This window comes from Hemiscyllium ocellatum, chromosome 20 (genome assembly GCF_020745735.1).
Source record: "Hemiscyllium ocellatum isolate sHemOce1 chromosome 20, sHemOce1.pat.X.cur, whole genome shotgun sequence".
NCBI classification, from domain to species: Eukaryota; Metazoa; Chordata; class Chondrichthyes; order Orectolobiformes; family Hemiscylliidae; genus Hemiscyllium; species Hemiscyllium ocellatum.
Genome location: NC_083420.1, coordinates 50,367,613 through 50,655,970, shown reverse-complemented (window position 1 = coordinate 50,655,970; position 288,358 = coordinate 50,367,613). Strand labels below are relative to the sequence as shown.

At 44.0% G+C, this 288,358-nt stretch overlaps 1 protein-coding gene and 1 long non-coding RNA gene across 14 annotated transcripts; one reads left to right on the top strand and one right to left on the bottom strand.

The window, feature by feature from the left end:
- Positions 1 to 69,402: 69,402 nt before the first annotated feature.
- Positions 69,403 to 87,310, bottom strand: LOC132825508 (uncharacterized). Of its 6 annotated transcripts, XR_009645785.1 has the most exons (6): positions 87,260 to 87,279; positions 77,479 to 77,702; positions 75,942 to 76,208; positions 73,487 to 73,650; positions 72,219 to 72,366; positions 69,403 to 69,805 (listed from the first exon to the last, which is right to left on the bottom strand). It is a non-coding gene; the product is annotated as an uncharacterized LOC132825508 (long non-coding RNA). The 6 variants fall into 6 exon arrangements; XR_009645786.1 differs by lacking the exon at positions 77,479 to 77,702 and having other exon boundaries at positions 87,260 to 87,310; XR_009645784.1 differs by lacking the exon at positions 87,260 to 87,279 and having other exon boundaries at positions 77,479 to 77,751.
- Positions 81,285 to 268,041, top strand: tnrc18 (trinucleotide repeat containing 18). Of its 8 annotated transcripts, none has more exons than XM_060840845.1 (29): positions 81,285 to 81,384; positions 89,989 to 90,326; positions 144,579 to 144,755; positions 160,692 to 160,817; positions 165,518 to 167,308; positions 180,527 to 180,617; positions 185,679 to 185,884; positions 187,640 to 187,786; positions 189,098 to 189,276; positions 192,297 to 192,711; positions 193,540 to 194,442; positions 198,517 to 198,713; positions 199,924 to 200,060; positions 200,504 to 200,632; positions 201,137 to 201,308; positions 204,480 to 204,855; positions 207,130 to 207,429; positions 211,594 to 211,797; positions 217,192 to 217,598; positions 220,540 to 220,689; positions 224,958 to 225,102; positions 227,503 to 227,620; positions 232,681 to 232,756; positions 234,379 to 234,487; positions 251,260 to 251,376; positions 252,008 to 252,208; positions 252,822 to 254,023; positions 260,344 to 260,580; positions 262,683 to 268,041. In XM_060840845.1, exons 2-29 carry the CDS (start codon positions 90,125 to 90,127, stop codon positions 262,887 to 262,889), a joined length of 8,721 nt encoding a protein of 2,906 aa, XP_060696828.1. In that variant the 5' UTR covers positions 81,285 to 81,384; positions 89,989 to 90,124; the 3' UTR covers positions 262,890 to 268,041. The 8 variants fall into 8 exon arrangements, with proteins under 8 accessions (XP_060696828.1, XP_060696833.1, XP_060696829.1 ...); XM_060840850.1 differs by lacking the exon at positions 81,285 to 81,384 and adding an exon at positions 88,435 to 88,486 and having other exon boundaries at positions 224,961 to 225,102; positions 252,041 to 252,208; XM_060840846.1 differs by lacking the exon at positions 81,285 to 81,384 and adding an exon at positions 88,435 to 88,486 and having other exon boundaries at positions 224,961 to 225,102.
- The last annotated feature ends 20,317 nt before the right edge of the window (positions 268,042 to 288,358 follow it).

Below are 288,358 nucleotides of genomic sequence, written 5' to 3'. Positions count from 1 at the left end.
TTTAGAGGGATATGGGCCAAGTGCTGGTAAATGGGACTAGATTAGTTTCGGATTTCTGGTCAGTGTGGACAAGTTGGACAGAAGGGTCGTTTCTGTCCTGTACATCTCTGTGACTATATTGGTTGGTGATGAGTGAATGATATGTCGATGGTCTCTGCAGTGACCTCCCTGACTTCATATTGTCAAACACAATCTGCTGTCCACGGGTCAAGTACCACATGTGGGCTCTGGCAGGGGTAATTGGATTTAGGAACTAAAATTCACCTATCGGAAGGATATTGTGAAACTTGAAAGGTTCTGAAAAGATTTACAAGGATGTTGTCAGGGTTGAAGGGTTTGAGCTATAGGGAGAGGCTGAACAGGCTGGGGCTCTCTGAACCGTCAAAGGCTGGGGGGGTGACCTTATAGAGGTTTATAAAATCGTGAGGGCCATGGATAGGATAAATAGACAAAGTCTTTTCCCTGGGGTGGGGGAGTCCAGAACTAGAGGGCATAGGTTTAGGGTGAGAGGGGAAATATATAAAAGGGACCTAAGGGGTAACTTTTTTACGCAGAGGGTGGTGTGTGTATGGAATGACCTGCCAGAGGAAGTGGTGGAGGCTGGTACAATTACATTTAAAAGGCATTTGGATGGGTATATGAATTGGAAGAGTTTGGAGGGATATGGGCCGGGTGTTGGCAAATGGGACTAGATTTGGTTGGGATATCTGGTCAGCATGGACAAGTTGGACCGAAGGGTTTGTTTCCACACTGTACATCTCTAAGACTCAAATTGAATCATATAAATGCAGGTTGGTGATATTGTTTGGTGCTTCAGTTTGCTGACTATTCCTCACTGCAGTAGAACATTCCCAAAACAGAATGTATAAACAGGATGTAAATTCAGGATATTTACGTGGTGGCTACAAACTGATTTCCCACTTGAAAACATCCACCCCCGCTGTTTATCTCATTCTGTGAATCCACTTCCCTTGGGGTAACGTATAATGTGGTTGAACTGTTTCCTTTTCACTGTCTCTTGATCTGAGACCGTTGGGAAACCCAAACCATGCCATTTCCTCCTCCCCTCTAGTTTTCCTTTCCTCCTGAAATGTTATTTATTTTCACGCTTTAAGTGCAAAAGCTGATGCTTATGGGCGTGAAGAAAGCCAGGCAGCACGGTGGCACTGTTTGACTTGCGGATCTCCTGAAACGATGCACAGTTTGCAGAACTTTGCAAATGGGACTAGATTAGGTTGGGATATCTGGTCAGATTAGATTGGGATATCTGGTCAGATTAGGTTGGGATATCTGGTCAGCGTGGATGAGTTGGACTGAAGGGTCTGTTTCCATGCTGTAGACAGATGGAATGTGGGCATGAACGTGGCACACTGGGCATGAATGTGGGTTCATGACTATCCTGGGAATGCAGTGATATATGCACAGCTGAAAGGAACTCATTGCCTTTATAATCCACAATCTCAGCCCATGCCAAACCACTTTATAGCCAATGAGGTAACATTGGAGAGAAAGTACCACTGTTAAATGGTAAACACAATTGCCATCTTGTACACAACAAGATCCGAAAATAACAATGCGGTGATGACCAGACAGACTGAGGGATTCATTGAGGTTTTGGTTGAGAGATAAATATTGGTCAAAACAGCAGGAAGAATTCCTCTATCCTTCTTTGAAATAATTCCACAGGTCCTATGCATCTGCCTTAGGGGATGGGCAATGTCTTGGTTTAACCTTAAGCAAAGTACAGTGTTCTTTCAGTGTGGGCTGCAACACACACATCAGGAATTCAACCTTCTGCTCTTTGTAGCTTGTTTCTGCACTAGATAGTGCATTATTAACCATGCCATACCAGCAACAGGAAGATGGTTATCTCAAAGTAGGAATAACTTAGACTATTACGTAAAAGAATACAGCTGCTCTGGGCAGTGTGTTCTGTTTGACCCTGCCCAGTTTGGAAGCTGCCTTAGCACCGTTTGAATAGGTTAGTGGAAGGTTAAAGAGAGGAGCTGCTGGGTTCTCATTGTTCCTGACTATCCCATAATTTCATAAAACTTCCCAAAGCACCTCACAAGAGAACAAAAACTAAATTTAACACTGAGCCACACAAAGGGATAATAGGCCAGATTTCCAACTGCTTGAAGTAGGTTTTAATGGGGGGCTTAATGGAAGAGATTGAGAGACGGAGAGTCTGAAGGAGGGAATTCCAGAGAGTGGGAGGCCTCCGCAGTTAAGGGCGGGGCTACTTGGTGAAGTGATTATAATCAGGGAGGAGCCAAGAAGCCCGAGTAAGAGGAGTGCGGGTATCCCAGGGAGTTGTAGAGCTGAAAAAGATGACAAAGAAAGGGAGAGGCTTTGGAAAGAAAGGTTCAAATTTTAAAATCGAGATGCTGCTTCCATCGGAGCCAACTGGCAAAGACAGCAGTGATAGGTGAAGGGGACTTGATGCAAGTTAAGGCAAGGGCAGCAGAGTGTGGATGATCTCAAGCGATTATGGAGATATCATCCTACCTGAAGGCAAGGGCAAGGGCATTTATCGTTTGAGTGAGAAAGTTCACAGGAAAATCCCTGTTGTTTTCTGCCAGCGACATTTTTTTCTCTTCTCAGTAGTGAGGGCTGATTTCTCTTGAGTAGCAATCAGTTCCATCTACTGGGGAAAGCAAAGATGCTTACAACATTAGGCAGGTTCACACTGGGATTTTGATTGATATAACATTTCTTTCTTCCTCCCAGATGTTTGCAAGTTCATTGTATTTCATCGAAAAGTACTGAAGAAGGGAAAGGATCACTGTTTTGTTTCATGTCACATTCTGAAACAAAGTCAAAATGCCTTTAAAATCCAACTTGTTTGGGAATCAGCCGAGATTCTTCCCACTGACCGATACTGTGCGAAACAATCCTTGACCTCATTCCCTGTCACAGATTTGGTTGAAGCGCTCATTCATTTCAATGGATTGGCAAACCAAGTCTCTGTTGCCTTTAAAGCAGTCATGATGTGGAGGTGCCAGTGTTGGACTGGGATGGACAAAGTTTTAAAAAGTCACACAACACCAGGATACAGTCCAACAGGTTTATTTGGAAGCACTAGCTTTCGGAGCGCTGTTCCTGATGTCAGCCACGTTTGTGGGCAGACCAGATAAGGGTGGCAGATTTCCTTCCCGAAAAGGGATTAGTGGCTTTACAAAAATTGACAGTGGTCACCATTAGGATAGCTCTTTATCACAACCACCTGATGAAGGAGCAGCGCTTCCTGTTGGTTTATAACCTGGTGTTGTGTGATTTTTTAGTCTTTAAAGAAAGCACTCATCGTATTGAGTCTGACCTTCACTATCCCAGACGTTCAGTCTCCAAACAAACTGATTTTCTCTTTCATTTCCCTCTGGCCTTAAAGAGGCACTTTAAGCTCCACTAGCTCAAACAATACTGGCTATTTCTCATTGGGACTCCTTACTTTTGTCATAGGCAGTGGAGGGAGAGTGGTGTCGTGATGGCATACAATGAACACCAGGCCTGAAGTGAGTATGCACAAACGTAGGCCTCGGAATTAGGAGCAGGTATGAACCATTCATGTGTCACTTGATAAGATCACAGCTGCCACTCCTTTCATGTTGCCTTGAGAGGGCAGAGTTGGAAATCTTTTGTTTTAATTCACTCACAAGGTGGTGATGCTGGCACTGCCCATTCCTAATCACCCAAAGGGCAGTTAAGAGATAGCCACAGTCGTGGGGCAAACCAGATAAGGGTGGCAGATTTCCATTTCTAAAGGAGATTAGTGGTTTTTACAAGAATTGACAGTGGTCACCATTAGGTTAGCTTTTTATTCCAGTTTTCTTTAAATGAAATTCAAATTTCACCATCCATCACAGTGGGATTTAAACCTTTTAGTGTGGCATGGTGGCTCAATGGTTAGCACTATTGCCTTACAGCGCCAGAGACCCTGCTTCGATTCAAGCCTCGGGTGACTGTCTATGTGGAGTTTGTACATTCTCTCCCCGTGTCTGCGTGGGTTTCCTCCCACAATCCAAAGATGTGCAGGTCAGGTGAATTGGCCATGAGAAATTGCCCATGGTGTCATTCAGAGGGAAATGGGACTTGGTGGGTTACTCCTCGGAGGGCCGGATGTGGACCTGTTAGGCCGAACAGCCTATTTCCACACTGTCGGGAATCTAATCTCATCTCATATTTCCAGAATATCATCCCAGCGTTCTGTATGACTAGAAGAAAGTGGGGACTGGCGATCAGAGTTAAAACGTGTGGTGCTGGATGGCTAGTCTAGTGACATTAGCACTACGCCACTGCCTTACCTAATCTGACCGAAATGACAGGCTGGGCTTCTGCGCACTCAGCCCAGTCTCTCCCTGAACCGACTAGTTGCTGAGTCAGGGCACCTCTCCCCAGATGGACTCTTCCTGCTCAAGGGGTTGTAACATGGGTCAGCTCAGGGGTCAGGGGTGAAAGAGAGGGATGGGGGTGGGGGGAACCCCAGATTTGGGGCATGGGGTATCCAAGGTTTCCTTATGTGGCCCTTGACCAATCTTGAGTAAAAAGTTACCTTTGCTGCCTGGGCCTCCTTTTGCCCACAGTCACCCTTCCAGCGGGTTCAGCCTGACAGGGATGTGGGCACTGTTTATTTTTAATTCAAAAATATACTTTATTCATAAAGCATTTTTATGATCTGTACAATTGGTCATGACATGCATACATCAACAGTCCATTTCTTTGCATACAGGTCTGTACATTGACTATCCATATATTTGGCTGGGACATCAGAGGAGCCCCCTTACTGCGTGGGCCCCCTGTTCTTAGACAGGCAGATGTTACACGGTGGTCTTTCCCCACTGCGCCTTGGCGGCAGCTGCACCAAGCATCAGCGCGTCCCTCAGCGTGTAGTCCTGGACCTTGGAATGTGCCAGTCTGCAACACTCAGTCAGGGTCAGCTCCTTCAGCTGGAAGATCAACAGGTTTTGGACAGACCAAAGAGCGTCTTTCACCGAGTTGATGATCCTCCAGGCGCAGTTGATGTTCGTCTCAGTGTGCGTCCCAGGGAACAGGCCGTAGAGCACGGAGTCCCACGTCACGGCGCTGCTCCGGACGAACATTGACAAACACCACTGCATTCCTCTCCAGACTTCCTCTGCACAGGCACATTCCAGAACGAGGTGTGTGACAACCTCGTCCCACTTCGAGGGCAGTGTGCGGTGCGGCAGAGAGTCCGGGCGTGCATAAAAGATCTCACTGGCAGAGCCCTTTTCACCACCAGCCAAGCCATGTCTTGGGGCTTGTTGGAAAGTTCTGGCGATGAGGCATTCTGCCAAATGACTTTGACAGACTGCCCAGGGAACCACTCAATAGGATCCACCCTCTCTTTTTCCCAAAGGGTCTCGAGGACACTATGTGCTGACCACTTCCTGATGGAATTGTGGTCAAAGGTATTTTTCTTCATAACTTTCTCCACGAAGGACAGGTATACGGAACGGTCCAACTACTTGGAGCGTTCTGCGGCAGCGAGGCCAGGCCCATCCTTCGCAACACCGGGGACAGGTAGAACCTCAGTACGTAATGACTCTTCGTGTTTGTATACCGGGGATTCGCACAGCTTGATGCAGCCACACATAAAGGTGGCCATCAGGGTGAGAGTGGCATTTGGTGTGTTTTTTCCCCTGTTGCCCAGATCTTTGTAAATTGAGTCCCTTCGGACCCGGCCCACCTTTGACCTCCATACAAAATGAAGATGGCCCGGATGACTACGACGGCACAGGTTCTGGGAATCAATGACAGTGTCTCGCACCTGATGACCAGGTTTTTACCCACGATGGAGAGTGACCATAGCTTCCATCTGCCCAGTTTCTGCCTCACTTTCTTGATACGCTCTCCCCAAGACTTGGCACACGCCCCAGCCCCCCTGTACCAAATACCCTGCACCTTCAGGTGGTCAGTCCTGATGGTGAAGGGCATTGAGGATTAGTCGGCCCAGTTCCCGAAGAGCATGGCCTCGCTCTTGTCTCGGTTGACCTTGGTTCCCGAGGCCCATTCAAACTGGTCACATATGCACAAGAGTCTGCACACGGACAGCGGATCCGAGCAGAAAACAGCGACATCATCCATGTACAGGGAAGCCTTAACCTACAGGCCCCTGCTGCCAGGAATAGTCACCCCTCTCAGGCTTGCATCCTTCCTGATGGACTCAGCAAATGGTTCTATGCAGCACATAAACAAGGCAGGAGAGAGAGGGCAGCCCTACATGACTCTAGATCTGATTCCCACCCATTGATTGAGACTGCACTGACAATGTTGGTGTAGAGCTGTCTGATCCAATTGCAGATTCCCTCCCCGAAGCCCATTTTGGAGAGAACATCTCTCATATACGTATGTGATATCCTGTCAAAGGCTTTCTCCTGGTCCAGGCTGATGAGGCAGGTGTCCAGCCCCCTGTCCTGCACATAGGGATCGTATCCCTCTACTGTTCCCTATACACAGCTGTCTGTGTCGAACTGGAGAGCGAGCCTCTGTGATCTACCGTGGCCCCTCTCTGATTTCGTTGCCCCTCATGGTCAGAGTGTTTCTCTGACGTCTAGGATGTCCTGCGATCAAAACAGCATCCAGTTTCAAGCAGCCAGCCTGATTTGGCACTCCCTCCACCACTTTGAGCATTCACTCCCTTCCTCACCGTACCATCTCCGAGATGCACAGGAGTTACTCAACCCACTCCCCCTTCCTCAGCACCTTTCAAAACCACATCCTCAACCAGCTGAAACCACAAAGGCAACCGATACAACACCACCTGCAAATTCCTGTCCTAGCCGCTCACCATCCTGACTTGGAAATGATATATTGGCGCTCCTTCAATGTCACTGGGTTAAGATGCTGTGACTGCCTCTTTGACAGTATTGCGGGTGCACATACCTCACAAAGACTGTCATGTGGCAGGAAGGCAGCTCAGCACCACCTTCTCCAGGACGATGAGGGAAGTTCAATACCAGCATGCCCAGCCAGCGACACTCACAAGTGAATAAGAAAACAAAAATCTATCCACACCTCAAGAGTGGCTGAAAATGAAATCTCAGTCAGACTGTTTGAAATTTCACACTCTAACTGCTAGGTGGTCCAACTGGATCACGTTCCCAAGCCTTAAATGTGTTTATCCTTTAACTACTGCCCACAGGCAAAAGGTAGCATTAGAGACCTCACATTCTTGAACTGCTTTTATACACATTGCATGAGGAGAAAAAGCCTGCCAGTTAAAAACCTCTTTTATTAAACAGGGAAGAAAGGACTTGCATTGCTACGACAGGTCCTCAGGTCATCCCTAAGCACTTTACAATAAAGGATTGATGTCGAAATGCAGTCACTGTGGTTTTCCATGCCACCCTCGTCAGGCAGCTTAGACTCAACAACAGCTTCCACAAACTGCAGACGAACGACCCGATAATCAGCATTCACTGTCGACAGATAAATATACTCAAGCACCCTGTTTTTAAAATCGGGACATATCAAAAACAGCTGTAGGTCATTCAGCCAATTCAGCCCGTTCCGTCATTCTGTTTAAACATCCCAACTCTGTGCCTTCACTCCATCTATTTGTAAACCCTCATAATACTTACCTGACAAACCAAATCTGTCAGTTTCAAAATTTTCAATTGTCCTCAGCTGCAGCAGCTTGTCATGGGAGAGGCTTTCAGATTTGCCCTTTCCCTTTGTTTTTGAAAAGATGCTTATTGATATGTCTCTGAATTGCCTAGCCCTCATTTTGACATTATGCCCCTTTGTTCAGGTCTCCAGCATCAAAGATACCATTCCTTTCTCTGCTCTTTCTGCCTCCATCCAACCTTGCCCATCTTAAACCCCTAAATCTAAATGGCTGGTAATATTCAATACACAAGGTGAAACTCACCTCATTTCTGTAAACTACTCTCAAAACCTACACCTTTTGTTTTGTTAAATTAGTGCAGTACCTTCTCCAAGACCAAGAATATCTTTCCTAAGGGAAGCTACAATCACCCCGATATTCCTGAGTTAAAGAGCGGGTGGGCAGAAATTCTCAGGCAATGGAGGAACCTTCCCGCTAACAGTGCAGGACTGGAAAATTATCCAGGTCCAGCTTGTAACTTCGAGGAGAAAGTGAGGTCTGCAGATGCTGGAGATCAGAGCTGAAAATGTGTTGCTGGAAAAGCGCAGCAGGTCAGGCAGCATCCAAGGAACAGGAGCCATTCCTGAAGAAGGGCTTATGCCCGAAACATCGAATCTCCTGTTCCTTGGATGCTGCCTGACCTGCTGCGCTTTTCCAGCAACACAGTTTCAGCCCAGCTTGTAACTTTCTGATTTGAACTGCACTTTGGCCACATTCCCTACCTCCCATGTGTTCTGGAAAGTTAAAGTAGCTCCTTGGGTCCACCTATACAGCCACCCTTGCACTGAGATGGTTCTCTCTGTCGGAGTCTGATTAGTTCAAAGTCACAGTAATGCTACATTACAGACCACACACTGCTTTAATTATTAAGTAAAAAGAAACAGTCAGAAAGGACGTTCAACCAAAACAAACACCAAACGTCTGATCAATTAAAAGCCAATCATGGATAGAAATTCAATAGCATGTGGACAACCCAGAGTATGGGATACACTTGGGGCAATTTTTCAGGAACCAGGCAAACAGCAATAGTCCTGACCATTGCTTGGGAGCAGCCACTAGATACAGGATTGTCTTTCCTAGTGTAATAAATGCTCCTCTCATGAACTAATTATGACAGATGAAAGAAGTGATTGGCAAGGCTGTGGTGGGGTAATTGCTGTAATTGGTAAGGCTGTTGTGGTGTAATTGCTGTAATCGGTAAGGCCGTGGTGGTATAATTGCTGTAATTGGTAAGGCTTTGGTGGTGTAATTGTTGTAATTGGTAAGGCTGTGGGGGTGAAATAGCTGTAATCGGTAAGGCTGTGGTGGTTTAATTGCTGTAATCAGTAAGGCTTTGGTGGTGTAATTGTAATTGGTACGGCTGTAGTGGTGTAATTGTTGTAATTGGTAAGGCTGAGGTGGTGTAATTGTTGTAATTGTTAAGGCTGTGGTGGTGTAATTGTTGTAATTGGTAAGGCTGTGGTGGTGTAAATGCTGTAATTGGTAAGGCTGTGGTGGGATAATTGCTGTAATTGGTAAGGCTGTGGTGGTCTAATTGCTGTAATCGATAAGGCTGTGGTGGTGTAATTGTTGCAATTGGTAAGGCTGTGGTGGTGTAATTGTTGTAATCAGTAAGACTGAGGTTGTGTAATTGCTGCAATTGGTAAGGCTTTGGTGATGTAATTGCTGTAATTGGTAAGACTGTAGTGGTGTAATTGCTGCAATTTGTAAGGCCGTGGTGGTGTAATTGCTGCAGTCAATAAGGATGTGGTGATGTAATTGTGGCAATTGGTAAGGATGTGGTGGGATAATTGCTGTAATCAGAATGGCTTTGGTGGTCTAATTGCTGTAATCGCTATGACTGTGGTGGTGTAATTGTTGTATTTGGTAGGGCTGTGGCAGTGTCATTGTTGTAATATGTAAGGCTGTGGTTGTGTAATTGCTGCAATTGGTAAGGATTTGGTGATGTAATTGTTGTAATTAGTAAGGCTGTGGTGGTGCAATTGCTGTATTTGGTAAGGCTGTGTTGGTGTAATTTGTAAGGCTGAGGTGGTGTAATTGCTGTAATTGATAAGGCTGTGGTGGTGTAATTGCTGCAAACGGTAAGGCTGTGGTGGTGTATTTGATGGAATTGGTAAGGCTGTGATTGGTAAGGCTGTGGTGATGTAATTGCTGTGATTTGTAAAGCTGTGGTGGCCTAATTGCTATAATCGATATGGCTGTGGTGGTGTAGTTGCTGAAATTGGTACATCTGTGGTGGTGTAATTGTTGTAATTGGTAAGGCTGTTGTGCTGTAAGTGCTGTAATTGATAAGGCTGTAGTGGTGTACTTGCTGTAATTGGTAAGGCTGTGGTGGTTTAATAGCTGTAATCGGTTAGGCAGTGGTGGTGTAATTGCTGCAATCAATAAGGATGTGGTGGTGTAATTGCTGCAATCGGTAAAGCTGTGGACGTGTAATTGCTGTATTTTGTAAAGCCATGGTGGTGTAATTGCTGTAATCGGTAAGGCTGTTGTGGTGTAATTGTTGTAATCAGAATGGTTACGGTGGTCTAATTGCTGTAATCGATATGGCTGTGGTGGTGTAATTGCTGTAATTGGTAAGGCTGTGGTGGTGTAAATGCTGTAATTGGTAAGGCTGTGGTGGTGTTATTGCTGTAATCGGTAAGGCTGTGGTGGTGTAATTGTTGTAACTGGTAAGGCTTTGGGGGTATAATTGTTGTAATCAGTAAGACTGTTGTAATTGGTAAGGCTGTGGTGGTGTAATTGTTGTAATTGGTAAGGCTGTGATGGTCTAATTGCTGTAATTGTAAGGCTGTGGTGGGGTAATTGTTGTAATTGGTAAGGCTGTGGTCGTGTGATTGATGTAATAGGTAAAGCTATGGTGGTGCAATTGCTGTAATCGGTAAGGCTGTGGTTGTGTAATTGATGGAATCTGTAAGGCTGTGGTGGTGTAATTGCTGTAATTGGTAAGGCTGTGGTGGTCTAATTGATGTAATCGATATGGCTGTGGTGGTGTAATTGCTGTAATCGGTAAGGCTGTAGTGGTGTAATTGTTGTAATTGGTAAGGCTGTGGTGGTGTTATTGCTGTAATCGGTAACGCTGTGGTGGTATAATTGTTGTAATCTGTAAGGATGTGGTGGTGTAATTGATGGAATTGATAAGGCTGTGGTGGTGTAAATGCTGTAATTGGTAAGGCTGTGGTGGCATAATTGCTGTAATTGGTATGGCTGTGGTGGTGTAATTTTTGCAATTGGTAAGGCTGTGGTGGTGTAATTACTGTATTTTTTAAGACTGTGGTGGTGTAATTGCTGTAATTGATATGGCTTTGGTGGTGTAATTTTTGCAATTGGGATGGCTGTGGTGGTGTAATTGTTGTAATCAGTAAGACTGTGGTGGTGTAATTGCTGTAATTGGTTTGGCCGTGGTGGTGTAATTACTGTAATTGGTAAGGCTGTGGTGGTGTAATTTTCTGTAAGTGATAAGGCTGTGCTAGGATAATTGCTGTAATTGGTAAGGCGGTGGTATTGTAATCGCGGCAATCGGTGAGGCTGTGGTGGTGTAGTTGCTTTAATCGGTAAGGCTGTGGTGGTGTAATTGTAATTGGTAAGGCTGTGGTGGTGTAATTGCTGCAATTGGTAAAGCTGTGATGGTCTAATTGCTGTAATCGTAAGGCCGAGGTGGGGTAATTGTTGTAATTGGTAAGGCTGTGGTGGCATAATTGTTGTAATTGATATGGCTTTGGTGGTGTAACTTTTGTAATTGTTTAGCCTGTGGTGGTGTAATTGCTGCAATCGGTAAGGCTGTGGTGGTGTAATTGCTGTAATTTGTAAAGCCATGGTGGTGTAATTGCTGTAATTGGTAAGGCTGTGGTGGTGTAATTGCTGTAATCGATATGGCTGTGGTGGTGTAATTGCGGTAATCGGTAAGCCTGTGGTGGTGTAATTGCTGCAATTGGAATGGCTGTGCTGGTGTAATTGATGTAATTGGTAAGGCTGTTGTGGTGCAATTGTTGTAATTGGTAAGGCTGTCATGGTGTAAATGCTATAATTGGTAAAGCTGTGGTGGTGTAATTGCTGTAATCGGTAAGGTTGTGGTGCGGTAATTTCTGTAATTGGTAAGGTTGTGGTGGTGTAATTGCTGTAATCGGTAAGGCTGTGGTCGTGCAATTGCTGAAATCGGTAAGGTTGTGGTGGTGTAATTGTTGTAATAGGTAAGGCTGTGTTGGTGTAATTGTTGTAATCGGTAAGGCTGTGTTGGTGTAATTGTTGTAATCGGTAAGGCTGTGATGGGATAATTGCTGTAATCGATATGGCTGTGGTGGTGTAATTGCGGCAATCGGTAAGCCTGTGGTGGTGTAATTGCTGCAATTGGTAAGGCTGTGGTGGTGCAATTGCTGTAATCGGTAAGGCTGTGGTTTTGTAATTGATGGAATTGATGGGGCTGTGGTTGTGTAATTGCTGTTACCGGTAAGGCTGTGGTTGTGTAATTGATGGAATCGGTAAGGCTGTGGTCGTGTAATTGCTGAAATCGTAAGGTTGTGGTAGTGTAATTGTAATTGGTAAGGCTGTGGTGGTGTAATTGCTGCAATTGGTAAGGCTGTGGTGGTGTAATTGCTGCAATTGGTAAGGCTGTGGTGGTGTAATTTTTGCAATTGGTAAGGCTGTGGTGGTATAATTGTTGTAATCAGTAAGACTGTGGTGGTGTAATTGCTGTAATCGGTGAGGCTGTGGTGGTCTAAATGCTGTAATCGATATGGCTGTGGTGGTGTAATTGCTGTAATCGGTAAGGCTGTAGTGGTGTAATTGTTGTAATTGGTAAGGCTGTGGTGGGGAAATTGTTGTTATCGGTCAGGCTGTGGTGGGGAAATTGTTGTTATCGGTAAGGATGTGGTGGTGTAGTTGCTGCAATTAGATTCATCTGTAAGTTACCTTGGTGGCTAATCACTTTTGCCTGAAACTTTCTTTGCAGCTTGGCCACTCCTGTTTATCATCTATTGTGTCCCAAGGTTGGGAAACGATAGTTGTTCTATGATTGTTTTGTTCTTTGAAAAATGGCACAATATTCACACATAATAAAATATAATACTTGAAGATGGATAGATTGTGATAACCCCATTATCCACCCAATGTCTGATGACGCGATCTTGAATAGACCGTGTCAACATTATCCATTACTTTCGCCAATCCAAAATGGCTACATTCTTGTGGTGGCTAAAAAAAATCAAACAGTACACTTTATCAAAATGGCTACATTTTACATTGAAACGTTACAAATCACACTGAAGGACAAAGTAAGGATGTGCCACATTAATTCAAACACCTGCTCAACTTCAATGACCGAGTTAGTCAAGACATCCCTCTGTTTTGTCTTGAAGGATGCGGAGCCTCTTGAGTGTTGTTGCAGCTGCACCCAACTAGGCAAGTAGGGAATATTCCATCACACTCCTGACTTGTGCCTCAAAGATGGTGAACAGGCTTTGGGGAGACAGAATTTGAATTAATTACCACAGAATTCCCAGTCTCTGATATGCTCCTCCAGCCGCAATACTAACATGGCCTTTTCATTCCGCTTCTTATCGAATGAGATCCCCTAGACTGTCATTGGTGGGCAATTCTGTGGATGGTAAAGTTATTGAATGTCATGTTGTCCAGTATTTCAAAAGCAATGCCTACTGATCTACCATGTCTGGGAAGAAGAGGTCATACATAAGCCTTGAGATGAACTAAAAGTCCTTCAGCACCTATCGGAAGGATGTTGTGAAACTCGAAAGGGTTCAGAAAAGATTTACAAGGATGTTGCCAGGTTGGAGGGTTTGAGCTATAGGGAGAGGCTGAACAGGCTGGCGCTACTTTCCCTGGAGCATTGGAGGCTGAGGGGTGACGTTATAGAGGTTTACAAAATCATGAGGGGCATGGATAGGATAAATAGACAAGGTCTTTCCCCTGGGCTGGGGCAAGTCCAGAACTAGAGGGCATAGGTTTAGGGTGAGAGGGGAAAGATATAAAAGGGACCTAAGGGCCAACTTTTTCACGCAGAGGATGGTGTGTGTATGGAATGAACTGCTAGAGGAAGTGGTTGGGGCTGGTACAATTACAGCATTTAAAAGGCATTTGAATGGGTATATGTATAGGAAGGGTTTAGAGGGATATGAGCCAAGTGCTGGCAGGTGAGACTAGATTGGGTTGGGATATCTGGTTGGCATGGACAAGTTGGACCGAAGGGTCTGTTTCCGTGCTGTACATCTCTATGACTCTATGACCTGCCAGTCCACCCCCTGTGGGCCTTGTAAACTTGAAACAACTATGGAAAGCAACACACCTTTGTAGAATAGTCAGAAGAAATTATTCAGCAACTTACCTGTGAGTAGTTGATGGTCACTTTAAAAGCACAGATGAGGATCTCGCCTGCTGCTGAGCATACGTTTAGCTATGTAAGGTTAAGAGAGGGCATTAGCTAAAGGGATAGGCTCCAAACAGGCAGTATAGCTATCAAATCAATGGCACCCAATGATTGGTGTCATGGGATCTCTGCCCTGCAGACCTCCAAAGCTCTCCCCAGTACTGCCCTTTTCAACATCGCATCATGTGTGATTGAGCCTCCTGGTATGCATATGAAGCTTTCAGACCTAAAAACGCCACCACAAACATGTCTGATTTCTCACATCACAAAGGAAGGAGACTTCATATTACTATAATAATGAATATGTTGCTGATGAGAATTGCTAATCTTTGGGAGGCTATTGGCGGAGTGGGCCGGACTGCATAAGTTCATTCATACTGGGAGTCAAACATAATTAGCATAACCATCAGCCTTAGATGAAACACATTAGACCATAAGACCATAAGACATAGGAGTGGAAGTAAGGCCATTCGACCCATCGAGTCCACTCCGCCATTCAATCATGGCTGATGGACATTTCAACTCCACTTACCCGCATTCTCCCCGTAGCCCTTAATTCCTCGTGACATCAAGAATCCATCAATCTCTGCCTTGAAGGCATTTAGCGTCCCGGCCTCCACTGCACTCTGCGGCAATGAATTCCACAGGCCCACCACCCTCTGGCTGAAGAAATGTCTCCGTATTTCTGTTCTGAATTGACACCCTCTAATTCTAAGGATGTGTCCACAGGTCCTAGTCCCCCCGCCTAACGGAAACAATTTCCTAGCGTCCATCCTTTCCAAGCCATGTATTATCTTGTAAGTTTCTATTAAGTCTCCCCTCAATCTTCTAAACTCCAATGAATACAATCCCAGGATCCTCAGCCGTTCCTCGTATGCTAGACCAACCATTCCAGGGATCATCCGTGTGAATCTCTGCTGGACACGTTCCAGTGCCAGTATGTCATTCTTGAGGTGTGGGGACCAAAACTGGACGCAGTACTCCAAATGGGGCCTAACCAGAGCTTTATAAAGTCTCAGTAGCACAACCGTGCTTTTATATTCAAACCCTCTTGAGATAAATGACAACATTGCATTCGCTTTATTAATCATGGACTCAACCTGCATGTTTACCTTTAGAGAATCCTCCACTAGCACTCCCAGATCCCTTTGTCATTTGGCTTTATGAATTTTCTCACCGTTTAGAAAGTAGTCTATGCTTTTATTCTTTTTTCCAAAGTGCAAGACCTCGCATTTGCTCACGTTGAATTCCATCAGCCATTTCCTGGACCACTCTCCCAAACTGTCTAGATCCTTCTGTAGCCTCCCCACTTCCTCAGTACTACCTGCCTGTCCACCTAACTTGGTATCATCGGCAAACTTCGCTAGAATGCCCCCAGTCCCCTCATCCAAATCATTAATATATAATGTGAACAGCTGCGGCCCCAACACTGAGCCCTGCGGGACACCGCTTGTCACTGGCTGCCATTCCGAAAAAGAACCTTTTATCCCAACTCGCTGCCTTCAGTCAGACAGCCAATCCTCAATCCATGCCAGTAGCTCACCTCGAACACCATGAGCCCTCACCTTGCTCAGCAGCCTCCCGTGTGGCACCTTATCAAAGGCCTTTTGGAAGTCTAGAAAGACCACATCCACTGGGTTTCCCTGGTCTAACCTACTTGTCACCTCTTCAAAGCATTCCAACAGGTTTGTCAGACACGACTTCCCCTTACTAACTCCATGTTGACTTGTTCTAATCAGACTCTGCTCTTCCAAGAATTTAGAAACCTCATCCTTAATGATGGATTCTAGAATTTTACCAACAACCGAGGTTAGGCTAATTGGCCTATAGTTTTCCATCTTTTGTCTTGATCCTTTCTTGAACAAGGGGGTTACAACAGTGATCTTCCAATCATCCAGGACTTTCCCTGACTCCAGTGACTTTTGAAAGATCTCAACCAATGCCTCCACTATTTCCTCAGCCACCTCTCTCAGGACTCTAGGGTGTATCCCATCAGGGCCAGGAGATTTATCAATTTTAAGATCTTTTAGCTTTTCTAGCACTTTCTCTTTTGTAATGGCAACCATACACAACTCAGCCCCCTGACTCCCTTTAATTGTTGGTATATTACTCATGTCTTCCACTGTGAAGACTGACGCAAAGTACTTGTTAAGTTCTCCTGCTATTTCCTTATCTCCCATCACTAGGCTTCCAGCATCAGTTTGAAGTGGCCCAATGTCTACTTTTGCCTGTTGTTTGTTTCTTATGTATTGAAAGAAACTTTTACTATCATTTCTAATATTACTGGCTAGCCTACCTTCATATTTGATCCTCTCCTTCCTTATTTCTCTCTTTGTTATCCTCTGTTTGTTTTTGTAGCCTTCCCAATCTTCTGATTTCCAGTGCTCTTGGCCACTTTATAGGATCTCTCTTTTTCTTTAATACATTTCCTGACTTCCTTTGTCAGCCATGGCTGTCTAATCCCTCCCCGGATAATCTTTCTTTTCTTGGGGATGAACCTCTGTACAGTGTCCTCAATTACATCTACAAACTCCTGCCATTTTTGCTCAATTGTCTTCCCCGCTAGGCTCTGCTTCTAGTCTATTTTCATCAGTTCCTCTCTCATGCCCACATGATTACCTTTATTTAACTGTAACACCATTACATCCGATTTTGCCTTCTCTCTTTGAGAGGGTTGAGAGCAGTAATTAGAGTTTTAATTTGATCAGGTGGCTAGAATGACCAATGCTCTTTTACTGGAAGCCAGGAAAGTGGAAGGAAAATGGATTAAAATGAAGACTTAGTACAGCTTCATTTGTAGATCCCCAGCATATTACAAGGAGGATGTGTAGCGTCTGTTGGATTGGAAAAGGCAGATCGCATAAGTGGACAAATGACAAAATATTATTGCACACGGAAGACCACAGCGAAAGTATTACAGCGAAACTGTGATATATCCATCCAGGCTCAATTTTGGGCTAAAGTCAGCAACCAGCAGAAGTCTGGCTCACTCAGAATTGGGCACCATCTGGGTCATTCAGCTCAACTCTCAGGCCTCCCTCAGCAACTCTCCCCTCTCAGGTGTGATCAGCTGATGCCAGCTGCTCTGCTGGTCATTCTGGTCAGCTGGAGGTTAAGGGGAGTAGGGGCATGAATGGCAGACCATTGGGTCAGCTACAAAACTCACATCAAACTGAGCACGCTCCTCTTACACTCTACCCAATCTCAGACCAGGGTCTGTCAAAAGAGGCAATGAGCTCTTCAATAGACTATCAAACAGCTTCCCAGTTGCTCATGGTTGCTACAGGGGCACTCAAGTAACGTAGACCATAGCCTCATCGAGTTTTATCTCATGCATAATTGAAATCCAATCCCACCTCTAAAATGTTTGTAAGAAATATGTGTTTAAACATATCATTTATGAAGAACCACAAAATCCAGAACTTAAATATAAACTGTCTGCTCTGAAATGAGGTAATATTTGTTGCTGGATAAAAGCAATGTTTGTGGTAGAAAATGGGGAGTGACTAATTCATTTAAAACAGCAAGTTGCTTCCAGTAATTATTCTCTGAGGTACTATGAGGCCCCGCAGTATGCTTAGCTCTGCAAAGATCTGGAAGCTTATTGTGTTTGAATTACAAGACACTAAGAGCGACAGCGATCAATTCAGATGAACCTTTATTAGCATAAGGCATATATGTTGCACCTGCAATCTTCAAGGTACTTTGTCGAGTCATTTGCATATCTTTTCTGCTGACCGTGGGTAATTGTGGAGTGTCAAACAAGCAGAGTTGTGCAGCTAAATCAAAGTTTTTTTTTCAAACGATATTGGCAATGGATTTAAATTTCAGAAAATAACGACTATAAGTGCTCGATCGTATAATACCTTTCACAAAACTCAGGATATCCCGAAGATTGTTCAAACCAATTTGAAAGGCCATTCCTGAGGTAATGTGGGAGAGGCAGCCGTCACTTTGGGCACAGCAAGATCCCACAGAGCGCAATATGATACCGATCTGTCAATCTGCCGGGTTTTTCCTGTGTCCGACAGTGGTGCGGCGATAACCTGTCCCACCTCTGCTTCAAGATAGTGTTGAAGTGCACCTTGTATCCACCTGAGTTCAGAGCCTCATCCCTCTGGTGGTGCGGCACGCCCTCAGTACTGTGTTCAACACCCTGTCATAGAACCGTGAACCCAGAGACACAAAGGGTCCCAGTAAACTGATCACTGACTATCCCCAAATGCTGGATACATGGGCAGCTTCTCTAAACTTCAATTGAAAGTCGAGTTATTTGTAGAGGGAGGGGAAGGGAGCAAACTGGGATTTTCCGAAACCAGTTTCCCTTTGTGACAGTGAACGGTTTAAGTGCCTCACGCCATGCCTCCAGCTGTAGACATGAAAGCCAGTGCTGCAGGTAAGTCTCCAGGAGCTCACTACCTTTCTGGATGCAGGGACAGCTGAAGGCCGTGCTGTTCAGGAATCCTCCACAGACCCCATGGAATTTGATCTTAAGTGTCTGTACCTTTGTACTTAAGATCACGCTGTGATACAGTGAGTATAAACTTTTCACTGTACTCATCTGAGTATATGTGACAATAAAGCTAATTCAATTCAAGTAGTGCTGACCCTAGCTGCTTTTTCTAATTCTGTGTAAAGCTGGAAAAATGGTAGCGGGGGAGCACCTCCATATTAAAGTCCCCTGACCATTATTTATACTTTATTACTACATGGACGTTTCCTAAACTGAACTAGTCCCATTTGCCAGCATTTGGCCCATATCCCTCTAAACCGTTCCTACTCACATACCTGTCCAAATACCTTTTAAATGTTTTAATTGTACCAGCCTCCACCATTCCTTTCTGGCAGCTTGTTCCATACACACACTTCCCTCTGTGTTGAAATGTTGCTCTTCAGGTGCCTTTTAAATCTTTTTCCCTCTCATCTGACACCTATGCCCTCTAGTTTCGGACTCACCAACCCTTAGGGCTAATCACCCTAACCATGCCCCTCATGATTTTCCGAACCTTATAAGGTCATCCCTCAGCTTCTGACGCTCCAGGGAAAAAGGTCCCAGGCTTCCTAGTCACTCCTCATAACTCAAACCTTCCAGCGACCAAAGGGTCTATTTCCATGCTATGTGACACAATGATCCTATGCTGGAAAGGCTTTGATTGATCCTTCAGCTTCCAGACCCTCAAACTGGATGGAAAAATTGTCTCCATGTGAACTGACAGCCAATGCTGTAAAAATCCCCCAAAAGTGAGAGTTACCCCACAGTGGGGTGCATTTTGGAACTGAGAAAAAGCTCAGACGTTGTCTGAATCATTGAATCAGTGTGGGAACTAACCCTTCAACCCAACACCAACCCTCCAAAGAGTAAGCCACCCAGACCCATTCCCCTACGCTATGTTTACCTCTGATTAATGAACCTAGTCTACACATCCATGAACACTACAGGCAATTTAACTTGGCCAATTCACCGAACCAGCGTATGTTCGGACTGTGGGAAGAAACCAGAGCACCCGAAGGAAACCCACGTAGACATGGGGAGAATATGCAAACTCCACCCAGACATTCGCCCGAGGTTGGAATCAAACCCCAGTCCCTGGCGCTGTGAGGCAGCAGTCTAACCACTGAGCGAACATACCACCCCAACCTGAAAGAGAAAATTAAGCTCCAAGCCTCTGTTGCGGTGAACAATCACTGCCATTAAACTCAGTCCTAATGTGGGAGGATTGAGCAAGATTCCCATTAATCACAATCTGATAATCTCTGTCGGGAAGGATGCCAAAAGGTGAGTGGCAAGGACAGGACTAGCTTCAGTTGAGACACGCCCTTGAAACGAAATGACCCACTGACATTCACTGAGGCCTACAAGTGAATGAGGCAGCAGAGAGTGGGGAGTACCCAGGGAACTGCAGTTCATCAACGAATCAACAACTTCAAAAGCAGACGTCCAAATAAATTGACACAAGAGAAAAGGAAATGAAAAGAATTCATATAAGGTCCAGGAACAGAAGTACAATCTGGAGAGACCAAAAATGTTTTGATGAGAGTGAGTGATTATTTTATGTAAGAAGATCCAATTAAAAGGTGCAAAACAGCTACTGAAACGTTGAAAACAGGTGAGAAGGTTGACAATTCATTCAAAGGTCACAGCTATTTATGTGACAATATATTTAGCCTCTGTTTTAGATGTAGCACTGCTATGACGATGTTAGAATAGAGCTGGTAAATTGAACTCTCTATCTAGTGATGATATTTTGATATGTGGCATCGCAGTGCAGCTCTGATAGCATGTTTTATAGGAGAACATCAGAGATTATTAGGTGCTTTGGAATAGTAATATTAGCAGGTGAATTTAAAAATAGGATTAGATTTTATTGCCACATGTACTCAAGTACAAGAATACACAAGTACAGTGGAAAGTGTACAAGTCACCATTCTCCAGCACCATCTTGGTTACAAAACTAAATATTTTTTAAAAACACAGAAATAAAAGAAAGTCAAAAGGGAAGAAAAACTTCCAGATCTTAAAGTCTAAGTTTTACCTCCAATAAAGATGTTTGGAACCACCGATGCAAGCAGCAAGGCCTAGCCACAGCCTGGGGTAAGGCCTAGGCCTAAATAACAAATACCATCCAGAGGCTCTATAACTTCATTCTAACATTGTGGGCCTTGTTCATTGTGGAACCAACCACTACTTGCAAATGGCTGGGGCGGATTCCTGCAATAATCCTGTTTTCTGTCCTCAGCCTAGGAGCCTAACTGGGTTAACAGCAGTAGGATTGAGCCAGGGAGGCTGAAGAAGAAAAGGCTGGCTTCTTAACAAGATGCAGTTAATTGCTTGATAACAGAGGGTGTAAGGTGTATGTAAAACCTAAGACTATCAGGAAAAACGTATGACAGATCTGTCTCTAATAGAAACTTGAGTTGGCTTCTGGTTCCCCAGTCAGGGCTGTGCAAAATCAGATTAGATGGACCTTAATGTAGTCTCCAACATTAACCCATTCTGTACCTTGAAAGAGTCTACTTTTCTAGGCCAGCAATGCTAGGTGTCAAGATTGAGTCTTATTTTTCTGCATTTTTAACTGGGTGCTGAAATGAGAAAAGAACTGTTTTAAAAAACAAGGATTGCTGCATATTTTGAAAGCGAATAGTCTGACACTTGTTGTAAGCACGTTTTACACAGCTGCTGCTTCCAGAGGTGGTCAAAATGTTTGCAGACGAGCTGGAACCAAAGAGCTCGACCAGTTCAGGAGCTCCCACTGTCTTCAGCAATCAAAGCTATTTAACTTTTGAAGAAAACTGGTTTATTTTTCACGCATCAGCCATGACTTTTAATTAATAAGTCAGAGACCTGTTGTAAGTGTGAAACAGTCCCTCTGCCTCCTGCAAAGCGTCCAAAGAAGGAAGCTCAGCGTTCCAATCAGCACAACCACCATCTCAGCAGGGACCACTGGACAGCTTTCCCAGGTTTTCCCCATCCATAACACTTTCCTCCAATTCTGTGTGAGTATGGTAGGGGAGTTTATAAGGGGATTAGAATTTAAACTTGAAGAGTTATATTCATAATTGTTTGCTGGAATCTAATTACTTGTAATAAAGTTATTTTTGTTAAGTACAGAAACCTGGACCATGTTTTCTGTTAACCGGGATCTGAAAGTCATGCAAATTGTGAAATCGTTGCATACTCTTTCAAATGTTTAACTTGTAGTAGTGGTGTTTGATTTCCGGTGTGATACTTCAGTGAGGTGTGATACCTGAGAGATGACCAGAAAGGATATCATACTGAACTCAGGTCATACAGAGGAATTTTATGATTGTGGAATCAACTCGAAAGGACTTCAGCACATGACTGCAAGTCTCAGTGTAACTGGTCGCTAAATTACAACAACAGAGCTGAAGCAAATCTGTGAATTTTTCCCAGCTAGTTTCCATGGGCTGATTACTCCCCGCTGACTGCATGCAGAAGTTGGGTAAAGGGAGGAACAGGCACTGCTCTCTCAGGAGCCTCCTGCACGACCTGTCTAGACTCACATTAAAGGGAGTGGTCTCCTCTGTTTGGTATTACAAGATTGCCAATGTCTGTGAAACAATCACGAGGTAGACCTTAATGTTGAGCAATTGTGTAAACTGGGGAATAACAAATTGGGGGCCTGTGTTACATCTGTCACAGGTTTTATTTCCATCAGGTTCAGTAGACTCAATAGTGTGCAAAGTAAAGGTTGGTCTACAGGAAATGTGAGGAGACAATTAGATAATAAAATAAAATTTCAAATGTAAATCCTATTGCACAATCGATTGCTTTGTTAGTTGCCAGAATGAACGAAAATTAGGACAAAATTGTACTCTGCCAGCTCTGCCACCTCTTTTCCCTTCTCATGTCTTCTTCCACTACCTGGAAGTAAGTGTATTTGTTCCTTGGTCCTTGATAATGAGATTTTCATTTTGCTTTGTTCCCTTGTCAAACACCAACTTGATCCTCAAAAAATGATGAGCTCATCCATAGAGTCTCCAATTGATCTCAATTCTGCAGCTGCAGGTAGTGCAGATTTAAGGCATTTTTATAGCTTTGTGGTGCTAAATAAATTGGCCCTCGAGGGCATGTTTAATTTTAATAGCATCGAGTCAACCACTGCATTTGCAAGCAAGAGCATGCACAGCACAGGGAACCACGCTGATAAAAGGTTTGGCGGAAGTGGTTCAATTGGTAAGTGTGCATTTGGATGATTCACTAAGTTAGATTCCAATTCCATTGCCCTCCTACTTTCACAAACATGTTTTTATCTGTATGCAAATCCTCCACTGCAATACCGAGGGAGTGCCACTTTGTTCGAGGCACTTTAGGACTTCAGGTGAAAGGTCACACCCCTTTGCTTCAAAATGTGTACAGCACAGTTCACAATCACTGCATGTTCCACAGTATTTCAAAAGTGAATGGGAAGTTGGACAACAGGTTTGAAATGGACAAGCACCTCCAGTCAGGCAGCATCTGAGGAGCAGGGGAATCGGCGTTTCGAACATAAGCCCTTCCTCAGGAATGTCGATTCTCCTGCTCCTCGGATGCTGCCTCACCGGCTGTGCTTTTCCAGCACCACACTCTTCAACTCTGATCTCCAACATCTGCGGTCCGCACTTTCTCCCAACTGGTTTGAGATGCAGAGTAACAGCAAAACAGTGGGTGCAATTCCTGTCCTAGCTGATGTTACCAGTATGGATTCTCCTTCTCAATATCTCCCCTTGCCTGAGCTGGTGTGCCCCTCGGGTTAAACCACCACCTGGTACAACTGTAGTGACTTTATCTTTGCCTTTTTGCAGCCAGGGGAGTATTTTTAAAGTGTAGTCACTGTTCAGTTGCAGGACAGCTAGTTTGCACACAGCAAGCTGCCTTCATGGCTATGTGACAATCACCAGATAATCTGTTTTGATGATATTGATTGATGGATGATTATTGGACAGAACATTGGGGTATATCTACTTGTCTCGCTCAGTGAAACTGTGACCTGCAGAGCTGGAGACAAGAATTCCCACAAGAGTCAAGGGACCATGAACGAGGAGAGCCATTCTGGACTTTACTTAAACAGCCAATTTTCCTCTTTCAGCCAAGACTTCCACAGTCACCAGGCATTTACAATCCAGTCCGCATCCCTCCCAAACTGTAAGTACATAGAAATAACTGTTTCTTTCCCACCATTAGTTGGATTGCTGAATAGTCGTCAAATCCTGAAAATGATGTTAAAATATTGAAGATATTCTGCTGTATGCATTCATCCGACCATGTTCACATCAACGTAGTGACAAAAAGGTGAAGTCCAAGTCCATTATTTCACGCCTTAATACCAAATACCTGCTGTGTATGTGACTGACAATAGAAACACTCGCATACGTGAGCTGGCAACATTTGCGAATTCTTAATGGTGTTATTTTTAATGAACCTATATGTTAACAAATCTTCATCTTCACTTGACATATTTGAGAAGGGGGTGACACTGCTCATCAGGCTTTTAAATTAGCCATTGGGAAAGTGAGGACTGCAGATGCTGGAGATCAGAGTAGGGAGTGTGGTGCTGGAAAAGAACAGCAGGTCAGGCAGCATCTAAGGAGCAGGAGAGTCGACATCTCAGTCATGAGCCCTTCATCAGGAATCCTTTTAAATTAGCAATGTTGTAAGTGTCTATAACTGGATACGGTAAATGGAATGAAACATAAACTAGCCTTGAAAATGCTCTCACTTTCAATGAATCTGAGTAAAGGTCTAGAACATAAACATAGAGTCATAGAATCATAGAGATGTACAGCATGGAAACAGACCCTTCGGTCCAACTTGTCCATGCCGACCTGATATCCCAACCCAATCTAGTCCCACCTGCCAGCACCCGGCCCATATCCCTCCAAACCCTTCCTATTCATGTACCCATCCAAATGCCTCTTAAATGTTGCAATTGCACCAGCCTCCATCACTTCCTCTAGCAGCTCATTCCATACACGTACCACCCTCTGTATGAAAATGTTGCCCCTTTGGTCCCTTTTAAATCCTTCCCCCTCTCACCCTAAACCTATGCCCTCTAGTTCTGGACTCCCTGACCTCAGGGAAAAGACTTTGTCCATTTATCCTATCCATGCCCCTCATAATTTTGTAAACCTCTATAAGGTCACCCCTCAGTCTCTGACGCTCCAGGGAAAACAGCCCCAGCCTGTTCAGCCTCTCCCTATAGCTCAAATCCTCCAACCCTGGCAACATCTTTGTAAATCTTTTCTGAACCCTTTCAAGTTTCACAACATCTTTCCGAAGGAGACCAGAATTGCACGCAATATTCCAACAGTGGCCTAACCAATGACCTGTACAGCCACAACATGACCTCCCAATTCTTGTACTCAATACTCTGACCAATAAAGGAAAGCTTACCAAACGCCGCCTTCACTATCCTATCTACCTGTGACTCCACTTTCAAGGAGCTATGAACCTGCACTCCAAGGTCTCTTTGTTTAGCAACACTCCCTAGGACCTTACCATTTAGTGTATAAGTCCTGCTAAAATTTGTTTTCCCAAAATGCAGCATCTCGCATTTATCTGAATTAAACTCCATTTGCCACTTCCCAGCCCATTGGCCCAGCTGATCAAGATCCTGTTGTAATCTGACGTAACCTTCTTTGCTGTCCACTACACCTCCAATTTTGGTGTGATCTGCAAATTTACTAACCATACCTCTTATGCTCGCATCTAAGTCATTTATATAAATGGCAAGAAGTTGAGGACCCAACACCGATCCTTGTGGCACTCCACTGGTCACAGGCCTCCAGTCTGAAAAACAGCCCTCCCCCACAACCATCTGTCTTCTACTTTTGAGCCAGTTCTGTATCCAAATGGCTAGTTCTCCCTGTATTCCGTGAGATCTAATATTGCTAATCAGTCTCCCATGGGAAACCTTGTCGAACGTCTTACTGATGTCCATATAGATCACATCTACTGCTCTACCCTCATCAATCCTCTTTGTTACTTCAAAAACCTCAATCCAGTTTATGAGGTGTTATTTCCCACGCACAAAGCCATGTTGACTATCCCTAATCAGTCCTTGCCTTTCCAAATACATGTGCATTCTGTCCCTCAGGAGTCCCTCCAAAAACTTGCCCACCACCGATGTCAGGCTCACCGGTCTATAGTTTCCTGGCTTATCCTTAGCCCCTTTCTTAAACAGTGGCACCATGTTAGCCAACCTCCTGTCTTCCAGCACCTCACCTGTCATTATCGATGATACAAATATCTCAGCAAGAGGCCAGCAATCACTTCTCTAGCTTCCCACAGAGTTCTAGCGTAAACCTGATCAGGTCCTGAGGATTTAGCCACCTTTACCCGTTTCAAGACATTCAGCACTTCATCCTCTGTAAAAGGACATTTTTCAGGTGTCACCATCGATTTCCCTATCTTCTGTATCTTCCATATCCATTTCCACAGTAAATACTGATGCAAAATACTTGTTTAATATCTCCCCCATTTTCTGCAGCTCCACACAAAGGCCTTTGATCTTTGAGTGGCCCTGTTCTCTCCCTAGTTACCCTTTTGTCTTTAATATATTTGTAAAAACCCTTTGAATTCTCCTTAACCTTGTTTTCCAAAGCTATCTCATGTCCCCTTTTTGTCCTCCTGATTTCCCTCTTAAGTATACTTCTACCGCCTTTATACTCTTCTTAGGATTCACTTGATCTATTCTGTCTATACCTGACATATGCTTCCTTTTTTTTCTTAATCAAACCCTCAATTTCTTTAGTCATCCAGCATTCCCTATACCTACCAGCCTTCCCTTTCACCCTAACAGGAATATACTTTCTCTGGATTCTCGTTATCCTATTCCTGAAGGCTTCACATTTTCTAGCCATCCCTTTACCTGCGAACATCTGTCCCCAATCAGCTTTTGAAAGTTCTTACCTAATATCGTCAAAATTGGCCTTTCTCCAATTTAGGACTTCAAAGTTTAGATCTGGTCTATCCTTTTCCATCACTATATTAAATCTAATAGAAGCATGGTCGCTGGCCCCAAAGTGCTCCCCCACTTACACCTCAGTCACCTGCCCTGCCTTATTTCCCAAGAGTAGGTCAAGTTTTGCACCTTCTCTAGTAGGTACATTCACATACTGAATCAGAATATTGTCTTGTACACATTTAACAAATTCCTCTCCATCTAAACCCTTAATACTATGGCAGTCCTAGTCTATGTTTGGAAAGTTAAAATCGCCTACCATAACCACCCTATTATTAGATTACTTACAGCATGGAAACAGGCCCTTCGGCCCAACAAATCCACACTGTCCCGCCGAAGCGCAACCCACCTAAACCCATTCCCCTAACACTACGGGCAATTTAGCACAGGCCAATTCACCTAACCTGCACATTTTTTTTGGAATTGTGGGAGGAAACCAGAGCACCCAAAGGAAACCCATGCAGACACAGGGAGAATGTGCAAACTCCACACAGACAGTCGCCTGAGGCGGGAATTGAACCCGGGTCTCTGGCACTGTGAGGCAGCAGTGCTAACTGCTGTGCCACCGTGCCGCCCTATTCTTACAGATAGCTGAGATCTCCTTACGAGTTTGTTTCTCAATTTCCCTCTGACTATTAGGGGGTCTATGATACAATCCCAATAAGGTGATCATCCCTTTCTTATTTCTCAGTTCCACCTAGCAAACTTGCTCTAGCAAAATCAATACCTTTACTTGTTGAAAATCCCAATGCTGGCATTTGTTTCCACCTTTCATAAATTGGAAGAGGGAGCTGTCGTCTTGAGCTGTTGCAGTCCAGATGGTGAAGATGTACAGACATTGCTGTTATAGAGGGAGCTGTAGGATTTTGACTCAGCGAAGATGAAGAAATGAAGGTCACCTCCAAGAAAGGATACTGATTGATTTGAAGGGATAGTTGATGAATGAAGCAGATAAAATAACAACTATTCATTTTTAAGATGGTTATACATCTGCCCAACTTATATAGTTGGAAGGCATTTGGCTGATAGTGTCTAAACCAATTTGAAAGATTGCCCAATTACCCTCAGTCCTCTCTTCTTCCTTCATCACCTTGAAGTGTTGATGCAATTCTCTTTTAGAAGTTACTATTAAAATTGCTTCCACTGCCCTTGCAGCGGATCATAACTCGTTACACAAAAATACTTTGCCTCATGTCACCTCTAAACCCTTTGCTAATTGCCTTAAATTATGAAGAGAACGTCAAAGCTTGCTTAACATCTGATTTTCTTTAATGGAAACTCATTGGTATAATGACAAAGCTGAGACTAAGAATAGAGTTAGCCATCAATAACTGCTGTACCCAGTCTTTAATTAACCATCATCAGAACCGTTAGCTTTCTCTGCTTCCGATTACCATGGCCTTAATCCCACCAGTGGATCAAGAGGCGATTTAAAATCTTACACGTCACTCCTGAAATGTTGGTTGCCTTAGACGTATGGTGTAATTTGTTAAGTAAGCCACAGTTTGGATTCTGTACGACCCTTCAGACTTGCAAAGAGTTCATAACCTTTGCAGTTAATGCAGACAAATGATCGGTGCATGATAGATGTAGACATTATTATCTCAGTCAAGAAGGGTCAAGACGGGAGTCAGGAAGCCAAGGAACTTGGACACAATATTGAAGAGTCAGATGACGGTTCATCTTCATGACGTGCGGAGCGTGTGAAGGATTGCAAACATATATTTCTCAGTGGGAACATTCAAAAGATATGGAATAAACAGCTGAGAATGCTGGTAAATTACTAACATGAATCCAAAAAGAACAAGCATCACATTTAAAATGACTTTTGGCTTAAGGAAAGTTGAGGGAAGTGAATTGGCATCAAATTGGCACATAAAATAGGCACTTGGCCCAACTGGTCAATGTCCTGTTTTCATGAGCACTTCCCATCTTGTCCATGTTATCCTATTAGCATGTGCTCTCTTTCTTTCTCCCTCATGTTCTTATGTGGCTTCCTCCAACATTCAAAATTTTGAATTATTTTGTTTGAATATTGTGTCTCCATATTTCAGTAAACCGCTTCTGTGGAAAATTAGAATGGATCTACAATATTGGCATATCTGGGTGAGACTGTATTACAGATATTGGGTAATAGCTGATTTAACTCTGTTGCCTCCCATTAAATTCTGAATGCATTTAGAGGGAGGCATTAACATATTTATAACATGAACCATTTGATAAATGAAGAACAAATACTTTGGTGTCAACCTATTAATGTAATTGCTCCAACAAACACCTTTAAATGTGGATATTCAAGGAATTACAGTTGTATCATGCCCTCACTTTCTTTGTAAAACTGAACTGAGTTGCATCCGTTTGGAAATAAAGAATTTTGGCAATCAAATTGGCATTGGGGGAACAGACTGGTGTTCGTCAGTCAGTATCAGCACAAAGCAAGCATCATCCAGAATGCAACAAGTTAGGTACGTGAGCATTGGCGTTGGAAAATTATCTGTTAAAAAAAACACATATAAGTCAAGCTTTGGACAGTCTATGAATAGACAGGTAAGGAACCAAAAGCAGAAAATGCTAGAATGACAGAATGTATAAAGAGAGAAGACTTAGCATCCTTCCAAATGCTCAAGGAGTTCACACTCGAAACCGCATAACTTGTCCTTCCTCCTTATTGTTGCTGTCTGACCTGCAGGTACTTCCTGCTTTTAATCTCAATTTCCTTTTCATTCGGGATATGGAATTCACTGCCAGAAAAGGTAGTTGAAGGCAAATAGTGAAGGTAACACAAAGATTCTACAGTCAGATGTTGACAACTTAAGTAGTCGGTAAACACTTGGCAAATGGAACATAATGTGAGACAATGTGAGCTTATGTGCTCTGGTAGGAAGAAGAAAGAGAGAAGAATATTATTTAAATGGTGAAAGACTGCGGAAAGCTGCAGCACAGAGAGATTTGGGGCTTCTTGCATGGATCACCAAAAAACTAACATCCAAATTCACTGGGAATAGAGAAGGCAAATGAACTGTTGACCTTTATTTCAAAAAGGATAGAGCATAAAAATAGGGAGGGCTTGCTAAAACTATAATCAGACCACTCCTCGGATACTGTGAACAATCCTGATGATGAGCTTATGCTCGAAACATTGACTCTCCTGTTCCTCGGATGCTGCCTGACTGGATGTGCTATTCCAGCACATGTCTTGACTCTGATCTCCAGCATCAGCAGTCTTCACTTTCTCCCATACTGTGAGCAGTTTTGGTCCCTTTACCAAAGGTATGATATACAGTCAATTCTGCTATAACGCAGTAGTTCTTTTCTCATGCAATCCCATGTTATAACAAAGTTGCGTCATCATAGCACCATTTAAGCTAATCAGGCAGAAACTTGTTATTACCAAGACACACTTTAAAAGTTCACACTTTAGAAACAGTGTCCCCAATTTGTCAATCAAATTACAGCGAATTTGCATTAACAAAACACATGTTAGAGTAGAATGACCTGTACTTGCAGACAGCACAGAAAAGGAGCACCAGGTTGATTCTGGGCATGGAGGGATTTTCTTATACAAAAATAAAATGAGTAGCTTGGACCTGTACTCAGCGGAGTTCAGAATAAGTAAACTTGATTGAAATATTTTAGCTTCCTGCAGTAGACTGGATATACACAGAGAGACTGTTTCCCCTGTGGGAGTCTAGGACCAGAAGGCATAATCTCAGAGGAAATGGGCAACCATTTCCAACAGAAATGAGGAGGATTTTTGTTCTCTCTGAGGGTAATGAATCTGTGGAATTCTTTGCTTCAAAGGACTGTAGAGGTTAGGTAACTATTATATTCAAGGTCGAGATAGATATTTAATCAATAAAAATCAAGAGTTGTGAGAATAAGACAGGAACACGGCATTGGGGAATATCACATCAAATCATTGAATGGCAGAGCTAACTCAATGGGCAGAATGGCCTACTTCTGCCCATGCACCTTATGGTCTTATGAAGAGTGAAACCCTCAAAAGATATCTGAATATGCAACTGAAGTCCCCTAATCCCCAATTATATGGAACAAGCACTAGAGATTGGGATAAGGCAGCATGGCTCATTTCTCAGCCAGCGCAAGCATGATGGGCAGAGTGGCCTCCTTCTATATTCTCTAAATATCTGAAGAGGGAGAATATGTAGGGAGGTGTATTAACATACTGAAAGGGCTCGGGGTGCAGGTGCACAGATTCCTGAAAGTGGCAACACAAGTGGATAAGGTGGTCAAGAAGGCTTAAGGAGAGGTGATGGCCTCATGGTATTATTGCTGGACTGTTAACTCAGAGAGCCAGGTAATGTTCTGGGGACCTGGGTTCGAATCCTGTTGAGGCAGATGATAGAATGTGAAATCAATAAAAGAAGTCTGGAAATGACAGACCTACAATGACCATGAATCCATTTGCAGATGACACTAAGGTAGGCAGAGTTGTGGATAGTGCTGAAGGATGTTGTGGGTTACAAAGGAACATAGATAAGATGCAGCGCTTGGTGGAAAAGTAACAAATGTAGTTTAATGCAGAAAAGTGTGAGATAGTTCACTTCCAAAGATATAACAGGAATGCAGAGTACTGGGCTAATGGTAAAATTCTTGGCAGTGTAGATGAATAGAGGGATCTCAATGTCCAGGTACATAAATCCCTGAAAGTTGCCACCCAGGTTGATAGGATTGTTAAGACGGCATATGGTGTGTTGGCATTTATTAGTAGGGGGATTGAGTTTTGGAGCCACGAGATCATACTTCAGCTGTACAAGACACTTGTAAGGCCACACCTGGAGCATTACATGCAGTTCTGGTCACCGCATTCTAGGAAGGATGGGGAAGCTTTGGAAGGGTTCAGAGGAGATTTTGCTAGGATATTGCCTGGTATGGAAGGAAGGTGTTACGAGGAAAGACTGAGGGAACTGAGGCTGTTTTTGTTGAAGAAGGTTGAGAGGTGACTAAATCAAGATGTATAAGATTATCAGAGGGTTAGATAGGGTGGAGAGTGATGCTGAAGGCTAACATGAGGGGACATAGCTTCAAATTGAGGGTGATAGAGAGTAGTAGGGGCGTGGAACAGTCTGCCTGCAACCGTAGTAGATTCACCAACGTTAAGGGTATTTAATGGGCATTGGACATACATGTGGATAATAATGGAATGGTGTAGGTTAGATGGGCATCAGATTAATTTCACAGGTCAGCGCAACATCAAGGGCCGAAGGGCCTGTATTGCGCTGTAACGTTCTATGTTCTATGTTATGGCATCTTTGCTTTCATTGGTCAAGGCATAGAGTATGATAATTGATAAGTCATGTTGCAGCTGCATAGAACTTTAGTTAGGCCATATTTGGAATATTGCATACAGTTCTGGTCTCCATACTACCAGGAGAATGTGTAAGCTTTGGAGAGAGTACAAGAAAGGTTTACCAGAATCTGGCATGGTTTAGAGGCTATTAGCTATAAGGAGAGATTGAACAAGCTTGATGTTTTTTCGCTTGAACATCAGAGACTGATGGGCAACCTGACAGTTTACAAAGTTATGAGGGGCATGGATCGAAAAGACAGATAGATCCCCTTTTTCCCAGGGTAGAAACGTCTATTTCTAGAAATGACACACACAGGATTAAGGTAAAAGGAGATGAGAGAAATTAGTCTTTTTGCACAGAGTGTGGTATGGGCCTGGAATGCGCTACCAGAGGAAATGGAAGAAGTAGATACAATTTTGACATATCAGTGAATAGGCAGGAATAGGGGGTATGGATCGTGTGAAGGCAAAAGACTTTTAGTTTAGAAAGGCATCATGCGTGAGTAGTTTTGGTGGGCTGCTTCCTGTGCTATACTGTTCTTTGTTCTTTGAGTGGTGGGTGAATGCGAGGGGTACTGTAGGCGGATTTCTCCTTAGGAAGGCTAGTGTGGACACAATGGGTTAAATGTCCTTCATATGTACCACATTAATTTGATGGATGTAGCCTATCAACAGATTTCACAAAGCAAGGATGTTTTAAACTCTTCCATGTGAAGGCAATTTGATCTGGCATTATGAACAATGTGTCAGAATGAATTGTCAGCCTTGGATTTAACAACAATATTGGCTAGCTTTCCTCGCTCCCAATTGAAATCAAGTTTCCAGAGCACTGTTACGTATATGTGAAGTAACAATGGGGGTCAGGATTCGAGTATTTTCTATAGAACTCTCTGCATCAAGGCTGGGGCTTTTAAGGATGAGATGAATGAATGGTGGTAATTATTTCTTTAACCTCTGTTGTTTTTCAACAGAATCTTCTGTTCCTACAAGACTTTGGAGAGATTTAAGCCATTGAAAGAGGATAGTGCATCTTTGTCAGACACTGCGCCTTCTGAGGTGGAAATAAAGAACTTCCTAAAACCTTGGATTTGAGTCTAGTTTTCCCTCGGTAATGATCAAGTCACTATACTTGTGTTTCCATTATGCGGCTAGCATTCTGTATGGTAGATTCTCAAAACGCAGTGCTTGTGCTAATTTTCACCAGCTCAACTTCTGTGCCAAAGAGCTTTTTGCGCTTTTAATTTGTGGAGGCTGGGAGGGGGGGGGGGGGGGTAAAGTGGTTTATCAGACAGGAGCTTATCAAAGGAATTCATTGACAAGACCCCAAAGCAAATAAGTTGAGCCATTCTTTGCCGTTCTTTTGTTTTCATGGTCATCTCTCTTTGAAAGGTTTGGCTAAAGCCTCAAGATGTTTTGTCGTTGAGAAGCACTGTTGATTGGTATTTCCTGAGAAATGTTAATTTAGTAACAGCAACGTTCCATTTGTGTTTTTTTTTAACTGCATGCATGAGATGTTCAGTATTTTTTAATTGATCTTTCCCATATTGTTTCAAAGACACTGGACATTGAAATATGAAGAGGTATTATATCGCATGCAGCTATTTACAAATATGTTATTCATGGGTTTGAAATACCTCAATAAATGTGTCAGGCTCTCAATCTGGTCCAAAGTTAGTAAGTTGGAGAACTGTGCGTCCTTTCACATTGTGTTTTCAAAGTTTGGATATGTTCAAGCTTTTTCCATTGACTTGGTCCCAGTGAATAAGTACAAAAATGGATATTTCCCTCATCTTGCTCTTAATAATGCTGGCCTCTATATTGTCATGAATTATCCACAGGGCTACTTATCCGCACCACTTTCTCAATAAATATGTGGCAAATTATTTGCATTTCTTTCTCTGATGTCCAGAATCCACTGCAGCAAGTTTTCTTTGGCAGCATCTCCGACACTCAGAACCTGCATTACCTCAAAAGACAAGGACCGTTGCAAGATAGCATCACCTTTGTGCTCCCTTCTAAATCCTACACATCATACCAGCTTGAGTCATTCCTTCATTGCCCTTCAATTTCTTCATTGTCAGGGAGTCACAATCTTACAACTCCCAACTGAACTTGGGAGTGTGGATGAGCAGAGGGATCTTGGTGTCCATGTACACAGATCTCTGAAAGTTGCCACCCAGGTAAGTAGTGCTGTGAAGAAGGCATATGGTGTACTGGGCTTTATTGGTAGAGGAATTGAGTTCCGGAGTCCTGAGGTCATGTTGCAGTTGTATAAGACTCTGGTGCGGCCTCATCTGGATTATTGTGTGCAGTTTTGGTCGCCATACTATAGGAAGGATGTGGAGGCATTGGAACGAGTGCAGAGGAGGTTTACCAGGATGTTGCCTGGCATGGTAGGAAGAGCGTATGAGGAAAGGCTGAGGCACTTGGGGCTGTTCTCATTGGAGAAAAGAAAGTTTAGGGGAGATTTGATAGAGGTGTACAAGACGATTAGGGGTTTAGATAGGGTTGACAATGAGAACCTTTTTCCGCTAATGAAGTCAGATGCTACTAGGGGACACAGCTTTAAATTAAGGGGTGGTAGGTATAGGACAGATGTTAGGGGTAGATTCTTTACTCAGCGGGTTGTGAGTTCATGGAATGCCCTGCCAGTAGCAGTGGTGGACTCTCCCTCTTTATGGTCATTTAAGCGGGCATTGGATAAGCATATGGAGGTTATTGGGCTAGTGTAGGTTAGGTAGGCTTCGGTCGGCGCAACATCGAGGGCCGAAGGGCCTGTACTGCGCTATATTTTTCTATGTTCTATGTTCTATGAACAGCATGTTGGGACAACAGCGCCCACACAGGGTTCAATAGTTCAAGAAGAAGGTTCAAAAATTGGCTTCTCAAAGGCAACTAGTGATGAGCAATAAGTTGCAGCTTCACTTGCGACATTAATCTGATTTCAGGGACAGAGTACATGATGTTGGGCAGAATCTTCCCAGGCCCTGAATGGTGTGGGTTATGGCGAAATTTGGGAAAATTACATGAGAATCTTTCTCAATTCCCAGAGCAACATGTCATACTTTCCAACTAAATTCCGGATGTCAAGGTTAGATACTTGCCAGTGAACAGAGAAAGGCCTTTAAATGGGGATAAATGCCCATTATCCCCTCATTATTTCTTAAGCTTGCTTCATGAGTATACATTCTCCTAGTCCACCATCCACTGGATAGGTACCAAGAATTCCCAATGTGAGAACCGGAGAGGTGGATACCAGCTCACAGTGTCTCTTCCAGAACTTCTTTTAGACACCCAGCATCAACGTCCAAGAGTCAGCGATTGCTCACACCCCAAAATGCTGACTGACAGCTAACACCAGACAGAGTGCTGTCCTGCCTGGGGCTGAGCAGGTGCCCGGTCTCCAACATCCCTCTGAGTGCCAGCTGCCTGGTGCGGTCTCCCTCACCGAGCTCTAGAGAGGTGGTGATGATGGGTTCACCGGCTTGCTTACCTTGCTCTGATCAAGGTATAGGTATCTGAGCTGGGAAAGGGTACAGGGGGCAGCCTTGCCAGGGTTTCCTCTGAGGCGTCTATGTTCTGCGGCGGGGGACAGTACGTCTTGCAGGTCAGGTCTGTTGATGGCAGATACCGTGAGCATTTCATTGGTGCCTCCAAGACATAATGGGGAGAGAGCATTGCAATCAAAGGGTTAAAGTTGTTGACACAGTGACTCAGTGGTTAGCACTGCTGCCTCACAGTGCCAGGAATCCAGGTTCAATTCCAGCCTCTGTCTGTGTGGAGTATGCACATCGTCCCTGTGTCTGTGTGGGTGTCCTCTGGGTGCTCCAGTTTCCTCCCACAATCCAAAGATGTGCGGGTCAGGTGGATTGGCCGTGCTAAATTGCCCACAGTGTTCAGGCATGTGTAGGTTATGTGCACCATTCAGGGGTAAATGTTGAGTAATAGGGGAATGATTCGGGGTGGGATGCTCTTCAGAGGGTCGGTGTGGATTCGCTGGGCTGAAGGGCCTGCTTCTGCACTGTAAGGATTCTATGATGAATACAGTCACAGTGGGGGTAAAGGGAGAGCAGCACAGCAATGGCAATGACTCTTAGTCAGTTGCTGGGAATTACCAGTATCCACCCCTCCCCCCCACCCTGACCCCCACCACAAAGGAGACACCCTGGCCTTCGCCAGCAAGGGCTAGCATCTCCTCCTCATTGGGGATGGGGAGACTCTTTCAGCCCTGTTTTCCAGAATGAGAGAATGGGAGTGATTGAATGAGATGGAAGTGGATGGCATGGCATGGCTGGTGGACGGCCCAGTGAATGAGAAGGCTGAGCAAAGGGCATGGAGGGTTAATGGTGGGGGGGGGGGAGAGAGAGAGCTGGGGGGTTGTGGGGATAGGGGTTGTAGAGGGGAAGAGAGAGAGTGAGGGAAGATGTTGTCAGCAAGAATCAGAGTGATAAAGTATAAGCCTTGGTGGGAAGTGGGTGCAGTAGTGGGAGTGGAGTGAGTGTGAGGTGGGCAGGGCGAAGATGGTAGCACTTACCCTGGCATCAAAGGAGAGGGTTACTGACCTTCTTCCTGTACTGCCGAGTGTGCCTCCAGATCATCAACGCTGCTCTGACCCCTCAGACGAGACTGGCAAGGACCAGTCCGAGGGAAAGAGGGAGTCCTGCCTGAGCAGCATTCCAACCACCAGGATCTCTCGATCCCTGTCTGAAAAGCAGAGCACTAAAATTTCTCCTCTCTGCCATGGCGAATATCCCTAACTGTACAAGGCAGCTCCAGCCTACCAGATCGCGACTGGGTGCACCCCAGCCTTTTAAAGATGGCACCGGTGCCAGGTGTAGTGGGATCTCCTGGCATCGGGGAATACAGCTGACTCCAGTCGGTGGGAGAATCAGGCCAGCACTGGGGTGCTGCAGGAGTGCAGAAGGTAGTCAATGAGGTGAGTTTAGGAGGAACCTCGCCAGCCTCTGCAAGACAGAAACCTTCAGTGAAACTTGACGAAAATGATAAAATTACTTGCGATTAATTTCATTGTCCCTGTCCACAGGACAACCAAGCAGGCCTTCAGCAAAAAATAAAAGCTACAATAATCCGACTGAGGGTCACAGGTTAGAAGTTTAACATCCTCCTTCCAATGCCCATTCATCCCCAGCTCAGTTAGAGATGGAATATAGGTCAAGGAGGTGATGATGCCAGTGTGTTGTGGGAGGGCAGATGTCATCCAGTTGCTAGATGCTGAACACAATTCCCCATTTGGCTAAAAGATGATCATTACGCTGCCAGCATATGTCACAAAGAAAGTATTCTTTTTTTTTGCAACTGACATGTCTCTAGTTAGATTTTGGTTACATGCCTGATTAAAACTCACGGAAGGAGAGGGCTCCGAGTTCAGTCAACCGTTTCATCCTTACTTGACCCTTTTAAAAACCTGTGACATTACAGCGGAGACTCAATCCTCAGGCATGCCTGTCCCTTATTAAAAATGCAGCACTCACACATTCTGCAACAGAGTATTTGCTTTGCTCCCACACATGCTGTTGTGATGTCATGTTCCCAGAAGAGATGAGTAATTGTGCGATGGTTCATTAAGCGATAACTTCTGTTTTTGTCGAGGATGTGCGAGACAATAAACAGCGTTGTACTGATTAAAACCTCGAGTCCCTATCCAAAAGCACACTGGCTGCTGTTGTATTTAAAGAATTAGATGGCGGTGCTTATTTTCGACAACTGTTGCCAGTGCTAATGTTAAAAGGTGACTCTGACTGGGTTGGTGCTGAACTATCGCATTCTATCATTCACAGGAGATGCTCAAATACCGATCTGGATAATCAGTAACTACACAAACACCCTCATACTGCCATAGGCGGCTGAATAGTCAGTTTCTCCCCTCTCCTGGAAAATGTTTCCAACAACTGTGGAAATACTATTGCAAATGAGCTTCCATTGCTATAACGGATTGTGCAGCTAATGCAGCTTTAATGCGCTGGTGAGTTTTAATATTCATGGGGATGATTGTTGCACTATGGCATGGCATTATGCTTCAAACCACAGCCATGAATGGTTAAACTGATCTGTTTCTTGGACTGGATTATATTCATGGTAATAAGCAAAAATAAAAATGCAAACATGCTTCTATCTTTGAGGTGTCACCGGAAGAAATTGCACATCCTTTATTTTCTATCTGCATTTTTATATCTAAGGTTTCTGATAACTAATCCATTGCAAGCTGTCGCAGAATGTGCTTATCCATCTGGAAGGTACATTCTGCACTGTAGGTAAGTGTGTCCCTCTTCAGTCTGATCGGTGCAGAAACCCATCACTATAATTAAAAACCTCTTAACCAAACTGCTCAAAAACGCCTCATACATGTAGTCTTTTTGTACTTGACACTAAATGCACTCTTTCCTCCTGAGCCCCAACCACTGAAATGCAGTTTACATTAAGGATGAGAGAACATGCATTTATATAGCACCCTTTCCAGCACTAGAAAGTGCAGCACAGCCAATGAGTTACACAAGCTGCTTTGCTTTGTGTATTTTACACACAGTTAAATGGCCACCAGAAGAAGAGCAAGTTGCTTTTTTTAATTGATTGTGTTGATTAAGGGAGGAATTTTGGCCAGAAATTGAGAGAATTCCACACTCTACTCCACAAGCATGCCATGGGATCTTTCCAATCCATCTGAATGAGTCAACAGAGCTCAGTTCAATCTCCATTCAAGTGACCACACCATTCCTGATTCAGGGCTCATGTTTCTGACCCAGAAGCAGGAATACACAAAGGATTCCGTTTACCCTTCAACTATGAGTACAAAAATATTTACACGGTCTTTTCCTACTTGCTCACCTCCCCCTTTTTTAAAATCACCTCCTGGCCAATCACAGTGGATGTGCATCCAATGGCGATTTAAAGTCACTGAACCTAAGTGGCGCTCAGTAGAAAGACTGCAAGTCTCAGAGTCAGCAGCTGAGTCCTTCTGAATGATTACAACAATGTTATAATTTCTTAGAGCATGTTGCTTTCTGTCATGTACAGTAGGAGCACCTTTCAGAGCACAAAAAGACTTTTAAATGCAATAGGACACTTCGCTTTCAATGATCTTCAACACACAAGTTGGCCTTTTACCCAAACCCTTCAATCACTTCCTTTTCTGCAGATGCACATAAGAGCCTCTCGAATCCTTTACAAAAGATTTCTCCATGACCCACCCTGCTCTGTAAGGCTATAATGTATAGGAGCAGAATTAGGCCCATCGAGTCTGCTCCACCATTCAATCCTGACTAATGTATTTCTCAACCCCATTCTCCTGCCTTCTCCCTTACCTATCAAGAACCTTTCCAAATGAACGACTCACTGGCTATTTCAGATCCTGTCCAATTTCAAAATGGGGCCTCAGTAACACTCAGGGGACTGTGTGGAGACACAAATGTGACCTTTGAGCCTGGGAATTGCATTGATAATGAGGTCTTTGTTAGTTTATTATTAAGGTTGAGGATAATTTTTGATTTGATTGATTATTGTCACCTAGGTACAGTGCGAAGTTTTGTTTTGTGTGCAGTACAGGCAGATCGCACAATGCAAAGTGCATTGGGTAATAGAACAGAGTGGGGAAGACAATGTTACGGCTGTCAAGAAGGAGCACAAAGACCAAGGTCAACATTCATTTGAAATTTGAGAGGTCCATTCAGCAGTCTAATATCAGTCTGATACCACAGGAGAATCTCAGGTCAATATAACTCACAGGAGCATCCAATTTTCATTTCAAAATAGGCCTATGGCTTGTTTAGGTCTACACCAAAGTTTACACCTCTTTCATAGTGACAGTGAGGCATTGTCAATGTAGATGGGCTGCTGAGGATACAGAGCCCCTTTCTCGATCCCTCATTTGGATTTATCTCCAAGTGTTAATCAGGTCCACGGTGTCACCTACAACCATTGGAGGATCAGAACAGCAAGTCAAACCTTCCACTCAGCTTCCATCAATATCTCCCTTTTACTGTCTGATTTAATGGGCCAGTTCCACCCAGTTTACTTTCTGAGCAGAAATACTCATTTTGACTTTTCTTGCTACAAATCTACTTTTCAGCTGGTGCCTAGTGCTATTTGATATTGCATCGTGGCATTGTCAGTGGACCAGAATCCCAGGCTAATGCTCTGGGGATACAGGTTTGAACCTTACCATGGCAGATGGTAAAATTGGAATTCATGAAAATATGGAGATGAAAATTCACCTAGTAGTGACCATCACTGTCCATTGTTGTTAAAACAAAACACCAGTTCACTTATGTCCTTTCAGGAAGGAAGCTGCTTTTATTTCCTGGTCCAGTTCCACATGTGACTCCAGATCTACACCAATGCCATTGAGCTTTAACTACCCTCTGAACTGGCCTAGCAAACCAACCTGATTAGGGGCAATTAGGGCTGGATTCAGCCAGTGATGCCCACATCCAATGAATGGATTTAAAAATTAAGTCCTGCCAATCCTTTTATAATCTTGAAATCTTCCATTAGGTCATTAAAAATATCTTAATTCACAAAGAGAAATGGCTACCTTCTCATGGGCACCTAGGAAAAGGCCCAGCCAGTGACCCCACTTCCCATGAGTGTTACCCAGAACTGTACCTGTCATTCACCTCTGTGTTCTCTCAAAAACGATATGGAATAACCTGCACCTTATAGAATATCAATGGCTGAGATAAGATTACTGTATCCTAGCAACCCAAACAACCTAGTACCTCATCCCCAGGGTCTTTCTTCGTATATGAACCTAATCATTGGAATGGGTTACATGATCGCAAAAAAAACCCAACTCCAGAGAATCCAATGCCCTCACTCAACTTTCACACAACTATAATAAGATTGAGATAGGATTGTGAACCTGGTTGATTTATCTCCCTACCCAGTGGCACAGAGGCCAGGTGCAATTGCTCTGTTCCCATCAAAGTTGGCATTAGTCAATTCACCCAAACCACGACACCCTCCAGAGCATTTATGAAAATCTGAACCGCATCCAATCACTTTTATGACCCACGACCTTTCAAAAGAGTTTGCCTCGTCTTCACTAGGCTTGATCCTTCCTATTACCAAGAACAGCTAGTCCACAGGTCACCCATGTTAGCTTTGCTGGCTGACTGCATGCTTATCCTTAGGTAAAACCATTGCTTTTTTATGCACCACATTGAGTGTGAGCTAACAGTGTTGTGGGATTGCCAGACAATACTGCCGATGCAACCTTAAACTGAGATTCCACCTGCCATTTGAGATAATGCCATGAAAGAAGGGCAGTGAGGGCTCTAGAACATAATCACTAACTAATTACCCTCTGACAGATAATACCTCCATTAGTGCAGTCCTCCCAACTCATTGAGAATGTCAGTCTAGATTTTTGTGCTCTGGAGCAGGGTTTAAATCCATAATCTTCTGGCACAGAAGTAAGTGAGCCACCACATATTCACGTTCGCCTTTTTGACTTGGAGGTAACTCTGAAAACCTGTTGTGAAAAATAAACTGGTAGGATGAGCTATCCCTCATCCTGGAAAATGATTGCCTCTATGCTCAGGGAAGCACAACTGAGATTCATTTGATTAGAGTGCCAGCAGTTGTGAATTTCGATATATATCCTCCCATTTCATGCTGGGAGACATTTCAAGCCAGGCCCTCAATTTATTTTCTCATAAAGACATATCCTCATCCTCTAGTGTTTCATTGAGTTAATACGTTGGTCTGTGAGGAACTGAACTGCACGCACGATAATTTGCTTCCCAATCCATGCCGAATTTATTGGCTTTAGTTAGGGCAGCACAACTGGCCCATGACCTCTGGCTGAGAGAGGGGGGAAAGTGGTCCAGGATTTGCGCTTCTCATCACAATCCAGCAACTCATTTTGGAGTGCACCTACATGTGGATGTTAGGTGTGGACAGGTCATTTTGTGCTGTGATTTCCCCATCAGTGCTCTATCTGGCTGTCAATTATTATCTCATTTCACACATGATGAAGGCCAAACAAGCCATCTTATTGGAGTGCACTGTCAGCACACATGGAAATAGCTGAGCATCAGTCAGTGCCTTCAGGCAAGAGAGAAGAAATGTATATCACACCTTTCACAACCTCGGGATATTCAAAGAAGTTTGCAGCCAAGTTTTCTTTGAAGGCAGGCAAAAAGAGAACATTGGAAAACACAATTTCAAAAGGTTATTCGAACAATTTCCTTCTTAAATAAGTCAAGCAGAATTCACTTTCTGATGTCTATTTAATGACAGAGCAACCATCTTATCATTTGCTTAGCTAATAGCAGATCCACCCCTTTCAATTACAAGCTTCCATTTGTGAACATACAGTGTCTAAATGATCTTAATTCATCTTTCGCTAAGCTATTAATAGGTGGTAAGATGTTCCCAGGCAGGTTTTCTTCAGAACGCTGCCAGACTTCGTATATTACAGTTACTGCACAGAACCTCCCAATTGGTCATGTTAATGAAACAATAAAAAGCTCATGTGTTTATTGAAATTTTTTTAAAATGTTTTAAAGATTGTTCTCCCATGAGAATTTTTTAAATGGCTCTCATTCATGATATTATGAAGTTCATTAACTTGCCAGACACACCATCATTCTAAGATCAAATAAAATAGTTATTAATGTAGATAGGACTAAGTTTAGGAAGACTAGATGAAGGCTCAGACAGTGTCTTTACACCAGCATGAACCAGATGGGCCAAACAGTCTGCAAGAAAGCTGTGAAGTTTCATGGATGGAGCAAAGTATAATTACAACATTTAAATGGTTATATGAATAGATTACTTTCTTACAGTGTGGAAACAGGCCCTTCAGCCCAACAAGTCCACACTGACCCACTGAAGCACAACTCACCCATACCCCTACATTTACCCCTTACCTAACACTACGGGCAATTTAACATGGCCAATTCACCTGACCTGCACATCTTTGGACTGTGGGAGGAAACCAGAGCACCCAGAGGAAACCTAAGCAGACACGGGGAGGATGTGCAAACTCTACACAGTCACCTGAGGTGGGAATTGAACCCAGGTCTCTGGCGCTGTGAGGCAGCAGTGCTAACCACTGTGCCACCATGCCGTGGGTTTGGAGGAATATGGGCCGGGTGCTGGCAGGTGGGACTAGATTGGGTTGGGATATCTGGTCAGCATGGACGGGTTGGACCGAAGGGTCTGTTTCCATGCTGTACATCTCTATGACTCTAGTATAAAAATGAGGCTTCAGCGGAAATATTCATCAGGCAAGTATTAATTAGGGCTTTCTGGGCTAGAGATTTGGGATCATAATGCAGGCCTAATATTAGAGGGAAATGTATCTTTGAACTGTCCCAACACTCCACATGCTGTGTAACTCTACTTATCCTAATGGTACCTGTGGCACCACAATGCCAGCAATGGTCACTGGCAGTCCATTGCCAGGAGATGTACACAGTAACCTCAACTGATGCACACTGTCATGTCATAAGCTTCAAGATTAAAAATCTAATGTTTCACCTCAGTAAAAACTACTTAACTGGCTTCCCACTTCTCTGTTTTTGATGCTGTAATGTTCAATGACTGCCGCAGCTCCCTTGCCTTATGCCCTTGAAATCTCAGCATATTGAGTCATGTACTCTTCTGTCTGTCTTCAATGTTCAGACTTCAATTCTATTTTCTGCAGCAACTTAAAACTGTGGAGCTCTTTGGGCTAAGTTTTTCCACTTTGCGTACATTCACTGATCCAAGAAAGAATTGAACTGAAATCGGAATTTATTTCAATGAGTGTTCTGCCCCAGGCGCGACTCAAATTCATTTGTATATCACTAAATCCATAAATCCAGGAAATAACTCCTTTGTTTTAGAGCGCAAACTTTCATTTGTCAGTCGGCATTGTTAAGGTCCAAGCCGATGCTAATATCTAACAAGTCACACCTCAGACTGAAATCTGGTTTAGGAGATGCTGACTTTGTTCTTTTTTAAAATATGAGGTCGATTACTGAACACAGTCTGCCCATGTACTTCTAGCACAAATAACAAAACATTATTAAACAAGCAAAAACCATCTTCAGCTGCTTCAACATGATGTTCTCTCCATCTTAAGGTCAGAAGTGGTATGCTCACTGATGATTGAATAATGTTCAGCACCACTCACAACTCTTCTAATACTGCAGCAGTCCCTGTTCGAATGTAACAAGATCTAGACAATATCTAGGCTTGGGCTTACAAGTGACAAGTAACATTGGCACCACACCAATGCCAGGCAATGACCATCTCCAATGAGAGACAATCTAATCACCATCCCTTGACATTCACTGAATCCCCAACTGTCAACATCTTTGGGGGTCACTATTGACCAGAAACTTATCTGGACTCACCACATAAACACACTGGTTACAAGAGCAGGTCAGATGCTAGGAATATTGTGGTGAGTAATTCACCTCCTGACTCCCCAAAGTCTGTCCACCATCTACAAGGCGCAAGTCAAGATTGCTTTGGAATACTCTCCACTTGCCTGGTTAGGTGCAGCTCTAACAACACTCAAGAAGCTTGACACCGTCCAGCTTGACTGGAACTACATCCACAAGCATCCACTCCCTCCACCACCAACACTCAATATCTAAATGATGTAATTCAGAAATTCACCAAAGATCCTCAGACAACATTTTCCAAACCCACGACCACTTCCATCTAGAAGGGCAAACACAGCAGATATATAGGAACACCCCCCCCCCCGAAAGTTCCCCTCTCAGCCACTCACCATCCTGCTTTGGAAATATATCGCCATTCCTTCAGTGTCGCTGGGTCAAAATCATGGAACACACACCCCCTCCACCAGCATTGTGGGTCAACCCCCAGCATGAGGCAGCTCGCCACCACCTTCACAAGGGCAAGTAGGGTCAGGGAATAATGGCTGGCCCAGCCAGTGATACCCATGTCCCAGGAGCAAATATGAATAAAACTGAATTATATTGAACGAGGGTTTGAAATATTTTATCCCAGAGATTAGAAAGGAATTCAAACTGCCCTTTCTTTTATCTCAGCAACACCAAAACCCTCTTGAAGAACTGCCATTATTTTTACACCGACATTTTGTCCATTGATTGGCATAGCCATATCCAGTTTCCTTCCTGGAAATTTCTGCAAATTCACTTTTCTTTCAGCTGGTATCCCTTCCCTGAGACACCTGAAACATGTTGCAAACTGAACTCCATTACTTCACTGCAAACATGAGTTTCCTAAACCCAGGTTCAAATAGTCTACTCTGGCACAGATCTGTTGACTGGGCAATATTTACATTTTTCTGCCTCTTTATATGCCCCCAGATGACTATTGCCAGACAACAGTGTAGCTTTTTAATCTCTTATCTTTAAATTCACTGAACTGCTAACCTCAACTTCTTCACTGCATTGTCGAAAAACCATCATTAAAAACACATTTGAACAAATGTGCCTCTCAATTCCCTGGTACCAAGCCCACAGAAATCAACTCTAATAAAAAAAATTGAAATGACCACCACCCTTCTTAACACACAAAAGAAAGATATAAGTTAAACTTAAAGTCATGCACTGTTTCTAACATAATAGAAATATTCCTTGATGCACTTAAATCTGGTTATCTGGTGCAGTTTTAATCATACAATGACAAATCACAACAACATATTTTAGTCAGAGTATCTCGTCCTCCATCTGTGAGTAATCCAATTCCAAATAATTGAAAATTACAAGTGCCATGGAACCATTAATTAATTGTATCAGTAAACAGTACTGTTTCTTTGTAAGTTTTTTTTTTAAAATGCCTTTTAAGGTGCCTATTAGGACTGCCACCTGAAAAAAATATATGATTTTGAAAACTTCCTCAAAGAGACAATTAGCAAAAGCATAATGATGAATGATAGAGCACAGCCAGTGTTGCGGGTGGAACCTGTTTCCTAATGCATAATCCATATACCGTAATGCTTTTTAAACTAATGTCATAAATCCCCGAGACTCAATTTTCATTGGTCATAATTTGCATTTGAAATTTTGGTTTGGCCAATTTCAGGTGAATTACAGTGGAAAGACCAATGACTTAAGCACAATCCTTATTCTGACAGTCAGTGCAGTAGTCAGTTTAAGGTCACTATCTCAGCATAAGCTGGAGTGAGGAGACTTTGAACTGCGATTCTGTCTTCCTTTTCATTTTCTATTATGTCGTGGCCTATATATGTATATATGTATATATCTCCCTCAACCAATACAGGCAGGTGGGATAGTTTAGGTTGGAATTACAGTTGGCATGGACTGATTGGATCGAAGGGCATGTTTCCGTGCTGTATAACACTATAACTCTATAACCCCAGTAACAAAAAGAAATCCATCTGGCCATCACACTGCTGCTCCTCAGAGCTTGCTGTGTAACGTGATTACATATTGTAACAGTGACCACACTGCAAAATTACTTAATTGGCTGTAAAGCACTTGACACATCCCAAAGTCATGAAAGGCGCTATGTAAATGTATCTGTTTTCTCTTTCCTCTTCCTTTATTCTACCTTCACTCATACTTTGTTCATTAGTTCATAAGATATAGGAGCAGAATTAGGCCATTCAGCCCATTGAGTCTGCTCTGCCATTTGACTATGGCTGATATGCTCCTCACGGAGAAAGTGAGGTCTGCAGATGCTGGAGATCAGAGCTGAAAATGTGTTGCTGGAAAAGCGCAGCAGGTCAGGCAGCATCCAAGGAACAGGAACTTCGACGTTTCGGGCATAAGCCCTTCATCCTGATGAAGGGCTTATGCCCGAAACATCGAATCTCCTGTTCCTTGGATGCTGCCTGACCTGCTGCGCTTTTCCAGCAACACATTTTCAGCTCTGATATGCTCCTCACCCCCATTTTCCTGCCTTTTCCCTATAACCCTTCAACCCATTACTTTACTCAACCTTGGTTGTGTCCCATGATATTGCTCTTGGACCTTCAACTATCTTGCCCAGTTAAATCTATTCCAATCATCAAAACTCATAGAATCCTTACAATGTAGAAGCAGGCCATTCAGCCAACGAGTCCTCACCAACTCTCTGAAGAGCATCCCACCCAAACCCTATTCCCTACCTTGTATTTCCCATGGTTAATCCACCGAGCCTGCACACTGTGGGCAATTTAACATGGCCAATCCACCCTAACCTGCACACTATGGGCAATTTAACATGGCCAATCCACCCTAACCTGCACACAGTGGGTAACTTAGCATGGCCAATCCATCCTAACCTGCACACTGTGGGCAATTTAACATGGCCGATCCACCCTAACCTGCACACTGTGGGCAATTTAACATGGCCAATCCATCCTAACCTGCACACTGTGGGTAACTTAGCATGGCCAATCCACCCTAACCTGTACACTGTGGGCAATTTAACATAGCCAATCCACCGTAACCTGCACATTTTTGGACTGTGTCAGGGAACCAGAGGAACTCCACCACAGACATGAGGAGAATGTGAAAACTTCACATATTCAGGTGGAATTGAACCCCAGTCTCTGGTGCTGTGAGGCAGCAGTGCTAACCACTGAGCTACTGTGTCACCCTAGCAAGCCCACCATATCATTGATCCATCGTTAGTGGAAAGACAAGGCAGTCAGCAGAGGTCTGACCTTATATTTCAAGTTCATGCCTATAAACCTAGACAATATTCATGTGTTCAGTTAGATCTTCCATTGACCCACAACTCTGTCCCTTTGGCAGCTATGCTGGTTGGCAAGCAGCACACAACAGCTGTGGATGTCGCCTCCAACCACTGGTAACTCACTCATTGAGGTAGCGGCACATGTTACAGTGTTAAAAGCACAGCATTAACACAAATCTATCTCCTTTAAAAGTTACTTTTAAGGGGATATAAATTAAAGGGAAGAGAACAGAAAATAAGTAAAACTATACTAATGAAATCTCTGCTGACTGATGCACAGGAGATTCCTTCAGTATCGAATTGTCAGAAGTAATTCAGTTTGAAAACCGCATCTGCAATGAAAATCTGTCTTTATATGTATTGAGACTAACTATCAAACCGCACTGAGGGTTGACTCCAAGCAGCTCTTTGTTAACATTTAGTGATCTCACACCATTAGGTTGCTCAGGATTAATTCGCAATGTGGATGAATATTCCAATGGTGATGACTAATGCTCAGTACAAGAAATGATGAAAAGGAAACTCGTCTGGGAACCAGATTCTGGAAGGATGCTGTGTGGAGTAGCCAGCAGCAAGCAGTGGGACATTAAAAAGATTGCTAATGATCTAGCCACAGCTATCAACAGCTGCTCTCAACTAAGGGAAGGAATTCGCTTTGAATTGTTATTCTTTCGGAGTAGATGAAATGAAAATTATTAATATGAATTAAATATTGCAGCCATGTTCACTGTACTGTACCTTGTTTGGAAATGCAAATCTGATCGGAAACACAGAATAAATCAGATCATTCAGGTTCCTATGTGTAAGAATTGCAAATTCAATCCAGTCAGAATAAACACGGTATTTTTCACTAACATTGTTTGTTCCAAATATTCGGGCTGCAAAGCTACTGTCAGTGGAGGTTATGCTAAATCAGCAATGCTAGGCAATGACCGTGCCCAATAATGTTTAACTGTCCGGCATTACCATGAACTGACTTAATTGAATTTGCACCTCAGCACTGATATGGAGAATCATGTAGCAGAGAAGGGGCCATTCTACCCACTGTTCCTGTACTGGCTCTTTGAAGCAGCTCCTTATCCCATCTTCCTTTGTTCAACCCAGAGCCTGACAATAATTACCTTTTACAAGTACTTGTCCAGTTTCCTTTTGAAGGTGACATTTATTTCAAAAATATACCTTATTCATAAAAATATCTTTATATACATTGTCACTGAAGCAGTTCAGTTCTGTATATTAACATATGAATAAACAACCAAATATTGGAGATTGACTCTATGCAGCAAACAAAACCCAAGGCATTTTTTACTTGTACAAGATTATATTTACATACATTTAAGGAACTGGGAGGGTCTATAACTGAACAGACCTCCATTGACCTTCAGCAGGAAGGCCTCAGACACTGGTCTTTCCCCACTGAGCCTTGGCAGCAGCTGCCCCTTTAGTGTGTCTCTCTGCACGTAATCCTAGACCTTGGAATGTGCCAGTTTACAATACCTGGTGGAGGTCAACTGCTTGCTCTGGAAGACCAACAAGTTTCGGGCAGATCAAAAAGCATCTTTCACCAACTTGAAGGCCTTCTGAGTTTTCAATCGATGTTCGCCATGGTGCGTATCCCGGGAGTCAGACCTCAAAGTCCTGCAACATGAAGCAACTTGGAACAAGCCATGACGAAAACCACTGCACCTCTCTCCAGACTTGATATGCAATGACACCTTCCAGAAGGAACTGTGCGAAAGTCTTTACCTTCCTGCAGGCACTTTGAGGGGAATGGTGTGGTGGCGCAAAAGTCCAGATATACACGAAGGATCTACCATTGGATTGGCTTCTGCCACACTTTCAGGCAGTGCATTACAAATTGTACTTACTAACTATGTAGCAGGAATTTTCTTATCTCCTCCCATCACAACAGATTTTCCAGTAAGCATATGCTTTTCTCAGTTGCACAGTGAGTTTAGAGTGAGCCAGCAAGGGTTTATTGGCAAGGTTTCATGTCCAATTCCTGGTCTGCATCGAGTTCTTTAGTTGGGCTGGTGGAACAGTCCCTGTCATTGATAGTGTTTTACAAGAATGGTTCCAGGAATGAGGCACGTCGGTTATCAGGGAAGATTGGAGAGGTTGGGATTCTACTCTTGGAGAAGAGATTCGGCAGAAATCCTCAAAGTCGTGAGAGGTCTGGATAGAGTGGATAAGGAGAAATTGTTCCTAATTGTAAAGGAATCAAGAATCAGAGGGGATACTTTTAAAGTGCTTTGCAAATGTGTAGAATGAGAAAAATCTTTTTTTCATGCACAATCGAGTTAGGATCTGGAATGCATTGTTTGAAAGTATGATGGAGACAGCTTCAATTGAGATGTTCATGAAGGTGCTTGGATACAAATAATGTGCAGGCTTACATAGAAAAGGTAGGAGATTGGCATTAAATTAACATGCTCCGAGAGCTATTGCAGATATTCTGCACCATAACAATTCTGTGATTTGCTGGCCTACATTTAAGAAAAGAAATTGCAGCCAAGCATCAAAGTTAAAGCCCCAATGCCTCACGTACATATGGTTGCCAGTGGGTTGAATGCAAATTACTTCAGCAAAACCTGTGGACACCCACCAAAATCTAACAACAACACAATTTTGAAAAAGGTTCATCTTTTATCTCCAAATCCTTCCAAGGTCTTCTCTTTACCTAGCTGTGTAGCCTCCTCCAGTCCTATAATATACAGAGATCTCTGCCTTCCTCTAGTTCTGCCTCCTACACGCTCCTAATTTTCAATTCTCTTCGGAGGATCAGTGTGGCTTGATAGGCAGAATGCCTTGCTTCCACACTGTCTGTGATTCTATAACCAAACTGTCAGCAACCGTTCAGCTGATTCCAACCCTCATTTCTGGGATTTTCTCCCTTACCCTGCCTTCCTCTCACCTCTCTTTCAAGTCTCTCCTTCCAATTGATCTCTCTGGTTAAACTTTCAGTTGACTCTCCTAATGAAGTTGTGTAAACTTCTGCTCAGTTATGCCCCTGTGCAGCGCCATGGACATTACTAACATGATATATCATTGCAACTTGCTGTTGTTATTGAGCAAGTTGCAGCAAAGAGGAGACACTGTGCGTCCACTGCATGTGGTTACATGGTGCACTAAGCCATTATTGTTCCTTGCAACACTCCAGCCTGGTTTTACATTTAACATAAATCCTATTAAAGACCTTTGGATTTGGCAAATGCCTGCCATCTCCAAATCCCTCCTCAACAACCCGGCAGAATGAAGAGGGCACCACCCATGAAATCTTTTGATTCAGACCCGCTTTGAGAGGGAACATGAACAGTTAGAAATTGTGATCCGTATTGGTACCAATGACATTGATAGAAAGGTCCTGAAGACAGGGCTTAACAAGTTAAGAAGGAGACTAACAGATAAGGCCTCAAGCTAGGCTTAGTCTGGACACCACGTTTATTGAGTGTTGAAATTGGAGGAAGAGCAGATGGATGGAAAGAAGTTGCAGGAAGGAGTTTAGATTTCTCAGGGATCAGGACTAATTCTGGACAAGGCCGGACCTGGACAGCTCGAAATAGGTGGTACCACAAAAGAGTCAGAGCAGGGCAGCACGGTGGCTCAGTGAATAGCACTGCTGCCTCACAGCACCAGGGACCCGGGCTCGATTCCTACCTCGGGTGACTGTCTGTGTGGAGTTTGCACGTTCTCCCCGTGTCTGCATGGGTTTCTTCTGGGTGTTCCAGTTTCTTCCCATGGTCTAAAGATGTGCAGGGTTAGGGTGGATTTGCCATGCTAAATTGCCTGCAGTGTTAGATGCATTAGTCAGAGGGAAATGGGTCTGAGTCGGTGAATCTTTGAAGGGTTGGTGTGACTTATTGGGCCAAATGGCCTGTTTCTTCACTGTGGGGAGTCTAATTGAATCTAATCTAAAATGCCTTTGCCTAGCTACTGCTGTTGGAAAGGGCTTACACTAATTTGACATTGGCTTCAGAACCAGGAAATAGCACTGGAAAGGAAAGACATGGCAAATACGGATTGCAAGATGAAATCAGAAAATGCTGGACAAACTCAACAGGTCTGCCAATATCTGAGGAGAGACAGAAACAAAGTTAACGCTTGCAGTTCAGTTCTGAACACATGCCATATGGATCCAAAGTGCCTAATCTGTTTCTCTCCCGACTGATGTTGCCAGACCTGCTGGGTTTCTCCAGCACTTCCTGTTTTTATTTCAGATTTCTGAACATCCACATTGGGAGAGCCAGATAAAACTGAAGTAAGAAATCGGAAGGGTTAACTGGGTGCCATGCTAAAAGGGATTGCAGTAAGGTCGAAATTATGTTTGTCATGTGAATGCATGAAGTGTGCTAAGTGAGGCTGCTGATACATAGCCACATGGGAATATGATGTGGTGGTATTAAGAGACCTGGCTTGCAAAGGGGTTAGACTGAGTATTAAATATTCCCAGATCGATGTTGTGGGCAATCATAATACTCCTAACTTTGGATCAAAAGCTCTGGGATTGAGTCCCATGACAAGGTTGGTAGGCCACAGAAAGTGCATATGCAATGTTGTTAAGCCTGTAAATCCTTCCAAAGTGCCTGACAGCAGGCAGTAACAGTGGGAAAGCTTCCTGGTCAGCAAACTTGCAGAAAGCAAATGTAAACCACTGCTGTACTTTGCCAATAACTATGGACCAATGCATTGGAAGTCCTTAGTCCAACCCTGGAAATCAGAACAGAAGAAAAGACAAGGTGTACAGGAAAGATAGGGAAGGAAAATAAAAAGGAAGGTTATCGGTGTTGATAAAAAAAAATTACAGTACTGGAGAGAGGGGACATCCTTGAGAGATAAAGGAAAGAATATACTTGGTTAATACAAAGACACAATAGTACTGCCATCATTACAATACCGAGTACATTCTTTTGGCCACCAGCCAGCAGGAAAATTGTAGCAGAAGGTATTTGCAAAGAAGTTACAGAAAAGTGAAAAAGTTAGACAGTACTAGGTAGTATACAGGATTGGAGAGTTGTGAGTATTACACGTTTGTTCAAAAAATGGTGTAAGAATGATGGTGTCAATGTTGAAAAAAATCAGGGAGATGATAACCTAGTCATGTCACTGCTAGACTACTAATTCAGAGACTCAGGGTAATGCCCTGGGAAGTCAGGTTCAAATCCACCACAGTCGTTGGTGGAACTTGACTTCAATAGAAAATCTGGGTTTGAAAGTCTAATGGTGGTCATGAAACCATTGTCATTTGTTAGGAAAAACCCATCTGACCTATATTCATGTCCTTTAGGGAAGGATACTGCTGTCCTTACCTGAGACAAAAGCAGAAATTGCTGGAAAAGCTCAGCAGGTTCAGCAGCATTTATGGAGAGAGATCAGAGCTAACATTTCGGATCAAGTGACCCTTCCTCAGAACTGTCCTTACCTGACCTGGCCGAGATGTGACCCCAGACCCAAAGCATTGTGGCTGGCTTCCAACTGTCCTCTGGATAATAAGGGATGGGCAACCAAAGCTGGCCTGACCAGTGCCATCCACATCCCCTGGACTGAATTAAAAAAACCTCAGGCCAGTCAGTTTAATCTTGGTGTTAGGAAAATCTTAAGAAACTATGTTATTAATGGTCACTTGAACAAGTGTGAATTCATGAATGGATGACAAATCATCTTCAATTAACTTCATTGAATTTTTTTTAATGAGGTAAGAGAGAGAGGTTTATGAGGTTGATGTAGTGAATATGGACTTCCAAAGATGTTTGATAAAGTGCACATAATAGACTTACAACCAAACGTGAAGCAAATAAGATAAAAGGGAAAGTAGCACCATAGCTACAAAGTTGGCTGGGTGGCAGGAAATGTTGTAGTGATGCACAGTTGTCTTTCAAAACAGTGGTACAAGGCCAGAAGTCACATGACACCAGGTTATGGTCCAACAGGTGTATTTGGAAGCACTCGCTTTCGAGGCACTGATGAAGGAGCAATGCTCTAAAAGCTTGTGGTGTCAAATAAACCCGTTGGACTATAACCTGGTGTTGTCTGACTTCTGACCTTGTCCGCCTCTGTCCAGTCAAAACCAGAGAGATTAATGTGGAGGAACCGGTTTCGGACTGGGGTGGACAAAGTTAAAAATCACACAACACCAGGTTATAGTCCAACAGGTTTAGTTGGAAGCACTAACTTTCGAGGCACTGCCTCTTCATAAGGTGTTCATTTATAATTCAACTGAGATCAAAATTCTTGGTTCTTAACCCTTGCACCAAGAGGAACAGCAGTAGTTTTCTGTCTAAACTGTCCAAATCCCTCACAATTTTGAACATCTCTGTCAAATCTTCTCTCCTTTTCTCTGAGGGCAGTACCACAATCTCTAATCTCTCCACATAACTGAAGTCGCTCACCCCTGGAACCAGTCTTAACAGTCTTATCTGCAAAACATAGAGAGGTAGACAGAGGTTGGTACTAGAACCATGACTTTTCATGATCTATATTAAGAGTAGCGAATGTTGTGCCCCTGTTCAAAAAAGGGAATAGGGATAACCCCGGGAATTACAGGCCAGTTAGTCTTACTTCTGTGGTAGGCAAAGTAGTGGAAAGGGTACTGAGGGATAGGATTTATGAGTATCTGGAAAGACACTGCTTGATTAGGGACAGCCAGCACGGATTTGTGAAGGGTAGGTCTTGCCTTACAAGTCTTATTGAATTCTTTGAGGAGGTGACCAAGCATGTGGATGAGGGTAGAGCAGTGGATGTAGTGTACATGGATTTTAGTAAGGCATTTGATAAGGTTCCCCATGGTAGGCTTATGCGGAAAGTCAGGAGGCATGGGATAGAGGGAAATTTGGCCAATTGGATAGAAAACTGGCTAACCGGTCGAAGTCAGAGAGTGGTGGTAGATGGTAAATATTCAGCCTGGAGCCCAGTTACAAGTGGAGTTCTGCAGGGATCAGTTCTGGGTCCTCTGCTGTTTGTAATTTTTATTAATGACTTGGATGAGGGAGTCGAAGGGTGGGTCAGTAAATTTGCAGATGATACGAAGATTGGTGGAGTTGTGGACAGTGAGGAGGGCTGTTGTTGGCTGCAAAGGGACTTAGATATGATGCAGAGCTGGGCTGAGGAGTGGCAGATGGAGTTCAAACCTGTCAAGTGTGAGTTTGTCCATTTTGGAAGGACAAATAAGAATGCGGAATACAGGATTATTAGTAGGGTTCTTAGTCAGGTGGAGGAGCAGAGGGATCTTGGGGTCTATGTTCATAGCTCTTTGAAAGTTGCCACTCAGGTGGATAGAGCTTGTAAGAAGGCCTATGGTGTATTAGTGTTCATTAGCAGAGGGATTGAATTCAAGAGTCGTGAGGTGATGTTGCAGCTGTACAGGATCTTGGTAAGGCTACATTTGGAGTACTGTGTGCAGTTCTGGTCACCTCACTTTAGGAAAGATGTGGAAGCTTTGGAGACAGTGCAGAGGATGTTGCCTGGAATGGAGAATAGATCGTACGCAGATAGGTTGAGAGTTCTTGGCCTTTTCTCGTTGGAACGGCGAAGGATGAGGGGTGACTTGATAGAGGTTTATAAGATGATCAGAGGAATGGATAGAGTAGACAGTCAGAAACTTTTTCCCCGGGTACAACAGAGTGTTACAAGGGGACATAAATTTAAGGTGAAGGGTGGAAGGTATAGGGGAGATGTCAGGGGTGGGTTCTTTACCCAGAGAGTGGTGGGGGCATGGAATGCGCTGCCCGTGGGAGTGGTAGAGTCAGAACCATTGGTGACCTTTAAGTGGCAATTGGATAGGTACATGGATGGGTGCTTAATCTAGGATAGATGTTCGGCACAACATCGTGGGCCGAAGGGCCTGTTCTGTGCTGTATTGTTCTATGTTCTATGTTCTATGTTCTATGTTAACATAGACTTGCGTGTATGGGATTTAATTTCAAAGTTGGCAGTTGGCACAAAACATTGAAATATTGCGAACTGTGAGGACAGTGTTAGATTTCAAAAGGACATAGACAGACCGAAAGAAAAGGTGGCAGGCAGGGTTGAGAAAGTGGTTAATGGGACATAAGTAATCCTAGGTTTTAGGAAGAGATATAAATGTATAAGAAATGATGATGAATCATTATAAAACTAGAATTCAGTATTGTCTCCAATTCTGGGCACTGCACGTTAAATAGGGTCTACAGGATATACAGATAAAACAAAAAAAAATGGTTCCACAAAACGAGTGACTTCAGTTATGTGGAACGTTTGGAGATTGTGGGACTGTGCTCAGAGAAAAGGAGAGAAGATTTTACCGAGGTGTTTAAAATTGTAAGTGATCTAGACAGATTAGATGAAAATATACTGCTGTTCCTATTAGTGCAAGGGTTAAGAACCAAGAATTTTGATCTCAGTTGAATGATAAATGGACAAATAGAGACATGAGGAAAGGTTTAGTTACGCAACACATGGTTGAAATCTGGCTGCAAATTCTACAGTTGAGGATTTCAAAATGGAATTGGATGAGCAATTATAGAGAAAAGATTTGGAGGGCTATGGGAATGGTGTGACAGCAATGGGCCCAACTGAGTTGCTCAGGCAAAGACCTGGCATTTGGATTAGGGTTGACATGACAGGCTGTATGGCCACTGTGTGTGCTGTAACCATTCAAGGTAGACGTAACCTGACGTGAAAGCAAGGTTAGAGAAACTAATATTGCCCTTTTGGCATAAAAATGGAAATCAGCACATCGTAGTTGAATTCTTCCCTTCAAAGTAGGGATTAATTAGCAAGTTATCATATAATTCTTTTAGTTCTTGAACCTGGCTTTCAATCCAACAAGGAAAAAAAAAGTTTGCATTTATATAGCGACTTTCCCAACTTCATGACATTCCATATTGTGGACTTTGCAGCCTCAGCCAAGGCAATATTGTTTTGAAGTCCAGTCAGGAAGTCCAGAGGAAATTCTGCAAACAATGTTCACTCAACAAGGTTCCACAGTAATGTGGAAATGACCACAGAATCTGTTCCAGTGATATTGCTGGAGAGATAAATAATAGCCAGGGCAACGGAAGGAATTCCCTCGCTTTCTTTTCATAATGTACCATGGGACTCTTTAAGATCACCTCACCTCAGAAGGTAGGCAAGCATGCATCCTGTAAAACTAAAATAAAAACAGAAAATATTGAACGTCTGGCAGACTAGATAGATTAACAGGCAGAACTTAGCAGCCTCTCCAGGTTTGTGGTGTAGCGGAGGAGAGGTGGGGGTGGAAGATAGCAGGTGAAGATCCCATCACCTACCCACTGATTAAGGCTGATTTATGAAGGATAGTGGATGGCCTTTTTTTTATTTGCCTGATTTTCTAATCATTCTGTTCAGAGATGTTATTACATACCACTAGAGCAGGTGGGACTTAGAATCATAGTCATAGAGTCATAGAAATGTACAGCATGGAAACAGACCCTTCGGTCCAACCCGTCCATGCCACTAGATATCCCAACCCAATCTAGTCCCACCTGCCAGCACCCGGCCCATATCCCTCCAAACCTTTCCTATTCATATACCCATCCAAATGCCTTTTACATGTTGCAACTGTACTACCCTCCACCACTTCCTCTGGCAGCTAATTCCACATTTGTACCACCCTACTCGAACCTAGGTCTCTCGGTCCGGGGATAGGGACACTTCCACTGTACAACAGAGGGCCCTATGAATGGCCTTCATACCCTAGCATCAACTAAAGACCATAAGTGGCACATTAAGGGTGTCATGCCCCTGTGGACTAACACAGTGACATGCAAGTGGCTTCATCCTGTGGGAACACCACAACAAAACCCCGCTGAGAGTCAATGGAGCTGCCAAACACTGATTTACCAGCAGCTGTCAGTGGGTGGGGATTATGTACACTCACCCCCCCCACCCCATCATGCCTGAGGGGCACTTAATTCGGAGCGGTTTCCCTTAAAGGGTTGACACAGGGCTCAATTCAGCTGCCCCCTCCACAGTGAAGGAGACCCCCTTCACCTCCATTAAGTCCAGTCCTCTCATTCTCTCTCTCTCTCTCTTTGTCTCTGTCTCCAACAGATGCTGTCAGATCTGCTGAATTATGTCCAGCATTTGCTGTTTCATTATTAAGGCACATGTCTTCTTTGTTTAACATCTTGTCGAAAAGTCACTTCAATACGACTGATGTCGTCCCATTTCCATGCTGTTGTAAATCTGAAATAAAAGTGGCTCCACAGCACCAAGATTTATACAATTTGAAATCAGCACTGTCCTCTCGATTATTGGACTTTCCAAAACAAGGACTAGGAAGATCTGAGTGCTGCCATGCATCAATAATACGTCAACTTTATGATAGGAGCAAGCCATGAACATTCTTCCTCAATTACTTTGAGATGAAGGCACTGGCCATTAAATTGGCCATGACTAGGTTTGTATTCCTTCGAGTACTGAAGATTAAAGGATGATTTGAGCTATTTAAGATGATTAAAGGGGTTGATAGGTTTGATATTTCCTCTGGAGAGAGGGCGGTTCAGAACAAACGGCTGCAACCTTAAAATTAGCCCTTCCATGGGGGGGATGGCAAGAAGCACTTCTTTGTAATACCGGGGAAATCGGGAACTGTCTTGCTCCGATGAGGCTGATGGAAAATTTCAAAACTAAGATTGATAGATTTTTGTTGAGTTAAAGGTGAATCGGAATTTGAATCCAGTGCGGGCAAATCGAGTGAAAATATCACCCAGCTACCATCGAACCGAATGACTGAGTAGACTTGAGGGGCTGAATGGCTATCTCCCTACGTTTTTGCTTTCCTAAATTCCTTGCAGATGCTCTGACACCATCAGAATTGCTTCAGATAGGAACTGGCTAAGAGCCAAGTCGACTCCAGTGGTTCTGGGCTGGTACTTGATCTCGTCAGGTCACAGTGCAGAAAGACGACACTTTCTGAGATTCCTATTCCTGCTCATTATTCAGCAGCACCTGCTAAAGGTGATGGTGCATTGATACTGAGTGACAGTCAGAGGCAGACGTATCTGTGATAACTTCTATCATCCAAAACAGATTGCCAACATGCTCCGTCATAACCTGTCTTAGAATAACACTGACTTGATCAAGGTGGGTGGTGATTATTACCCACTGTATCATATTCCAGCACTGGGCTACTGAGGAGGATGAAATATAAAGAAAATAAAACTTTGACCTAACCTGATATTCCTGTCAATCTAACTATTGGTCCATGTCTGACCGCTGTTGGAATAATCGCTTGGTTGCAACTTCACTGCCTGGGTGGATTGAGAGTTCCAGTGTCACTCTGCATACACAGGTGTGCGTGCGTATGGTGTGGAGGTGCCTTGGGTGTCAGAGGTTACTGGAACTGGAGGTAAATGGAAACCACCAGGCTTAAATGATATGATAGTTTTAATGCCACTTCATTCACACACTGTAAAGAAAGAAAGGTAGAAACCCTCACATTTATGTATCAGGTGTCACAGAATGTTTGAAAAGGCTTTAAAGCCCATTTAATACGAGGGAAGTGCAGTCACTGTTATAATGTGGGAAAAATGGCAGCCAATTTCAACACAGTACAACTGGATAATCTGTTTTAATGACAGTGGTTGATGGAAAAACATTAGTCAAGGCAACAAATGAAGTTTACGCTATGTGCCAGGAATCCTTTACATATAACTGTGAGTTAGTTTACTATCTCATCCAAAAGTCAGCACCTTGCTACCAACACTACAGCACCCCCTCAGCACTGCACTGAAGTGTCAAACTCAATTACTTGCTCAAGCCATTGGAGTGGAACATTAACACACAAGCAATTGGCTCAGGTACAAGAGTGTTACCAGGAACACACACATAAAATTACTTTAGTGATATAACTCATTCACCAATTCCTTAATCATTGTGACTTTGAACTATCTACACCCAGTATGGGATATCCCCAGTTTGACCATAAGAAGCCATTTTAATAAACCACAAACTGCCTGGTATGGCAAATATCACATTTGTGCTGTTCTGAAATGCATTTGAAGAGTGATTGGTGGAGGGGAGCTTTTTGCTCTATAAAAGCCATGCAATTTCTGCATTGCATGTATTTGACAACAGTGTGTCCAAAAAGTTTCAAAATATACCATTCGTGAGCATTCACCTCACATATCTCAGCTTAATGTGCTGAGGAATTTACTCAATACAAATTTGATATGATCCTGCAACTGATGGCTTTGTCCCTGTTACTGCTAATTGTAGGATTCCATCCAACGTGCTTACAAGGAGTTGTCTTAATCTTCAACAATCAAGGGACCTACTTTGCACTTCAGGAATTGATAGAAGGAATACCAGTGGCCCCTTCTTGCCCCTCACCCACCCCACCGCCATTTCCCTGATCTTTTGATCAATGATGAATGGAGCCTGAGTAGCATGACCTGCTGTGCCATCATCCAAGACTGATGACAGACACATAGTACAGTGACAGGCCACAGGGAAAACAAAGAAAGAGATAAAAATGTAAATATAAACATTATGAATTTGGGTTCCACCTTATTCCTGTCTTAAGTGCTGTATGTGAAAAGCCCTTCAGGATGTTTTGGCTCTGCCACGGAGTCTTCAACCCTCTGCTAATTCAGCAAAAAACTGAAGCAGATTCAAGGCGAGGAGTCAACACATCTTGAGGGAATTCTGCCCTCAGTGCTTTAAACAGAAGCGTGTGCTTCCTCCAGTGCTCTTAAACAATGGGAGTTGAATTCTCCCCACTTTCCCCTTTGTAGCACTCATTCTCCGAGTTAGTTTTATCTCTGTGTGTGAGTGTGTGTGTGTGTGTGTGTGTGTGTGTGTGGATTTTCTTTCCCCATTTTTATCTTGGGTACAGCACAAAGTGATTAAGTAGTCAATCCTGAATTCCCACCACCATGTCGATGCTTACAGCTCAGAAGCAAACCACTTGGCCCATCGCATCCACACCAGTCAACATTGATTTGACTGCACTAATCCCATTTTCCAGCTCTTGGCCCATTGCCCTGAAGGCAATGGTAATGCAAGTGAATACCTAAGTACAGTTATTGCTTTTCCTTATTCAAAAGCACATCTCTTTGTGGTAGCTGCTATGAGTTGTACCATGGTGATCAACTCTGTGGTAAATAAAATACTTAGAATTCATAACCTTTCAGAGGTAATTAGTTGTACTACCATCTTGATATTTGTTGAACTTGAGTATTGGTAACAGAATATAGTTTTAAAATACATCTGTTAATGGTCTATTAAAAACTACTCGAGTAGTATTAAGCAAACATTTTTTATATATATATTTCTGTGTTGATTACCCTGTCTTTCCAGTAGCAGAAATATTTCTGGCAGAATTTCACTACAATCGATTTACTTTAAGAGATCCTGCTGTATTTAAATATCAACAGGATGTATTTCTTTTTTTTAACTGATTGCTTTGTTTAGACATTGTGGACCCCCCGTTCCTGTCGAAAAGCTTCCACCACAAATCATTGAATTTTCAAAACTAAGAACAGGGAGATGACTCCTTCCCGAACATAATGTGATTCAGATTTAATTTCTTCCCTTTAGTGTTAACGTCGTGGGTTTGGGGAGTAGAGATGAGAAGGTTACCAGCAACATATTTTATGATTGCGCGGACAATTCAAAGGCTATAATTTTTAAAGAGGGTAATTTTTAAAGAATGTGCTCTGGTCATGGTCCCCACTGAGTGTTTTTCTTTGAAGGCCAGGAAACTAGAAATGAATCGATCGAGTGTAATGCCCACTTGCCCATTAGTGCACGTACAAGAGTGCAAAGCTGCCTGTAATAAAACACAGACATGGAATCTCCTTGTAATCAACTGTAGATTATTTCTCGGCAAAGCTGCCGTAAATATGTCACAAACACCTTTAATATCCTTCTGTGGCCGTCATACAGCAAGACAGCCATCTGCTAGCTTGACTAAACAGAACCAAACTCTCAAAAAGTCATCGGATTATCACATCCCAACTTGACTTAGCCTGACAGTGCCAAAAAAAGGTAGTGAGGCACCTGGCCCTTTTACATCTCTCTTGGTTTTTTTTAAAACTGTCAGCTATCAGTCAGTTTATAGCATAAGGTTCAAGTACCACTCCATGTGGACAGGACTACTCCAGTGCAGTACTGCAGGGGTGCTGCGTTGTTAAAGGTGCAGTCTTTCAGATGCCAATTTCAAAACAAGACCTGTTCACATTCTCAAGTAGGTGCACTATGTAGGTCCAATATTTATCCTTTAATTAACATTGTAAAAACAGATGACCTAGCCATTATCACATTGTTGATTGTGGGAGCTCACTGTATACAGATTGCTTGCTGCATTACATCAGTGAGTGCAGTTCAGAAGCATTTCGATAAAGCATTTTGTGTATCCACTGGTCTTGAAATATGGACAATGATATGCAAATCTTTCCTTTATTTCCTCAGAGTGTAGGAAGAAGACTAGAGGCCATAGTTTCTCCATTACCAAGTGCTCTTTCCTGGAAGGTAGATGCCTGTGGACAGAGTTACATTTACCCCACACCATTCACAAGCTTAGCACATAGCAAAGCATTTTACAGCTAATAAAATAAGAGTGAAGTGTAGTTACTGTTGTTACACAGAAAATCTAACGGTCAATTTATAGACATCAATGTCCAGAAAACAGCATCTGACAATGGCCAGATAATGTGTTTTCAGGTGCTGACTGAGTGGTGGATATTGGCAGAGCCCTCACCACTGCTCCTCATCAAAACTATGCCACAAGGTGTTGTCACATCCACCTGATAGGGCAAATTGAGTCTCAGGTTAATCTCTCATCTGAAAGACAGCCCTTCTGATAATTCAGCACTCACCTCAATATCAGAAGGTGTGCTTTCATTTATCTTTGAATATGATAGGAATCCCCAGGCTTGTGACACGGTTCTGAGGAAGGGTCACTGAACCTAATACATTAACTCTGATTTCTCTGCACACAGTTGCTGCTGGACCTGCTGAGCTTTTCCAGCAATTTCTGATTTCCAGCATCCGCAGTTTTTCGGGTTTTTATTATGACTCAGAGGTAGCATTCCCTTCCCATCCCTCTAACCCACTCACCCATGACTGATAAGACCCACAGTTAAATATTCTACCAAAGTCACAGTTTGAGTTCGTACTGGTATTATTCAGGCAGTGCAGGATGGGACCTCAATCCAGAAAATGACAGCATCTTTGACAATGACAATCAATAAAGGAACTAAGACTGGCAAAAAAGAGTAGGATTTTTAACAATGACACTTCATCATTTTTCCCACAATTATTGAGGGAGGGGCAGTAATCTTTATCCACCCACCCTAAAAATCATACATTGACACAACAAGTACCTATACAAAGCATGCCCAGAGGTTATTTACCACATGCAACCTCACGAATAACGGACTCTGACTGAAAACAGTAGAGCTGGAAAGCTGGTATATTTTATGCTACAAATGTATAAAATTAGCCATCCTGCTTGATAAATAATCAATTGATTTTGGGTCTGTAATCAGACTTGTTTTCCAACATTGACAAACTGCTCAAGTTTTCCTCTCAAACTTCATGACATCATCCGAATCATGCAACAATATCAATTACTGTATATATTACCCTGCAATTTTATATGACAATTGGCTTGACATCACACGATTTGAAAACCCCAGTCTATTTCCTACTCATTGATTCAACAAAAATGCATCTTATCGAGTGTCAACCTTAGCTCAGTGGCAATGTTCTTGCCACTGAGTCAGAAGGTCATGGATTTAACCCACACTCCAGAGACTTAACCACATAATTTAGACTGAGACTTCAGTTCAATAATGGGAGAATGTTGCCCTACCAAAAGTTCTGCCTTTTGGACAAGACATCAAATCAAGGCCTCTCTCACTCAATGAAGATTGCAGTATGGTACTGGAATGGTTATGTAACTGTTCTGGTAATCCACAGGTTTTGACTTATAATCCAGAGCTCAAATTCCACCAGGGAAATTTTGGAATTTAAATGGGGTTTTAAAAAAAATCTGGAAAGCAAAAGAAACTGGTCTTATTAGAAATGGTCACAAAGGTGATGGATTATCATCAAAACCAAACTGCTTTACTATTGTCCTGACCCAGTCTGGCTTGAATGAGACAACAGTCCCACACAGTATAACTCTTGACTTGATTACCTCACAGCTCATGAATAAGATTGCTCAGGGATACCCACATTCTGACAAAAGATTTTTTTAAAATTTAAATCCGAAGATTCCAATGGCACTATTCTAGCAGATGAGTAATATTTGTGTCCTGGCTAATACTTATCCCTAAACCGCATAACCGACAGTAGATAATTGTGTCATTTGTCAGATCGCTGCTTGGGTGAGCTTGCTATGTGTAAATTGGTTGCCACCTTTCCTACATTGCGATGGTATTAACTGCACTTAAAGAAATCTGAGGTGCTGAAAGGTATTGCAATTTTTATGTCACATTTTTCAGTTTTAATGCATAATCTTACAGTTTATGAGGTCAAAGAATGCCAAGTATACTTAACTGAATTTTTATTGTGCTGTCGCCAAACTTATTTTCTTAGTGACAGCTACTACGACTCCAAACTTTGAATGTATATCCATCAGCTTTGGTCTTCACTTGTGCTGGCAGGACTAAAATTTCCACAAGGTGGTGGTCTCAGGTGGATTAAAGCCATGTCAGCTTTTGTCTTAAACATGGAACTAAAACAATGAAGCAGAAATCTTTGTACACTGCAAGATTGCAAGAGAACTATGACATCTTGCCTCATTATATTTACTTGTGCAATTTACCAGTCTTTGGGTCAATTCTGACATAAATTTCTGCTCTGTGTGGCTCAACTGCTTTGCTGCTCTTGAAACTCTGGAGCAGGCATGACACATAGTCTCAGGGCATTCTATGTTCTGTGCACCCAAAACTTCTTTAAGTGTTTGACATGCTTCATGTGGATTCCAATGTGGGGCAGGTTGGGGGGGGGGGGGGGCGTCAATTGAATCAAACCAAGGTGCAAAACATTTAAAAATCGACGGCAACAATGGCTGCTGAGAAGCAATGATTAGTCAGGAATGAATTCTATTAAGCATACGGTCTCTATGTAGCATGAAGTATCAATAGCCATCACATAAAATAAGCTACATTTTTTCTCATCACCCAACAGTTTTAGAACTGCAATAAATAAATACTGACAGGAAAAAGGGATGTGATTGCATAATTGCTTTTTATTTTTAAAACGTTCAAACAATTCACTCTAATTTTACCTTCTTGTTGCATATCATTCCGAGCCCATTTCCTTTGTTGCTTTTCTTTCCCTGTGAAGAATCATTTGCAAAGTTTCTGTTGTCCTCACCTTTGTTTAATAGGCGTTTGATGATTAAATTATTCAAATAGCGTGTGTAACCCCGTATAATATTTTCTTTATATCAAAGTTTGCCTCTTAGTTTCGTAATTTAACTTCCTAATAATCAGTGTGAGAACTTTATAGAAAATCAATTTGGCTGATGTAGTATGATCGCAAACGCGATATTTTTTGCTGTTAACTGCAAATGACTTTCTATGCCGTATGGGTTAATTTGGTCCAAATAACCCTCAGTGCGTGCAAAACCTCCTTCGAGCTAAGACAGAACTACAATCAAACCATCCACGCACATAGCAGGGTTGGCTGGTATTGTACACAGACCCCGCTTTCATAAGCTAAATCCCATTTGGATGCTGAAGTATTTGCTCATATTAAATTTCACGTAAGTGATATTGCAAGATCCTATGACATTCACATCCCTCGGGGGACCCCTTCAATCACCTCCCCCCAGCCTGTTCAACACAACCATTTTGTTTATACATGACTGCCCTTGCATAAAAAATGCTGAATGGAGCTTTTTTTCCCCCTCTCCTTTTATTGACTGCTTCGCTTATTTGCATAAATGCAATTAAATCATTTCCACTGTCCCCTTTCTGAGCAGAATGCAGCATTTATTGAAACGTGAAAGTAAGGGGAAAAAAACAAACCAAGCTTTTAACGTGCATTTGATGTGCTTTAGAAAACTCATTTAGGCTGGAGCGGCAGCTTCTGTGATTAGCATTAACCTTACTGTGGTGACGGTTATTACCAAAGGAGGTTAGGGAGGGTGTCGTGGGTTAAGTTGTGTTCACACCGACAGTGTCATACTGGCGACTTAACTTGGGCTTCAATCACTTTGGCTGAGAGGAGGTCGAGAACTCGATTATCTTTTAACTGTTCGTGACTTTTCTGATCCGGCTGCTATCTATGGGTATCTGAGTTTATGTGTGTATGTGTCAGTGAGTGTGTGCTTGTGTGTGTTTGTGAATCTGTGTTGAGACCGTGTGCGTGCGTGAATGGGTCTATATGTGTCTGTCTATGTGTGGGGGTCTGTGTATAGTGGGTGGATATGTATATGAGTGGGTGTGGGTGTGTGTGTGGAAATGGGGTCTTGGTGGGTATGTGTCTGTGAGTCTGTGTGTGATGGGTGGGTGGATGGGTATGTATCTGTGAGTCTGTGTGTGGTTTGGAGTGTGTGTCTGTGTGTATATCTGTGAGTGTGTGGGTATTGGTGTGTGTCTGTGTGGGATTGGGACTGTATCTGTGAGTGTGTGCGGTTGCGCTTGTGGCTATCGGTGTGCATGTGTATATCTATGTGGGGGGGGTCTGTGTGTGATTGGGAGTGTATCTGAGTCTGTGTGCACACTTACTCAGGTGATCTCAGAGTTACTTAAGTGAAGCCACCAATTTTGGGGACCCAGATATCCCCATCACCTCCTCCAGTAATTTTGTTCCTTGCTGAAGTTCTGTCGAGTTCTCCCTCTAACCTCAACCCTCCTCCCTTTGCCTCTCGTGTTAAGGCCAGTTTTGTTCATTCAAATCAAAAATCGATCGAGCTCGGAGGCCAGGTAAAAAACAAAAGGACATCGATACCTGGGCAGTGGAGTGAGACTTACAACCAGAAGTCAAATGATTGGGATGATATACAAGCCGGACAATCAATAGTGTGTACCATTATTTTGACTTGTATCCATTATATTTTACGCCTGTGCTGTGATTGTTTACCTGGTGCGTATATTTCTTACAGAAGTTAAATATAAGGCTGGGGCCTAGCGATAGTGCCTGAAGTTGAAAATACACAAGAGGCAAATGTCCCAAGTGCTCATTCGGGCTCCTGAGAGAGTACTCCCCCACCCAGTGTCAGTGCAGTAACCCCGTCACCCAGTGGCACTAACCAGGCAAACACTGACCGCTCACCTTGAACCGGGCTCTGTGCCACCTGCGCTACTGGGCCAGGGTCTCCAGAGACCTTTACAGACAGATGTCTCCGCTGGATGTTTTAGGCCTTGCTTGAAGGAACTGAGAAAGTCCCAGAGCTCACGCCTACAAGGCATTGATCAAATCCGCCCTCTGCGGCTGAATCACAATCAAAATCGCTTCGAAAATTGATGTGCATCCAAATTCTATTTCAGGGAGCAGTCGAACAAAGCACATGGGGGTTGTTTTGTCTACTTTTATGCCAAGTTTCAAAATTAACGAAGAACTTACGGACGTTTCAGACAACAGTGAGGTTCCCCCTGTTCTCACTTTAAGATGACTTTTCAGTGAATTATTTGTATTCATGCACCGACTTGGATCCCAGGGAGCTCACACACACTTCACTCCGCTTTTCTTGTCCTGAAATTGGGCTGCAGTTAATAATCTGAACGAGGCACATTTCCACTCAACCTATGTGTTTTGTTCCAATGCCTTGTTGCAGATTGTATTGTGCGGCATTTTCTTCCTCGTCCCTTTTCTGTTGGTAACAATAAAAATGTGCGACTTCCTCCCCAACACTTCCCTCCCACCCCAGAGTCTACACACTTCTTCCCAGCTATTCTACATTCAGCCCACAATAATAAGTGTTCAGCTTAGGGACTCCGGGACAGATTTTAGCAAGCAGCAGATAGCTCGTTTAAGCGAGCTATTCGTAAAAAAAAGGGCAAAACTGCAGCGATTCCAGAACTGCAAACACTCCTGATGCTGGAAATGTAGAATAGAAGCATTTTTGGGGGAAAAAATGAAAGCATACTAAACAAATCCGATAGTTACGAAGAGAGAAATGGCTATTCCCCCCCCCCCCCCCTTTCACTAGGAAGGTGACCTTGGGTCAGAACTGGTTACTGCACTGGTCAGATGTGCACCTCTAACTGAGTTTATTTGTATTACCATTCGTAGTTTTTACAAACCAGTTCATCCCGAATAAGCCCACGAAATGCCTTTACGTTACAAGGAAATGCAAACTGAGTGCTGGAGAAACCCAGCAGGTCTGGCAGCACCGAGAGGAGAGAAACAGAGACTAACACTAACTCAATTTCCTTCCACAGACCTGCTGAATTTCTCAAGTAATTTGCCCTGTTGTGTTTTTTTTAAATTTCAGATTCCCTGCATCTGCAGTTATTTTGCTTTCAGTTCAAATGATTTAGTTATGTCGGGGTATCATTAATTGCAGTTTCCAACTCCTGCCGCTCTTCACAATTCACCTTCCCCCACCCTCACCCAGAAAACTGGCACCAACAGCCCCGCCTGTGTCAGCTGGGGAGGTGATTTCGGAGATCACCGCGGGTCGGGCACTATCCACGGACAGAGAGAAAGCTCTGACTCAGACTCGACTCTCTTCATCCCCCTCTCCTCATAGATGCTGTCTGATCCGCTGCGAACTCTAGCGTGGGGTGTTTTTCAGTACGGAATCCAGCATCTGCAGCAATTTCCTTTGTAAGGACTGATTCAGTATATGCTTTTAGTTTGATCGAGGATCTTATAGGTGGCGATGGGGAGGCCAGAAATTCGCTTAAACCAGATCTCTGAAAAACAAGGCTTTATTTTGCAAGTGTCTTGTTGGACGATTAGGATATTTTATATCAAGAAAAAGCTCTTGGCGTTTCTGAGTATCTGAGGCGGTGTACGAAGACATTTAGTTTCTAACTGGTGGTGATCTGTAAAGCTGTCTTTTAAAGTGACTGTCAGAACCAGCCGTTTTGTAGCGGGGATTGGTTACAAACAAGGGTCCGGCTTCAGCCGTCGAAGTGATCACGAGGGGGTGACCAGAATTTCTATCATTTTGTTGCATTTGGCTTTGTTTTTTCCAGACTGAATGGGAAAGTAGGGGAGTGGAACATTTCAGGCTGAACTTCCCAATAAAAGACTGATTATTCTTCAGAAACCTTTAACAATTCCTATTTTAAAGGCTCAATTTGCTTTTCACCCGACGTGTCTAAGCTTTTTACAGTTAATGAAGTACTCGTGAGGTGTACTCACTGTCATAGTGTAGTTTAGCTGCTTAAAACTGACAGGCAGTCAATAGCATTGATACAAAAGTGCAGCGCTCCCTCAGCACTGACCCTCCGACAGTGCAGCACTCCCTCAGTATTAACCCTCCGACAGTGCAGCACACCCTCAGCACTGACCCTCCGACAGTGCAGCACTCCCTCAGTATTAACCCTCCAACAGTGAAGCGCTCCCTCAGCACTGACCCTCCGACAGTGCAGCACACTCTCAGCACTGACCCTCGGACAGTGCAGCACTCCCTCAGTACTGACCCTTTTTGGTTATCAAACTGCCTTAGAACATCGCAGTGAGACACATGAGCTGGCTGAAAGCTGTTTTGCAGGCGCCAATCCCTGTACGATGTTCATTTATTTCGTGCTTAAAATATTGCCGTTTCCCTCGGGGCCATTTGGCCGGTGTACGGTAACCCTAGATGATGCTGATAAAATCGATTAACGATTGGAGGTGTCTTTAAAAATCAGGACAGATTTGCATCTAGAACCTTTCTGCTTGTCTTACAGAAGATTCGGTTTTTGCAATGTGGCACGGAGGCGGTGCATGCGGACAGGGGCACTGAGAGTTTATAGATGTTTATACAGCTGCCATTGTAGTGAGTTTCTTTTAACAGACTGAGGCACTCACCGCTCTGGTTTATTTCTTGCAAAAATGGAAACAAAAACACAAATACAGAAACAAATCAATGTTGATTCACTTTTTATTTATGTTGTGGGGAGAGGGGTGACATCTGAGAATGCATAAGTACACAGATTAATCTACCGCCATTGTATCACAGTCAGTCGTGGTGTCCGCTGTTGCTCCCTCCCTGGTTGCTGCTTTCTATAACAAGATCTTCATTGCAAAATCGCTCATTTGTGATTTTGCGTGGGATTCGCTAAACACAAAGCTGCAACCTTCCATCACTTTCCACAGTCCAGAGCAAACTATCAGCACGCAATTCGCACAAAACCTTTGGGTCCATACTTGCTGTTCTTTTATATTTGTAGACAAAACATTCAGTCCTGTCCTTCTGCCCGCCAAACCGGTTTTCAGTCAGAATCAGCCAACTGGTCCCTGGGCTGTCTAGGCCGAATGACACCTAGCTTAGTAAAAGCAGAATTGTTACAATGTGTAAATAATTTTAATGGATAATGCTAGGTTTGTAAGGAGAACGATCTGTGATCATACTAAAGACATCTGCTAGACAAATGAATTAATGGTTTTGAAATACTACATCATTTTAAATGTCAAAATGTATTTTGTTCAATATTTCCTGGGGTTTTTTTTGCTCTCGTTTATTTGAGAAGCGGGTGGCATTTGCCCAGTCAGTGATGAAACAACCAGTTCTGTGCTGGGATTCCTCCTCCAGCGTCTGCCTGTCCTATATTGCCTAGGATCCCCTGTGGAGCCAACGAACAGATGCAGAGAATAGCTCCTTCGGGAAACAGTCAATTATTTAATTATACAAGGCTGCATTCATTAAGGGCGCGGGTCTGTTCGGCCGAGTCCGGACAGGAACGCTAGAGTTCAGCATCAGCTCCTGGGCCGACTGTGTGAGCTGAAGCACTGTCTCTGATAACAAAGGGCTTGGGTTTGCCTTGAACTTCCTCCCCACACGCTTGAGAAGCCACCAGGGAGATGAAATCCCCCGGCTATGTTAATACTGTTTCTACCATTCTGCTTCATCCGCGCTTTCTGCAACTCACCCTGTCACATACACAATGCATTCATTTCTTAACTCCAAGTTTATGTCGTTTTGTCATCCCACTTGTATCTGTTACCGGGAATATTAATCAATCCAGTCTATATCTCTATATGAGTACACTACCGTATATGACAAGGTATATATGATCGGTCCCTATAGACACTATACCATATTTTGACTTTGCTACAGTTGACATTTGTGAACTTTCACTATATAAATTTGATATCTGGGTGTCAAACATTAATGTGTCGAAGATTTTAAATCTAGATATCGCAATATCACCTTTCTACCAGTGCTAGTGTTTCCTCCTCTGTCCCTTCACATTAACACATAAATCCAAGCATTCAATTAAATTACAATAAAATAGAATTCTAAGCATTCGTATTCACTGTCTCAATCGAAACCACGTATATTTTGTCAGTTCCTACAACGTGAGCTCGGTTATTTGGGGTATTAATGTACATTTGCTGTGGGAGAGAGCGGGACACTCCACCATGCCAACCATAAGTTTTCTGTTTCAGTAGAGCCGCCAGTATTTGTGTGTTTAATTGGAGTTGGTCATGATAGTACCCAGCTTCTACCAGGTAACTCTCACAATTTCCCGGTTCTGTATTTTTTTGAAGCTGATACAAGTGAAAGCCGTATTTTTGTTTAGTTTGGAGCTCTGGGAAATGGACTGCTGGTATCCCTAACGGTATTGCAAGCTAGCGTTTTCTTTCTTGTTGCAAAACGCTGAGTGGGAAACATGACGGGTCAGCGGAGTTTAGCATTTGCTGTCTGGTGAAACACTATGTCACCAATTGGTCTTCCTTGGGTGTGGATCGGGAAAGGCTGGAACAGAAAGAATGACACTAACAGTGACAAGCATAGATTACCACACGGTAATAGAACCGAAATGGGTGCAAAGGTTTCCAGATGACCCAATACATGGGTATTCCCACAGAAAATGTACACTTCCTGCAACACAGAAACGGGACTGTCTCTGCCTTTACATTTGGTGGTGGATAAAGCCCTACAAAATACATACGGTCTCAAGGCGCTCATTTTGTCCATGGGCTACTCTTCAAATCTGATTTAAAACTAGATTTGATGTGTTTTTCTCATGCACTTCAGGAGGTAGATGTTAATAACAATATGATATTTGCTACTAATTGCAGCCAATGTTTGGTAATGTCTAATAATTGAAGATAGGTAATGGGACATGTAGCAAGAAGTTTGTCACGGGGTTGGATGGGGAGAAGGAAGTCAATGTAAATGGACGATGTAGAAGTTTTTTTCTCTCTGAAGGGAAGCAATGATTGAGGGTTATTGCGACCGTCAGTGCTTCCCACACCCGGGATAATCCACTCCGTACTTACTGTATTACTCTATATACCTGAAACAATACTGCTGACACAGGGCGACCGTCCCTGTCCTCCTCCCCAAGGCACCAACATCCCAGCGAACTGTATCCCCTCCTGCTTTGCAACTGTAGTGCCGAATATATCTGGTTTTAAATCTGGTTTGTTAAGCAGGGAATAACTGATTCTGTGGTCACTAATCATTTGTGTTTCAATCGGGTGATAAAGGGTCATTCCTTTAAGTATTTCGAAAGGGATTTGAATCTAAATATCATATTGTAAGTCCACCTTGCAAACTCGCTTCATGCCTGAATGAAACTATTTCTTACGATCTAAAGTTATAGATCTAGATCTCACCCCCTTGGCTCTTTTCATTTTTACTTTCGGTTTATTCACGTCGTCCCCTTACACAAACACGCCAGTCAATACAGACAGGGCTTGTATTCTCTAATGCTCGTTTATAGCGCCTACCTTTTGCTGAGACGAATCCCCATTAACTGCACTCCCGAGGAAACCACTTCCGCGCTCAAACCGCCTCTTCAGCTCCCAGTTGGAAAACTAAAATTCACCATTTTATTTCGGCCGACGCTGAGTGTACCGCCGCCGCCGGTGGTGTTGCCTACAGTAAGTGAAAGAGAGAAGATGCTTTTAACTGTGCGATTGCGGGCGCCTCAATTCAAGTATGTTCAAACAGCAACAGCCACATTTAGTGATCATTACTGGATAGGAATGACGGCGTCAATATTGTTCATTCAGCGTATTCCCTGACAGTGGGCCACAAAAAAACTGCATTTAATCACATATGCTGCAAATGATCCTGATTTCTGAATGAATTTGCAGGAAATCTGCAGCGATTTCAAGGCTCCCTTGCTCCAGTAGACCTGTCTGTGATATTTATGGAAAATGAACACATTAATTCTTACAAACGCTACAATGATTTAAGGAAATCCGATTCTGATTTTGGGCGCTTGTGTCATCGTGAAATTCCTCTCCCGAACTGTTTTATTTGGCGAGATGAACATGTGCGCGGGTCCTAAAGTGGCCTTTGCTTTTCATTTAGTATTGAATTCCCAATCACTGCTGGTTTAAGGGACTCTCAATCCGTGCTGTGAGGGTGGGAGCGTATACGCCGGATCCTGAATCCCCGCTTCCCCGCCTTTCCTCACACAGCCTCCCTGAAGCAGGGTCAACTCTGCCTCGGCGTCCTCCCAGTTCTGCCCGCACCCTTCAGTTGATTAACAAAACTGCCCGAACTGCTACTCTATTCCTTAATTCCCCAGACGTCGGTGTCAAATCAGCTTTGAGATATATATGTTACATATAGAATACATATTATATATATACCGCTGCGGTCGACCTCTGCCTCCAGTAAATCCGCGGGGGAGGGGAAAGAGAACAGAGAACTCGGGGTTTGAGAAACAGAAAAAAAATGTCCTGGTGACATTCTCTCAAGTTGCATTGGGCTAAAGGCAATCTAAAGATATCTATCAATGTGTCTGAACCAGAAAGTAGCTCAGCGCTGAGACAGTATAAAACATCAAACTACTCCCGTATGTATATAGACAGGATATACAGACAGGCGATCGATTTGATGACGGGGCTTATAAAAGAACGCGTAGACGGTCTGCACAAAGCATATTAAAACTGTTTAATTCGCTTCGACGTCCCCCGCTTTAGACGAAAAAAGTCAGAAAAAAAATCCTTTTTCCTTTCCAGTTATGAAGAAAGTCGGTACTTACCTATTCTCCCCACCAAACAAAGAGGAGCGGGGAGCGAGAGGGGCTGGGAGGAAATTAGCTTGATCTGTCTTGCTCGTGTGTTCATGTTGAGATTGAAAAATAAATCTCCACGATGCCCTTGAGAAACGTCTCAGCAAATTCTCCATTGCAACGATTCGCTCAAGCTGAAAAACAACAAGCTAGTAGCATTGAAGGAATTTGCTTATACAGTACTGCGTAGCCGGCCTATTGAAAGGAGAGGTCATATTTAATCTGACCAGAACACGTTTGATGGCTCCAGACAATAGCAGCAAAGCCCCCCTCCCCACAACATTTTCCTTCTCTCTCTCCGCCCTTCCCCCTCCCTATCTTTCACTGCCAATAAACAAAAGACCACGATATCTTTGTTGAGACAAATCAGATTTCCCAGATGTATTTATATATATAAAAGAAAAATCTCTCCTTTTGCTAAGTAGGAATCCGGGAAATCTAAACTCTTCGAATCGGTTAATCTAAAAAAAAGAAATATATGACGGTGCAAATCATGTCCTCGACCCTCCTGATCCCTGCTTTCGGGAGGGAGGATATGGAGACAGCTGAACAGCACTCAGAAACATTCACACAATAACACACATAGTCTCAGGCAATCGCCTCCCACTCTTAAAGCGGGGACGCACAACTCAATCGGGGAGGCCACTCCGCTACACTTATGATTCCAACCCCTCCCCACCCCACCCCCACCCCCCACAACACACACACACCAACTCCTTGCGTAGGTTGATGATGTGTCCATTCGCTATCAGATTTGATGTTGGGCTGCCATCTTCCCCCGTTCAGAAATAAATGTTGTGCAACCGAAAGTAAACTCACGCTGGTTTCTGGCAAGGCAGGCGGTGGGGGGGGGGGGGGGGGTGGTGAGGGAGGTGGAGTGGGGCTTATCCCACCGGGTGCTCTGTGATTAAATCTTTACTTCTTGAGCTGTTTTAACGGCAAGTTGTCGGCGGCGTTATTCCCGCACAGTGGGATGGGGTGGGGGAGAGGGGTGGGGTGGGGTGGAGTGGCAGTGGGACTTTAAGCAATGGAACCCTCGGGGGCTGAACGTGGATCAGGAGAGAAGCGTTGGGAGGAACGCAATTGCCCGAAGAGGCCGGTCCCATCGAGTAATTGATGTGTGATCAGCCACTGTAAAAACTTGCAGTGCCCAGGGGCCGGGTAAAATGTAAGGATACACTCCGAGAAGGGAATCTCTCACCATGTTTGACGATTAAAAGTCTGAAGAAAAATTTAGGTCTTACTGGTTCCCCTCAGTAACGCGGGAGTTGACAGGACAGCTTTAATAAAACCAAGGACAAAGAAAAGCCGCTCCACTCGGGACCTTCCTCCCCACGCTCACTCAGTTATGTTGATTTAGCAACAAACCCGTCCGCCAATGATTGCAAGCAGCCTTGATAGAACCGATGATCATCATAATTCTACATTACTATGCAACTGGGGGTCTCCAGCCACGGTGAGGGGTAGGGACCTGTGTTTGCGAATCATGTCATTTTTCAGCTTGTAGCGGGGAGGCGGACAATGGAGGATCCGCCGAGTTAGCAGCCTCTGACAAATTGCCGTCTCTATTCGTGTTTGCTTTTCGGTTTTGTGGTGTCGGTTTGACACTGGTTAAAGACAGATATCATTCCACATTGCAGACGAAATAAGAACTAGTTTGGAGCTAGTCTGCTCGCGGGGCGAATGGACCACTTGATTCAATTTTTAAAAAAATCCAAACTACCACAGTTACAAAGTAACTGCTTTTAAACAAAATATACATCTATATCCCCGTCAGATAGAAATCCTGACCAATGTTATCATCCATTCACCTCTTTGGCAACACCAGCCCTCGGTTGACAATATTAAGCCTTATTTACATACGCTCTGAAAGCTAGTGCTTCCAATTAAACCTGTTGGACTATAACCTGGTGTTGTGTGATTTTTAACTTTGTACATCCCAGTTTGTCACCTCCAAGTCATATTAAGGCAGAGTCTAGTCAGAGGTTTAATAAGTCACTAGGAAGCAGATCGTTTTGTTTTTTTAGATTCATATTAAACGGGACTGGGCTAGAAGTCAAATTGCAAAAGAGTTTGAAGATTGTGAGAGAGGGAGTGTGTGTCTGTGTGTGTGTAAGAATAAGCGTCGCTTGTTTTGTTAGTGGATTTGCGAAGCCGCCCTGCCCCCAGGAGTTGTGGGGGGTGTGGGGGGGGAGGGGGTGTGGAGAGGCAACTCCATTGATTGGGGTGTAGTGGTACTCCAGAGGCGGCTGGGAGTGACACTGAAGGCTTTCCGGGGGGGAGGGAGAGAGAGAGAGGCAGCAGACCCTCACCCAACTCCATTGCTACCGCAGATCCCACTGCTCTGAGATCCAGAGCTTCGCGTAGGGAAAGCCAAACCAAAAACAGGAGAGGGGAATTTTTCAAACAAAAAAAAAGCCCTCACCGAGTTATTCCTTTTAAACCGCGGTTGCGTTTTGCTGTTAGACTTCCCCTCTTGTCTGTTTATGTGTGCCTCGAATTTACAGCGCTCGCGTCCCCGTAAGTAACTCGCTGTGTGTTTTACGGTGGTATTTGCTCAGTTTCGGAAGCCTGCAGAGAGTTGCAGCCAGACAGCTGACAGTGTACAGACTCCACTCGGCTCTGATCATTGCAGCGGGCTATATCAACCCGGCTCAAGACTTTCCAGTTCACGGGAAACAAAGAGTCTTCTCTTAAAGAGGGAGAGAAAAAAAAACAAGAAAGCGTTATTTGTGTCTGTCAAAACTATTGCGTGTAAAATTCCCTCACGCGAACCCTACACGCGTTGTGCAAGCGTTCCCAGTCCATTGCAAGTCCTTTTTCTTAAAAAAGAAAACTCTTGGCACAGATCGCTTTCTTAGACGTGAGAGTTGGTCTGCCTGTTTCTAACAGTTAGGCTTCGCCCTCCCCTCCCCCTGGCTAGCTTTTGCTGCGCTTGGAGTTGAGCCAATGATCACTGAAGCTTGGCTGAGCGTTGGGAAAGCCGGACAGTTTTGAGACGGATGGGTGGTGGGTGGGGGTGAAGCATGTCTTTTACAGGTCGATGCTGACCTAGATTCGCGCGATCTGTAATAAAGCTTGACGCGGCCGAGTTGGGGGTGAGCTATAATCTTGGGGGGTGCTCCCTCAGAAAAGTAGTGTGTCTGCGCCTTACAGTGTCTCTGCCCAGCCTTATTCCACCCCACCCCCCCCCAAACTTCCTCTTCTTAAAAGAACTCGTCACAACCTGAAGAAGCTTAGCTTTCACTTCTTAATTCAAAAACTTCAACAAGAAAACAGGAGCAGACCCATCCTCCCTCCGTCTAGCGCGGGGGAAGACTGCTTCGGATTAAAATTCACCCCCGCCAACAGCGATGTGAATCTCGGGGTTTAACCCTCTCCCCACGGCGGAACATTCTGGGCACGATGAAGTCTAAACACAGGGAGCAGAAACTAGCGAGGCAAACGCTTAGTTGATTTTCAAAATACAGTAAAGTGAATAATGAAGCTTTATTTCCTTTAAATGCGTTTGCAGTCACTATCCTCTATGACCAGGGATTTGCGAATGCACAATCGCCCCCCTATGTGTATCTGCTCTTTATCTGCATTCACAGGGAAAGAGAGATTTGTTTCCCAAATGTAGGCTGTCAAATTTCAGGTCAGTTTGACAAATTTAAGTCGGCCAATCTTCATGGTCGGTCCCTCTGCTATTAGAATGCTGAGAACTCAAGTTAAAACAGCAGAAAGTTAAAGGCTTTGGACAGGTCACTTGGAACAAAGTGGAGCGGGGCGCAATGTGCTTATTAAGAGTTCGGCATTAACCTATCAAAGATAGTTGTAATGAATAGAAAGCACATTCACGTAGAACAGCATTAATATACTCAATGCTTAATTGTTCAGGTCTAAACTACTGGAAATCGGCCAGGAATTCTACGAGTTGACTTTTTAAAAATTAACTCAAGAATGAAGTTGACGAAACTTACTGGAAGTTTGTGTTAGACATTTCTCCCCGTCCCCTCAGAGCTCAGGGAAACAAGTGATGTACGCACGTCCTCATTTTCTGATCACTCACACAATCCTCTTTCCCCTTCAACTCTTGTCAAATATTCTCCAAGGAGGTTCAAATGGAAAACTCGACCACTTGTGTCCTTTGCCTCTGTCCTTTTGTAATATGGGTCACTGGGTTTGATTCGCGCTGTGGGACAGTCTAAAAGAAATGTTCTGAACGCAGAGTTGAAGGATACGCAGGCGATCTAGATCTCTACCAAGTCCCAGAACGCTTTAAAAATCAATTTTCTATCTGTCTGACGGCTTCATAATCATTAAATTATTCAAAATGCACCTTTTTTTCTCACCAACATTTGGCATGATTAAAACATTAAGCAGAAACTCTGCATTCATTCTGTTCAATATCAAATTGCGTCCTAACTACTGTCAGCTTTTCCATTATAGTGGAACACTGCTACCGTCTAATCAGTATTAGTCTGTACTTGTTGTATGATCAGTATTAGCATTTTCATACTATACAGTCAGACTCTGATCATCGTCGGCCACCAGACATCTTTCAATCCTATTATATCAGAGGTAGTTCTAATAAGGTCCCCAGTCTCGATTAATTATGGAAAGCCTCAATTCTAGCGTCGGTGTTAGATAAAGAGAATTCTGTTTATTCCCACTTTCTGTTGATGAGCAGAGAGAGTTTTATGACGACACTGTAGGATTGATATTCCAAAACAAAATTCTTTGCAAACGATGCACAGTGGTATTTAACGGATTGCCCTGAAATCTGAAGTCACCAGGTTGCAGGTCAAGACTAATCCCTTTTTTTTGCGCATATTTTTGCATTAAGTTATTCAGTGTACTGAAATAATAAGCCGATTTACCTTCGAACCTATGCGTCGAAATCAGATTAGATGTTTCATATAAGCATTAACGGCATCAATTTCTATTATTTACATAGCAACTGTCAACTCAATTCTTATTTTACTAGGAGTGCTATAGACTTTATGCCCCTGAACTTAGTGTAGAAGCTAAATGTATCTGCATCTTCCATAGAAAATGTTCATTTTGCCTTCCGCCTCCCTCCGTCTAATTGCTTTTGCTGTCCAAATAAACTGGCTATCGACTTGACAAAAAAAAATAAATGTAGAAAATAGAAGATATTATGGTCAAAATTGCAACGTGTTACTTAGAGGAGATTTAATAAATGGAATAATGGGAAAACAGCGATTGGGCGACAATATGGAGAGCCAATCTCACAATGACAGGCAGCAATGCTGGCCTCTTTTTGCAGAATATCTAGAGCTGAATGTGCAGACCTTCTCTAATATTAAAAAAAAGATACATTGACTCCCGAATGTGTATTTTTTTCTTGCCCTGAATATTTGTTCAGCTGCAAACCAGTTCAAATAGTAATTACACATGCTCAGTAAAATAAGTCAGGAACCTATATTTACTGGAACTACGTGGTATCCTTTCCTTTAAATCGAGGGGAAAATATGCAACCATTTAAAACAAAATCAAAAGAAGAGTTAATTACTCGAACCCACAAGAAACAAAAATATACGCGTTCCACATACTTGCGTGGTGACTTGAATTCTCTACACATTCAATTTTCCTTTTATGGGATTAATTTAAATATAGATCGATTTCCGTGACATCAAAAGAGCTAGGATCACCTCGGGTCATAGATGTCAGTGCCACACTGGCCTTGACTATGTGTGGATATTAAGTACAATTAAATGGATCACCAGGTAACCGGGCTTAATGTAGGTAAATTGTAGTGGCGCTGGAGGGGCCGAGGAATAAGTACAGCGTTGTAATGTTTGCTTGAGCCAATGTCATCGTGTCATAAATACTGGCCACATTTGTCTGCAAAGTGAGTTGTGGGCGATATATTAAGAATCACACTCTCCCCTTTATATATTGTATCCATCAAAGAATGGCATTCTGCATGTTGGAGTGTCCTTCTGCAGACATCCAGCAGGACTGGGGTGGGGGGAGGGGGCGGGGGTAGACATACCAGACATAGATGTACTTCAGGAAACGCTACTCGGTTTAGAACAAAAATGCTGAACTGGTTCCCCCGGAAAGTCGCGATTTTTTTTTGAAAAACTAGATATAAAAAGAGGAGCCAGCTGGTGATTTGGAGGCTGGACAAAGCGACTCCTAATACGAATAAAGCGAGCAAATAAAACAGATAATGGTGGTTAAAATCGCCTCTCCTACTTCTGTGCCGTATGATCGAACGTGCTCTCTTGCCTTATTCTCATTTTTTAAAACATTTACCATGCCGTCCAATTAATCTCTGTCTTCCCGCTCCCTTTTAATTCTCCCACTCGGTGAAATCCCCAGTGCTGCTTGAAGCTGTCCCCTGTCTCGTCATTTCTCTCTCTCTCTCTCTCTCTGGCTCGCTGTCTCCCTCCTTCCATTCTCTCCTCACACCGTTTTGACTAACCCGGCATGATTCATTCTCAGGGACAGCTGATATCGGGCAGTCATTACTAAACAGATGAGGCACAGTTTTTTTTTAACCAGCATGCAAAGTTCCTTTTATTCCCGATAATAAATCATAGGCTTGGAGACAGACAGCGTGGAGAAAATAAATACTCTAGAAAATGAGTTTGCCTTTTTTTGTCACCTTGAAACTTTACCACTCTGTTTCAAACTCCTATCATTGGCCTTGGATTACAATTCTGTTTAAGGTTTGTTTTTGTGGGGGGGTGCATTCATTTTAAGCAAAGATTTTGTATAAAAGTTGTTCTTCAGCAGCCTGTCATTGGCTGTTTAATGTAAGTAAATTGCTGCCTGAGTCAGTTCTTCGCTTTATTCTATGAGGCCATTCCTTCCTCTGCTCGTCTTCAAGTCTGTGGGTGAGTCTAGAGTACCCTGACGCCTTGGGGAGTACTTGGTGGCAGCTGTCATTGCCAAACGAGACTGAGTTGGGCCCATTCGCCGCCAACGAGGGACTCTTGTTAATTTCCAGTCGGTTTCAGAAGCTTCTCTCAGGGAACCGGTAGGTAGCAACCCCCCCCCCCCCCCCCCCCAAAGAAACGGAGCAATGTTCTGTCAGGCCCATAGCTGGTGCGGTAAGGTGCACAAAAACACACAAAACACTAAGTCTGGATGAAATGATCACAGGGACTCGAATCCACAAGGGGTCAATCTGCTGTTTGTTATATTTCGAGGTGGAACTCTGGGGAGTTTTACAGTAACAAGGACACAAAGAGGTTTTTTTTTCAAATCTAAAGGGAGGCATCGCAGAGATCCTGTAGCTCTAAATGCAAAATGCTTACTATTGGGTGAATGAGGATTTCCCCTGCATGTTCGAACAAGCCCTATAACTCAAGTCAGGATTTGCACTCGGGGCAGGCACTGTAAAATGCTGGTGTTGTCCAGCACTCGCTGTCAATTAGCAATGATAGGAAGCCGGGGGACTCGGAGGGAGCTGGCTGGCTTTCCCATTTCAGAGGCAGGCTCGCGTTTCCCCATGATGGAGCGTAGCATGTGGCGCGAAATCTGCTTTTAGCCAGATCCCCTGGTCGCCTCGATGAGGGTCCACACTGCAGACCCCTGGGCGCTTGTGTTCAACATTAGAGAGCCCACTCCCCCCCCCCCGCCCATCCCCTTCCCGAATCACCTCAACTTTTTTTGTTTTTTAAAAAAAAGATTGTTTCTGAATCAGTCGTTCCCCGGCAGCCGAGAGTGATGCTGCTCTGAGTCCAAGTTGATTTATGATCCTGGAGTATAGAGAGAGGGGAGGTGGGGTGGGGAGGGGGGGAAAGGTGCGCTCGGTATACGACAGCTGCTTCGTCGCTATCTCAACTCAGTGAATGCAGAGGAAAAGTCAACGTGTAGGCGAGAGGTGGAGGCTTCGGACCCCAGCACCGGTAACTTACAATATCCTGATCTCACTCTTTTAGATTATCGTTACAGAATGTGTTGGGGCTGTGTTTCATTGCATGGTGGGGCATATGATGGAATTGACTTACTTATCTCACGGGGGGGTTGTTGGGTTGAGTTGTGTCCGCGATAGACGGCCAGGATTGCTGCAACCAGTCCAGCAATAATGCATTGGCGGGCCCTGGGAGTCAGGAGGGTTGAGTCTGCAAAAGCCTGTTGCTTACATCTCCCGATTCGGAGATGCCGGTGTTGGACTGGGGTGTACAAAGTTATGTCTCCAGTCTTGCTCTCTGACTATTGCCGCAGCCCGTTTCTTTTTATTACAACGTGTTTGCATTCGAATGTGTTACCGAGGCATTTAAACATTTAACCCTCCTTCCCTCTCCATCCCCACACCCTCGGAAAGATTGGGGTCGGGGGTGGGGGGGGGGGGGGGGGGCATTTCGCCTTGATCTCCATTCGCTCTCAGCTTGTCTTTCTTACGAAATGAAATGTGGACGCTAAACTGTTCCCGTGTTTCTATGGACATTGCATTCTGTGAAGGGCTTCAGTCAGTCTAGGGAAATGTCATTCAAAGTTAGAGGAGAAGGGAAAATTTCGTGATAGCTGTTCCACGCGGAGAAACTAACGATATATTGGCACTGTTTGGGGTTAAATGGGACACACAGTTCACGTTATTGGCAATCCGAGTCTGACAACTCTGGTAACGTGCTGTACAGCAAATGGGACAGTTGGTATAATTTGTGCTGAGGGTGTTTTAAGAAACTTTGTATAAACTCACACTTGTATAAACGCGTTTGTGAAAATACAGGGGCAATGTGTTTCTACAGTCAGTTTAAGAAATTAGTCTTTTTTTTGTCACATTGCTGGCTCTGAAAACCCATGGCTAGTTCCTTACCATGGCCAGTGACTCTTAAAAACATGAGTGCGGACTTGCACTGAATCACATGCTGATCCCGGGCTGTTGCCCAGTTCCTGCACAGGCCAGTTTAATCTCACGGCGGAAATGAACGTTTCACCCCGAAATGCCTGCTCCCAAATCCTCGTTTAGCTTTATTCTCCTAATTCCGCCTCCCCCCCACCCCCCCCAACCTCTTTTCGCACAAGAGAAAGGTTCTGCAAATCCGGATTTAAAGTGGAATTATGCAAATAATTGTCTGTTTTATGCCAAAGACAACTCGCTGCACAAACATAGAAAGTGGCCTACATGCAGCTATCAGCGAGGCATTTTTTAAACGGAAGGACTGGTTAAGTATTCGCTCGCCCCTGACTTCCATGTCAGTGGTTCTCAGGCAACACAGGGACATAAAGCAGCATGCATTTTTCTGGCTTATTGTTTATCTGACTTCACTAGCACGGCTGAAAACACAAAGGTGATCCACCAAAGCACATTAGCAGCCTTGACTCTATACTTTTTTTTGGGAAATGACTGATGAATTCGGTTTCCCCAGTGCTGCCATAAGGTAGGGGAGACACTGCTCTTTATTCCCAGAATTGTGGTGAACCGCGGACCTTTTTTGAGAGCTACCTGGCTTTATAATGAATGCATTATGTCATTGTAGCCAGAGAGGAATGTCCCCCACCGTTGACATTTCCCTTCCAATATAGTTCACCATCTTTTTTATTAAACGGTTGAAAATGGAAAATAAATTCTCACTGCATGACCAACCTTGCAAGGAGATCCTTAATGCAATTCTGTTTTATTTGAAAGGTACTATGAGATAAGGAGAGCATATGTCAGCAAAGTTCTCCCTATTAAGTGTTTCTGACTTGCCAAGCGCAATTTTTGTTTGAAATAGACAACACAGAGCATACTGGAGAAACTCAGCAGGTCTGGCAGCATCTGTGGAGAGAGAGAGAAAAACAGAGTAAATGTTTGGAGTCCGGTTGGACCTCTTCAGTTCTGGTTCTGAAACACTGGAAATCAGACTGAAACATTACTCTCTCTCTCTCCGCAGACGCTGCCAGATCTGCTGAGTTTCTCCAGCATTCGCTGTGTTTATTTCAGATTTCCAAAATTCGCAGTGTTTTTGTGTTTGATTCTCTGTAGCTTCTTTACAGAAAAAAAAGTGTTCTGTTCAGAGCCTCTTTCGGGAGAAGAGGGGATCTGCTATTGTGACCAGGGTAACCTGTTAGATGGGGGAAGTTTGCCACTTTTATTGTGATCAGGGGAGACGCTGTCTTGTTGCCCATGCCTTGGCTGGTTCAGAATCAGAACAGACAGAATACGGCAGGGGGACACAGCCTCGTGTATCTTGTGCAGCTTCAAAGAGCCGAGTCCTGCAAAACTTAGTGGGGAATGTTAGCGCAGATTTTTGTGAACAGAGAAGCTGGTTAAGGTGTAGTCGTCTACAACTGGTATGTAGCCCAGAGCTGTAACCGGCTTGAGTCGGGGAAAGTTTGCTGAGTGTCTTGCTCTGCTTGATCACCTCTTCCGAGGTTACAGGTAAATGCCTACACCGAGAGAATTGTGTCAACGGCAGGTTGTTTACCGCTGGTTCATTTCATTAACCCCGAGGTTACTGATTTCTAACAAACCAGGCCTCGTTTTATCAATCCCCTCCCCAAGTAGTTAAATGTGAAAAGATATACAGTACACAATAGCATCCATATTTGCAGATACCAAAACCAGTTCTCTCCGGTTACTGAGCAGGCATAGGAGGTTTTTTTTGGGGGGGGGTATCTCCCCAGCTGGGCATAAGCATATTTACAAGCTCCCTCAGCAAGTTTGTCAAAAGTGCAAAAACAGACTGGACTGTTCTGCCAGTCCCTGGCTACCACACTGCAAGTAATGCGGAGCTTGGTGATGAATGGGCCACGACATTAATTCGCGTCGGGTTAGATTTATCTTAGCAACCAAACACGCACGTTCTATTTATAATTCGTGTCTTTTTTTTAACATTTAGTCGCCCGCGTTTCTCTCTCCCCCCCTCCCAAAAAAATGCTGAAAGACGCAAGGAGGCGGTCAGTGTGTTAATTCAGATCGATTGTATAGGCCCCAGACGGTGATAAATAGATGACTTAAAAAGAAACAGCAACGCCCTGATATAATTTACTGTGGTCAGCCCAGTGAGATTTATTGTCACAGGCGCAGCTCCGATCGCGGGCTTTGTGATTAACTGTTTGCATTGCAAATATCCGGGAAAATTAACTGATGGAAATCAATGAGCGGGCGCACACAAAGAGAAAACATTACGTTTACCTCAGCCAATATAAACGGTGCAGGGCAGTCATTATCAACTGCATCCCAAGGTTCCTGAATGTATGTCCACAGAGATTCTACCCTCTTGCCCAGCTCTCTCTCTCTCACACACACACATACAGATAGGTAGACAGACACACAGTCTCACATATATACACACACATGCAGATACACTCTCACATACACACGGACACATATTCACATTAACACACACTGTCTCTCACACACACAGGCACACATGCAGACAGACACACTCTCTCATTCACAGACACACATACAATTGCAGTGCATCTTGGTGCAAAGTTCATATGGGATTCAGCTTCTGAACGACCGCCATCCCAACAATAAAAGCAAACGGCTGCATTTTGCAAGCAGTACTGGGTACTTCACTGGCAGTGTGTGCCTACTGCAGATCCCTATTCTAACCGTTCCTTGGCCAACTCTGTAGTCGCTGAAGATTACAATGAGAGACATTAGCAAACGCTATGCTGATTGACACATGGGGGACCTTTTGTTGAACACTAAGGACGGTGAGCTTCTTTGAAATACCCTTTGATCTTTGAAAATCTAACCACATCCATTTTCAGGCTGAAATACGGAGTGTGTTGCAGGAACAGATTGCACTCACTATATCAACCCCCACCCCCCACACACCCGTCGTTCTCCCCCGGGTGACACGGCTTATTTTTTTTAGGAGCTGATTAAATGAATGACTCCGATTCAGATTCTAGGGAGACGATGGAATGAAATGACTGGACAAAAAAAAACTGCACTGCAGTTGTGAACTTGTCCTTCAGAACCACCGCATTTTCTGCGAATTATTGACGTTTTGAGCAGCGAAAGAAAACAACCGACGAGGGCGGTTTCGTGAGGCAATCTTTTTGAACAGCCAAGTGAACTCGGTGCGAGAAAACTACAAGGCAGGTCCCCCTCGGCAAACCGCTACAAAAATTCAACTCGACATTCCTATCATCCCCTCTCTCCCCCCTCCCATGAAAACATGGGACAAGGTAATAAACAGACTGACTCCAATGAAATGTTATCCATGATTCTTTATGTCCTAATTCACCTTGTAGCCATTCCCTTTGGACAATATATATTGAGAGTTATCGGTTATTTGTGTATGGCTTTATTTCAGCCCCAAATCACACGCCCATAAGACCTTCACCTTAGATTGCAAGTCCATATTACATCTTCTGAACATTTGCCCTGTCTCACTGGCAAGGACTCCAGTAAAGTTTAAAAATCACTTGTTTTAACGGGGTGGGGTGGAGGAGTGGAGCAGCAGTGTTTCGCGCCGTGATTAAAGTGTTATCTACTTTGTGACCGGCTGTAGTGTTGGTTTTACATCGACGTTTTAATGTGAATTGGGGGTGGGGTGGGGTGAGAATCAGTCCAATTATTAAAGGGGCTACACCGGGGAAACTGCCACACTGCCCACTCAAAGGGACCCCCCCAACCCCCCAGTCAACACTGCTGCTTTTAATACCCACTTTGTGCGTGAGAATCTTACGAGGATAGTTACACACAAATAGTCAGGGCTTCGAGTGACAGGGTAAAATGCACCCCCACCTCCACTACAGGAACAATGGAGCTTCAGCTTTTCATAGTGAGAAGCAAACCGTGCCGTGCAGGGAGACCCAGTTAAGGCCTTCAGGAAGGAGGAAGCCGACTGGGTCTGGTCGCTTCCCTCGCCCAGGAGTTGGCACACTTTTGGAACCGCGCTTTGAAAGGGGGGGGGGGCGGGGGGGTGAAGAGGGAAGAGAGCCCCTTTCCTATGTAACTGCTGACCCCTTCACTCGCTTCATCTGTCTTTTCCCCTCATCTAACGCTTCAAAAAAGAATCTGAAAATATACAAAATCCCCTCAAATGAACGGCGTTAATCTCCTAAAAAAAGTCTCCACCCCCCCCGAGTAAATCATCAAATTTTGACTTTGGGCGCAGCCTGTTTTCCAGCACTTTCTACCCTCTCAACTTTATGTTGTGCGGAATCATTGCCAAGCAACGATTTGAATTTACATGCGGGGCGTGTTTTTTTCTCTTGGGGGGGGGAACACACAAAAAAAGTCTATATATAAAAGTGAAAGCTATTTGTGGTATGCGACACGTAGGGAAAAGGAATGTATTGTGTAAACTAGGGGGGTGGGGGAAGAAAGTCCATGAGTTGGGATTTTTCCACATCCATTCCGCCCCCCCCACACACACACACAAAGATGTGAGGCGATTGTAAACGCCAGCTCCCTGCCACGTGTGGTTAATATCAGTCAGGGAATGCATATGGTGGCGAACTGTAACTCGCTGGTAAATGCTACACGAACACGGCGTTTTGCAAATAGTATATTTTTAAAAACGAAAATAGCCTTTAACTCAAGGGCGAACTCCAAACTAAATGGCTGCCTGATAAACACACGGGACAATAAATATACTGAAGTAACCTTGCAGTTTGCCCTTCATTCCTCAACATGGCTCCCAGATCAATGACCAAATAATCTCACTGTATTAAAACAGACGGCTCCAGTACTCCTTGCTAGCTGCACAGAGGACACACTGAAGTTTCCAAATAATACATTCCCAACCGAATTTCTCGTCGACTGAAAGCAATCGCTGTCCTCAAAGACACATGCACGTTACTAACCAGGCGATTTATGATTGTACATACCTAATCAGATTACAGCTTCGGTTGCATCCGAGTGTTTAAAACAATGAGTCACACAGACTGTGAAAAAAAAACAGGAAAAAGAGGGTGGGGTGTTGGTGGGGGAAGAGAGAGAAATCACACGGCGTGCTAAACGTAACCAATTGCTTTTAGTATCCTTGGTACACGCACACACACACACACAGAAACTGCATTTAATTACAAGCAGTTTTCTAGTATTAAAAAAAACAATAGCAACTTTTCTCTCCCTATTAGGAGTGGGGAAGGGCGGGGGAAATAATTTGGAAAGAAGCTGTCACTCAATCCTGTTGCATTGATCATTCACAATCTTCTGTTGCCGCCAGTCACCCCGCATTAATTATCCCTCCCTGCCCCCTAATCTCTCTCTCTCTCTCTCCCTATGTTGTTCCCCCTCTCGCTTCTATCTCGGTCCTGTCGCCAATTTGAGACAAACACAATGTTGACAAGGCGTCCAGAAGTTGTTTTTCTCTCTCTCTCTCTGGCGAGGCGCGATCGTGCCTGGGAGATATTCAGATAAGCTCCTTACACACACATTCAGACGGCGATTCCCCTGGCGCTGGGGGAGCTCATTACTATTTTAGTCCCTCTCCTAGTGTTGGGGAACTGGAGCAACTTGAAACCGCTCGAGGAAGGCGGGGTGGGGTGGGGGGGGGGGTGGTGGTGAGCATGGAACAACACACACGGCCCAGGCATTGTGGATGGGGGGAGCTTGAAACCTCTCGCCAGCTTCTGATTACTATTTTGATCATTCACCAGAGGAGTGCGGGGAGCCTGGAAACGGTGCCACTCGGAGCCCTATTGTAACCGTTCACTGGCGGACAAAGGATCGCCTTGAAACCTCCCGCACTCTCTAATTGGTTTTTCAGGGACGTCGCGAGGGAGTGAGGGAGGGGGGAAGCTGGCCCCAAGCCAATCAGAGGCGTGTTTACATGAGTTGATGGACAGGCGTGCCAGCCAATGGCCGGCGTATTGACACTGAGTGATTGACAAGGGGGCAGGCGCAGGGCAAACAATGTGGATTTCATTGCAAAAAGAGAGTTTGCGAGACTGGCAGGAACTGAAAGAGGGTTTTTTTTTGTGTTATGTTGTGTATTTTGTTTTCTGCATGGCGATCCCACAATCTCCTTTCACCTAAAACTTGGACTTAAAACAAAACTGGGGGGGGTGGGGTGGGGGAGTCCTGCTTAGCAGTCTGCATCGTCCAAAGACGTGAGTAAAGTTTTGCGTCTCCGCTTCTCTAAACTATTGCACAGTCAAGCGTGTTTGTAACGATGTGAAGTAATGGGAAGGCGCGCAAACCATTATTCCGGGCGCATTCGCTCAAGTTTTGATTGGGAAGTCAGATTCACTTGGACACTAGACATTCCTGGAACAGAGGGTGGATTGTTTGTTTGATGTCTGGCGTTAAAACTCGTGCCGTATTCCTCTCCGCTTTAAGTAACGCCGAGTGAGACTGTCGGAGCAAATGGGCGACTCTTTTAGAAATAAGTCTGACTTTTTCGCTGAAGGCAAGTGAAAAATAACCAAATGTGGAGGCGTAGTAAGGTTTGGAGTTATCTGGAAGTAAAATAAGTTCCATTTTATCAAACGTAAAGGGGGTGGGGGTGCAGTCAATGTTAGGCTTTGATCAACTGACTGTTTTTAATTAAAATCAGGGTTTAAACTATGCAGCGAAATACTGACCGAAGCTAGGAGATTCAAGGATTCAGTTGGCCAAGCCTACTCGATAATTTTTTTTTGAAAATTCATATCCAAGGATGGTTTTAGTTAATGTCTCTGCTTCTAGTTTATTTTTCCGCGGGGTAGGGAGAGGAATAACTTTCGCGGTGAACCGACGAGAATTTTAGTGCCTCTGTGTTTCTGCACCGTGTGTCGGGCTACATCAGTCATTTGTAAGTGAACTTGGGATTTTTTTTTAAAGAAACTCGCATTGGAAACGCAGTAATACGCGCTTTCAGTCAACCGGGGACGAGATGTGGGAATTGGAGTTGTTGAGCTAAATGACGAGGGGATAAACGTTATTTATTTTTTTAACATAAGCTTTCTTCCCAACAACTGCAGTGAGCAGATACATAGAGTTACTCTGTGTCTGCCTTTACCTCAGCGACATTTTTGAAACTGAACATGTGAAGGCTAAATTGGTTTAAAATGTTTTAAAAACACGTGGAAAATTATCATTTTGAATGATTGCCTTTAGCTGCAGAATGTAATTACTTTTGTTTTTTTTCTGTGGAAAGGGACTAGTATTTACTCTTGGTTATTTTTCAACACGATCATCAATAGCAGACAGATGTACCAACACATTTAGTCGGGGGCTATAAAGTTAAATAAAGGCGGGAGGATTAGTCGCAGCTAAAAGAAATCCCCTTTCTCAGTTTTGTTTTAATGTTGGGGGATACATTCCCCATTGAAGCGTTTTAAAAGTAATTCATGTTGGGGTTATTCAGTGAAAGGTGGCGCAGGGTTTAATTTCGAGAATTAAATAAATGTTTGTATAAATAAAGAGGTTTTTTGACAGCAGCAGCGTTAGGGTGAATTTAAATTTCTTCTTAAGAAAGAAGATCAACAAAGGGGCGATGTTTTGAGATAATTGATGTCCTTAGACTAATAATGTTTTCTTATGAACCGGAGTCCGCATGGTTGAGTAGCCGATCGCGATGAAGAGGTAATATTATTTTGTAAAGTAATATTTCGGCTCTCTTTCTGTACAGATGCCGTTCAAAATGTCTCGGAGGAACCCTGACCATACCTTTGGAAAGCCAGGCGCTGTAGCCTGAATTTGAACGTTTTGGGGAAGGGTGGGGTGGGACGGTTTGTTCCTGAACCAAGTTGGGGAGGATTCCGATTATGGATGGCAGAGACTTCGGCCACCACCGGGCAGTCCACGTCCCGTCGCCCTTGCTTACCGGCCTGGGCATGGAGGCGCACAGGGTAGCCGCTCAGGCCAGCAGAATCGCCCCGTCCGCCGGCCACATGAGCTCGGCGCTCGGCACTCACCTGCCGCCGGCCAAGTACCTCTCGTCCCCGGTGTCGGTGCACGGCCATTCGGGTAAGTCAGCCCTTTTCGATTCTCTCTCGTCATTCTGTTCGACTCTTATTTGTTTTTATTTCTCTCCCTGTCTTGTGTTAGCGCTGTTGGAAGTCTGTTTTTAAACCAATGATTTTTCAAAACCACGAGAGTTTGCGAAATGCATGAGATGGTCTATCTTAACCGGGGCACTGGTTAGAGTAGAGAATTGTGCGGGTCTTCAAAGTTTAGCAAACGACACGTTTTTACATACAATGAGCCCAGTTAGGTGTGTAGACTGTGCTAACACAGAAACCAAATAATCGTGTAACTGGCAAACTCAAGAGTCGGTCAAAGATTCATTATCTTGTCGGGTGTAATCCGCTGTTTCTGATTCCCTCTGTCTCAAATGTTAAGGTCATTCCAAGTAGAATTAACCCCCCCGCTATTCCCCTGCCAGCAATGGCTGGGAATTTCTGATGGTTATGTAGAAGCAACACCCCGCTCTCTCGCTCTTTTTTTCCTCTGTTGGTAGGAGCCGAGAGCTTTACAGACAGCTTTGAGGTTGTCGCTAGTGGAAAGTTTCAGGTTAAGACAGAGCGCTGCGGTGAAGTTTAGCTCCGTCTCGGGAGAAGGTGTACAGACACACGGCGCGAGTTGTGGACAGTTTTTGGGAATTTAAAAAAAAACCTCCTCTCTTTTAACATGTAGCAGGCGAGGAGTGTTCCCCTGTAACTGCATCTAACGTGCTGTTGGTTAGGAAGTGGTACTGAGCGTTTTATTCCTAACGTTGAGACAGTTGCCCCCTCACTCCCCTCAAAGTGTGAGAGCCCGTCGGTTCCTTTTTCTAAGAGGCACGCAACAAACATGTCGAAAATGCATTTTAAAAGCGCAGAGAGAAAGCCAACAACGGGGGGTGGGTGGGGAGAGACATGGTGAAAATCTTTGCCAGCTGATCTGACAGGGATAAAGTCAGTGAGGTTCAGTAAAAATAGGGAAGGAATTTGAACGCAGTAAATTCGAGTAAATACCCCGTCGGTTCTGCCCTTGGGTGAGTTGTCCCTTACAACGCTCTTCCTGTTGGTGTTCGCGGCAGACAAATGCAAGCGGAAAATCGCCCTGAGTTTGGGCTGGAGTTAGTGCGTGTCAGGGTTAGTGTGGACGCCGTGGGTTTGAGGCGCCGTATTCTCGGCCCGGGGCGACTGTGCTCAAGAGAGTGCAATGCCAGTGAACGCCAGGCAGAAACCCCCCCCTGACATTGCAAAGCCGCGTGCAGTAAAAGCTGTTGGCTTGTGGGGGTTTAACTGGGGCTGGGTGTTGGTGGTAGAGATTAAGGTGCACTCCATTTGCTGAAATGAATTGTAAATTCTTTTTGAAGAAACTGGGCCTAGTTGAATCCCCAACCCTCCCCCATTCCAAGAATGTAAATTGTCAGAGATTCACGCTTGTTAGCTGTAATTACAATTGTGCAGATTCACCTCCGTAGGAACATCCGTGAACAAAAACACAATGACCCCAGCGTCAAACCGCCTGGACATAGAGAAACCCGCCTGGCCGGCAAATCTCCATATTCACAACAGCAGGCACCATCCACGCCTTGAAAGTGAACGCTTGCTCCTGGGTTTTAGAGTCAGGCCCTTGGTTCACTTGGACCCACTTTCCTGAGCTGATACCATCGCATTTTTTTTTAAAAAAGACACAAGTTAACCGCCAGCTCTCCTGAGCTGTGTTCAAAGTTGCAGTCTTCCCGTCCATTACCCCTACCCGGGTTACGAGCCGACCTGTTCGATCAGATTGTCAGCTATTTACAGCCCTTTCTGGAGCGTTGGGTTAAAAAAGAACACAAAAGGATTGAGTTTAGCTGGCGGGCCTCGCTACGCTGCGTTTCGCTGTGACCCAGTTGGAGTTACCCGTCTGCAGTGTGTGTGTGTGTGTATGTGTGTAGGTGTATGTGTCTCTGTGTGTGTGTGTCTGAATGTGTCTGTGTGTAGGGTGTATGTGTCTGTGTGTGTCTGTGTGAGTGTGTCTCTGTGTGTGTAGGTGTATGTGTCTCTCTGTGTCTCCGTGTGTGTGTGTGTCTGTGTGTGTGTCTCTGTGTGTGTAGGTGTATGTGTCTCTCTGTGTCTCCGTGTGTGTGTGTGTGTGTCTGTGTGTGTCTCTCTCTGTGTCTTGGGCTTTCGCTTCCAAACCCCACAAGCCGACCATCAAACCTCTTGCAACCCTCGGGTTGAAACGCGCTTCCCTGACGGACAAAATTCCCCCAAGTGCTCTCCATATGGTCCCAAGGCCGTGTAAAAAAAAGCAAGGTTAGCAAGTCTTGTTGGAAAACTACCGTTTAACGGCGGACGTTTAAGTTGTTTTTCTCAGCTGTTTAGTTAGAGCCACGCTGAGATTGACTGATGTGTGCGAGAGAGGGAGAATTGAAACGTCGAACCCTGTGTTGTTTGTACCCAGGGCTAAAACCTTGATCGTACTCTTGCTTAGATTAACACAAAATACTAAACCGGATGAGTTGTTCAGTAAAGCTTACTGGAAAGCAGCAATTGCTAACTAAAGTGTTAGCATTAAGTGTGCAATTTTGAGTCTGCCTGCCTTACAGTGTATACTTTGAAAAGAAGTTCACCTAGTTTGATTTTTAAGCTTCGCTAGTTACTGTGAACAGCTTTCCTGGGCCATATGCTCCATCGCATTACCTTAATGGCTTTTTAAATATTAAATTATGGGCAACGGTTTTACGTTACAATTAAAGACACTGGCCGATTTGGCGTGGGAAGGTGGTTGGGCGTTAAAATTAAAGGAGAGAGAGAGAAAAAAACCTGGTTTATCTGGTCAATAGCACTAGCTAAGGGAGGACCGATTTGTAGCGCGAACTCCCAGCTCACAACAGTGATTGATTCGCTCCAAATATACGCGGGGGTGATATGCGAAATACATGGATCTTTACGAAGACTTATGGACGCGACCCGCTGTGTACAACAAAACAGAAAGGGTCCGACCCTGTTTAAGAGATTGCGGGAGATGTGCGAGTCTCATCTGCACTTTGGTGGGTCCTTTGACAGCGTTCCAGGGTATTGGGAAACTTAAGCTCGGCTGCTGTCGATTTGGAAGAGAATGTCAGTCATTTTTCTGCTTTGAGAGAGGCATCTTAACGTTCAGGAGAGGCTAACTCAGTAGATGGAGTAGGTCAGACCTGGAACTATCGCTCACAGTCTCCTACCCCTGCCAGCGGCTTTTGAATCTCCCCCCAGTATTCCCAACACATAGCCTTCAGGCAAAGTGCTATTTGAACCAACACGGCCTTGACTAGGAAAGGGAGTTGGTTTCCAAACCGGTTGCTCAGGGACAACGTTGCCTTCCGTGTTTTATTTGGGTCCAACGCTGTTAAAAGTTTAACCTGTGCCCCCATGACCAGTTCCACTTCTCCGCGTGACCAGCGAGACTATATATAATCCGACTACCTCTGTCTGGTACATTACAGAGAGTTTGTTGTATGTTTGACTTGGGGTGGGGGTGTAGCAGGAGAGTGTGTCCAGGCTCTGGCGCCGGCGTTTCGGGGTGAAATGTTCGGCCGGAGCCGCTATTCCATGTCCCCGGTCTGCCAGACGGGGCTGACTGACTGAGTCCGGGGCGGCTGCTGCTTTTAACCGGACCAGGGCACCCTTTAATCCAGTCGCATTTTGTATCTGCTCAGGGGCATGTTAAGGGGGTGGGGGTGTTGTAAAAGGAGCGGCCTCCATTCTTCTCCCCCCCCAAAAAACACTCACAAACACAGAGAAATACACACACAGATATACCCCCACACACAGACACATTCGCACGCAGACAGACACCTACAAACACTCCTCTACACACACAGACACTCCTCTCCACACACAGACACTCCTATACGCGCACATACACACACACATACACACACACATACATACACACAGACACACACATACACACACACATATACATACTCATATACACACATACACACAGACACACGCATACATACACACACAGACACACGCATACACACACATACACACACACATACACATACTCATATACACACACATACACACACAGACACACATACACAAAAATACACACAGACACACACACACATACACACAGAGACACACACATACACAGACACACATATACACAAGCTGAGACAGAGCCAGACCCTAGCCATCGCTCAGCTCTGCCCGATAGCTGAACCTTCCTCCCCCCTCACTTACTAAAGAGCGGCGGCCCCCGGTTTGTTTGTGATTTTTCGGGGTGCCGATAGCGTGCCCCCTCCCGCACCCCCCCCCCCCCCGCCTTCGATCACACCGTCCTCAAATTGAACGCTGACTGAGCCGTAGCCTGAAAGAGAAAGACCGAGGGAGGATTGGGGGTGGTAATTCGCCCAAGACAAGATCAGAGAAATCGGTCCGAATGGCTGCAGATTATAGTTGGAGCGCTTTCAAAAATATTCCTCTGCCGCTGGTTTAACCCGATGCGGGACATCATACTGAAAAAAAATTAATTAAAAATAAAGATAAACATATAGATTGATTGATAGATGGATAGATTGGGAGCGATAGCTAGATAGATGGATAGAGAAATAGATAGATAAGTAGATAGAAATAAATGGATAGGCAGATGTCCCACTGCCCTCTGAGCTCTGAACTTCAAAGTTTCTATCGAGCAAGCGATAGAATCCAGGAGACAGTGCCGACTCCCCCGAGGATCCTATTCGGCAAGTTCACGAGGCTGAAAGGCTCAGACGGGGCTTTGGCGATGGTTTCGGGTGATGCCGGGCACTTGTCTCAGGGCGAACACTGCCCTTAGAGCGGTGCTTTGTGTGTAACCCGGGGGGAGGGGTGCAAACGGCCCTTAAGGAGGGGAATTGGAGCCCCTCTGAGGAGAGCTAAAGCCGGACACTGAGCAGCCTGTGGTGGATAGCAAGGGGAATCCTCCTCTCACACACACACACACACACACACACTCACCCACGAACCTGAAAGCAGTTACGGACTCGACAGCGAGCTGGAAACCCGGACATTAAACAGGAGGCTGGGCTCTCTCTCCGAACTGGCCGCCAGTCTCTCCTGTGCTCTAATATCCCATTCACAACTGGCTGAACGTGTGTGCTTTCCGTGTCAGTGGCCACACACCAACATCAAGTTTTTTTTAAAAATCTATGTTTACACTTATTTTCCTTCGTTCGCCTGGAGATTCAGTCTGGACTTTCACTCAGCCGGTCAATAAGTAAATGCAATTACCTTGTAAGTGCACCCCATCCCGTTAGCGAGTCTCCTCTTACTAGAAAGAGCTCGAACCTAAAGAGAGACTGGCCCTGGCCTGTGTTATGTGACCTACCTTCAAATTTACCCAGGACTGATTATAATTGAGCATCAATTCTTTGCCCACCGCCAAATAATCCGTAAAACACTTTTTTGTGCTTATTGCAAGTTTGTTTCTTGTGGGGGGTGGGGGTCGTGGAGTGGAAACTGTTGGTTGATCCTGAGTAATCCAGATTATTCTGTGGTCCCTTGTAAAATGTCCATCTTAAGTTTGCTCACTTGTAACGGGGTTAAATGTATTTTTACATTTGCACTAGGAAAGTCTCATTTGGCCGTGAAGTTAAAAAAAAATGAAACCGTCCACAACCCATTCAAAACAACCGAGAATTTGTCAATTTCACTCCCGTCAATTTGGCCAGTGAACCGAGCTCATTTCCAGATTCTGTAGCTTAATGCTGTTTCACTTTGGATGGATTTCGTGTCAATTACAATTGCAAAACCCACGCGCCCCCCCCAACCAAAAAATATTACTAAAACCTAAGTAAGATTTATTTTCCTTTGGATTCCTTCTGAAAGATTGAGTGGATGTAACCTTTTCCTTCTCCGACTGGCTCCGCATGTTTGGGAGGGAGATAAAGCCGGATGGTTGTATTCCTGGGAGGGGGAACACTGACTTGGTTTAAGATGCAGGGGGACACGGAAGAAAGAGAAAAATAAAACACAACAAATTTCAACCTTTGGCTCACTCAGAGCTACACTTAAAACGTTTGCATTCTCTTCTTGAAATCCTTTTCACCAGCGCTGAGAATGTGTTGCTGGTTAAAGCACAGCAGGTTAGGCAGCATCCTAGGAACAGGAAAGAGCCCTTCTCTGGCCCGAAACGTCGAATTTCCTGTTCCTAGGATGCTGCCTAACCTGCTGTGCTTTAACCACCAACACATTCTCAGCTCTGATCTCCAGCATCTGCAGACCTCACTTTTTACTCGAAGATTTATCCTTTTCACTAGACCGAGCACCCTTAGGCATTTTACAAACCACAATTAGTTGGTAACTTCCCTGAAACCCCTGTGGCAGCGGGTTACTCACTCTCCCTTGCAAAGAGCCGCCATGGAGCTGACGGGCCGAGTGGCCTGTGCTGTTTAATCCTAGCAGCAGTCCCTTTGGTTTGTTCATTGTGACATTTCAGGGTGTCTCCCCTGGGCGTTGGGGGAGCGGTGGTGTGGTGCAGAGGTGACCTGGTAAACACATTCGAAAGAACAACTAAAGAGCATATTTGCTCCAATCAACCCTGTTCCCTCCAACACAAGAAGTAAACCTTGTCCCGATGAGGAATAAAAGCTTCACTGTGCAGAGTAGGTGGGGAGTTTGTGCTGGATTTACTGTAGTTCACAAACATTAATGAAATTCGCGTTGTTTTTTTCGGGGAGATTTTATCTCCAGTCAGTCCTCTGACCAGCTTGTTGTCCGCGTTGCGTGAATAATTAACTAGAAATGATAAGAGTTGACAGAGAACTTTGTTCGTCCCCCTCTCCCGATATTTTCTTATATTTCGATAATATTATCAGCTCTGGCTGGTTCCGGGCAACACTTGGGTTTTGTTACTGAATACAACCGAGCAAATCTCCGCCCGTGTCTGGAAGCCAGGGCATACATTCCAGGAGTTTCTTTGTCCAAAAGGTTACGGGAAGTCCCCCTCTTTTGCATAGACTCAGAAGTCCATGTCATACACTAACTAGCTTCACCCATTGCTCTCTGTGCCGGGACAAGGGCGGCCCCAGGTGCCTCGCACAATACAGGGGACAAGCAGGCGGATTTACAGGCATTGAGAAACTCCTTGCGTTAGACCTCATCCACCTTTAACAAAAATCCAAAACTCTGCCAAACCTCTCCCTACACTTCTCACCCACTTAAAGAGCCTTAGGAATAAGAACATAGCCTGTAAGCCCAAAGTTGTCTGTGTTTTTTTAAAATTCCTGAATGAGATGTGGGTATTCTGGCTGGGCTAGCATTTATTGTCTGTCCTTAGTTTTTTTTTAATTTCAAAAATATGCTTTATTTACAAAAATAAAACTTTGTGTATATACATAGTCACAAACACATTTCGGTTTGACTCTATCCAAACATCTGAACACATCTGTTACTTGAACCAGATTATGTTTGCATGCATTTGAGATACAAGGAGGATTCCATAACTATATGGACCCCCACTTAACGTTAGCAGGAAGACCATAGACAGTGGCCTTTCCCCACTGCGCCTTGGCGGCAGCTGCCCTAAACTTTAGTGAATCCCTCAGCAGGTAGTTCTGGCCCTTCCCTAGTTGCCCTGGTGAAAGTGGAGGTGAGCTGCCTTCTTGAACTACTTCAGTCCTTGGGTTACAGTTACAAAGGGAGAGCAAAGGATTTTGAACCAAGCTGGTCAGAGCCTCATTAAAAGACACTAAAGTCAAGGTTGGTGTTGATTTTTCAGTTAGTTCAGAGTTTCGGAACAATGGCAGTGCCAGGATTTGCCCCTGTGTGGGGTTTGGAAGTGGTGGGCATGCTGTGGTTCCAGACTGAGCTGGATGGGGATTAGCACTGGGGGGGTTTGGTGACCCTTTACACGCTCTGACAAAGTGCCAGTGGGAGAGAAATTGTATGTCAGGTCTTGTTAAATATTCATCTCCTTTAACAGCGGTGTTTCTATGGAGACCCATTATCGTGTACAGTACCATAAGACCGTGTAACATTCTCATTCGTAAAGGGGGGGGGGGGGGTACTGGGAGATAACTAAGGACGTGGAGAGATCACTAATAGTGGAGAAAGGTGGGGATCTGTTGGCCCCCATCTCTGTAAACCAGAGAGATTAACCTTGGCTGGAATGACCCAGAGTCTAGATAGTATTAAAGAAAAATACATGTGGACATTGCGATGGGAGCATGCTTTCTATAGGGTTTTACATTGATAGGAACGTTGACTCATGTTCTCCACTATTTGAAACATGATGGAATGGAATTGAGACATTTTTATATGTTCAGATCCGTAAGGATCACTTGATTGTATTTTTTAAAAGCGAGTCACACTCCCTATTTCCCAAAGGCGATCTCTTTCTCGCTGTTAGTGAGTTGCTGCTAACCCCATAATTATGACCAGGCTTCACTCATGCTCCCTTGGCTATTTTCTGAGGTGTTGCTGGTTAAAGGGGGCTTTCTGCCACCACCCGGTCCACAGCCCATCTTACTATCCAGTCAATGCCAATGTTTTTCATCACGCTGATCTTGGAGGTTTCATTCAGCTTTCAACATAGGCCCCAGACAGGAATTTCTTCGAATACATGGAAGGTATAAAGTAATCATCACAACTGACTGAAGGAGTGTGTGTCTGTATTTGTGTGCGCGTCTATGTCTTTACTTTTGTGTGTGTGTGTGTGTGTGTGTGTGTATGTGTAAGTCTATGGGTGTGTATGTCTGTGGACGTGTGTGTGTGGTGGGTGGGTTCTGTATCTTTAGAATCCAAACTTAAGGGGTCACCTGTGTTTCACCAGATCTGACCAGCCCTCTCCCAGTCTGAGGGAGGTGGTGGTGTGTGTAGGAGTGAAAAGGGGACTGACTTTGGCAGTGGTAAGAATGTATGTGTGTGTAGGTGAACAGTGGCCGCGTCAATTGTGGACAGTGAATTATATAAAAGATGTGTTTGTCAGCTTTCTCGTGGTTTCTGGGACCTTTTACACAAGCTACCCACAACATCAATTAAAGCAATGCACCGCATTCTCTGAACTATCAAACCCTGATCGCCTTCACAGGCGTGCAAGTGACTTTGTATAGTCTTTTTTTAAGTAAGATTCCAACTTTACTTTTAACAAAATAAATCCCATCCGTTTGAAAGTTGACTTTTCATCCTGGGACCATATCCACCCCTTTCTCCCATTTTAAGTCTGACATTGATGTTGTAATCAGCCATTTAAACTCCCTGGAATGACTGAAATTTGTGCTTTAAGCAGAGCAGTGCGCTTCACTTTCATTCCATCTCCCTTTATTTCCTACTGGCTTGTGGATGTGGGAATGGGGGCGGAATATGCCTGAGCACTTCTCGCACCTGTCAACGCTGTAAGCTGCAGATGTTATAATTTTAGAAAAATCTATAATTCACGAGAAACACCATATCTTGAGCAAATTGCAAAGCTCCCGCAGCTTGGCCAGTGGCCGAATCACTCTGCTTCTTATTGTGTTTCGCCGATTATAAATGAAGGAGTCTTGCTGCTTTGAGGAACGGCTGGTGTACCAGGTTTCTGTGTGGGAAACACACTCGTGAGTTTTTAGCAGGCTGGAGCAACTCCGACACACCGTTTCTGAGTGCTCGGAATTGTTTTAATAAAGACAGGGCAGGTGTATCTGGGTGTTGGGTGGTGGGGTTTAAGTAACGGAGTAGCAGGCTTGCAGCTGTAAAGTGCTTCTTGTGGTTAGCTCACTGCAGGCGAAGGAGAAGCGACAGCACAGTCTGATGTCCCTGCCTTCATTCATAGCGGCGCCCGGGGAGCTGAACGTGGCTGCAATTTCCCCTCCAACCCTGGGGAAATACACTCTGCCAAACCTCACCCTGATACATCGACATCCTGTTTTAGTTTTCTTTTTCTGGGAGGGGGGTGTTCAAGGTGAGATTTCAATGATAAGTTTGCTCCCCAGCCCACTCCCATTCACCAGCTTTGGGATAAGTCAATACTTCTGAGACAGTAAGAAAGCACGTTATAACTCTAAACTCCGAGAAACTATAGCTCCATAGGAAACACGATCTGCTGTGCACTTCATATCTCCTGTCTTAACCCACTGCTGAAACCATCCTTGTGTGGAATACAAAAGAACCCTCTTTCCCTTATGCCCAAGCCAAAAAGAACGATGTGCGGAACCCATGCTAACAGTGCAGTATTAATAGAAAGTGAATTATAGGGTAACACTGATGGGAGATGGAAGCTTTTCTCTCTGGGACTGTGTATGTGATGAAGTCTAGATGTATATTTAAGAGCATTTTGGCAACAGTAGAATTTTATAATTTTATGTACATGTAATAATAATGTCAAGGGGGAATAAAACAAGTCTTTCGATTCTGTACAGGGTGCACACTTCCACAGCTGCCTCTTGGAGCTTTTATGTTATCAGTTCAAATGATTGAGTCAGGCTGACTGCTGGCGGCTCTCCCCTCGGTCCAGACTCGCTTTTAGAGAGACACAAGGCAGATTCCAGCCTGACAGCCCCCGTCACTTCATTACAGTCCACAGCCCTCCTGCGCTCAAATCCCTCGTTGCAATTTCTTTAAGCCTCTCTGTTCCACCAACCCTCCCCCCACCTCACCATCACCGCCTCGCCTCCAACCCAGCACCACTACCGTCCCCACCCCCTCTTCAAATCCTTTGACCGGAGTTATAGAGAGAGGAGAAAACAATGAATAATGTATAAATCTGTTTGAAATGCGTGCCAATCCATAACTTGGAAAGGCGAAAACGCTGAGGGTTCTTCTTTACTGGGCCTTTTATTAGCTCAGAGTCAGCAGATTGTCTTATCTCTTTGGTGCATTGCTTTGGAGAGGGGAGAGGGACCCATCTGTGTGCTCACTTTGAAAATGTTTGGTCCATTTAAGTGGATGAGGGGCTTTTTTTTTAATCAGAGGGTACGGTATGGGGAGAGGTGTTTGTAGTTCCAATGCCTTTAAGTCCACTGCCATAGATTCACATTTTAGCTGTCGACACAGATTAAGTAGGAATCAATGCACTATCTGTCCACCTCAGCCTAGTGTGGCATTGCGGTGTATTTTTAACCCATTTCAGATCAAATGAAATGAAAACCATGGTAATACCCTACCTCTCCAATTCACGTTACATTTAGAAATAAGTCACAGGGTCAATCAATAGAAGACACATTGCAAGTGCTTTTCTCTTTAGTGCACCATTTACACCATCTGGACCTAAAACCCAAAACCTGTCTTCATCTTTCCATCTCCAGGGTTTTTCATGTTGGGGAGATATTGCTGATGTCAAACTAAATGCTAATAACTTGGAATGCTCCTTAATTTTACCTCAGTATACTTGGCAAAAAAGATAATGTTTCATTGGTTCATTTATGCAGGTAAAGTCTAGGCAAAAAAAATCCAGCTGTGTAATTAGTTTCAATTCAATTCTAGTGGGACCTGTAATTCTCTGAAGGTATGACTGGCGTTACACTGCGAACTGCAGTTTTACGTAGGTGCTTATAAGTCGAACTCTGTTGTCCTCATCTGGCTCCGTTGTAATGCTAGTGTTATACCATGAAGAAGCTTGAAATTGCCCGAGAGGTGTGTATGTACTTCTATCATGCCAATCCACATTGACCTGAAGTTAAACTCCATCTGATGTGAACTCAAAGTAGCATAGTATAGGCTCACCATTTGCAGAGGTAATGTTCTTGGTGAACCTCACAAGCAATGAATTCACAAGCAATGGACTTAGTTTGCAATGTGAGTCAGTTGGATAAATTCCAACCAGCCAAAACATTGATGTGCACAACATGTATTAGAAGATAAAAGATGACAAAAATCAAGTTTATGACATGTATAAAGACATCCCACTGGTTAAATTGTTTAATAACATAATTGTTTAAAAATGGCCACACTCACCTTTATTCTAAAGCTCTCCAGCAGAATGTGATCATTGTAACAACAGTGAAAACCAACATGTAAACACTCCAGTAAGCCAAAAGGCAGATGACACACACACACAGTACGTACTTTATCTTTCAGGAAGCACTGTGCAGTATGTCATGGGCACCTTCTGTATTTTAGTTCTTTTACTTTAATTCAGGACTTTTTTTCAGCTTTTGACATTTTCTCCAAGTTTGCTTCTGTCTTTTTCAGAAGATTGTGGATAAGAAAACTTTGAATGCACAATGGGCAAAATGGTGCACATGATGTTTTGCGCAGATTTGCAAATTCACAAATGGCAAATGGTGGCACTTGCTGGATGAGCGAATTTGTACAGTAATGCGGATACCACTTAGAGTTAGATGTTAGGTGCAGGTCGGCTGAGACCAGACCTCATGGCCATTGCTGTCACTTTCAAGTCAGTGTACATCCTAAACTGCTCGATAGTGAGATAAGTGACAGCTAAAGTGCATTCTCCCTGAAGCTTGTATGAAATGCAAAGTGTAAGAGATTGATTAGCATTGTTGAGGATTCAAGTTTTGTGTTTAAACCAAAAATTGCATTACTCTTAGATCTCTGAATTAGCACACATTATAACTGGCTTTAAACAAAAGTATATCTTCTCAAAAGTATATATTCTTTCCTGAAGAAGGGCTTAGTGGGCGGCACAGTGGCACAGTGGGCGGCACGGTGGCACAGTGGTTAGCACAGCTGTCTCACAGCGCCTGAGACCCGGGTTCAATTCCCGAATCAGGCGACTGACTGTGTGGAGTTTGCACGTTCTCCCCGTGTCTGCGTGAGTTTCCTGCGGGTGCTCCGGTTTCCTCCCACAGTCCAAAGATGTGCGGGTCAGGTGAATTGGCTATGCTAAATTGCCCGTAGTGTTAGGTAAGGGGTAAATGTAGGGGTATGGGTGGGTTGCGCTTCGGCGGGTCGGTGTGGACTTGTTGGGCCGAAGGGCCTGTTTCCACACTGTAAGTAATCTAATCTAATCTAATGCCCGAAACGTCGATTCTCCTGCTCCTTTGATGCTGCCTGCACTTTTCCAGCAACATACTTTTAAGCTCTACATATTCTCAAACAAGACCAGCATTAATGAACCCATGCTTCTTGCTTTTGAGAACATGAATGTGAGCTTTTCTGTTGTGCTATTGCCATCCCTATGGTGATTGTGCACTCACGGTGCTGTAAGGAGGAGAGCTGAAGGATTTTAACCCCATGTTAATAAGTGCCGTTAAATAGCTAAACCAGGATGACATGTGACTTAGAGGCCACGGTTGTCCTTGTCCATTTAGGTGGTGGTTTTGGCAGTGTTGCAGAAGCTTAGTGGAAATTTAGGAGTGTTGTTTTTGAAGATATGTTCTATTTTAGGATCACAATATACTTTAAGTGAAATATAAGCACCAGCACTAAGAGATGAAACACTTCTGTCTCAACCTAAATTGGGCATGGTTATGGGAGTAGAGAATGGAGCAATGGTCATCGAGGGAAAAGACCCTGCAAAAGCTTTTAGTCTTAGGGCATCCTTTTTTGGAAGGTGGTAATTTGAAAGTGAAGACTGACGTGTTTTATTAGCAGTTAGTGGGGTGTGTCTGTCAACAGCAAAGTATCTGTGACATCTCTCTAACACTCTATGACTCTAACACCCCATGACATAAAAGCAATCAGAGAAATTTCCAAAAAGAAAGCCCTCTTCAGTCTCAGGTGACAATGAAATTCATTGCTATGATTTTCTTTCTAACTTTGTCTGTCACGATATTTTGCAAGTAGATAAATTAGATCTATATCTGATACAAGGCAGAAATGGTAATAAATCTCTAAATATGAGATAAAATGTGGCAAAATAGGAAAAATAGTAACATTACTGGGAATGTGGAGGCTGGTCTGTGTGAAACATAACTGCTTTGGACCAGCATATCGTGAAAAGTTCCATTATATTCGAAATTATGCACAAATTATTAGAGATAAACATATCAACCTGAAATTTTCCAAATCATTTTCGAAATTATCTAATTAAATCTGACTGTCTTCATGCATGTTAGTTGCTGGAAAGCCAATATTGAAAATTCAGATTTTCCATAGTGCAATGTTTTTGCTAACATTTAATTGTAACTAATCCCTCCCCTGTTAAGATTTGTATTTTCTCACCTTTGATAACTAAAGTAAACTATTCCTACCCTCACCATGAAGTACAAAAAGTTTCCTTGAAATTGGTTTGATTATATCTCTGAGCAATGAGATTTTCTGTGCTGTAAGCTGTGCGCAAATGTTCCAGAAGGAGAATACTGATAAAAGCCCCATCCCTTCTAGGTGCGAATGCTTGTATAATACTAATTCTGTGGAACAGAAGGCATAAACTCCTTCAGTGCAGAATTCCCTAGGGATAATAAGAGATTCAGTACCGAGGTAGTTCATCTTTCAACTTACTGCTGCGTTTGTACATAATATCTCCGCACAATGCCACAATAAACGACTTTCTTTTTACATCTGAATCCTCCAGGCAGTGAGACTGTTTTTTCCAAATTGTTTAAACCTCAAAATTTTATTTTTTTTTTTGGTTAGCCCTATGCAGTTTGATATTTGTGGGGTGTGATAATCTCATTTTCTCACAGGATTAATATTCAACATGTGTACAATCCGGAATGATGACTCACATATGCGAAATGACACTTTGATGGTCCCAGAAGTAGCTTAAAAGGTGGAATTATTGCTTCAGTGGAGGCTGTGCACATTATAGGATCTGCTGTCCCTGAGCAGTAGAAGTGCGTCCGAGATATTCTTTCAATCAAGCAAAAGGCCATGATATACTACATTGTACATACATATGTAGGGACTATCCTCCAATTTGTTTGTATTTAAGTGAGTTGAAAAAAATCTCCAAATCGAAAACCAAGACTTTTGGCTACAAGAATTTTTATTTGTTTGTCTATGAAGACTGCCTGGACATGTTTTGACAGGAAGGTGTTTGAGAGAACTGGTAAAAGTATTAATTGCTTTGGTCCATGATAGGGCCCAGCTTGCATATTAACATATTTTCAGAATGATCTGCTTGCGTGCTAAACTGGGATTTCTGTCCCTTATTAGCCCAGCCATGGGCTCGATTCCTTGCAGTGTTTGCCTGATGTTATAGCTTTAAAAGGCAATCTCTTTCTTGGCAAAGGTTTAATTGCCTCATCTTGAGTTTTCTGTAACCCCTGGGAGATTGCACAATACACAGCAGCACTAGATACAAAATGTTTTTAATGGCTGTGCTAACTCCACTGAATGGTTCCTTACATTTCACAGAGTCTGAGTCTGTTTCTCATCACCAAATGTACACAAGATTGTGCAAGTCAACCTTATTGCTAAACATAATACTGCAGAATAGAAATGTGTGTTTCTGTTTGTTTGTATGTTTATGCCAAGTCTCTATGTGTATGTCTGTTTGTATGTGTAAATGTCACTGAGTGTCTGTATCTATTTGAATCTGTGTGTGACTGTGTGAGTGGGTATATCACTGTGAGAGCCTGTGTGTGTGAGAGTAAATTTGCATCCATTTACTTAGAAAGAACACCAAATGATAGGCTAGATTCAAGGAAAGGAAATCTATTTCTTAATGTTTGGTTGGATTTTAGTCATTTGAGGACTGGTGTCTTGTTTCAACAATAATATGATATTTTGATATTTTCCAGTATGCTTAAATGCACAAAAAAATCTGTTCAATGTAAGTGTGCTGTGCTCAAATTCTGCTTTGTACAGTCTACTATTTAAAATCCGTGATATTCCATGAGTTTGATTATTTTGAAATGGTATAAGTATGGAATTTAAGTGGTTACTATATGCATTCAACAGCTTCAAAGCCCTATGTTTCCCTCAAGCAGACTCTTGCATAATAAATACCAGAGGCTTTGAAGAAAATCTGGATCTTGATATTTTGTGAGTTACAATGGATATTTACTAAGGTGGAGCTTCTTGTTAGGGCTCTGGTCAACTGGAATGTGCCACATAGAATACTAGCAACTGTATTATTATAGAAATGGATACTCATCTAATGAGTTTGTCCTTGAGGTGGTCTGGACATGATACTATATTGCTGTGAACTTTACCCAATAGTAAAGTTGTCAGATGGAGGCCAGAGAGCTACATGGCAATAACAGAGCAAACAGTGACGTTTATTTCTATCTCTCTCACGCACATACACACACACAAACACACATACACTCTCCCTCTCTCTCTGTCTCACTCTCTCACACACACACACACATTCTCACACATACGTACAGATAGACAAACAGATACCCACACTCACATACATACAGACACAGTCTCACATACACAGGCACACACACACACGCAGACATCACCCTCTCACTTTCACACTCTCTCTCTCACACATATAGATAGGCAGCTCAATACACACATACTCTCACATACATACAGACACAGTCTCACACACACACACACACACACACACACACACACACACACACACACACACACATTCTGAGCCTTGTTGGCATTTGTACTTATGTCAATGTGTTCAGTACAGCAAAAATTCTTGGTTTCATCAGAAATGGATTGGTATTCGATAACAAAAATAATTGGCTGCCATAGCTGTAATAGAGATTTATAGGGTACCCCAAAAGAATAAAGGTGTTGGTGGCCTAACAGGAGGTAACAATGATTTATTGCACAGTTCAGCAGAGACCAATAAATCTGTATCTGTTATTCTAATGAAAGCTGTGACCTTTATCCCCTTGGTGAAGGATTCCTTAACTTTTTTAACATGGCATCAATTACCAAATTATATTTCAGCTGGAATTTTCAGAATGCAAAATGGTGGCTGTTTTAGTAACTGGGGCAGTGTGAGACTTTACAAGATGCCTGTCCTTCCACCCTTTGTGCATGCATCCTCCCTCGCTATTTCTAATTACCATTTATTCAAAAGAAAACTTACAAATGAAATGTCCTGTGCTTCATTGGAGTTCATTAATTTGACTCTTAATATTACAACAGCTTTACTGCAATTTTTAAAAATTGTAAATGTTTTTGGAATTTCTTTCAGGGTCACCAATGACCTCAAGTACATTTAATAACAATGGCAGATCATCTATTCCATGAGCGACTAATGCTAGTGTTAGCTTTTTCCTACTTTTAGTATGTTTTAACAACTAACAAACCTATGTAAAACTCAGTGAGTCAGAAAGAATATGATCTTTGATGTTAAGAATGACTCAAGCTGATCTACTGCTGAAACCCTCATTCGTGTTCCCTCCTTACTTCAACTATTCCAGTACTCTCATCCTCTTACACACTCTCCTCTGTTACTTCAGCTCAGGCCATAAACCTGCTGTCCATGTCTTGACTTGCACTAAGTCTTGTTTGCTCACCTACGCTGGCTCAATTTGTCTTTCTTTCACGAGGTCCAAAATGACCTTTACCTTTGATATTGGACGTTGACAGGGCGGCTGACCACAGAGAGTGGAAAAGTGGAGGATGTTTCCAGCCCTCAGCATTCGCCCACTTCAAGGCTTGGCAAGAGGTCTCAATATCTGGCACCCAGGACACTAAGGAGCTAGAAGTTCTTGGATTGGGGAGGTGGGGTGTTACTGTGGAAATGCTGTGCTGGGGTCAGTGATTGGGATAGGGGGTTTGGTGAGTGGGATGGGGGTTCGGTGAGTGGCATAAGGGATTCGGACAAGAAGAGGCACTGAGACCCTTGATTTCTGTCCCTGTGCCTAAACACCCCAAATCTACCTGGTCAATATCTCCACCGGATTCAATCAGGGAACCTACTATGTAGTCCAGTAAGAAGTTGGCTAGTGAAGATTCTGAACTGCATCTTTACTGGGTCATTCTCTTTGAAATGTAGTGTTGGGTTTTATTTAACATTATTCACCGTAGTTTTCTTTGTCCACTCTGTGGTCGAATAAACTGTGAAGTTTAAATGGAAACAAAAGGCTGGGCATCGGGTTCGCAAATTGATGGATTTGGCCACCTATGATTGGTGTCAAAGATGCTGGTCTTCAGCTGAATTGGTCAGCCACTGAGTTCTGGACAGCTTCTCTCCAGCAGAATTTCACTGTAGAAGGTGAAGTGCAGAGTGGATCCCTCTTCATGTCAGGCTGTAAGTTCTAAACATTTCCCTTTCAGCTGTGCGTTGAAATGCAGCGACACCGTACAATTTCAATGAACGTGTCGAAAATAAGGAGTAACTGCATTCTGGTAGAGTGAAGCATTGGCACGGCTCTTCATTATCTGCCAATTCTCCAGATAAACTGAAGTTACAACCGTTACCTGCAGTTTACACTTCAGCGATAGATCATGCATGTGTTTCCAACCTCATTACCTTGATACATAACGACAGCTTGCATTTATACATCACCTTTTGGTGTCGTAAGATGTCCCAAGGTGCCTCACAGAGCATTATAAGAGAAAAAATGACACCAACCTGCAAAAGAAAGAAGGGTTAGAGATTTAGGTTACAGATTCCAGACACCGATACAGAGGAGGTCAAAGAGCTTGTGAATAATATATTTCAACATCTTAAATGATCGAGCTAGTGATATGTCAAGATATATCAAGACCTATGCAATTCAAAAGGTAAATTTGAGCATTAAATATTAATTAGTTCAACCATTTTGTAACCGGGTTTAAAATGTGCAATTCCCTTCCTATAGTGTACCTATCCCCCATGGTCTGCAGCATTAAAGAAAGCAGCCAACACTTAGGGAAGTTAGGGGTGGGTAATAAAAGCTGGCACTACCAATGAAGCCTGTGTCCCATAAACAAATATAAAGTACTTTTTTTTCATTTTAATGTCAATTTCTCTTTTGACATTTACCTCATGAATTTTCCTTAGCTGCTTATATTTCCACAGGAAGCATGCCCACTTGAGTGGGCATTCTTGTATATTATCTCCCCTCACCAACCATCCCCGTTCCAAACCTGCTGAAGCTAATCGTAACCCACCTTCCACAATCTCACTGAGACTAGCCAGCTCAGCACACCTGCTTACATCATAAACTTGCTGAGTCTCCACAAAGTTGTAATATCAATTCTTACAATCATCCCTGGAATTAATTATTGCCGATCCTAAATCCCTTATCCTCTCTCGTCTTTTTGAATACGAGGCCAAATATTTTCAATTAATGCTTATCGCAGATAAGCGAGACAGCCTAAAACCCATCTGACTTCAGAAGTGTTTGCAGATATATCATGTTAAAGGAACCAATAGTTTTCTCCATGTTCTTCCGTGTAAAATCTATACCAGAACCTTTGCTGAGACATGCCGAGAAGAGAGAGAGAAGTGTGATTGTACTATGCCTGGTTTGAATCTTGAGTCAACAACAACTTGCATTTTTGTTGTACTCTTTAACATCATAAAACATTCCCAGGGACTTCAAAGGAGGGTTAGCAAACTAAGTTCGACTCTGAGGACACCTTAGGATCGGTGATCAGAAGACAGCTTTAAAAGGGGTGTCTGAATAGAGGAGAGAGTGAGGCAGAGTGATTTAGATAGAGAATTACAGAGCTTAGCATCAGGCGTAAAGCTTAGGCAATAAAAATTAAGGATGTTCACTAACCTGTCACAGCATGTGATAGGCTGTAGTATGAACATAGGAACACATGAACATATGAACATACAAATTAGGGGTAGAATTAACTTTTAACCTTTAACCCTGCTTTGAATGGTGGATCTGTTTGTGTTCCAAATTCCACATTCCCATCCATCCCCAATTCCCATTCCTTCCCTTGCCTAACATGAATCCATCTATTCCTGCCATAAGAAAATTCAATGACACTGCCTTCCAAAGTTGCACAACCCTCCAAGAGGAAAAAGAAAATTCCCTCATCTCAGTCCTAAAAAGGGTGGCCTCCAATTTTAAAAGTATTTCCCCTTGTTCTGGACACACTCACAAAAGTAAACATCCTTCACACGTTTACCCTGACAAGGCGTTGTGTGATTTTTTTTAACTAAGATCATTCAAGATTTTGTAATCTTCAGTCAAATCACACCTTGCTATTCTGAACACTGGTGAGAGCAAGCCCGTTCATCATAGGCTGACCTGTTCATTCCAGGTACAGGTTGTTCTGCTATAACACGCATTCTGTTAACGCAAATTCACTAACGCGATTGACAAATTGGGGACACTGTTTCTACAGTGTGAACCTTTCAAACAGTGTGTTGGCTGTAACACAATTACATTGCCATCAACCTTAAGCGCTGTTTCTAAAGCATGAATTTTCTATAAAACAGGATTGCACAAGAACCCAACCATCACATTACAGAACAACTACTGTATCAATCTAGTAAACACCTCTGAATTGCCTCCAACACATTCACTTTGACTTTTAAGTAAAGAGTCCAAAGCTGTGCAGTATTTGAGATGTAGTCTCACCACTACCTTGCACAACTGAGGTATCCTTGCTTCAATACCTCTTATTATAAAGGCTGGTATCCCATTAACCTTCCTGATTATTTACTATTCTCATTTACTAACCTTTGTTATGTATACACAAAATAAAATCTAAATCCCTCAGCATCGCTGAATTCTGCAGTCGTCTTAATTTAAGTAGCACACTACTTTTTTTATTCTTTCTGTCAAGGTGAACACTTTGCCCATATTAAAACCCATTTGTCAGATTTTGCCCACTCACTTAACCTATCTGTATTAGTCTGCACCCTAGCTGCGTTACCTTCACAGTCTTCATTCCTATGAATCTTTCTGTCGTTTGCAAAGTTAACCACCATACTGCTGTTCCCTCATTTAAGTCATTGTTATTGAAATAACTGCACAGAGGTTGGTATCCCCTAACCAAGTCTCCCTTTATTTACAAATGCCCAGTACATGGGCTCTGACCAGCCAGCTCAGAGCCAGTGCCTAGAGTGAGCAGCCTCTCTATCTCCTGTTTATTCCTGTCAGCCAGGGCTCTCTGATTGGTCCAGGTTAACAACCCCAATTGACGATCCAATGAGATCCATCTGGTTCTCATTCCAATTCCTACAGTGATAAATTGTAAAAAACTTGAAGGAGCATCGCAGATCCCTGTGGGACTCCACATGTCTGCTGTATATATGCTGATGATGGTGATGGTGGTAGAAAGTGCTTTACTGGTCACCTTGTAGGGCTTCACTGCTAAAGCTTGGTTACATGGAGGGAAAGAAAGAAGATACAGTTTAAGAGTACCTTTCATATCCTCAAGACAGCTGAAAGAGTTTTACAGCCAATGAATTGCTTTGAATTGAAGTCACTGTTGTCATGTAAGCAAATGTCTCAGCCAATTTGTGTAAGTGAGCTAAAAGATCAGTTAATCTGCTTTGGTGTTGTTAGTATTGATGAGGACACATGGAGACCACAGTGCATTTCTTTGAGTGGGATGTTTTATATCTGTAAGTGAATAGGAGACCAGGAGCTCAATTTAATGTTTTATTAAATGTCTCAGGATAATATACATCCGATAATCAATGTCATCAGTACCACCCTGTGTAGACTGGTTACTGTAGACATCATGACAAAATACCTTTGAAATGGGTTTTTCAATGCACAGAATAAACAACGTGTCCACATTTTCTGTCTTTGAAATGGTACAGGGGCCATATCTTGTTCCATATTGCTCCCTGATCTGATGTATTCTGAAACATACCATTGTGTTGACATCATGTCCTGCACAGAGCAAATGTTTTCATTGCCACATGGACAATATAGCTGATCCCTAATTGAAGAAACATGTTTTCGGGACTGTCCCAGATTCTGGCACTAAAACCAGTAGAAGCAAGTTATAAGGAACCAAATGCCATCTGTAAACTTGCAGATTCACTACGATAGTGGTCAACTGGAAACAGATTGCAGCATTCCATGTCACGCTATATTGTTTTACTTTTCAACTGTATTTTTCTTCTTAATACAAAGTGAGTGGGAGTTAATGTAAATGGAAATTTGATCTCAATAAAATTATCACTGACATGGCTTCCTCATACAGTAGTGTATGAAAAACAGGTAAACACATTGGCAATGTCAAAGAGAATTGTGTGTCAGTTTAACACACCTCTGAATAAACAGTCCCTCAATACTATTGCAACTGACTGTTATTCAGATTATGAGCCTGTGTGAGAAGAACTGCGGAAATTAACAAAACATGTGAAAATTAAACAAGTTATCACAACAGCATAGAAACGGCAGGAGCAGGCCATTCAGCCCTTCTAGCCTCTTCTGCCATTCATTATGATCATGGCTGATCATCCAACTCAATAATCTGTTCCCTGCTTTCCCCCCACATCCTTTATGGTAGTGGTGAGGGTAGAGATTTTGTTTTTAAAAACCTATGTGTCAAATGGTTTGAAAAGATTCCCTTCACTCCAAGTTGATTTGCCTTTTTTCCAGAAAGCAGTGACTTGTACTTGGATACATGGCCCCAGCAGCCAGCAGCCTCAATCCCATTATACAAGAGTGTCTGGAGTATCAGTGAACCTGAGAGTTACTGCATGGTAATCAGGAGTAGGAGCCCTAAGCCCAAAGCAAACCTTCCACCATAAAACCACTTTGGTCCAGATGACCCAGGAACACACGTCTTCTTTGAGCAATTCCTGAGCATGCACAATTGGAATTCTGTTTCTTTCATTTCCAATGAAGGACAAGAGCAGCAGTTCCATGGGAATGACACCATCTGCAAGTTATTCCCTAAGTCATTGGCCATCCTCTTGTGGAAATATATTACCATTCCTTCACTGTCACTTCATCAACATTTTGGAACTCCCTTCCTTATTAGTCTTTTTGGTGCATCTTCCCAGGCAGAGGGCTCCATTTCCTCATTAGACCATCAGACCATAACATATTGAAGCAAAGGTAGCCCATTCACCCCATAAAGTTTGCTTCATATTCAATGAGATCATGGCTAATCCAACCATCTTCAACTCCACTTTCCTGCCTTTTCCCCAAAGCCCTTGATTCCCTTATTGGTTAAAAAAATTGTCTGTCTCAGCTTTGAATATAATCAATGACCCAGCCTCTAAAGTCCTCTGCAGTAAAGAATTCCATAGATTCACAGCACTCTGAGAGAATAAATACTTCCTTATCTTGGTCATAAATGTGCAACTTCTTATTCTGAGACTCTAGCCCGAGATTGTCCCAAAAGGGGAAATAATCTTTCCTCATCTACCCTGTTTAGTCCACTAAGAATCTTATAAGAATCTATAAGGCTATCTCGGATTCTTCAATATTCCAATGAGTATACGCTCAATCTAAACAACCTCTCCTCATAAGATAGTCCCTCCATATCTGGTACTATGCCGAGTGAACCTTCTTTGGACTGCCTCCAATGTCAGTGTATTTTTCCTTAGATAACTCCCAAAACAGTACACCATCTGTGGTCTGACTAGTGCCTTGTACAGTCTTTAATGTTATATCCCATTCCCTTTGAAATAAAGACCAATATACTATTTGCCTTTTGTATTACCTGTTGAACCTAGACGCTGGCTTTTTGAGATTCATAGAATTCCTAGAGTGTGGAAACAGGCCCTTCAGCCCAACAAGTCCACACTGACCCTCCAAAGAGTATACCACACAGATCCATTCCTCTACATTTACCCCTGACTAACGCACCTAACCCACACATCCCTGAACACTATGGGTAATTTAGCATGGCCAGTTCACCTAACCTGCACATCTTTGGACAGTGAGAGGAAACCCACACAGACACAGGGAGAATGTGCAAACTCCCAAGGCTGGAATCGAACCCAGATCCCTGGTGCTGTGAGGCAGCCGTGCTAACCACTCAGCCACCACAGACAGGGACAGCCCCCAAATCGCTCTGTTCAGCTTCCTGCAGAAACCTGTGCAAGATTGGGGTTGGTGGGCGGGGAATTACAGTCTAACCTCTCGCAATATTCTAAGCACTGGGGAGGAATCCGAGTGAGGGGGTGTGTTAACACAATAGACACAACAGAGCGTGTTACACTTGGAAAGGATCGTTACCTAATGGCACACGCTCGGTGCACATTTCTGCCAAATGCTTTGTTTTTGTAAGGGAACGTTGTTGTCTGAGATCCAAGTCTGGTCAAAATCCCTAGCTTTTAACATGATCAAGTAGATTGTTTACAAATTGTGTCTTGTGGTTTGGTGGCTTGACTCCCCAACACTAAAAATGGAACCAATGTGTGATGAGTTATAGGTGGACCCTGGGGAGTTGATTGTAGTTTTGGAGTATGTTCCTAAAAGCGATCATTGGAGAATCCATTTGAGCCAAATGCACCCTTGGCATCTGAGGCTGGGCACACCAGAGCAAATTAATCATGGAAGAGATTTCTTGGAGCAGTGGGGGAAGGTGTGAGGGGTGTAATTTTGACTCGATGGCATTGTGAGTATGAAATTCCCCGAAGAGGTTACATGGAATGGTTGAAGGACACAATTATTAACATTTGAAAAACTGAGGCCACAGGAATGGATTGATGTTGGGAAGCGAGCCTGTCAGGTCGAATTATACTGACATTATTAAAGAGAAGCTGGATAACTGAATGAGGAGAAAGAAGTAGGTAATGTTGATAGGATTGCAGGAAGTAAAATGGCAGAAGGAGTGTCATCACTCGCACAGATTGTTTGGGCCGAATGGCCTGTTTCAGTGCTTTAAATGCTATAGAATGAACCCCACAGCATAGGCCTTAGTGGTTGAAGGCATCACCACCAATGATGCTGGAAAGTGTGAGGGTAATGTACCAAGTCAGCTCATTTTAGAGTTTAGAGGGAGAGGAAGTTACATCGGGTGATGATAAAGTTTAAAGTTACAGAGCTGACAAGACATGCTACTACATATGGATTTAAGTGTATTAAATACAAATGGATTGAAAGAAAATTTAAAATATGATAAACTGGATGACAGAGAACCAGTGTTAGGCAGTGCAGACAAGAGGTATGGACAAGTAGACTTTGTGTGATGTAGAATATGGGCAGCAGTGAGTTGAAATGGAGCATTGGAAGTTAATGTATGAGTTTAGCCGTAGAGATTTTAGTTAGCTTTTCAGAGGCGAGAGTGAAAATAGACCTCTTGGGGGCCTGTTTGGAAAGAAGGGCTGGAAGCTTAGTTTGGGGATTCTGGAAATTTCCATGAATCAACTCCTGAGAGTTAATGTTGCTATTCCAACTCCGCCAACCTGGTGCCATCTCCCACAGTTACCTGGCAGGTAAAAGAGAGATGGACATAGTTGTGGAACATTGCAAGCTGATTCACCAGTCTATGGAATCTGACACAAGACAGTGCGGACATAAGAAATGTTTTAATGCGGGAAAGACTACCAAACAAAATCTACTATCTGGTCAGGTGATTGACATTCCAATTATGTAAGGTAGCTGTGTGATGTGAAGAAGTGCGAGCTGACAAGGGCTTGTACAAAAACAGGAGGCTTGCTTGACAAAGCTTCAGCCTTAGATCCCACTCCAGTCCCCTATGCCCCCCTCCAAAACTGGCTTTCATAGACAAATATCGTGCTTTAGTATGAATAAAAATTCTGAATTTTAATTACAAATTCACTCTACATTAAAAAGGAAAATATTGTAATACTGATTATAAATTCTCATTGTTCTGCAGAATATAAACTGGAAGAAATGCATATCATAATGTGTCATATGGCTCACGTGATGTAATACTACTTTTTCTTGCAACAGGTTCTGGATGGTTTGTGTGCAGTTTACACAATCAATAATCATTACAATAGTGTGGGCCGGATTAGTTTGCATACTTTGATATTATTTACTGGTTAGCAGTTTTAGAAAAGACCTAAAGATATACAAATTTGTGAAACAGTCACATAGACAGAATGAGGAAGGTGCAATGTGAAATATTGGGAAGGACTGCAATGTAATTAATTCGACATGTAAATATCAGTATACGTCGATGTATAAGAGTGGATCTTTATCTTTCATTCCCACTGCTGAGGCCTGCTGTTTGCTTATGCAGTTTCATGAAGAGCTCGTTCAGTTTCCATTTGCCACTGCCCACCCCCGTGAAATTTTCCCACTCGAGGTGACTGTATAGTTTGGCTAGTGGTTGCACCAGGCCTCTGTGGTGGCATTCAAACAATCTTTAAAAATAGCTAATTAAGAAAATATAGAGTAGATGCAAGGATGCACTATGAATACTAAATAACAGCATCATCCCCTATCACATCAGCAAAATCTCAGCCTGCATTATGTGATTGTCTCTCCATCAGTAGTGTGTAAATACAAAGCCATAGTTTAGCTGTGGCTACCTATTCCTTTTCTGTCTGCCTGTTACGTTTAGCCATATTCAGTGTCTTCTTCCATTTCTTACATTGGTTCTGCTGTTCAGATGCTTCTTACAGTAACGGAGTTTAGTTTAACATCAAAAGGTACATGTGTGAACTCCTTGAGTGACGAGGGGACTGGGGCCATTCCTAATGAAGGGACAAAGTGATATGGTTTTTCATTTTATATAATTTCTTCAAACTGAAAACTGACTGAATCTCCTTGTCACTGCAAGACCTATTATTAAATATGTATGCCTGTCTGGGATTCCAGAACTGCAATAAGAAATACATTTGTCCAGCTAAATGTTGGTTAATGTCTTATTATGATTCATCAAATCCCAGGACAGTACTTCTGCTTAGAGACATGTGACACATCACACAAATTCACAGTTTAAATGCAGGACTGAGCTGCCCACACCCCTCTAACAGTAAGGGTAGGCACATCGCATTTATACCTGAAGTGACTAGTATGATTTGTACATGTAATTACATGGTATCTGGAGCAGTTATTTGATCTGCATGTGAAAAATGTATGAGCTGTTTCCCCAGAACATTCCAGAACACAGCAGCTGGAAAGAATGAGCTCGCAGATTTCTGTAGACTTGAGATTGCTTCACTGAAGAGCGCAACAAATTGCAATGTTTCTTGAACAACCCATAACTTCTTTTCATTTCTCTAGATGCATGTAAAGTACAGGTTGGAGTTTGTTAATTGGACAACAAATGGCAGATCTGTTGTTTATTAAAGTCAAAAGGTTAAATGCAGATGCATGGTAAAGGCTATGGATGTCTCTGTAATTACAGCCTATCATGGTACAATTATAAGTGTTTATTAAAGGTGTCACTGTAACTTGCTAATCATGATATTGCGGAACAGCTTTTTAAATGTTCATCTTCTCTCACCTTAACCACCAAAAAAACATACGTGAAAGGAAAAGAAAGCTTATTTATGGTGTCTGAATCCATTTCCTGTTGACTGCGGAGCAGACTAGCATTAACATGTTCAGCTTGAGAAACAGATGGGCATGGGCTTGAGCCCCAGGGGCCACCTGAGACTTGAATATGCCTTGAGTCTGGTCAATATTCCTCCAAGCCACTAGATGGCAGACCCTTTAGAAGACAGCCGTACCTCCAAGGTGGTGTGGAGTGCACAGGGGAGAGAAGTGGGAAGCTGGGGAAGTGGGAAAGGAGAGCAACATTTAAAGAATGATGTCTGGCCCCCTACAGCAACATTAATTGTGGTTTCTATTGGTGGAAGTTTGGTGACCTTGCTTAATGTGGGGGTTAAAACTTTATTTAAAATTCTGTTATTTTCCAAAGCCACCCCATTATTAAAATTGAAATAGCAGGAATACATTAGGGTCTTGAAGGAATCTTGTAACCATTTTTTTTTCCAGGCTTAATGATGCCCAGCAGGAATTTGTGAATCATTAGAACAAAACTTTTGAAAACAAAATTACATATAAAGCAGACACCAACCTTTATTATGTTGTGAAATTTGGCACCCAGATGTTTAATGCATTAGAATATATTCATTTAGTTCCACTGTACTGCATGAATTCAGTGTGAATATTAATACAGTAACAGTAATGGATGAAATATACTCTTAATGAGCCCTATGATGCCCAGATTAACTGATGGATGTTTGGAGTGTTTGGGAATGAATTTGAATTTTTCTCATGTCCTCAAGCAAGTCTTTTTTTTGCTGTGAAGACCAAGTTTTATTTTGGGTTATCAATCTTTTGAGACTTGCCTGGTTTCTGAAAATTGGTGAATGTTTAACGAAACTTGAGACAAACCGCATAAATTGAAATAAGGATAGGTGAGGAAGAGGCCAGAAAGAAATTCAGCTGATGTTGTTGTCTGGCACGCGAGGGAATTTGAGATCTATACAGTTTTGACTAAAGGTTGTTTTTCCAGAATCTGTTTCCATTCCAGTCATATAGTCCGCATTGTTTCCTGCAGAACCCTAGGGACAGAGTGGAGCCAAATCATCTGTCTTTAAAATCAGGCCCTTTTTTTATCCTTCATATACAGTACAAATATGTGTCTCCTATACCCATTGACACATATTTGAAGATGATACAACAGCTAATACTTTTTCTTCATTTTTATTATGTATAGTTCTTGATTTCTTTTTTGTCCACCTCTATTCTGATAGTCTGCACTGTATGGGAGTAGCGATAGTGTTACTAAGTTCAGCTATCTTGCTTACAGTAACAAACGAGAGTTGGACTGACGCAGAAAGGATGGTTTTTGCTCTCATTTATGATAATAAATGTTCTCAGCACTTTTAACCCATTTGGAATCAAGCGCAACGAGAGTTGCTTTGTTGGCAAATTTTACCTTTTCTGCGCAGATGCCTTGCTCCCGCGAGTGTAGACTATGCCAGCTACAAACTGTGGAGTTCAAGACAGAAAATTACATATCTCCTGTTTTCCCTTTAAAAGGCTTATGTACTTTTACATTAACGAACCTTGTGGTTAAAATCCAACCAAGAAATTATATAGTTTTTAAAAAATGATCAGGTGTGCACTGCATGATGACTCTTTATTGTATATTCAAGAGGAAGATTGTAAAGGATCGTTTACAGAGAATATTTCTGGGTGAGAGTGGCTGCAGTTTTTTTGAACCCTCCCTGGCTATAAAACAATGCAAACAAAATCAGCGATTCAACAATAATTTACATACTACCTCTAACGCAGGCAGAACATCCCAAGGTGTTTTATAGTTTAACAACATTTGACACTATAAAAGGATTTGTTAGGGCAGATTAAATTAAGTTGGTCAAAGAGATAGTTCTTAAGAAGCATTTTAAAAGGAAAGACAGGAATCAATAGGATTCAGTACATCCAATTAATGTAATTTCATCCATGGGGTTTGATGAGAGTGAGGTGGAGCTGGGTATCAATTCTCTCCTCACCCCTGTACACTTGTCCAGATTTTAGTTTTAATAAATGTCTGCAGGCTTACGTCCTTTCTCAGAGGGCATTGGATGGGATTCCAGTGTCAGTGAATTACCCACCGACTGGCTTGCAGTCTCCACCGTCTAACACAGAGGGGTTCTGTTCAAGGCCAGGCGATTGCAATATTTGCAGCTCTGCAACTGATTAATCATGAGTGTGCAGCACAATGAGCAAGGGCACTGCAAGGAAGTGAACTATGAAGGGGGTTTTGCAGGAATCGCTGCTGCACCAATTAAGTCAGATTTATGTGTGTGTGTGTGTTTTCCAAAACAACAACTGACCAGGAGCAAAAAAAGCGCTGGTGCACAAAAAAAACCCCAGATCCTGCTAATGAATGGGATTTAATGGCTGTTTCACATTTGGCTTTTGCACAGACCCTGGCCCCATGCTATAATATGCATATATGGCACAGATTTAGATGCTGCTTTGTTGTTGTAATTGGTTACAATATAGCTACTGTTTAAGGCAAATTCAGTTGTGTTGACAGTATGAAATGTTAAAAGTATAACATCAGTCAGGATGTTTATTGGAAGTGCATTTCACTCAGGTAGAATCACAGAACTTAAAGTGCACCTAAAATAATTTAATCGGTGAATTATTTTAATCAGTAACAGCTTTTGGTTATCAACGCAGTGCTTTCCTCTCTTTAAATGTTCTCTGCTCCAGTTTGTCCTGGGTGTGGGCTATCAATATCTCATGGTGTCCGTTCTGGCTCACATAACCTAACTCCGTCCTTGATCACTGACTGAAGCTGAGAGCATCCTTGGCTCTTTGATCACAAAGTGGCCAGTCTTAAAGTGTGAGATCTGACTGAGTGAGTTCTGGTTGGCTGTTTTGTCACACCTGAGCCTGATCCTTCTGCTGTGGGTCTGTCAATAGCACCTTCTTCTCCAGTACAGGAGGATGTGGGTTCAAACCCCACTCGAGGCCAATATTTACTCTTCAACCAGAATTGTTTGACATGTTCCTGTGATCATGATCACATTGCTGCTTATGGGAACTTGCTGTGTACAAATTGGCTTCTGTACTTCCACTGTAAAAGCAATTCACTGGCTGAAAGATACTTTGTAATATTCCGAGGCCGAGAAAGGTGTCATATAAATGCAAGTTCCTTCATCTCTTTTTAACAATGGGAACGAACATAAGAGAAGCTATTTTTTTGTAGAGCTGTTTAAATGATGAATTTACGTGAAACAAATTAAATGACTTGAACAATTGAACTCATTCCTAATCTGATTCTTGTAAGAAAGAAGTAAAAGAGAATCATTGTGTAGTCTTGCCTTTGAGATTGTTCTAGAAGGGAGCCTAGCCCAGGCTGCTGTACTGAAAGGTAACCAATCTCTCTTTCAACTATCACGTACATCCATAACTCTGATTAACAAAGTGCATTAAAATATGGTACAATTTAATAATGTGTAAGCAAGTCCACACTCGCTCATGCATTACGTTATGTTCCTGACTGCGGCATTGGATTTGAATGTTGGCACTTTCTTCAAATAAGGAAGAATCTTGGCAAAGCCTTACCTCGGGCAGGTTGTTAGATGGTGGAGCACATTGGGGAACAAAACGCATTTGAGTCCATCTAATTTTGAAAGCAAAGGTGGTGTCTGCAGTGAGTAATCACGATGAAAGTGACCACAGATATATTTCAAACTGCAGCCTCTCTAGATTTCCTCTGAACTGTGGCTATAAACAACCTCATGTCCTTGCTTTCAAGGTTGTTTTTGAGCTGTAATTTAGCCCTGGCAACACTTGCCTAGGTGCAAGATGCACAATGTCAGCACATTGCTGGATAATCTGTGAGTGAAGGCGAATGTGAGACTTGGAGACTAGGTTTTTTAATAGCATCATGTATTTGGATATGTGTTTGTGCTTGTGTGTACATGTACGTGTACCTGCAGTTACTGAAGTGAACTCATCTGTTAATTTGTTTTCTGTGAGCACAGGAATGGGAAATAGCATTCTACGAAATGTGATTCTCATTTTCTTGGGTCCAGAAATGAATCTGCAGGATTAGATTGTGTTAATCAAAAGGCTACCACGTAAGCCCGGGACAACACCCCCAATCTGTCTTCTGATGGTGCCATGTAAAATGTAAAACAAGAAATGCAAAGTATTTATAGTGCAGAGTGAGGCTATTTGGTGTGATTCATCTGTGCCGGTGTTAATGTTACATGCAAGTCTCCACACAGTCGACATGCCCTCACCCTCTCAATATATCCATTTACTCATTTCTCCCTTGTGTGTTTATCTTGTTTCTCTTAACTGCATCTATACTATTCGCTTCAACTCTTCACCATGGTGGTTTCACATTCTAATCACTCTCTGTGAAGGGGTTTCTCCTGCACTCCCAAAGGACTATCACACCTTTGTGATCCTTAGTTCTGGACATCAAGTGGATGAATGGGGATGCAGAGTCCTGCAGCACGAAAACAGACCCTTCGACCCAACTCATCCCGCTGATCAGCCATCCCAATCCACCATAGTCCCATTTGCCAGCGTTTGGCCCATATCCCTCTAAACCCTTCCTGTTCTGGTATCATCCAGATGCCTTTTAAATGTGTAATTGTAGCAGCGTCCACCACTTCCTCTGGCAGCTCATTCCATACACGTGCCATCCTCTGCGTGGAAAAGTTGCCCCTCAGGTTTTGAAAATGGAGGACCGATGACTAGAAAATGAGTGGGATCAGCATATAACGACAGTGGTGAGAAGAGCAGGGTCATAGACTCCCTACATTGTGGAAGCAGCCCTTTAGGTCCACACTGACCCTCCATACAGCATCCCACACAGACCGACTACCTACTCCTGTAACTCTGCGTTTCCCATGGCTAACACACCTAACCTACACATCCCTGAACACTATGATCAACTTAGCATGGCCAATCCACCAAACCTACACATTTTTGCACTGTAGAAGGAAACTGGAGCATCCAATGGAAACCCACACAGATACAGGGAGAACATGTAAACTCCACACAGAGAGGCTGGAATCGAAACCAGGTCCATGCAGCTGTCAGGCAACAGTGCTAACCACTGAGATACTGTGCCACCCCAGTTGGAGGCTAGAAATATTGCAATAAGTACCCCATCTCCTGTCTCCTCAAAACCTGTTCCACTCTCTATGATGCACAAGTCAGGAGTGTGACAGAATATTCCCCATTTGTCTGCATGGGTGCAGCTCCAACATCACTCAAGAAGCTCAGCACTTTCCAAGTCAAAACCTTGCATGTGATCAGCACCCCACCCAGTACCTTAAAAACCCACCTCCTCCAACACATGACTGCGGTACATACGATATTCGGAGATACACTGCAGAAACCCATCAAGACTTCGCCAACACATCCCATGTCTGTGATCTATAATACGGAAAAGGATAGGACAGTAGGCACAGATGGACTCCCAACCTTTTCAGGTGCCGCTCCGTGGCACATGCCATCCTGTTTTAGGAATGGATTGCCATTCATTCGTGTGGTTATTCCTGGATCTCCCTCTGTAACTGCACTGGAAGGAAGTCCATCACCACTCGCACGAGTAACCAAGATGGGCAATAAGTGGTGACTTTGCCAACATTGGATGAAACTTGATATTATGGGATTGTTTGATAAAAGAATGAAGGACTGGGGCATTGTAGATATAAGGACGAGTTGAGGGATCTAAAACAAGGCAAAATGGCTATGATTTACTATGAGTGTTTGAGGAGAGGAGAAATTTTGTAATATATAGGCTTATGATCTTGAAAAATGTAGCACTGGAAGATTATTGGATTAGAGACCATATCAATAGTTAAGAATAGTTGCGATAGATGATGGAAAGAAAGAAATTTAAAGAGGAACTGGAACCAAACAAGCCTGTAGAATCCGGGCTGTTAACGTTGAGGAGGGTAAACACTCATACACTGAATGACCAAGTTTTATGTTATATGGTACTTTCTCAGTAACAATGCAGAAGGCACCAAAGCCAACACAGGGTATCTTCAATAGATGTCTGGTCAACTGTGGTCCCACCCATTTGTTTCACTCATGTGGTGATGAATGGCTTTAACTATACAGTTATTTTCCAGCCTTGTAGCTGTTGGACATGATTGGTAAGTTTCACGTTTCTGAAGTGTATTTGGCAAGGAGGAATTGGACACCTAGAGTAAAATAAGGTAAATGTTTGATGGTGGAAATAGGAGCTGTTACTCGTTGTGTGTAGTGTAGATGCTCAGGACCTATTTTAGTTTTTTTTTAGCCATCAGCAGCAGAAATGTTTATTTCTGTTTATTTTGTTTCTTAATCTGTATGTTTCGATTCCGTGGCAATGAGATGTGAATACTCGTGAATGGAATTTTTTTTTTGCAATTAAGACTTTTTTTTCTTCCAATGTCCCTTATTGCTGAGGGTGTGAACACACTCACCATTCTGAAAGTGTACTGTGCAGCCTGAGGACTCTCAGGATCTGCTTTCTGGGCTGGTGTGGTGGCAGCAATGATACAGTTAATGTCTTTCCTTGCTGAACTGGGCAAGTGAGTAGGGGACAGCAGGAGAAAGAAGAGAGTGGAAAACCAGGGAGCATCACACACACACACACACACACACACACACACACAGTGCTGGAAACTCTACCTATGCAGCAGCAGCAGAGAGTGCCTGACTCACTACAGTTACCTCAGCAAATGGTCCAAACGTTTATTGGAGAATGTACCAAGATTGATTTGTGAAGTTATCACTGTGATTAGTTGCTCACTTCTGGTTGCAAAGTACTCTGGAATGGTCAGTGGTTATGAAAGGTGCTATGCAAATGCAAGCTGTTTTTTTAAAAGTCCAAATGCAAGTCACTAGATTCAGCACATTTCCAACTAATTCTGCAGCACAAGTATGTGGGTTTGGTTTAGCTCAGTCAGCTGGTCTGCAATACAGTGTGCACGCCAACAGTGTGGGTTCAATTCCTGCTCTGGCTGAGGTTACCATGAAGAGCTCTCCTTCTCAACTTCCTCCTTGTCTGAGGCATGGTGACCCTCCGGTTAAACCACCACCAGTCACCTCTGTCTAATGAGGGAGCAGTCCTATGGTCTGGGAAGACTATGGTGACTTTACCTTACATGATGCCCACCCTGTAGAGTTGGCAGCTTTTTAAATTGTTTGTGATGCGTGGTGGCAGTGCGGGACACAGCTGTGTAATTCAACATGTGGTAGCATAACGTGCTATCGTGGCCTGGTGCAGATATATTGTCCCAGATATGGCACGTGTGTGCCCTACACCTGTGTGAGCTTCCTTTCCTGCCAGTTTGCATGAGATCAGCAAAGCTGGGTATGTGGTCTATGTGGGCCCCCCTACTGTCACACTCTGTAAAATGATCTGAACCAATATTATCAGTTATCACCGATGAGCATTTTCATAGATTATTACAGCTTTTCATTTCACTTCCATTTCGAAGGTCCCCCCTCTATTCCGGTGTCACAGGTTTAATTCTGAAATGAACTGTTATGTTTCAGTTTTGATAGTGAACATTCAAAGCTGATGGATGATATTATTTCAAACAGTCAACGTGTACAGTCCATATTTTCTCAAGGCATTTCAACTCCCGGACTGCAAAAAGCTCTCTCTGCTGAATGCGGGTTTACATTAAGGTTTCTTCTTCATATTTACAGAATTATTGCTTCTCTGAATTCCTTATTATTTAGAAAATGCTGACATGTAAATGCGCGCTATAAGGCAACTGACTGTTTATGCACTCTCCAAAGCATCTCGCGGCTTGTTCTCCAGGTTAGATTACTGCTTTAAAATAAAACAAAGCCCTGTGGATGCTGGAGATCTGAAACCAAAGCAGAAATTCCTGGAGAAACTTAGCAGGTCTAGCAGCATCTGTGAGAGAAAAGCAGAGTTAATGTTTAAGTCCAGTGACTGTTCAACAGAACGTTATGGTAAAGATTTACTACATGTTGGATTTCTTGTTTGTGTCCCTTGAACATTGAAACCTATATCTGGGCAGGGCAGGAGGTGACACCCATAATTTCTGTTTTTCTGAAGGTACAGCATCATTGTGCCCTCAGTATAACAGTGGTCACATGAGTAAGAAAGACATACTCATATAAGCAATGGCTCAGTGGTTAGCACTGCCGCCTCACAGCGCCAGCAACTCTGGTTCGATTCCAGTCTCGAACGACTGTCTGTGTGGAGTTTGCACATTCTCCCTGTGTCTGCGTGGGTTTGCTCCTACAGTCCAGAGATGTGCAGGTTAGGTGGATTTGGCTGTGCTAAATTGCCCAGAGCGTGCAGGCTACATGGGTTAGCTGTGGGAAATGCAGGGTTACAGGGATAGGGTTGGGGTGATGTGAGTCTGGCTGGGATGCTTGTGAGAGAGTCAGTATGGATTCGCAAGGCTGAATAGCCTGCCTGTACGCCACAGGTATTCTATGACCTTTCACAAACTCAAGATGTCTCAAAGTACTTTACAGCTGATCAAGTGCTTTTGAAGGTGTCACTGTTGTGTTCTGATGCAGGAAATGAGGCGGCCAATTTGTGCGCAGCAGCATGCCAATATGATCTTGACCAGATTTAGTTAAGCTGGTCAAGGGCTTAATACTGACCAGGACACCGCTGAGAACTTGTCATAGTTCCAATGGTGTGGGACATCCACCTCAGAAGGGTCTGGGTTTAAATTCTTGTGCCAAAGACAGTGCAGCACACCCAAATCCTCAAAGAGCCTTTTTGTTTGGTTCGAAACATTTCTCCCTCCTCTCTTTGGCTCCAGTTAAAAGGAATGACCCAGAATGGCTTGGCAGTTAAATGCAGTAGATTTATCACATTTCCACTGATTTCCCAGAGTCAGGACTGTTGCTGCAACAGCCACATTTCACATTATATTCTTGCGAAACAACCAAATTTAAATTTAGACCATGAAGTAATTCATATTAAATAAACACAGGTCTCAAGGCATAAGAAAATCTGCAGGAACAGTAAAGGCCTCACAAAATTTATGTCATTGCTTCGATGACTTGTAGGAATTTCCCTAAAAAAAATATATATTTCCTTTAATCCACATCAACACCCTTTTTTGGACTGAATTGGACTGAAAATATCATGCAGCAGTTTAAAATTCTCATAAAACCCATGCAGTAAGATGCATCGAGCCAGTTATGGGGAAATAATTTTCTCGCTGTCACTGTTCATCCTGGTAACACAGGAACACTAAGCATCAACATGTCTGTATTTGGTCATGTTAAGTTAAGTCAAAGGTGGACAACAGAAAAACAAAAGAGGTTTAGCAGTTTTTTCCTTAAAACTTGAAAGGGAGCTTTCTGTAAGACGTCTGATTCTGAAAGCAATATGTTTTAAAACGTAATTATTTTTAGTTATAAATTGGATAAGTGTAGAGTTATGAGCTTTATAATTGATTCTTAAATCTGGTTAGGGAATAATCTCAATTTTCCAAACAGAATCTATAAGGAGCAACCAATAGAGAAAGTGCTGAGGTGAAACAGGATGATTTTACAATTATGCTCACAAGCTTCTTTTTTTTAAAAACATAAGCGCGTCACCGCGAAAGATATTTTTCAAGAATCAAACTTGTAGAGAACACTTCCCCTCTTTAAGGCCCCTCACTCTGTTTGCACAAGATGCAAGTCGCGTAGTCAGCAGGGGAACTGCGGAACTGATACCAAAGATCAGGAAAGGTCCAGTTGGGTCAGTGCTGAGCTTGCACTACATCAGACCTGGCTATCAGCATCAGGAAGCTGGGAGGAGCAAACCCGGTCATAACTATTGCTTTGTGAACCTCGGGCTGTCAGCTGCGGACAAGACCAGTCTTGGCTGTGATGCCACTCCTGATTATTAAGCCCACCAACATTCCTGCCTCCCCCTCAAAAAAAATACTTCAAATTAGTTCACGATAGTTTTTGATTTGTAATTACAGAAAGTGCGTTTGAGTTCAATTTGTCTCTATACAGCACATTCCACTCATAGGTGCCTTAATGCAATTGCAATATTCCTCATATTTACAACATGTTAGGGGCACAGCCCAAGAGCAAAACATCTCGATTAACCCATTGCGAATCGATGGTGGGAAACTTTGAAAAAAATTTCCAGAGAGTTGTTGGTGCTGTGGAAGCTTCCCACAACTGTGAGCATGCACCTCGAAAAAGTCATTTAAACATGTGTCGAGTTCAACTGGCTGGTTGGTTGCTTTGACGCTGTTTTCTTGTCAACTTCAGACTGCGGTCATCACAGTCCTCATTGACTATCCAATACCAAATCAAAGCCCACAGTTTTGTTCCTCATTCCTTACTGTTCTCGAAATGTCATGAGAAGACTGCACTTGATTTTCCACAGATAGGTATTAGTAGTTGCTGTATCTTCTGATATTTAATATCGTAAATGTCTGTCTGATATTTGCTTTAGCAGATGTTCTCACAAATCATTAGGTACAGTCGCTTAATTATAATCCTGGAGTAGGAAACACTGCTCCTTTCCTCATGGCCTCTGGACAATTTAGTGCTACTTAAGCATAGCCTGTCAAGCACCATAAACATGCGAACAACATATAAACACGGCTGCAGCCATTTTGTACTTACAGACCATTGTTCATTTTTTAAAATTATATTTACTAACTCCATCATTGGCTGCCTTAGTTTTCCCTCTCAACTTTATTGTCTCCAGCAGGTCAGATTAATCTCTTGTGAGTTTGAAATTGAATGTGTGGCAGTTTTGTCGGACGCGTTACAAAATTATATTTGATTACACACTGTCCTTCAGCAGTCTGCTCCCTGCCTGGAATACTAATGCCCAGGGAGGGTTCTGGTGAATTCGAATGATGTCACCTTCACACAGCAATTTGCCTGTCACGTCAGGTCTTTTGCAATTGTCCAGCCAAGTGGAATCATCCAACAGGGAAGGCAGGTGGCCAACTCTGACTGCAGGACAAGAACCTGTCAAATAAAAAACGATGGCACCTAGTACAGACTCCCCACTCAAGGCCTGTTACATGTAACAGCCAACCGGAACACTCGACCCAGTCCTTGCCTCCCTGTTCAATCTCCTTTGCCTGGAGGTGCACTGCTTTACTATTGACCACTCACCACCTCCACCCAAGTCTCCAGGTGATCTTCTTTTTGCAGGAATGCAGACCCATCTTCCCCTGCATAATATCTGCAAGCCTGAGACCCAGGAAAACAGCCATGCAAAGCTGCAAACCAGCCCCTGTGTTCGGGAGGAGCGTGTAGAGAGGTGCATCGTTGCTGGGGAGAGCCAGGGGCGGGGTGATTCCTGGTGAGGGAAGGGGAGGACAAGTTCTCCATACGGTTCTTCATGTTTTTTTTTCTTATTTCTGGGATGTGAATCTCACTGGCTGGGCTAGAATTTACCACCCATCCCGCATTGCCCTGTGAAAAGTGGTAGTAAGCTGTGAGGTGGAGGGGCACCCACACGGTGTAGATGTGCAGACATAGAGGAAGTTTCAGGATGTTGACCCAGCAATAGTGAAGGAATGGCGATATGTTTACAAGTCAAGATGGTAAGTGGCTTGGAGGGGAACTTGCATGTGGTGATGTTCCCATGTGTCTGCTGCCCATGTCCTTCTAGATGGAAGTGGTTGTGGGTTTGGAAGGTGCTGTTGAGAGCTTGGGTGAGTTCCTGCAGTGCATCTTGTGGATGGTGCACATGCCTGCCTTTGTATGTCAGTGGTAAAGGGAGTGATTGTCGAAGGTGGCGCATGGATGCTAGTCAGGTGTGCTGCTGTGACCTGGATGCTGTTGAGCCTTTCTACCTGTTGTTGGTGCTGTACCATCCAGGCAATTGGGGACTATCCCATCACACTCCTGACTTGTGCCGTGTGCACAGGTTGTGAGAAGTCAGGAGGTGAGTCACCTAGCCTCTGACCTGCTTTCGCAGCCACTGTATTTGTAAGGCTAGCCCAGTACAACTTTGGTTTAAGGTAACCTCCAAGATATTGCAGGGTTGGTGGGAAGGGTGTTCAGTGATGTAACCATTGATTTGTCAAGGGATATGGTTAGATTCTCTCTTATTAGAGGTGATTATTGCCTGGTACTTGTGTGGCATGTATGTTACTTGCCATTTACCAATCCAAGCCTGGATATTGTCCAGCTCTTGCTGTCAGTGAACATGGGCTGCTTCAGTATCTGAGGAGTTGGGAGTGCTACAATCACCAGCAAACATTCCCCTTTCTGACTTTATGATGGAAGGAAAGTTATTGATGAAAAAGGTTGATTCGAGGGCACTACCCTGGAAATCATCTGGAAATGAGATGATTGACCCGCAACATCTATAACCATCTTCCTTCGTGCTGGGTATGACCCCCCAACCAAGGCAAGTCTCCCCTGATTCCCATTAGCTGTGGTTCTGCTAGCAGGAAGTTTCTTTGCCCAGACCTGCCCACCTTATTAGAATTGCAAAGGGAAACTGAGCTACGGTATTTTGTCTTTTGCTTTGGTCTTTTGCGGTTTGCAGTGGGAATGGTGGGAAAATCAGCCAGAATTTCTGAAGAATCCTTTGAAAATAGATACATTCTTTTAAAGTGGAGCGGTGTTGGTACCACAGTGTAGGACTGCGTTGAAATCGGTGTGGGAAACTGTGACTCTGATATGTATACAGTTCCTCTGCTTTCCATCCCAGAGTGACTTTGACAGGTAATCACCTGCTCACTTTGAACTGGTGAAAAAACACAATGTAAATGAGGTGAAGCTGAAGAAGCAGGAGGAATTATCTAAGGTGTGAGCTAGTATTTTGCACCACTCTGAAAACACGCCTCTTTTAAGTGGCGATGTTATTACAGGCTTGTAAGCCATAAACATCTGTTTGGAGGCAAATTGGCCGACACAATAGACATTTAAACATCACAAAACCTTCCAGACACGGCATTATTACAGCAGATCATTGCTCCACCATTATCTTGATCGAGCCAGGCCTCTGTTAACCCTCAGGCCTTGAATCCTTCATGACAAGATCATCACCAGATAAATTCCAACCAAGAAGCCCCTTTAAGCCAATTGATCTAATCTTTCCTAAACTCTAACCCCTTGCCCCCATCACCTTCCATCTACAGCAGCTGGATTCAGCGGGCTGGTATCTGCAAGGCCTCTTTTTGTGGTGTTTCAGTTGCGGTGAAAGTCTCCTGTATGTGGGTTATTTTAAACTGGACATGTGACTTCATTCCGGATCAGTGGTGCTGGAAGAGCACAGCAGTTCAGGCAGCATCCAACGAGCAGCGAAATCGATGTTTCGGGCAAAAGCCCTCAGCTGAGGGCCCACATGCAGACCAGCCCAACTTTGCAAAGGCTAAATCTTTTCAATGGCAGTGTTCGACCCCAGCTATTCCCAAGTTGCTCAGATCCGTGCAGTCAGTCTAAGGAGTGTACCTTACAGAGATGGAACCACACAGGCACGATCAGCAACATTTCAATAATATAGCGTGAATGAAATGCATGGAATGCCTGACTAGCAAGGGGCTCAAAGGTTATCAGGGAGAGGCAGGGAAGTGTTGTGGGCACGATCTAATCAGCCACGGTAATATCGAATGTGCAGCGGGATTGAGGGGCTGAATAGACCTCCTAATTTGTATGCAATGGTCAGGCTTCTTAACCATCCTATTTGCATGTCAAGTCGCAGCACTGTAGTGTCAATACAAACCAGAGTAAATAAGTGGAAGTCAGACTGGTAGTGCTCTGTGTAGTTTTCTGTTTAGTACAAATAGATTAACAGCCGTCTGCTTTATAATGCTTGTCACTGCAAACCATAATTTCAGTCAACGAGGGAGAGAGGGAAAAAGTGACCCCACAACACATATGGTTTTCATTAACCAGGCAGAGCCCCCTTTTGATTCTCAGAGGTGTTAGCTTGACTGATGAATAAGGGTGAAGGCATTGATTTTATAATAGCATTTCAGAGCGACTCCCAAGATTTCAGGGCCCTGGTAGTGCTTCATAAAAAAAAAATAAGCCTTTTAATAAAAAAAAAGAGCCCCGTGATGGGCCTTAGTGTGGCAATAATGTGATGTTGCATTTTCCACTTTTGTTGCTATGTTTCCGGACTGTGCCTGACACAGACCAGCCCTCCCTCTAGCAATCAGCTGTCTTGCACAATACTCGACCGACAAGGAACATCTGGACTTCCTTTTTTTTTGGGGGGGGGTAAAGGGTAAAAAAAAACCCACATCTTTCTCAAACCTGGAGGCCAAGAACTTCCTGTGATTGTCACATGGCCCAGTTGGAAAAACGTCTTTACTGTTAAAGAAAATGACTGAACAGCAGTGTGTGTGCTTCAACCTAGCCCTGACTGAGCTGCAAATGTAATGGGAGTGATGCAGCCATTTTGCTTCCAAACCCAGAGGGCAGTGAGACACATGAACAATGCAAAAAGCCTTAACTTCACCAGGTTCCCTTCAGCCTCTTTTATGCAAAAATGGCCTGCTCCTTGGCTAGCACTCATGTCTCTGAGCTGTAAGCTCTTGAGCCGAAGCCACACTCAGGAGACTTGAGCAGAGAGCCAAAGCTGATCCCACAGTGTGCTACTGAGCATGTACTGCACCCAGGGGGGCATGAGACTGGCACCAGAGTCTGGGAGACCCCAAGAGAGAATAGAGTTTGTTTTTAATTAAGCGGGAGCCACTGGGAATATGTCGAGGAGTTCCTGCTTTGTTATTGTAGGCAGAGCCCAGTTGAGCTCTGACAGGGTCTACACATAGTTTTTGTGACACTGAGAGGCAACCCTATTATTGCTGTCTGCATTAAATTAAATATTACATTGCTCTATTCTGCTCTTTATTAAATCTGCACTTTGGTTCATAGTCACAAAAGCAAAATACTACAGAAACTATAAACTCAAATTAACATCTGAAGGTGCTGGAAGTATTCAAGTTGGGCAGCATCTGTGGAGGCGAACAGAGTAAACATTTCAGGTCAGTGATCTGAAATATTGACTCTGTTTTTCCTCTACAGATGCTGCCTGACCTGCTGAGTACTTACAGCACTTTCTGGCCTTAATTTGCTTCACAACTGATAACTAGAGGGCATGGATTTAGGGTGAGAGGGGAAAAGTTTAACAAGGACCTGAGGGGCAATGTTTTCATGCAGAGGGTGGTGCGTGTATGGAATGAGCTGCCAGAGGAAGTGGTGGAGGCTGGTACAATTACAACGTTTAAAAGGCATTTGGATGGGTATATGAATAGGAAGGGTTTAGAAGGATATGGACCAAGTGCTGGCAAATGGGACTAGATTAGGTTGGGATATCTGTGTGGCATGGACGAGTTGGACCGAAGGGTCTGTTTCTATGCTGTACATCTCTATGACTCTATTTAATCCATCATTCTGTTAATTGCTGCATTGTGGATGCTGTTGTCCAGAAATGGGTGCTATTTTACTCACAGAACAAACATCACCTTGTTGTAAATGAAAGACTTTAGGTTGTTCCTGAAGAGCACAATAAAGTACTTTATAAAGGCACCACATTTTCATTAGTTAGTCAACAAATGAAGGCAATCTCATCCATTCATATAAACCCAGAGATTGCTGGAAAAGCTCGGCAGGTCTGGCAGCACCTGTGGAGAGAAATCAGAGTTAATGTTTTGGATCGAGTAAGCATTCCGCAGAATTGACTCTCGATGATACTGGAGCAAGTGCATTTTTTAACTAAAACGATGCCCAGTGATACTTTCGACCATAACCCTAGAACATGACTAACACGGCCAGAAAACTGACTTGTCAAGGGTGAAGGAAGCAAAGAGCAGAACAAAAAGTGACATGTTCTGAATATCTGCTGCTTCATAATTGTCATTGGAAGTGCCACCAAGTGACATTGCCGGTTTAAGTACAAGTCACAAGTAAGTGCAGTGCTGGGTTTGAAAGAAATTATTCGAATCAGATTTGTAGAAACGGTTTTAATGCCTTGGCATATCTCGAGGGTTTGAAAGGTTCTGCATTAAATACAGGTTCTTTCTTTTCATCCCTGGCACGACATAGACCAGTATTAGACATGTCGTGGGTACCAGTTCCTTTCTACAATCCCTCCCAGTGCCACTGCCTTGGCGATGTTGGCAAGGAGTGGAAAGAACAAAAAGCAGCCATCTGTTTCTCAATGTTCCTCATTCCAAACTAATTAAAGCAATTTCAATCTGGCCTCTTTTAAAGCATAGTTTGCGATACTAATTCAAACCATAAGCCAGTGATAACAGAGAAGAATTAGGATTGAGAAAATGTACAAGGATTGGGACGTTTTTAGTTTTTAATGTTTGGATATTAAGCAGGATGTTATAAACCATATTAATATGAGATTAGCACTGAGTATCCAGCATCTGCAGTGGGACTTGTTTCAATCACAGCTGCAGAATATTACGTACTGGCAGCAATGAGTGAAAGTGACTTCTGACTGAATGCTCCTAATTTTTAATATATAACCACAAGACTTAAGGCCATTCTCTATATTTATAGGCACGCAGTATTGCTTCTCAATATATTTTTTATGTAGTGAGGTGTTGGGAATTGATGAGAAGTGGTTTGTGGTTGGATTCTGCCACTATGGGCACTTGACTCATTATAACCGTCAAGTACAATGTTACTTCGAAAATTGATGCATAGAATATTCTTTACAAAATCCAAGAACCTCAGCTTGCTGGTGATTAGGTTCTGCTGGGCAAATATCATCTCTCTTGCTTTTAAGTGACCAAAGGTGGCCACATCAACTTCCATGCACCCTTCCCCACACCACCAAACCCAGGTTTACCTTACCCTATGCACGGCTAAGGTTAGCTGATTGAAAAATGTCCTCTCCAGCAAACGGCTCTAGATTCTTTGGTTCTTGTTATAATGACAGCAGCAACGACTGAATTGTTCAATCAGAGAAAAGAAAATGTCTCAAGTATCAATCATTCTGTTATGCTTTTGGTTGATTACTGAAGAAAGGCCTTTGTTTTATGATTAAGGAGCCAGGTTGTGTAGCACTGGGTATCATAGAATCCCTACAGTGTGGAAACAGGCCTTTTGGCCCATCAAGTCCACACTGATGCTCCGAAACACATCCAACTCAAACCCACCTTATAACTGTAACCCTGCATTTCCCTTGGTTAATCCACCTAGACTACACATCCCTGGACACTAGGGGACAATTTAGCATGGCCATACCTAACCTGCACATGTTTGGACTTCCACACAGACTCAGGGAGATTTTTCAAACTGCACAGACAGTCGCTCAAGTGTGGAATGGAACCCAGGTCCCTGGCGCTGTGAGACAGCAGTGCTAACCACTGAGCCACTGTGAAACCCAGAAATGTGGCCTGTCAAAAGCTGGAGTTATCTTAAATGCAATGGCACCAGGGAAACAATTTGAAGAAACAAAAGCGCACTTGTATTTATTCCCTTGGCTCTTTTCTGCTTTCAGAGTTGTCTCTTGGGGACGCAAAGCAGCTGAGTTGAGCATATTCGGCTGTCATACCCACTGCCCTGGCTTTTGGAGGGGAGGGATGCTGCACCAAAAGGACCCCGTTCCCATCTCCAAACTGCCCCATAGACTCAACTGCACCCATCTGAACAGGCAGGCACGACTTTAACATAATGGATGGAATTTCATCATCAGGTTTATGTGGGCGAAGAGGGTTTTAAATGAGGTGGGCGGGAGCTAGGACTACACACTGAAGGCTGTTTGCTCTTGGGATTGGAGAGAGCTTAGCAGATGAGCTCTGTCCTCATTTGCACTTTGACACAGGATAGCAGTCAGGAACAGGGATATCCAGATGAAACTTCCCTTTCCAGCCAATGAGCAGGATTCTAATGAGTGCTCCAGTGCCTGGCTCATTCTAAGCATTAAAGCACAAGAATAAACAATTTTGTATGCACAAACAGGGCACTGGGGCTCCTGAACTGCAGAAGTTTAAATCCTGCCGAGTGACTTGTATGCCTCTCCACTCTGTGTTTTTGGGAAAGACTGGCTGAGTTTATTTAGAATTACAACATTGAAGCTTAGAGACGTCATATAATATCCACTGGTCAAACTGGTCTTCTGCACATAATTACACTTCTTTCTGCCTGTTGTTTAGTAGGGCAGAGGAAATCGAAGAAAGGGACATTACTCAGCTTCTGCAGGGGAAGTTGAGCAAAAATTGGCAATTAGGAAGTATTTCTTGACTTCCTCCCCTAACACCCATATGTTTCCTCAGGCAAAAGGCTGCATTAGGGTAACTAAGCTAACACTGCCTTAACTGTTCCTCTTAATAAAACCATGTTTTGCGGATTCATTAAAAGAGGTGAACGCCTTGTTATTATATACAAAACACTGAGCTCTTGCTGTGAGCAGTCCTGCTGTGTGGTAATGTTTGGTGTATCTGCGTGTGAACTCTATCCTCAAATACTTTCTCTCCTGTCCAGTCTGTTGCAAAATAGAAACAGCTCTCCTTTGCATGGAGCCAAATATGTGATTTAATTGCTAAGAAATCTACACATACTTGGGGGGGGGAGCTTAATAAACAGAGGTAAGGAATTCAAACACAGAGGAGTTAACTTAAGCCACTACAGCTCCCTGCTTAGCCCTGAGCTAGAGTATTGTGAACACATCTGTGCACCATAGTTTAGGGAGTGTCTCAGAGCCTAGGAAGGAGATTAACTAAGTAGTACTGAGGGACTCTGGTTCTGCCGAAAGACCGGTGACATTGGGATTGGTCTGGGAACAAAGTTAGCTAAGTTTAGAGGTGTTCAGAAACGCTGAGGCATTTCGATAGAGATAATAAGAAGAAAGTGTTTCTCCTGACAGGTGGGTCATTTAATGGAGGACAGAAATTTCAGACAATTAGCAAAGTAAATGACAGGGAGAAGGTGGGAAGCAGATCTCTCTTACATGGTGAGTTGTTACGAACTGAATTCACTGCTAAAAGGATGCTGCAGGCAGTTTTAACAGGAACTTACAGAAGAGAATTAATCAGAAAAGGGAATATTTGCAGGATATTAGGGAGTGGGGTGAAGTGGATAGCACTTTCAAAGGGTTAACACAGGGCCCTTTAGCCAAATGAGTGAGCCAAGGTTCAATTCCTGGCTTCCTTCATAGGTCTCAGTTAGTGCATTACACTTCCCAGCAGCACCTTGGGCAGGAAAGGGAAATGCAATGAATGGGGATCCTGCTGTCCACGGACCCTCTGCCGAAGGCCACATCTGTAATATGTGTGTGTCAACCCTTGTTGTCACGTCTGAGGTGGAGAATGGTTACCTGTGCAAGAGAGGCAGTCAGTAACCACAGAGTGATATAGCATCTTCAAGAAGAAGCCAGTAAGACACATGGGAGAGGGGTCGCTGCGTAGATGTTCAGAGAGGAAGACATTCAGATGATGAGCTGGAAATCACAAACCCAGTCCATTGAGCTTGCCCCACACTCGTGATGCCTGAAGTGTCATGACCAGACAGTTTCAACTCCCATAAGATAGAGGAATAGAGGTAGACCATGCTGCCCATTGAGTCTCCTGCACCATTCAGTGAGATCTGATAAGCCTCATTTTCCCATACACACACCCTGTTTCCAATTCCTGCCATAAACCATGCAGCTTTGTGGTTAAGCTGAAAAACAGAAAAATCAACGCATAGCCAGAAACGAGGGGCTAGAAGGGATGATGGGCAATCTGGAAAATGTCTTACTGACCTTCTGAAGTGATCAAAAGTTGCCCAAGAACCTGCATTAATCTTGCATGGCCGTGTCCTGACTTTCAGAAGATATGATCTGCTCCAGCTGGATCCCAAATCACTTCCTGTTGAGGTCAATGTATAAACAGCAAGGCTGTTAGTCGAAGTGAAGGCTGCGTTTTTTTTAAGCTAACTGTTATTGTGTCCCTTTTCTCACTTTCTAACCCAGGACTAACTGTCTGCTATTTCAACATATTAACAAGTTCCATCCCCATCAGCCAATGAAATCCTGTCGTGCTTAGAGACATATGTGAGATGTCTGCAAACAGACAACTCTTGGTCTTTCCAAAACCTTTTCTCCTCAGAGAAACATCTGCACTAAAACGTTTAATTGTGAAAGGTTGCTATTTTTACTCGAGGAGTTGGCACTGTTAGTCTCTACATGTCAGAGGCAGCTGGTGAATTATGTGATATTGTTTGAGCATGAGGCCTGGGAAAGTCTCTGTGTTTGCGATTGGCCCGTTTTTGGTGGAAAATTAAAATGTTTCAAGGTTTGAGTTAAACCAGGCATGTAAGAAACGTTCTTTTTAATCTGGATGACATTTGCATTTTTGGTCCTTTCATCTCTGGCAAATGCCTTTAGCATTCTATATAAAATAGAATGCTTTCTACCTGCAGCTCTATTCTTTAATCCGGGTTCAACCCAGAATAAGCCAACTCTCAAAGAAAGCATCATGACTTCAAACAAATGAAAATGCTATTTGATTTTGCCCCCTACGTACAGATGCACACACGCACACATACAGACATACATAAACACTGACGCACACGCGTATGTCCGCGCGCGTGCGCGCGCGCACACACACACACACACACACACACACACACACACACACACACACACACACACACACACACACACACACACACACACGTATACATACTCTTGCTGGGTTTATGTGTGGCATTGATAACTGACTTCACCTCCATACTGTGCCAGCTTCAAATCTCCAGCACCACAATTTTCATTTCAAGATGTGTTCCTGGGGAAAGTGAATACAGAGGAACCTTGATTATCCAGCATTCGATTATCCGAATCTCGGATTATTTGGCAAGATCGCAAAGTCCTGATGCTTGGCTAAGCTATGTTATCTGGCATTTGATTATCCAGAGTTCGATTAACTGACAGAAATACTCCCTACCTGTGTCCTTCAGATAATCGAGGTACCTCTGTATTGCTGACAGCAACAGCATTGGTCACCCATCTCTCGTCTGAGGTTTGATTTGTCAGGCCACTACAGGCCAGTCAGCTGTTGTGGGTGTGGAGTCACATCTTGATCAGATCAGGTAAAGAGCTAAAAGCTGTCTTTCAGAAAGGACATTTAGTGATCCAGGATTTCCCATTTGGGAGAGCTGTCACTTTTCTTCTGGGAACACCCGTCAATCAGGCTGGTGGCAAATTGAGTCATGAGTCCATGGAATGCCCTGCCAGTAGCAGTGGTGGACTCTCCCTCTTTATGGGCATTTAAACGGGCATTGGATAGGCATATGGAGGATAGTGGGCTAGTGTAGGTTAGATGGGCTTGGATCGGTGCAACATCGAGGGCCAAAGGGCCTGTACTGCGCTGTATTTTTCTATGTTCTATGTTCTATGATGCCTTTTGTTTAAGGTAATGTTGGGGGGGTTGGAAAGTTCTACTGTGGGTTACCTGGGACATATAATTCCTTTTCTTAATTTCAAACTATATTCATAAAATATCTCTTTAGTTATATACATAGTCATAGTGTATCAAGGAGACAAACAAAACATAGGAGTTTGACTGTATCCAAATAAACCAAAGGCATCTCTTACTTGAGGCACAAGATGGGTCCCACATTGAACTGCACGGATCCCCATTTACCTTCAGCAGAAAGACCTCAGACAGTGGTCTTTCCCTACTGCGCCTTGGCATCAACTGCCCAAGCTTTAGTACGTCCCTCAGCACGTCATCCTGGTTCTTGGAATGTGCCAGTCTGCAACATAATTCCTGTTGTGGCAGGAAAGATCAGAGTCTTCCGGGTGCCAGTCACCCGATTGTTTGCCTTTCCCACCACTTCGAGGGTAGGGTAAATCCTGCCCACTGGCTCTATGGTTTTCTTCCCTCAAGGGCATTAGCAAACCGGTTGGGGACTCCTCACACAGAAATCATCAGTGAAAGGTCACTTCCATTGCTCCCAGGCCACATTGATATTGAGAATCATGCTCGTGTATTTTAACCTCAAGGATCCTGCTAAGTTTGGAGTGAGTCAGAAAATGGTCACAGTGGAATTCACATTGTTTAGGAGGAATTCAGGTAAAGATTGAAGAGATTATGGCACTTAATACGAAGGCATGGCTTTTTAATAGAAGGCAGCAGTTGGAGTAAGAAACATGAGGTTTTTATTTGGCACTTGTCCTCGTGTGGAGTTCGCATTTCTTGCTGCTGTCGTCAGTACTTTTTAAACACAGACCACTTTGTTTTTAAGCCGCTCTAATAGTTAGAACAGATTGCTTCTAAACTCCTGTCTAATTAACATAAAATGAATTCTGACCTTTCCGTCTTAACGTTTGTGCATCACCTAACACGGTCCTTTAGTAAACAGCCACAACCATCCGGGCCTAACATTTAACTCTGATAACCGGGCCTAATTAAACAACACCAGACAATTGCGGTCTTTACATAAACAGTGGTACGTCTTAGCTTTCAGCCCTGCATACCAATGGTGAAAGGAAGGCTTTTTGTGTGTATTATGGCTGCCTATTAACATTGCATTTATGTAGCACCTTTCCCAACTTCAGGATCTCCCAAGGTGTTTCACAACCAGTAAAATACTTTTGAGATGCAGCCATGTTGTCATGTAGCAGATATGGTAGCCAGCCATCATGTGAATGCATCCCCATTCAAACTTAACGTGGTAACCGGGATACTTTCTGTTTTGTCCCTTTATTGTCTAATCTCTTATTCTGCCATAGCCCACACCCACATTAAGGGCCTTTACCTTGGCACAAACATGTACCCTCGGCACCTCACAAAAAGCATGGTATTTCTACTAACTTGAGCCTCGTCAGGAAGTTATGACAGACTGTTCAGCTGTAGGAGTATCACTGCTATGCTCTTTCCCGTGCTGCAGTCATTAGAAAGGAATTTGTAGTTTTTCTGCAGAGCCTGTGTCCGAGGCAGGACTGGGTGTATGACTGAACACGCATAACTATTTTGCAGAAAATACGTATTTAGCCAGCAAACAGTCTAATTAGTAAAATCGAGATCATGGCTGATGCAAACAGTGATTTGCCCAGCAAAGCACAATGTTATGGACCAGGCAAGATCCCCTTCAGACTATGTTAAGAAGGTAGCCTAGACTCAAACCTTTTCTAATTTTAAAAGTAAATGTGAAGTTCCAGACGTAATTCGATTAGTCAAACTAATCGACATTAAGCAAAACACAATTTATTCAAACATTAGGGCGGCACGGTGGCACAGTGGTTAGCACTGCTGCCTCACAGCACCAGAGACCCGGGTTCAATTCCCGACTCGGGCGACTGACTGTGTGGAGTTTGCACGTTCTCCCCGTGTCTGCGTGGGTTTCCTCCGGGTGCTCCGGTTTCCTCCCACAGTCCAAAGATGTGCAGGTGAGGTGAATTGGCTATGCTAAATTGCCCATAGTGTTGGGTAAGGGGTTAATGTAGGGGTATGGGTGGGTTTCGCTTCGGCGGGTCGGTGTGGACTTGTTGGGCCGAAGGGCCTGTTTCCACACTGTAAGTCTAGTCTAATCTAATCTAATCTAAAAAAAATTAGAGTTAAATATAACAAAAGAAAGAAGAACTTGGAATAACCTAACTCTACTGGAAAACTTAACAGAATAATAGGTACAGTGACTGTTACTAATTAACTGTTCCAATATAATAACATCCCATAAGCACACACTTTGCAAAAACAAAATCAATAAAACAGATTGTCTTGCATGCAGTCCTCCAAACCAGGAGGAAGGAACTCAAAAGACAGCTCTGAGAAAGAGAGCGAGAACACGAGCTTTCAGCTGTAGCAAACAGAAATGTGGCAGCTTTTCACAACCCCAACAGCTTCTGCTCCTGAAAATCTAAGAAACTAAAAATCCCTCTTTCAGGCTGCTTCTATTGTTCCAACTTTTTAAAAAAAGGATTAAGACTTCACAAGTTTTTTATCTTCTTGCAGACTGTTCATTACCTCAGCCTTAAAACCTCTTTCAAAAAAAGGGACAAAATAACCTTTTAGAGAAACAGCATAGTCACAATAGCAATTGGAGGATAGTTACCACTGATCCTTTACAATGAGCATGCGTGCATCAGGGTAGTAATCTAGGAGGTAAATCTGGCATGTGCAAAAGAAAAATGAAAACGATACTGTGCATTTAATTGAACAGGCTGCACATAGTAAAAAAACAACATTGATAATTATACAGTACATATGATGTAAATAAAATCAATCCTAGTGACTGATTGCAGCACCATCTCTGAGTGTAATTGGCAAGAGTTAGTCAAACATCTCAAGTTTGCCTGCAAATAGTGATGTCACTGTCTGCATGCCATGAGAAAAGGTCCTCATTCCTGACTGGAGTCTCCTCATACTGCAGTCAGGGCTTGAAATGTCCCGGTTTATATGTTTCAGTTTTGCACACCTCATTTGTAGAATTTACTAACTGAGCCACTTGGGGAAGCTGCGATCGCTGTTTTGAGAATTGTTAAATGTAAGACAAGCAGAAATGTCAGTCTGAGGGTTGCAATGTTCATGTGGTAGACCAGGGACTTCACTGTCACTTCTAAAAGGGAAGGGAGTGGGTATAGAAATCACCCATTAGTTGCAACATAGTGCTGTTCATGTTGAAGAAACAGTTTCCAATTCGATAATTGCGTGACTGTCCCTGGCCTCGACTCATCTGTTGCTGAAATCCTCATCCGTTCCTTCATTATCTCCGGACAATTGCATTCCTGGTTGACCTCCCATGTTTCACTCTCCTTGAAATTGTTAATCACATTTTTGTTGCTGGTTATTAATATGTCCAGTCCTGTTCCCCAGTGCTGCAGTTGAGCAACATCTTGATGTTAACATTCTAAGCATTGTTGCCCTGTAACCTTGCCCCTCCCAATCTCCGCAATCTCCTTCAACCCCACAATCCTCCGAGATATCTGTACTCCTCTAATTATGGCCTCTTCAGCATTTTCGGATTTAATTATTCCACTGTTGGTAGCTGTTCCATTAGTTGCCAAGGCTTTAAGCGCTAGAATCCCTCCCTAAATCTCTCCTCATCTCTCATTTTCCTTCTTTAATATCACCATCAAACTGATCTCTTTAACCAAGCTTTTGTGTGTCTACCATAAAGGCTTATTACAGCTTTGTGTCAGGTTGTGCTCTACATCACACCCGTAAAGCAGTCTTTGAAAGTTTTATTCCATTTATGGTGCTCCAAATTGTTGTTACAGCAGTGAAGGAGGTAGGAGAAAATTTAAAATACTTGAACAAACCAGTGGCTTGCTTGGTCACTTCAATAGGATATGACCATTATAGTGTAAATTCTATCAAGTACCAAATGAGTCCAGTCTAAGGCCGTGCTTTTAATGGGACAATACAGCATTCCTAACAATTCAAAGGGTGTTTAATTTTTGGGGGGAAGGTGTGTGATTGCCTGTACCTCAGGTCATATGAAGAAGAGCTGCAAGTTGTCCCAATGCACTGATACTGGAATGCACCCTGTGCTGTGATGGGGTTTCCAAGTTAGTTTCCCATTAAACATTGAACCTGGGATTGAGAGCGACAATGTTTTAGGAGACGGCCAGTCTGTGAGTGAAACATTTTGTACTGTTGATTTTAACACTGTTTTTTTGTATCTGAGTTCTTGTAGTGAAGCAATGACCTTCGACTTTTCCAGAACGTTGTGTGCATAGCAATTCTTTTTTACTTTTGAGGGGAAAGCCTGTTTTCCTACATTACTGACTTTGTAAGAGCTTGCTCGTCTCAGCCATTGACACTGACCTGTCATCCATAATCCGATATTTGTCACCCAGGGTAAATTGCCTACTGCAGGGAAACCTGTTCAGTAAAGGTTCAGAAATCAGAAAACCATTTATATAACACCTCAGGACATCCTCAACAATTTCATAACCGAAAAATACTTTTGAAATTTTGTAACTGATGTAATATAAAAGGGAAAAAGCAGCAATTTGTACAAGAGATGGAAAGTCCTACAAACGCCAACATTATAATAGTTCCGATAAAGGTCACTGGACCTGAAATGTTAACTCTGCTTTCCACAGATGCTGTCGGACCTGCTGAGTTTCTCCAGCAACTTCTATGTTTGTGACACGATATTGGTTGAATGAAAAATACCAATCTGTATATCAAGAGAAACCCCCCCCCCGTTCTAATAATGCTGTAGGCTGATGGTTTACAATCCCATTTGGAAGATAATGTCTCGCACAGCAGAGTACTCCCTGTACTGCTTAGTTTTTGTACACAAGTCCTTGAGCAGAGCTCTAACCAACTTCTGACTCCAAAGCTAGGGCACGACCACTGACTCAAGGCCTCTACTTGTGTGTGGCCTATCTATATCAGATGGCTCGTTGTACATTTTATTTTTCAGCTGATCAGCAAGGACTTAGCTGGTTGATGCTTTCCATACATTCAATGTATTCTGTATGTTACAGTAACGTGCTATAATAGGAGAAGTTTAGATTCTGACTACATTGTGCTTCAGCGTGTAGTTTTGCTGTTGATGGCTGTGGGCTCTAATTTGTCCGTTGCAAGAGGGTTGCAGTTTTCACTGGAAAAAGGACAGAATTGCAGAGGCTCTTTAAAAGATCCCAGAATCCAACCGAATAAGGATGGCAATTTGTGACTCACTCCCATTACCCATAAGGCAGTGCTTCTAAATTCTGTGTAATCAAAATTAGCTGAGAAAGAAGACACTTCTTTTGCACCCATTAATGAAGGGGAAGAAAAATTTGAAGATTTAAAAATACAGCTTTTTTGCAGGTTGTTTGCCGTGTACTATCTTTTCTTTTTCATTTCCCTATTAAAATGGACTGCAGTCCCCCTTGATGTTTAAATATATGCATAATCCATGAATACAGCATCTGATGTGACGGGTTTCTCAGAACTTGCACTGGTGATTAGAATATTTGGGACAGACCTTGATCTCTCTGGCATTGTAACTGTGTCATCACCCCCAGACATATCCTTGTCATGAACACTTTCAAGTCACAGTCTAGCACACACTGTGAAGTCGGTGTTGGATTTAAGGACAGTGATGGGAACTGGCACTGTTTTTAAGTCCAGCCTCATTTCAATCCATTAGCTCAGACGGTGGTTTTGAAAAGACATTGTAAAGGTGGCAGGTTTAATGCTGCAATAATGTATGGTAAGAGTAAATGTTATGCTGCTTGCTTTTGTTGTGTTTTGAATTGAATTGAGTGTAAGCAGGGCGATTTTGTTTTTTTATTTATTGTAGAGTGGATGATACTGTGGACAATAAAATAGCAGATCCTGACTGTACTGTCTCTCACCCCCTTCCCCTCCCTCTCCCCACATCAGGTGATGCCTACCCCGGTGGCTCAACTCCTTTTCTTGGGGGTTTCGTCGCCAGTGGCCTAGGGACCTCGACTGCACCTCATGGAACCCCTGCTCCTTTGCCCTCTGACCCTTCCTTCCGTGGACCCAACCCCACAAATATCCAGATGGCACAGCTCTGGGTCGCGCACCCTCCTGAAGGTAATAAAACAAACCGATCATTCTCCACACGCTCGCTGCTTGGGTTTTTACAGGGCAAGGCTGGGTCTGCTGGCAGCTAGGATCAGCAACAGGCTCAGGGATCAGCCGTTGCATGTGTTGCAAAGTTACCGTTTTGTTGGAATGAAGTAGGAAAGCAGTAATATCACAGAAACTTGGATGTAAATTCTCCCACTCAGTTCATCTGGAAGCAGTTGTTGCCTGACAAGCCACGGCTGTTTGTAACTCTGTTTACTCAGTCACTCACAATAGTCTACTGTTCTCCAATCGCTTGGTAAATAAAGTGATGTTGTTGGTTCAGCAATCCTGGTGGGACAGGGAGGTGTGTGTGTGTGTGTGTGTGTGTGTTCACTTCCTCTGCGGTCCTGCACAGTGAATTGTGATAGGTGAAAACAATGACTGCAGATGCTGGAAACCAGATTCTGGATTAGTGGTGCTGGAAGAGCACTGCAGTTCAGGCAGCATCCGAGGAGCAGTAAAATCAACGTTTCGGGCAAAAGCCCGTCATCGGGAATAAAGGCAGAGAGCCTGAAGGGTGGAGAGGTAAGCTCGAGGAGGGTGGGGGTGGGGAGAAAGTAGCACAGAGCACAATAGGTGAGTGGGGGATGGGATGAAGGTGATAGGTCAGGGGGAGGGAGGGTCCTATCCACTCCACCCTCCGCCTCTCCCCCCCCGACCTATCACCTTCATCCCCTCCCCCACTCACCTATTGTACTCTATGCTACTTTCTCTCCACACCACCCTCCTCTCATTTACCTCTCCACCCTTTAGGCTCTCTGCCTTTATTCCTGATGAAGGGCGTTTGCCTGAAACGTCGATTTTACTCCTCCTCGGATGCTGCCTGAACTGCTGTGCTCTTCCAGCACCACTAATCCAGAGTGAATTGTGATGTTTCTACTTCTCTCAAGTGTAACTGTGTTCAATCTCTGTGATTATATCCTGACCTTCTTTCTATTGCTGTTAAAAGGAGAGACCCTAGAAGTGGGGATCTGTCTCCTTCGAGCAGAGAAGGTTAAGGGGTGACTTAACCGAAGCGTTCAAAAGTATGGAAGGTTTTGGGAATTGCATTTAATGCCTTAGGGGAAAATGTTGGAGTGTGGGGGGAAGAGATGATTTGATTATATTGTGGCAACTTTTGTTTTGACCTGAGGTGGACTGTATGAAGAGGTGGTTGCCCAGTCTCTGAACCCAATGGGTTCACCCTCAATCCTGAGCGAAGAAGGTTGGCAAAGAAGATTGAGTGGTCCGTTTCAAAAATGAATTGGATGATGACCAGAAACGGTTTTGGGGAGTGAGGGGGGTGGGGGGAAATGGTGCGGTGCGGTGCAAGGGTGGGGGTGGGTAATGGAGAGCTGTGGAGTAAGGTGAAGGGTGTGGAACAAATTAGATGGTGCCTTCAAAGAGTCAACAAAAGTGGGCTGGGCACAATGGTTTTATTCAGCAATGTGCAATTGCCTGAGAAGACAGAGCAGTAGGAAGAGGCTGCATCTGAGAACCTGGTCAGGATTAGAATCCAAACCTTGTTAAAAGAAGGAGTAATAGTTTTTTTCCAAACCGAACTAAGGAAATCCTTTCCCATCTCGAAATCTGAATTGTGTGCACAGTTCTACCATTCTGGACATCCATGGAAATGGAGACTGGTTGAAAATGGAACTAAGTCAGCATCATCTTTACCTCAGTTTGGCCGCTTTTCTCAATATTACCATCATTGCCATTTTAAAGGGACTTGTTACTCAGCTAGCCGACAGGACATCTGAGCAATGACTTGTCATCTCATGTTGCCTTTCCCATTATCAAGCATTGGCAGCCACCTGAGGTTTCCTGGAATTCAAGATTAATCTGGTTACTGTATGAGTAACAAAGGAGAAAAAACATAGGGACATTTAAAAGAAAGAGGTTTAATTTAATAATTTCCTTTGGACACAGTGGTTTATCAGTTCAAATATTGGCGACAATTCTGACTGGGTGGGGTGACTGGAGGGGAGACATCAGGTGAGCACACCTCCAGGAATGCTTTCGGCCAGACCTGGTGAACTTGTTATTACTGTCGATGACACAGCAAAGATCCACCAATCCGCTCTGATCGCACTTCCCAGGCAGGATTGTTATAAATATGCAATTACACCTGTAAGCCAAACCTACCATTGTAATGTCGAGGAGGAAGCTGCTAATTTAAGTAGTGATTTGCTCTGCATGATGTAACCTATGCACATCACTGCATGCATATTTTCTAAAAATTATCACTTTTTTGGAAGACTTTTTAATATGGTGTACATGCAGTGATTGGTAAAAGTCTCTGGAAAGTCTGCTGGCTGTGATCTCTATAAAGTCCTGTTGCAGCAATTGGCACAACATATTTCCATAATTTCATTGTTGCATTGTGCCAGTGCACTAGATTAGATTAGATTACTTACAGTGTGGAAACAGGCCCTTCGGCCCAACAAGTCCACACCGACCCGCCGAAGCGCAACCCACCCATACCCCTACATTTACCCCTTACCTAACACTACAGGCAATTTAGCATGGCCAATTCACCTGATCTGCACATCTTTGGACTGTGGGAGGAAACCGGAGCACCCAGAGGAAACCCACGCAGACACGGGGAGAATGTGCAAACTCCACACAGTCAGTCACCTGAGTCGGGAATTGAACCCGGGTCTCTGGTTCTGTGAGGCAGCAGTGCTAACCACTGTGCCACTGTGCCGCCCTGGTTTTTATCTATCTCCTTGACCAAGCTGTTAACCAGCCTGTGCCAACATTGCCTTCTCCTTGGGTTCGGCATGGATTTCCAAGTGAAGAGACCCCCGACATTTTTGTATATTAGGGCACTGCAGAAATGCAACTTGTTGTAGTAACAGGAATTTTGGTTGAGAGAGAAAGAGAGATGTTCAGAAACGACAAGTCAGTTCATCCAAGTATTCTGCTGGTCAACGCAATTTGGACATTCCGTCTGGAGCAGATCAGTAGCAACAAAACTCAACCCCAGTGGCAAAGTGAAGCTTTTTCCCGCAGGTCAGTTCCTTTAGTTTGCTGCTGAATCATTTAGACCCTCAGTCCGTCTGAATGCTCCCAAAAATGTCAGTCTTTCCCTGCTTGAAAACCGTTTTTTCTGCTTTTTATGCCTACTTCAGTTCCAGCAATTGGACCAGCACTGAGATAAGTGTCAGCAGGAGAACAGATCTATGTGGATGCACATCCAGTATAATAAATCAGATTCACAGTTCAGTTTAAATAAAAGGAAAAACAGTAAATCAAAACCGTACTGTTATTGTTCACCATATATCCTGACAGTCACAGAAGGCTTCAAGTATCTATCGAGCTCAGACTGCTGCCACCTCTCGATGCCTGTGGACAATGTCACTGAAGAGAGAAGGCCCATCAGAAATCTCTCTACCTGCTACCAAAGATCAGGAACAAAGCTTTTGAATTTGGGACTGTATTCACATTCAAGTCCAGTGGCTCTTGCCTTCAATCTTAAAAGCCCACCTTTTGATATCCTTCTCGTTGGCAAATGCCTTGAATTTGGAACATATTGCCATAGAAATCTTTGCACACAACAGTGCCAAAGGTACCTTAGTGGCGGAGGGAGTCGTTGTTTAACCAAGTGGATGGGGTACCAATCAAACTCTCAGGCAGACTGAAGGCCTAAATGATTCAGCAGCAAACTAAAGGAACTGACCTGAGGGAAAAAGTTTCACTTTGCTTCTGGGGTTGAGTTTCATTGTAATTGATCTGCTCCAGACGCAATGACTGAATGGTGTTGAGGGTCATTGGATCTGGACCTGTCCAGGAAGACAAAGCAATCCCATCACACTCTAGATTTGTCAGTCAGAGGCGTAGAGACTGGAGAGTCAGGAGATTTTCACTGTGTGGAAATTCCAACTTCTGATCTTGCCAAATAATAGGCACAGACAACATGATTCTTCCACTGGTTGGGAATGGAATCCTCGGGATTCTAATCACTAATAAATCCACTAGAGCATCCAGCAGAAACGTCTTCATCTGGAGAGTGGAATTTGCCGTACACGGAGTAACTGAGGGAAATAGCATAGTACACTTCAGAGGAAGCTAGATAATTTCACAAAGGTCAAAGAACATGGCGATACAGTGAGACAAGAGAGATGAGAGGAAGTTCACAAACCCCAGCATTGACCTGTTGGGCTAACTTTCCTGTTTTTGTGAAAGTTGTTGTTTAAATCACTGCACAGGTACAAAAGGTCACCCCCACGCGCCTTTCCCCCCCACCACCACCATTGAACACCCTCGATAAAGCAGCGTTCCTACCTTTCCATACCCCATAGTGCACAGACTGAATCTGCATAGCTTTGGGAGTGAGCTCTCTCTTTGTGGCCAAGGCTGAGTTTAAGTGCCATTGGATCACTTATTTTTACAAAAAAATGTATGAACGTGAGTCCAGTGTGTCAGCCAATCCAGTCTGTGACGGAACAGGGCAGGAAAGAGGTGAGATGAGTCACTGAAGGGTTAATTAAGCCATTTTTAATAACTGCAAAGGTCTTGTTTTTACAGCATTAGATCCATGTCCTCAAGCCAAGCCCGGTCTTTCCCTGTTTGTTGAGTTTACTTTACCATAAAACCTAGGTGTGGTTGGCAGACAGTGAATCAGACTTAACTCAGGCCAACCTTTCTGTTGTTCAGCAGTGACTCATGCACTTATTGTAACGAATCCCATTTCTCTGTTCAAATACAAGCCATCCATCTGTGAATTAACCCCTTCCAGCGTGCACTGCTGAGTGCAGGATTCCACTTGAATTGCTGTGTTCATTGCTCCACCAGTCTTGTTGCATTTAAGTACTGAGCAGGAATGCTGGATCCTCATGGTTTATGATCTTGTTAGTGTTACCACAACACATGCTGATTTTTTGGTGGATTACTATTAATAACACTATAAAACAAATTATGGTTTATACCAGTGATTTTAACTTTAGTAGGTGGTTGCTTAATTATACTTTTAGGTAATTAGACCTCCATTGATTCTGAAACTCTGATTCTGTCTTCTGAAGAGAGAGTATTTGAAAGGAACAGGGTTACTGAACCTGAGCAGGTCTGCTGAGGGACTGGTGTCAGGCTGTAACTCAGAATTTCTGGGGTTGTACTCGATTACACAATCAGATGATGTAGTATATTCGGAAAACAGAGCTCTTTGACTAGTTTCCGGTGAGTCACCATGAGCCCAGTTACCGCGGTGCGTACATTTGCCTTTTGGCTATCTGGGGTCTGTTTTATAGGGCACCAGAGGCAGGATGGTGCCAAATGAACAAACCTAAAAACAGAGCTTGCATATGTGCTTTTCATTAGCTTGGCAGTCTCCCTTTACATTGGCTGAAACTCAGCTAAGCACACCAAGTGCGGCTCACTCAATCTGATACTAATATATTCCTGAGAACATATTAAAGACTGCCTGTTGCATTTTATAGTGGAAACTATCTGAGGAACGCAGTAGTGCTCTGGCAGTAGACCTGAATTTTATTTAATGACTTAGTGCAAAACTATGATGCAAAGCTATAAGGATACTCGCTTCTTTTCCATTGCACAGCTCATTTCCCAGAGATGCTGACTCATCCTGGAGAATGTTTTCATCAAGAGCTTCCCTTATCCAATAGCTCTTTCACGTTGGCAACAGAGACCTCAGCTGTGTACCTGTGGTAACAGTCTAGCTATGCCTGATTCGGTCATTGCCTGACCTTCAGAGTGTTGTTCCAACAGGAATCAATGGGCAGTTATCAAGAAACCACATCCTCTGTGAGACACGCATCCTCCTTTTCCAGCGTCATTCCGACCATGTCGCCCGCATCATGTCACCTCTCAAAATTGCACGGGACTTCCCTCACTTAGTCCCACCCTTCTCTCCCATGTCTTCACCAATTCCATGCTCAACCACTCCAACCTTGCATCAGCTGGCCTTTCATTCATAAAGTTCGATTCATCCAAATGCCTGCTCCTCACTTCATAACATTTCACAAAATCCCCTTCACCCATCACGCTCAATGCTCTTTACATTGGCTCTTAGCCCACAGCAACAACTTGAACACTTACAGGGGTACAGGTTCCAATCCCTCCACAGCCTTTTTCTCTCTTACCACCGGCCATACAAACCTCTGAGAGCTCCAGATTCTGGTACGTCACCCACTGCTCTCTCTGCATCCATTCAGCATCTTTTGCTACCCCAGGATGTCCTAAAATACTTCACAGCCAATGACATGATCTTCCAAACCTGAAACCTCTACTCCCTAGAAGGACAAGGGCAGAGGATACATGGGAATGTCACCAAGTGCGTATTCTTTGCCACCCATGGGTTTGGAACTAAAGCACCATCCCTTCACTTCTTCTTGATCATCCTATTGGAAGTCTCCCCTGCACAGCGATGTGGGTGTACCTGTACCCAAAGGACTGTGGAGGTTCGTGAAGACAGCTCCCACCACCTCTTCTAGGACAATTAGGGATGGGCAATAAATACTGGCGAGTGATGCCCACTGCCCACGAACAAATAAAAGCAAAGCTGTAGGATGTGCAGCGACCATTGAGCACAGTGAAGATCTACAGGTAACCATGAAATAATTGCAACATCATCTCTTTTCAGGGATGTTGGTGGAGAGGTAAATGTTACTGTCAATGTCTGGGAGAATTCTCCTACTTTTCTTTACAGAATGTAACAGGATGCTTTATACCAACCCAACAGAACCTTGATTTGAAGGCTCATCAGAAAGTGGTGCCTCCAGTGGTGCCTTACCTTCCAACTGTGTGTCAACCCAGTTTGTGTGTGTCTCTCTATACTGGACTTAAAATGCAAAAGCTTGTGCCTCAGAATTGAGTTGCTGATCCGTGGCCGATGGCTGATTGGTCAAATGCTTCTGTTTCCCATTTAGCAGGAACTTGATTTGTTGCTGTTTTTCTTACCTCCTTTTATTTACAGCTCTGTGAAGCAACATGAGGTGGAGGAGAGACAGACTCCAACGTAGAGAATATTCCCAAGAGGGGTTTGTTCTGGTTCACAGTGGGTATTGTGCATTGAGAAGTGGGGGTCTAGATCAGAGTGGTGCTGGAAAAGCACAACAGGTAAGGCAGCATCCGAGGAGCAGGAAAATCGACATTTCGGGCAAAAGCCCTTCATCAGGAATAGAGACAGGGTGCCTGCAGAGTGGGGAGATAAATGAAAGCATTCCTGATGAAGGGCTTTTGCCTGAAACATCAATTTTCCTGCTTCTCGGATGCTGCCTGACCTGCTGTGCTTTTCCAGCACACTCTAATCTAGACTCTGGTTTCCAGCATCTGCAGTCATTGTCTTTACCATTGTGCGTTGGGAATGCTGGTGTTAATGATCCACGAGATATCAAGGCTGAGGGGGCTGCAGAAAGCCAGCTATGCTTTTTTGAGAAAGTTGCTGATGACGTTCATTGTAAATTGACTCCTCTGCTGATCCAGTGCCTTCAGTTACTGCACTGACTTATAACAACATAGAAGCAGCCTTTTATCAACACTTTTTGCTGGCATCCTTTAAATGTTCCACACTCAGTTGCCAGTGTAATGGGGACAGTATGGGGAGTGGACAATCAGCACTTTTGTGTTATAAGCAGGACAGAGTGTGACGAGGTCATAACGACTGCATGTCTTGTTTATCTTGCAAGACCAGGCAGAACCCCAGGGGAAGGTGAACCTGCTGCTGCTGAATGGGTTCATTTTATATTGATGAGTGCCAGTCATGGTGAAAACAGTGGGCATCTCCCTCCCGCATCAAATCACAACCACCTTATATCAACAACACAGGACTGAGGCAAATTCCACCTTCTCCTGCCCTACCCCTCCCTGTAACACTGCACCAATATTTCAGCCTTTTATCTTGACAGCCAAGAATCTTCAAAAGGGTCTCATGTTGCAGAAGTGACATTCGATCTCTCAGGCCTCTTCTCCCCCCAGTCAAAATGTCACACTAACCTTACAGAGTTTTTTTGAAGAGGTGACAAAGAAGATAGATGAAGGCAGATAGTGGACGTTGTCTATATGGACTTCAGCAAGGTGTTCGACAAGGTTCCACATGGTTGACTAATTAGTAATGTTAGATCACATGGAATCCAGAGGAATACAAAATTGGCTTGATGGTAGGAGATAGAGGGTGGCGATGGAGGGTTGTTTTTCAGACTGAAGGCCTGTGACCAGTAGTGTTCCACAGGGATCAGTACTGGGTCCACTGCTTTTCATCATTTATACAAATGATCTGGATGTGAATGGAGGAGGTCCAGTTGGTAAGTTTGCAGGTGATGCCGAAATTGTAGTGGATAATGAGGAAGGTCATCTCAGAGTACAACAGGACCGTGATCAGGTGGGCCACTGGGGTGTGGAGTGGCAAATGGAGTTTAATTTAGATAAATGTGAGCTGTTGCACTTTGGTAAGACAAATCGGCGCAGGTCTAATCCACTTAATGGTACAGCTCTGTGCCATGTTGCTGAACAAAGAGACCTAGGGGTGCAGGTGCATTGTTCCTTGTAAGTGGAGTCACAGATAGACAGGCTAGTGAAGAAGGCATTTGACACACTTGCATTCATTGGCCAGTGCATTGATTGTAGGAGTTGAGATGTCATGCTGGGGCTGTACAGGACATTGACGAGGCTATGTTTAGAATACTACATTCAGTTCAGGTCTCCCTGCTGTAGGAAAGATGCTGTTAAACTTGAAAGCTTTCGGAAAAGACTTACAAAGATGTTACTGGAATTGGAGGGTTTGACCGATAGGGAGAGGCTGAATAGACTGGGGCTTTTTTTCCTGGAACATCAAACCTTATAGACATTTATAAAAGCATGAAGGGCATGGACAGGATAAATAGACAAGGTATGGGAGTCCAAAATGAGAGGGCATAGCTTTAAGAGAAGAGGGGGAAGATTTAAAAGGGGTCTGAGGGGCAACTTTTTCATGCAGAGACTGGTTCATGCATGGAACGAGCTGCGAAAGGAAGTGGTGGTGGCTGGTATAGTTACAACATTTAAAAGGCATCTGAGTGGGTACATGAATCAGAAGTGTTTAGAGGGATATGGGTAACGTGCTGGCAAATGGGAATCGATTTATTTAGGATATCTAGTTAGTATGGATGAGTTGTACCAAAGGGTCTGTTTCTGTGTTGTACAACTCTGTGACTGATCCTAACTTCCACATTGATTCCATATTCCCTAACACTAATATACAGCGATTGAAAAATCCCAGCTTTGAAATACTCAGTTAATTCCTCCCCCATCCCCTGGAATGTGGGGAAGAGAATTCCAGGTTTTGTGATTTTTTTTTGTTTGTAGAGAAGTGCTTTCTGGCATCAAATGTTGAATAGCCTAATTCCCATTTTAAAAACGTGTTCCCTTTTTCTCTGTACTTTCACGAATAATTTCCTTCGTCTACCCCGAAAAATCCTTTTAATTTGATTCCTCAGTGTGATCCTGAAAAAGAATTCCAATGAAGCTGCTGATTGAAATAGTTTTAAACGTTTATAGTTACATTGTTGGGGTAATTATCAGTGGCTCCTGCACTTGCCTCTTTCCAATGAATTTTTTTAAGCTAATGACATTCAACATTATAGGTTTGTACCTAGTCAATGTCTGAGGTAAAACAAAATCACTGTTTTCACCTTTTGAACATGGTATTTTCAATGAGAGGTGGATTCCAGAATAAGTAAAGTTGACTTCAGAGTCACAATTTTCTCAGAGCATCAACCTCTGAAAGAGTGCCCCCTATTGCTGAGATAGCAGCACTGCTGTTTGCAATCAATAAATGGCAGCTGCTTCATCCTCAAGGCCCCAGCATGACAGTCCATTGCTGAAAATTGCTTGGAACAACCAGGAGGCTGTGTTAATGATGGTTGACAAACTTAAAATGTGCGTGAGGTTAAAACATGGTGCCATAAACAACGAAGCGCCCTCCTCATGGGGAGTGATTTCAGGTTTATGTTGAGAGGCAGCAGTTCTTATTTCCCTTCCCTACCCCTGTACTGTCTGGCCTCCAGGATGAGACAGCCTGAGGGCAGAAAAGGAGAGGGTGTTAACAAGGTGCTTTGAGGGAACACATAGCCTGCCCTTCTTGGACGTTTCAAGGCTTGGCAACCCGCATTAAAGTTTCAATTGAACCTTTAATCCACTCTGAGTTGGGGAGAGGTTGTTTCACGGATGACACGCTAAACACAAAGGTTGACATAAATAAACTTCCTCCTAAGGTAAACACTGGGAGAAGGAAATTGGGTTTTAATCCTGAATTTAAAATCACCCCTTTGGGACCAAAATAATTGTTCTCCAGCTCAGCAAAGCAGATAACCGGAGGACAAATCTGAGGCGAGCTGAATTTATAATCAGTGCAGTCTTTGATTCTTTGGGAAATCAGGCAAGTTGGAACCCTGCTTTAACCCCTTCCCAGCAGAACATTGTTGTCTATGATCTTTGACCCTTTCCCACCAATGGCAGCCAAAACTGGAAACAGTGGCCCTGCATAAATACAGCAGGGTTTCAATAAAATTCAAGCATCTATTTCCGATTGAAACAAATGGGTGAGAAAGTAAATCCAGTTTTCAACAAAAGAATTGCAGGTGCTTCCTATTTTTATTATTTGTTTCCATTGAAATGAAATTCCCAGCAAGTAACTGAGCAAGAGTTTTAACAATTGTTTTACAAATAATACTAATGCCATTACTGACAGTTTAAACATAACTGTGTTTCTTGAAAAAAATTGGAGTTACTTTTGAAAAGTATGATCATGCAAATATTGAAAGGACAGGGGGATAAAATTACAGCTATGTACTTCAGGTTTGGTTGAGAGCTGTGCACGTTATCGGATTCCCGACTGGATATCCATTGGTATGTGACATGTGACCCTGTCACCTCTAGATTGTGGAGTGGGAAATCATCTACTATTAGTTTACCCAGCCATTCCTGCTGGAAAGGATTATTATTAGGGCCATATGTGGCTCCCATCTTTACCTCTTGCTTTGCAAACCCACAGGTGACAGGGTATAAGCCTGAGAGGAGGGAACACGTTGCTCCCACAGAGAACTTTTATTCATCGTTAGAACCGAACACTGAATCCAATTAGACAGAGCGAACGTAATTTATTTTCTTTAGATTTTTCTCCAACTCAATCGGATTAAAATGTCACAGATTCTCTTGTGGTCTCCATTGCGTTATAGTATCTTGTTCAAACAGTAGCCCAGGCGATTGTGTGAAACTAAAAATAACCAATTATTCTGATCATGTGATTGGCAATTTTTTTTTAGTAAAGGAAGCAGTTCATTATAGTATGAAATAATAGGGGCAGCTTTTATTAGACTCTCAGCTCTGGATTTTTTTTTGTAAAGCAAGTACTGTTTTGACAAGGTTTTTATCGCAGTTTCTCTGCTGCGGATTCCCTGCCCTTATTTTTTTCCCATTGATTCTCCCTTGAGTTCCCAAGAGAGCTGAAGGGCTACTTTGAAGTTCCATGCAGTGGGACTGGTGGAATAGCAGCCTGTGGACTGACGCAGTCTCCATCCTGGTGTTGTGCCTTCAGACCAGAATGGTTACCAGGGATGAGGAACTCCAGTTAGGCAGCAAGACAAGAGAAGATGGAATTGTACTGCTCAGGGCAGGGAAAGGGAGATTCAGGTGGGCAAGATGAGGCATGGCTTTGTTAATACAAGTAACGAGAACGGCTCGTTCCACTGGTGTTGGTAACCTGCTGAGTTAAATACTCGATAAAAGCACCAGAGAAAGATGAGAATTTCTTTATATTTTCTCAGCAAGTCATTCCGATCTGTAACATGTTGTCTGATGCTGGCCAGTTCAAAAGTGAATCGAATGACTGATTGATTGCTTGTGTACAGCTACCTGGAGTTTGCAACAGAAAAAAAGACCATTCAGTCCATTTGCTTTGTGCTGGCTCACCTCTCATCAACACCATCAGCATGCCATCGCATACCTTTCTCCCTGACTGGCTCATTCATCTTCTCCTTAAATGCTATTCGCTTCAACCACTCCCTGTGCTAGCACATGCACTGAGAAGCCAGGGAGATGGAGAAAGTGTATGGGCAATGGGATTAATTTGTGAAGCTCAGGCACAGGCAAGACAGGCTGAGTGGTCTCTTGCTGCGCCCTGTGTTTCTAAGAGATGGCTGTGTTCCACCCCGAAAAGAAACAACTGCTGGTGAGATTGTGCAGCAGGAGATGAGTGCAGCCTCATTTGATACATGAGCAAAAAGAAATTGGTAGGAACAGATGACACACTGGTCAACGCCTGTATTTGCGAAGCACTCTCCCAGATGATCAGGCCTCTGTAAATTAGTATTTAATTGGGGGAGCTTTAAAATCATTAGTAGAACTGCAGACCCTGTAGTTGCCTTCCTGTGCTGCTGATTTGTGTGACAGGGTATAGCACAATGTGAAACATCTGGCACACTATGATTTACAATCTGCACTTGGGGAATCAAGCTAATGTCGAGAGAGAAATGGATTTTCTTTTCCGGGGAAGTTTTATGTGACCACTGGCTGCTACATCATCTCCTTTCGCAGAATATTCAGGCACATGCTAATTTGTAAGGAGATTTCCGTTATTAACAGAAGAGTGAATAAGACTACCCTGAGTGGTTGTGAGGGATATCTTGGTAAGCAGATGTGACATGTCTGATGCCTGTTACAACTTTGCCATACAGAGAACCTCGCATTTGCCTAGGGGGCTGGATTGCAGTTACACAAGCGAAAAAGACCCTCACAGAGCAGAGCACTTATAGGAAGAAGTGTGGGGGGGGTGGTGCTTTTAATTTGGTGTGTGTGCATGATGTTAGACCCACATGGTCCCGAAGGAATCTCAAGTCAAACTTGCTGTATGTTTCCACATTTGTTTTTGTACTTAAAGGACAAGCCTGCGCTCATCTTGGAGCCTCAGCTTGTCGGACTTCTGTTGCAGCTCGGGGGATGGAAAGTGCAGTGTGTGGAAAGATATTGTGGTTTTGAGTGTGTAGCTGACAGAGAAGAGCTTTTAAGGGGGTAGCAGGGTGCAGGACTTAACTAGTGCATGATGTATACAATCCTGTCACGTTCGCTGGAAAGTGCACCATCCTTTTAGGAGTGGGATAGCTGACTATACCCCATTCCTGATGAAGGGCTTTTGCCTGGATTGTCAATTCTCCTGCTCCTCTGATGCTGCCTGACCAGCTGTGTTTTTCCAGCACCACACTCTTGATTCTAATCTCCAGCATCTGCAGTCCTCACATTCGCCTAACTTTACTTCTGCTGTCCTTTCATTTGTCCATGGATTGATTGTTCACTTATTTGTTGACCGGAAAATGTGTTTAAGTGATGCAGATCATGACATCCTACTCACTGTAAACTCAACTGCTGTTTCATTTGTTCTGAATATTGAACAAAGATATTTAAAGCTCAGCAAAGGAGGCCATTGACCCATTGTGTCGGTGATTTGAAAGAGCTGTCCATACTCTCGGAACATCGAGCCACACATTTTTCATTTCCAAATACACATCCGATACCTCTTTGCAAGTTCTGTGGGAGGTTGCTTATAGCACCTTCTAGTTTGTTAAAAAAAATTGCCTCCTCATCTTCCTCTGCCCCTTTTGTCAGTTCTTTTAAACCGGTGAACCTCTGAGGACCCATCCTTCTGTCAGTATAAGACATTTCTTCCTATTTACCCTGACCAAAGCCCCTTGTAATTTTGAACCCCTCCATTAAATCTCCATTGAATTGTCTCTGTCCTAAGGGAAGAAAAACAGCTCAGAGAAAAATGGCTTCTTCACCGTATCACCCGCATGGCCCTTCATGTCTGGTGCTGCCCTTGTAAACCTCCCCCTTCCCTCTCCAAGCTCTAGACATCATTCCTAAAGTGTGATGCCCAGAATCAGATGCAGTACTTTTGGTTGAGACCTAACCATTAAGGTTTATAAAGTTCTGAAACCTCTTCAGAAACATCTGTTTCTCCGAACCAAAACCCCTGAGGCTCCCTACATCATCCTGCTCCAAGTTGGCTGGATTCGGCTGTCAGTCTAGTTTGGCAGGTGGAAGCCTTCGAGTGAGCACTGGCAAGCTCCTGTCGAGTGTGGAGTTATTAATGAGCGTGGTGAAGCTGGCTGTTGCTTAACCTGTCACTCTGAAGATTTCATCCTTGAAAGGCAAAAGAAGGTCAGCGAAAACCCATCTCACTTCAGTCCTTGTTTATGAGTAAGTGGTGGATCTTGGTGAACTGACAAGGTAGATTTTTCAATGGCACTGATGGGTCTCTGTTGAGCATAGGAACAGGAGTAGGCCACTCAGCCCCTCAGAGCCTGTACCACCATTCGCTGAGATCATGGCTGATCTGTGGTCTAACTCCATACTCTGGCCTTTGGAATACCTTTGCTTAACAGAAATATATCTATTCTCAGATTTAGAATAAACAATTTGTGGAAGAGAGTTCCAAACGTCTACCACTCTGGCAGTGTAGCATATTATCTATTATCTCTCTGGAACAGTCTGGTCCTAATTCTCAGACTATGCCCCCACCTAGTTCTAGAATACCCAACCAGAGGAGATAATTTTTCTTTATCCAGTCTGTCTTCCTTGGCACCTAGCTTTGGAGATGGGTTGATGTCAAACATCTGCTCTGACCTTTGCTAATACTTGTTTAGTCCTGGTGACATGACCTTTGAACTTTTAACCTTCTTGTACCCCACCCACCCTTCTTCATCTGGCCTCCACTGAAGATAGCACAGTCTATTGGCAGGTTTGACAAAGTACTTAATTTGTATTACCGAACAGCATCCATGTTAATTTGATTGCCATGTGCACATGGAGAGAACAATTTGTAAATTATCTGCTTCATTGATTCAAGTGTCTCTCCCTTCCTCCAACCCCCCCACTCCAGTTAAGCACCTTTTGCAAGCTACTGTATCCAATTATTCTATGACAGTGAACATTCTGAAGAATTATAGCTTGAGAGAGCTGGCTCAGTGGTTAGTGCTGCTGCCTCATACTGCCAGGGACCCGGGTTCAATTCCATCCTTGCTACATATTTTCCCTGTGTCTCCGGTTTCCTTCCACAGTCCAAAGATGTGCAGGTGAGGTGGACAGACCATAAGCAATTGCCTGCAGTGTCTAGGCTTGTGCAGGCTAGGTGGATGAGCCATGAGGAATGTGTGGTTGTGGGTTTAGAGGGTGTGCGTCTGGATGGGATGCTTTTCAGAGAGTTGGTATGGGCCGAATGGCCTGCCTCCTCACTGTAGGGATTCTATAATTCTTGCTTCTGATTGCTTTATCCAGTAATGGCTTTTCATCACTTCCCAATTTTAAAAAGAAGTGACCACCCCCAAAAAACATTTTTTAAATTGTTTTGTATTGAATTAATGAGCAAAACCTTTTGTTGTGACGCACACACCCATTTTGATGGTGAAAATATTTCACTCCTCAAGACCCCTCCGAATATCCCCAAGTTGAAAGACTTTGTAAGCATATTCCAGTGGTGCAGCACTGAGGGAGTGCCGCGTTGCCAGAGGTGCTGTCTTTTCAAGAAGACGTGAAACCAAGGCTCTGTATACCCTGTTGGGATGGATGTTGAAGCTCCTTGGCAGTGTTTCATAGGGTAAACCAAGGGAGTTCGAGCCAATACTTATCCTGCACCCAACATCTTGAAATGTGATGATGATATCATTTATCAGATCGCTGTATGTGGGAGGTTTGGTGTTTGCAAAAGAGCTGCCACACTATGTCACTGGACTTCCCAAGCACTTCAAAGGCTACAAAGCACTTTGGAATATCCTGAGACTGGAAAACACACAAACAAAGTTGAATTCAGTTTCTTCCCTTTACTATTAAAAAGAGGCTCTGACCGGGAATTGTACCTGATTGTGAAGGTATCTGGTATAATGTGGAAGTGTACCATCTGATGTGAGTGTAAAATGTTGTTCTTCACTTTTGCAGGTTACTCGCACCTGTCCAGCGGTCTTTACCCTCCTTATATTCCACTCGGCCACTTGGAACACCCGAGCAGCAGCAGTCCGATTCTAGCTCAGCTCAGCCAGCACAGTCTGTTCGAGTCTCAGAAAGGTCAGTGCCTGTTTCTGTTGGCCTGTTCACTCCATCTTTTTCCCTCTTTTGTCCTTTGAGGTGTTGTCATATAGGGAAACTAAAGCCTTGGCGCTTTAAAGCTCTGGAATGGCAGAATAACAGAGTCCGACCATTTGCTCAATGTCATGTGTAACCAGCCCCATTCTGGTTACGTCACTGGATAAACAGTATCTGTCAAGGCTGGTTAATGAATCTAGTTGAGCAGACTGTCAGGGAAATGAATGTTTCAATTTGCCTTTATAAAATCTGACTTCATAGCAGACACTGCCACAAATGGTGTGCAAATCTATCTAGAAATGTACCATTCTCTTTGCTGCGAGTTCCTGATGAAGGGCTTATACCGGAAACGTCGACTCTCCTGCTTCTCGATGGTGCCTGACCTGCTGTGCTTTACCAGCACCACACCCTCGACTCTGATCTGCGGTCCTCACTTTCTCGGGGAAATAAAGTAATAGAGGTGTACAGCACAGAAACAGACCCTTCAGTCCACCTTGTCCATGCCAACCAGATATCCTAAATTAATCTAGTGTCAGAACTTGGCCCATATCCCTCTAAACCCGTCCTATTCATGTACCCATCCAGATGCCCTTTAAAAGTTGCCATTTTACCAGCCTCCTTCGCTTCCTCTGGCAGCTCATTCCATAAATATACCACCTTCTGCATGAAAAAGTTGCCCCTGAGATCCCTTTTATATCATTCTCTTCTCACCTTAAACCTATGCCCTCCAGTATTGGACTCCTCCACCCCAGGGAAAAGACCTTTTTGTACTTACCCTATCTATGCCCTTCATGATTCCGTAAACCTTTATAATGATGTCAAGATTTTAAGAAGCCTTGGTGCAGTTACCAATGGACTAACTGCAGTAGATTAATAAAATGGTGGACATCTGGAACACTTATTTATGGTGACAGACTGAAAGAGGCTGCAATCTTAATATTGAAATGCTGCATATCATGGATCATTGTTGTTGGGCAGATCTTTGTAATTGTAGATTTAAATGGAAGAGGCAAGGAAATTACTGGCAAGTTATAATCAGCAAGACCAGACTTGTAAACCCAAAGATCTTTTCCATTTAGAGATAGTAAATATACGAAGATTCATATCAAGCCAATTGAATTCCTTTAACAAGGAGTTATTTAACTGTATGCTTAGAATGTAAGTAAAGGACATAAAGATGGAAGTTGAAAGCTTTACACATAATCAAATGGATTGCAATGTTCCAGTTCTTTTTGGTACCTTTGGAATCTTATCAATTTAAGCAACGAGTCAAATGATATGGCTTGCAATGTTAGATTGATATCCTGGGGAGCTTCCTTGCTGATCTTGGGAAATAAGAGGCAGAGAGATTGAACAGAGCTTTGATGTTTTGGAAACCAGACCTCTGATTGTTTCTCAGTAGGAGCATATGCCATGATCCGTTAAGGGATCTTGCGCTGGAATGTTTCAATTTGCCTTTATAAATCCTGACTTCGTAGCAGACACTGCCACAAATAGTGTGCAAATCTATCTAGAAACGTACCATTCTCTTTGCTGTGAAATGCTTAGGTTGAGATATCCTCTCATCTACATTTTGTTTTCCAACTTAAAACACTAATGCACCCAACATTCGTTTGCGTTCACCAGACATGTTTTCTTTTCGCATTTTGTTACTAGCCAAAATGCACATTTTGCAAACAATAATACTGAGGAGCAAGAAAAACAAATTGGATGAACATGCAAAAATAATTAAATGTTAAAGACAAAGCAGATGGGTCAGTTGCGGAGAGAGAATGATTGGTTAATATTTTGACTGGCCCCCTTGAGATTAATTTATCTTCCTCATAAAATCTGCTGTGGATTTCCAGCACTTTCGGTTTCCACTCCAAATTAATGTTTGCTCTGCAGCTCTCCTTCGGTGTCGTTTTTAAAATTATATCGTTTATACTCCCCAAATGTTGAAGGAATGGATATTTGAAGCATTCCAAAAGGTTTTTTTTTGTGTTATTTTAGGCTTGAATCTTTCAAAGTTGAGAACATGCATGGTAGCAGGAACTAAGCACACGTAGCAATCACTGTGCTGGAATGGGTAGGCCTAAGGCCTGACCAAAATTGGCCCTCAATATACTGAGACCAACAGGCAGAGGATACCTACTGTGCATCCCCAAGCAGTTTGGCAGCAAAGCTGTAACCAGTTCTGAGCCATTACAAGGCTGACAGCTGGCCTTGGATAAGGAGCAACTGGATTGTGATGTCTGTAGATTTTAGTAATACCCCTCTTGGCTCCTCAGGAATTTTAAAAAAAGACAGCTTGACTTTTCATTCATGGCTGGAAGACCTTCCATCTTAACTTACTAACACATACAGGAAAGGGACTGTTTAATAATGCTAGGTCCTTAATTTATAGATGCAAGGAGCCTAACAGACACATTTTAGGTATCTGTTAAGGTGCTGAAAATAAATGGATCCCCATGTATTTAACTGAGATTAAGTCCTAAACAGACCACACTAATCCAAATTGGCATGATTACCAACCAGCTTTATGCCCATTAAACAAGCATGATATGCAGATCAGTTTCTATCCTTTACGTCTTGATCACAATTTCTATAAACAGCAGGAAGAGTGATTGGGATCTCAACACAAGACATTGGAATACATCTGCAGACTTCAATCAAAGTTGACATTTTTCTATAATTGACTGTACTTCTCTTTCCAAAGCCTCAAAATTGACAAGAGATTTATTAGAAACCTAACAGATAGCATGAAAGCAAATCTACCGGATCCATCACTGACTTAGTGTTGGTGATGCAGCTGGAGGACACAAGGTATCTGTGGCTGGTCATTTGTTACAGTTTATCTCAGGATAAAGGACTGCACTAAATCGGAGCCTTCCCAGTAAATCCGACAAGCTGGGAAATGGATAGCCAGCTATTTGCATGCCACAGTACTGAAACACAGGAGCTGGGTTTAACAAGAGATCCATATTCAGCCTGAGATTGCTGCATTCCGTATTTTCATTATCCTTTAGCTCAGAGACTGGACTCATTGGAGCTATAAGACTGATCCATGGCCATTGATCAATGCCAAGCCATGATAAGAAGTGAAATTTGCTAAATGGAATTGCCTCCATCATATTGAGTAGCTCAGCTGAATATGAATAGAATTCTTCCCAATTAGTACAGCCCTGAGCGAATATTCGGTGAGTGAGGTATTTAAATTGCTAGCTGTGGGTGCATGACCCCATGAGGTTGTCTCTGCTCTGGTTTTTCTTTTCTGTATTGGAACTCAACAGTGTTTAAAGAATGAAAATTGATCGATGCTACACTGTGCACATGATCAGGAGTTGATGTTTCATCACTTTGTGGTATTTTGCTCAGAGCCACTATCCCTGTTCTGGACATGTTTCCTTCCCTGATCTGGTCGGCTTCGATGGTCAAGTCAGATTGGCATTTAGCCAGCAGGTAGCAGGTAGGAAGTATGAGTTTGGGTTCAGCTACCGTCCTGTGGGATGCCAAAAATATCCCTCAGACTGACTGACAACCACCCCCTCCCGACCACCCCACCCCCACCCCCACAGGTTGGCAGAATGTCAATGAGGAGTTCCGGTTTATAGCAGCCACGTTGGTTTTGTGGGGAAGCGCAGAGGAGGCCTTTCAGCTGGACGGGTTGCTGAATGGGACTGACCTAAGATGACACAGGGGCCTGGTTTGCACATTCACAGGGATGACTCAGGCAGATGCTGTTGCCACCTATCCCTAGGCCCCTACTGATGATTGCGGTATCCATGGGAGCAGCAGGATTCCCCGCCATCTCAAGGCAGGAGCCTCTACATCTCACCCATGTTACCAGATGCAGCAAGTTTACAAATCCTCTTTTAATGATCTCCTCCTGTTGCCGAGTTACCAATAGTGCTTGTTGATGCGCCCATTTGACACCTTCGCCAGGTCCCTGTCAATCCTGCTAAATCGGTACAGTTTTCCGACTCAGGAATTGGACACAGTCACTCCTGCATGACTTTAGTCGCCCTTCCCCCAAAAGCCATACAACATAGAACAGTGCAGCACAATACTGGCCCTTCGGTCCACAATATTGTACCGAGCATTTATCTTAATGTAAGATCAACCTAACCTACATACCCCTCAATTTACTGCTGTCCATGTGCTTGTCCTGCAGTCACTTAAATGTCCCCAATGTCTCTGACTCTACTATCACTGCTGGCAGCACGTTCCACGCACCCACCACTCTGTGCAAAGAACCTTCCCTAAACCTTCCTCCAATCACCTTAAGATTAGTGTCAGCCATTTCTGCCCTCGGGAAAAATCTCTGGCTGTCCACTCTACCTATGTCTCTCATTACTCTATTAAGTCACCTCTCTTCCTTCTTCTCTCTAGTAAGCCTTATCTCACTCAACCTCTCTTCATAAGACAAGCCCTCAAAACCAGGCAACATCCTGGTAAATCTCCTCTGCACCCTCTGTAAAACATCTATATCCTTCCTATATCATGAGCAACCAGCAAGTTCCAGTAAATCCGCCCCACATTTCCAACTGATGACCGTTTAGTCAGAAGTGCAGTGCGAAAGGTCATACAGCTAAAAGCCCCTGATCTGTGCAGTCTTCCTTGTGCACCTAGAGAAGGCTGAGGAACACTGCTTCCATTTGACGACGTGTTGACATGCGTGTCTCTGTTTGTTTTCATTCCAGAAGGATATTACCTACACAGCCATGCAGGACAATCAGCCCTTCACGGTGCTGCGCACCCGCAAACCGCCATCTCCAGGACGACGTCCAATCATGCGTCGGGCTCAATCCTGCGAGAAAAGGAAATGTGTCATCCGCAGAAAAGTGGGAAAGAGTCGGAGAGGTATCCAGCGAAAGACTCGAAAGAGAAAGTGTACAGGACTGAGACCAACGTAAACGTGGCTAAGAAGGAGAAGTCCAGGGAAGAATCCAGGCCTAGGAGTGTGGTGGACCTCACACAAGAAGGCCGGACAGATAACGACAGGAGGATCCATCTTCTTGACAAAGCTGCCAAGGCTAGTGAGCATCACTCTACAGTTCTTACCAGTCACTCTCCGAACCGGGGAACTGGGAACGGAGAGCCAAAATCCAAGAACCCTCTGCAGACCCTGTCTCTTAGCAACTGTAACAGTGGCTCCAGTTCCTCACTGAGACTCCCCGGCAGTGAACAGGACAGATGCTCCAAAGACTCTGCTAAGCACGACGAGAACATGCGGCCTCTGCTGCACGCTCACGCAGAACGGACGCGCAAGTGTGACACCGTGGTGACCTCGGTTGGCACTCTGCATGTTTCCTGCGGCTGTCCGTCACCCCACTCCTCTCAAACAGCACGGATGCCACCTTCCAGCACATTCCCTCCTCTTCCTGTCCATTCCAGCATCTACACCATCTACCCCACTGCCAGGGAGCCAGGAAAGGAACATAAAGTTATTGCACCTACCTTTGTGCCTTCGGTCGGGTTTTACGAGAACAGGAACGGCCCCATTCAGATCGCCTCTCAGGCCAGAGACAATAAGAGTGACAAGTGCAAAGACAAGGATATGAGCAGAGTGGCTGGTGACAGGACAGGCAGTTTGCTATGCCCCTCAGAGAGGACGCTGGCAGAATCCTCTCGGTTAATGGTGACACAGGACCTGCCTGTGCACGCCGATACTAAAAGGGTGGATAATGTGAGGGAGGAAGGGTCGGTTATTAGATCCAACTCCCTAGCAATAAAGAGGCCCACGACCTCTGAGCTCTTCCTGAGCAAACCGGGCCTCAGCCCATCTGAAACGAGGGACGTGCATTCGAGCAGCGCCACACTGAAAGACCCGGTGCGATCGAGCTTTGAGGTCGACCACCGAAGTCAGGAGAGGGCCCAGCGATCAGGGGTGAAGGATTCCCCGAAGGTATTCAACGGGGTGGACGTCACGAGGCTGCACTCAGAGCAGCCCCAGCTGAAACGCTCGGGCACCCCGGAGCCAAAGTGGAAGCCGTTCGAGATGGTGACGTACGCCACCAGCCAGATGGCAGCGCTGGCGGCCCAGCATGGTCACAGCAGCAGAGCGGACGAGGATCAGAAGAAGAGCTTCCTGGAGCCGGCGGCCCTGCAGAGGTCAGCGGGGGTGGGTACGCCCAGTGAGGTCTCGGCCATGCAGAGCCTCATCAAGTACAGCGGCAGCTTCGCCAAGGAGGCGGCGGGTAGGTCCGGCAGCGGCAAGAAGAGCCCATTCGGCGGGCTCGGCAACGTGAAGACTGACTCTGGGCAACACGGCATGTTGAAGGTGCAGCACCTCCCGCTCCCACAGCTCAGCAAGCAGCTGAAAAAAGACCCAGAGCGGCCGGAGAGCGCCAAATCGACGCAGGGCGAGGTGGAGGTCCGGCACCCACCTGTGGGCATCGCAGTGGCAGTGGCCAGGCAGAAAGACAATAGCAGCAAACCGGGCACTGGTGTGATTGACAGGGATCGCTCGCTCTCTATGAACAGCATGAAAGGTAAGATGATGAGCACCCTTCCTTTGATAGTCGCTCAGTCAGGCGGCCTGTCTGATCCTGTGCTAATTTGTGGAAAGCCTTAGTACTTTTGAGCTCCAGGGTCACCCCAGTGGTCAGCGTGGCTGTGGAGGGGCAGAGCTTGCATATTAAAGAATCCTCTTCATGGGTCTCATTGAGGTCAAGTGACTATTTGTGGTCCCAGTTGGACGTGGCCCTTAGGGAATGAGAATTCTTGTGATTGCCTATATCCCTTCCAAGCATCTTGTCCAGGTGCAGAGAAGGAAAGCCTGATCGTTAGCATCTTTGAGATGATCCCCATTCACTGGGCCCCACAGGGACTGGAGGGTGTAGATGGCACTGTGAATGGTACTGTTTATGTTTATAAGGTTCTTTTCCTATTTCTTCATCACGTTTCAATTAATGGTGCCCCCTCTTGTGCACAGTGCTTGCTTTTTGCCTCATGGTAATTGTAGGAGAAATGCAAGTAAACACCACTAGCACTTAACTTTGCCATTTCTTTTTCCTGAAAATCTTTTACATTCAACCACAAACAACTTGGGGTGTATCACCTTTAACAGAGTGAGGCAATTCAGAACAAACCAAACTTTGACACTGAGCCATGTCAGGGACATCAAGGCAGTGGCTTAAAAGCTTTGCCCAAGAAGTTGAAATTAGGGGGTGACTGAAAGGAGGAACATGAAATAAAGAGGTGGTGAGGTATGGATAATGTATTAAAGAGGCAAGAGACTTGGAAGCTGCAGCCACCAATGTTGGATAATTAAATAGGGGAACATTGAAGAAGCAAGAATTAGAGGAGGATAGGTGGTTAGGAAAAGCCAGGTAACTACAGACTGTTGAGTCTGACATTGATGGTGGGCAAGTTGTTGGAGGGAATCCTGAGGGACAGGATTTACACATATTCGGAAAGGCAAGGACTGATTTGGGATAGACTGATAGGGACATGGCTTTGTATGTGGAAAACCACGAACTTGATTGAATTATTTGAAGAAGTAACAAAGAGGATTGATGACGGCAGAGTGGTGAACGTGATCTATATGGGCTTCAGTAAGGTGTTCGATGCTGTTCCTCATGGGAGACTGGTTAGCAAAGTTAGATCTCATGGAATAAAGGGAGAACTAGTCATTTGGATACAAGGTTGGCTCGAAGGTAGAAGACAGAGGGTGGCAGTGAAGGGTGGCTTTTGCTGTGCATCTCTATGGAGGAGAAAGTGAGGTCTGCAGATGCTGGAGATCAGAGCTGAAAATGTGTTACTGAAAAAGCGCAGCAGGTCAGGCAGCATCCAGGGAACAGGAGATTCGACGTTTCGGGCATAAGCCCTTCTTCAGCAAGATTCCTGAAGAAGGGCTTATGCCCGAAACGTCAAATCTCCTGTTCCCTGGATGCTGCCTGACCTGCTGCGCTTTTTCAGCAACACATTTTCAGCTCTGTGCATCTCTATGACTACATATATCTCAGACGGTTTTGGGTTTGGATGAGATTCTGGAAATAGGAAGGGGTCAGGGCATGGTGGGATTTGGAAAGAAGTGTGCTCAGTTTTGAAGTCAAGAGATCCATTGGGTCCCAGTCAACCTAAGTCAACCAGCGCAGAGGTTTCAGGATGAGTTAAGATGGAGGCAGCAGAGTTTTGAATGACCTGAGGTTGGAGGATGTAAGGGTGTGAAACCAGCCAGGAATGCCTTGGAATAGTCAAGACCAGAGGTAATGAATTCAAGGAAGATGTCAACAGCAGATGAGCTGAGGGAGGAGTGAAGTCGGGCAGTATCACAAAGGCAGAATGTGATGATCTTACTAGTGGCATGGGATATGTGGACAGAAACCCATCCTGGAGTCAAATATTGACACCAGGATTGTGAACAGACTGGTTGACTTCCAAATGTTGCCAGGGAGCGAGATGGACTCAGTGACAAGGAAACAAAGTTTGTAGCAGGCACTGTAAACAAGGCCTTCATTCTCCCCGAGACTTAATTGGAGGATATTTCATCTTGTCCAGGGCTGGACGTCAGAGAAGCAGTTAGAGAATTTTGCAACAGAGGACTCCAAGAGAGATGGTGTTCAAGTTGAGCTGGGTGGCGTCAGCACCTGTGTCAAAACGAACAGTCTTTTTGGAGCATGGGGCCGGGATGTGGATAGGACCCAGTAAGGGGGTAGATCACTGGGGGACATCAGTGGTAATGGTGCACATGAAGGGAAGCCATTGCAAGTGATTCTGATGTGAATAATAGGAATAAGAGGAGGTGAGAGCATCGTAATGGAGATGCTCCCAGTGGAGAGGCCTTCAGAGAAGGCTGGAATCAATGATGATGGCAAAGGCTGCCGGCAGCTTGAGAAGAATGAGGAAGGAAAGGTTACCTTTGTCATAGCTATATGGGAAGCCATTTGTGACTTTGAGAAGAGGCCTGCTGTGACAGGGGTGGGACTAGGCTGGAGAGATCCAAACACAGAGTCCTGGGAATGATGGACTTGGATTTAGACTGAAACAAGGGATCTGGAGATGAAAGGAAAGTTGATGTTTTGCATGGGCAGTGGGGTCAAAGGTTGCTCTTATCAAAGCGAGAGCTGATGGTGGCATGTTTAAAGGTGAAAGGCACAGCACCTGAAGAAAGGGGCAGTTTCCAGTTTCGGCTGATGTGGAGCGGCGTGGGCAGTGTCCAGTAGGTTAGTGCGGATCCAGTTAAGGCAGCAACAACTGGGTCTCATGACAGATTGAGTTTGAAGTTGGCATTAGGGGAGGCATGAGGGAGACTATTGAAAAATATGTGGGAGACAAGGGGAAGGTATGAAGGAGACTAGGGGAAGGTATGATGGAGACCAGGGGAAGGAATGAAGGAGATCAGGGGAAGGTATGAACGAGACCGGGGAAGGAATGAGGGAGACTAGGGGAAGGAGTGAGGGAGACCGGGGGAAGGTATGAGTTTAGAGGAGGGCTTTAAAGGAAGTAGGGTCTGATTGGTTTGGGGTGATTTGGGGGAGGGGGAAAAGCAGAAAGGTCAAGGCAAAGGCCATCGATCAGGTGGTCTTGGTGACTAATAAATTCACAAGCTCCTCATGTGAATTGATGGAAGGGGGAGGGGTTTAAGCAGAGTAATTTTTGCAATCCAGGGTCATCCTGGAATCCTGGCGTGGATGAGAATAGAATCCAGTAGCACATTAAGTGATCCAGTGATGGTGAAACTCAGTTGTCCGCCATTCCCTTTATTGTCCATGTCCTTTGAACTTGAGGGAAGGAAGTTGAGTGTCAAGCCTGGAGGAGTGAGCAGTGTGAGGAAGAAGGAATGGTTTCTCGGGGATTGGGCCGTGAATTGGAGATGAGGGTGCAGTTGAGTCGAGCAGTAGCTGCAAAAATATTGTTGACAAATAAGCGGTCAAATGCTAAGTAGTTGGGATGTTGAAGTGCAGTTGTAAGTGAATTTGAGAAATAGCGTTTTTCAGGGATGGACAAAGGACTGACAGTGGAAAGAATTGTCGGTGGAGGAATAGTGATTGGAACTGGCCTGGTCTGACATTGATACAGAGGGACTGGTAAGACCTTGTGAGACAAGGGTGTGACCTGTGAATATGGGTTGGGGTGTGTACGTGGAAGGACATATTTAAGGAGGAGAGGAGGGCGGTGAAGTCAAGAGGACAGAGAACATGATGAGATGGAGGTTGCAATCACTGGGGGTGATTGAAGGAGGGAAGCAGTGAAGAAATCTCAGTGATACATTTTTTATTGTACATTGGAGACCAACATAGGCTGACGATTTGAAAGAGATGTGATGAGGTGGTCAGTGTCACCATGATGATCTTTGTTGATCAGCGATGGAAAGATGATGCAGTTGGGCGGGTGGTCCCATTAAAGGACGGAGTTATCGAGACCCTTCAGACAGGTTTCTGTTCAGGTCTTGACGTTGATTCAGCCTAACCACAGGGGCAAGCACCTTGCTCAGAAGTGAACAGAGAGAGGAGTGAGAGGAGTGAGAGTCCGCAGGGTCAGCAAAGGTGCGTTGGAGAGGAAGAAGACTGGCACGAATAGCTTGCAGCCAGATGGACAGGTCAATGGGATGAGACAACTGGGATTGCTGCTAGTAATGAACTCACAGCAAGTGCCCCATTGAGCCCTTCGGAGGAGGCTGTGGGATTACCTAGTGATGTTTAGCCTGGCATAGCGATGGAAGAGCAGGATCGAGTCCTGAACGGTTGGAGTCACATGATGGAAAGGCAGCGTAACTGAACCCGAAGAAGTGGAAGGAAGCATTGCAGTAGCCCGGGGGAGATGAAGATTAACATGGAAGTAGATTGGGGTGGGCTCAGATCCCAAACCAGAGAATCCCTACAGTGTGGAAACAGGCCCTTCGGCCCAACAAGTCCACATTGACCCCCGAAGAGTAACCCACCCAGACTCATTCCCCCTACCTTATATTTACCCCAACTAATGCCCCTAACCTACACATCCCTGAACACTACAGGCAATTTAGCACAGCCAATCCACCTAAACTGCACATCTTTGTGACTGTGGGAGGAAACCCACGCAGACACAGGGAGAATGTACAAAATCCACACAGACAGTCTTCCAAGGCTGGAATTGAACCTGGGTCCCTGGCACTGTGAGGCAGCAGTGCTAACCACTGAGCCACTGTACCACCCCATGGTAGTCAGAACCCACCCAGGAAGGGAATGGAGGAAAGCTCAAATTATAGGTTACGTAAGCATTCTGATACATAAAAACCTGATAGGAAAATGGAAGGGGTTCAGAATCAAACTCAAAGATCATGTGATGAGATAAGGTGGAGCATCAATAAACCGAGGCCAGTGAGCTACTTGAGGACCAAGTGATATTTTTATATATCACTGAGTGATTTTTTTTAACAGGCTGCCACATAAAAGGCTGGTTAACGAAATTCAGGCTGATGGAATCGGAAGATCAGTGTCACCTTGGGTAAAACATTGGCAGGAAGCAGCAAGCTGTGGTAAATGGGCGCTTCTCCAACTGGAAGTCGGGAGCACTGGAATCTCCCAGGGATCAGTGCCCTTGTGAATGAAATATGATCCATATATTGGAAGGCAGGGAAAAGTTTCAAAATGTACCAGTGATACCAAACTGTGGAGTTGATATCCAGCAGGGATGGGGGAACGTTTGACTATCAGGTTAGGTCGGAGAAGCTAGGTATGCTCTTCTTGGAACAGATGGATGAGAATGTGACATTGGAGCTGACAGAATTGGTTACCAAACTAATGCTAAAAGTGGACCTCCGTTTTCAGTTTGAAATCGTTCCAGCAGCCCAGCCGAGAGCAGCCGGGTGTGTGATGTGTTTGTGAGCAGGAATGGCATTGTCACCTCAATCTTGAAGAAAATATACAGTAAGATGTTGAGCTGCAAGATGACGTTGCTTTATGACTGAGAACCGGAGGCAGGAGGAACAGGATCGCCTTTAAAATGGTCTACTTATTGAAGATTGTTTAATAAAATCATAACACTCCGTATAATGGTACATATAAAACTCAAAAAGCCCAAGTACATTGTACTCTGAAATGGCTGCTTGTTCAGTTGTAGTAAAATGTGTTTTTGATGTTTACCTTGAACTCATTAGCCGGCCGGAATGTAGCTTTCCATTTGTGTTGAGCTATAGGAGTCCCCTTTCTCTTTCATTTACGGGCTGAGAGAAAAAGAATAAAACAACACTACACCATTCAACCCAGTGTGTCTGTGCGCCGGTCACATGACCCGCTCCTGTCTATCATCAACAATATGATGTGTTTTTAATGTACAAATTGATTGGTGACACAGTGGGGGAGAATAAAGGAGAACACTTCCCTCTCTTTTGCGTGTCGTTGTATAAAAATTCTTTAGGCTAGACATCATGTGGTCTGCCGTTGAAATCTTTGTCTGTGAAGTAGTTTCCCTGGCTGTTGCCAAGGCCCAACAGTCCACAGTAGGCAATGGCAACACAGGGAGCTGTTTGTAAAGAATTTCAATGATGAGGATACAGGCAGCTAACATTAAATGTAATTTACTGAGCAGAACTAAAAGCCGCAAACAAGAACTGAATTCTAATCGCCCTTCCAGGCTGTTGCCAGGCGACTAGACAAACCTTAGGAGGAAAAGTATTAATTTTTTTTTATCCGCGCAATGGAGAGCCTGGTAATAATCTTAGCCTGTTAGTGATAAGAGAAGGTTCTGGACTTAGTGAGCTTTAAAGGAAGGTAAAAGCACAGTTTAGATGACAAATCTGCAGTATTGTACAAGTAAAATGCTGATATTAAAGACATGGTTGCCTAGACACAGACTTAAGCCTTTCCACTGAGCATGGTAGGTACACAGCCTCTACATACTCCCCTTTCCACTGAGCATGGTAGGTACACAGCCTCTACATACTCCCCTTTCCCTATTTTCCTTTAAGACAATACTTCTATTCATGGATAACAACAGCAGCTTTCACTACGTTATAGAACTATCTCATTCTGTACCCACCTATAAATGGGGAGGGAAGAGGGAAATTAAAATGGATTATGTTAATAGATGCTATGACTGCTTTAATATCTATGCTATTAACATTCTTATTATTCCATTATAAGAAGGCGAAATTGTGAGGCTGATGAATTGGGGCTGCTGTTAGTTGCGCAACGTCAGTTAATTCGCCCACAACCACAGAATATTGTTCACTAAATCAAGTTAAATTGAATAAACACACACTTTTGCTGTTGACGTTCTGGAGCTCGGTGACCATTCACTTTGACTGAGTTGTGCACAAATTGAACTTCCAAGTGCAGCACTTCGAGGCTTGGTCCTTAGTGTAAAAAGGATTAATTGTATTGGAATGGGGAATGACTAATGTCAAGTGAAATGTGGTCCACTCCTCCCCGCTCCTGTAGTCACAAAGCAAGGCACAGAAGGTACAATGAGCATACTGTATGCAATCATTGAAAATGAGAGGTTGAAAGAGATCAGCTTGGTTGATCATGTTCATGATGGCGAGAGAGAAACATTTCCTGGTCCCTGCAACGTGTGGAATCTCTCAGGAGAGAGGCTAAAAAATGGAGGCCCATTCCTGAGGCCAGTAACATTCTGGTAAATTCCTGTCCGATCTCCTCAGGTAATCAAATACTAGTGTCATTTGGTGTGGATTTGGGCAGTCGTGCAAATGTCTAGGGTTTAATATTTAGGCTACTCCTGGGCTGGGAGGCTGAGGTGGGCAGGCACTAAAAATAACGCAGCTCCACCTGGGCACCAATTCCCTGGCTCCAGCCTGCCCCAGGCCATTTTTGCAAAGGTATGGCCCCCAGCTTTGAGAGCTCGCCCACCTCCTTAACTGGCTGCCCTCTAGTCCTGACAGACGTGGTAGTGGGTGGGGCAGGGGGATGAAAGCAACGAATTGACTGTTTCCCCCATGGTGCAGACCCACGTTTCACCCTAATAGTGGGGTTCACAACACAAGCAGCTGAAAATTCTCTTAATTTTCTTTTTCTGTGTTTTCCTATTCATTGCACACGTATAGATAAACACAACTGTTATGGTGCAGAGCTCCACACAGAGGTTTGGCTCAGTTAAATCACACATAGACTATAGAAATCAGCCGTCTTTTTAAAAAAAGCAGCAGAGACTGTAAGGCACCTTAATTCTTTTTCAGGCTCTATGAAACGATAACTTTGGAGTTTATTTGAACTGCTGTTGTGCTTAAGCTGCAGAAATATTTTTCTTTCACTTGACTGGTCCCAAGTCTTTATTTTATATGGAATACTTCCATGTCTTTTCTGCACCTTGTGTTACCTCTGACCCACTGAAACAATGCTGCGGTAGCCAACTGATTAACCCTGAAGTAGTTCTCAACATTAATTCCCTCCAAGTGCCAACCTGTCCATCAAAACTTAATTTAGCATCGTCAAGAAAGACTCTTCCAGGAGTTGAGTTAATGATTTTAAATATTATGGGGCCAAGCACCAAAGAAATTGTTACTGTAACAGGCAAGTGCACTCACCTTTTAACGATACCAACACCTTGCATTTACGTGGCTACTTTAATGCAGTGAATCATTCACGTACAATCAGAGCAGTAGGTTTTAAGGAACCTTTTGAAGAGGAAGAGGAATCTCGCATAGAATGGAAATTAGCCGGGTATGAGGATGACTAGTGAAGATTAGGAACGAGTTACTGCAGATGCTGGAATCTGTCCTGCCAACAACAAAGTTGGAAATCACAGCGGGTCACTCAGCATCTATGGAGAGAGAGAGAGAGAGAGAGCGAGCGAGAGAGAGAGAGAGAGAGCAAGCAAGCTAATGTTTCACGTCCAGATGACTCTTCATCAGAGTTTCATCTTCATCAGAAACGTTTGCCTGCTGTCTCCCTCCACAGATGCTTCCTGACCCACTGTGAATTTTGGCATTTTTTTGTGACCATGGGAGGTTGCCCACTGACAATGAAGGGGATTGTGTGCACTGGACCAGTTCTTTGGCAGCACAGAGGGAGTGAGTAGGGTGAACACAGTAAGTCGGAGTCGACATATAACTTGCCAAGCCTGTTCCAACATTCGGTCTTCAGTCTCAACTCCACTTTCTCGCTTGCTTCCTCTAACCCTTGTTTCTCTGAGTGACCAAAAATGTGTCTGACTCATTCTTAAATAGTCAACAGAGGAGTGCTTACAAGCTTCACAGGTGGAGGATTCCAAAGATTCACAGCCCTTTGAGTGAGGCAATTTCCCCTCATCTCCATCCAAAGCGATTGTCCCCTTATCCTGAAACTGCATCCCTGTGTTTTAAATTTCCTGACCAGCAGAGACGATCTCTCAGTATCTGTCACGCACTTTCAGTAACATGTGCATCTCAATGAGATTGCCTTTCAACCTGCAGGGAATATCGTTTACCCAGTCTCACATCATCAGACAGGGACTCCTGCAGCGAACCTTCACTGCACCGCCCACAATGTGGCAAGACTGAAGCAGTTTGCAGAGATCGGGTACAATCCCTATGGCCATAGAGGGAGTGAAACTGAGAACGACTAGGTAAAGAGAAAGCTGTAGGGTTAGCAGGAGATGGTGAGAAATAGGGGTGCTTCAGAATTAGTTAGGAATGATTATTCTCCTGTGCTGTGATATATGATTTTTCAGTGGATGTAATGATCCCGAGGAAGCAAGCAGTCGATTAGACAGAGGAGCAGAGCCAGTGGAGAGTTAGCCTCTGAACAGTGGTTTGGAGGAAAAGCTTTTTAATGAATGATGTAATTTGGGGTGGCATCTTGGTCTATCTGCACAGTGATTATGGACTAAAGGCAGCACTGAGCCGGTCAGAGCAGAAACACCTTCTGTTCAGCCTGTGATCTTGATGGCGAGTGAGCTGATTGGAGACATGGGGTTTGCACTGAACCTACAGTCGGTCACAATGCAGCCATGGGTGAGGCGGTGAGGGTGGGTCAGGCGTTTCTATCCTGGCTGGAATCAGTGAGTCCTGTCGATTATCCAGCACTGACTGAGGACAGGATGACATTCAGCCCTGTCACTGCACCCTCGTTTTCTTTCACCTTGTTAAGGCTAAGAGCTGGTTGGCAGGATAGCAGAGCAGATCCATGTGCATCCTAATAAGAAGGGAAATGGGGATGTTTTGGTCACTTGAAATAACTTCATCAACAAGGACTGTTCCATGTTTTTGACTGAAGCAGTCAGGCTGTAGTGGACAGGACAGTCCCGGTATAAGGGGTGGCCATATCAGAATCACTGGGCTCCATCATACACACGTAGAGCGGCCTGGCATATTTTCAGCATGGCTGTGTAGAATAAATGAGGTGCCCAGCTCACCCTCTTATTTGGAAATCAGCAGCAATCCCCAAACTAATCAAATTATATTTTGGCCTGTTGCTCTTCAGGGCAGGACTTGCTCTTATTGAATAGCAATAATCCCAGCCTCAGCCAATGTAACCCTCTGCCAGCCTGCGGGGAGGTCATAGCTGACATAGAGAGGTGAGCAGAGCAGCTTGTGTAAAAGGTACCCCCACCCCACCGATAAAAGAGCCTTCTTAACCCACCTTGGATACCCCTGTCTGAGGCTGAATATGCAGCACCATGGCATCCTGACATAACAACTTGTCTGAATATCTACAGGGATGGGCAATGGGCCTTTATGATTCAAATTCAGATTAAATTGAATGCTAAATGATAAAGTACACTTAGGGTGTAGTGAGAAATCTCTCAATGGTTTTGTTAGAAAGCAGATCGATACTGAGTGAGTGCATGAAAATAATGGAAGAAAGATGGTCTTCAAAGGGCAATTACTAGTGGGCATTGAGGTCAAGAGACTCCTGTTGGGTAACTTGCCAAAAGGCTGAAGCATAAGAAAACTCAATAAGGGAGCACCTGACGAGAGACCTGTAGCCCTCTGTGGAGCTATTCCAGAGGTTTCTCAAGTCTAAGAGTTTGGGAAGAAAATAATCTGCCACAGATTGTTTCCACCAGGCACTGAATGTCTGACACTTGGGCATAAGTATAAGACAGTAATAAAAGAGACATTGGCAAATTTAAGGGAAACAGGCCTTACACTTGGAACGCTATTGTTCAGGCAGAGTCTGCAAATGCTCCTCAATGGTATTTTGAGCAAAACTGTTTTTTACCATAGTTTTCAAAAAGGGACTTCACCGAATCAAGGGATGTGACTTTTTTCTGTCCCTGAACGTGGTGAGAAGGGCTAATAATTGAGCAGGTTGGCTCTAGAGGGGTAGTGGTGCCACATCATTTCAGTGATTGGGTTCATAGACCTCCTCAACCTGTTGCCAATGAAGACCCTAAATTAACGACCAGTTAAAGGCCTCAATCCAACAATGGCTGCCTCAGACAGTGGGAATCGTGACTGTTTTCCCAAACCTGAGCATTGTGATAGCCTACCTGCTGGGTTGGTGAGTCGAAGGAAAGGAGGAAGGGTGGGGGTCTCCATTTGCCCCAATATGGGGACACTGAGGGGGTAATCGGGTGGCCACTGAAAGCCACCCCCACTATGGGAGCAGCATGGTGGCTCAGTGGATTAGCACTGTTGCCTCACAGTGCCAGGGACATGAATTCAATTCCCGCCTCGAGCGACTGTCTTGTGGAGCTTGTGCATTCTCCCCGTGTCTGCATGGGTTTCCTCCGGGTGCTCCGGTTTCCTCCCACAATCCAAAGATGTGCAGGTCAGGTGAATTGGTAATGCCACATTGCCCATAGTGTTAGGTGCATTAGTCAGAGGCAGATGAGTTTGGGTGGGTTACTTTTCAGAGTGTTGGTGTGGACTTGTTGGGCTGAATGGCCTGTTTCCACACAGTAGATAATCTAATCTATATTTGCATCGGCAACACCCAAGGTGCCCCTCTTCCCAACTCGTGGCCTACCCCACCCAAAACATCCATAGCAGCTCAATAGCGCAGGTCTTCACGGCTCCTCAGAGTGAACCTTCATCGATGCCCCTCAATCTCCCTGGGACTGGCAACCTTGGATTGGCCAGCAGAGTGGAACTTCAGTGCTGAAACTCCTTATTGGGTGAAAAGCTTTCGGGACGTTCCTTAAGCATTGAATTGATGCTTGATTGGGTGAACTCTGTTGCTGGTAAAGGTGGTCAGTTAGTCACCTGCCCCTACACAATGCGCAGAGCAGGAAACCATGACAGTAGAATGGTCACAGCACTGAAGAAGACCATTCACTCACTGTTTTGGTGCTAACTCTCTGAGGGCTCAGTTCACTGAATGCCATTATCCACATTCTCTCTGTAATCTCTGTAATCCAATTCCTTCTCTAAAGTCTTGATTGAACTTGCTTCCACCGCACTGTCATGCAGTACATTCCAGCTGCCAATCACTGCACACGTGAAAATGCTCCCCTGTGCATTGACGTTGCTTTTTTTTAACCAATTGCCTTAAATCTGTGTCCTCGAGTTCTTTGTCCTTCCACCCATGGGAACAGTTTCTCCCTATCTACACTGTCCAGACTTCTCATCAGTTGGAAAACTTCTCTCAATCAAATTGTATCATTGTGTGAAGAGAATAAATTTGCAGGACAATGGGGTAAAGGCATGAGGTTGGGCTAAAATCATGATCCATTGAATCCCTGGAAACAGGCCATTTGGCCCAACAAGTCCTCTCTGAAGAGTGACTCACCCCCTATCCTATCTCTGTAACCCTGCCTTTTCCATAGCTAAACCCTCTAACCCACACATCCTTGGATGCTCTAGGCAATTTAGCATGACCAATTGACCTAACCTGCACATTTCTGGACTATGAGAAGAAACTGGAGCACCTGGAGGATACCTACGCAGCCTCGGAGAGAATGTGCAAACTCCACACAGATAGTCGCCCGAGGCTGGAATCGAACCCGGGTCCCTGCCACTGTGAGGCAGCAGTTCTGAGCCACTATGCTGCCCCAACACATGCCCTTGTGGTGAATTGGCCTGGTCACAATGGGGGCTGAATGAGCTCTGTTTTGTGCTCTAATCATTCTGTGGTTGTGGGATTTAAAAGGAATCAGTTTGTAGCTTGAAAAAGAAATATTAAAAGGTATGAGAGAGTGAAGAATTGAATGGGACAGTGCAGGTAGCTCACACTGAGCCTGTTACAGGGTTGTAATGTTCCAGGATTCTGCATTGTGGCTTAAGACCTTTAACATATTGTGGACATGTTTCACCTCACATTTACGTAATTAACAGTGGTTTAATGAGGAAACATCAGAGATTCTTGGATGGGCTTGTTTTTGATGGTATTCTGGTGTGTTACTGAGACTTAGCAGTAATGTGGTGGTGATCAGTTGGGTAACTCGATCTTCACCTGGAATCTGCTTATTTTCACTGCCATCTTTTACACATGGTGGACTGGGCACACAGTTCAGGACTGGCATTGCCCTTTGACAGGAATTATGTATCAAGAGTGTTCTGTGGTAGCTGTGATTTTGGTTGAACTTTAGAGGCATTTGGATGGCTATATGAATAGGAAGAGTTTGGAGGGATATGGGCTGGGTGCTGGCAGGTGGGACTAGATTGGGTTGGGATATCTGGTCGGCATGGACGGGTTGGACTGAAGGGTCTGTTTCCATGCTGTACATCTCTGTGACTCTATGACTCTAAGAGGTTAGTGTGAGGATAAATATGCCTATCATCGATTTAATTGAAGGAAAGTTTTTTTTCCACACTCTTGGAAGATGTTTGAAAACGTCTGTGGCACATCACTGAGATTATGGCATTCTTTTGAGGTCCAATGTTTGGCGTCTGTTCTTGCTTTCAGGACCTGGGCGCACCGACGAAGAGCGAAGTGATGATCGCCACCGCCATCGCGAGGAGCGTCTCATCGCCCGCGAGCAGGAGAAGCTGCTGAGGTGAGTTGGCCAGAAACATGGCAGGCGTTCCCAGTGCCAGCACTTTCCCTTGAAATGGGGCCCTACATGTTTGAGTACAGCATAGACATAACAGAGTCGGGGGGTGGGGGGTGGGGGAACCAGGCCATTGCCAAATAGAAGATTCACCACAAACTTCTCAAGGGAATAATGTTCCCCATGGATTTGTTGGCTCATATTGTGACATGAACAGAGTACAGCTTCTTTTATAGCATGTAGTTCATCTAAAATGTGATACCTCTCCATTACACATATCCCATCTCATTTAGTTGACAATGCCCCTATTATGTAGCCTCCAACTCTGCTCGGTTCTGTGGTATTACTGTCAGCCTGAATCAGACGTTCATGGCGAAAAGTCCCTTCATCAAGACTTAGGCACATAATCCAGTAGTAATCTTGTGCTGAGGGAGCCATGCACTGTTGGGGGAGGTTATTTTTCAGATGAGACATTAAACCCAGGGCTTAATGTCTGCTTGGGTGGTCCTGCTGAGCAGCAGAAGGTGCCCTGGCCAAGGGTTCATTCTCGACCAGCATCACCAAATCATTTATCTTCCTTTCCCTTGTGGGATCTTTCTGTCCAGAAGATTGAGTTTGCTTTAGAAAAGCCTCATTGATTGGGAAGCACCGTGTTTGAACGCTGTATTAGTGTGAGCACTGTCTCTCGTTCATCTCCAGTTAATGTCATGGAGTATCAGCTCATCACACTTTACATAAAAGGAAGTGACTTTGGAAAAGTAAATGTCACAAATTGGTTGAGTTGATGTAATGTCTTGTAGGGATTATAGAGTGACCAGCACAATAATGACCTCAGTCTAAAGTAACAAGTTCTTTTTTTCCTTTCAAGTAACAATCAGGCCCTTTCACTGCCTTAGAAAAGTGTTGTGCTAAACGAAAAGTGCTCTCATTAATTCTGTTACCCGAAGTTCTACAAGTGTTATTATGTTTAAATGATCCAAGACAAACAGTTTGAAAAAGCTACGATATGTACACTGGAGGGATTATTCTTATTACACTTCCCATTGGCTCCCTGGAGGGAATGTTTCGCCTTGGTTATTTTACTGCCTGTTGTCCATCCTGCAGGAGTCTGCTCCCTTAAAGACTCCGGGGACAGGGAGGAGACACAACAATGTCTTGCTCTGCACCAGCCGCAGTCCATGAGACAGGCTGGAGTTGAGCAGAATGGCAAGGATACAGCTGCACTATCTGAAGCTGGCACTGGTTCAAGATGGCAGAGCTGCTGCAGGAACACAAAGGGCTCCTTTATTGGATTTTCTTTATTTAATCCTGACTTAGCGTAGTTGTTATTTCTTCTCCCCCGGTCTGTCAGCTGAATTACAGTTTGGAACTTATGTTTTTAGATATCCTTTTACATTAACTTCCCCTTTTAAGTTGCCTTTATTAAAAGCATTGTATGATATGGTATGAAAACTTGCAGAATCCTCTAGTATTTTCCAATATAAAAAAGGTAGGGCTTGCTTATAAGTATAGCCAGATCAATAGTTTGGTGCTGAATTGCTCAGTTTTATTGCTGCCCTTCTGTTCCAATGATTCCTTTCCAGTTTAATATTTAAGCGTATGAGGCAAGGACTTGCATTTATATAGCATCTTTCCGAACCTTAGGGCATTCCAATGAAGTAACATTTGAAGCGCAGCGATTGGTGTAACAAAGGAAGAAATGACAGCCAATTTGCTCCCATCGGGCTCTCACCAACAGTGATCAGGTGTGATAATAATCAGGGAACCTTTGGTTCCTAATGTTGGTTGAGGAGTACATTTGGATTGGGGAACACAGTTCTTCCTTGAATCCTTGAGATCTTTCTGAGGGGGCAGAGAAAATGTCAGTTTCAATGCCTCACTTTCAAGACAGGCAGAGTAGCACTCCGTCAGTACTGCACTGGAATGTCAGCGTGGATTTTGTACACAGGTTACTGGGGTGGGACTTGAACCCAAATCTTTCTCAATCAGAGGTGAGACTACTGTCCAAACTTGGGCCAAACCTGGCACTTTAAACGGGTAAACCTGCATATGATGAATGTTTTTGAATTGGTCACGTGTTGTCACCCAGTCTTGGGTCATGGCACGGTTGGCTGGAGCCCGCTTGGGAATGGGCACTTGATGGTGATCTCCTGCTGTCAGTGAATTCATGACGTTGCACGCCAGGGCAATCACAACTGGGCACCATGCATTGTAGAAGCCTTTGTCAGAACAGGCGTGTTGGATTATGTTATCTGCTGCAGCCCAGCAGCTGGAGAGTATGAATAGGATGAATGAGGAATGCTGATAGGATACAGATTATCTCTCTCTCTGTGACATTGAACTATGGCGAGCATTCAAAAAAGTTTCAAACATTGAATCCACTCCACAGTGACCATTAATCTGTCAGCAACTTCCCACCCTGTGCAATTATTGGAATTGTTTATTTGGAAGTTTTCGAACCAAAGACTGATGAATGTTTATATTAAATATGAGCAGCAATTGCGTTCCATGGCATTGAGTACACAAGTGAAAATTGCTTCTATATTTTGGAAATTTTGCCAACTCCGTTTGAAGTGACAAATTGGAGAGAGACTGCTTTGCGATGCTAGTGAAAACTCTCCTACCACATGAGTTTGTTGGGAGATTGTTCACAACTGCAGGCAGTGCCACTTCAGGATTTGGCTCAAGTGGAAATCACTATCCCTTGCAATAGAGAAGGCAGCTCCCTAATAGTGTCTGAGTCTGTGTGTACATGCATATGTGCACGTGTGTTTGTGTGCATGCGTCTGTGCATGTGTGTGTGTGCGCATCTGTCCCTGACTGTGCCTTTCTGTTTGCATCTCTGTACATGTGCATGAGTCTCCACACATATATCTGTGTGTATTTCATTGAATGTGTGTTTGTGTCCTGTGCATGTGTGTGTGCATGTGTGTGTGTGTCTCTGCGTGTGTATGTGTGCATCTCTGCATGTGTGTATGGGTGTGTCTCTGCGTGTGTGTGGGTGTATGGTGTGTACGTGTTTCTGCGTGTGTGTGTGATGTGTATGTGTGTGTCTCAGCGTGTGTGTGTGTCTGCGCGTGTGTGTGGTATGTGTATGGTAGTCTGTGTAGTGTGTCTCTGCGTGTGTGTGGTTGTGGGTGTGTGGTGTGTCTCTGTGTGTATGTGTGTGTGTGTCCGCGCGTGTGTGGTGTGTCTCTGCGTGTGTGTGTTTGTGTTTGCACATCTATCAGAGCAACCAAGCTCTCAAGAAACGTGTTCCCAATTGCAATCAGTAAGCTCAGGCATCAGGTACACCAATGGAGGACTGCTTGGGGTGTGGCTGTGGAACCTACCCGAACAATACACCTCTAACTTCCCTGTGCAACTTAAGAGTCTTTCTGTTCCTCCCTCTGTGACTTCAGTGTATCTCTGTTTCCGATATTTAGTGTCTGCTTGCTGCCCCTCCCCAGCATGCATCTGTGTAGCTTAAAGTCAAGGGGGATAGAGACGGTGCCAGCACTGGCAACTGGCTGTGCTCCATTCTGCTGGTTAATTGATAACATTCCAAACTTGACCTTGTAGCTGATGGAAACTGAATCCTGCAGCTCTGGTTCACTCAGTTGTGCCTGTTCCATCTTATGGAAAAAAAAAGCTTTTAACTTTCACTTAGAAATACAGAACAATGGCAGTGGGCATGTCAGGGGATTTGCCTTTAGAGAGGAAAGTATCTTTTTTTTTGAAAAGAAGATATCTTTTTATGGCCTTCTTTTCATTTGTCTGTGTTGAAAGGTTTCTGAAACAACTAACTAAAGACCCTGGTATTGGCTGATCTCCTGTGAAGTTATTTGTTTGCCTTTTGTTAGTGTGTAGCCCAGAGTGTGTATGTGCAGGGAGACAGGGCCTATTCACTGCTTTCCACTGAGGTGCAGAACTGTTACACTGTTAAGTGATTTATGCTTTTCTGCTCCCACAGATAAGTTGCAGATGAAAGCTAAAGATGTTTGTTCTACAAAGTGCTTTCTAATTCCACTCTCCCAGCTCCCTTACAATACTTTTGAAAATAAAAAACTTCGATGCATGTACTGAAAAGATAACACGGCCAGGCCTGTGAAACCTGAGTGTTTCCATTTTAAACCAGATAAGTGTGCAGGTTGCTGCAAAGGTCAGGACATTTTAGAAATCTGTCCCTCGGCATCCTGTTTACTCTCCCGCTATTTCTTGTACTGAACAGCGAAGGCACTCGGGCGTATTTGGTTATGGGAGCTTCCCTGCCATGCCTTGCTGCCTCCAAATGTAGTTTTTGCGTTTTTAGTCTTCATTTTAAATGAGGCAAGTGGACACACAGTGGGGAAGCAAGGTGCCTCACCCCTCCTTGAGCTGCCAATGGTTTTCTTTAAAGAGCCTCACATAGATAAAGAAAATCAGAAGGTCTTACCTTTCCATTCCAGTCTATGTGTTGCAGTATACAGTGCTTCAGGTTCTTTGCCTATCTCCCTTCCTCTCCTCCCAGACCACTGAGAAAATATTCTCCTTGAGATATGACTCAATTATAGCTTTTATTCTGGTTGCGCTTGAATGAAAGGTATTCAAATTCCTCTAATATATACCAGAGCAACAAGTCAATGTTGCACTAATATCTGACATGCCCCGCAGTCAGCTTTGCAATAGCCATGACAGGTTCACAGATCTCCTGGATGACATTAATGTCCATAAGCAGCTCCCTCTCTTTCCCCTTGGCTACAGAAAACCACCTCAGCAGTAAAATGTATATGCATTTTCCAAATGAAAACGCAAGGATTATAAGCAGAATACGTCACAATTGTTTTGCGACGGATGGATTTCACTAAATTTCCTCTGGGATTTTTGATCATAACTCATTCATCGCCTTGTCAGCTGTAAATTTATGCTATCAGCCTCTCTCGGTAATTAAAGCCACGAATACAAAACATTGCCATTTTACAATCTCTGTGCATCTTGTTTTTGCGGGGACTTTTACACATACCTAGGTGTTCTAACAGAATGCAGCAGCTTGTTTCTTTGAGTCAACCTGTTTAATCCTAAATTGGCTATTTTCTTCTCCAAACGCAGAGAGAGTAAGGAGTTGGCGGATTTTGCCCGGTTACACCCTCCAGGCTGCAGCGCTGGTAGTCTGAACTCGAACCTGATGGTTATGGGAGGGCCAGCTCTGGCTGGAGCTGGTCGCTGGTCTACTGACCCCACCTCACACTTAGCATCTCACCCGTGGCTTCCTCGGACTGGGAGTCCCTCCATGTGGCTGACAGGTCATCCGTACGGTCAGTACAGCTGTGGAAATGGAACTGTCTCATGAATTTTGTTGCCGGTTGAGAAATTGGAATAGGACTTAACCCAGGATGTGCAGCACAGGAGCAGGCCATTCAGCCCAACTGGTCCATGTGTCAGCACTTACACTCTGCAAGGGCATCGTTCATTATCTAACCCTATCCACAACACTTTCAGTCCTTTGTTTGCTTCTCATCGAAGGCGTCTCTGACAGGTGCCTCAGATTGTCCAATGTTCACTTTCCCGTCACTCCCTGGGTAAAGATGTTCCTCCTCCGTTTGTTAGAGGATATATTTGTGGTGATCAGATATTCATGACCCCCTCATTGTCAGTCACCTACAAGCAGAAACACCTTCTCAATGCCTATTCCCTTGAAGTCCTTTGTAATGTGAAAGGCTGCTTTGTAGACGAGAGGGTTCCAGTCTGTTCTGTCTTTAGTCACTCTGTGTGAACTGTGTGAAATGGCGGACAGCAAGTTGGAAGCTCCATATCCCATCTTTCTTTTCAGTGGAAACGATCTGGCTAGAATCACCCATTTTATGTTATCCTACAAAGTTAAGATTGACCTCCCAAATATTGTATCCACGATCAGTAACTTGCTACGAATGTGCAGGTTGGAAACGGCACTTGAATATGAAAAAAGCGGATAGTAGAACAATCGCACAAGCATACACACCGACCACCCCTCACCCAAACATTCCAACCAACCTGTTCAGAGAAGCCACTACACAATTCTGAGCAGGTAGGATTTGAACCTGAGCCTCCTGGATCAGAGCAGGGACACTACCACTGCTGCACAAGAGTCCCATATATATGTACAGACCTAAAATGACTGAAACTCAAACTCTCCAGATGTTGCCAGTGAGACATCAAGCAGAAGCTTTAACTCTCAGTCACTATGGTGATGCTTCTTGACTTCCCTCACTCACTCACATGTGATTGATTCGTGGTCTGGGCACTGCTGGAGCTAACAGTCTAGATCCTTGGAGCCTGAGTAGCTCAGTCAGTAGTAATTCAGACTTCTAAGCTGAGGGTCCAGGGTTCAAGTCCCATGGCTATGTGCTGTTTTGGGCTCAGTTTGCTGAAAATGACAATTATCTGATGTGATAATGTCCTTACCTCTGAGCCACGAGGTCTAGGTTCGTGTCCATCCTGCTCCAAAGGTGTTTACTAACGTTCCCAAGCCGGTTAATTAGCAAATATCCATCCGGCTGGATCTGATGGTTAAAGCTGGCATGTTCCCCCACATAAAGCTGTGCCAGGTAAAACCACAGACCAATAAAGGTAAGGAGGGATGGATTAGAAATACTGGCTCAGCCACAAGCCCACATTGACAGCCGCATCCCATGAATGAAGGAATTTAAACTTACCACACCTGAGCTGTTCGGTCTAATGGCCGTAAAAACATCACCTTTTGTAGGGGGATAGTTTTCCACTGTCAGTTGAACTGAACTTGTTGATGTTCATTGGTAAGAATAGCTGTGTACAACTCCAATGCGAATATGTGACACCCTCCCCAGCCAATCCTACCTTCCCCAGCCAATCCTATCTCACACTGATTCCTGGCCTCATTCCTGTTGAGCCTGTTTTCAGCTCAATGAACCGGAGCGTTGTCTTTCTCACTGTTATTCCATTTGATTGCACTTTAATAAGCATTACTTCATCATTAGTGACACTTTAGTAAATGGAATGAGATAAGATTATTTCAGACCATCTTCACAGCCGTGCTGTTCTTTTGCTTCCTGCAGGTCTGACTCATCCATCTTTACACCAAGGAATGCCTCCTGGCTTTCACCCCAGTATTCCCGGCTCAATCCCCTCAACGTACCAGTTTGCAAGAGATCCGCAGTCTGGCCAGCTGGTGGTGATCCCGACAGAACATTTACCACACTTTGGTATGTGAGAAGGGAAAGGGCCAGACAGTGTGTGCATATCAACCTACAATGCTCTAGCTCCCTGTTGTTGAGCAAGGTCAGAAATAATCTGAAGTGATGGCTGATTGATGCAGCAACTGTTGATATTGGCCAGTTCAGACTGTGACGACTTACTGCAGGACTCAGATGGGTATGCAGCATCTGAAATGGGCAGCTAGGGTAGGAAGGTACAAATCTAGCTCTAAGCAGGAAGCAGACGGCCTTGCTGCAGTTGCTAGGGAAGCACGGAGTATTGGAATGTAGCTGTTGGACTGTGCTATCTGAAGGCCAAGGTTAAGGATGCACATTAGTTCAGTGATCACATCTGTTGGCTTGGAGAGAGCCAAGCAGTGAGAGTGCTATTCAGTGGAGGATGGTGATGATGAATCCACATGGCAATCCCTGTACCTATGTAAGAGCTTCAAGTGATCTGTCAACACTGTGGGGGGTGGGGGCTTTGTCTATCTCCGTTTTCAATAGGCCAACTAGCCACTATCCAGCTTGGGAGGGGAATGGGGACTGACTGTTAGAATGGTATCTTTGGGATTGAGTCGGTCCTAAAACATAACAAAGAACTGCAAATGCTGGAAATTTTGAGACAATAATATAAAATTGCTGGAGAAACTCAGCAGAATTGCTGGAGAAACTCAGCAGGTCTGGCAGCACCTGTGGAGAGAAAGCAGGGTTAACGGTTCGAGTCGGGTGATCCTTCTTCAGAACTGTGTTCAGCATTGTGAAGAAGGGGACTCTGGGAATGTTGTCTCTGCTTTTCCCCCATCAGACCCTGCAAGACCTGCCCAAGTTTCTCCCGAGGTTTCTGATTTTGGTTTGAAATGGCGTGGCTGGGTTTGGAGATTCAGAACAAAAGCGAACAGGAAAATCCTGTAGCTGGCCAGGTTGGTCGGAATCCCAGAGAGACCACAGCTTGGCTCAGCATTGAGGCCTGGAGCGTTCTGATGTGCCTGTGGGATCGGGGCTTTTCCCACAGGACTCTGTAGGCACTGTGTTCTGAACTAGAAAATGTATAAGTGAGATGTCGGGCTGATGTCTGGTCCTGAGTCTGGGAGCAGAGTACGCCAGCACTCTGCTGGATGTTTGAGTATTTAATTGCTCCCCTCCGCTCTATGCCTTTGAAAATATAAACCGTGTGCGCTTCTCCCCCCCCCCCCCCCCCCCCCCCCCCCCACACACAATAACATGACTATCTTTCATTGAAGAAGCTGTCTCTGTGTACAGAGTGTGTACAGTGTTTAGTTCTGCTGCTGATGGTGATGGCTGTGTGTATTTCTGCAGCAGAGTTAATGGAGCGGCCACTGTGGCCTTCGATGTACCCGCCGACAGGGAGCTCCCTGCAACACGCTCACCAACTCCAGTTACTGTCTCAGCAACAACTCCTGCGGCAGCATGAGCTCTACATGCTGCAGCAACAGGCAGCCCACGCCATGGAGATCCAACGTAATGTACAGCTCGTGGTGAGTTCACTCAGTAACCTCGAACCCCTCCACTTCCTCACTCCTTCACTGACTCACTCAGCCACTGAGCCCTGGTGGTTCACAGTTTCTTCAATTGCAGGAGCATCTGAGCATTTATCGCTGTTACCTGTGTCCTAAACGCGCGTGCACACACAAGCACAGGCATACACACAGACACACAAACACACGCACACACAGACATACATACAGACAGATAAAAATATGTACACACAGACATGCACACATATAAACAGATACTCACACGCACATACAGACAAATCTATACACACACACACATATATATATGTATACACACACACTTATAGACAGACATACACGCACAGACACACACACACAGACATACATATAGACAAATATTTACACACGTATATACAAACACACATACAGGTAGACATACCCATAAACACGAGTGCATACACAAATGCACAAAGATAGACAGATAATACACAGGCACACAGATATATACAGAGGCACAAGCGCACACGCACACACAGCCCACACATAGGTCACATGACTCTCAGTCCACATCGAAATGATGAGAAATCAGGGAGGTTGTCGGATTCAGAGTTCCCTCCCTAATAACGAACAAGGTTAGCAGAGCTGGGAAGTCAGCTGGTCAATCTGTGAGCTGATTTAAGTAGCTGTTTTCAGCTCCAGGAGTTGTAAGAGTGACCCAAGGCAGGCAGTCCCTGCGCCCCCCCAAACTCTAAACCTCTCCACATCTCTGTCTACCTTCTTGGTCATCACCCTCAGTGCCAAATACTGGTGAAGAGCGTGAAAGATGCTTTAAACTGTACGTTGTTCTTGTTGAAATTCAGACTGAGCCACCGATATAGTAGCCAGCATGCTACCAGAAGAACCCATTCCTGGCCATTATTTCTACTTGGTTGTAGCCTGGGCTGTGTTAGCCCTGCAGGGTTTCTGCTGGTTGCCTGTCAGGAAGGTGGCAGAAGCAGCTGGCACAGACCAATGCCATTATTTGGCGAAGGAATGGGAATGGGAAAGTTGTTGGATTTATGATGGCAGGCCCTCCTCGGTTCATTGCTTTATGAAAGTGAGGCATCAAGACCAGCACAAGGTGAAAGAGGGCAACAGTGATGGAGGGGGCTTGTGGGAAAACTGGTTTATCTTCTGGTCGATCCATCCACTCATATTTGTGAAATTCAGGCCCTGACTTGAGTTTGGAATCGTTGCACACAGCATCCGAAATTCTGAAGGGAATAAGACAGGGGTGCAGAAGTTGGCCATTCAGCCCACTGAGACTGTTCTGTCATTCAGTGAGATCACGGCTGATCTGACGATCCTCAAACCCATTTTCCTGCCTTTTCACATTCACCCTCGATTCCCTTCCTGATTGAAAATTCATCTATGTCGACAAAATTGCTGCACTAACACCAAAGGTTTATTAAACGAATGCATGTGCTTCATATTTCACAGCTTCCGGATGTTTCAAACACTTTATAACTCATTTTTTGAAGTGTTTTTGTGGTGTTGGAAAGGTATGAGATAATTCAAGCCCAACAGAGTCTCCCAAACAGGAATGTGATAATAATCACTTCAGCTGTTTGAATTGAACGATCAATACTGAATGATAACAGCAAGACATCCGGGTTGTCCCTGGAGTAATGTTGCGGAAACACTCCCTCAGTTTCACACCGGAATTTGTACTGAAGTCCCTGGGTTACAAAGTGTACCCCTGACTTTCAGTTTGTGAGGTGAACGTGCTCCCTGTTGAGTGAGCTAACGCTGCCACCTCCAGCGGCTGTGCACACGTCTTTATGTCATCCTCCTCAGCCTTGCTTTCAGCACTCCTCCATAATTGTCGCTGCAAAATTAACAGCGCCAAAGGATCATTAGGATATAGTTAACATATATTGGTGCAGCTTTCGTTATTAATAATTTTGGACTGCTCCATTTTCCCTGTGCCAACTGAGCGGTTGGATTAAGGTAATGCTGATTGGAATTTTCTGAGACTGTTGGTGCTAATGCCCTGCCAACTGGCATGTATTGCTAATTGCAGGTGTTGATATGCTGCACTTAGAATCATAGAGACAAACAGCACGGAAACAGACCCTTTGGTTCAACTCATCCATGCTGACCAAATATTCTAAAACCTAGCCCCATTTGCCAGCACTTAGCCCATATCCCTCTAAACACTTCCTATTCATATACCCATCCAGATGCCTTTTAAATGTTGTAATTGTACCAGCCTCCAACATTTCCTCTGGCAGCTCATTCTATGCACTCACCACCCTCTGCATGAAAAAGATGCTCCTTAGGTCCCTTTTAAATCTTAAACCTAAGCTCTCTAGTTTTGGCCTCTCCTACCTGAGGGAAAAGACCTTGTCTCTCTACCCTAGCCTTGCCCCTCATGATTCTATAAACCTCTATAAGGTCACCCCTCTGACGCTCCAGGGAATACAGCCCCTGCCTGTTCAGCCTCTCCCTGTAGCTTAAATTCTCCAACCCTGGCAACATCCTTATAAGTCTTTTCTGAACCCTTTCAAGTTTCACAATATCCTTCCAATAGGAAGGTGACCAGAATTGCATGTAGTACGCCAATAATGGCCTAACCAATGTCCTGTACAGCTGCAATGTGACCTCCCAACTCCTTTTCTCTTCAAAAGGGGACACGGTAGACTATCTGGATGTGACAAATGCTATACAAACAGAGGGTGGATAGCATGGTCGGGCACCTTTTTCTGGTACAAACCTGAAATATTTGCACATACGTTTATAAGCTCTACTAGCCAGGAAAGTCTCCCCTGTAGAGTTTGCCATGTAGAGTACATATATTGCTGTACTTTTTTAAAAGATGTTTTTGTGGAACTTAGTTTGATAATCCGGTGCCTGTTGCCAGCCCTGATCCAAAATGGCCGACACTGGTGACCAGAACACTTGTACAATCCCCAACGCTGTTTCATTCTGAGTAAAAATGGCCGAATGCAAATGGGGAGGGAATGTGTTCACTGTGTGCTGCCCTTCTATGTTTCCAACAGGAAAGACTGAAAGCGAACGAGCAGAGAAACGAGATGGAAGAGAAAGTGTGTAAGAGAAGCTCTGAGGGAGGCAAGCACGGCCTGGTCACCTCCTCGACAGGAATATTACAGAAACGGCACTCATCGCATTCGCCTGTGCCGTCCACCTCCTACCACAAGACGAGCACCCCCCCTCCCTCAGCACATACCTCGTCGCCCAGACTGAAACTGAAATCTGACGTGAGAGTGGAGATGGAGGATCCATTACCCCCCCAGCCTTATCACTCGCCATCTCCAGCCTCCCATCCGCCAAGCCCTCCACATGGCTCCCCACCTCCAGCTCCAGCCCTACCCCAGAAAGTGGAAGCATCCGAAGAGTCTGAGAAGAAAAGCTTGGAGAAAGATGCTTCTGCTCCTTTTCAAGCCCTGTTTCCGGGTAAGGAGTGGCACTGCAGCAGTGAGATTTACAATTGCAGACAATGGCAGTGAAATCACTGCAGTTCAAAATGGCAGTGAGGAAATGAGAGACTGAACCGAGTCACTGCAGACATGATATCAGTTAGGCCGCCCGCTGCAATAAGTATTGCATGCTTTCTACAAATTTCTAAGGTTCCCAGTGATCTGGACGAGACCTGGTCTTGTTTCTGCTTGAGGCCTTCCTCTCCCTCACATTGAGCCTACCTCCTTCTCTCGAGTGTCAGGTCCTCGACTCTATGTTTTGATGGGTTAAGCTGGTGATGGAATACCTGGGTAACCTGAAGCAGCCCCGAGCCAAGTAAATGTGAACATTGTTTCTGAAATTCTCTGGTTCACTTGGCATTGACCAGTGCGTGTCTCAGTCTGTGTTCTTCAGTTCAGGAGCCGGGGGCGGGTGGGTGTTTGTTTAAATAAATGGTTGTTCCTTTTCTTATTTGTTAAGGATTTTGATTTGTATTGCTACATTAGGTTTCTTGATCAGTCATCATGAAAGCCAGATGTGATCACAGCTAACGTTTGGTCCTGTTTGACATGAGAAATGGTATAAGTTACAAAACGGGGGTGGGGAAAGTGCTTTTAAGGTCATACTGGGGATCTCTGTGTTGTTTGCAGAATTTTAGCACATGACTTCATTTCTAAGACCACTGACATCTTGGTATTCATGTATAAAGTGTGCTTCATGCATAGGATGTGGTCCAATAGCTTTTACCAGAGAAGCCAGGATTTATCTGATTTGGCAATTAGTTTCACTTGTGAGCTAACTGTTGTTTCTCTCCGTATTTGACAGAGATTCCTCAAAGATATTCTTACCGCTCCCTCCCAACTTCTTTCGGCAGCCATTACCCCTACCTCCTGCAGCCTACTGCTGCTTCTGACGCTGATGACTTGGCACCTGACGTACCACTGCCAGAGGCCTCCGAGCCCAGGCCCTGCTCTATCGCCCCATCCTCGCCCGATGTCAAGCCGATACACTTGCACCCCCCAGCGGTGCAAGAGGACATGGCTGCAGAGCCAATGGAGATCAAAGTGCAGTGCGAAGATCTGATTGAACTGGAGGACAGCAAGGGCCTATGCGATCGACACCTCGAGGGGCAGAGTAAACCCGGGCCATTTGGTGGAGAAATGACTGACGAGCCAACTGACCTGACCACAGAACACAAGGCTTCACCAACCATAGAGAGCCAGGAGGACCACCAGAACTGTCAGTCACCTTACCAGACAGTAGCTTGCACTCCTGAGGAGGAGGCCAAAGGGGAACTGCAACAAGTGCAGGCCAGCTCTCCTCTCGGTGACTATCAAACTGCGATGACACATTCGGAGGTGGACAGTTCAAAACCAGAGGAATTGCCAGAGCACACTGATCACTATTTCAAAACTGAGCAAGCGGACACTGAGAGCAACATTGAAGAGACATTACACACCGCACCTTTGAATACGACGGAGCAGTTTGAGCTGCATTTCCAGATTCCTGAGGAGCACACACCGGAGATAAAGCTGGACGATCCAATGGCTGGCATGAACGCTCTGGTAGCTGCTGTCGAGCTTCCCCAAACCTGCTCCTTACCTGTTGAGACAACCATGCCTTCGGACTTCAGCACAGCGGACAGCTCCTCCCTCATTGGCATTGCGCTGCTGAGCGAGATTGCTGAACTCGAACTAGAACGCCGCAGGTCAAGTGGCGTCAATAAACGTAAGTAACCTTTCCTTTCCTACTTCTTCCATCCCTGACCCCAGGGAATTTCTGCTTGTCTAGGAATGTTAATGCTGAGTAACAGAAAATGAAGTGAGAACTCTCAGGTCAGGTCCAGAACGGCTAAGTAGAGTTTAAGTATCTCTCTACTCTGTCTCAACAACATAGAAACTAGGAGTAGCAGTAGGCCATTTGGCCCTTCGTGCATGCTCTGCCATTCAATACGACCATGGCTGACAATCCAACTCAGTCCCCTGTTCCCGCTTTCTCCCTAATTTGCTTCCTTTTGCCTAAAGAACTGGATCTTAACTCTGTCTTGAAAAAATTCAGTGTTTTGTCTCAGCCTCTTTCTGTGGCAGCGCATCCAACAGGCTCACTCCACTCTCTGGTGAAGACATTTCTCCTCCTGAGTGGTCTATCCCATAACATTAGATTGATCCTTGGTTCTAGACTCCATCAGGAACAGCCTTCCAGCATTTATCTTATAAGTTCTGTAAGAACTTTATAGATTACTTTGAGATCCTCCCCCACACCCTCATTTGTGTCTTAGCTCTGAACTCAGTAGATACCCGTCCTTTCCCACCCCCACTTCTGCAGTATTATGGCCATTCTCATCCCTCACGCCAGCCCTGTTGTATCTTTCTCTAAGTGTGATAGGCAGCATAATGCAACCTTTGGGAACTGCTTGCTTTCCACGCAGTTCACTACAGTCACCATAGCGGCAGGATTTTCAAAAATCACTTCTGTACAGATTTACACTGTAAACCTGTCGCAAACTGTGAAAAAGCTATAAAAATCCCTTTTCATTGGAATTCCAACTGAAAATAAGATTAAGGAAACAGTGCAGAATCTTGCAATAAGAACACAAAGGATGCCATTTGAGGTCAACCATTGTATGGATCAAAAGATCCTGCAATCAAAAAATTCTCTGCGCACAAGAGTCCATTCTGATATGTGACATAATTAATTCTGATAGAAATGTTTACATTTGATCAGATTTCAATGGAACGGGATGATAGAGAATTAAAATCTAGTTAGAATGATTGCATTCGAGATTGGAAGGCTTCTGCTCTTTCTGCTGACTAGAAACTGGTGAGGGAAAATGAGAGAGGTCAGTCTTCAACTCCCGAACAAAACCAATCGCTGTGTCCCCCTGCTTTGATTGGCAATGGGAGAGAAACCACAAGGTTGGCCAACCTGGGAACTCAAAACAGTTACACTGAGGAGAGGCGCCATTGAGTTGGAGATGAAAGCCCAGTATTCCCAACCAGGGAGTGTAGCTTTGCATCTGGCTAACGTTCTGCCTGATCCAAGGGCTCCTTGACTCGGTCACAGAGTGCCAGGAGTCGGAAAAAGTATCCGCAGCCAGAATTAATTAGCATGAAGATATGCCAAAAGAAATATAAATAGAACCTTCTTCTTTTCCATGCATCCATCCAAATCCGCACTAGTTTGGCCACCAGGTTGTTGTTGCAAAACTTGAAGCCAATTATGGCTCTTCTGGGGATCTTCAAAATGAAACCTTCTAAACCATATGTTCTTTCATGGAAATTTTTTGTGACATTTTTACAAAGGAAATAAATGATTTGAGGACTGCGTGGCTTCCTGTCAATGGATTCTTATTGCCCAATGTACACAGCAGCTTTTTCACATTGCCTTGCTAAGGCTCATTGATGCATTAACCTAGCCTTGTGTGTGACTTGTATTTTGGAAAATAACCCACCATCCTGAACAACTACTCAGAAGGGGATTATGAAGCTAAATAGGGTTCAGAAGAGATGTACCAGCCTGTTGATGGAAGGTTTGAGTTATAAAGAAAGGCTGGACAGGCTGAGACTTTTTTCACTGGGGCATAGGAGGTTGAGAGGGGAACTGTTCGAAGTTTATAAAATAATAAGGAGTTATACATAGAGTTAATGGTAGTTGTGTTTTCCCTAGTGGGGGGGTGGTGGATTTCAACACTAGGGGTCACATTTTGAAGGTGAGAGGAGAGAGCTGTAAAAAAGACATGAGGGGCAAATTTTTTTAAGCAGAGGTTCATGTGTGGAATGAAATTCCAGAGGAAATGGGAGATGCAGGCACAATTACAGTGTTTACTAGGCATTTGGGTATGTACGTGAAAAGGAAAGGTTTGGAGGGATATGGGTCAGGAGCAGGCCAGTGCGACTTGTTTAGTTTGGGATTATGTTCGGCATGGACTGGTTGGGCCAGAGGATTTGTTTCGGTGCTATATGACTCTGTGACAATGACTATGACTCTATGAAGCTTATAGCCATGCCTGTGAGATATTCAAAGGTCTTGTCAAGAAGTCAAGACGTGCTTTTAAAAATCACACCATGATGAGCAGGAAAGGATAATTTATTTTGGCCTCTCCCATTTCTGTAATTTTTTCTCCCATATCCCCTTTGTAAATACCATCACGAGGAGACTAATGTAGTCACCGTAATCCCAGAGGACCATGGGGCTGCCCTCTCATTAGAGAGTGAAGGCCACTACACTTAAGGTCTGGGGTGAGACTGAGAAGCAGGACCTTCATGGTGATGGTGGGAATAGAACAGGAGTTGAAGCTGTGTTGTTGGCATCAGTCTGTATTGCCAACCAGTCATATAGCTGGTTGCAATAAGAACACAAAGGATTCCATTTGAGGTCAACTATTGTTGGTTGATAGGAGCTAACCAACCCCTTATGAGGAGACCATTAGTGAGTGAAAAAAACTTATCCCAAGTGAACATTTTTGTCATCTCTCGAAGTGTTCTTTTGCACTGGTTGGATTTCTCAGATGGTGACAGGAGACCGGACTTTGAATAAATTAGAAGCTCTTTCACATAAATCTCTTGACAGTTGACATACAGTGACCCATTAGTAAAATGGTGCCTGGTGGGTCATAGGCCTGTTTGTTTTTGTCAAGTGTGCAGTTGACATTTCTTTAGAACAGACAGGAGAGTTCAGAAAAGCTGGCTGCATTTCAAGTGTGTGATGTTGCCAAACATTTGAATGACAATGAAGGTATGAACATTCAAGTATCATCATCTGTTGACAGAATTTAGCTTTAACGGAGTTCAGACAGTCTGAAGTTACACTTTAGTGACCAGTTCATGGAGAAAGATCTGATTGGAGCATTGAAGCCAAAAAAAAACTCACTGTTACTCTGAAAAACATGCTGAGGTATAAACTATGCCCTGTTCTAGATCCTTACAGTAAGTTCATTATGGGACCATTTCCCGTTAACTTAAAGTTTATTTAACTTATTTTTGGCCTGTAGGCTTCACTGGGTGTGGTTGATATTTATTACCATTACCAGTCAGAGGTTGCCCTGAACTTTAGGAACTTGCTATTACACTTCGGTTGGGGGGAGGAGTTAAGAGGCAACCACATTACTGTGGAGTCCACAGAGGTCCAACAAGGAAGGGAGTGCAAATTTTCTACCCTAAAGTTCATCAATGAAGTGATCCAGCTGAATATCAGCTGTTAATTTAATGGGCGGGGGAAAGTAGCAATGGCTTAGTGGTGTTATCACTGGACTGTATAATCCAGAGACGTAGGTAATGTTCTGGGAATCCAGGTTCAAATCCCGCCACGGCAGATGATGGAATTTGAATTCAATAAAAATATAGAATTAGGAGTCTGATGACTCTTAAGGCCATCACCTGATGATGACCATGAAACTATTGTCGATTGTTTGGAAAACCCATCTGGTTCACCGATGTCCTTTAGAGAAGGAACCTGCCATTTTTACCTGGTCTGGCCTATGTATGACTACCAGATCTATAGCAATACAAAACTGCCCTCTGGGAAATTAGGGATAGGCAATAAATGCTAGCATAGCCAGCGACACCCTCATCCTGTGAATGAATAAAAAAAAATTAAACCTTGATCCAAATTCACAAAGTGCCCTGGCAGATCTTCAACTCTCAGTCTTGGTCTGCCCAAGCCTATCGATCATCCACGTTTGTAACACAACCATACTGACCGGGAAAGACCTAGGGAAGAGTCATGTATTCTGTGTCAACTTTTGATGACAGTATCCCTAAACCAGGGAAGAAGTGACTTTTTAAACTTATATTTTGTTTGAAGGGCTAGATGGTGGAGGGAGTCACCTGGATTTGGAAAGCCTCCTTGTTGCTAGCACCCAGGCGCTCATGATGGACTCCATGCCTTCCATGAGCACTGAAATGTTTGAAGATACAAAGAATGGCCCGGTGATGATAAGGCTTCCTCGTGAGCTCAATCCCAACAAGAGGTACAGCTGGATGCAGAAGAAGGACGAGCCTGTGAGTATATTTGAATTAAAAAGAAGAGTTGCCTTGGGTTACTTATCATTAAGAGAAACATCAATACTGCCCAACCTAGGTCATGGAAAGATTTATGCATTTATGTACCACTTATGGTAATACAGCCAATGATAGACTTGAATCGTAGTAAAGGCTTCTAACTCGGAACCAGTTTGCTCCTATAAACAGCATTGTGATCATGATTAGATGATCCATTTTGTTTATTGGTCAAGCGATCGGTATTTACCAGCACAAATCCTCTTAGAAATAGAAATGTGAGTTCTTCAACTGGAGCAGGTAGGTATTATCTACATGTTACCTGAAAGGTGGCACTTGTGAGAGCGCCAGTCTGGATTTTGTGGTCAAGTACCCAAAGTGGGACTTGAACCTACAGACTTCTTACTTCAAGACGAGAATGCTGCCACTGAGCCACAGCTGCCTTTTCTAGTTATAGACAAGAGCACAGAACCTAGAACCATTAAAATGTCTGATTGAAATCATGTCCCATTCCATGTGCACTCCATCTGAAAGTGAGTCCTTGGCTCATTGTCTGCTGATGCACTTACTGGGCTGTTATCCCAGAGTTTTTGTCAGTGCTAGTTACTTCCCAGTATCTAGGCCAGGAGAAAGAGGCAGGTCCCAAGTCTTTGTCAGACAGAACAGGAAATGAACCCATACTCTTGGCCATATGTTTACCATCTAACCACCTCAGCCAACCGGCCTCCCATTCTATTTAAATACTCCAGTTTAATAATGGAAAATGGCTAGTTCATTTATTCCATATTTATGTTTGTACTGGTAAATCAAAAGTGGGTTTATATTTGGTTAAATCAGATAGAACAGCAAAAAGTGTGCATAAGCACAGACCTTACTTCCCTATTTTGGAAAAAGGATTGAATGATAGACTAGTAGCATTTGTAACATTTACTTGACGTTAACAGCAATTGCAGGAAGTAGACCAAGGAGGCCACCTTTAATTTAAGCAACTAAGTATTTTTATATTGCAATGTATGCATTGCAAACGTGGATGTGAATCACTGACCTAATTACACCATAAAGTTATTGAATGGAGAGAGAAGTTTAAAAGTGTCCTTCAGGACTGTGTCATTTTAAATCAATGGAGGCAATGAAAATGAATTCCACATCAAACAGTTGTACCCTGCTGGCTGCTTTCAAGACTTTCTCTGAAGCACTGTGCTTTCAAACTTAGATGTTCTCCATTAAATCTGCCATTGAGGGGATGGACGCCATGGAGTTGGATTACAGGATGAAGCTGGCAGAACTACAGAGGAGATACAAGGAGAAACAAAGGGAACTGGCCAAGCTCCAGAAGAGGAGAGACTCGGAGTAAGTGATTTAGCTTCAAAGGCAGCCCGTTGAATGGTCTGCAAATCAAAGGCAAGCTGGTGCAGCCATACTGCTCAGTGACTCAAATCTTCACAGCTATTAGATAATTCTGGACGTTAGCTACTACACTTCAGTCATAACAAAAACAGCTGCATATTGGCAAAAGTCTAGCAGGGCAGGCCAAACCCCAAACTTGAGCCATCGTTTCTGAAAGGCTATGCAGTTTAACACTCTCAAAAATCACCAGTAGTTGGCCCCATCTACTGCCCCAGGCAAACATCCCAACAGGGACATCATTAGGCAAGTTTCTTTACGTTCCATAGATGGGGATAGGGATTCACATTGACTCACTTAATCAAGGCCAGGCTGCTCAAACGTTCTCTACTACTAACAAGTTTAGTTGCTAAATCACATTTAAAATAATCCGTATTGTATCTCCGTAGAGAAAAACGGGATGAGAAAAGTAGGAGTTTGTCGCGGAGAGGACCTGGAAGGCCGCGAAAGAGAAAGCATGGCTCAAGTGCTCCGTCACCGCATGTTGATAGAGGGCGAAGTGACAGCAAGAGTGGGAAGTAAGTTAATGCGTGGAGAGACATGGTTCATCGTTGGTTAGCTGTGACTTGGCCAGTGTTAATCTGAACGAGCGCCAGGCAACCTCTACAGGCTGGGGGGTGGGGTTCAGTATTTCCATTATCCCCCCCCAACCCCGGCCCAGATATACATGAGCACCTAACTTCCGTTTCCTGGCAGCCGGTCACTCCTAGCTATGGCTGTAAAAATGAAAGGAATGATCAGCCTGGTGTAGGGGGAGAGGCCACACAAGGTAGGGAAGCAGGTTGGAGGCCAGACACTCAAATGATTGAGTCTTAGGGACTTCAGGAGCAGTCTGTGAAAGGGTCCCGCCTCTCCGCACAGGTTTGTTTCATTTCAATGGACTAGCGTGCCAGCTGCAAGAGGGCTGTCTCTCTCTCTCTCTCTTTCTCTCTCTCTCTCTCTCTCTTTCTCTCTCTCTCTCGCTCCCGCACCCTTGTGGCGTGCGTTGGGCTCGGCTTTGACCCCTGCGTTTCAATCACCAGGCACGGGAAAGGCTTCTCGCTCTCCGACGAGATGGAGACGGCCGACGGCGCCAGGAAGAAGGTGAGGTCGGCAGCCCAGGATGATGACGATGAGGCGGAAAGCGTGAGCTTGAAAGCAAAAGGGCGGAGTCGCATGTGGGAGCAAGATGCGTCTTCGAGCTTTTCACACGAGGTGAGCCAGTTGCAACAAAGCTCCTTCAGAAGGGCTCTTCCACGTGACCTTCATTATTAGGATATTAAAATGACTAAATTATCTGTACAACGCTCGTAGGAACTAGGTGGGAGCATGCAATGGAATTGGCACCCAGACAAGAAATCTAATCAATCATTTATTTTCAGAAATAAATATTTTTAAGGACATCAAACCAAGAATCCACCCAAAACATAACATTGGACTCAAACTGACCATGTTGTCTGAAGCTGTCCCCCACCTACATTACCAACCCCACCATTATTCATCAAGTGTATTCAGTGACCTGAACTCCTTCAACTCAAAAGATACGTTTCCCCTCAAAGTAGGGTGGGGGTCAGCATAACATGTGGTGACAGAAAGAATAGACACCGTCAAAGTAGCCATTCACCGGGCAACTGTCCTAATGAGCAGCTAATTCGATAACAGCCATCTTTTGCCATTACTCAGCAGTAAAAAAGCCCTCAAAATGTCTGCCCTCAGATTGTCCCGAGCCAGCAGTTCCCCCAAATAAAACCAAGAGCTAAATAATTGATCAGACAATTTATGTAATCACATTTAGGATTATCGGTGCTTTGTGCATCCTCTCGCCTATATGACTTCCTAAAATTGGAGGGCCACGTGAGGGAGGCCATGTTAGTGGGACTGTTTGAATATTGCTTGAATGTTCCCATCTTCATTTGGGATTTGCCATGCCATTTGAAATCAAGTGACTTCCATGTATGCAAATAGATGTTTTTGTAATCAACCTGTTCAGAGATGTTATCACACACCTCTGAAGCAGCTTGGAGTTGAGTCCAGGCCTCCTGTGTCAGAGGTAGGGACATTACCACTGCAACACGAGAGCTCCTCCAATCTGAAAATACTCTTTAACGCATTTCCAATGATTACTGTTTGTAAAATGGTGAGTGCTAGTAAAAAGAGTACATTTATGCTTTGGTTCACAGGAGCAAAGTAATGGTCTTGCCTTGTTTTAGTCAGTTCTTCCATTTACTAAATTAAAAATTCATAACCACAGCTCCTTCTAGGTGAAAAGGGTTTAAGAGTAGTGGTTGTCTTTCAGAATATGCAATTATAAGTGGTCAGTGGGCTGGTGCAGAAAAAAAAAGGTACAGAATACTTGCCATTATTCTGATTGGATCCATTTATAAGACAAAGTGGACATTTTCAAATCAGACAATTCAAAATGACAAATGTCACACTCCAGTGGGTTAATGCACTAGAAATCAAGCCCTGCTACATCTCGATTCACCACAAAAGGTAATGTTTTTATATAAGTACACAAAATTCCTTGGTTTACCCGATTTGCAGATGGAAACTGCAGACCAGGTTTCTATAATTAATTAAAGTGACTATTTATTAAAATTAATAGACTTTAGCTACAGGTAAACAGTTAAAACTGTCAGCATATCACACCACAAATTAAAACTTTAGTCTCCTTACAAACTCCTCTTTGCACACGAGCACCACTCACTTTCTCTCACATGCACCAACCTCATACACATACACCACACACACACAGACCACTCTCTCTCACCCACACACACACACACACACACACACACACACAGACCTCTTTTTCTCACACACACACACACACACACACACACACACCACTCTCTCTCTCACCCACACATACACACACACAGACCTCTTTCTCTCTCTCTCACACACACACACCATGCTCTCTCTCTCTCACACACACACACACACGCGCACACACAGAAAATGTACAAGGACAGAGGTAAATAATCTGGACAGACTGTTCAGTTGTATTTGCCCATGGATTATGTTGAGTTGGTTCTTACTAATCTGTAAGTTCCTTTCTGGCTTCCCTTTCCCAAATATTTCCACTGGTTTGCAAAAGGCATAGGGTGACTGGTTCCCTTGGAAAATGTCTCTGATTAATTGATTAAATGTCATAGTTCACAATAACTGCTGAAGGAAAGATTAATTGGTTTGCTTCAGGTTTAAAGTGAGTTTGACTCACTTCTGACTATCTGATGCAGATTCAAACCCTTCTCTGTATCTTGTTCCCAGTTTCCTGACAGCCAATCACACCTGCTGGTTGGCAAAAAGCCCTTTTCAACTAATCACCAGTGCATAGACCAATCAATTCTTTTCACCATCCAGGTATATTAGTACACTAGTTCATCTGAAGCTAACTGAGTTACTGCTTGTGCAAGATGCTTCGGTTACTTTCCTTTGAAAACATGCACCCACCCATTAAACATACTTGTTTTAAAGCAGTCCCAATTCACTTCAGTCCACAACTTTTAAAAACATAAAAATATAAATACACAGACCCTACACACGAAAGATAGGCACCAGAAATCGAGGGGCTACTAAAATGGATTAAATTAAGGTAATTTACATTAACAGAGAAAATGTAACAGAGGAACTCCGGGGACTAAAAGCAAACAAACGAATCTCAGAACCTAAACGGAAAACCTATCTAATTAATTTATGAGGATTTTTTGAGATTGTAACTTGTATTGCAGATAGAGCAGTAGATGTAATATATTCAGCTTTCCAAAGGAATGTCGCTACAACCTTTGCTTCTGATGCAGTCAATTAAAAAAAATGCATTTTCTTTTAAGCAATTCTACATATGCTGTTTTTATAGTTGTATTTGTTGGTTCTGCACTGGATGTACAGGCATGACTGCAATGCATTGGTATAAAAGGGATGAAGAGTTGCTGGGATCTTGGAGGATGAGTTGGCATGGGGGCTGGATGGAGGAATATAAGAGTTCAGGGCTAGGAGGCCCAAACTATATGCAAGTCCCCTTTTAAATAGTCCACCTTGGCAATTACTGTTCCCATGATCACTTCCTTTCTGTTTGATGAGCATGACTCTATCCCAATCCCTACCTCCTCACCTGATGAAGGTGGGACATGCCAATTTGGGAAATTTGTTGATTTAAGCTACGCTGCTTAGTACTGAAAACCCAGCTCTATGAGCACAAAACTCCAAGCCCACCCCTCTAGAAAGCCACTCGTTGCTGTTCCAAGTTCCTCAATGACTAAGGGATCGATTCACTGAAGCTCTGCTTCTTTTGCAAGTACATCTCCTCTCCCAGTGATGCTGAGGATGCCATTTTGTGTTGAAGTGACACTAACTTCAGATCTCCTGTTACTTTGAACCCAACAGAGCCACGGCCAGATTAAGTTCAAGAAGAAGAGGAAGGTCAGTGAACAGGACCAGCTGGCGACCAAGCTGCACCAAACCCTCTCGCTAACTAAACTAAAGTCACCCTTTAAGTTTGCAGATGGTTCAACAGGGAAGCGGAAATGTGGCGTCATGGACAACTGCAGGCACCTGGGCTCCCATAAGGACTTTCTGGGGAAAGACGGAAGGAAGGTGCTGCATAAAGCCATCGGCAGTACACCGAGCATGCTCCCTTCTAAAGAAAGCAAAAGCAAAATGGCAGCCAAGGGCAGGAAGTTGGAGTCAAGTTCAAAGTTGAAGGGTAGGCTGAAGACGTCCCATTCTCCGGCAAGATCAGAGGTCAGCAGTTACTCCTACAGTAAGTTGCACTTTTTCAACTTCAGCGAAGCAAGTAAAAACGAGTCAAAATGAAGTCTGTTATTATCTGGGATGGATTAGATTACACCCAGTCGGAACATTCAAAGTCTCACTAATTGTGAGGAAGGTAGCCTGTGTGTTCAGCTGAAGTCCGCAATCATGTTTCCCACCAGACCGTGCTTGCTGGGTCTCAGGTGAAGTGAGATGGTGAGAACGTTTGGTTAAAATATAACCTGCGATAGGCTGGAATGGCCACTGCCTTTAGTCAATACTTGAAGCAGTTTATTTAGTTGATTAATGGTTTCGGGACTCATCTTGTGCATGATTTTTCAAGCTGATAAATGTTGATGCTGGAAGATGAAATGCTGTCCACTTCTGGCACCCAATGCTGGCATCTCAAGGTTCCATCTGACTGTGGGTCCAGATACAGATAAAGATTTCCCCTCATCCAACCTTGGCACAGCAGTGGGGCCAGTCTGAAGCAACTCACTCTGGCAGTGAAGCTATTGTTGCAGATCAACCATCTGTTAAGGGCACTGCCTCACTTCCATTGTCTCGAACATCAGGTTGGGAATACTGGGTGCTTTCCATTATTGCTGAAGAACAGGTTAAAAATCCATCCAACACTCCCAGGGCATCTCAACAGCCCATTACATTACTCCTTTGTCTTATTACTGACAAGATGGGAGCCCATTTCCTGCTTCGCTCTTTTGGAACATTTGCTGGAGCTTTTCTTTTGAACATTACAATCGAATGATCCGAAGTTTAAATTTAAATCGGTAAAAGTAACTTGCGTAAATCCCGCGGACATTATCCGAAAGGTAAATCTGTTGCAGTCTAATATGTCATGAGTTTTGAACCATCTCTTATTGCCTCGTCTGTATTGCTTGAGAAGGACTCAGTGTGGGATTTTAGCTTGGTTAAAGTAAATTCTCGCGATATAGTGCGTTGTTGTCCAGGTTAGGAAAGTTTGATTGTCTTTAGTGAGTGAATGCGTTGTTCAATGTGGATGTGGACCAGACAGGCTGGTTGCTGTGATCACTCCTGTTTGGCTTATGTTGATCTCAGTGGGGTCACGGGAAAGTGGCTTAACATTTGGCTTCAGCTTCCCAGTTTTGGAGTGGAGGGCAGGTTAACTGAACTCAGGGCCCAATGGTTCCCTGGTGAGGCCCACCTAGGGGTAGTGCACATGTAGACGTGCAGAGCGGACAGGTCACAGGTGACATGCACCTCACAGTGGAATAGTTGTGTGTTCCGAGTTTGTTGAAAAGTTTGGAGAGGTGAGGTGGAGGGGTGTCAGATATTATCGAAACATGACCCTGCCCGCACTGGGGAAGGAGAGAACACAGAGTGAGACAAAAGAAGCGAGTTGCCTTTGCTGAGCTGGTAAGTTTAGCCTGTAGTAAGCAGTTTGGGAATCGGTTTTGCTTATTTGACTGACAGCTGGTTTGCAATGCAAGTGAAGCCAGCAGCAAGGGTTCAATTCCCACTCCGACTGAGGTTAACATGAAGGGCTCTCCTTCTCAACTTCTCCCCTTGCCTGAGATTGGCAACTTTACCTTTAGTTTTGGACATACAATTGTTATTTGCAATTCCTAGTTTTTACACGACAGGTTAGCAGACGAAAAGGTGTAGATTTCACGTTTTAAAAAATGATGATAACATTAGATTTACTGACTCGGTCAGCTTGTGCCCATCACACTACAACAACTTACATTTAGGTAGTATCTTGAATGTAGTGAAACTTCCCAAGATGCCTCATGGAAGCACTATCAAATGGAATTTGACCCTCACCTGCATAAGGAAATATCAAGAGAAGTGGTCAAAAGCTTGGTCAGTCGGGTGAGTTTCAGAGGAGAGCTTGCTGGGGGCACAGAGAGTTCAAGAAACAAATAGCCTTTCTGAGGGAGCTCTAAAACACTGAGCTGAGAAGGCACAGTTGTTAAGAAGTGCTTATTGAAAATTGGTGATGCATGAAAGACCAGACTGAGAGGAGTGTAAGCATCTCTGAGGTTCTCGAGGAGATCACAGACATGGGGGGTGAGTAAGACATTGGGGTGATTTGAAAATGAATGAGAATTTTCAAATAGAGATTGTAGACAATAATGTATTGTCACTTGGAGAGCATCAGTCACCTGACTATCTGCAATTCCTTTTTTGAGTATTTGGCAAATTGTGGAAGCCTGGTTGCTTGATTTTTATGTTTCTTTACACGGTACTGTGGTGTGCAGACACTTTGAGGAGTGACACTGAGTGCTACCTTTTACCACTGCAGATACTGACACAGAGGATGAGGAGGAACTGGTAAAGGATGAATGGCCGTTGCAGTCCACCTCAAGTATGTCCGAGCGACCAGGCTCCAAGCTGAAGGCACCTGCTCTCTATGGCATAATATCAAAGAAAAGCAAGGCTTCACTGGGCACAAAGCAGGCTAAAAGACTAGCGTCTGCCACTGGGACTATCAGATCACAACGAGCGACCGACAAGAAAAATCTGAAGCACTTTGCCTTGCTATTGGAGGAAGCCGAGGGTGGATCTTCCTTCAGTGACAGTTCGGAGGACTCATTCAATCAAGGTTAATAGAAGTAAACCTCAGGTGTTGAGAGCAAATGATGGTGCAAAGTAGTGACCATCTGGAATTTGGCAGGTGTAGGCTGCCCTTTTCTAACTGTTGTATTAAATATTGGCTCTTTTGGAGCCTGTGTCTAATTGGCTAATTCCTAAATCCTTTCTTCCTAGCCCCCCCACCCGTTCCCCCCAACCCATCCCCCCACCCCTTGGGATTGGCCTCTTGAGAGGCTTCAATGAACCACTGGAATTGTAAATTGAATACTTTGTGTGTGTGTGTGTGTTTTCCCAATGTTTGTATTGCAATGTGCTGCCGAAGCTTAATTAAACATGTTCATTTCTTTTTTAACTAAATGAGCGTGCTTTGTCTCTCTTGCTTTGCATTTGCTTTTAATTTTTTTTAAAATATGTAGTCTTCTTCTAATAGATGAAAGGGCATTTCACTTCATCCCCACTTGCAATAGAACTCTCTATTATTCAGATATCCCTTTCATGTTTATAGGAAGTGCAGTGATGTTGGTTATCTGTCTTTATTTCTTAGAAGCTTGCTGGTATTGCCTCCTCTAGTCTCTAATATGTCCTTGAATGTCCAATAATTTCACCACCCTTTTTTTTGTGTTCGTTTCTAATTTTCTGTTTTCTAGTTCAAACTGTTTCCAAACCCACAAAAGAAATGTGTGGAAACATCACAGCTTGAATATTGTCCTCAGGAGTTGATTGGCATTTTCTACTTCATTTACTGAAACACTCAGCAAACTTAAAATGAGACGCAGAATAATATGTGACAGTGGGAAGGGAATCATATGCAGGAGTTTTGGCAATGGTTGAAATCCAGTGAAGGGTCTAATTAGTATCAAAATGTAATTGGCATCGAGGTTTATAGAGCCGAAGCATAAAGAGCTTTTTAATATTGGTCATGTGTTAAGAATATGTGGGAGTGAGTGTAGTACAATTTTTCCAATTGTTGAAATAAAATCCTGTTGCAAATTGTCACCGTCCATTCTGCTTCAACCTCTGGAGACACCAACGTTTTCAAACGTTGGTTTCCCAGATACTTTCAAACGACTGACATAGCAGACTGGTGTCTGAATACAAAAAAATGTGCTGCTTAATACTGCTTCCTTAAGCATGTTCAATCCTATTTAAATGCAAGCCTGTTACTAACATTCAAAAGCAAATTGGAATTTCCAAATGTTGTTCATAATTTAATGGTTCAGATTTATTCTTGGGGTGTTGGTATAATTTAGTGCAACTGTCTCACCAGTTGTAAAACTATGTAATTGTTTGAAAGCTTGATGACTGCCTTATCCCCATCTGGACAGGGTGAAAGTTTATATGTACTGTTTTTTTTCAACAAAAAAAATTTGTACAAAACAATTTAATGAACTTCTATAAACTGTATGAATACCGTAAAGTTCTGTTATGTTTTTTTTTAATAATGTTGTGCTATAAAAACTTGGGGTGGAATTCCTCTTGTTTTTAATTAAACTCAAATGGTAGGTGTAAAATAATTATTGCCCACTTTGTACCAACATATTGTGCCTCCCATCACGAGTCTGTTTCAGAACACAGACATTCCAACTGTTTGATGCAGGAAGGAGATTGTTGAAACATTTTCTTTTCTTTTCAAAGACAAGTCCCTCATATGTCACAGGGCAAATCCAATTTACTGTGAACAATGGGATATTCAACAAGATACACTTTTTGTATCAAGTCAGTTGTTGGAAATACCCACTTTCGCAGAATTGGACTTGCATTAGGACTAGGTGGAGACATAACAGCAAGCAATCACATGAAACCTGTAGAAGGGTAGTACTCATTGCCAGAAGCAGTTCTGTTTTTTTTGAAATGGCAATGGTCAGCGGTATTGGCTAGACATCTGAACAAGGCTGAGCAAAAGTTAGGTATCGGTATTGTGTTGCTTTCCCATGGTGAAAGGCAACAGGTTATCGTTCAGTAATCAAAATAATAATCATAACAATACTGGGAGTATCACTCTGAGGTCAAGGTGGGGCTATTTTAAAATTACGGTTAACAGGAAATGTTAAAAGGTTAAAAAAAGAACATTCCTTAAAGGCCCGAGTCATATCTTTTGCTCATCCAGTTCTGTGAGGTTGACAGATCCTGAATCTTTTTGTTATCTTTTTGATATAATATTTGGAATATAAACTATTGATGGATCTTCATGGGGGAAGCAGTGCCAATTTTAAATAATCCAGTGGTCTTAGCTTCATCCCTGCTCCTGGTTGCAGCCCAGGGTACATTGAAATCCATTAACACCTGGTTGTATTGCTGCATCTTGCATCTGCCAACAAAATCAATAGGCTCTTTACTAGAAAGTGTCCTTGCTTTGGCAAAGGAATTGATGGTTTCTGGTGGTTCTGTCTTAGAACAGTCCACTATACTTGGAGGTGAGGTGTGGGGGGGATCAAGTCAGTGGATCAATTTAAAGAATTCTGTTTGAATAAGACAGGATGTTTGCTAACTTGTGAGCACAGGAAATAAATGAGCAGGTCCACTGGATTCTCATATAATTGGCAATGGTATATTGAAAGTGAAGTTGCTTTTTCTTGGAATTTTTGATATGTTGCCTACAAAAGGTCAGCAAAGGTTTGCCCTGGTATTGTTGATAACGGGCAAGATCTGTTACTAATTGCCTTAAGGGATATTTGGGTAATAGGGTTCTTTATGGCTGTCCCCTAATGTCCAGTACTAAAACAATAACCTGGCTTTTCTAGAATGCTCGCTTTCTCCTTGCAGCTGCTTGACACCCCTTCACCTTTGACCCCTATCCATGATGCTTGAATGTCTATCGGTATCTTGCATTGCTCTCATGCTGCACTAAGAAGCAAAGTGATTGGCTGGGAGTAGGGCAGACACCACGCAGTGGGGTCACTTTCCATGGCAGCAGAACCTTGCATTGTTATGTAGGTAGGAACACCACTTTTCTTCATGTAACTTTTGAACTCTTGACCACTGTCCTTGCCATATTTGTTGTTTCTTTTTTTTTAAATAAATTGTACCTGTGACGTAGTTAAATTTAAATGTTTTGGGGAGAAAAAAAAATCCCATTATGCTGTTGCAATTAAAGATGTTGTTATGTGATAAAATAGGTAAAATTGTTACCATGACAACAAAGGACCCAAAACTGTTCGAAGTCTGCCTACACACAGCCTGCTTTGTACACAGTAGGCTTGCTTGCTTCTACAAATAAGCTGTGAATTGATTTTCTGAGTGCTCATTACTCGGATGCAATCTTTCTTTAACATACTTACATTGCTCAATGCCTCCTCGAATAACAAAAGGTGCTGCTAACAATCGGCTTTCTCGCTTTACTTATCCCTAACCAATCTTGCACTGTTCAGTAGAGGTGCACACTGTTTGTAACATTATGGCGCAAAGCCATCAAAACAAAAAACAAAGTTAACAAGTAAATTCTGATTGAGACTGGTGCAAATAGTTTAACCTATTGCATAAAAACAGAAGAAAAAAATAATATCGGTGTATCTGCTTGACAGTACATTTGAATGTAAAGTATTTGTAAATTTAACCCTTGGACTTCTAGTCCATCTTCTGGCTTCTAACAGTCAAAGGGTTAAATATGATATACAGGATGGAAATTTCTTTACACTCAGTTATTTTAGAGCATTTATTTGTTTGTAATGATGAACTGTGCAGCTTGTTTGTTAGAAATGTGGGTTGGAGGAGTGGAGAATGTTGGCTAATACATGCAAATGGACTTGTCTTATGAGGTCTCCACAGTGATGAAAAGTGCTGAGGTTGAAAGGAAGTTACCATACACTCTGAACATCAGTTTCAATCATCTCTGAGTGAGGAATGGTTCATCTTTTCACACACTCAACATCTCGTTGCTCTCAGTATCCCCATCCATTTTTAATTGTGAATCAAGTTACCTGTTAATGTGCAAAATGGATCGGAAATTCAAATTTCTTGCTCTTGAATAATCTGAAGAGCTTCAAATTTATCACCCCTTTCTTAATGTAGTAGGGCCAAACAGTTTGTACTCTGGTCTTTCAAGGATTTATAACCAATTATAAAACCAAACAGAGATCAAAGCACAAATGTGGGTCATTCTCCAGTGTTTTCAACCCAGACTCTTAATGCGCAGGTTATTTTTATTGTCAATAACTTGCTACTTTCTTCAATGTAGATTACACCTCTGAAGAAGAGGATTATAGGAATGATTGCAGTGATGCTCTTTCCTCACCAGTCCTGGATGAGAGTGGTCTCGGCCTACTAGCCAGGTTTGCAGCCAGTGCCCTGCCAAGTCCGGTTATGACTCCACCATTATCGCTTGTTCAGCTTGAGGCCAAGCAGAAAGCCAAGAAGAAAGAAGAAAGGCAGAACTTGATGGGTGAGTGGATCTTATTTGTTGTAAATTGACTGACCATCTAGTCACTTGAGAACAAGAGTTGGATTTAGCTTTGCCGTGTTGTAAAATAAGGCTGACGAGTTAACTCTACTTTCTTTGGTTAGTGTAAGTGATATGAATTCTGGTCATAATGCCAACTTGCTCACAAACCAGTACGGCAGATCAAATCCAAAGTGAAGCCTTCTATTTGTTTGTGAGGAATATGAATCACTGTTCAGAAACTCAACTCGAGGTTTGCTTCTGTTCTGTGACCATTTTAGAAAGATGAAATATTGAAACAACTCAGAGAAAGAAATGCTATAACTCCAGTATGTCCAATGGATCAAATTTTGTCCAATGTGTGCAAGAGGGTTTCCTGACACACTATGTCGACGGGCCGACAAGAGGGGAGGCCACACTGGATCAAGTACTTGGTAATGAACCAGGCCAGGTGTTTGATTTAGTGGTAGATGAGCACTTTGGAGAGAGTGACCATAATTCAGTTATGTTTAGTTTAGCGATGGAAAGGGATAGGTACATGCTGCAGGGCAAGAGTTATAGATGGAGGAAGGGCAATTATAATGCGATTAGGCAAGACTTAGGAGGCATAGAATGGGACAGCAAAATGAATGGGGTGGGGACAATTGAAATGTGGAGCTGGTTTATGGACCAGGATATTGCATGTCCTTGATAGGTCTACCCCTGTCAGGCAGGAAGGAAGTGATAAGGTAAGGGAACGTGGTTTACTAAAGAAATTGCCTCTCTTGTTAAGTGGAAGAAGGAGGCTTATGTGACGATGAGACAAACTGGTTCAGATGAGGCGATAGAGAGTTACAGATTGGCTAGGAAGGACTTAAAGAGACAGTTAAGAAGAGCAAGGAGAGGACATAAGCAGTCTTTAGCAGGTAGAATAAAAGAGAACCATAAAGCTTTGTATGGGTATGTGAAGAATAAAAGGATGGCTAGGGTAGGAATAGGGCTAGTCAAAGACAGAAGTGGGAAGTTGTGTGTGGACCCTGTGGAGATCAGAGAGGTGCTCAGTGAATATTCCTCATCTGTTTCACTCAGTAAGAGGAGAGAATTGCAGAGAAGAAGAATGAGATACAGGATATTAGACTAGAAAGGATCACGATTAGTAAAGAGGAGGTGTTCTCAATTTTAGGAGTGAAAGTAAACAAGACCCCTGGGCCAGATGGGATTTATCTGAGGATTCTCTAGGAAGCTAGGGAGGAGATGTTGGTGCCTTTGGCCTTGATCTTTGAGTCGTCATTGTCTACAGGTTATACCAGAGGGCTGGAAGATTTTTGTGCCCTTGTTCAAGAAGGGCAGTAGAGATGACCCAGGTAATTATAGGCCAGTGAACCTTATGTCTGTTGTAGGAAATGTTTTGGACAAGATTATAAGAGATAGGATTTATAATCATCTAACAAGCAACATTTGATGTCAGATAGTCAACAAGGTTTCGTCAAGGGCAGGTCATGTCTCACAAACCTCATTGAATTTTTTGAGAAGGTGACCAAGCATGTAGATGAGGGTAGGGCAGTTGACATGGTGTACGTGGACTTTAGTAAAGCCTTTGATAAGGTTCCATATGACAGGCTGTTGGAGAAAATGCAGAGGCATGGGATTGAGGGTGAGTTAGCAGTTTGGATTAGAACCTGGCTTTCTGAAAGAAGGCAGCGAGTGGTGGTTGATGAAAAATATTCAGCCTGGAGTCCGGTTACTAGTGGTGTGCCACAAGGATCTGTTTTGGCACCACTACTGTTTGTCATTTTTATAAATGACTTATGTGCAGACATAGGTGGATGAGTTAGTACATTTGCAGATGGCACTAATGTCGGTAGAGTAGTGGACAGTGTGGAAGAATGTTGCAGGGGGACTTAGATAAACTACAGAATTGGGCTGAGAGGTGGCAAATGGAGTTCAATGCAGATAAATGTGAGGTGATTCACTTTGGGAAGAATAACAGGAAGGCAGAATACTGAGTTAATGGAAAGATTCTTGGTAGTGTGGATGTGCAGAGGGATCATGATGTGCATGGACATAGATTCCTGAAAGTTGCCACCCAGGTTGATGGTGCTGTTAAGAAGGCATGCGGTGTATGAGGTTTTATTGGTAGAGGGATTGAGTTCTGGAGCTGTAATGTCATGCTGCAACTATACAAAATGCTAGTGCGGCCGCACTTGGAATATTGTGTACAGTTCTGCTCGCCCCATTACAGGAAGGATATGGAAGCATTGGAAAAGGTGCAGAGGAGATTTACCAAGATGTTGCCCAGTCTGGAGGGAAGATCTTATCAGGAATGGCTGAGAGACTTGGGTCTGTTCTCATTGGAGAGAAGAAGGCTAAGAGGGGATTTAATAGAGGCATACAAGTTGATCAGAGGATTAGATGCGTTAGACAGTGAAAGTCTTTTTCCTACAAGTGGGCATAGCTTCAAATTGAGGGGTGATAGATTTAAGACAGATGTCAGAGGCAGGTTCCTCACTTAGGGAGTGGTCAGGACGTGGAATACCCTACCTGCCAATGTAGCTAACTCAGCTACATTAGGGAGATTTAAACAATCCTTGAATGAGCATATGGATGATGATGGGATAGTGTAGGGTGGTGATAGTGTAGGGTGATAGGCTTAGATTAGTTCACAACATTGAGGACTGAAGGGTCTGTTCTGCGCTGTATTGTTCTATGAAAGGTTAAGAGAATGTGAGTTTATCCATGGTACTCCATGTGAGATGTGGTATAGCAGGGCAGCCTCCTTCTTTGCAGAAGTCTGTTCCATGTGCGTGATGAATCAATGAACTTTGACCCTATTTGTGGATGTGCCAAGGACATCTGGAAAGCTAGTGATGGATAGAAACAGAGCCTTTGTGCATCGATGAGCATTTATTTACAGAGACATGTTTTGGAAACATCCACTTCCAACACCTGGACTTTCAGGCTTGATTTTTGTTCCCTAGTGAGAGTAAGAAAATTGCAAAGTGCACCACAGCCACTGAGGGAAACCTTTCGCCAAAAGATGGGCTCCTTGTCCCAAAGGGGTGTGTAAGGGATGGAGATTGGCTCATTGAACCTGGATGCAAATTGGAGGCAGCCACAATGTCTGCCAAGGGCTGAGCTATTCAAAAGCCTGCCTCAGGTTTCTTAGATGTTTATTCTCTGTTGTTTTGTTAAATACAAGGCCGTCTCCTCTAACCCTAACCCTAAACCTGTACATCCTCCTCACCCTTTTCTGATGAAGAGCTCATGCTCAAAATGTCGACTCTCTTGCTTTCCGGATGCTGCCTGACTGGCTGTGCTTTTCCAGCAACACACGTTTTGACTGTGGTCTCCAGCGTCTACAGTCTTCACTTCTCCACTCCACCCCTACCCCTGGCACCATCACCCACTCATCATACCTCGTCCACTCAAGTGTATGCTTACCCATCACCCCTTCCCCCAGCCATTGCAATGATCACCCATGCCAGTCCTTGCCCCAACCCATGACCTCTCATAGCCTCCATGCCAACATAATACTCAGCCCATGTTTCCCGATAGCCTCTGAGCCAACTTAATACCAACTCATGCCCACCCACTCATCATACATTGTCCTTCCACCCTGTGTACCAACTCACCCAGTCCACCATGGGAAGACCTTAGTAGAGCTATTGACAAAATAAAGTTAACATCTAGCTATCTATTCCAACTGTCACTAGAATTTAAAAAAATCATGAAAGCATATTGAAATCTTTGAGAGACCATCAGTTCTTAATAAGATATCAACAAACAAGCTTCTACTCATAATCCCAAATCAAAGACGGCCAATCCTTTAATAACCTCTTTGAGCTACAAACAAAGTGTGAATTGAAGATTCCTTACTCAGATAATGGGAGAATGTGGAAAGCAGCCAAGCATTAATAATAACATAATGACCTCAGGCAAAGACAACAAGCAGACATTTTAACTGCTAATTCAGATGCTTTCAACTCAACTGACTCAGGCAGCCTATTTTTGTTTAATTTTAAAGGGCTGGGTGTTTAGCTAATTTTACAACTTTGACAGTTCTGCAGATCTTACCCACTCTTTAAACGAATTTACAACAGCTCTAAAGACTGGTAACTGTCACACTACACATTAAGCCCCTTGATCGAACCTACTTGAGTTATTGTCATAAATATGGGTGGGACATCTGGATCTTGGTCTGAGCTGGCATATATAAAGGTCTCTGGAATGTCCGCAACTCTGCAGATGGTCAGGTCTCACTCTGTGTCTATATGAATAGGCTCAGGAGTGAATCCCCAGCAAATGCACACCACCTCTCTACAGGTAACATTGGGAAGCAGCTACATTCAGCTTTCCCACATTAAGAATGTCAAGCTTTTCCAGGTCAAGAGACTAACTGGCTGAATGTAAAAGCTTCGAGTAAAAAGTGAGGTCTGCAGATGCTGGAGATCAGAGCTGAAAATGTGTTGCTGGTTAAAGCGCAGCAGGTCAGGCAGCATCCAAGGAGCAGGAGAATCGACATTTCGGGCACAAGCCCTTCATCAGGATGTAAAAGCTGCCCATAACAAAGGCTGCTTGAAACTCACCAATCGAGACAACCTAAAGGGAATCTTGTCAGACTATATGGGATACTTCCATTTAGTGAATGAGGGATGAATTCAATAGCAGAGATGTAATGCCAGAAGGATATAAGACACAGAACAGACCCACAGCAAGAGTTTTGTGTACAGTTGTGGTGACTACAGTACGGGGAGGACAGAATTGTTCCAGAAACAGTTCGGAGAAGATTTATGGGAGTATTACCAAGGCTTGAAAATTGCCACTCCAAGGAAAGATTGAATAGGGTAGCATCATTTCTTTCGAACAGAAGGGTTTGTTGATTGAGCTGTACAAAATAATGAGGTGCTAGGATAGAGTGCACAGGCAAAACCAGTTTGCCCCGACAGAAGCCAGTTTCCAAGGTGATTGTTGGAACTGAACAAAAATCTTTTTCACCCAGAGGGTGTTGGATGTTTAGAAGTTACTACCCAGTTTACTGAATGAGGTGGAAACCATCAAAGCAATTACCTGGATTTGCAGCTGAAATGCTGTAACCTGCAAGGCTCCAGTCTAGGTGTTGGGAAGCAAGATTAGAATGGATGGCTAGTTTGCTCAGCGAGTACAGACACTATGGGCTGAGTGGCCTTTCTCTGTGCTACAGTTTACCTTGAGTTCTGTAACGAGTGAAAGGTAAACTTTAACATAAATGTGATTTTGAAAATGGTATACCCCGATTCATAATTGTTAAGTTTGTTGATGTGTCAGATAATTTTTGGAAGGGGTCTGTAATGCAGCTGGGCCCTTTGAGAGCTTGCAGTATTTCCTGTCGTTATTCATTCAGAATCTGTAATCCTGGCATGTTTCTTTATTAACACTTAGGCACGGAATTTGAGTACACAGACTCAGAGAGTGATGTTAAAATCAAGCAGAAACCAGCTGCATTACCCCGACTGAAGAAGTCACTGCCAGAGCCAGGGAGCAGCATGAGCCTTGTTAATGAGCAGCAAAGCCAGGACAAGCTGAGGGGAGCTGACAAGGGGAGAAAGGCCAAGAAGCCAAAGGAGAAGTCTCCCCGAGAGTTCACTTTCGACTTTGGCCCCGAAGCCAGCGACGACGACCTGTGGAACCGGCGGAGGAGCGAGAGGATTTTCCTCAACGACGCCAGCGCCTCTGCTGCGCTGACCCCAGCGGCTGCTCCCAGCGCGGCCTCGGCTACCAAAACCAGCCGCTGCCTCAAGACCAGAGCGGTCAGCCCGAAGAAAGAGACGAGTAGAGCAAAGGACAAGGTAAGTTGAGGTCTCTCCATTCCCAGGGAATGTTTCAGCTCACGTTTTTCCCCTTCCAGCATCCCCCACCCCTCCCCATCTCTTCCCCCACCCCTCCCAGAAGTTAGTGAGTGCAGAAGGTGCAGTGAACAGGCTGGCAGCTCGGTTTGGCATGTGGTAAGGTGCGGGGCCTGGCTTCAGCAGTTCAGGGCCTCTCCGTGTGAAAGCTCGCACGCTGTTCAGAAATAAAAGGAACACTGGGTAATGTCAATCTCACCTTATCAGATTCCAAGGACAGGAATTCTCTGAGAATTCCAGAGCCTTGTTGTTGAGCGAAGTGGGAGTCGGAAGTCTGCAGGGTGGGAAAGGTTCTTTTCAAGGGATTCTCGCTGATGACAAGATGGTGCCACCGTTTAAGTAAGGTGGTAAGGACAAGCCAGGGAACTATAGACCAGTGAGTCTGATGTCAGTGGTGGGCAAGTTGTTGGAAGGAATCCTGAGGGACAGGATGTACATGTATTTGGAAAGGCAAGGACTGATATGGGATAGTCAACATGGCTTTGTGCATGGGAAATCATGTCTCACAAACTTGACTGAGTTTTTTGAAGAAATAACAAAGAGGATTGATGAGGGCAGAGTGGTGGACGTGACCTATGTGGACCTCAGTAAGGAATTTGACAAGATTCCCCATGGGAGACTGGTTAGCAAGGTTAGATCTCACGGAGTACAGGGAGAACTAGCCATTTGGAAAAAGAACTGGCCTGAAAGACTGGAGGCCTGTGACCAGTGGAGTGCCACAAGGATTGGTGCTTGGTCCATGTCTTTTCATCATTTATATAAATGATTTGGGTGTGAGCATAGGAGGTATAGTTAGTATGTTTGCAGATGACACCAAAATTGGAGGTGTAGTGGACAGCAAAGAAGGTTACCTCAGATTACAACAGGGTCTTGACCAGATGGGCCAATGGGCTGAGAAGTGGCAGATGGAGTTTAATTCAGATAAATGCGAGGTGCTGCATTTTGGGAAAGCAAATCTTAGCAGGACTTATACACTTAACGGTAAGGTCCTAGAGAGTGTTGATGAACAAAGAGATCTTGGAGTAGAGGTTCCTAGCTCCTTGAAAGTAGAGTTGCAGGTAGATAGGATAGTAAAGAAGGAGTTTGGTCTGCTTTCCTTTATTGGTCAGAGTATTGAGTATAAGAGTTGGGAGGTCATGTTGTGGCTGAACAGGACCTTGGTTAGGCCACTTTTAAAATATTGTGTGCAATTCTGGTCTCCTTCCTATCCGAAGAATGTTGTGAAACTTGGAAGAGTTCAGAAAAGATTTACAAGGATGTTGCCAGGGTTGGAGGATTTGAGCTATTGGGAGAGGCTGAACAGGTTGGGGCTGTTTTCCCTGGAACGCCAGAGGCTATGGGGTGACCTTATAGAGGTTTATAAAATCATGAGGGGCATGGGTAGGATGAATAGATAAAGTCTTTTCCCTGGGGTGGAGAAATGCAGAACTAGAGGGCATAGGTTTAGGGTGAGAGAGGAAAGATATAAAAGAGAACCTAAGGGGCAACTTTTTCATGCAGAAGGTGGTGAATGTATGGAATGAGTTGCCAGAGGAAGTGGTGGAGGCTAGTACAATTACAACATTTAAAAGGCATCTGGATGGGTATATAAATAGGAAGGGTTTGGAGGGATATGGGTTGGGTGCTGGCAAATGGGACTGGATTGGGTTGGGATATCTAGTCAGCATGGACGGGTTGGACCGAAGGGTCTGTTTCCATACTCTACACCTCAATGTTTCTATGGCAGCTCACTGCTCCAATAAGGAGGGGATGGGCTGTCTAACTGGTGGGTTCCGCAGCGGCCTTTCAGTTCAACAGTTGCTGTAGGTTGCCTGTATCGGGGATGTGACCCCCAAAATGTTAGTTCTCTTCTTTCCAGCATTGGAAGTTAGGAATAGCTGTTGTAACCAGGGCCAACACCTCCATTTCAAATAACTGGCTGCCAGCTTCTTGTGGATTACGTAGCCCTGCCACACACCCCGACCCCTCCTCATCCCAACTCCAGGGAAAAGGCCTCAGGCTGGTATGGGAAGTGGGAAATTGGCCCTCCCACCACTTCCCCCAGAAGATCCACAGCCCAGCTGCGGTAAAGATAATAACAGCTTAATAACTCAGCGCTTTCAAAAAGATTCTGAGGCAGACATTTGCTACATTGGACCTGCTTCTCTCACGTAGGAAAGGACACAAAACATTTGCAGATGGGCTGGGGGAGGGTCCCCGCGGCTGAGGTATCGACCTACTTTCATCGAAGCCTTTCTAGAGCAGACACAGGCACCTCAAACAGACCGTAGGCTGCCTGGTTCTCTAAATTTGGCACTTAATGCCTTTCAAAGAATCCCTTGTGGAATTTGGTCATGAGTCTGGCGGGCATTGGGCATACCCAGGTCAGGGCGCAGTGAGGTCGAGGTGTCACACCAACTCCCATTGATTTTCCAGCCCCCTCAGCAAGCTACGCTGAAGTTAGTAAGTTCCTTGGCATAGTGGGTAATGACCCTACCTCGGAGCTGGAAGCTCTGGGGTTGGGTTCTATTTCCCGGCTGGGGAGGTGGGTTAAACAGCTGCGTATCTTTGTGACAGGTAGCTAGGGGGAGAGGCGCCTGGTCAGGAGTGTTACCCCTCCCCCTCAGCTCAAGACCCATTCCAGGTGAAACAAGGGATAGAGAGCAGCATGCGCTTTACCCATCTCAGGCACATCGAGATATAAGAGGTCCTCTTAGTTAGAACAGATCTGTTACATTGTAAGGAACAATCCCCCAGATATGGGTTTTGGTTGCCCTCCCCACTTTGAATGGAGGTGTGCTGAGACGATGAGAAGTTAAAGTAAGGTTCAGTACATGCTGCGATTTTGAAGTCAGCCTGGTGGTGGTGGTGCTCATTGATTCACTGCTGTGTTTTCAACTTACAGAGAAAGAAAGGGAAGGAGCCACTGTCCCCTGGCTTTCCTTCAGTCCCGATTCCGAGTAACCCATCTGAACCGAGGGCCAGCCTCCTGCGCAGCACGAGCCCCTGCAAAAAGAACAAAGTGAAAGTGAAAGCAAAGGATGGAAAAAAGGAGGTAACATTGTTATACAAGCATAGAATCCCTACAGTGTGGAGACAAGCCCTTTGGCCCAATAAGTCCACACCGACCCTCCGAAGATTAACCCACCCAGACCCATTCCCCTACATTTACCCCTAACAAATGCATTTAACCTACACACTCCTGAACATGACGGCAATTTAGCACGGACAATTCACCTAACCTGCACATCTTTGGACTGTCAGATTAAACCCACACAGACACTGGGAGGATGTGCAAACTCCACACAGTCACTGAGGCTGGAATCGAACCCAGGTCCCTAGTGCTGTGAGGCAGCAGTGCTAAGCACTGAGCCGCCATGCTGCCCTTAAGGATATGGTGGATTGTATCTTGCATGCATTGTTGGTTCTGACAATGAGGCATATTGAACCTTGTTGAAACAGACAAGAGTTTTAAGAGACTTGTCAGTGTAAATGGAAAGAGATAGTTGCCCCTTTTGTGGGAGCCCTTCAGGAAGAAGGGCTCATGCCCGAAACATCGATTCTCCTGCTCCTTGGATGCTGCCTGACCTGCTGCGCTTTTCCAGCAACATATTTTCAGCTCTGATCTCCAGCATCTGCAGTCCTCACTTTCTCCTTTTGTGGGAGAGTCTAGGACCAGAGGATATCATCTTGGAGGGAAGGGCTCACAAATCTGACACAGAGATGAGAAGAACCTTCTTCTCTGAGGGTAATGAGTCTGTGGAACTCTTTACTACAAAGGGGTGCCGAGCTGGGTTGTTAAGTATATTCAAGGCTGAGATAGACAGAGTTTTGTGCAGGAAGGGAATCGAGGGTTCTGGGGAAAGACAGGAAAGTGGAGTTGTGGATCATCAGATCAGCCATGATCTCATTGAATGGCAGAGCAGATGGGCTGAATGGCCTATTTCTGCTGCTATGCATTAGGGACTTATATCGATACATTAACTCTGTGTCTCTGTCTCTGTCTCTCTCTCCCCCTCCCCCCACAAATGCTGAACTCCTCCAGCAGTTTCTCTTTTTATTTCAGATTTCCAGCATCCGCAGCGTTTTACTTTTATTTGAGCGTTCACAGCTTTTAGCATTGTATGTTCCTGCATGAAGCTCCACCGTCAGAAGACTCATCCAAACATTTCTAGCTTGCTAGCATTGGAGAGTGCTGGAAGCTAAAAACATCTGGATGAGTTTTCTGGTGGTTGGAACTTTATGGAGGAACATGTAATGCTTTTATACGTTGTAGGATAATACACAGAATGGAATGACTATTCAGCCCAACTTGCCAATGCTATCTGCTCCCAGCTCTCACCCAGTCTGTGTAACGTTCTGTGCCTTTTTTTCCTCATGTGTTTATGCAGGTTTTCGTTCAACGTATTCTATATGTTGTGTAATGAGAGATAGGCCTGTGTTTGTTTAAAATCAATCAAGTGCAAGGAGTGATTGATTTGATCCATGAGAATATGCAGCATTGTATGGTTCCAATTATGGTGTGGAATTATTCAGCTTATAAAAAGTGCTTTCTTAAAGAAAGACTATTATCTATAAAACACTTGCAGGTCCACCAGATGTCTCAACCTGTTTGACAGCAAATGTACAGATTGGAGTTGCAATAGGGACAGGTGGCAGGCAACTATGCACAGCAAGCCAGCTCCCTCCAACAGTTATATGGTTATAATGAAAAAGCCTGTTCTTTTTTGTGGTATTGGTTGAGGGAGCGATATTGGCCCAGGGCATGGGGAGAACAAACATGCTCTTTTTTGACATACTGCCATGGATCTTATCAGAGAGGGGGAAATGGGTAATCTTGCTTGAAGTCGTCATTCGAAAGACAGTGCAATATCCCCTCAGTGCTCACCCCTGACCACTGTGCTCAAGTCCTTGGATTCACAAATGTCAACTTAGAGTGTGGAAGGTTGTGGCTGTCACCTTAATGTCAGGGAAATCAATGCATTCCCCACACTAACAACATGCCTGCTCACCTTTGTATAGTAGACTTCCTCCAGATCGTAGGAGGACACTTACAGATTCTCTTGCAGTTTTAAAGTAGCACCCAAAATAAGTGTTTGGCTTATTTCTTGTCCTCCAGTTCATTCTTTTCCTTTTTGTTAATGTAGCTGTGAGGCACAGTGGCTCAGTGGTTAGCACTGCTGCCTCACAGCGCCAGGGACCTGAGTTCCATTCAGTGTGACCGTCTGTGTGGAGTTTGCACCTTCACCCTGGGTCTGCATGGGTTTCCTCCAGACACTGGTTTCTTTCCACAGACCAAATATGTGCAGGTTAGGTCGGCTAACCATGTTAAATTGCCACATAGTGTCCGGGGATGTGTAGGTGAGGTGGGTTAGCCCTGGAAAATGCAGGGTTACAGGGGTAGAGCAGAGGGGTTGGTCTGGGTGGGATGCTCTTGGCAGGGTCAGTGTGGGCTGAATGGCCTGTTTCCACACTGCAGACATTCTCTGATTCCATATTATTTGAAGTAAAGTCACTGCTGAAAAGGAGCTAAATTTCACCCATCAGCAATATGATACCAACCAGAAAGTAGGCGCTTTTGGTGTTGGTTGAGGGATAAATATTGACCGAGACACAGGGGAGAATTCAACTGCTTATCGAAGCAGTTCTTTAACCAAAAGAGAAAATGCTGGAAAATCTCAGCAGGTCTGGCAGCATCTGTGAGGAGAGAAAACAGCTGATGTTTCGAGTCTAACTGACCCTTTGTCAAAGCTATGGTTCTTTAACTTGGTTCAGAAATGTTTTAAATGTAGTTCAATGATTCCTCATACACTTCTTGTCCAAATGCAAAATTATTACTCAAATCTCCAAGGACTTAATAATGGTTACAATTGATTCATGGTTTTGTACACAGTTAAAATGATCAAACTTGGCCCCTGTCTGTGTTACCCTATCAAAATCTGTCCTTTGGCAAGCCTGCCCTGGGTATAATGTCTACCCTTTTTTTGTGAGTCCAATCAAGTGATATCCAGAATGTGTACTGAAGTAGGTTCCTCCTCACCCATCCTCCAGACTTGACCCAATGCCTGCCCTGATGGTTTCACTGTTGGTCAGTTAATATTGTAAAAGGTAAGAGTGTCCAAGACCATATTGGAAGGTTCAGTCATACTGCTTAGGTATTTCCATTGTCCTGGCCAATACCTGAGACTCTCACCTCACAAGGATGTCTCCTATAGTTTCGATCTCCATTGTTCTGGTCAGTATCTGATGTTAACACAAATTCTGATAATCAAAACGTGATTAGCTACAGGATTCATGCAAATTACAACAATGGTACAGTGCAAGAGATGGCTGCCTCCTCACTCATGGGGCATGAATATCATATTCTCTATTTTGGTTCCTGACCAACAAATATTTGTGTATTGCCTACATTCAAATATTAGCTAGGGCTTTATGGGAAGCATTGTTATCTCTGAGCCCACAGGTCAAAGGTTCAAACTCCACTCCAGAGACTCAAGCCTTGGCTTCAGTGCTGCTTTGAGCGAGTGCTGTACAGTGACAGGGCACTTTTTTTATATGAGACCATTGAATAGGGACCCTATTGTTATCCTTAGTTGGACGTAAACCAGTCAATGGCAGTCTTTCCTGGCCAATGTCTATCCCACCTTAGTAAAGCTGATTCTCTGCTATTTTTGATATCGTTGCTGCTTGTTGATATTTGCTGGGTAATCAGAAACACACACTGCAGTGAAATTCCGTTATAAAACAGAAAAGAAAAATGAGAGCGCCTCAACTGCAGGTAGACAGTCACACACAGAAACTCTGTGGGAAGCAATGGACTAGTGGTATTATCATTGGACTGTTAATCCAGAAACTCAGCTGATATTCTAAGTAAGAGTCTAATGACGACCAAGAATCTGGTGTCGTTTGATGGAAAAACCCATGTGGTTCACTGATGCCACTATAGGAAGGAAGTTGCTGGCCTTACCTGCTTTGGCCTACATGTGACTCCAGACCTACGCGATGTGGTTGATTCTCAACTGCCCTCTGGGCAACTAGGGATGGGTAATCAATGCTGGCCTGGCCAGCGATGGCCTCATCCCATGAATGAATAAAGAAAGACAGGGGACTCTGGACTGAGGGGTAGATGGCTCAGGACCACGGTGGGGTTGGGAGCCAGAGCTTAGAGGTGATATCCATCCCTACCCAGAAATTCTGGAACATCACTCTAGCAGTGCCTTCAGAATGGTGAAAAATGTCGATTTAGATCCATTCAAAGAAATCACAACTAGCTGGTGAAGAAAGCCCTTGGTTTTTACAGCGGTACTTTCCTCGTCTCTCCAGCAGGCACGTTCCAAAGGCGGTGCTGTCAGTAAACTCATGGAAAGCATGGCGGCCGATGAGGATTTTGAACAGAACCAAGACAGCAGCTTCTCTGAAGATGAGAACCTCCCTTTGAGCATGCTCATTGAGAGGCCCTCCATCCCAGGTTAGTCGCGTCTTCGGGATAAAATGCTGAGCATCGTCGATCCCAGCTGCACTCCCCGCTCCTCATATCCGCAAGGCACCAGCTGAGGTTCAGCCATTGGTGGAATTGCCAGGGATCTGCTTTCACGCCAGACCGTCGTGTTAGACAGGAGTGTGCGGAAACTGTTAAAATGACTTTTTAAAAAACAAATCTGATGACTTTCCTTATTTTGTAGGTGGATTAGATAAGATAGGGAATTTAAGATGGAATTCCTACTATCAGCCAACCCTGCACCATGTCTGATTTGGGACTTGTCACAAGGATGACAATCCTGAGAAAGCAATGCTGAGAAAATCGGCTGTTGTTCATACTCCATTATTTACACGGACCTAAATATCTATCAAGTGATTCATTCGATAGATATCTGTGTTGAAATGAACAAGTCCTACTAACAGGATGTCTGCTAACTGCTTTTGAAGATCCACCGTTTTAAAATTGAAGCTAAGACTTATTGTGCAAACCTTCACATTCAGGGAATGAATGACAGCCAGTTATTACACTGCATCGTAACTTCAGGCGGTAGAGACAGTTACCATTGTCTAACTTTACTGCCCAAACAAATTGGGTAGTTTAACACATTATCGTTCTCATTAACAAATGATTTTGTTCACTCCTGTGACCTTCTTCAGCTACCGAGAAGAGTGATTTCTCTGCTGTTGAGTGAGTCTGCTCTCTGCCCCTTTATGTAGCTTCACCCTGTCCCATATCTGCTGTCCCTCCTTCGTTCTTCCTGTACGTTTGCACCTTGACAGGTCCAGTTGTGAACAAGGTCTTTACGCTTGAAAATTACTTTACATAATGGACTGGTTCGTCCTCAGAATATTAAATGATAACGTTGATCTTTTCTTCCCTTTTTTTCTGGTACCTGACAAGCTGAATTATTGCCACTTCATTAAAAGATTCATTTTTAAATTTGCAAACGGCTTCACAGGAAAGTGGCGATGCTTAAAATCCCCTTTGCTTGGAACAACTGACTCAAACAAGAGCCTGTGTTTTCGTCAATTGGTTTCCATCGAATTTCCCAGCAGAGAAGTTGCTAATTTGGACCAACTGGTTTCTGCCAGTATTTGTGTTCCGCACAAGAATCCTTCTATCTTCCTTCATCTCATCCACTCCTTCTGTTCATTTCCCCCTCCTTTATTTCTCAAACTTCCCCTTAAATGTGTTTGTGTGTTTTCCTTTTATTCTGATTCACTGGGTCTGTAGCTTTGCCTGAGTCAGCAAAATTGTTAGCAATTATTATCCCATTAGTTTTCCACACTTCCATCTGATTGTTCCCACAAAGAAAAACAACAATTGGGATTTACCTAAATAAATAGCAACAAACAGTCAAACCACACAATTGCCAGGCAATGACCAACTCCATTAAGAGAGAATCTAACCATCACCCCTGTTGACTTTCAATAGCATAAACATCACTGAATTCCCACTCCCCTTCCCTATCATCAAGTCAGGGGTATATTGAATCATCTCCACTTGTCTAGGTGAGTTTAACTCCACAACACTCAGAAGGTCAACACCATCTGGGACAAAGCAGTTTGTTTGCTTGGCACCCCAGGCACAACCTTTCACATTGACTCCCGTCACCACGAGTGCACATTGTCAGCAGTGTGTACAATCTGTGAGATGCAGTGAATAACTCGCCTGGGCTCCTTTGGCAGAACCTTCTAAACTCTCAACCTCTGCCTTCTGGAAGGACAAGGGGAAACCACCACCTGCAAGTTCCCCTCTAAGCCACACACCATCCTGACTTGGAATTATATCGCTCTTCCTTCACTGTCGATGGGTCAAAATCCTCGGGCTCTGAAGAGCACTTGTGGGTGTTCCTACAGCCCAGGGGCTGCAGTGGTCCCTGAGGGCAGTTTGGTATCACCTTCTCCAGTACAATCCTAAATGGACAAATGGTGCCAACAGTGCTGGCATTCCGTGAATGAATCAAAGAAAGAATTGCAGAGATCTGATCCAAACTGCAAGCCTCACCCTTCCCTATCTCATCTAATTCTGCGCTCTTGCACCAGTTCTGTTGTCATCACTGCATTATTGTTCCTTCAGTAATCTATACCCTGAGCTCAGAAAGTCCCTCCCTGACCTCCCTCATCTGTCCATCACTTCTCTCCTCATTTACAATGCTCTTTAAAGTTTGCTCCCTGACCATGTTTTTAAATACCTCCTTGCGTTTGCTGAGTGTAAATTGCGTTCGATAATGCTCCTGTAAAGCTGCTTGGGGGGTTCCAATTGGGGAATGCTGCTCTGTAATTGCAGCTTGTGGTTTTGGTTGGAGACAGGATTATATTCCACTGGGGACGGGTGCAGAGCTTTGCTGCTAAGGCATTACTGAGAGATTACTATCATTTTCCGCAGCTCTTCGCTCGTGTGTGATTGACAAAGATGAGCTGAAGGATGGCCTTCGGGTGCTGATTCCAATGGATGACAAGCTACTGTATGCTGGATATGTGAAAACTGTTCACTCTCCCGATATGTAAGTTGTCAGCAAGGGGGGACGATTGACATGCTCATTACTTAAAGACAATCTAATCTAATCTAATTTAAACATCATGCACAATTTCCCAGCTGCTCCTGATTCTCACCTGGAAGTCAGAGTCTGACCTTGAAAGGTCAGAGTTTAGTTGGTAATGTGGCACTATGCCTCCTTTAAGCCACCCCCTTCAGCACCCGACATCTGCCTGAGACAATTTTGTCCAATTCCCTGGCTTCTGGCATGCTGGCGACCAGTGAAACAAATCTGTAGCCCCCCTGATTAAATAGTGGCTTGAATACATTTCAGGGTGCTGGCTTCCAGTCGGAAAATTATTTGTTTCCCATGTTCTGATGTTCTTTATGGTTTCAAATCCATTCAGTTCAGGCACAGAATAAATGCTGTAGAGGCAGAGAGAGCACTTACCTGAAACAGAAGGTTGATGTTACAAATGCTGTGATGTTTAAGTGTGCATAGGTGATGCTGCAGTTATCATTTAGAGCCGAAAACTATTGGGAATGATTAGGACCATATATGAGGACTGACGTGGTAGATGGCCACCACACAGGCTGGGGCACATTATTTCCCCTTTCAATTCAATTTTGATTCAGATTCTTTCTCTCTGTCTCTGTTTCTTCCTGTTTATTGGTTTTGGAGGGTCCCTGGTGGGGCAGTGTTATTAATTGGTGAAGTGAGTGATTTGCTGAAGGGATTTTTCAAAACAAAAAACGCCCTTCTAATGACAGGGCATCCCCAGAGAGGGAGTGTCCACTGCAGGCCTCTGTGTCCAGTCCTCTGTGCTGCCCCACCCCCCACCCTTCCCCACCTCGCCCCGCTCAAGTTTACTTTCATGATTTGATTTTTGCATCTGGAGTTTCCCAGTTGGCTTCCTGCATTGATGGGAAAGATTAACAACGTGGGGAGAAGTGCCAAGTGGTAGGTGAGGATTAGGGGTCCAGGCGACAGCTCCCCAGGGAAGATGGTTTTCCCTTTCCTCCTGGGACATGTGGTACTTGTTTGGTTGTGTTTGTCATTAACATGCTTAGGAGACTAGGGAGGGATTCTTCTTGTTGAGTCCCATCGTGCGCTGCAAACTGGGCTGTTCTCTGAGCTGGAGGGGTTGATCCTCTAGATTTGAGGGTGTGAGCATCCACTGTTGGACAGGAAGCCCATTTTATGCCAACTAATGGCTCCTGTATCCACGTCAAAATCTTCAGTTTAATTCGTTCCCTCCCCTGGAGGTGGGTTAGTGAGCTGAAAGCAGCCTCACCTCGGTTTGACATCTCATCAATAGATGGCACGATGACAGTGTAGCACTCCCTCAGCGTCACACATTATACACTCAGGTCCCAGAGCGCGGAGCTTGAACCCATGACTGTCTAAAATTGCGCTAAAATTGTCCTCCAGGGGAGTAAGAGAAGGGGGTCCTTACATCTTTCACAAGCTGTGTCAGTTCCTGGTGTCTGAGGTTAACAAGTAAATCCTCTCTTTGTTTTCACTGAGAGGAGCTATTTGTATTTTCACCGATTAAACAGCCACAGCTGAGCAATGCAAAAAAATTAAGCGATCCGGCTCAGTGCTGCCTCACAGTGCCAGGAACCTGGGTTCGATTCCAGTCTTGGGGTGACTGTCTGTGTGGAGTTTGCACATTTTGTGCAAATTCAAAGCTGTGGCAGGAAAAGCAACACTTTGAAGGTGAAGATATTGGCCCCATCTCAGTGGTGCTTTGGTTTCCACCCACAGTCCAAAGATGTGCAGGGTAGGCAGATTGGCCATGGGAAATGTGGGGTTCAGGTGGGTCTGGCTGGGATACTCTTCATAGGGTCAGTGCAGACTCGATGGGCTGAATAGTCTCTCGTTGCACTGGAGGGATTCTATGTCCCTAATGAGGTTGGGAGGGATATATTTGCTGTATATTATATATCTCTCTAATTTTAATAGCTGCATTATACCAAACTGTGGAACTATGTTGTGACCATGTGCCTGATATGCATTAGACGTGAACTCAGGACAGGCAATGCGTGTTCTGTAATAGATCCAAAACAAATTAATATTGCTCGTGTTCCTCTCCTTTCAAATTATTAACTTCCAACCTCATGGCTTAATTTCAACAGTTTTGTTTTAGTGGGTTTGAGGAGTGTGGGCCTGTTCAGAGCAGAGCTGGTCTGTGCCACCTGACAAAGGGGCAGCGCTGCAAAAATTTGTGGTTTCAAGTAAACCTGTTGGACTATAACCTGGTGTCGTGTGGCTTCTGACCCTGTGCCAGAAAAGCAGCATTTTATTCAGATGAAGGTGTTGGCCGCCCCTCTGGGTAGGACTCTCCTCCTCTGAGTCACTTGCTGATGTCTTATTGTGCCACCAAGGCTGATGCTACAGTAACAAAAACAGAAGTTGCTGGAAAAGCTCTGAAGTTGTCTGGCAGCATGTGTGCCGAGAAATCAGAGGTAGTGTTTCGGGTCTGGTGACTCTTCCTCAGAACGGAGGTTCTCTGCACTGGCAGAGGTGATCTCTCCCACGTTAACTGCTAAACCGAAGCCTGGCTGAAATCTTGGACAGACATTAAAAATCCCACAGTGCTCTCTGTAAATGGGCAGGGGAGCCCCAGTCAATATTTACCTCTCAACCAACATCACCATTACATTGCTGATTGTGGGACTTTGCTCTGTCTAAACTGGCTATTGATTTTTTTTATAAGGTGCAACAGTGGTAATATTTCAACAAACATTCTGTTGGCTGCAGAGTGCTATGGGATAAACTAAGATTATGAATGGCACTATATAAATGCGGGCTTTACAATGTTTGAGCTAGAAGGTGGAATTTACAATTCCCAAGAAGCAGCGGGACGGTTGTACGCAGAAAGGAAGGATAATCGGGCCAGCTCTTCCATCCCTCCCCTCCCGCCATCCCCCCCAAAAAACTGCTGTCACTTCAGAAATTAAGTTCTGGACAGGAAGTCTGCAATTGACCGTCCCAACCTACTGTCAACAATTGACAACCACTTGGGAGCCTCCTGCAGCCTGGGCCATAACTAATTGAGCTCCAGGTGGGTCAGGTTGGTTGACCAAACCAACAGTGAACAGGCAAGTTATCAGTTTTGGGGGCAGGTGGGGTCGGCAAAAAGACTTACTTCCTCCAATCCTCCGTCTTGAGGGGTACTCTGGGTAATGGTGCCTTGGCTGCAGGCGTTATGGTGCTACCAAGCTGTGGAGACATCAGGCAGCAATTCGGTGGTAACCCCAGGGCTTCATGCTCCAGCTTCTCGGGAAAGGGGATTATCAGGTCAGCCATGATCTCATTGAAGGGCAGAGCACCCTCGATGGGCTGAATGGCCTACTTCTGCTTCAGAGTCTTTTGGCTTTGGAATTGCAGCAGAACAAGAATTCGGTAGGAATTGTGAACAAGGTGTTTCTCTACACAAAATGTTCCTGCTTTTGGACTAGATTCAAAAACAGGAAACATCCGCTGAAACTGTGGAGCGACAAGTTATTCTTTTCTGTACATTTTCCTTTTTGTGTAAAATTGAAGGTTGCGCATTGGAGTTGGGAGGTCATCTTGTGGCTGGATGGGACATTGGTTAGGCCACTTTTTGACTACTACATTCAGTTCTAGTCTCCCTGTTATAGGAAGAATGTTGTGAAACCTGAAAGGGTTCAGAGAAGAGTTACGAGGATGTTGCCAGGGTTGGAAGGTTTGAGCTACAGGGAGAGGCTGAACAGGCTGGGGCTGTTTTCCCCAGAGTGTCGGGGCTGAGGGGTGACTTTACAGATGCATTTAAAATCATGAGGGTCATGGATAGGGTAAATAAACAAGGGTTTTTCCCCAGGAGGAGATAAAACTCCAAACTAGGGGAGTTTAGGGTGAGAGGGAGGAAGATTTAAAAGGGACCTAAAGGGCAACTTTTTCACGCAGAGGGTGGTGTGTGTATGGAAGAAGCTACCAGAGGAAGTGGTGGAGGCTAGTACAATTACAGCATTTAAAAGGCATCTGGATGGGTATGTGGATAGGAATGATTTAGAAGGATATGGGCCAAATGCTGGCAAATGGGACTAGATTTATTGAGGATATCTGGTTGGCATGGATGAGTTGGACTAAAGGGTCTGCTTCCATGCTGCGTCTGTGAAGTGACCCAAGTGGTGAAATCCCTGCTCGTGCAGTCCTGCAACTCTGACCATTTCATTCTAACCAGAACCATCAAGTGAATGTTAGAGCGTCCTTTAAGTTCCTGGATTTAAGCCTACAAAGCCCCTCTGTCACTATCAGCAATAGCACTGCAGCAATTTGGGTCATCACCTTCAGGGAACTGAAGGCCCAGAGAGTCAAACTTGGACAGGCATGTGTGGGTCTATCTTTATCTTTATCTGTGTGTACGTTTTTTGTTTGTACAAAGAGATAACTATTCAGTGTGGGGAAAACGTCACGTGCAACAAAGTTAAAATTTCTCCTTGTGTGCGTCACCACGCTCCTGACATTTACCAACGAAGCAGTAAAGTCACAGAGTCAGACAATAACACGTCGCGGGGGGGGGGGGGGCCGTGTACAAAATATCTTTCGTATTATCTGTACACAGAAAATGTGACTTCATTGGATTAAAAAAAGAGGGAAATACAAGATTTGCAGTGAGAGTAACAAGGAACTTCCTAATGAGATTACAGTGACAAGCCCTGGTGCTTGATGTAGGCCCAGTCTCCTTGTTTTTCATTATAGGCTCTCTGGTTTCCTCCCACAGTCCAAAGAGGTGCCGTTTAGATGGATTGTCCATGCTAAATTCCCCATCATGTGCAGGCAAGATGGATTAGCCAGGGAAAATACATGGTTACAGGGATAGGATAGGGGGCTGGGACTGGGTGAAATTGATGCAGACTCTGACTGAAGGTCTCTTTCTACGCTGTAGAATTTCTGTGATTCTTAGATGCACCATGATTTGTCTCGATAAAGAAGTTTTCAAATTGCTGCGACCAAGCTGCATACGGACTGACTTTAAGAAATCAAATTGAACAAGACAGAGAAGATTACTGTGTGTAAACACTCTGGCCCCTCCTCAAGTATAAACATCTCTCTTCCAGATATCGTGTGGTTGTAGAGGGAGAGAGAGGAAACCGTCCGCACATCTACTCCTTGGAGCAGCTCCTACAGGAAGCGGTGAGAGGCTTAGTAATTGCTACAGATTGGCAATAACGTTCGCTTTTCACTATTACAACACCGTGCGAGCTTTCCTTCAGTCTGGGGTGTATAGGTAGTGAAATGAAAGCACTCATTGTAAAGTAGGCAGGAGACAAGCAGCTGGATTAAAAATGGCCCGAAACTTCTCGCCATGCCTGATGTCCTAGACAAAACTTTAAATTATTTGCCCGTGCACTTGAGAATAAAGCATGAATTACTTTGGTTTTGCAAGAAATGAATGTGATTTTTCCATTGAAAATGTTTTTCCAGTGATATTATCTGTTGATGACTTTTCCCCCTCACCCTGCCTGTTGATACAGGTCTGTAAAAAGAGTGGTACATTTGATTTCAGAAATTAGGTCTTATTCCAGATACTCTGTTGACCAGTTGAAGTTTTGCAACATCAAGGAGACTGAGCTCCTGTTGTCAGGGACATCTTACCAGGCGATTTCCTGTTTGTGGAGGGTCACTGCACAGAGACCAGTATCTGTCACCAAATCACCCTTTATTTACATAGTTCATGCCACTGACCCAGCTAACTCCACCCCCACTCCTCTCCCCAACCCAAACCCCACTCCCACCTCAGAAAGGATCAGCTATATTAAGCGCAGAGAGAGAGCAGTCTCAACAACATGTGCCCAGCAGGAGCAGCCGCTGTTGCTGTGAAGGCAGGAACCCTGCGGCCTGCAGCAATTCAGAAAAGACCGACATTTCCAAAAGGAAAATGGGGCTGAGACCCCCTCTAAGGATATCGAAAGGGCCACCCATAGCTGTGGTCCCTTTTTTTTATAGAATCCCTACAGTGTGGAAACTGGCCCTTCGGCCGAACAATTCCACACTGACCTTCTGAAGAGTATCTCACCCAAATCCATTCCCCTATTACTCTAGATCTACCCCTGACTAATGCATCTAACCTACACATCCCTGGACACTATGGGCATTTTAGCCAATCCACCTAACCTGCACATCTTTGGATTGTGGGAGGAAACTGGAGCACCCGGAGGAAACCCACACAGACACGGGGAGAATGTGCAAACTCCACACAGACAGTTACCCGAGGCTGGAATCAAGCCCAGGTCTCTGGCACTGTGAGGCAGCAGTGCAAACCACTGACCCACCACTCCCAACACCACCCCCACCTACCCACCCATTAAAACCCCGGGTAACCACCAAGTGGCCGTCCCGCGGTTTCTCTCAGGGCCTGGCTACATGGGGATTAAATTGCAACTTTTGGTCGATGATGGAATAGCTCTTAATAAGGCCCCAATGTATTTCAATTGTTTGCCTGCCCCCTGGGGGTGTGTGAGGGGTCTGTTTGATTGCTATCCTGCTGTTGATAAATGTCTCAGATCAGGGCGGGAGTTGGACGTGGAGCCAAGTCAATCTGATTTCCCCTCAATTTGACAACATCCCCCACCTCGGCACAGCCTCAGTCGCTGTTCTTCTCCAACACAACCTTTTCAATAAATAAACCAGCGATGGCCCAGGGATATTGCCTTCCTGTTGAGCTCAGCATTTAGTTTGTCAGGATTGATTTGATCTGAAATTCAGACGTGGCTTTAATTTAGATCTCGCTCTCTCCTAATGTCCTTTTGAAGCAGATCATTGATGTTAAGCCTTCCTGTGTGAGGTTGTTGCCTGAAGGAACCCGAATTGCTGCCTACTGGAGCCAGCAGTATCGCTGCCTGTACCCTGGAACTGTTGTCAGAGGTATCTGTCTCTCTCTCTCACTCTCTGATTCTGTCACCCAGAAACCGTTTCTTGACGAGTTCTCATTCTAAGAACGTCTAACTTCCTGAGTGGAAAGTGTGACATTGAGAGCTTAGTGCTGATTCAGCTCTCGAAAGGGTTAGCCATGGAGTGTGTTCATCATTGTGTCAACTGGGCGCAGAAAGCAGGCTGATCTTCCCTTTCAAGCACGAAACAAAGGTCTCCCCAGTTACTTCTTACATTTATAATGAACAGAATGTTTAAACCCAAAGAATTTTTTTTGCAAGCATTTGAAGTGACATCTTCTGAGAAGGAGGGGAGGGGGGGTGGAGGGAGAGGATGGGAGGTGGAGGGAGAGGAGGGGAGGTGGAGTGTGAGGAGGGGAGATGGAGGGTGAGGAGGAGAGGTGGAGGGAGAGGAGGGGAGTTGGAGGGAGAGGAGGGGAGTTGGAGGGAGAGGAGGGGAGTTGGAGGGAGAGGAGGGGAGTTGGAGTGTGAGGGGGGAGATGGAGGGTGAGGAGAGCAGGTGGTGGGAGAGGAGGGGAGGTGGAGGGAGAGGAGGTGAGATGGAGGGAGAGGAGGGGAGTTGGAGGGTGAGGAGGGGAGTTGGAGGGAGAGGAGGGGAGTTGGAGGGAGAGGAGGGGAGTTGGAGGGTGAGGAGGGGAGTTGGAGGGAGAGGAGGGGAGATGGAGGGAGAGGAGGGGAGGTGGAGGGAGAGGAGGGGAGGTGGAGGGAGAGGAGAGGAGTTGGAGGGAGAGGAGGGGAGATGGAGGGAGAGGAGGGGAGTTGGAGGGTGAGGAGGGGAGTTGGAGGGAGAGGAGGGGAGTTGGAGGGAGAGGAGGGGAGATGGAGGGAGAGGAGGGGAGGTGGAAGGAGAGGAGGGGAGGTGGAAGGAGAGGAGGGGAGGTGGAAGGAGAGGAGGGGAAGTGGAGGGTGAGGTGGGGAGGTGGAGGGAGAGGAGGGGAGGTGGAAGGAGAGGAGGGGAGGTGGAAGGAGAGGAGGGGAGGTGGAAGGAGAGGAGGGGAGGTGGAGGGAGAGGAGAGGAGGTGGAGGGAGAGGAGGGGAGTTGGAGGGAGAGGAGGGGAGGTGGAGGGAGAGGAGGGGAGTTGGAGGGAGAGGAGGGGAGGTGGAGGGAGAGGAGAGGAGGTGGAGGGAGAGGAGGGGAAGTGGAGGGAGAGGAGGGGAGTTGGAGGGAGAGGAGGGGAGGTGGAGGGAGAGGAGGGGAGTTGGAGGGAGAGGAGGGGAGGTGGAGGGAGAGGAGGGGAGATGGAGGGAGAGGAGGGGAGATGGAGGGAGAGGAGGGGAGGTGGAGGGAGAGGAGGGGAGGTGAAGGAAGAGAAGGGGAGATGGAGGGGGAGGAGGTGAGATGGAGGGTGAGGAGGGGATGAAGGGTGAGGAGGGGGTGGAGGGAGAGGAGGGGAGGTGGAGGGAGAGGAGAGCAGGTGGTGGGAGAGGAGGGGAGGTGGTGGGAGAGGAGGGGAGTTGGAGGGTGAGGAGGGGAGTTGGAGGGAGAGGAGGTGAGATGGAGGGAGAGGAGGGGAGTTGGAGGGAGAGGAGGGGAGTTGGAGGGAGAGGAGGGGAGTTGGAGGGTGAGGAGGGGAGTTGGAGGGAGAGGAGGGGAGTTGGAGGGTGAGGAGGGGAGATGGAGGGTGAAGAGGGGATGAAGGGTGAGGAGGGAAGGTGGAGGGAGAGGAGGGGAGTTGGAGGGAGAGGAGGTGAGATGGAGGGAGAGGAGGGGAGTTGGAGGGAGAGGAGGTGAGATGGAGGGAGAGGAGGGGAGTTGGAGGGTGAGGAGGGGAGTTGGAGGGAGAGGAGGGGAGTTGGAGGGAGAGGAGGGGAGATGGAAGGAGAGGAGGGGAGTTGGAGGGAGAGGAGGGGAGATGGAGGGAGAGGAGGGGAGGTGGAGGGTGAGGAGGTGAGATGGAGGGAGAGGAGGGGAGTTGGAGGGAGAGGAGGGGAGATGGAGGGAGAGGAGGGGAGTTGGAGGGTGAGGAGGTGAGATGGAGGGAGAGGAGGGGAGGTGGAGGGAGAGGAGGGGAGGTGGAGGGTGAGGAGGAGGGGTGGAGTGAGGAGGGGAGGTGGAGGGTGGGGAGGAGGGGTGGAGGGTGAGGACGAGGGGTGGAGGGAGAGGAGGGGTGGAGGGTGAGGAGGGGAGGTGGAAGGTGAGGAGGAGAGGTGGAGGGTGAGGAGTGGGGTGGAGGGAGAGGAGGGGGAGGGGTGAGGGAGGGTGAGGAGGGGAGATGGAGGTTGAGGAGTCGGGGTGGAGGGTGAGGTTGGGAGGTGGAGGGTGAGGAGGAGGGGTGGAGGGAGAGGAGGTGAGGTGGAGGGTGAGGAGGGGAGGTGGAGGGTGAGGAGGACGGGTGGAGGGTGAGGAGGGGAGGTGGAGGGTGAGGAGGACGGGTGGAGGGTGAGGAGGGGAGGTGGAGGGTGAGGAGGGGGCGATGGAGGGTGAGGACGCCAGGTGGAGGTGAGGAAGGGGTGGTGGAGGGTGAGGAGGGGGTGATGGAGGGTGAGGAGGAGGGGTGGAGGATGAGGAGGGAGCGGTGGAGGGTGAGGAGGAGGGGTGGAGGATGAGGAGGGAGCGGTGGAGGGTGAGGAGGGAGCAGTGGAGGGTGAGGAGGGGGTGATGTAGGGTGAGGACGAGAGGTGGAGGGTGAGGAGGGAGATGAGAAGAAATCTGGGGGCGAAGTGTGCCAGAGGGAACGGAAGGCGGAGGACAGGTAAAGGGGATAAGATGTGGAGGAGACAGGAGGGAAGGAGGGGAGAAAAGCTGGAGAAGAGGGATCAGAGAGGAGAGGTAGAAGGTGGATAGGTCGAGGAATGGGGAAGTAAAGGAAAGGAGGAGAGATATGGGGGAAAGGTGGATGGGGGAAGCAGAAAGAAGGAAGGGGGAGGATAGAGGAAATGAGGGGAAAGGAGGGGAGGGAGGGTCAGCAGTGGAACATGAAAAAGACTGGATTGGGAAATGTTGTTCTGTTGGGGCCAATCCAGTAAACACGTCTGGGTTTGGTCAGTTGTGAGCTTATCCAGGTGTATCTGACCCAGGCTAGGTTCCAGATATAGACCCTTTCTATTCTCGTTCCCCTAATATCTATTTAGTCAGTACAGTCAGTGTCAGTATTCCGGGACCTGTCAGGCCAAGTGGGGATCAGCTTGAGCCCTGATCACAGGATATTATAAAGTATAAGCATGTGACAATTAGTGAAGCAAGAAACTACATTTATATAGTGACTTGCACAACCTCAGGACTCGGAAGTGTGGTCACTGTTGTATATTGGCAGGCAATTTTCGCACAGCATCATCCCAGAACACAATGGGATCGGGATGGAAGAAAATAAAATGGTGATTTCTTCATGATCTTGCTTGTGAGTTAGGTATTGGCAAAGATAACAGAGAGAACTTCCTTGCTGTTTGACATAGCAGATGGTTTTATGTCAAAGCAAGATGACCAATTGAGGTTCTGTTCAACATTTAATCTGAAAGGCAACTCATATGTTGTTTTGATCACTGAATGACCAATGCTAACAGCCCAGGCTTTCATTCCGAAATGGTTGCTTGAGTGAGCTATCTGATCAACCTGGTTTGATGAAGCAGCCAGGCTTGCACACGTTCAATGGGGATACCTGTCATTGGGACTACACACAAGCTCCACCCCCACGCACAACACCTCCCCACCCTACCAGTAAACATCTTAGAAGTCACCATTAACCAGACACTCTCTACTGGACCGACCACATAAATCTGTGCCTCGAAGAGCAAGTCAGAACCTGGGACTTCTGTGGCAAGTAACCCTCCTCCAGTCTCCCAAAGCCTGTCCACCATCTACAAAGCACAAGTCAGGAGTGTGATGGAATACCCCCCACTTGCCTGGATGGGTAAGTGCCAACAGCACTCAAGAAGCTTGACACCATCCAGGATAAAACGGCCCGCTTGATTGGCACCACATCCACAAACATCCACTCCCTTCACCACCCAGGAGCAGAAGTGTGTACAAGATGCCCTGAAACAGTTCACCAAGGCTCCTTTGACATCATCTTCCATCCCGTGACCTCTACCACTGAGAAAAACAGGGGCAGTAGGCCCATGTGAACATTACCATCTGCAGGTAGCACTAGAGTCACCCACCATCCTGACTTGGAATGATAACGCTGTTCCTTCACTGTCACTCAGACAAAATCCTGGAACTCTCTCCTTACCAGCACTGAGCATATGCCTACTGCCAGAAGACCAGAAGATGTAGAACCAGAAATAGGCCATTCAGTCCATCAAGTCAGCTCTTCCATTCAGTGAGATCGTGGCTGATCTAATAGTCCTCAACTTCACTTTCCTGCCTTTTCCCCTTACCCCTTACTGATGAATAATCTGTTTATCTCTGCCTTGAATATGCTCATGACCCAGCATCCATCACCATTTGCAGCAAAGAATTTCACAGACTGAATGTGGCTGGGATAAGAAATTCCGACTCATCTGTGTTTTACATGGGCAGCCCCTTACTCTGAGATGGTGTCCTCTAGCCTGAGAGTCTCCCACAAGGAGAAACAGCCTCTCTACCATCTACCCTGTCAAGTCCTGTATATTTCAAAAAGGTCTCCTGTCATCCTTCTGAACTCCAGTAAGTACAGGCTTAACCAACTCAAACGCTCCTCATGAGATAGTTCCTCCATACCTGGGATCAGCCAAGTTAACATTCTGAAGACTTCCTTCAATGCCTTTACATCTTTCTTTAGGTGAAGGGGCCAAAATTGTTCACACTATGGTCTGTCTAGTTCTTTCGATAGGTTTAGCAAGACGTCCCTATTTTTATACTCCATTCCCTTTGAAATGAAGACAATAGTCTATTTGCCATCCCTATTACCTATTGAATTTGAAAGCAAGCTTTCTGTTATTCATGCATGAGGGCCTGAAATCTCTGAGCTGCAGCCTTCTGCAGTCCTTCTCCTTTTACATTATATTTCATTCTTCTGTTCTTCCTGCCAAAGTGTATAACCTTACATTTTCCCGTATTATCTTCCACTTTCAAAATTTTTACCCCTCATTTAACCTGTGTGTATCCCAACGTAAAGTCTTTGTATCATTGTCACTACATGCCTTCCTACTTACTTTATGTCACCTGCAAACGTGGCATGCACTGACTACCATCGCCAAGGTCAGGAATATATATTGTAAATAATTATGGCCCCAGCACTGATCCCTGTGGCACTCCACTGGTTACAGGTTGCCATCCTGAAAATGCCCCCTTTATGCAAATTCTTTGTCTTCTATTAGTTAGCCAATCCTCTATCCATGCTAACATACCACCTCCCAACACTCTCCTCTTTTTAAATAGCTGATGTGTAATACTTCATCAAATCCCTTCTGGAAATCCAAATATATTCCATCTACTTATTCCCCTTTATCTCACCTGCTTGTTACCTCCTCAAATAACTAATCACATTTTCTGTCCTGATTTCCCTTCATGAAGCCATGCTGTCTCTGTTGATTCTACTATGTATTTTGGAACTTTCCCAATGCTGGATGGCCTATAGTTTCCTTTTTTGTCATCTCCCTTTTTGAATAAGGGTGTTGTATTGGCATTTTTACAATTCTCTGGGATCCTTTCTCCAGAATCAAAAGACTCTTGAGAAGATTACGACCAGTGTATCCAGTATTTCTGTAGCTCCTTCCTTTAAATACATAGGCTGCAACACTTCATGAAGGTAAAACATCTTCTCAAGAGCAATTAGAAACGGACAATAAACCCTGGCCTCATCAACAATGCCCACATCCCATGAATTAATTTTTTAAAAAAGGATCCATTGAGATTCTTCAAAAATTAGCATTCAATTTAATTCCACTGTGTTCAACACTCACTGAACCTGTCAGGGCCTTGATGTGGGTTATGATAAATCTCACCAGAAACGGTCCTCTTTTAAGGAGCTTACCCTTAATTTCTTTGTCCCCCTTAGTCGCTGTATAACCCTTTGCTCCGATCTATTGATTGGAATAAATCAGTATTAAGGAACTTGCTCTTAAGTAGAATAACCAATATCGTTAAGTGATCTCTAAAACTGACAGGAAGGTCTTCGAAGCTTGTAACTTTTTCAAGTATTTGGGCCGTTTGCTTTCAGGGCAAATTTATCACCGTGCTCTTGTATATGAGACCGAAATTTATCATGGTGCGCTGACATTGTGATAACTGCTATTCTCTAATTATTGCCATAAATCTGCTACTCTCGGCTCCCTTTATAGTGAGAACACCAACATTAGCAGCTCACAGCACAGAATGGAACTGGGGAGAAAAACACTTTTTTGTTTAACCTCACGGCTGCCAAAAGCATTTTTGGCAACCTTCCTCTGTTCAATGGAGGGATTAGGAATGTGATGAAAGTAGGTTTCTAGGCTGTAAACAAAATACCCTCAGATCTCATCCTTCATTCCAACTTGGGGATTTCTCAAGATGGGGCCTAATCACATCTGGAGAGAGGTGGGTGGTATCCAAGGCAACATAATACATCAAATATTTAAACCCCAGTCAGAATTATACTATTATTATTAATCCGTTAGCAAGGCAGAAAGAATAAAACTCCAGCTGAGCTTTGATTTTCAAAGAGGATTATCCCCACAACCGCTTCAAGAAGAAATGGGTATTGGTCTGGATTTTTGCCAGGACTGGATGACTGGGAGCCCTTTAAAAATGGTGGGTTGGTCCTAATCCCAGGATTCCTGGGTCTATTCCTTGGGTTTCTCATTTCAGTTCTGAGGGTGCAGGTTGGAACAGATTGTGATCTGTGGTCACCCTGGTCAACCCCGTTTTGGAGATAGTCATGACCTAGTCCTTTGGGATTTTCCATGGGACGTGGTGCGCAGTGCCTCAGGGTGTCATGGGCTGTGGTCTGTCTGACAGAACATATTGAAATTCTCATGCAGCACATGCCAAGCTATGCCTTCCAGTCACGCCCTGATACCAGGCTATGTTACTTTAATTCACCCACAGTGTTGAAGTAATGAATGCGAGAGTGACTGTAAGGTGTGTAAAACAAAAAAGATGTTTTAAAAGTCATTCATTGCTTCATCCGATTTGGTAAAGGAACTCCTTTGTACTGTCGGAGAATAAAATGTCAATCATCGAGACCCCTTAAATAGCTGAAATGGAAAGCATTTGAAGCTTTAACCTTGTCTAAATTCACCTTGACATTTCTATAGAAGCTTCACAGCAGAGCTGAGAGAGCCAGTGCTGGCAATCAAGCAGAGGCTCAGCTTTTTCAAAAGACTAATGAATGTCTGGCCTCTCCACCTCCAGGAGTCTTCCCAACTTTCCCAAGTGACCCCAAGGATGATCGTACAGGACAGAATGTTAAGGTCACTGTTGTCCTGCAGAATTCCTCATAACTTGCAGCTTCCAGCATTCCAGCTGATTGCACCCACTGTAGAATTTCATGGGGTGGCATGAGATCTTGCAGGAAAAAAACCATCAATCCCAGGGGGAGTTTTCACACAGGACAATGATCTGGCCTTCAGATGGCTGAGGCGAATCCATCATTGTTGTTCGGGTGTTTGGATCTTGTATTTTTCTCACAAGACAGTAAGCTGGATTGCAGTCACATGTCAGTTGCTCAACTTAATGTTCCCCCACCCAACCCCCATCCCCATCTTTCCCACTGGTGATGTTGTTTTCCAGCCACTATCACCATTGTATGTAGAATGATAACTTGCATTTAACTAGGGGCTTCAAAGTAGCAAACCATCCCAGTGCACCTCTTGAGAGCATTACTAAGCATGAGAGAATAATAGGTGGGGGTCCAAAGAGGTAGGTTTTGAGGAGTGTTGCAGGAAGAGGAAGAGGGGCACTGAGGTTTTGAGAAGGAAGTCAGGAACTTATGGGCTATTCTTTGGTGTAAGCTTAGGCAGAGTGTGTCAACATACTGTTTGACTTCATACGCAACACAGATGAGCTTGAAGATGTTCTTCACTTTCCAACCTCATGTCCAATGCAAACTGAAGGTGATGGTTAGCAATAAGGGGCAGAACCCCTCCCACACTATTGATATTGAATTCCAATTGTATGGTGGCCACTGTGCCTAACCCTCCCACGGAGAATGACTAACACACCACAACTGGGATCAAACCATGCCCTTTATATTCTGTGTAACTCAGTAAAACACTGAGTTAAGCTGCAGTTTTAAGTGGTTCCAGAAAGCAACCAATAGTTAACGTTTTCACTTGTGTGTAGTAACGGTTTTCATTTTTATTGGTGTGAAATGCTATTAGTATGACCAGAGCAGAGACAAAATCAGAAATTGCATTTTTCCCTTTTCGAGAGCCAAGGTGTAAACTCGAACTTGACAGCAAAAATTGGCAACTAATGCTTTCTTCATGTACTTCCTTTGTCTTTGAATGATTCCTTGTTGATGGCATGTTTCCCTGATTTAATTGGGAGAACGTTTGGGTTTCTTAAAAGAAAATTAACCTGTAAATCCCTATTTAGTCATAGAATCTGATCTTGACTCCCATCTGGGTCTTATATTGAAGATTTTTTAAAATTCATTAACGATCCAGAATTGAATGTGCAACTTACTAATGCTTGAACATAGTTCCACTGAAGATGGTTCAACTTTGCACAATCAATAAATACCACATCACACTGAACATTTTCTGGCCAGCCTCTGTCTTGTCTTTAATTGTTTCCCCCTTTTGCTGATTTTTAAGACCGTTCCTCAGCTTGAAGGTCTTAACTGAGCATTTTGGCTGTGTCTGCATGACCCCATGGCCATTCTCACTGCCAGTGTACTCCTGAGACCATCTCTTCAGTTCCCCTTGTTTCATCCATGCCTTCTCTATTCAAAAGTTACATTTTTTGGCCAAGCTCTTGGTCCCTTCTCCTCAAAGCTGCCTTTGTGGTTCAGTCTCAAAGTATTTTCATAACCCTCCTCGTGAAGAGGCTTTGAATGTTTTGCCACATGCAAGGTGCTATGTCAGTGCTGTTGTTATTGCTATATTTCCTGTCCATTCATTTTCAGTGATGCTCACTTTGCAAGACTTGAGGTGTGGAGGGTTGTTAAAGCGCAGTGCATGCTTCAAGTTATAATGAACTGTGCAAAATAGCAGCAGCTCTTGCCAGCTTCTGAATATAAGAAATAGAAATAGGTTATTTAGTCTTTCATGTTGAGTCCTCAGCCAAGAAATATCATGGTTGACCTTCAACATTGCCACCATTTTCCAGCATGATCTGCATTATCCTTGATGTGGTTAATATGTAGAAATCTGTTGATCTCCGTCTTGACCAAACCTAACAACTGGAACTTCTGCAGCACTCTGGGCATTGAATTCCAAAGGTTCACCGCTCTCTGACTAAAGAAATCCCTAATTCTTCTCAACTCCAGAGAGTATGTGCCTTTCCTCACAGGAAAACCCATCCAACCAAGGAGTTAGTCCAATGAATGTTCATTTATATTCCCTCAAGGGAAGTAAATCCCTTCTCAGGTTAAAATGTCTATGACAGTGCACAATGCTCCAGATGTGGTCTCATACATAAAGCTCTACATAAATGTTGGAAGGTATTTTTACTCTGTGCTAATATTCTCTTGTAATAATGCTAAACATACATTTGGCTTCCCCAAAAGGTAGGAGACAGAGGTGGTGGTGGTGGAGGGTTGCTTTTGGGACTGGAGGCCTGTGACCAGTGGTGTGCCACAGGGCTCGGTGCTGGGTCCACTGTTTTTTGTCATTTATAAGTGATTTGGATGGAATATGTAGTGGGTAGCGAAGTAGGTTACCTCAGAGTACAAAGGGATCTTGGTCAGATGGGCCGAGGAGTTTAATTTGGATAAATGTGAGGGACTACATTTTGATAGGGCAGATCAGGGCAGGACTTATACACTTAATGGTGAGGTCCTTGTGAGTGCTGCCAAACAAAGGGACCTTAGAGTGCAGGTTCATACTTCCCTGAACGTGGAATCCCAGGTAGACAGGATAGAGAAGAAGGCATTTGGTATGCTTGCCTTTATTGATCAGAGCATTGAGTGTCGGAGTTGGAAAGTCATGTTGCGTCGGTATAGAACATTGGTTAGGCCACTTTTGGAATATGGCTTTCAATTCGGGTCTTCTTGCTATAGGAAAGAAGTTATTAAACTTAAAAGGGTTCAGAAAATATTTGCAAAGGTATTGCCAGGATTGGAGGGTGTGACCTATAGAGAGAGGCTGAATAGGCTGGGGCTGTTTTCCATGGAGCATTGGAGGCTAAGGGATGACATTATTGAGGTTTATAAAATCATGAGGGGCATAGATAGGGTAAATAGACGAAGTCTCTTCCCCAGATTTAGAGAGTCTAAAACTAGAGGACATGGGCTTAAATTGAGAGGGGAAAGATCTAAAAGGAGCCTAAGGGGTAACTTGTTCACGCAGAGGGTGGTACAATTACAGCATTTAAAAGGCATCTGGATGGGTATATGATTAGGAAGGGTTTAGAGGGATGTGGACCAAGTGCTGGCAAATGGGCTAGATTAGTTTAGGATATCTCGTCGAGATGGACAAATTGGACAGAAGAGTCTGTTTCTATGCTGTATGGCTCTATGACTTTATAATTACTTGCTGCATATTATCTTTCGCTGATTGATGGACAAGGACACCCAGGTCCAATGCTTGCCAGCCTCTCACCATTTAAGAAACACTCCTCACTTCCTGTTGTTCCCACCAGGTACTGAACCTTGAGGTAACCCACTAGTTAGCCTGCCACCCTAACAATTACCTGTTTGTTCCTGTCCTGTTTCCTCTCTGTTCATTAGCTTACAATCCATGCCAGGATGTAATCCCATGTGCTCTAATCTCTTGTGGGGACTTTGATTGAGAGCCCTCTTAAATAAAACTCTAAATATATTGTATCTACCAGTTCTATGTTATTTGTTCTGTTATTCTGTCTGCAAAAGCTCCAACATATTTTTTTAAAAATATTTCCTAGTCATAAATCCACTTTGAAAATCATGGAAGTATTGGACAGGCTATCCCATCCCTAGAGTTTCTGGCAATTTCCCTACAACTGATATGAAGCTAATGTTATTTTCCTTTATTCACTCATGGGATCTGGGTGTCGATGGCTGGCCAGTATTTATTGCCTGTCCCTAGTTGCCTTTGGTTTGCTAGGCCATTTCAGAGGGCAGTTGAGAGTCAACCATATTGCTCTGGGCCTGGAGTCACATGTAGTCCAGACCAAGTGAGGATGGCAGATTTCCTTCCCTGAAGGATATCAGTGAGCCAGATGGGTTTTTCAACAATCAACAATGTTTTCATGGTCATCAGTAGATTAATTCCAGATTGTTATCAAATTCAAATCCTACCATCTGCCACGACAGGATTCAAGCCCAGGTTCCCAGAGCATTAGCTGAGTTTCTAGAATAATGGTCTAGCGATAATACCATGAGGCAATTGCCTCTCCTGCTGTGTAGCTTCCTTGTTTACTCTATCCCGTTTTTCTTAAACAGTAGACATACATTTTTCAGTCTTCCAATGTGCTAGGATCATTGCAGATTCAAAACAATTTTGAAAGGTGGCCACTGAATCATCTGTCCTTCTAAAGCTCCACCTTCAGCACCTGAGAGGTAAATCATTGAGCCCAGGGGGTTTATCGACCTTAGGTTTCATTAATTCCTATAGTACTAGTTTCTTTGATTCATCTTAATATCCTGTAATTCCTCATTTACACTAGTTCCTAGATTCTCCATTATATTTGGGAGGAATTTTAGTGTTTGCCTCCATGAAGGTAGAAACAATGGGCTTGGCCTGAGGGACATGGCAAGATCTGTAGAATAATCGCGTGAGAAAATCCAGCGAGGCCTATCTCAACATCAAAAACAAATCGCTGCATCTTTTGTGCATTTGCTGGGCAGCCAGGCAAATTACCAATTAATGGGGATTATCACTAGCTAAATGGCTTAATAACGCCCTGACTCACTGTGATAATATTCAACTTGCTGTCATACCAAACACGCCCAACACACTAGACACTGAGAGTTCTCAGTGTGGCAATCAGAACACCACGTTGGATACTCAGCACCAGTGCACACTCTATGGCACCAGCTTCACACACCAGACATTGGCATTTGATGTGTGCCAGCCTCCAAGAGCCCTCATGGCACATCTGTGATCCACTTTCAGGATGCTGCAGCAAGGACACTGTGTGTTCAAGAACACACACCCAGCTCATGGGCTGGACGCTTGGCTTCACCTCCTGCTGTCCACTTCCTGCCATCACGCTCACTCGCTCTGAGCCTGTCTGGATGCTCGCAGCATCCTTGTCTGACCTTTTTGTACTTTGCCATTTCAGCCCAAAATGCCAGGCTCACAGTGCTGCTGGATTGCATTACCAGTAACCACAGCTGCAAAGCTTGACATGACTGTGGGCAGGCTTCAGTTAAGCGAAGGGTAACAGTCTCCAGCCAGGGGTCCTGGCACAGTAGGTCCAGGGCAGCCTCCAATACCAGTCCAGGGCCTTGGACATGGTCAGTCAGCCCTTGGCACAGTCAGAGACAAGATCCTCTCCACTTGAGCGATGGGGATCAGAATGTCAGACTGCACACCACCCTCCTGGCTCTTTCTGCACTTTTAGGGGGTTGTTTGATTCCTGAAATGAGAGAGAGCGGCATGTATTATGGGAGGTGGAAGTGGGTGGCACAGCTGTTATTGTTGGTAAGGGTGGGAAGGTGTTGCAAGCGAATGAGTGGGCAGCGCAGAAGGCAGGGAGTGAGAGATAGTGAGAGGAGTAGGACATGAGCCTTTGTGGCAGAGGGGCATAGCAGCAGCGGTAGAGTGAGTGTGAGATAGCAGAGAGAAGATGTGGGCATTCTGGCGGAGTGGAGAAGAACATTGACCCTCTCCCTGCATAGCTGGGCATTCCTCCAGACAGTTCCGGGCTGACAGAGCTTCTGCGGGTGTACGGCATGTGCAGATGGCACCAATGCTGGGGGTACCAGTCAGCTAAAGTGCACCCTGACAATGGCAAGTTGTCCTGTAAATGGCCCATCATAAGATTGGGCTAGAATGAAATGGAGGGATAATATAGGGGTGGGGTAGGTCATTCATGGGGTGGGTTTGGTCAGATATAGTAAGATCCCACTGCACCTTCTGCAAAAAATGCTCTCACTTAGTCACAAAAACATAAGATTCAGTCCAATGCATTTGTTTCCTTTTCAGTTGTGCCATTTCCTTTTTCCCCATTTTTAATATCCTGCTGTTGCTTGTATTGGATCCACATTTGCTTTTGCTGTTTTTTTTTCCCCTTTTAAGTATGTATAGCAGCTTTTATGCTCTGCTTTCATGTTTCTTGCTAATTTATTCTCATTTACTATTTAACATTTCTATTTTTAATGGTCCTGATTTTGCAGAAGTCTAAGATCTACCCAATCTTTAGGCTCAACATTTTTCCTTTTGGTGACTTTATAAGCCTTTTCCTTTGAACTAATGAAATTCTTGATTCCTTCTGTGAGACCCAGGCAGAACTCTTTTCTGACTGGGATTTTGTGCTTTAAAGGAGTGTCGTTTTGTTGTAAACAATGCATTCATTCTTTAAATATTCGCTTTGCCTATCTACCATCAAAACTTTTAATGTAGTTTTCCAATCCGCCATATTTTCTAATTCCTCATAGCTTTATTGTTTCTCTGTTTAAATTGAAGAGCCTAATTTCTGAATGAATTACATCACTTTACGTTATAAATACTATCATTGTCATTATTTCTCAACAAAATTACTAATTAGCCCTCTTTTAGAGGACAGTACTAGATCTAAAATAGGACATTACCTAATTGCTCCCTTTGACACTCATGTTCTAGAAATCCATCTTGCATACATTCGAAGGATTCATCCTCCATAACATTAGTACTAATTAATCTGTTTGTAGATTGAAATCCTCCATGATGACTTTGTTACCTTTGTTACAAGAACCTGCTTTAAACTTTAATTTGTATTATAGGCAACCAAATACTGGTGATAAACAACCCGCACCAAAGTTTTCTGACATTTGCTATTATTTAGTTCCAGCCACGCTGATTCTACAACTTGAACTTTAAAACTAAGATCATCTCTCAGTACAATACTAACACATCTTTAATTAACAGAGCCACCTCACCTCCTTTTTCTCAGCTGCCTCTCCTTTGTAAATATCACATACCCTTGGATATTCAGGTCCCAGTTTTGAGTTGTCTCTGCGATGGTCACGCATATCAGTTTCTATTGGAGCCGACAATTCACCTGTTTCATTGTGAACGCTGCAGGCAATCAGATACAGAGCGCAGAATTTGATGCTTTTGTAAACTCTAGCCCTGTTACAGAGACAACTGACAACAATCACTGCCCCTCTCTGCCATATTCTGCCATTATCAGAGTCGTTATTGTTAGTTTTCCTATTTAGTTTAAAGTCCCCTTGAGTTTGCTAGAACACTGACCCCAGGACAGTTTAGGTGATCTTCATCACAAAGGTACAGCCCCCACTTCTTCAGGGACTGTTGCCATTGCCCCACAAAATGGAACCCAGTTGCCCATACCAGTCTTTGAGCCACATGTCCATCTTTCTGATCTGATTTGTTCTCTCCTAACTTGAATGTGCCTTAGATAAGAATCCATAGTTTATTAACTTTGAAGTTCTGCTTCTTACTTTAGTGCCTAGCTCTGCATGCTGACTGTGCAAAACCTCTTTCCTCGTCTTACCCATGTTGTTGGAAATGAATTGGACTCCTGTGAACTATATCCTTCCCCTCCCACTCAAGTTCCTCACCAGTTCTGAGCAGGTAACCTAAACTCTGGTATCCAGATACTTGTGCTCGACTACAGAGGACAGTGTCAGGCTCCCTGATTATGCCGCCCATTCATACTTTTCTGTTAACCCTCCCACTTCAAAAGTTTCCTGTACCATGTTGTTATGGTCAGTCAGCCCCTTCACACCATAGCCCTCACTCTCGTCCTTATAAACTGTGCGAGCCTCTAACCTTTTGGAGAATTGCAAGTGCAGCTCCTCCATTGCCACCTTCTCGATTCCCTTACCTGTTTCAACTCGTAGTCACACTCTCCTGACCCTGACCACTGAACAAATCAGACAAAGCCAGCCAAAGGCACATGACTGCCTAAGCTGGATCCCCCCAAGTGGCTGACTCTTAAAAACAGATGTGCTTGCCATGGATTGCTGCAAAATCCAGGAACTCCCACATACTGCAGTCGTGACACATCACTTATTCTGTAATATTTTATATTAATTAGTTTTTATTTTCAATTAATTTACACAGTACTCCTCCTTGCCTAACTATCCTTACTCAACCAGCACTGAGAATCCCTGTTTTCCAAAGAGTTATTCCAAAGACTATACCGGTCGTTCTGCTATAACGCGACAGTTGTTTTCCTCTGCAACCTCTCATAATAGAAGATCCCTAATAGAAAAGCATTATACCCATGCAGTAGAAAGTTTGTGTTATCCAACCAACGTCCACAATTCGTTATAGCCAATTCACGCTGACAAAACGCATGTTATGGCAGAACGATATATATATAGATACACATACCAATGAGCCAGCTTTGCTAAAGCAGTCATGATGTGGAGGAGCCGGTGTTGGACTGGGGTGTACAAAGTTAAAAGTCGAACAACACCAGGTTATAGTCCAACAGGTTTATTTGGAAGCACTAGCCTTTGGAGCGCTGTTCCTTCATCAGGTGGTTGTGGAGTATAAGATCGCAAGGCACAGAATTTACAGCAAATGTTTCCAGTGTGATGTAACAGAAATGATTTATTGAAAAAGACCTGAATTGTTAAAGCAGAGAAAGCAACTTAAGATAGGTAACTTATTACCTAGCTGCCACTGCTCCCAGAGAGTTTGTATAACCCTTTTTAAACAGTAATTAGTGGTCAGTTGCTAAATGTAAACAAAAAAAAATTAATTCAGAAAGCAGTTAGCCCTTAAGATCCCTTTACTCACCCAGCTCCTGGCTTCCCAGCCCTTACAAACCTCCATCCTGCAGACTCATGCCACTGTAGTTGTATTCGGATAACAGTTCCAATGTTGTTGCCAGATACTTGGTGTTAGCCAAGTATCCACAGATGCTCATTGCATTGAGCCAACTGGCGTGCGTGTGTCTAAAAGTTTGATTTTATTTTCATCTTTCTTAAACAAATATTTATCAGCCAACAAATGATCCAGAAAGGAAGACTTGCATTCATATAGCACCCTTCAATGTGTCCCCATGTGTTTTGCAGACAATGTATTGCTGCTGCAGTGCAGTTGCTGTGGTGCACAAGGAGAATGGCAGCTAATTTATAGACAACAGATTCCCATAAACTGTTCTGCGATAATGACCAGAGGGTGTATTTTTCAGTGTTGGGTGAGGAATAAATATCAACCAGGACTCTAAAAAAGCAGAGCTCCCTTTTCTAAAAAAAAGTACTGCTTTGGAACCTTTTATTTACTTAAGAGAGCATGTAATGTCTTGATTTTGTGTCTTGTTCAATAGACAGTACCATCGGCAGTGCAGCAGTCCCTTAGTACTGCACTGCAGCATTGTCCAAGGTTATGTGTTCAAGTCAGTTTGTCAGATATGCCACTGGGAGGATGTTGTTGCATCCTTTCAAGTAACCCTAGTTATATTTTGAGAGAAACTATCCTCCAATTGATATAGTATATTTTCTGGCTTGTTTTCTACAATGACATTAACACATTATATCCAATTGCCCACGTATTCCCCTCCAGCCACATCCCAAATCTCCAGTCCTTCCCTTAGCTTTGCTCCTAACCCTCTTTCCCCTTCTGCTTCTCCCCTGGCTTTAGGGAGCCCGGACCCTGATGAAGATGAGGACCTCATCACAGTGGAGTTTGATGACGGTGATACTGGACGCATTCCTCTTTCACACATACGCCTTCTGCCTCCAGATTATAAGATTCAATGTACGTAAACCCAAAATCTCGAGGGATGATTGAGACATTTGACAGCTACGTGTTTAAAGTGGCCAGAAAGGGGGGTTTAAGAAGTGGTTTCCCAACTTCTCAATGAGGTAAACCAGCGTGGGGTTTGGGTAAAGTTACAAAAAGGAACTGGAGTCAAAGGCCATTATTATAAACCCAAAGTAGGTTGGCTCAATTTGACTTGAAACGTCAAAATGACCTCTGCTGGGGCTGTGAAGCAGATCTACAGCTTTGTTGGTGGATTGTTTTTCTCTCACCAGAACCTTTTTTGACCTCCTCCGTCTTCTCCCCTCCATTCCTCAGGTCAGTCAGACTCTTTGAAAGGGTGGAGGAACCCAGTACATGATTGAGATTATTCCCTTCTGCTCATGACCATTCTGTGTTCCTCACTGCCAATGAGAGAGACCTTGGCTGACAGTGGAACTACTGGTTTGCAGCCCCCGTTGTTTAGGTTTGAGCAGCAGACATCTCCGAGACTGGAACGCAGTTCCCTGGGAGCGCCCGCTCCAGGCAGGAGCCCCGTCCCAGTGTACATCTTTAAATTTCCTCCAGTCGTTGAAATCTTTTGCTGATCCGTGTAGCACAAAAGTTAAAAGTGGCCTATGTCTGTCAGTGTCTGATTCAGAGACTGGCTTCTTCTTAACAGGTGCAGAGCCATCCCCAGCTCTGCTCGTGCCCAATACCAAGCGACAAAGCAGGAAGTCCAGCAAGGATGCTGTGGACAACAAGGAGGCCAGCGCTCAGGGCACTGACAGCAGCGCAGCGAAAAATAAAGGCCGCGGGAGGAAGACATCCACCGCCAAAGGGAAAGCTGGTAGGTCGATCATCGGTGAGACTCCCCTCACAGTGCAGGCTGGCCAGTGTGAAGGAAGCGATGGAGGATTCTTCCTCAAACGGAGATTTGTGGAAAATCTTCTGTTTTCTCATGAGGCAGGGGTACAGCTGAAAACCCTCAGCGCTGAGTTTGATAGCTCTCTGTGACGTTGGTTACTGAGCCAAGGGGAGCTAAGATGAGTCTGTGATACAGAACCACGGCCATTGAAACGAGTGCAGGCAGCAGGCTGGAGGGGCCAAATGGCCTACTCCCATTCCTGCGTTCTTAACCCTTCTCTGTGCCGATCGCAGGCACTCACTGTGTCACTGAAATCTGCCGGGATATGGGGGGTGGGTGGGGTGTGTTCAAAGGTTACCCGCTTTTGTGAGGTGGAAACCACAATTTGTGCACAGCAAAAGCCAACAAATAGTGAGGTGATAATTATCAGTATTTTTGTGTGTGTGATGTCACTAAGCATAAATATTGGCCACGTCACGGGGAACTTGCTTGGAACCTTGAGTGATCTGAGAGAGTCGGCCTTGAGGAAACTATTGGAAGAGAATGTAAAATAATCAAGAGTCCCTTTCTCCTCCCCCTTTTCATGTTAATTTAGGAACGGACTCGGTCTCCGAGCAGGCGGAGATTCCCGGACCGGCAGAGGGTCAGACAGACGCGGAGGGCCAGGGGAAGCAAGTCGCCAAAACGACAAGGAAGTGCCTCCAGAAAAGGAGCGGGGTGGGAGCTCCAGCCAAGGCCGCTGGCGAGAGGAAGAAAAAGGCGGCGAAGGTGAAGCTGCTCCCGAAACAAAGCGCGCAACAGCCGGCCACCTTCCCTGCTCCCGTCTTCGGGAACGTCCTCAGCCTGGAAACGTACGGTGAGCTGCCAGACCCGTTCACCATCTCCGAGAGCGCCGGAGCCAGTGTGAAAGTGAAGAAGGGCAAGAAGTCGGAGGAAGAGGCCCAGGAGTTTGGGAATGGCGGGAAGGGCCTGAGGAAGCAACTGGAGGCAGAGATTCTGGTCAAGTTGGACCATGAAGGGGTGATGTCACCCAAAACAAAGAAGACCAAAGCCATGATGATGGAAGATCAAAGCTTGACAGGCAAAGTCGACAGCAAGGTCATACTCAGTGTGAACTACCCTGCAGCAGCTGGGAGCTGTGAGGTGAAGCAGAAACCGTCAAAAAATAAGGCTGCCAAGAAGGAACCTAATGTGGGCACCGCATACTCTGGGGGGACTTTTGGCAGCAACACGGAGTCCAAAAGCAAGATGAAGAACAAAGAGAAGGAAGACGGCAATAGTAGCGTGAGCAGCAGCAGCAGTCCCGAGTCTGAGGGTGAGGAAGATCAGCAGAACGACGAGGGAGAGGCTCCGAGGAACAGCAGCGCCACAAGCTCCAGGGCCTCATCGCCCGTGTCATCGTCATCGTCGTCATCCCAGTCTTCATCCTCCAGCTCCTCGTCCTCATCCTCTTCCTCGTCCAGCTCCTCCTCTTCGTCCTCGACCACCGATGAAGACTCTTCCTGCAGCTCCGACGAGGAGGCCGGCTTCCAGTCTGCTGCTCCGCCTGGCCCGTCATCAGGGCAACAGGCGCGCCTGCCCCCTGAGCCCCGGCCCCAGCAGCAGGCCCGGCGGCAGAAGCTGAAGCAGCAGCCCAGCAACAGCAAGAGCAAACCCAAGAAACGAGAAGGTGTCCACCTACCGACCACCAAGGAGCTAGCCAAACGGCAGCGGCTGCCATCGGTGGAGAACCGGCCTAAAATCGCCGCCTTCCTTCCTGCCAGACAACTTTGGAAATGGTTCGGGAAGCCCACGCAGGTAAATAGAGGCATACAGCACAGAAACAGACCCTTTGGGCTGACTTGTTAATGCTGACCAGCTTTCCTAATCTAAACCAGTCCCATTTGCCTATGTCTGGCTCATATCCCTCTAAACCTTTTCTATTCACATATCTCTCCAAAATGTCTTTTAAATGTTGTAACTGCACCTGCATCTACCACTTCCTCTGGCAGTTCATTCCAGACACGAACCACCTTCTGTGTGAAAACGTTGCCTCTCAAATCTCTTTTAAATCTTCCTCCTCTCACCTTAAAATTATGCCCCCTAGTTTTGAGCACCCCTACCTGAGGGAAAAGAACTTTCCTATTCCTATTCCTTATCTATGCCCCTCAAGATTTTATAAGCCTGTATAAGGTGCCGCCCCCCACCAACCTCCAGTGAAAGAAGTGCCAGCCCATCCAGCCTCTCCCTCTGACTCAAACCTTCCACGCCTGGCAACATCCTGGTAAATCCTTTCTGAACCCTCTCCGATTTGATAACATCTTTCCCATAGCAGATTCCACCCTATCCATAGATATTAAAAAACAAAGTTAAACTACCAGGACCTATGCACCTCCAGCTCAAAGCTAAGAAGTTTAAAAAAAAGCAAAGTATTTTCAATACCCTCAGAGTGTTTGTTCAAGAGGTTAGACTCATGGACTCATAGAGGTTTACAGCATGGAAACAGGCCCTTCAGCCCAATTTATCCTTGCCGTCCCTTTGAAACAAAGCATGCTTTTTATTCTTTTTACCACCACACTACTGCCTAACTGTGGTAGTGCTAATATTTTAAAGCATGCTTTATTCATACACAATAGTTAAAATTCAGCAAAAGAAATTGGAATAATTAACTTTGTGGGAAAACTTAACAGAATAGTAGATAACTTAATTCATCAATAAACTGGGTGCAGACCCATGTTGTTCAGAATGCACCCAAGTTGGATGGATTGGGACAAGACTCGGCAACCACATTTTAGCTGAAGAACCTTCTAGAAAAAAAATTGTCTAATGTTAGGAGCAGCAAGAGAACAATTCTGCATTTTTAAACCAGATGGATAATTTGCTGATATATGTATATCATCGACTGCAGTAAGAGGTTTTCCATTTAATTTGGAGGTAAAGAGGATTTATTTTTCGCTGAGGGTCGTGGATCTTTGGTGATGGGGTTGCAGCAATCATAGAATACATTTACAGCTGACGGAGATAGATTCTTGAAGAACAAGTCGCATTATCAGGGTGGATGGGAATGTGGAAATGAGAACACAAATTGGCCATGACCTTTCTCAACGGCAGAGCAAGCGAAAGGAGCCACTAGTTCTAATTCTCTTCCAAATGCATAATCTTGTATGTATCAACAGAAAACAAAATCAAAGCTAAAATAGTTAAAAATCACACAACACCAGGTTATAGTCCAACAGGTTTAATTGGAAGCACTAGCTTTCGGAGTGCTGCTCCTTCATCAGATGGTGTTGTGTGATCCTTCACTTTGTACACCCCAGTCCAACACCAGCAGCTCCAAATCAAAGCTAAAATAAAACTGCCTCTGAATAATCATGTTTTCTTCTTTTTCAAACTTGACTTTTGTCAGTACTATCATCTTTAAAACAGCCTTTAACTTGCATAGAATTAAGACAGCGTTTTTTTAAGCTTTCAATTCTTGTAATTAAAAACATAACCTTTAATACCATGTGTAGAAAAATTTATCATTGCGGCAATATTAGAAACAATGAAAATCAAAGCCATCTGAAGCTGCTCCTCAAACCAAAGCATTTATCGACAACTATGTGGAGCTACACAACTGAAACAAATTTATTCAAATCTCAGTGATTTTTTTTGTTAAAATAATAATTTGAAACTGCAATATTGGAAAGGCAATGGCCTAGTAGTATTACCACTGAACAGGTTAATCCAGACATCCAGGTAATGTTCTGGGGACCCAGGTTCGAATCCAGCCAAGGCATATGATGGAATTTGAATTCAATAAAAATTTGGAATAAAGAGTCAAATGGTGACCATGAATCCATTGTCAGTTGTTGGGAAAGACCCATCTGGTTCGCTAATGTCCCTTAAGGAAGGAAACTTTCATCCTTATCTGGTCTGGATTATATGGGACTTCAGACCCACAGCAATGTGGTTGACTGTTCAGTGCCCTCTGGGTAAATTAAGGATGGGCAATAAATACTGGACTCGCTGGTGGCGCCCTCATCCCATGAATGAATTAAAAAACCTAATACACTAAAAGCCACTAATTGCCGTAGTAATTTCCTTGGTCTTAGCTTTTCTTTAAGGCTTTTGCAGAGCTCTGAGCTGCAAATGCAATGTTAACAAATGAATCTGGTGAGGTATTGGAGCTGAGGGTTACAAACCCCCCGGATTAGGGACTGGGGGATCCTGGTGGATTTAAGGAGGCATGGGAGGCTCTGGTATAGGAATGCTGGAGTGGTGAGGATTTGAAGGAATTGGAAGTCAGACCGAATGCAGAATTTGAAGGAATCACACACAGCTTTCATCCGACTGCAAATGACTGAAGATCTCACATCCCAGAAGCAGCATTGTAGTCAATCCTGGCAGAGCTCTTGTGTGTTGGCCACTGCATGGTTGACAGGTGCAGCAGGGAAGACTTGGATCCTGTCTAGGAAAACCATGTGAGTACAGCAATTGCCACAAGGTTGTACATATCTGCAGTTTACAGGCACAGTCCAAAGATGGTGGTGCCTCTGCCCAAGATACATTATACCCAGGTACAAACCCAGGGGACAGACAACTCCAGGTTTCCTCAAAGTATTGTTAAAGCTTTGGGTTCAAGTTGGCTATAATCTATCCCAGAAAATGTGACTAATTCAGAACAATTTAATATTAACACAGGTTTACAACAATTGGCAAACGAACCAGAAGTCAATTTTGTATGTTTTTTATAAACAGTGTGTTATTGTGAACTGGAAGCAGATTTATTGTTAACATTAGAAAGGGAGCCTGATAAATATCCAGGGAGGACATGGTTCTGGGAACCATGGGTGAATAACTGGATATTTCAAAGAGTGCACACGGGTGAGAACTGATTGGCCTCATGCTGTCCTTTTAGCTTCCAACAGCCCAGAAGCTGCAAGGTTTCCGAGATGTGTGTTGAGTTGTCCCTATATGGGAATATCCATGTGGATACACTATACACTTTGTAGCCAACGATACCCACAATTAATGTAGTTAATATTACAAGTTAATAGAAAATTGATACAGTCGTTGCTGAAGGAAATCAGTGTATAAGCAAACTGACAAGTTCCAGACAGCCTCTCCCTGACTAGAAAAGTCTTCAGTTTCGACTCCAGATCTGAGCTAAATAGTCTGTTCCCACCAGGTTAACTATAACCTCAGCACCTTCTGGCTAGACAACAGAAATAACCATTCAGGTTCCCACTTTTGGCTGCTTTGAAAGCAATCACCCCGCTGAGGATCGACTGGAATAGGGTAGCTATTTGCAGGAAACTAGATTCATCTTAAACTGAATCACATCCTCAGAATCGAGAAAAAACCTCACTTGACTCTTTTCTTTCCTCCTACTGGCTATTTTAGTGCCCGTGGTGAGGTTAAGGTTAAGGACCTGATAAGTATCAGTTGTGGAACAATGGATAGCACTCTCACCTCTGAGCTAGGGGGTGATGGGTTCAGGTCTCAGGGGCCCCAGTGTCTCAAGCACTGAAACCCGGACCCTCTGGATGACTCTTCAAATTGAGATCCTCCTTATGGGGCGATGTCACATTACTTTTCAAAAGTGATTCAGGGCAATATTTAACCAATTTTTAACCTTCAAACAACGTCAGTAAAATGGTTGATCTGTTTGTTCCTGTTATTTTTTTAGTGGAAGCTTACTGTGCATAAATGTGGCCACTGTGCCCTACACTACAGGGACTGCACTGTAAGAGGTATTTCCACTGGCTGTATTGTACTTTGACATATCCTGAGGTCGTGAGACGTGCTATATCTTTTTCACCAGAAATTGCTGGTGAAACTCAGCAGGTTGGGCAGCATCCGTGGGAAGAAAGCAGAGTTAACCCTTCTGAGTCCAGCAGTTCTGATGAAGAGTCACAGGACTCGGAAGCGTTAAGTCTGCTTTCTTCCCACAGGTGCTGCCAGCCCTGCTGAGTTTTGCTAGCAGTTTCAGCATTTGTTTTAGATTCTGACAGGAATAGTCAGGGATGTTCCCAATGACTGGGGAGTCCAGGACAGAGGCCATTGTCTAAGAGATAGGCCATTTTGGACAGAGATGAGGAGTAATGGCTTCACCCAGAGAGTGGTGAGCCTGTGGAATTCTCTGCCACAGAAAGCAGTTAAAGCCAAATCATTGAATGTTTTTGAGAAGGAGATAGATTATAGTTCTTAGGGCTAAAGGGATTAAAGAGTGTGAGGAAAAGACAAGTGCAGGTTACTGAGTTGAATGGTCAGCCATGTTTATACTGAACTCTGGAGGAGGTTTGAAGGGCCAAATGGCCTCCTCCTGTTCCTAGTTTGTATTCTATGTTTAACTCTTAGCATTCACCTCTATTTCTTTCAAAAGCTTTTCTAGTTTCCACTTATGGGCGGCACAGTGGCACAGTGGTTAGCTCTGCTGCCTCACAGCGCCTGAGACCTGGGTTCATTTCCCGACTCAGGCGACTGACTGTGTGGAGTTTGTACGTCCTCCCCGTGTCTGCGTGGGTTTCCTCCGGGTGCTCCGGTTTCCTCCCACAGTCCAAAGATGTGCGGGTCAGGTGAATTGGCCATGCTAAATTGCCCGTAGTGTTAGGTAAGGGGTAAATGTGGGGTATGGGTGGGTTGCACTTCGGCGGGTCGGTGTGGACTTGTTGGGCCGAAGGGCCTGTTTCCACACTGTAAGTAATCTAATCTAATCTAAATATAGTTATCTAATTTGTTTCACCTACTCTCTGTGAAAGTGAGATCCACATTTTCATCACTGTCAGGATAAAGCTGTTTGCTCTGTGTTGCTCTGGGATTTCCTTGCCGTCATCTTTTATCCGTGGCCAGGAAGTGTGCCCTCCCCCACAAGTGATACAGGGTGAGGAGGGGCCCCACAAAGTTGTGGCATCCTTGTTCCTGTGAAATCTGAGTGCATTTAAACTTCGAAGCATGAGATGACCTGCTTTTCAGGGTTCCACCAATAAAGCAACAGTGCTAAAACCTGGCCATTGTAAATCTCCAGGCCCACAAACTTCAAAGCAGATCAAACCATGAGTACAAAATGTAAGCACAAATTGAAAAGAACTTTACTTAATCCTCCGAGAGCGTTTTGTTGTAGTTTGTGGGCTGGATCTTATTAAACAGGAGCGCAGCTTGAACAGTTCTGGTCTCAGCGAAATTCCACATTAGTTAATTAGCCACATTTAATCTATGAAACAAAAACAGAAAATTGCTGGAAAAGCTCAGCAGGTCTGGCAGCATCTGTGGAGAGAAATCAGAGTTAACAGGTTGAGTGACCTAAAGTTTTGAGGAAAGATCATTGGACTCGAAACGTCAACTCTTGATTTCTCTTCACAGATGCTTCCAGACCTGCTGAGCTTTTCCAGCAATTTCTGTTCTTGTTTCTGGTTTACAGCATCTGCAATTCTTTCAGTTTTATTTAATACACAAAGCACTGGTTTTGGGTCAGCAGGTTGTAGTTAGTTGTGACAAACATAAGGAATTTAACAGACAGGATCAGACTTGCTCCATCCGAATTCTGAGTTCGGATTAACTGTTCCTGTTTCTGTGATTCGCCTGTAGCCTCACGGCAAGTTTGTCACAATCAGGGGATTAACAGCATCTGCTTACTACATCACAGCATTTTTCTAGACAACTTCAGAAAAACTTGGGAGGGAAAATGACTCAACCCTAGTTTACAGAGCAAATTGACTTTATTTTTAAAAAGGATTCTAGTTTATTTTTGTAGAACTTGAATTGGATTGGCAGCTGCTCAGAGAATCTCAGTCTATCTGTCTGCACTGTCTGTTGAGTGCCTGCTTTTGTTCTGGTGACGATACATGGAGTTGCTTGTTAATGGAGATCTTTTCACCCAGTCCAGTATTCATAGATCACTCTGTGACAAGCATTTGTTGCCATTAATAACAAAGTCTGAAAAGAAAGACTTTGTTGTATTTGCATTTGCAATATTTGAGTGCAGTGCAGTCAAAACTCACTCGTAACCCTGCCTACACCTTAATGAACTCAAGAAACTAGCCCACTTAAGTATCCTTACATTTCATAGCTGTGCATCTTCAGTCGATGACTATGTGTTGTTGCTGCACCATCTACCATTTGTGGGCAATGATTAACATCCTTCATTCTTTCTACAGAGGAGAGGAATGAAGGGAAAAGCAAAGAAGCTCTTCTACAAAGCGATTGTCAGAGGCAAAGAAATCATTCGCCTGGGGGATTGTGCCGTCTTCCTCTCTGCTGGCCGCCCCAACCTTCCATACATTGGCAGGATTCAAAGCATGTGGGAGTCCTGGGGTAACAACATGGTGGTCCGGGTCAAATGGTTCTACCACCCAGAAGAGACCAACCTGGCCAAAAAACTCAACAATGGCAAGGTAAGTTTGGAAAGCAATCTTTGGTCTATTTCAAACATGGACCTTTAACCCATTCCTATATCTGAGTGTAGCTCAGATATTGCCTTGTGCTCCCTTAGCTAATGAACAGAGTCCAAAGTTGGAATGAATGTTACAAATAACAAGCAACTCATTTCTTTTTCCTGATTATATTCTGACTCCAGAGTTCAGATTAGTAGGGCAGGCGTTGTTATCTGACTGTTACTTGTAATATTTTCACTCATCTTTTGGTTTAGCTTGTCAAACCTCATTCCTTTTTGGAACCTATTATCAGCAACTGTGTAGCTCCCATTTAACCAGTTATAAAAGGCTGAAGATATTTTATCCTCCTTACCAGTTTGTTTAGTCCTGCTTTACAGGGTTCTGCCTGTCACTCCTCCTCATAGCAGCTACTGTACTAGCCTGCGGTTCTTTGTGAAACCACTTGATCTCAGTTGTATTCCAGCACTTGCATAACTGGCCACTAATTGTTATTCATTAATGATCAATGATAATGAGTGTTGCTCTTCGCTTTTGGTGTCAGAAGCCATGACAAGCAATATAAATCTGATCTTCCTCCAACACCCAGACATCCATCTCAGCCACAGAACACTGCATAGCAATTCTTACCGTACCTGACCTGAAAGTGCTGATGCCAACTGTGGTGTCTTTATTGTCTCAGGATTGGCACCAGTTGGGCTTCTCTCTCTCTCTCTCTCTCTCTCTCTCAAACACACACACACACACACACACACACACACACACACACACACACACACACACACACACACACACACACACGTCACCTATTCACTGGGTGTTAAACCTCCCGGGCCACAGACTCTAAGCAAAGTTCTCCACAAGAGCCCCAGAATGCCACACAGGAAATATACCAATAGCCATAATGGGGGCAGACAAATAAGATACTTTCCAATACTTCTTTACATGTGTAAAAAAGGAGACTGACAAGACTTCCTTACAAAGAGCAGAGTGGCAGCTCGATACGTTTGCCTTTTCTATATCTTGACTTTGAGCTATTTCATAGAACAGAATCCCAACAGTGTGGGAGCAGGCCATTCATCCCATTGAGTCCACACCTATCCTCCCATCCCTGTAATCCTGCATTTCCCATGGCTAATTCACATGACCTGCACATCTTTGGACTGTGGGAGGAAACCGGAGCACCCAGAAGAAACCCACGCAGAAAGAGGGAGAATGTGCAAATGCCACACGGAGAGTCACCCGAGGCTGGAATCGCACCCAGGTGGTTGGTGCTGTGAGGCAGCGGTGCTGACCACAGAGCCACCCCTGGGGAACTAAGCTCCATGGCCCCATGCCCCATGAGCCTCTGATCTCACAGGGCACTGACCGTTTCTCCTTCTCTCAAAACTGGCATTCCCAAATCCCTGGGCCATTTCATGTCACAGTCCGGAACGTGGTCGAATCCAATTTGATGGATTATTCATAGAATCATAGAACCCATACAATGTGGAAACAGGTCCTTTGGCCCAACAAGTCCACACCAAACATTCGAAGAGTAACGCACCCATACCCGTTCCCCTACTCTATTACACTACATTTACTCCTGACTAATGTACCTAACTTACACATCCTTGAACGCTGTGGACAACTTAGCATGGCTAATCCACCTTGGACTGTGGGAGGAAACCGGAGCATCCAGACGAAACCCACATAGGCACAGGGAGAATGTGCAAACTCCACACAGACAATCGCCTAAGGCTGGAATCGAACCCAAATCCCTGACGCTGTGAGGCGGCAGTGCTAACCATTGAGCCACCATGCTGCCCTCCTCAGGTGCAAGCTGCTGTGCATCACATAAAAGTGGTGCAATTTAAAATGGTTGCACCTGATGTCGAGACAGGTTTTGATTTCTTTTTCAGTTGTTTTAGTGTATACAAGAGTCGCCAAGCTCCTTTGCACACAGTCATTGTCCATATCTAGTGTAAAAGCAAAATACCGATGGGTTGTCTACATTTGTGGAATAGTGTATTCATAACCAACATGGATACAATGGGGGGAGTGTCAAATGGCTGCCATCCATCCGGTATGAGTCTGTGATATTGTTCCTTCTCTTGCCCCCTCAGCGTGCTTTGTACCAATCTTCGCACATAGACGAAAATGATGTCCAGACCATCTCCCACAAGTGCCAGGTGGTTAACCTTGACCAGTATGAGCTGATGGCCAAGACCAAGAAGTACCAGGACAGCGAGGACTTGTACCACTTGGCTGGGACCTATGAGCCAACCACAGGTATGATCTTCAACACGGACGGTGTGCCCATCATCTGTTAAAGTACACAAGAAGGGTTGAGTGGCAACAACAATCCGAGGCCTTCCAGGGAAAATTAAGTAAGGAGGGAACGAAGCATTGGAACTTCCCAGGAGAGGCAACCGTGGCTTTCCCTCTTCCGGTCCAGAGTTTTGTTTCTCTTGCCAGAGCGGGCCTTCAGCAGTGCAGGGAAAGTTCGCTGACCTGTGTTCATAACCAGCAAGACTCCCCGCAGGCACAGACTAGAACGGTTTATGCACTTAAAAAGAGCGAATAGGATGACGTCATTTTCCTGTCTGGTCGGACCGTTTTTTGGTCACTCGGACTATGCTCCCAGGGTGGGTGGCCACTGCCTGCTAATTGACGTCACGTTTGAATGCAAGATGGTCAAAGGCCTCCGTTCCACTTAAGGTTGAAGAACGTCGCCTGTGTTTTTTCGAGCATGTTGACAAGAGAGAAACAGAAGTTTTAGAACAGATACTATATTATTGTATTTTTCTACAGCACAGATCGATTACTTCCTTCTCAGCCTCACTTGCTTCAACTGGGGCCAGAGAAGCACTTTTATGTACAGTTGTCAAAACGGTCTACTCATGTCCTGTATCAAATAGCTGAATGGAGTCTTTTCTAATGACTGTGAAATATGACCTATCAGAAATATGAGAGAGTTAAGCTCTATTTATAGCTCGTGAGATCAATGAACTCTTCCAGGGATGGACAGTTGTAAATGCACAGTGAACTCGAACAGTATTTTGCCAAGGTGACGACTAAGCAAGGAAACCATAGCGTTGATGGAGAGCACTTATTTCACTGCCGAATGCCTTCTAAGGAGAGGTGATCACCGACAATCGAGAGTGAAGAGAGAGATTTTCACATTGTATTTGTGTACATAGATACTTATATGTGTTGTACAGACAATTACAACTAACCTTTGAATGCCACTCGCAGTTCACTCCATATTGGTATTAACTGCAGAGATTCATGTAAAGCCTCTTTTGCAGGGAAAATATGCGACCACTTGCACTTGAATCCACGTCAGTGGAGCTACAGTATACTTCATGTATTGGGAGCCTAGTGCACTCTGGGAATGTGTCCTCCTTGAGCATCTCGCTAGACATGTTCCCACAATGCACTGCACCACTGAGCATCCTCAGTGGAGACAGCTGACCTGTGTGCCCAGAAGTATTCAAACTACATCAAATCCCCCACTAAAAGGATTATCTGTGGCTCAGAATCGATTGGAATTTAGAACATGTCTAAAACTAAATATTGCAGGAGCTTATGTTGAATAACATGAACAAAATTGTAATGCATCAGAAGGTATCTCTGTTGAACAAGTTTGTCTTTTTAAAGCCGTTCAGTTATTATCATAAAATACTCACTGGTGCCTAAGATCGTTAATCAAAGTCATTTAATCTTTTGCAGTTACAAAATTCAGGCAATGCCTTGATTTTTCGTGTGTTGCACAGCTAAGGTTGTTTTAGCCGCAAAAGCAAAATGTGGCAAGGATTTTTGACACTTGTCACTTTTGACCAGTCCTTAATTGAAAGAAGAAATCAAATTATTTTGCCATTCTTCTCCATGCCACTGTAAGCTGCTGTGAAACGATTCACCCTGAAACATTTTGATTTTTCATTGTCATGTTATCTTACTCCAAAAGCTGAATGGTTTGATCTTTTTAACTATACACAAGGTGTTGGAAACAGCAGTGGGCCTGATGATAGGTCTGTAAAAAGGCAAAACTTATTTTCACCTGACACAAAAAAAACCCCAAACTGTCTGAGCTTTCGGAACATGAGTTTTCAGTCACATTGTTAGACAGACTGCTTCCTTAAAATGTAACGCACACTTGTCACTATAGCAACCAGTTCTTACGGTACAGCTATCATTTTGTTTCATCACCTTTTAATTAACCTGTAGATTCCCAAGAAATTGCAAATACAATTTTAATTAACACTGAGAAAGACAGTCTAGTTTTATGTGGCTGGTGTTTGCTAATTTATTGCAGCTCTTCTGATCGCCTGTGTATCTTTTTTTTAATTTGAATTCATCAGTGTTTTGCATCTCCAGTGGGGTTTTGTAAATGAAAAGCGTGTCAAGTAGTAGAAATAAAACAAACTTTTGTCAGAATTTTGAATTGGTGAAATAATTAATGAAATTATTTTCGGGCGTATTTCCAAAATCAAGGAAGGCAAGAAGGGCTGGGTCGGAGTACATTTTAGCCAGAGCTATGATGCCACAGGCAGTGATGGAACATTGGACAGGAGGACCCAACCTTTATGTACTGCCTGTTTTGTTCTCTCTCTCAATTTGAATTTACCTCAGTGCTTACTAAGGTTCACAACACATTTGTTATCCATTTGGTGATCTGCTTCATTGTTAGACAACTACCAGGTTTAAATTGAAGTCCCTCAGTGCTGAGGATAAATCTGTTGTAAGGCAGAGTGCTAAAATTATTGAATCTGTCCATTGGCCAGCAAGACAAACTTTTGAAGAATTGAATGTTCTGAAAGTGAAGCATTTTGGAATGATTCTGTTTAAACTTTAAACGCACAGTTGCTGGTCTATGAAATTGGGTTGTTTTGTATGTTATAGTTGGGTATCTGACTAGTGTTGTGTAACTTTGGTCTAGTGCCCTCACCCCACACTATTAGTTGTGGGCATGTGAGCAATCTTGTCTAATAATATTTAGAAGGACTGGGAGGGGGCAGAGGAGGAGTCAGTTTTAGCCTAACCTTAAGAGAAACTGACAAGGTCAGCTGGCTTCCAGCCTGCTTGATTTCTGCTGTCTGATATCACCAGCAAGTGATATTGGATTGAACGAAAACTCAAGTCACCCTAGATCCTGCAGGAATCCCGTCCAATGGATTAGGAAAAAAATTTGACCCAAATATTTGTGCATGTTCAACTGTAGTTATCAGAAATCTGGGAAAAATGCAGATTGCACTCAGACTGTGACTGAACAAAACCACAGGTCATATTTTAGGATATAATCTCTTCATCAGTTGCTGAACCTCCAGCATTTACTGGTTTTCGTTGTTATCTCCCTATTGCCTGCTTCACCCAATCATACTGGAGTTTTTACTTTGACAACCAACACATCCTTCTTAAGATAGACTCGAACTCATAAATTTGTCCATTCCAAATTCGTCAGGATGACAAATAACGAAAAGCTAAGGGATTGGCCATTCTGATAATATTATCGCTTCACTCCTGGCATTGTATCCCTCAAGTCTGTCGCAACAGATCACACAGCATGTGGAAGTTTCGCACAATACCCTTTGCCACATTTTTTTATACAGCTCCTGGTGAAAATTAATGGAAGCTTAGAATAGAGTTCATATTAGAATAAGGAATCCACAATCTGTGGATAAAATTGAGACATTATGAGTAAATCTTTGATTTTGAAGCTCTTGTAATTATATATGTTGTAAAATAATTCTAAAACAGTCTTGCAATGGGTGAGGCTTTAATGGATAAGAACTTTGCAGAATTCTTTTTTTTCCTTTTCAATTTATGTTCCTTCTCATGAGTGTTCCTGCTGTTCAGGTGCTTCCTTGTGGGCACTCGCCCAGATGCCATTTCCTGTAAGTATCGGGGAGAACCCAGTAAAGTTTACTTCACAAAGTTGACACCAAGACTCATCTCAGTCCCACTTAGGCACCGGGCCAACAACTGTTGGAACTTTTCGCTTCCGTGCAAGTGGCAGACTTAGGCATCAGGAAGCTGGCACCTTAACAGCTGTACGCAGCTGCTAAACCGAGAGCGGGCAACCATTCCAGCAGTACTCCCCACTGGTGTTGAACACAACTTCATTCTAAACACTACCCACACTTGTCAGCTGGAGTATTTCAATTTAAACCACCATTGTTTCTAACATTGCTTCAGAGCCCTGCTGTTCAGTCACAAGTGTATGTTCCATAACTGACTCTTACTGCAATAAGGACACTGCAGATTAATGTCTAGGGAAGCTTGCTACAGATGGCCCAAAAAAGGGTCAATTTATAATCTGCCACCTTGTTTAAATAAAAACACTATTCTTTAGGAATATGCTAAGAATGAAGAATAAGCTATGTATTTTGTTTTGCAATGGCATCACAAGTTCTGAGATCATTTCGCTGAGGTTAAACAGAAAGATTTGTATTTCCTCTTTTCTTTCAACTGATCAAGATAACTGTACAGTTTCGGGCTGATGGGTGTCATGTAGCAGTTTCCCTGAGACAAGTGACAATGTCTTCCACGACGTTTCACTGGTTCTCCGGCACTTTGGGAGGTGAGTGAAAGCCACCAGATAAATCCAGGATTTTTCAAAAATAAGGATTTCTAAATGATTTAGTGCTGGTGCTGGGGCGGGGTAAAATAAGCAGGCATTTCCCCATTGAATCTGGCCCACTTCAACCTGAGAGATGCATGCTGGGCATTAAGGGGAAAATAATGACCTTAGCCGAATGCAAAACTTGTGATGTCCGCACACAGTTTTTTTTTCCCAAGGTAACACATGATGAGCTATCCAAATGCAACTGTCACCTCTTACCACCAGTGATTTCTGACATTTTGTATGGATTTGAACAGGAAAATCGTTTAAAATGACACTTTAAATCCATGCTATAACCAGCTCCTGCTATAATGTGGAGGATTGTACCAATATTGTAACGAGCCAGTGATTTTATTTGAAGAAAGGAGCATTGTAACAATATGATTTTAAACAAATGTATCGCTATCCCCTTTCAAAAACAAAACCTCCTCAGTTGTAAAAGTGCAATACTGTTGACTGACTGGATTCTGTAAAGTAGCTGCTAGTGGAAGATTAAAGATTTTTTGTAATTTTGATTACCATGAAAATAGAAAAACAAAGAGCAGGGCAGGAGGCTGGTCCACCTTGAGACCTTGTTCCATGGACTTCCATTAACAGTCAGTGTGTTCTGTTATGTGTAAAACAGTTTTAAAAAAAAACAATAGTTAAAAGGGGTTTAAAAAAATTATTTTGGAAATTTAAAAAGAAAAGCATCAAAACATTTTGTAAATGAGCTGTCGGGGATCGGGAGGGGGTCATGTTTTGATTCTGTGTGTATAAACATTTAATCTTGCGTGTGTAAGGGGAAACACTGATAGTGTATAAAACTCACTTATGTGGAACTTTTTAATTGATACTTCAGAGTTTTACAAAATGTTCCTTTTGAAGCATTTTAGTAACTCAGATTTTTATACTTTATTCATCAATAAACTGAATATTAAAAAAAAACATTTGATCGGTGTGAGTTTGAATTCTGCAATGTTTTTATGAAGCAGCAAAGCTGGGGAGAAATTGATCCTACATGTCTCAGGTAATTAATTTCCACTTGATGAAATTAGGTAAAAATTCCAGGAGGTGAGGTAAAGTCACACAGCGATTGCTAGCATTAATTTGATAAAGCTGGTGGATGCTTTAAAAATGGAGTGATGTGAGGTAAATGCACTAAACCAGCGAAAATTAAACTGTTGGTTGTGGAACTGAGGGCTCATATTTGTAGACGTTGGAGAGATATGTATTCTGGTATATTCCTACTACTCTCTCTCGAACTCTTCACTACTGCACAGTTCCAGTTACTAGCAGCGGGTATATTTTCAATAGCAGGATGACAAATGAGATGAAGTGGATAGCACAGCCAGTGGCCATTGAGCCCGCTCTGCTATCCAATGGCTTTTATGGCTGTGCTCCAATTTTTCACCTTGCTCCATCGAATCCCTCACCCTCCAACACACATTGCTATCCATCTTGGAAAGACGTGAGGCCTTGACATTTTTACCTCTGCTCTGTAGTACAGCTGGGAAAAAGTGACCCAGCTGATTGTTTTCTCAGCCTCTTGTTTTAGGATTGACACCTCTGGTTTCACGTATACCTGAAGGCGTCGTCCTGGGAACAGTCTGGACCTGACCACACAATCGTCTACTGTAGTGTCCTACTTAACCTCAAGGTGAACTTCCAACCATAACCTCCCCTTTATCTCCTCCATTGTGTTGCCTGTCTCCATCTCTGCCTGACCTCAGCTGGTGTTGCAATCCTCATCCTTGCCTCTACTATTCAGACATCATTATTCTCTTCAGCTCCTCACAGTTGCTACCCTCCCTAAGATTGTGTGTGTTCAAATCTTTGCTGTCCAAGGACTAGTTCCCTTCCCATCTGCCATTAACCCAGCACCATGAGGTTTGGTGACGTGTTTTAGCTCCTGTCTGTGCAACGCCTCCATTTTACAATTCTAATGCCTGGTTCCTTTTCCCTCTCCCTATCTCTGAAACTTCCTCAGGTCTGATTGAACTCCTCAAATTCTCATCGCTCCACTATTGGTGGCCACGATTTCAGCTGCTATAGCCCAAAGCATAGAATTCCTTGTTTAAACCTCACTTTTGTCATTTCCACATATCTGTCATCTGACAGAATATCACAGTAAGTTCTCATTTTGATAATCACAGCACATGACACGGAGTCCTGTTCAAACAGTGAAGGTGCTACGCAAATGCTTGTAATATAAATATGATAAACGTTCCTTTATCAACTGGTTGAGGAAGTACTACAAAGGCTGTATTCTGTAAGGTACTGACTGCTTGACAGCATTTGCACATTTACCTACAGATTAGTATGTTACAACTATCCAAGTTGTATGGTGACTCAGTGATTAATACTGCTGCCTCACAGCACCAGGGTCCCAGGTTTGATTCTAGCCTGTCTGTGTGGAGTTCGCACATTCTCCCCATATCTGCTTGTGTTTGCTCCAGTTTTCTCCCACAGTCCAAAGATGTGCAGGTCAGGCGAATTGGCCAGGCTAAATTGCCCATAGTATGAAATGCTTTAGTCAGAGGGAAAGTGGGTCTGGGTGGTTTTTCTTCGGAGGGTTGATGTGGACTTGTTGGTTCCACACTGTAGGGAATCTAATATATAAAAGCACTTCCTGTTGACTTCTGTGTCCTCTCTGTTTACGTGTTTTCTGCTTCCTGCTTGGAGATTCCATTTTAGGATCTAAATCCATCATTAAGAACTTTTACATCCAAGTGACATTATATTTATATTCCAAGTAGATAAACTGTAGAACGAGGTGTTGGTGATGGTTGGCAGAAATGGGGTGTTGTACTAGTGACTGTATGGGCCAGAGTGGCATTGTGTATGGGTTGAGTTGGAAGAAATCATTGGACAGTAAAATTGAGCTGGTAGATTTCCAACAAGGCTTTTCAGTCATGTGTATCTCGACTTGCCAACTCCAGTCAGATGTATTCTTAGAGATTTTATCCTATGAATTCTCACCACTCACTATCATCATCCAACAAACTGTTCTACGGAAGGGTCACTCGAACTGAAAGGTTAACTCTGATTTCTCTCCACAGATGCTGCCAGACCTGCTGAGATTTTCCAGCAATTCTTGTTTTTGTTTCCGACTTAGGGCATCCACAGTTCTTTCGGTTTTTAACCAGTTTCTTAATCTCCCATAAAAAATAAGATGGCCCTCACAGCCTCTAGGACCCAGGTTCGATTCCTGCCTCGGGTGACTGTGTGGAGTTTGCATATTCTCCCCATGTCTGCGTGGGTTTCCTCAGAGTGCTCTGGTTTCCTCCCACAATCCAAAGATATGAAGGTTAGGTGGATTAGCCATGCTAAATTGTCCATAGTGTTCAGGGATATGTAGATTAGATGCATTAGTCAGGGGTAAATGTAGAGTAATAGGTTAGGACGAATGGGTCTGAGTGGGATACTCTTCGGAGGATCGGTGTGACTTGTTAGGCCGAATGGCCTGTTTCCATACTGTAGGGATTCTATTCTATGAATATACATAGAAAATGGAAAGATAAAGCTCACATCTGCCTTGTATCCCTTGGTGATCTGTTTTCTCTCTTGGATTGTTGAAAGCAGTGCATTTAATTCCTGGTGACTCCAGGGTCATCCCAGAGGCTTGGCAGCCTGGTGTGTGCCTGTTGGATGGGCCTGACCTCTTTGAGGAGCCTGCCGACTGACGAGTCTCTGGTGACAGCTGTCGCCAGTGCTCCATGAGTCAGACTGATGAAAGACTCAGCCCGAGATGGATAACGGCAGCTGATCAAAGTGGAAAGGCCTGTCATGTCGAGACTATCAGCTCCTAAGCTGATGAAAAGTATATCAGGAGCCGTCAGAATGTCAGGCATCTCTGGGGCCAAGCCTCTCGACCATGAAGGACACCTTCCTGCCAGAAGTCAGGTCTGTATTCTTCCATTTCACTGCGGTTATACATTGAGTCAGCCCCGGGGAAGGCTCAGTTCACTGCTGTCTCCTCAACGATTTTTTCCCTGACGGGCTAAGCATTCCTGGCATTTCTTTTTGATTCCCTGCTTTCGATGGTCTTATCCTGAATCTTCCACGTGCTCCTGGTCAGCATTTATTCCGTGGCAATCAAAGGCACTCCAATTCTGTCTCAACGCTAGACGCTCCCTCAAGCTCTGAGGACAACTATCATTTAACAGAGGTGTTCAAAATCATCAAGGATTTTGATGAAGTGAACAAGGAGAAGCCGTTTTCAGGAGCTGAAGAGTCAGTAACTAGAGAACACTGATATCATACATCTGATGCAAGGAGCAGAAGTAATCTAAGGATAATATTTTTAAAAAGGCATTGGATTTTATCATGTTCTTCTATTTTTTGCAAACTAATCAATCACACAAAACAGATTGGTAAAGAATAAAATGGGTTCTTCAGTTGAAAGTAGGACCGTAGACATGGTAACTGGAAGATTATGTCAGCATATTTCACCCATAGACCTGCAACCTTTTCAGTTTACAAAGTCATGTGATTATACATCACTTCCTGTTTTGTGACGGACAGCAGTTTAAGAAACAAAAACAGAAGTTGCTGGAAAAGCTCAGCAGGTCTGTCAGCATCTGTGGGGAGAGATATCAGAGTTAAAATTTCAGGTCGAGTGACCCTTCCTTAGTTGACTCACCAGACCTGCTGACCTTTTCCAGCAATTTCTGTTTTTGTTTCTGATTTACAGCATCTTTATGAGACATGCCCTCCAGTCCAGGCAGCATCCTGGTAAATCTCCTCTGCACCCTCTCTAAAACTTCCACATCCTTCCTATAATGAGGTGACCAGAACTGAATATTCCAAGTTTGGTCAAACCAGGGCTTTGTACAGCTGCAGCATAACCTCGGAGCTCTAAAACTCAATCCCCTTGCTAGTGAGAGCAAACACACCATATGTCTTCTTCACAAGCCTATCAACTTGGGTGGCAATTTTGAGGGATCTATGGACATAGACCCCAAGATCCCTCTGTTCCTCCACACTGCCAAGAATCCTGCCTTTAACCCTGTAATCTGCATTCAAATTCAACCTTCCAAAATGAATAACTTCACACTTTTCCAGGATGAGCTCCATCTGCCACTTTTTAGCCAAGCTCTACATCCTGTCAATGTCCTGTTGCAACCTACAACAACCCTGCACACTATCCACAACTCCACCAACCCTCCTGTCATCAGCAAAATTACTAACCCACCCTTCCACTTCTTCATCCAAGTCATTTGTAAAAATCACTAAAAGCAGAGATCCCAGAACAGCTCCCTGCAGAACACGACTGGTCACCAAGCTCCAGGCTGAACATTCTCCACCTACTACCACCCTCTGTCTTCTATGGGCCAGCCAATTCTGTATCCAGACAGCCACATTTCCCTGTATCCCATGCCTCCTTACTTTCTGAAAGAGCCTACTATGAGGAACCTTATCAAATGCCTTGCTAAAATCCATATACACCACATCCACCGCTCTACCTTCATCAATGTGTTTTATCACATCGTCAAAGAATTCAATCAGGATTGTGAGCCATGACCAGCCCCTCAAAAAGCCATGCTGACTGACTATCTCTATTCAAGCTATGCTTTTCCAAATAATCATAAATCCTGTCTCTCAGAATCCTGTCCAATAATTTCCCCACCACTGACATAAGACTGACTGGTCTGTAATTCCCAGGATTATCCTTATTCCCTTTCTTGTAAAAAGGAATAACATTTACCACTCCCCAATCATCTGGTACTACTCCAGTGGATAGTGAGGATGCAAAGATCATCACCAAAGGCACAGCAATCTCTTCCCTCTTTTCCCACAGTAACTTTGGGTATATCCCGTCTGGCCCAGCGAACTGTTCTATCCTCATCATATTTAGCAGTGAATAGAGCAAGGAGCTGCCAGGTTTAGCAGGCTAAACATTTTATAAAGCACTCCTTATGAGACAAGAGGAGTACGAATATCCACAACACCTGCCAAACATTACCCCCTCAAGCAAGATGTAGCTGTTGAGGCTCCTAATCCAACCTGATCAACTAGATGCCCCATGTCTCCCTGTACCAAGCACTAACCTGCTCCACGCGGCCCTCTCTGCGTTCGAGCCTCGATCTTTCCACCTCCTCGCTTTGATTCCCTCCTCACTCCTTACAAAGCTGCAATCCCACCCAGTTACTTGGGACTATCCTACAGCTGAAGCCTTGTGTAGCTAACTTTCCTACTGTTTTGCTAGCTCGGATGTGAAATCCTTTAGTCATGTTCAGCAGCACCCCCTAGATCTTAGGATTTCTGTGTTAGCCTCCCCCTATTGTCGAACTCTCTTCACCAATCTCTCTGGATCTATTTATTTCTTAACAATGTTGTCAGTTGAGGCATTGGGAGATGCTAGTGAATCAACACTTTATTAAAACTGCATGAAACTTTCTTTGTAATAACTTGTTGCTTATCTGTGATAATCTGTAGCTGCAAGTAATGGAAATTCTATAATAAATGCATGGAACAGGTAGGATTCATAAATCTATCAAACCTCCCATTTATGACTGTGTGGATATCTTGATTGTTTTATTGTTTAATATTGTATACAAAATATTCCCTCATTTCAGTATAAAATAAAAGCCAACCTTGCAATGTGAATCTTGTAGGTCACTTATCTTGAATCACTTAATTTTATTTGACATGAAGCAGATGTCTGCAGAAACAAATTAACAAATTGAGATTAAAACAGCAGAATGATGACTAAATACTGATAAAGAAATTTTGAGTTTACACAGAATTTTCCATGACTTCAAAATTCTCCAAAGCACTATGCAATAAAGTGAGTACTTATGAAATGCATTTGCTGTCCCAGAGTATAAAACACAGCAGCCAATGTGTGTACAGCAGTTGCCCATAAATGGCAAGGTGATAATGTCCATTTAATCTGTTGGTCAAGGGATCCATAATCAGCCAGAGGGTATTGTGTAGCTCAGTTGTCGGAGCGGCTGGTTTGCAATGCAGAGCGATGCCAGTAGCAAGGGTTCAATGTCTGCACTGGCTAATGCTATCACCCTCTTTCTCAACCTCTCTACCCCCACCTGAAGTGTGGTTACTCTCAGGTTAAACTGCCATCAGCCGTCTCCCCAATAACAGAGTCGTCCTATGGCCTGCTGTGACTATGGCAACTTTAACCTTTTATATATTGACCAGGCCATGGGAATAATACTTCAGTTTGTCTTTGAAATAGAGCCATGGGATCTTTCACCTCCATTGACAGGGTCAAAAGGATTAAGAAAACAGGCCTCAATTGAATATAATCACCAAAACAAAAAGTATCTGCAAAGGTGCAGCACTTCAGTGTCAGTCCAGACATTCAGTTTTAGCGGTGGCACTTGAATTCACAATCGTGCAACCACTGAGTCATCTATAAACATCTATACAGCGGTTACACTTTCCAAACCTTCAGGAAAATCAATAACCAGTTTATGTGGTCTAGGGCAATCACTGAAATGCCTTGCTAAGTCACTGTTTTCCACAATGTCTAACACATAAATCAATCACGTAAAATATATATTTTAGCCAGTTTAAATCTTGTTTAAATCTCTCTCCGCTGCTGTCTCTGCAGTTCATCTCCTCATAGGTCACGAGGTACAGCAGGAGGTCAGGGAGCTCGGAGTTGCTATGTACAGGGTTAGTCTTTAAAGGAACAATTTGTTAATCTTCAGGAGATATGATGGTAAATGCTTTCAGTTCGAAGACAGAGCCATGAGATTGAGCAGGGCCTCACGTGGATGGTTTCTGGTCCTTGCATCAGTCTGGTGCCTCCATCCCCTGTCCTTCTCCATTCACCATTTAGCAGTATTTAGTGTGGGTCTCACATCCCACCATTCATTTCAGGTGCTGAGACTGGCTCTCTCATGCCAGCCCTTATTAGAGAGTGCCCCCCAGAGGCAACTTGTTAATTGCACTGCCGAGATCACGCCTGCTGCTCCGCCTTGCACCCCTCTGTGATCCCTGCACATGCAAATCATTGTAATATTGGGATTGGCACACGAGGGATGAATCTCAGAATCACGTCCCATCTTCCTTCTTTTACAACAGGTCCGATCTGACTGGCACAGCAGGATATTGCATGCTGGACTGGTGCAGTGGGACAATGGTTATTGTTAGGACATCAAAGTAGTAGAAACTGTTTACAATGGCAGGCGCATGTCCCCCAGGAATGTTGGAATTGTTGGAACGATAATGGCAAAACAAATGACATCTGGTCTTCAAGACGTTAAGAATGGTGACTCAGTGGTTAGCACAGCTACCTCCCAACAATGTGGGTGGCACGGTGGCACAGTGGTTAGCACTGCTGCCTCACAGCGCTGAGACCTGGGTTCAATTCCTGACTCAGGTGACTGACTGTGTGGAGTTTGCACATTCTCCCCGTGTCTGTGTGGGTTTCCTCCGGGTGCTCCGGTTTCCTCCCACAGTCCAAAGATGTGCAGGTTAGGTGAATTGGCTATGCTAAATTGCCCCTAGTGTTAGTTAAAAGGGGTAAATGGGTGGGTGGCGGGTCGGTGTGGACTTGTTGGGCCGAAGGGCCAGTTTCCACACTGTAAGTAATCTAATCTAATCTAACACCAGGGACCTAGGTTTGATTGCAGCCTGATGGACTTTCAACATGTTCCCCGTTTCTGCATGGGTTTCATCCACAGTCCAAAGATGTATAGTTTCGATGGATTGGCCATGCCGAATTACCCGTTGTGCCCAGCGATGTACAGGCTAGGTGGTTAGCTATGGTAAGTGCAGTTAGCGGGGAGAAAACAAGCCTGGGCGGGATGCTCTTCAAGGGGTTGGTGTAGATTTGATGGGCCAAATGGCAACTATCTAAACTGCAGAGATTCCATGAACTCAGTCTATACCAAGTTGACATCAGTTCAAGTGACGTTTGTGCAATGAGCTTCTGAAGGACAGTATCCAGGTTGCCATTGTCTCCTGTATTTTGAACAGGTAGAAGTGGTGGATGGACATTAATCAGATAAATGCTTCAAGGAGCCATCACAGCCATGATGAACCATTTTTCACCTTGCGTGCTGTCAGATTCAACAATTTGAATGAACTGAAATAAATTAGCAAGTGAGGAATCTGTACCAAATTTCCTGCTTTCCCATTTGGCCAATCCTTTGCTGCCCATAGCATCTCCTCACAGACAACCTGAGCTGCAGTAACCTTAGCTTCAAAAACTGGGATTCAAGCATCAGCAGAAGGAGTGGGAGAGAGGCGAAGGTAAAGTTCCTGTACAAGGTGAAGGCAGGAAGATGAACCTAGGAGAAATACCCATATTACAGAGAAGGAAGTGCTGAATGTCTTGAAACACATAAAAGTGGATAAATCCCCAGGACCTGATCAGGTGTACCCGAGAACCCTGTGGGAAGCTAGGGAAGTAATTGCTGGGCCCTTGCAGAGATATTTGTATCATCGATAGTCACAGGTGAGGTGCTAGAAGACTGGAGGTTGGCTAATGTGGTACCACTATTTAAGAAAAGTGGTCAGGACAGGCCAGGGAACTATAGACTGCTGAGCTTGACATCAGTGGTGGGCAAATTGTTGGAGGGAATCCTAAGGGATAGGATTTACATGTATTTGGAAAGGCAAGGACTGATTAGGGATAGTCAACATGGCTTTGTGCGTAGGAAATCATGTCTCACAAACTTGATTGAGTTTTTTAAGAAGTAACAAAAACGAGTAATAAGAGCAGAGTGGTAGACAAGATCAATATGGACTTCAGTAAGGTTAACAAGTTTAGATCTCATGGAATAGAGAGAGAACTATTCATTTGGATACAGAACTGACTTGAAGGAAGAAGACAGAGGGTGGTGGTGGAGGGTTATTTTTCAGACTGGAGGCCTGTGACCAGTGGTCTGCCACAACAATCAGTACTGGGTCTACTCCTTTTTGTCATTTATATAAATGATTTGGATGTGAACATTTGAGGTAAAGTAAGCACGCTTGCAGATATAACCAAAATTGGAGGTGTAGTAGACAGCAAAGAAGGTTACCTCAGAGTACAACAGGATCTTGATCAGATGAGTTAATGAGGTGAGGAGTGTCAGATGGGGTTTAATTTAGATAAACGTGAGGTGCTGCATTTTGTAAAGGCAAATCAGAGCACACTTATACACTTAATGGTGAGGTTCTAGGGAGTGTTGATGAACAAAGAGACCTTGGAGTGCAGGTTCATAATTCCTTAAAAGTAGAGTCGCAGGTAGACAGGATAGTGAAGAAGGAATTTGGTATTATTTCCTTTAGTAGTCAGAACATAGAATATAAGAGTTGGGAGGTCATGTACAGGACCTTGGTTAGGCTACTTTGGGCATACTGCGTGCAATTCTGGTCTACCTCCTGTGTGAAGGATGCTGTGAAGCTTAAAAGAGTTCAGAAAAGATTACAAGGATGTTGCCAGGGTTGGAGGATTTGAGCTGTAGGGAGAGGCTGAATAATCTGGGCTGTTTTCCCTGGAGTGTTGGAGGCTAAGTGGTGACTTTGTAGAGATTTATAAAATCATGAGGGGCATGGATAGGGTAAACAGACAAAAGTCTTTTCTTGGGGTGGGAGAGAATTAGTGGGCATAGGTTTAGGGTGAAGAACAAAGAACAAGGAAAATTTACAGCCTAGGAACAGGCCCTTCAGCCCTCCAAGCTTGAGCCGATCCAAATCCACTGACTAAACCTATCGCCTAATTCCTAAACATCTGTATCCCTCTGCTCCCCACCTACTCATGCATCTGTCCAGACGCATTTTAAATGAATCTACCATACTTGCCTCTACTACCTCTGCTGGCAACCCGTTCCAGGCACATACACCCTCTGTGTAAAGTATTTGCTGCATGTATCCCCCTTAAACTTTTCACCTCTTACTTTGAAAGCATGACCTCTCATTACTGAATCCTTCACCCTGGGAAAAAGCTTATCGCTATCTACCCTGTCTCTACCTTTCATGATTTTGTAGACCTCAATCAGGTCCCCCCTCAATCTACTTTTTTCTAATGAAAACAATCCTAACCTACTCAACAGCTCTTCATAGCTAGCCCCTTCCATACCAGGCAACATCCTCATAAACCCTCTCTACACCCTCTCCAAAGTGTCCACATCCTTCTGGTAATGTGGCGACCAGAGCTGTACACAGTATTCTAAATGCGGCTGAACCAATGTCTTGTACAATTTTAACATGACCTGTCATCTGTTATACTCAATACCCTGTCTGATGAAGGCAAGCATACTATATGCCTTCTTGACCACTCTATCCACCTGTGCAGTAACTTTCAAATCTCTCTGCTCATCAACTTTTCCCAATGCTCTTCCATTTGCTGTATAACTCAGTCCAGAATTAAACTTCCCAAAATGCCTCACATTTTGTCTGGATTGAAAGCCAACTACCACTTTTCCATCCAACTCTCCAGTCTATCTATATCCTCCTGTATTATCTGACAGTGCCTTATGCTTTCTGCTACTCCACCAATCTTTGTGTCATCTGCAAACTTGCTGATCTAACCAACAATGCCCTCTTCCAGATCATTTAGGTATATTAGAAACAACAGTGGCCCCAGCACTGACCCCTGTGGAACACCACTGGTCACCTTTCTCCATTTCGAGACACTCCCTTCAACTACTACTCTCTGTTTCCTGTTGCTCAACCAGTTCTTTACCCACCGAGCTAGAACACCCTGCACACCATGTGACTTCACTTTCTCCATTAGTTTACCATGGTGAGAGGGGAAAGCTATAAAATGGACCTAAGGGGCAACTTTTTCATACCGAAGGTGGTGTATGTATGGAATGAGCTGCCAGAGGAAGTGGTGGAGGCTGATACAATTACAGTATTTAAAAGGCATCTGGATGGGTACATGAATAGGAAGGGTTTAGAGGGATATGAGCCAAGTGCTGCCAAATGGGACTAGATTAGGTTAGGGTATCTAGTCAGCAAGGACTGAAGGGTCTGTTTCCAAGCTATACATCTCTATGACTCTATCTGGATGGTAACTAGTCAGTCTGTTTGCATCTCCTGCCTCTTTCACGATTCCCAGCAAAAATCTCTGAAATTCTTCCTGCTGATTTAAAATAGTTTCACAATAGTTATGGCCATCTTCGCTCAGTCATAATGATACAGCAGCAGTCAACTCCAAGATGCTGCTTTTCCATTCAGAAATGGATGGCAGATGTGAGAGCAAGCACCTCATTCAGCTCACCATCAGCACTGAGACCCCTCCAGTTGGCTCTCCTCCTGTGACTACACCCTCAAGCCAAGCACCACTGCAAGATATGCCCTCTAACCATAAATCAATGTAAGACATGGCTTGCAGCCGAAGCAAAGTTCCATGAACCGTCAATAAGTATCCAAGAACAGCACTCTAAAATAAGCATCTTCCAGACAAAAAGGTGCAAAATTTAGCAGCAGTAAAATAACTGGATTAACTAGTCACAGAATTAAACCACAGGATTCAGCAGGGGCAATGAAAATCACAATACATACTTTCGCATTTACTGACATACAAATTCACATGTATTCACATTGCTGTCTTTCCCAACATCTCATCACATATTCCTTATTCTGTTTGTGCAATAGTTTCGCAAACTCATACTCTAATAATCGGTGAACCCTTATAATAATATCAAAGAATACAACTTAATCAAGACCACACTACTGTAACCATTACTGATTATGTAATTTGCACATAAATCTTATAAAACTACTTTATTTAAATTAATTTTTAATTACTCATTCAAATTGTGAATGAATAATTGAGATATGTGAAAAATATTGTGTTTTTGCAAACATACGTTATTTCTTCAATGACTCAAGACTTGTTGGACTATCCACCTCATCATTAGATCATGAAAGCACACACAACATTGCCCTGAATGTGCTTGCATTCATTTTTGCTAAATTGAAGGGACAAAACGTTAAATTTAAAATTCTAATGATGAACACATAGCATTGCGTCATATGAACCAAAAAAGCTACTAAAATGTGCATTTTATCTGGTAGATCTCCTGTGAAAAGTAGGGAACTGTGAGTGTCATAAATATCCTCTATTTTCATATTCAAAGCTTGACCCATGAATGTGAGGTAAATAGAGGGATACGTAAGTCATGGGCCATAAGTAGGGAGTCTAAATAAGAAAGGGTCTGTTCCTGTGTTGTCTTGTATTGTATTAAAATATAGCTATAATTATAAATGCAGAATATTCATTTTTGCAAGGTAAATGTAGATAGGGTTGCACAAGGCTGAACATATGCCTAGAAAAACAGTCATTGTTAACTGAGCCCTCTCTATTTGTTATCGCCTTCTCAATGACTCTGACTGGCCTTGATAGATTGGCCAGCATTAACCAAAACACATCTCTCAGGGGGAATTCACTCCATGAAAACACAAGTTTGGCCATGTAAAAATTCTGAATTCAGCTGCAAACCTCACAAAATGTCAGTCATATATAAGTCACTATTTTTTATTCATTTGTGGGACCTGGGCCTCACTGGCCGGCCAGTATTTATTGCGCATCCTTGCTTGCCCTTTAGAAACTACTCTTGAACCACTGCAGTCCACTTGCTGTAGGTTTACCCACTTGTTAGCACTTGGAGGGGTTTAGATGAGTAACATGGACACGCTTAGGGGAAGCTAGATAAATGCACATAGTAAAAGGATTGGAAGGATAAGTGATAGAGTGAGGTGAAGGCGCTTTGGTAGGAAGAATAGAGGCATGGGTTATTTTCTAAACGGGGAGAACATTCAGAAATCTGAAGCGCAAAGGTACTTGGGAGTCATAGCCCATAAGGTGGAGGGGGAAGCATGGTGGCTCAGTGGTTAGTACTGCTGCCTCACAGAGCCAGGGACTTGGGTTTAATTCCTGTCTCAGGCGATTGTCTGTGTGGAGTTTGCATGTTCTCCCTGTGTCTGCGTGGGTTTTCTCCGGGTGCTCTGGTTTCCTCCCACAGTCCAAAGTTGTGCAGGTCAGGGTGAATTGGCCATACTAAGTTGCCCATGGCATTAGGTGCAATATTCAAGGTAAATGTAGGGTGAGTTATTCTTCAGAGGGTCGGTGTGGACGTATTGGGCCAAAGGATGTGTTTCGACACTGTTGGGAATCTAAACTTGCAGGTTGAGTCGGCAGTTCGGAAGGCAAACACAATGTTGTCATTTATCTCAAGAGGACTAGAATATAAAAGTGGGGATATACTTTTAAAGCTTTATAAGGCTCTGGTCAGACCACATTTAGAGTATTGTGAGCAATTTTGGGCCCCATACCTCAGGAAGGATGTGTTGTGGAGATATTCAGAAATAGATATGCATGAAAACTGGTGTAGACCTGTTGGGTGAAAGTATCCTTTTCTATGCTGTAAAATGCTTGGAGATTCTACACAATATGCAATGCTGAGGTAGAATTCACATCAAAAATAGAGACAGACACACAGCGAGTCAGTCAGCCTCCCGAGAGAAAAAAAGCAGTCGCTATATTGGATCACTCTTCACCTGCACTGAAGAATGAGAGATGGACAGGCTTAAGATGAGAAAAAGGGAAGGGAGAGCAGGCAGGAGAAAAAAAACAAGGAAACACAGAATGTCACTGGAAAGAACTTAGATTGGATTAAACACTCCAAATAGTTTGGGCTGTTCAGCCAGCTGCTTATACACTGGGAGTTGGTTAGTTCAGTTGGCTGGATAGCTGGATTACAATGTTGAGTTATAGTGAAGTGGGGATTCAATTCCTGTCCCATCTGAAGGCTCAACCTGACTGAAGGTTTGGAGACACTCTCGTGTCTCTCTCTCTCTCTGTCTAATGAAAGAGCAGCCTCTGGCTGGCTTTCACGCTTTGTTAAGATGTGTTTCTTGTGAGCTGCATTAGGTGATTGAGTAACTTCCCTCACAACCAGGCTGAGAGTCCTCTCCCATGGAAGTGAATGGGATTGATTTTTTATACATACATTGCATATAACTCCACTCCTGAGCTACTGCCTCCATTCCTCTTCCTGGCAAGAGTCTGAGATTAAGCCAGTTGGTTTGTAAATGTAGCACACATTGAGGTTCTGACCTCTTACACACGCTATCATTAAGGTCAGCTATTTTTGCCTGGCTTCACCCCATCCTCAGCTCACCTGCTGCTGAAACTTCCAGCCATCCCTTTGTTCCATCTCACCGTGACCATTTCAAAGCATTCCTGGTTGGTCTTCCACCTTTCATTCTCCAGCTTGAAGTCATCTGAAACTCTGCTCTCTGTGTCTTAACTCACAGCAAGTCACCTATTCACCTATTGCCCCTGTGCTCACTGTGATGTTTACTGATTTCACAGGAATGCCTTGATTTTTAAATTCTCATGCTTTTTGTTGGCTTTTGCTGCTTATGTCTCTTATTACCATTAGTCCAAGTTACCGATGCCACATACCAATGAAGTCTTCAGCAGAAAATAGCCTGAACTTTGATGAACGGAGTAAGTTTATTATGTAGCACTTTCCCGTGGCTAATCCATCTAACCCACACATCCCTGAACACTGTGGGCAATTTAGATTAGATTAGATTAGATTAGATTACTTACAGTGTGGAAACAGGCCCTTCGGCCCAACAAGTCCACACCGACCCGCCGAAGCGCAACCCACCCATACCCCTACATTTACCCCTTAACTAACACTACAGGCAATTTAGCATTGCCAATTTGCGTAACCTGCACATCTTTGCAGGAAACCCACACAGGTCTGGGGATAACATGCAAACTCTGCTCAGAGACTCACCCAAGGCTGGAACCAAACCCTGCTCCCTTTCACTATCAGGCAGCAGTGCTTGCCACTGAGCCACCTTAATCACCACTTGTGAAACTATTAGGCTTTCTTTCTAAATTTTCTTATCAACTTTTTCAGAGATGTTACTACACACCACAGGAGTGAGGTGGAACATAAACCCTAGTTTCCAGGCTCAGAGGTAGGGATACTATCACTGCACTACTAGAGTCTTCTCATTGATGGTTTTTTTCTGCATCTTTTATCCAGGAGTGCTCTGACATACAATTGAATGTTTTGTCTTCCATTACCAAACTACCCATTTTTTTCTCATCAACTAACATCACCAGCAAATCACCCCTGAATAACTTACATGCAAAGAGCAATGTAGACCTTCAAAGGAGGGAGACGGTGAGGGTATTAAATCAAAATGGAGTTGGAATGGGTACGTTCTCCTATTAGCCACATTGGTTTTAGCACTTGCACCTGAACCCCACTGGTTAGACACTGATTAGCTCTCCCAGAATCAGCCCTGATGGGCGGAGCTTATCATGCAATGTCAGTTAACCTACAGGTATCGACTGTGTTATACAGAATGCAGCTCCTCACCCTCTACCTCGTTTAACTCCTCAAACACATACCTTAAGGCCAATATTTTTGATTAAGATTTTGATCATCTGACACATTGTCTCCTTATTTGGCTTAAGGTATGATTTGTTTTAAAATGCTCCTACTGCAATGCTTAACTTATCTATCTTGTTTTTTAAATTTCTGTACCTAGGTATTTGTACCTAACATGATGCCTTGTGTGGCAAAGCGATACACTTTTCACTGTCCTCCTGTGTTTTTGTACTTGAGTATACATGACAATAACATCAAAATCCAAATAAAATCAAAATCAATGGCAGGAGTTAATACTTTGTAAATTAAAATTGTTATTATTCATGTTGTAACCCTCCTCTGTTCAGTCATTTTGCTGGAGAAATCTTGCTTTTATTAGATGAGTTTTGGATAGTTTCAGCCAAGTATTTTCTTTGCTGTAGTTCATAGAGACGCTGTTTGAACAGACTCTGCAAACTATTTGATGCAGCACATTGTTTAAAGACCTGTTTGCCCAGTAGCTAGACTTTGCTTGCTTTGAAATATAGTCAGTCCTGCTATAAAACTGCAGTTCCTTTCTCGTGCAACCCTGTGGTATAAGAAAATCATGTAACAGCAGCATCATTTAAACTAATGGGGCCAGAATGGCATTCTAACCAATGCACACTTTAAAAGTTTGTGCTTTTAGAAACAATGTCCCCAATCCATCAATTGTGTTATAGCAGAACTACCTGCAAACTGTTTGCTATGATTTCTTCTAGAAATCCATTAACACCTTAAGTCCCAATTCCACCTCCAAAACATTTCTTCACAGAAAAGAATCAATTTTCAATTTGGTTACTATGGCAACATAAATGTTTAGGGTCTGCAAAGAAAAATGCAAAAACCACTGCATGGAAGTTGAAGTGTGGCTCCATATGTAGAAATCATGCCACCACGCACATACCACACAATAAGGTAATTGGCAATAATGCCAGGAGGAAATGAACAGAGTTTTTTTTCAGTGAAGGAGGTAGTTATGATATGGGACATGCTTCTTGAAAGGGTAGTGGATGTAGATTCTGTAGTAATTCACAGACAAGAGTTGGAGATATGCTTTAAAAGGGAAGGTCTAGTAGTATTATCATCCGACTGTTAACTCAGAGACCTAACTAATGCTCTGGGGAACTGGGTTCAAATCCTGCCATGGCAGATAGTGGGATTTGAATTTAATAAAAGAAATCTTTAGTTAAGAGTCTAACGATGACCACAAATCGTTGGAAAATCCCATGTGGTTCACTAATGCCCTTTGGGGAAGGAAATTGCCATTCTTACTTCATCTGGACTATGTGTGACTTCTGACCAACAGCGATGTGGATGACTGTTAACTGCTCTGTGGGCTATTAGGGATGGGCAATAAATGCTGGCCTAGCCAGTGATGAATGAATGAATAAATGAATAAAAAAACTTGCAGGGCCATAGAAAAATAGTGTGGTTTGACAAATAGCCAATATGGACATGATATGCTGATTGGCCACTTCTGATACTGTGAGGTTTTCACTACATGGTATTACATTAACATGAAAATGTTCACACTGGTGGAACTTTGCCAGTGCAGGCGTGGGGTTAATTAAAATCTCCAAGGTCCTCTGTTTATTGAAGAGGACCAATACATCATTTGTATTGTGAGCAAGTTATGTGAAGAGATGATTCTAATGATTTCATTGGCTAATTGCTATTTTAAACAATGGTGCCAAGTGTATCCACTAGCAGGGAAGTGAGCTGAGGGACTAGTTGTATTCATGAAAACTATCCACATTAGGAAGTCAGCATACAGACCTTGTACTTGTTTATTGGGACTAACATGATTAGATTATCCGTAGTCGTATTCCCTGAAATTGAGAAGATTAAAGGTGATCTAATTGATATGCTATCCTTAACTGCCCTGGTTAACCATAGACAACTTACCTTTCTCTCTCACTCTCATATACATTTGTTGTGAGTCATTAACTATTTTCGTAGACATTTGTTGCTGTTCCTCAATCCTTTTTTCTATTGAACTCCTTTCCTAGTCCACTTCACCCGTTGTGTCCTTAACCTTACGTAACTAAGATCAGAACATTTGCTGCTGACTGAAGTTTCTCACTGTCAAGCTGAATGCTAAATTTCAGCATGTTACTGTTCACTAGGGGATCTTTTATTCTGAAATCATTTATTAAACCTGCCTCATTACACATTAGCAGCTGCAAATGTGTTGCTGGTCAAAGCACAGCAGGTTAGGCAGCATCTCAGGAATAGAGAATTCGACGTTTCGAGCATAAGCCCTTCATCAGGAATAATTCATCATTACACATTACCAAATACAAAATACCCTGACTCCTGGTTGGATATACAAAATATTGTTGTACAAAACTGTCGCAGATACACTGTATGAATTCTTCACCATGGTTATCTTTTCCAATTTGGCTTTCAAAATCAACATGAAGATTGAGGTCTCCCATGAATAACGTACCACCTTTTTTACGTGTCCTCGTTATCACCTGATTTATTCACTGTCCTTCAAAACAACCACAGTTAGGGAGCCCTCAGATTATTCCCTCTGTTATTCCTTACCTCCATTCATATGGATTCCACTGTACAACATGGTGGGCCAAAGGACCCATTCCTATGCTGTTAGATATAGATATAGAATCCCTACAGTGTGGAAACAGGCCATTCGGCCTAGCAAGTCCACACTGACCCTCCCAAGAGTAACCCACCCAGACCCATTCCCCTACTGTTCTACATTTATCCCAGACAAATGTACCTAACCTACACATCCCTGAACACTATGGGCAATCTTAACAGGGCCAATTCACCTAACCTGCACATCTTTGGATTGTGGGAGGAAACCCACACAGACACAGGAAGAATGTGCAAACTCCACACAGACAGTCCCTGAGGCTGGAATCAAGCCCGAGTCCCTGGTGCTGTGAGGCAGCAGTGCTAACTACTGAGCCACCATGCCGGCCCCGGTAATGTTCTAAGTCATTTCTTGTTATTGTACTCCATCCACCCCCGGGTTAATCTATCCCACCACCTTTCCATTCCTCCCTATGCTATTGAAAATAAAAATATCCCTGAGTACTTAGTTCTCAGCTTTGATCTCCTGATAGCCATGTCTCTGTAATGACTATGATGTGGAGGTACTGGTATTGAACTGGGGTGGGCAGAGTCAGAAGTCACACAACACCAGATTTTAGTCCAACAGGTTTATTTGAAATCACAAGCCTTCGGGGCTCTGCTCCTTCGGGGTGCGGCTCTCTGAAAGCTTGTAATTTTAAATAAACCTGCTGGATGAGAACCTGGTGTCATTTGACTTCTTGACTCTGTAATGGCTATAAGATCATACCCATTAACCTCTATTTGGCTTGTTGTTTATTGTATTCTGAATACTATGAGCTTTTAATAAAGATCGTTAATTTTGCCTGTTTACAATATTTTCCCCATTGCCCTAATTGTTGCTTTTTAAATGTATGTACACTCTGTCCTGAGTATCACTATTAAAATAATTGCATTGCACATGATGTCATTCTGTTTTGCAAGCCCACATACCTCCCTTCCTGAATCCTCCTCCCCCTCTAATTAGTTCAAAGCCCCTCTATGAAGGGGTGTGATTCTGGGACCCTTTAGGGGAGGTTAGTTGCCCTTCAGGAGTAATCAAGTATCCTGTGGGATACTTGGAGAAGTGAAGTGCACTTTCGGGTAGGTAAGGTATCCTTTGGCATTGTTAAAAATAGACATGAACATGTGTAAAACTGCAAAATACTCATTAGAACTATCGAACTCACTGGAACTGTCAACAGAACATGGCATCTAAATATATGAAAACAAAGCAGTCAGCATTTTTTTAAAATCATACCAGCTATTTCACTTTGCCTGTTGACATAAATCTGGGGCTACCATTCCAGGGTTAGTGCTGCATGAGTGATTTAACAACCTTTTCTCCGTTTGTGATTTGATTGACAGCTCCAAGTGGTTCTAGACTACTGGGACAACTAAGCTCTGTGTGTTTTCTAAGGAAATAAAAGAAATGAAATAGAGTAAATGAATTTTCATTAAATTAGACTTTTTTTCTGGAATTGGGAACTTACCCTAATATTAGCAAGGGTCCTTAGGTCTGCTTATGGTATACGCTGGGTGAGCTGGTGAAGGGCAAAGGGTGGGAAGTGGGAGTACCATGAGCTGACATGTGGTTTCAGCCTAAAGCTGTGAACATAGTTTTGAATAAAATATTCTTATTATTTAACTATTATTAAGTGTTTTCAAATATTGTGTCACTTTTCCAAAATCTCCCCATGATGCAGAACATACTGATGAATACTTTTGATTTCTGTCCTTTCAGTACAACTGGCTATACTTGCAACTTAAGTTTCAATAAGTTTGCAGCCCATTTCAGCATTGGTAATTGTCTTTACATATTATTGACCTTCACTTAGGATTTTATTGGATGCCAATCTATCTGCTGACCAACATTCAAATGTTACAATCCAGATTTTAGCTTTCGAAACAATGAGTCAGATGTTGGCAGATGCTAAGGGTGTGGTTAATGGCACTCACGTCTGTTGCGTATGTGCAAATGGTACACTTTCAAGCAACTATGCAGTTAACTCAGAAGGGGTCAAAGGAGTTTAGGGTTTGAATTTTTAGCTTAAACAGAGGCAACTGAAACTTTGTACAAATAGTATCACAGTGTTTGGCTTATCAATGAAGTACGTTGAATGCATGGAGTTGTTCTTGTGTCCGTCCAAACTCACTTCAGAAAGCTGAGTTCTATTTCAGCCTAAGTACTCTTTTAACACCATGATTTTCATTTCTGCCTACCATCTGCTCTGGCACTGAAAATTTTAAAAATTACAGAATCTCATTCCTG

What these genes read in the sequence shown, in the direction of transcription:
- tnrc18 (XM_060840845.1), top strand. Translation starts at nt 90,125, where the DNA reads ATGGATGGCAGAGACTTCGGCCACCACCGGGCAGTCCACGTCCCGTCG. An exon ending in GAGCAGGAGAAGCTGCTGAG is followed by an intron (nt 180,618 to 185,678) that starts GTGAGTTGGCCA and finishes CTCCAAACGCAG; the next exon opens with AGAGAGTAAGGAGTTGGCGG. An exon ending in TGCAGAAGAAGGACGAGCCT is followed by an intron (nt 198,714 to 199,923) that starts GTGAGTATATTT and finishes TTTCAAACTTAG; the next exon opens with ATGTTCTCCATTAAATCTGC.